Below are 246,543 nucleotides of genomic sequence, written 5' to 3'. Positions count from 1 at the left end.
GATGTTTTTAAGTAGTCTTGGAGTTCCATCCTCTCTTTCCCTGATATACTGATGGAGAGATTGATAGCCTGACAATCCTGGTCTGTCTGCAAGATCACACCAGGCCTATACTAAAATAATTTGAGTGTATGGAAAAAGATTTATCTGAAGAAATCTGGATTGCCTTTGGGGTGAAAAGAGTGAGTTGAAGACCACTTAGCTTTCAACCACTGTATTGAGTTTATGTGGGTTTTGGTAGCAGGGGCGGGGTGGGGGGGAGGGGCGGTGTGTGAGAGGCTGAAAGAGTTAATGTCTCAAACATTGTGGTGGGCCAAGTTCTGCTTAAAGACAAACCCTGCACAGCAAGGAAGCAAGGTGAAAAGCCCATCAGCTCAGGCATCAGCAACAGGAGGGAGAGGGCGTGCTGGAGGGTGCGCAGCTCCCCGTTCTGATAATCTGTTCTGATACAAAGATCAAGCAATGGCCACATCTGCAGGGAAGGAGAAGTTACTCCACAAACGACCCCCAAGCCCAAAGGCTCACAAACTGCTCATTAACCTGATGAGTTTGGGTGCCCACCCAAAGGAGGGGCAAGGATGATAAAAGGACACAAACTAAAGCTCCGGTCGCGCAAGCCCACTGGGACTGGACCCCTCGGCTGACTGGACCCCTCAGCTGACTGAACCAACGCTGGACCCAGGACCGGTGAAATCTTTCTCTCTTCCTTTTTCTCTCTCTGTCTTCTTCTCTCTTTCCTTTTCCTTTTCCTTTTCCACAATCCCTACACCTCATCCATTTCAAGATATAAACCATTGACCAAGTCTGAGACTAAGAGTAGATCCAGCCGCCCCTGGGCCCTTCTCTGAGGAGGAGTCTGGAAAGCAAAGGGGTCTGCTCTGAACCTCATGACTCAACGGGAGGGATCTCCTTATTCCCTGAATTGATGTATATGGTTACCCTGGGTTACATGGTTTACAGAAGTAGTCTTATGCCAGTTCCTGTTGTGAGAAACCCTGCCACCGGCTTGCACGACCAGAGCTTTAGTTTGTGTACTTTTATCATCCTTGCCCCTCCTTCAGGTGGGCACCCAAACTCATCAGGTTAATGAGCAGTTTGTGAGCCTTTGGGCTTGGGGGTCGTTTGTGGAGTAACTTCTCCTTCCCTGCAGACGTGGTCATTGTTTGATCTTTGTATCAGAACAGATTATCAGAACGGGGAGCTGTGCACCCTCCAGCACGCCCTCTCCCTCCTGTTGCTGATGCCTGAGCTGATGGGCTTTTCACCTTGCTTCCTTGCTGTGCAGGGTTTGTCTTTAAGCAGAACTTGGCCCACCACAATGTTTGAGACATTAACTCTTTCAGTCTCTCACAGACTTGTGACCCTGTGGAGGACCCATGCTGGTAGCAGTCGGTTCCTGAAAGACTGCAGCCCATGGGAGGGACCCACGTTGGAGCAGTTCACAAAGGACTGCAGCACATGGGAAGGACTCACATTGGAGAAGTTCATGAAGGACTGTCTCCCATGGGAGGGACCCCATGCTGGAGCAGGGAAAGAGCATGAGGAGGAAGGAGCGGCAAAGATGACTTGTGACGGACTGACCACAACCCCCATTCCCCACAGCCCTGCACCATTCTGGTAGAGGATGAAGAGGAATGAGAAGTGAAGTTGAGCCCACGAAGAAGGGAGGGGTGTGGGGAAGGTGCCTTTATTTTGTTCTTATTTCTCATTTACCGTACTCGGATTTGATTGGCAATAAATTAAATTAATTCCCCAAGTCTGTTTTGCTTGTGATGGTAATTGCTGTCCTTGTCTTTATCTCGAGCCACAAGCCTTTCATTGTATTTTCTTCCCCCTTTGTCCAGCTGAGGAGGGGCAGTGATAGAGTGGCTTGGTGGGCACCTGGCAGCCAAGGGCAGCCTGCCGCAAACATTTATCTTTTTAATGTGTGATACTGGCATTTCCCATAAACATGTAAGCTTAAGCTGTTGTTTCTTTGGTTTGAGGGAGGAAAACTTTGAACACTGGATGAGTCACTCATATTTCCAGTATGTTTCCAGGCCATCTGACCCCTGCAAGATTCTGCAGGGCTTATGTCATTGCATTATACACTGGCCGAGATGAGCCTAACAGACTATTGTAAGCGCAGCCAATGCTGTCCTTCGGTCACAGTTTGGATGGCACAATTTCTAAATACATTCTCTAAAAGGCTAAGAATAGATTGAGTAATGGACCTAAATTACTCAATTACATGATTAAGGGGTAAATGTACCATTTCTAGCCAATACTCAAGAGGTCTTAACTCGAATCTGATAAATTTAATCTATTAAGGTGACAAAAACCTGCACTCAGCCAAAAGCATCAGGATTTGTCTGTATTGTTTGTTACTTTCAAAGCTGTCTTACCAGACAAGGAATTCAATCTCCAATCAAGACGATGCCTTCAGGGAGTGACAGGAAATTTGGCTTTTGCTGTCCAATTAATCCTCATTGCTTTCTCTGTATTGCTTAAGATTCTAGGCATGATCAATTATCAAATTAAGTATCTGTGATTTATAATCACAGGAACACTGTCATAATTTTCTTTTCACCAAATTATTCTGATGTTTATCATTCTGCCCCTTTCATACAAGTCAGGGAAGCCCATGAATACTTACTGATTTTCTTTATTATTCGCTCACTATCTTAAGGATGCCCAGTGCATTTTGCGTCACTTGCTAGCCTCACCACAGAACCTAGCGTATCTCCAGCCTGTATGTAATCTCCCTGCTATTTCAGGTATAGTATTCTAAATACCCAACCTGCTTATGTTAAAGCTGCCTTGTATACATTTGTGCAGGATTCAGTCACAGCTCTGGCTGCAGTGTAGACATACTTAAAGCCTTTGAAAAGCAACATCTTAGAAAATTAATTTTTGATTGGCACAACAGCAACAGAGTATGCTAAGATAGAGGCAGAGTTAGGGCAGAAGCTAAAACACGAGGCAGACTAACACCAGTATTAACAGACTGTAGAACATAAAAAATATTAGATTTGTATGACGTTTACTAAGCACAGAGTATTTTCCTAGGCATTTTGAAATTCTGTCTCCTACTGAAGAGCAAGTCAGCAGGCTAGAGCAAAGTTTAAAGCCTTACCAGCTTTTGAGCAGAAATAACTACTGATAGCAGCAATAGTTTGGCAGATGTGTGTTCCAACATTTTGGGATCCAATGAGATTGGAGACAGTTCAAGACAGAGGACAGCCTGCTGGGTAAGGAAATGCACACTAGTGAGAAAGTCTTGCAGCAAAATTCTCCAGAGCACTATAGGAACACTCCACACAACAGCACAAACTCAGCTTATGGAGTGAAAGGTCACAATAACGCTGCTGAAGGTACAGGCAAGCCTTCATCCTGAGAGTTCATATTGAAGCATGTCAAGATGAGACCCCTACATCTAGGAGATCTAAGGTGTTCTCCTCTACACGTCAGTAGAAGGCCTGACATTTAGCTTCACTTACAAAAGAAGTTCTCATCCTGATTAAACTGTTCTGGAGAAATACTGGGTAGCATCAGCTGCTGTCTGTAGACGTAGCTACACCCGAACCTGCTACATACTTGAGTCTGATCCAGTTACTCAGTACAGGAGAAACAGATGGTATCTTCATCTGGTTCCATCTTCAGCTGAATTGCCATGTGATCCCACTGCCAGCACTGAGGAAGGGAAGGAGTTGTGGTGAAAAGAAGTCCAAATCTTCTGTTGAGGGGCCTCCGTGCTTCCCAGTGGATGGATAAAATCCCTCCTTAAATCCAGATGGTAGGATTTTTGAAGAGTTGCAAAGTCTGAGAGAGATCATACAGAGCTATAATTTGTAGTTTAAATGAGAGTGATGAAGGGAAGATGAGTTTTGTTTCTTTTTGTAATGTCACTGGACATTACTGTTTGGCAAGCCTCTAAGTAAGCATTCTGCAATGAAGCAGCAAAGTTCAAGGATGTGGGATGGAAGAGGGCGTAGTGTTAGAAATAATACATGTTTCTGTATCCAAATAATGTTCAGCATTGTAGATAGTGGTTGTTTCTCTGATTGTTTATTACTGTCACGTGATTGCTGATGAATAGCTGGGCTGAAAGAAAATCAGGCTTGTAAAAAAAGGAGAACAGCAGCTTTTATTTTTAGAAATAAATATTTTTCCTCTCTAGCAGTGTCTCAAACTCTTTGCACAAAAATTCACTTTCTGATTGCAGGCCCTTCAGAATAGAAACAATGTCCATATCATTACTTAATGAAGTTGTAGGCAGAAATAAAACATGGCCTTTTTAACTGAAATTAGAATGTTACCTGTGTAAGATTTTATGCTACTCTTCTCTATCCCATTTAATAAGTCTTACTGTTTTCAGTTCTTACATTTATGACTCAGGCAAACAATTTATTCTATGAGCAGTAGAATATTCAAAACTATTTTCTTACAGATTTATGTTCTATATCCCCAATTCAGTGTCCTGACTCACCTTGCACCCCCACAAGGTGCCACCCCATCTGGGTAAGCATCAGCATGTGCTATGACTGACCTAAAGCTATGTTAATACAGGTATGTGTGTCTTAGTTGGTCGGTCAGCTGATACAAAGCATAAGTGTTGTATATAAGTGTATGGTAATGGCAGACTTTTTTGAAACTTGTAAAAAATGCATTTAACCATTGACTACCAATTGAACCAGATGACCTCTTGAGGTCTCATCCAATCTGAATCATTCTGTGATTCAACACTGTTAAAATTAATTTACCTTTGGATACTTCAGCAGTTGGACTCATCCAACCTGAATTATTTTGCAATTCAGTGCAAAAATTGGCCAGCACATTCAATTATTAGGTGTGGAGTGTCAGGGACATGGGCTGATGGGTGGCGGTTGTGTAAGCCTTGTTTCTCAGGAGATGAGGCTAGCGTAGCATACCCAGCGGTGGGCTGTGAGACTCGCACTTCAGTGTGGCTAGCTCAGGCTCTGCTTCTCCTATTACCAAGGTTTACTTTCAGCATCTGTTCAACAAATTTGTTCCATACCTGACATTACCGAGATGAAACCTAATGACACTATAAGCTATTATCATATATTTTAACAATCACCTATTTGGTTTTAACATAATATAGCATGCATAAGACAAACCAACTTTTATTATGGTATTGTATATTTGCTTTAAGGCTGTGGTCTTGTCCTCTTTTGCAGAGAAGCTTGTCATCCATAGGAATAGTTTTTATTAATGATTTCTCATTAATTACCAGCTGACACCTTTTCCAGCCAGTCTTTATTCCTAGAATTGCATCATATGACAAACACATCTTAACATTCTTTGCTGTTGATGCAAGATCTAAAGAATTCTGAGTTGTTATTCAAGTTCCTGTTGGTAATTTCTTGTCATCATACTGTGGCAAATCCTTTCTGTTTAATTGTATCAAAGCTATGTTCTGTATGTTTACTCCTTTTGGAGATATTCAGGTTGTCATAACCACAGTTATAAGAAATATAAGACTAACAATGTTTGAAATAAGGGAGAGATGTCTTTTACTAGACTAATATAGTGGGGGAAAAACATGCTCTTCTTTAAATATTGTTAATTGATCCTATCAGTAGCTGTTTAATTGTATTCTTTTTCCTTTACACTGTTTACAGGATCCTTTTTGGTAGTATAAGGTTTGTTTTCTTAATGTTTATGTTATTTTCTATTTGTTGAACACTGAAAGATGTCCCTGTTTATTTTGTGTGGTAATTCCTTGTTTGTTTACCAACACAGAAAAGTCATTTATGCATTAATTACTCTATTTCTGCTTATTTAAGATATCACTAGTTCTTCTCTAATTAAACAGCTGCATTCTTTTTAGTGGCTTCCTGTTTTCTGTAAGACTTGACGGACTTTAACCTATTCTCTCTTTTGATCATTTTCAGCCAAAGTTTTGAATATGTCTGCTGACAGAAATGGATCTACTGAAGATCTTTACCTGCTGCAACTAATTCAAGTCAGCTGCAATGTATTCTGATTTTACTGGATATATCAGAGGGGTTCAACATCTTGAATCAAAAATTTCTATCACCTCATCTCTTGCTTACCTTTCCTCCAGTGAGATACTGATAATTTTCTTTTGGGAATGGATGTTTCACTGGTGATCTCATTAATAACAGGGGACTCCCATCTGGTGCCTTTGTTTAGCATCCCTTCATTTTAATTTTACAAATTTTCTTGAGGATTCCGAGTGGTACCAAATCTATTTTATATGACAATGAAAATTATTTTTTACTGCAGGACCCTATTTTTAATTTGTGGAACTGCAAAAGCTTCAATGCCATTTCAGTCATCAAATTTTAACTTCAGTGTAGTTGATTTGTAATTCCTTATTACAGCTATCTGAATGTGAGTCTCCACAGTCCCTCAAATCTGCATTGTTATTACACTAATGTTTTACAGACATGTATGTGCTTAACTTTACTACCCTGAATTGTCTCGCTGACTTGAAAGGAACATCTTCCACTCCAAGTAGTATGGCAAATATTCCACAGAAGCTGTTTCTCTTGACACGTTTGCAGTCAGAGCAGGCACTAAGAAGTAGGGGAAGGGATCTGGGAACAGGCTGGTATAAAAAGGGCAACCTGCAATGGGGCCATAGGTGGTGGCAACATACTTCTTTTGTTAACCAATTACCAAGAGCCTGGCTTCAGTGTAATTTGACCACAGCTTTTAAGTGGCCACTTGAACAGAACTCAGGGTAAGCTCATCTGGCTTAGGTGGAGTCAGATATAGCTACTTTTATTACACGGTCAGGAACTGTGTTTGGGAAGGACCTCAACAGATCAGGCAGAACATCCACTCTCCCAGAACATAATCTACTGCAGGTTACGTGTTCTTGCCAGATGTCCCTGCCATCTCTTTTCTGATGTGTGTAACAACAGGGATACCTCAGACGTGTTAGGAGAACTATTGCACCACCAAGATTTGTTTGTGATGGGAAGATGTTTCCTTGTGTCTATATTGGCTAGAAGCTGTGATATTAGCAGGGAATAATAAATTGGGAGAGGATGGATGCCTGGGAGCCTGGCATGCATAGACAGTCTTTCCAAGGAAAGTGGCTACACAGAAGACAGGGCAGAGTGATGCAGTGGGAAGAAATGGACCTGCTGCAGTGGCTGCTGAGGCCAGAAGGGAGGGGTAAGCTGCAATGGGGTAACAAATTATACCATAGTTGTAGGCCAGAATCTTGTAGGCAAGAATATGAATGATCTGAACTATGAAAAGGCACTCAGGCCTCATCTTTTCATTATTGGAAGAACCGTGTTTTCTCAGGTTTATGTAACCAAAAGTAAAGACTCTGAGTTTTAGCATAAAGGACTGCTTTTCACTTCAGTAAAGGATATCAGGGTAAGAGCAGCTCTTTGCTGGGGAGAGCAGGGATGGCTGGGGCTCCTGAGTTGGTAAGGATGGGGAGGTATACCCAAGGAATAGCAGCTAAACAGTGAGAGGAAGAGCACTAGGAAAAAGAAAATAATGAAGAAACAATGGCACGGTGTTTATGGAGTCATCTAAGGGGGGTGGATAGTGGCATCCTGTATTAATTAGAAGCTTCAACCCTGTTTCACTGGAACAAATTAGTCAGGAGGGTCAAAGGTATTTATTTATATGACCCACTGTACAATACTGAATAGTTAAAGTCTGGCCATTCAGAGACACAAAAATGTCCTTCAACAAACACCCACATCTAAAAAAACCCAAAAAACCAAAACAGGAGTTTAAACCTTTATTAGCCACAAAGAAAACAAAAAAGCAGGGAAAGTGGTTCAGGGAGATTTTAACCACATCTCTTACTTCCTTTCTCCATTCTCCGTACCTGCAGTAGTGGCTGTTCGGTTTGTTTTGTATCTTATAATAAGGGAAACTGTTGTATTTGGCAGCCTTTTAGGTGGTATTAAAGATGGTAATAACTGTTCTTTTTGGATGAAGAAGAAGTTAAGATGATGAGCCAGAGCTGCCGTTATTACTGTTGTGGTAAAAGCCTGAATCTGCCTCCTCAATGATAAATTAAGAGAAGCATACACAAAAGGGGAAAGGAAAAAAAAAAGCCAAGTTAGAAAATGCACCTTCTGTTTCTGCTCCTGACTTTAATTTACAGCATTGTTGCTAGAGGAGACTGAGCATAACACATGGTGACTCCAAAATTTGGCTTTTACAGGCATTGAGCTGTTGTTTAAAGGCATTGCTTTACTCTGCCTTCCTGTTTTAGACTTGCATCAGTGCTGCCAAAAAGAGTGATCTAGCCGGCTAAGATGTAAGCTGAAGGCTTAGGAAAAGGAGCAGAAGGAAGATGATGTTGGGGAAGAAAAGGGTCACAAGTGAAAATATGTGACAGCAGGAATGCAAGTTGTCTTCCAGCAGCCGCATTTGCTGAAGCTGGAGGAAGAGTCAGTATCACCCCTCTAGGCACTGCTCTAGTCAGGATGTTTCTTAGGACTGAGGAAAGAAGACCCAGAGAGGTCACAGTGGATCTACTTGTTTGCCACACAATCTTTTCATGGTCCTTGGATGTGTACCTGGAGACCTTTCTAGCTTTAATCTTCTCTGACTTGTATAGATAATACTGTTTTACAGCCTGCTACCTCTGCTGAACACTGATGATTTCTGGCTGTCTTTTGCCTATCTGGGCTCCTCTCAGGGCACGTGCCTTTGAATATCAGGTAACCAGATAATCTGAGCTGCTGTTCCTATTATAGTTTGAGAGCCGTGCATAACTCTTCAAATACTGTGATTTGCCATGCTACTGACTAGCATGTACTGACTAAAGAACCATTACACTTCTACGTAAGCTGGAGTGGATACAGGGTAAACAACAACTAGCCCTCATTGACCGTTTTCTTCCTTATCTTGGGAGGAAAACCTAATTTTATAAGACAATTGTAGAATGGTTTGGGTTGGAAAGGACCTTAAAGATCATCTAGTTCACCCCTCCCTGCCATGGCAGGGACTTCTCACTAGACCAGGTTGCTCAAAGGCCCGTCCAGCCTGGCCTTGAACACTTCCAGTGATGGGGCATCCACAACTTCTTGGACAACATGTTCCAGTGTCTAACCAGCCTCATTGTAAAAAAAGTCATGAAAGTCTATTTCATGTTTATTTTGCTGTGTCTCTTTTAGGACTGAATGACCTCTCTACCTTTCTTTGATCCCTGGTGTTCAAAACGGTTGGTCTGATTGGACTTCCACCCCGGAGCCCAAGCCCTGTGTTTCTCTTCCGCCAGCAGCAAAATGTTCTTTTAACCTACATTTAATGATAATTCCCATCTTACAGTCTGCTTAGTAGTTCCTATCTTTACTGCACAATTCGGATTAACTGCATACCTTCTTCATACTGACTGAGATGGACTTTTCTGCTTTGGACAACCTGGGACCTGTTGCTGCCCCTCAGGCCAGGGCCTTGGTGGGAGGCCAAGCCCCTTCACTCCCTTGAGCTTGTAGGCAAAACCAGCTGATTTTGTACGAAAATATTTGAAGAAAACCAAATATTTTTTCAATTTTGTTCACATTTCTTCTTCACTTTGACTGGAAATAAAAACTGTTTCAGTGACATTAGATAGAACTGCAAGAAAATTGTTTTAATTTTGTTTTCTTTCTCAAAGGTCAGAGGGAAACATTTTTATTTCATTATGAAAAAGAAATTTTGGGAATCTCTTAAATAATATAAACATTTTCCTTGTGAAATATTGAGCAGTTTTGAATTTATTTAGCTGGAATACTATGGCTTGTAAAGGGCAAAGAAGCAATGGGAGCTATTGTGCCTTCGACCTACAAGACAAAAGGGTTTTGAGGCCCAGGAGGAATAAATTGGTGCCTGAATAAGGGTTAAGGACTGTTCTGTAATTAGATCTTCCACTGCCCTGAAAGAAGCAGTTTCTCCATTTAGCGACATGCATGTATTTTACCACCAGTGAACTCTGTCAATGGGAGGAGCTGCAGCCTGGAGGGAAATGGAAGGTGCAGCTGTAGAGGGGCAGGATAACTGCTGGGTGGGAATCTGCAGTGATGAGTTTGCTGAAGACAGACCAGTGGCTCAGAAATGCACTCTAAATAATTTTAATGGACTGTAGTCAATGGTGGAGGTGTGAAGCAAGTCAAGAAAAAGGATGGTTGAAAAAATGTAAGATATGCTGTGATGCAAATGCATTTTCATGATGATACACCTCTACAGTTGTGAAACACTGAGATCCTTAGGGAGGGCATGGTGAGTGTGAAAGAGAAGTGAAACAGAAAGCTTTCAGAGCACTGCAGCAAGAGGTAAGCAGTTTGTTTCACTCCTTCCTCCTGTTCTACTTTCCCTGCTTTTGTTTTCTTCCTAATTTGGTTACTGTTTTCCTCTTTCCTATCTAATTCCATCACTTGCATTCTTGTTGGTTGGCCTTCTTTGAGTGCCCCAGTTAAAATCTAACTACAATTTGGGGTTAAAAAGGGGGATTTTCTCTACTACATTTTCCTTATACAATGTAATTTGACTTAAAATGTTTTTTGTTCATGGCAAAACTGAATTGAAATTTTGTCCCTATAATATTTTTTAAAGTTCCAAGTTGTTTTCTCCCTTGCTTATGAGTATATACATTATAGAGATAAAGATATTTTATTTTCTTACCTTCTTCCTTCAAAAATCACTAAAATTAAAATCAAAGCAATGGTCTTTCTGCCTTCGTCTTTGATCAGCTCTTCTCTGCATACTTTTTACTTCTGTTTTCTTTCATTTTGCAATTGGCACTGCCGATTGCAGAGGTTATTTCTGATTTCTAGCTACAATTCCACATGCCTGTGAGACATTTTGTAGCCTTTTGATTCCAATGTGGAGTCATCTCTATGAAAGGGGCATCATTTACAACCTCTTGTAAGCTCTTGCAATAACAACAGGGAGGAAAATAATATTCTTAGTATATTCCACTGCCAGCAAGTACATAGGTTTGTACCTCAATCAAAGTAGTGTCTGGAGCAGCATGGATACCCTGAAATACAATGTAATATATGGGTCTGGTTAAATCACTGCATTGTTTCTTTTTTTTAACTTTTTTTGTTGTTGTTGTTAAAGGAAATCAAGCAAATTGTGTAGTTAATTTGTAATATATATGTGGTATATTTTCTTTTCCAATATAGTTATTTCAGTCAGTAACAACTTGTACTGTTCTCACTAATGCTGTCAGTATGTGCATTCTGTTTGCTTCCTGATTGACAGGCGAGACGAGGAAGGAGCAGGCGAGACTAAGACGGCAGTCTGCATTCTGGAGGTAGCACTTTGGCTGCTAGAGGAGGCACTGAGGAGGTCCGTTTGCATCAAAACTGAATTCCAACCTAGGGGTTTTTTTATTCAATGGTTTTATATAGGCATAAAGTACAGACATAGCATTGTGCAACCTTCATAAATCAAGTAGTTGAAGACATTCCTTATTTCAATTTCAAAAGCATACGCTCAAACCCCAGAAATCAAACTAGTTGCAGATATATTCCAGATAATCTCTTAGATTTTAGTTCCAGTTCCTGTACAGCTTCCCAAATTTTCTACCTTAATATTGTTTCTCCATTTTGGCATTAATAATTCAACAATTTGGAAGGGATTGCAGGGTATTTCCAGTAAAAGAAGAAAATGAAGATGCAGCTAGGTATTTTATGATGCATTCCAGCACTTTTAGAGAGGCTGAGCATATTTCTTTGAGTATATTTGAACTCAAGTAACAGGAGCAAGTTTTTCTGTTCTCAGTCCCAAGCCTTTTTCAGCACAGACAGCCCAAAAGCTGCTTTAATTTTGTTGATGGTCATGTTCCTGCCACTGTTTTGCTGATTGTGTCTTGCTTTTTTGCTGACTTGTCTGTCTGCATCTGCAGAGCTTCTTTTCACTGCTCTGTTTGTTAAAAACATGTATACATATGAATGCCTACACAGACACAGACACACACACACACAGTTCTGCATTCAAATCAATCCCATACCTCTGCACTATTTCCCACACTCAGGGAGAACCCATGGGACCCTACAGCTCAGCTGTTGTCCCACCCTCAGCGTGGCTTAGTCCTTGTGATTTGCTGCAATTTTGGCTGTCGCTGAACAAAGGGGTCCCTCTAAATTGTTTCCTGAAATAGGCTGAGTGGAAGATAATTATCATGCCAGCAACTTCAGCGAAGTGTTACAATTGCCCACAGATCAAAGACTCATTCACTGGGAACTTAGCTGATGGAGAACTACAGAATATTCTTTATGGCTCTATCGTAGGAAAGTGAGTAAAACACAGGGGTTTAGTTCTACTTCTGGGATTGCTATTCAGTGAGCACTGGGTTGTTTAAACGCCACATATTTTAATGACATTTTTTAGTAAAAATTTCATGTTTTTCTTTTCTCATTGGGTGTCTAGTGAATTTGATCATTATTTAAGTCTGAAGGTTTTATTGAAGTGCAGGCAGAGAGTGTGTAAAGTTAGTTTAGGGCCCAAACTGCCAGTGTGTTATTAGTTTCCAGAGATACATGGATGGTTATGGTATGTTGAGACTGAAGTGCAGCATTACCTTGAAGTTTGCTGCAGGTAGTCCTGCTTTGGCAGACTCTTCCCATTGTTTAAAGTTTCAAGAGTCCAAAATTCCTTTGTTAATTTTTAAATTTTGTTTTCTGTTGCAATTTTAAAATTAAAAGGGATGTCTTGTAGGTTCTTCTCTGTTGGATCCTGTAGCTGCCAGTCTTTATTTGTGACACACATTTGAAATGTACATAGGGAGTTTTCCTTCCCTTCCACAGAACACTCCTCATGGCTGGGTTTATGTTTTCCTCTGGCTCTCAAATGAAGAAGTCTTTTTGTCAGTGCAACTTATCATCTAGTTTGAAACTGCTTAGACAAACAGTCATTTAAACTTTTAAGCTATTTTATTTCCAGAGATTTAGCAATAAATATAAAATGCATATTGATCCTTGGAACAAGTCTTCCTTCTTTTTGATGAAGAGCTCTATTTAATTTATACCAGTAAAATGATCTGTTCCCTTGTGATATTCCTTATCATGAAACAGGCAAAGTTATACTTCCCATGCAGTGATATTATCTATAATGTTTAGGGACCTTGTATTTTATGTACGTATTCACCTATTTTTATAGAATTTACATTTTAGCTTTCTGCAAAGTAACGAACAGGCAATTTTTCGATTTTTAGGTTGGATGTGCCTTAGTAATATATGTTCTTTTATCTTGTTTGTTTCTAGGTTATGTCTTTGAGTGCCACTGAAAAAGGTATTCCAAAGTTTTGCTTATTGCTATCAAAGCCAGAAGCCTCTGAGCCACTGAGAGATTTGTTTCATGCCCAGTGTCACAATTTTACATTGTCATTGTTATGTTAATATGACAACATGACAATATGAGGTTTAGATTGGATATTAGGAAAATTTTCTTCACGAAAAGGGTTACCAAGGACTGGAGCAGGCTGCCTAGGGAAGTGGTGGAGTCAACAGTCCCTGGAGGTATTTAAAAGACATGTAGATGTGGTGCTTAGGGACGTGGTTTAGTGGCAGACTTGGCAGTGTTAAGTTTACAGTTGGACTTGATGATCTTAAGGGTCTCTTCCAACCTAAATGATTCTATGATTCTATGATTTCCAGGCCATGTTTATATAGATTGTGATTTAGGACAAGACTGGTCTGGCCTACTTGTGTGTGTGGGAAATGTAAAAGGGTTTTGGATGCCTTCCTTGCTCCCAGTTGTTGCTACCGGTAGAGTGAGTAGAGCACAGAGCATAAGCAGATGGAGGTGATAGTAGCAGAGGGGACAAAGCTACAGTCACTGCTTTCTATTACAAGCTGCTCTTCTCCTGACAGAGGTGGGGCAGGTAGTACTTGAGCAGTAGCTCTACCCTGCTTAGGTGCCAGACTATGTAGCAATGAAGTGGCACGCTTGCAAGAATACTTTTTTTTTCCCAGAGTAAGGCAAGGGAGTGAAAGGGAAGAATTAGAGGACTATGGATCTCTGATGATGTGGTTCCCAGCCTGTTGGTGGGAATAACAGCTACATATTAGAAAAGATTTCTTTACTGATAGGGTTGTCAGGCATTGGAACAGGCTGCCCAGGGAAGTGGTGGAGTCACCATCCCTGGAGGTGTTAAAAAAAACGCGTACACATGACACTTCATGACATGTTTTAGTGGGCATAGTGGTGTTGGGTTGATGGTTGGACTCGATGATCTTAAAGGTCTTTTCCAACCTAAATGATTCTATGATTCTATACTGCTCCAGTTGTATAGGTTGTGTCAGTCAGAACTGTCTTTTGCTTCTTGGAAAAAAAAATTCAGAAACTGAGATGGAAGGGGACTTTTCCCAAAAGTAAGAGAAATTTTCCAATGGTGGCATCTGGTTCATGCTTTCTTAGCAAAGTAAACTGTGCTCTGCACAAATCTTGGCTACTTTGATCTGAGGCTTCCAGGGATTTGACCCATCCCCAGCAGAGAAGGGCAGCATTCATGTATTTCTGAAGTATTTCAGCTACCACTGTCTTTTGGTCTGTTGCAGCTCTCACTGTGGCATAGGCATCATATCCTTCCTGTCCTTTCACTAGCAGTAATGATGAGCATGAGGTGGGTCACTGTGGCAGCCCTTTACTGACTATAGATTTCTATACAGGGAAAATTATTTCTGTAAAAAGTGATTCTTCCTGGAACCATAGAAACCCAGTGGGCAGAGAAACATAGTGCTGTTGTAGTGGCAGAGAAACATATGCTACTGACAAATGAGACGGCATTGTGGATTATCATCATTTGCTTTTGCATTAGAGCTCTCAAAAAGAAAGTTATTAATTGCTGAAATACAAGAACACAATGGAGAATTAGGATATTATTGGCATCTGGCCCTACAGTCATTATACTGTGGAATGGAAGGATGCAGGGATGTGAGAACCAATGACTAAGGAACAAAATTTCCAACCTGAATTATGGTACTTTCTTATAGGGAATATTGTCTGGTTCTCCCACCAACATTGGGGGATCCCAAATTGTTTACATTATTTCAAGTGCAGAATGATTATTTAATTGTTGAGAAATCTCCAAATGGATCATCCTGACCGGATGCTTTCACTGGGAAGTTTGAATACATCCTCCTGTTCTTAGCACACCCAATTAAAAAAAAAAATCAAAAAATCTAAGTCTTTGTTTTCAGCCTTTTTTGCAGTATTTGGAAATATATTTGCTACATTTTCTGAAGATTTTTAAGTCTTCAGTCAGGATCAGTAACAGGCACTATCCCAAAAGATATCAAAACAGTCCTGAATTCACTGACTGAACTCCCAGTGCTGCAAGGCTGTTTGTACAGGCAGACATTTGTGCCAGCAGTAAGATTCTTGCAGGACTGTGTCCTTAGACAAGAAGTAATATATCAAATAGAATAAAAGAAAGGAACCAGTGAAATATAAATGGTCTTACCATACATTTGTTTCTATTGTTAATACAGATAGGTGAAGATGTTTATAGAATCTAAAGGACTATATTTTTGCCTTCGGTATGACAAGCTGTTTTGTGTATGAGCTGTATGTAATTATATTGAAAACAAACTTTGCTTCAAGAACATTTTTGGCTCCACTGTGCAATAACACAAAGGGCCTTTGTTATGTTCTCAGCAGAGTTATTTATGGATTGCAAAGGACTTTTACTTGCAAAGGACAGTTTCATCTGATGGCATTTGTCCACTGACTCAAATTTAAATGTAGTGACTTATATTCATACAAACCATAATTACTAATATGATCAACCAGACAAAGATTTCTGAAACTAGAAATGGGATTGCTTTACAGATTCAGACCTGGAACAGCAGTACAGAGTGGGGTTTCAGATCCAGGGCTTTGAATGAGCCAGAATGGAAAATGCAACAAAAGGTTTGCATAATTCACATCAATTATAATCATCTTCAGTTGAATTGAAAATGAGGCTCTTGGTCTCTTAAATGGAAAAAAATACCATGGAGAACAGAGGGAGCTAGACTGGCCGTTGAGAAGAAAGGAATCCCAGGGCAAAGTGGGTTTGTGAACATCTGTCAGAAGCTCCTACAGGACCTTATGAAGCTATGTAAGGGGACTGTGCTTTCCTCTGACTCACCTAAACCAGCCATTACATTAAAGGATTACTTTCAGAAATCCTGCTTTCCCCGAATTTTTCCTGCCTGACCTGTGGGACTTGAGAAGCATCCAATGTCAACTTTCTGTTCTACTTCAAACTCAGCATGACTATGGACAAGCTCTTTAGGGCCATATTCAGACCACTTACTATCAGTACAAACCTTTGATTTTGCAACTGCTGTGGCATCTAGGTTTAAGAGTGTACCACTCAGCAATTCAGAGCATTGTTTATACAAGACTGGAAGACCCTGTGGCACCAGTGGAGGAGGTATTTATGATAGTGAAGCTAACTTATATGAACCAATCTGAATGTAGCCCCTGTTGATTCTTTTGCTTTGGCTTCCCAGCTGTAAAATAGATGGTCAGTAGTTACCTACCTCACTGGGTTCCTGTAAAATTAAAGACTTTTTAAAAGACTGTGAAGCACTGAGATATTGCAAGAAGGGAGGTTATATAAACGTAATCCAGTTATATAAGCTTCTTCAGATGAACTGCACTTTCATGACCATAATGTTCTGCTACCTTGTTGTTTATTCATGTTATTAGTGGTTGCAGAGACTAGATGTTATTTCAGATGAGGAATCCCAGTCTTATTTTCTTTACTTGGTGAAGAATTTTGTTTTGGTCATGCAAACTGCTTGCAGGTCACATTGGCTCCATCTGTAGTTGCAAACACTGAATGCTTCTAAACACTGGGGAGAGTTTTCTGAAGAATTCTGAAGAATTTCAGAACTTCTTTACTATAGCATCTGCCTTCTTGACATTTTCAGGATCCACTGTGACCTATAGCTACCATCTAATTCAAAGTTCATTGTCACCCTATGGGAAATTACAACAAACTCTGTTTGGATGGAAGGAGGTACACATAGGAGGCTCAGGAAGTAAGTAGACCAACTTGGCATCATCATCATCATTTCACTGTTTGCAAACTATTCCTTGACATCCTTGATTTCCATCCCTTCAAGTGTTCAAGGCCAGGTTGGATGGGGCTTTGAGAAACCCAGTCCAGTGGAAGGTGTCCCTGCCCATGGCAGAGGGGTTGGAACTAGATGGTCTTTAAAGGCCCTTCCAGCGCAAACCATTCTATGATTCTGTGATCATGCTGTTCCTTAGTTATTAACCAAATAATTAACTGTAATAATTAACTGTTAATTTAGTTATTAACCAAAAGCACTGGATTCTAAGCAGGTCCTTATTGTTTATTGTTCTCAGTGATTGATGGCATTGTTCTATTGTTTCCTTTGGAAACCGCTGAGGGGCAGCAGGTTTTCACATGGAAAATATTACTGTCTTTCATGTGTAAGGAAATCTTGAGCTCTGAGTATCACACATTTTATTATTTTAATGAATTCCATGCATCAGGTCACTGAAGATTATAACAAAAATGTCACTGTGTGCTCCTGTAAATGAATGTGATTTTTGCTGGTTTATGGAAGCTTGATGTATATATTCTCTCTGAGTAGAAAAAACCTGAAGAATGTCCTACCAGCTGTGTCTGCAAAGCACCTTTTATAGCTGTAGGGTGCTCATAGGATTGGATTCTGAAGTAAGTCTATCACATGCACAACACACATTTAGGCACTACTTCTAGGAATGAGGCCAGGATATTAGGACAAAAGAATGAGAAGAGCTTTGATTGATTAGCTACAACTAGCTAGCTGAGTAATGGAATAGGCTACATTACTCAGAAATCTCTTTATGCTTCAGATAAATAACTGTTAAGCAGACACCCTATTAAAACAGATCCTGTTCTAGCCAGACTATTAAACCGAGCCATGAACAGTAAAGACATACCTAATAGTGAATGCAGTCCATCCTCACGTCTAGTGCCTCTGCTGTAGTTAGCTACCCTGTGTGACTGTGTGTTTGCCTTGATCCTGGCTACTCAGCTACGCTTCAGGGAAGCACACCAGCCCAGAGGTCTGGAGTGAAGTGCTTTGGTCTGTCAGCATTGAATGCTCACCTGTGTGATATGCCCGACTATTAATGAGCCAAGGGAATACTGATTTAGATTCATGATTTTCTGCGTGTATTAGTGAGAACAGAATAGCTAATCAGGTTTGCAGAGGATTTCTGGATGGTTTATGCATGAAGCTTTGAACCAAGAGCCAAATCCTTGTTTGGCCAAACAGTTTTCTGCATACAGTTTGAAAAGTGCTGGCAGTTACCATTTGGACATAGTCCTATCTCCTTTCTATCATCAGCTGAGGACAACTTCCTGACACAGCTTTTCAGTAACACCTCAGGGTTCTCTAAGCTAAATATTCTGGTAAAAATTACAAGTAAAAATCAAAGGTCTGAGTTGCTATGCTGTTACACTTTGGGCCATTCATAACAATTCTGTCCAGCATAAATGTAAAGCATGAACAGACCATAATTCTTACTTTTGTACTCCTATGCAGCCTTCCTTCCACAGGCTTACATGACAAAACTGATGAACTATTTTAATTTTCTAGCCAAAGGCAACTGGAGTGTGAGCTGTCTTGGCCACAGTCTCACATCTTTGCAATGTTCCATATACCCACATGTGGGTAGAAGCTGGCGGGTAAGAGTCAGACATACCATCTTTAAGCCACCCAAAGATTGCTTCATTTCCAGGCAAATACAGCTAATCCAGTTTCTGTCCCTTTGTGCTGCTGTATCAGTGTGAATAGAATGGAGCACATATGGCTTCAGGTCCAAAAAAAAAAAAAGGCAGCAAATTGTTTTTCAGGTCAATGGTGTAAATACTAATTAATCTTTAAGAGTCCTGTCTGCCTAGCAGAACCAGCAGAACCAGTCACATTAAACATAGGTGTAGCAGTATGAAAGTAGGGTGGAATAACAATGATTTGTCTGAGACAAGAATTCTCATATGAATAAAAGCATCAGGAAAGGCAGTAGAAGGTTTAAAGAATATAGCCTCAATTTGCTGTTCAGTTATGGGGCAGTCTTGCCAGGATAGCAGACAGAAACCTGGCTGAGAAAGCTGGGCTACAGTGGATGCAGCACTACGTGCCTGTCAGATCAGCTAAGTTCTGCCCTATTGTGTGGTAGATGCAGCATTGTATGGCATGTAATATTACACACACTGTCTCTTTGCCTCTGTATTACTCACTGTGTAGGACAAACTTACAAGTAGGCAGCTTTAAGGACGTCTGGTTAAATTTCTTAACTACTAAAAATTAAACTTTGGAAATTCTGCATTCTAATAATATCGGGACTTCAGAGTAGTGTTAGAGGGGAGGCAAGGAGAAGGTAGTGTTTAGATATATTTTAAGTTTTACATTTGTTAACTACCTTCCAGCTTTTTTCTCCACTGTCCTGTTCCTTATAATTTAAAATATTTGTCTGCATTGTATGCCATATGATTTCCTAAAATAAGAGCTGAGCTGGCTATATTCAAAGAAAATCTTTGATCTAGCCATTTTATTGTAGCAGTAAAAGAAGACTGAAACGTTGCACAATTGGAGATTTAATTAGCTTTGATAGCTCTTGCAAAGAAAACACTTCCCTGTTAAGTAACAAATACGGGTGTAATTAAGTCTGTTCTGAAATTAAATAGAAATTAAGTGCTCTTCTGATTTCTGTCTGTGTATACAAAACTGAGAAGCCATTTGAGGTTCCACCTTCGCCTGTCCTGTGGCCATACAAAGAGTCGCCAGGAGGCAGTATTTGCACAGATTGCTACAAGCCTTTAAAGTTCAATTTGATGAGATTTCATACAGAAAAAGCCTGAGCAGAAATTATATAGTAAGAAACAATATTTTTAAAAAGCTTTTGCCTTAATAGGACACGTCTTTGATTTTCCATGAAGCTGTAGTACTGTGATACTGCTGACAAACGACTTTTTACAGAAAGGTTTGTAGGAAGAGCCATAAGGATCTTCCAGCAGGCCAGCTGACATAATTGAAAGGAACATGCAAACTTTCCTGCATACAACCTTTTCCTGTTACAGGAAAAGACTTCACTTCCAAATGTGGCAGAAGAACACTGCTCCTTGACCCAAAGAATAGTACAGTCCTTTTATTCTTGTTTTTTTCTTGTGTGGAACTGCCCTACTTTTTTTTGTTTGATTAGAAATAAATATTGATCAAGGGATTTTGCATAACACCTACTATAAAGCTTGTTACCCTGTCTGCCAAAAGGCAAAGACTAGCCTTCTGGGCCGAACAGGTTTGATCTCTTTCTAGCACTCTTTTGATTTGCAAACAGGTGAATTGCAAAGCAGGGCTTATTTGCTTTTGACCATTTCCCTCCTGTGTTTCAGTTGTCACTTGATCTTTCTTCAATTGCACTGAAATGATGACATGCAAATGTTTAGAAATGAATGCTACAAAACATTCTTGAACCACCCATCGATAACTGGTAATGCTTGTAAAGCTTTTTTTGATTGATGCATGTTTGCTGTTGTTTTGTTGGTCGTGAGATAGAATCATGCTTCTTCTCCCTACTCCAAACATACATTTCTTCAATCTGCTTTGAAATTAATTTCTTAGCAACTACCCTCCACTCTAATTGCATCAAGTCCTGTTACCCAAATTTGCTTTTCTTTTCAGATTTACAACTTTACTTTACTGGACACAGAAGCTCCGAGATGAAGTTGACTAAAATATATAGAAAGTCCATCTTTGGATTCCTAACATTGGGATGTAATTGATTGCTGTCTGTCTCAGGAGCTGTGTATATACCTCTGTATATACCATTGACCAAATTTAGTATCATAATTCCATGAAACTGTATGTAGTGGAGGTTGATATCTCGTATAAAACTTACGCCAGATACCACCTCTTTCAATGAAGTGAAACATAAAGAAAAGGTAATGAAGAATTTTTGTAATAAAGCAAGATGCTGAAATAATATATTTTATGATAATATTCTGCCTATCCTATTTCAATGGTGTCTATACTTAAAATAATTTTAATGCTGTGCAGGATGAAATGAGATTAGTTTATGTTTGAGATTTTATAAAGTCAATGCAGTAGAACAAGACAGATGTATGAATCCACTTCTTTTAATGCTTAGGTTAAAAAATGTCACTGAACCTGCCACTGCATTTGTGTATAGAGTCAAAAAAGAAGGCATGAGCTACAAACCACTTTAGGAAGAAATTTGTGGTACATGGAGATTTCAGATTTGGTAGGATTCCTAGAAAACTCTCTTTCCAAAAGAACAGGGGAAAAAAACTGGGTTTTCTGTGATTTTGTACCTTACTCCAAAATGTCCTTCATTGCAAAAAAACTCTCCTTGCTTTCCTGCAGTTTACAGATAAATGAGGCCAACTTCTGACCTTTAAACAGCAGGGGTTTAGGCCCTTTTTTGCCTGGGTTCTGGAATACTTCGGAGCTGACTAAAAATGTAGCCATCTTCTGATGTGCAGCACAGAGAGCTTGCAGTTTCTGAAGTTCATGGTTTGTTCAGATCCCTCTTGTCCTGACGCTCAGCCTTGTGAGTAAAGGCTTCTTCTTTAGATAGCAAAGACTTTGGATTTTCTCTTCTGGATCTGAACTTCCAAGGTTCAGATCACTTCACTTCCGCTTGCAGATAAAAAAAACTATAGAGGTGGGAAGTGCTGGGAAAAGATCTGATGGAGGTGATCTCTGGGTTTATGGTGAATCACAGGCTCAGAGGCCACAGGGAAAGAATGAATGAACAGGGTCTGTTCAACTGAGAGAGAAACAAGGAGTGTATGTAAATCTTCAAATGTATAAAAGACTTCAGCAAAGATAAAGGGAATAAATTCATCATGTCTTTAATGAGCTGGAAAGAAATAATGAATTTAAATTTCATCTAGGAATATTCAAATCAGCAAAAATTTGTTAAGAATAGTGAAGTAACCAGACTGCCTGAGGTTGGCACAGAAGCTCCATCATTAGATCTGTTTCCAAACACCTTAAACAAATGTCTTCCCCTATGAATAGCTGATCCTGCCTTAGGGTGCTAAATACAGGGGTTGACCTTCTAAAGCCCCTTTCACTTCCTATCTAAGTTTTCAGACAGGCTTTCTAAGGAAACAAATTTCCTAGGATTGTGCTGTCAGCCTGTCCTATTTCCTTAACAAGTCAGGTAATAAACCCTTAGAAAGCTTTAACAAATCTAACAGTTCCCCTACCCCTCACTAAGATGTTACACAGAAAGAAATGGGAAATAAAGCTTTGTTTGCTTTGCGGGTCAGGGTTTTTTGAGGGGGGGATGTTGGGGGGAGGGGGGATTGATTGTTTGGGGTTCTGTAATGATCAATAAAGCACCCTGTGAACTTGTTTTCATCCCACTGTCAATTCCTTTCTAAGCCCAGCCTGTGATATGAATCAAACAGGGATTGTAGAGCTTCCCCCTTGGGTCAGCTCTCATTTTGAATGGCTTCAAATAGCCTTTTAAATATTTCTCATCATTGTTAGTGTCTTTTAGAATTCATCCTTGTTAAACTGGGTATCTAAAAATAAATTATTAAAATCATATTTTATCATCTTCTTAAATACTATGGTTCTTCAATATTCTGTGTTGTGAACTCATTCACTTCAATACAAATTTTTGCATGTTTGGACATTTTCAAAAAAATGTGTCCAGCTGCTTGTAATAGAGTATGATGGTCAAGCTGCATCCTTTGCCACAGGAAGTCCCTAACCTGGTAATGATTGTTCAAAACACTTGTTTATCAACTGTAACTTGTATTTTAAGCCACTTTATCATGCATATGTCTTTAATGCTGCATGCGTTTTGATGGTGACCAAAGATCTGCCCTTTTTGTTTTACAGATTTTGTATTATTCTGCTTTCTGCAGGGGTAATGTCCAGAAGGGTTTAGGAAGGAAAGGAGTTTAATGTAGTGCATATGTACTTACATAGATGCTTTCCAAATAATCTACATTTTAAAATATCTGATTTCTTGTCTACTTTTGGATTTCAGGCAAAACTTCCAGGTAGTAACTATTCCAATCTGTTTCAAGCTTGGTGAATGCAGGTGGCCTTTTCTAAAATCTGTCTGCCAATTAACAGTCTGAAAAGAATACCTGAAGTTTCCATTAAAGTGTTGCTTATTTACATGTTTTCTGAACTGCAGAATATCAACATGAATAGAAATAATGAAATAAGCTTATACATAAAAAGTAGTCCAACAAAAACTTTCAACACTAGCTCTGAGAATGACATTTTCATAAAGGTAGTGGCTTTAATGTAGAATGGGTGTGGGAAAGAGATTCTAGAGAGAATTCTAAGTTGTGTGGTATTTCACAAAAATAAACTATGGAAATGGGTCCTTTATGGGTTCCAGGTGTAGCGATACCCTTCTCAACAAATTCAGTGTACAAATGTCTGTGGGTTTTCTTAACTTAGGTGGATCAATCTATTTCCTAACAGTTTTTTTCATATATTCTTATAGCTAAGATTCTGGAATGAATCGGGTTAAAAAAAATCATGCAATGTTCTACTACTCTTATAAAGAGGAATTATATTTTAGGAAGTTTCAGTTTTTGAGTGCTATTTTGAGATAACCAAGTGTTTGCAATGAGATACCCAGAAATCAGTTGGATCACTTGAAAATTAGTCGTTTACTGGAAGTATGTTATTCTGTTTGAGCTCTTATGATTTAAGGTGTGAAGATAATACAATACTATTCCATTGTATTACTTTTAATTTATTTGATTTTTTTTTAAATTTCAGAATAATCTCTTAAGCCTTTTAGTCTCCAGAGGAGTAAATCTTGTGTACATGAAACCCCAAGACAAAAAAAGTGAGTTATTTACCTGTCATTTTTCTTTCCTAAAAGTTCTCTGAACCTTTCTCCTGCATATAAGAAATTCCTGCAAGATCTCATTCTCTTTATCTTTTGATTTTAATTATAAGATATATTTTCCAGTTTACTTTTATTCTCTTAAAGTCAAGAAAGTGACTATAGACAACTGTGTGTCTGAAGCACTGGTAGCTTGTGTGTCCCTGAAGCAGTCCTCAATAAATCTTGAGGTCTAAGAAAGCTCCTACATAATCCCAAACTGAAAACAGACTCAGGAGTGGAAATCCATTGATACCGAATTTATAGATGGCTTTTTCTCTTTTCACAGGTGAGTTGAGCCAATTGTTACTTTCCATGTATTTCTGTGTCTACCCAATTAATGACACCTAGCTAACAGAAGCTCAATTATTATGAGAATCCAAACCTGCCTCTGACTGTGTATTCTCTAAACTATTTGTCCAGAGAAAGATTTTATTATCAAAGTTTGACATATTTAATCTGTAATCACATCCTTTCTGCATTTTGTCTTTTTCACTACATGTTAACTGATAAATCAACAGCGTACTCATCTTCACAGATTTTCATGTGAAGCATGAGATGGTCTGTAGATAAATCATTCTAACATTTACACAGCTGCATTGGATTAGAACTTCTGTTTCTGGAAGAGCTCCTTCAGCTGTTGTTCACTTGTTGCTTCTTTCTGTTGCATCAGCTCCCTGGCTCCTTTGGTCACTCCCCAGCCATCTGGCTTTGACATTGAAGGACAATATGGCCTGCCTGAAGCAGGCTTCAGATTCTCCCAGTATTCTTTTCTTGCCCTAAAGAAAGAGAAGGAAATTCAGGGTTTTTTCCAGCACCTCACAATACTGAAGGAAATGGGGCTTAAATGACTGTTGCAAAGGGTCATCTAAATTGCACAGCTTGACTTTATATTTAGACACAGAAGTATTAGTGAAAGCATGCAATGAAATGCAACATGCTTAAAAAGTATCTTTTCATCCTTGAAAGGAACACTGTAAGCCACTCACCATTAGGAGCTGTTTAACAGCAATCTGACCATTTTTGGTCTTAAATTTCATGAATTACTTTCACAGTAATTCAGACCACATCTTCATTTTAAAGAGGGATTAGAATTCCTGGAGCTCTCCTACTGTCCCTTCATCCCTTTCCCTACTCCCAGGTCAGGTTTACTTCTTCAAAATTATTAACACAAAGAGTGCTTACAGTGATATTTAGACCTCCATATCAGTTAAGCCAGTCTGCTGCACGGACCAATATAAGCCTTTGCAAGGAGTATGCTGCTGTGCTTTCCAGGTCAGGTATACATACCTTGCTCTGACCCAGGGCTTGGTATGCATGCTCAGGCTATCACCCCAGCTACCATGTTTCTCAGAAGCTTCTGGCAAAAATCCTCTTTCAGGAGCCAGCTCCTCAGCTATTGCTCGGACATGATATGGCTCAAATCCACAGCAACCTCCAATGTAACGAATTCCTAAGTCATATGCCTTTCTTGCATATTTTTGAATATCCCATCTGGTTACAATTCTTGGCTCCAGACCTGCAAAGACATTCATATCTTAAGTTGCCACCATACTCCATTTCAGCACATTTTTTGGTAAGAAATCACTTTGTTGAAACACTTTCACACTGTTTGCAAAACTGGTTGTAGATGTACATGTATGTGTTTGAACTGTCTGAGCTAGAATTAATGATGCAAACTTTCAGAAGTCTAGCTTTCAGACTCTGCTGTGCTCTCTTGAGGTATGCTTGTTGTAAGCTTTTTTGGCCTTGCAAAACAGCACCTAATATCTTCTGAGACTGATCAAGTCCTAAATCATATGCTTGCCATTCTGCCAGAGTTCTTAGCTTAAGTATTAGAGTACTTTCAATGTTACGCCCGCATTCCCAAAGAATTCCTAATAAACAATCAATATCTGGGAAAGCTGTGAAAGAAGGTATCAGCCTACCTGCAACAGGAATAAGCCTGCTCATTATTCCTCAGGAATGTTTACTACACTTTTTTCCATGATCAGCTAGTGGCAGCCAATTGTTTCACTGACAGCTGGGATCTGTAGCTGTTTCTTAGCCCCTCCCTTACTTAGTTATAATCCCAGCCATGAGCAGCTTGCTGCCACAAACCACTTTGTTCCTTGTAGAAAGTTCTATATGTAGATTAAGTTAGGATGCAATCTTTATTTTGAACCCTCCTCCCTGTTGCAGGTTGTGGTGAGCAGAGTGAGGGGATAACAGAGCTGAGAGGAAGGACTTGTGGAAGGAAAGGAATAGAAAGTGAAAAGAACAAGGAAAAGCACACCTCAAAGGGAAAGAGGCACAGGAGTGGAAAGAACTGGAGGCACAACTGGAAAGAAAAGACCAGGGACTGAAGAAGAAACTTTAAGGAATAAAAATACAGGAATAAAAGAATAAAAATCTTCCCACTTCTTTATGCACATCTGCAGGAGATGAACGAGCATGGTTATTAGGCAAGTGCAGCATTATGTCTGTGCACTGAACACTCTGCTGGGCAAAGAAGACGCAGTGAGGTAGTAAGGCTCCATCAATGCATCAGAGAGGTAGGATTCTTCTCCCTATGTCCTTTCTGAAAAATGCCTAGCATGCAAGCAGGTGGTACAAAGCAGATCTACTCTAAGTCCAATGGGTAGTTAAGAGACATACTCAGAAAATAAAAAGCAGAAAGAAAAGAATGAAATGTTCTTAAACAGAAAATTATTGGCCTGGGAGGGAAAGACTGGACAAAGGACAAGAAGATGGTCTAATATCAGAAGGAAAAACAGATGAAGCTATCTTGGAAAGCTGTTTAAATAAAAGTAAGCTTGTGTACAGTCCTGCAGATGTGAAAGAAAGCATCAGAAGCACAAATTCATTATTTCCTTGTCTCTCATATCCTTGAAAAGCTAATGCAAAATAGATACAAAATTATCAACAGTAAGAATGCAGCATCTTCCATGCAGTTTATACCTGTATAAGCAACTAAACTCCAGGAGAACAGTATAGAATGTTTCCCTGTCTTCTCCATCACCCACTCTGTCACAATCCATGGGACCTGATGAGATGCATCTGAGGGTCCTGAGGGAACTGGCAGATGAAGTTACTAACCCACTATCCATCGTATTTGAAAAGTCAGGGCAGACTGGTGAAGTTCCCACTGACTGGAAAAGGGGAAATATAAGCCCCATTTTTGAAAAGGGAAAAAAGGAAGACCCAGAGAACTACAGGCTGGTCAGTCTCACCTCTGTGCCCAGCAAGATCATGGAGCAGATCCTCTGGGAACTATCCTAAGGCACATGGAAAATAAGGAGGTGACTGGTGACAGCCAACATGGCTTCACTAAGGGCAAATCCTGCCTGACAAATTTGGTGGCCTTCTACAACGGGGCTACAGCATTGGCGGATAAGGGAAGAGCAACTGACGTTATCTACTTGGACTTGTGCAAAGCATTTGACACTGTCCTGCATGACATCCTTGTCTCTAAATTGGAGAGACATGGATTTGACAGGTTGAGCACTCAGTGGATAAAGAATTGGCTGGATGGTCGCATCAAAAAGTTGCCGTCAACAGCTCAGTGTCCGAGTGGAGACCAGTGATGAGTGGTGTCCCTCAAGGGTCCATATTAGGACCAGTACTGTTTAGTATCTTCCTTGATGACATAGACAGTAGGATTGAGTGCACCCTCAGCAAGTTTGCAGATGACACCAAGCTCAGTGGTGTGGTTGACATGCCTGAGGGATGGGATGCCATTCAGAGGGACCTAGACAATCTCAGGAAGTGGGCCCATGTAAACCTCATGAAGTTCAACAAGGCCAAGTGCAAGGTCCTGCACCTGGGTTGGGAAAATCCCAAGCACAAATACAGGCTGGGTGACGAGTGCATTGAGAGCAGCCCTATGGAGGACTTGGGGGTATTGGTGGATGAAAAACTGAGTATGAGCCTGCAATGTGCACTCACAGCCCAGAAAGCCAATAGCATCCCGTGCTGCATCAAAAGAAGCGTGGCCAGCAGGTTGAGGGAGGTGATTCTGCCCCTCTACTCCGCTCTGGTGACATGCCACCTGGAGTACTGTGTTCAGCTCTGAGGCCCCCAGCATAAGAAAGACATGGACCTGCTTGAGCAGGTCCAGAGGAGGGCCACAAAAATGATCAGAGGGAAGGAACACCTCTGCTGTGAGGAAAGGCTGAGACTTGGGGTTGTTTAGCCTAGAGAAGGCTCCAGAGAGATCTTATAGTGGCCTTCCAGTACTTCAAGGGAGCCTAGAGGAAAGATGGGAGGGAGTCTTTATCAGGGAGTGTAGTGATGGAGTGAAGGGTAACAGTTTTAAACTGAATGAGGGTAGATTTAGTTTAGATATTAGAAAGAAATATTTTACAATGAGGGTGGTGAGACACTGGAACAGGTTGCCCAGAGAAGTTGTGGATGCCCCCTCCCTGGAAGTGTTCAAGGCCAGGCTGGATGGGGCTTTGAGCAACCTGGTCTAGTGGAAGGTGCCCCTGCCAATGGCAGGGGCTTGGAACTAGATGATCTTTAAGGTTCCTTCCAACCCAAACCATTCTATGAATCGGTCCTTGTGCTTCAGGAGTATAAGGACAGCAACAACCTAACGTCTCTGAAGAAAGAGGGATAGACCCCGCTATAAGAACCAGCCACACATGTGGTGAAACATGGTGATTGAAAACAAGCAGTATTCTATGAAAAGAAGTTGCCACATAGATCATGTTTTGTGGGATTTTCCCCTTCCCAAAATTCACTAACATTCAATACATTTCTTTTCTTGGCTTTATTCAGAATTAAATATCTATAGTTTAACATTTTATGTTAATATTTATAGTAAAAAGAGATTGAAATTTTCATCAACTTTTGATGAAAAGATTGTAACCTGCTCCTAGATTTAGCCCCTCTATATATATACTCTTGAGATTATTGGGTATGCTTTAACTGACCGGGACATTTCTTTCTAAAACATTGTCCTTGCTTAACTAGTGACATTTCAGAGCAATTGCAATAACACAGAAGGGAAAACACAGAAAACTGGAAAACATTCTACAGATAAATAAATACTGCTGGCATCTAGATGCTGGAGTTTGCCAATACAACATAGCCAACACTTTTCTAAAAACTGAGATCTTGTTGGTACATAACAGAGGTTATGTACACTTCAAATATCTAAATACCTCTTTATGCATACTGCCTTCCACAAAAAACAGAGTTAACTGGATCAGTTTAACAATACTTTACCAAACTGCTTATCTGCCGTCAAGCAATCAGTTGCTTCTGGGTACTGAAAACATTCACAAATACCAGCCTTCTCCAATTGACTCATGAAATTTCTGAAAGCTGACATCTCATACAGATTGCTTATAACATACAAGCCAAGAGCCACAACAAACCAAAGAGTGAATCCTTCAATTCAGTTGATTACTTACTGCATCTATTCTATCTTTTTTTGTTTGCAATCAGAGGAGTTACATGAAGGAATGAATAGGATAAATGAGTTCCTAGCACTTTTAAACATCCCAGAATATTTTCAGAACTCAGTTATGTTATTATCATTTAATGAATGCCTCAGGCGCATGCTTTATTCTTTTTCCTTTGTTTATGTAAAGAAAGGAATTTAAAAGAAAAAAAAAATCATCCTGAAAAATCACATCTATCTCTCAATTTTTTCACTACAAATTCCAGTTTTGAATGTTTTAATACCTTATTTTATAGAGTGTATGATACCTGGAAATGAAAGCATTTTTCTAATCAATTTTAAAATGTTTAGGCTGATTTTGTCCTCTTGTCTTAAAGGTATGTGATCTTCTACATCCCAGGTGGAAATAAACCCTAAATACACAAGCCTTATATACACATAAGCTGGCTGAATCCTTCAGTCTTTGTAGAACTTCTCCTGAGCATACATGTGATGAATCCATCTCCAAACTGCTAATCCATTTGTTAACAACATCAAAGAACATATTCCCTCTTCTGGTTTCTCTCTGATCTCACTTATATTAGACAGTTACACTTGCAAGACTGAACTGTTATGAGTGCAATAATCATGCACCTATATCTAGTTCTGCATATGCATTGTACATTAAATCCCTAAGCAGGTAAACATTATAGGGCTTTGGGGATAGATGTCACAACCCAGAATTCTGGGGTTGTTTTAGTTTATTTGCTCTTGTTCATTTCTTTGGACTGTTTATACTGTCCTGAATAAAGTTCTATAGCACTACGAAGAACTACATTTTTTAACTGAGTCTAGGTTGTGGCACTTTAACTGTTTTCACCATAATTTCACTTTCAGTCACATGCTGTGATACTACTGAAGTACTCTCACTATGTGGATGATCTTTAATCCAATATTACACTGCAATCCCCCTGTGGAAAATGCTGGACAGGATAATTGGGACTCATCTTACTGTATAGAAGGACATCTTGCAGCTTCATCTTTACTAAAAGCTGGGAAAAAAACCAGAGCAGGCAACTGAAAAAAAAAAAAAAAAAGAAAAGAAAAGAGAAAAGATATCCTTGTCTTACCAAAGGGAAATTCTGGAAGATCAATAAAACCCTGCTTTCCACAATCAGGCGTATGGAAAGCAAGTGGTTGGGACATCAGGTGGGCTTTCAGTTTAGCAGCCTGCAAGCCCTCTTTCATCAGTTTCACAGTTTCTAGGGAAGTATCTGGATCAAAATGGCAGTTGACTCCAACAATAGAAGCACCTAGAGGAGGAAAATATCTTCAAGTCACATCTCCCCAGGAAGTGAGAGGTGAAAGTTCTTAGCCAGAGCACTCCAGAAGCAGAGCAGTCCATCTTTACACCAGCATTATGAAAACAAGACAGTTGGGTTAGAGCCAGCCTCAACTCTCCTGAGGTTAATCATGCCACTTACATCTCAGTTGCACTCCTCTTTACCTTCCTGATGATGAATGATGTCTCCCACCCTCATACAGTTGCTTTTCTTATCAGTGCTTAATCAGTGAAGACTGATTATGTACAGCCACATATGCAAATAGCTAGCAGGACCCTAACACAAGTTCTGCCTTTGGATTTCAGCTCTAACTCCAAGGGAAATGAGTAGTTCAGAACAGATATAATGAACCCCTGTACCATCATTCATCATGCCCCTGATTAATTTCTTTTGCCCTTCCCCTTGTCCTGCAGAAAACACAGCCTTTGATAGGCAAAAACATTAATTTTTTCATCCTCTTATTCTCTCACCCGGGGTTTGAACTGTGCTGCATACATTTCTAAAAACATGAGCAGAGAATCAAAGGTGTCTTTGGATTCTGCTTATGTTTCCAGCATTTGGGGTTGGCTCTAACCAAATTTGAGGTTTAGGATTTTGCTCTGTTCAGTATCATCTGCCTGTGGCTATTGCTTCCAATACCATCCTGGTTATCAAGGATTTCATAGCTGCATTTTAGTAAGTTTTTTACAAGACTGCTCTAGTAAAGTACACATAACTTTACTACAGGGTCAAAACTTTTATCAGATATAATTGCAAAGTTACCTACTTGAGATACACATCCATTTATGTCAATACTTAAGGACTTTATTCCATACTTTTAAATGGCACATTAAAACAGATTCTTACCAGCCTTTACCAGTTGGACAGCACATTGTCCAGGGGGCATGCCATGCATGTCTCCTTCTGGACCAATGCACATCGTAGCTGCAACTGGCTTTCCAGATTCTTTTAGCACTTCAACTGCCCAGACAGCCTCTTCAACATGTTCAAAATACTGGAAGAAATTAAAACTGGACTAGTTTTGTTTCTTGGAGGTGAAGCATAAACACATTAATCCAGACCCCAAATTCACCAGCAATACGACTTGATTATTTTCTGATTTACACTAACATAATTCAATTGAGTTCACTGACCACAGTTAAGAAAGGGGTTTAAAAAGTCAGTAAGTAAAAGCAAACAAAAATTCATGATAGTCTTGTTTCAGAATAAGAATGCCCACACAGGAGGTTCATCAGGGATTTATCCCCAAAGAACTATTTTCATCTAGAAAAGTCACCTTAGGTTGATTGCTTATGGTGTACGGGAGGAAAAAGGAGGTAGTCAAGATCACATTAATCTATCCTCTTTGGGCCAATACAGAATTTGACGTGACTGAGGTAGAAATTTAGGTTTCAAGGTCCTATTCTAGGATGCTTGCAAAGGCTGCTGTGCATTTAGAAAAATACCGATACTACTGGAATAAAAGCATAACAGAAAATTTTAAAGGAGGAAGCAATATATATTTGTACTCCCTAAAGCAGACTAGACATCTTAAAGTTAACACTGTGCCAGTTGAAGGCATATACTTTTTTCACATTTTTACCTCCGCAATTAGGAAGTCCACATTCTTCTTCATAAAGACATCTAGTTGCTTTCGAAAGGCTGCTTTAACCTCTGTTTTATCCTTGCAGCTTAAGTATGATGGTGTTTGACTGACTCCTCCAGCCACTAAAGCATCGCCTTCATTAGCCACTTCTCTTGCAATGTCACAAGCAGCTTCATTCACTTTCTGGCACTGTATGAATATAGATTATGTCAGTTTTACCTGACCAAAGATATGCATGTGTTTTCAGAGCACAAAAAGGACAAGAAGAGTCAAAAGCTGTAATGGCTTCTTCATATTCTTTTATAATTTAAATGAATTTTTTAATATACTGACTAGGAAGATCAGCGTCTTTCAAAAAAATAATAAACATTAGGAAACAAACTCTTGCCACATCTAAGTTGTCGTATTATCAAATACTACAAAAACACATTACCTTTAATACATCTTACACAAATAGTCTATAAAAAGCAGATATTTGGTGTGAAGTGGAATTTTCTTTGCCTCCTAGAAAATGAGTTAGTTACACTTAAGTGTACGCTTTTATTCTGACATTTTACGGGTAGAAAACAAAATATATAGTAATTTCAATTGATTTTTCATTTTTTTAAAATACATTTTAGTATTTTGATAATTTTAAAAATTTAAGATATAATATCCATACAGAGTTATTTAAGGCATTTTTAAAAAGATATCATTAATTATCCGAAGTTAAAGTTACCCATTTAAGAATAGTAAGGGGAAACTTATCACTATATGTGATTAATTAATCACCTAGACTGAAAGACACATTCCCTCTATACCTAAATCATGATGACTAGAACAGCTTGTGAAAAAAAGGTTAAGATGAGAAAAAAAGATTTTGGGAAAAGACTTATTTGGGATAGATAACAAGAACAGATTAGAACAGGTTGTTCTGCAGCCCATGGACTACTTAGAATCTACATAGGTTTCTCTCAGCTGAAGTTTTTTATGGCTGCTTCAAAAGACCCAGCTGATTTTTAAGGCTGTTGCTGACAGATTGTCTTCCATTTTCACTTGTGCTCAGGTACATGTTTGGGAACTCCGGGAGGTGGAGCCAAAAACCAGTTAAAGACTGGAGGAACCTGCTTCCAGACCTTGCAGCAAATCAATCTTGAAAGCTTTGCTGCAACGCATTCCCAATACCACGTGCTCTCCCAGCACTTCTTATAATTTTGCATGGCAGCAAGAATTGCAACATGGCTTGTTCCAGAAGCACTGTGTTTCTGGGACTACCACTTCAGACATTTCAATGTTGCATCTACTGAATGTAAAGATACAGCATTTCAGACAGATTTGGTCGTATGACATTTTGGTATGACCTCTTAATTAAGCCTCAAGTGTTTCCCTAGTGTCCAGATTGTTCTAATTTCTGACTTGGGATATCTTCCAGATACAAAGGTATTCCTTCCTCCCTGCCCCCTGAGGAATCTTTGTTATTTTGCAGAGGTTGAAACAAACAATAGGACCAAAGGGGAAAGGATCAGAGAAAACGCCCAATGGCAAACTTTCTAGTCTCAAAGGAACTATCTAGAAATGTTCGTGCCAGAAGTCCCAGTGGAGCTGGGGCCTGCATCTAGTGAACACACCCAACATCCTAGAACTCCTTTGTGTAGGGGCTAAGAAAACACCAACATGGTGCTTCTGTGGCTGTAACATGACCCTTACGCATGAGAAGGGGAATATTGACCACAGGGTATACCATGGATATTTTAGTTGTTCCTTTATTAAAGACATGGTTCTAAAAAACATTCAGTTCTCATTAGCCACTCATTCTCTAGGATTCTTCGCCATTTTTTCAGTTGATTTGCTTCTTTGGATGTTAAAGCATTTCTTTTTTTTTTCATTGATTTTGCTCTCTGTGCATTTAGTCCTCCCTATACTCTTTGTATCAAAACCCTAGTACACTAATCTCCTCAGATGGGAAAAACATGATGTGGGCATCCTCTTTCCCCTTTGCCCCATTTTGTTATTTTTTTTGTCCTTTAACCTTGCCTTTCTTGCTATTCCAAACTCTGAAATTGCATCATCTGATTCTTTGGTCCTCAAATATAGCCAAAACTGTTATGATAAACTGTGAAAGCACTTGATAATCTCTCTACTAAATCTTTTGAAATTAATCCATTTATTTCATATGTCCACCAAAACAGAGTTTTACTTACACTTATTTTCTCAGCTACATAATTGCCCCTGTTCTCTAGCTTGTCCTCACTGGCATAAAAGGTGAATGCCTGCAAAACATTGGATCCAGCTCTGAGGAATTCCCGGTGAAGCTGACGAACTGCAAAGAATTAAAAAGAGAAAAAGAAGAGATGTTTGGTACAGTTATTACTGTTATTATCCCCAAATGAAATGTTTATTGAAGTAATGTTACTGTAAAATAAGTGATACTGTGTTTCCTAGAAGAGCCATTATGAGACAGTAGAAGCAGTACCCCACAGAAAGAATAGAATTTCTTTCTTCTCACTCTCAGAACATTATGTAGAAAACTTTCTCCTTAGTTATTCTCTGCTAAGAATGATGGAAGATTTCTATTTAGTTTATCAGTAGATTCAGTTTTGCATGCCACCTTGCTTATTTTCTACTTTCTGCAGTACTTCAGACCTCCCAATTTCGTTTTATAGAACTCCATAGTGGTTTAGGAAGGGAAAGCAGACATCTGACAAAAGAACACGAAAGCATAACAGGGAATACCAGACAAAAATATCATCAAATGCAAAAGCAGTATTTTCTTAGCTTCTAGACTATGAAGAAGAAAACAGAAGAAAGTATCATGGCAACAAATTAAGGGACAAGATGATATTTATATGGAAGAACACAGTGTTCCATTACCTCCTCTATTTTGTATTTTCTGGTTTTCTTGCCCTGCAAAACCCTAGCTGAGTCTAGTCAGCCAAAACCAAAGCTCTATTTTGTAAAAGATGATTTGTTGCTCTAGAAGAGTGACTCACAACACAGACTTAACTCTTCTCATAAGTCAGCACACGATGATTTTACTACAGACCCAACACTACTTTTGAAGGAAAGGTTGGCACTACTTTTAATGGACAAATTTCCTAAATTAGGACTTTGGGACCAGGCTCTGTAATAGTAGTTCTGCCTTCATCACTGTAAGCAGTACACTGCAATCACCATAGTAGGAACAGAACAGGAGCTGTCAATTGATTTTATATGTATACCCACAGAACAATAATTATAAGAGAACAAGAATTATAATAGATCAGTAGAACACTACTGATCATGTAAAACAGAATTAAAATGCTCAACAGCTTATAGCAAATACAGGAATAATTTATTCCCCTAGATACCGTACACAGCCACAAGAACACTGCAGTTTCTGTGGTAGATGTTCGGAAAAGTTTTCCTGAAGTCCTGGTTTATCGCACCTCATTTTCTATAGACGATCTGTATCATTAGGGAAATGTGTGAATGTGTCGTGAGAATAAAATTACTCCCTTCAGCTTGAACAAACACAGCCTTCTATGCCGGAGAAGCTCAAACAGCAGTTTGAGTTGCTAGAGTCAACCTGCATACGTGCAAGCATGTTTGCTTTCACTGAAGGAACAGTGTAGTGTCCCTTGCTTTTCTCTACTAGTACAGTATTTAATTTCTAATTACAGCCTTGGGTAACCACACTGTGATTTAACACAGTGCTTCTTTACCCAGCAGTCACAAAGACCTATCCAGGAACATGGATAATAGCAGAGCTACAGTTCAAAAAGTCCCTGGAATCTGCCTGAACTACCAGGATCAAATTTCAGTCTTGTAGTCTTTACACAGAGTCAAAACATTCCTAGTGCAGGGAGTATTCTTTTTCCCATAGCATTAAAATAGGCTACTGATCCCAACTAAAAGGGCTGTCTCTGTATGTTTGTAGTGTTCTGTAGTTTGTTTTTCCATTGTTGCCCCATCAGAAATCGTTGATGAAAACTAGTCAGGAAATGGGAAAAGCAAAAAAGAATCTACAAATATTTTCACAAATGCTCTATGACATGTCCATAATAAACAAGATTTGTTTACCCCCATGGTTAGTGCTTTTTAAATATGGTTCTTGTATTCCTCGAAGAATGCCTGGGATTTGTGTGAGTAAGGATGGTGACATAGGTAGGCAAATGAAACATAATCTAACACATATGAATAAGGAACTTCATATCTGAAACTATCAGGTATGTGAACAGGAGAGTCTTAAATGGGTCTATATTTTGAGGGAAAGAATAGTGTTACAAGTATCAGCCTGAATCTCTTTCAATCCCAAGCAAATAGTTTTGACCAGTAGAATACTGTTACTATTATCAAGCCCACAGCAGTCTGCACTATCACAAACCCAAACCAGTCTGTAATTTACTTCTTGTGTGACTTCCAGCATGTTACTGAAGCTGTGTTTTCCTCCAGCATTTGGGAAATGGGGATAACAGCCACATATGAGGCTAAACAATTACTAACAATCTCATGCATTTTAGGAGTCAGATGTATAACACTGAGTTTTCATTTCAATCCACAAGCTAGACATTTCACAAAAGACACAGACTTAAGCTAACAGGAGATGGGGTCAGTAAGTGCCTATGCATACTGCTGACTACAGAGCAATACCTGATCTGGCTCAGAAGAAATATATAGATCTCATTTCTAAACTTGTCAGTCTGGCAAAACACCTTTGCCTCTCTTCTAACAGATAATGGCCTTGAAATCACGCTTCCCCACTCCCTTCCTTGCTGCTTTTCTCAGAACCTCCCTCCTTTTGTCTCCTTCTTTACGAAGATAAGAAGGTCTGGTAGTTGTATGGTTTTTACACCAGCTGGCTCAGGCAGTTGCTCCTTCTGTTCTTTACACTTGCTTTTAAAGTAACATGACCCTTGAGCATGCAGGAGCAAAAAGCAGTAATGGAGGGGAGGCAGCATACTACATGAAAAGAAATTAACACATTTCCAGTGAAGGCTTTATTTATAAATAGCCTATAAGGGGCTTATAAAAATTTTAGAACTATGTTACAGACATGAGCAATGTGTTCTAGCAAATCAGCAGCAATTCTTAGAAGGCTGGATTCTAATTTATGACTACTGATAACCTATTTAAAGCAAACCTGTGTGCCAATTTAGTCAATTCAAGCCGTCTGCAACTGTAAGGCAATGTCTTGCATTCCCCATGGACTGAGACCTGCACTTCCCAAAATGACATGTGGAGAGAATCAAGGGCTTTTGAGGTGCAAAACAAGAAAGCAAAGGGGAAATAAGGAGCACAGGATAAGTGCTATGATTTGTAAGGTGGAATGTATAGGGGCAGACAAATGTAGAGGTAGAGAGAAACAGAGAGAGAGGCGATGGGATGTCTTGAGATGAGAGCCAGCAAATTAGCTCATCGCCCTTTAAACATTTGCTGGAGCTCTGCATTATCTAAGGCTATCTGTGACCCTAAGTTAGGCGTGCTACACATAAAGTGACATTTGAAGGCTGAGAAGGATTAGGGTGAATAAATAGGTAAGGTGTACAAAGCAATGTAATAGAGAAGGCTAAGATCTCTCTCCTTCTTCCCCTCCCCTTCCTTCTTCCCCTCCCCTTCCTTCTTCCCCTGTATAGAGGAAAAAGACTAATTTGGAAGGGCAAATACTTAATACAGAACAAAGAAATCCCCACCCCCCCCAACCCCCCCAATATTCTGAATTAGCTTGTGGGACTAACTGCACGTCATATTACTAGGGCAAATGCTTTCTTGTAATGAAGTGTACATAAATAGATAATAGCATCTGCTTTTGCACTGTTTATGCTAAACACTATAATCTTTATGCTGGAAGGCATAGAATGACAACTCATTTTGTCTCCATCCACTTTAAGAGAGTTACTCTCTTAAATGTTTATTTCAATTCTTAGGTTCTTATCAGGTTTATCATTCCCCATTTCACAGTGGAGCCAGATACATTAAATACTCCTCTTCCATTCCATTGTTTACTAAAAGCTGCTATTTTCCTGAAAGAAGTAATAAACAAACTATAATAATTTATAACAATATAAAAGTCCTAGAATGACTAGAACACAACAAAACATATAGTTAACTGCAGAATTCTTTCTCACAAGATGTTTTAAATGATAAGTTTTATATCAGCTCAAGGACAGTCTGGACAAATCCATGAGAGAGACTGTGTCTGGGTCAAAAAGTCCCTGGGCTGCAAATCATTGAAGACTGGGAGACCATTCTGGAGAGGTATCACTATGTGTTTACACTATTCATATTCTTACACAGCCAACTGCTTTTGGCCAGTGTCAGAGCAAGAAAAAGGGGTAAGATGAGCATTTGGTCTATAGATTCTTAGGCTGTTCTTAACAGCGTAATTTTACAGTGTCAAGGAACTCTTCTATTTAAAAACCTACTACAAGTTCCTATATATTTATTTTTTAGCCATCCATGTTTACATTCACTACAGGATTTCTGTTTCCCAGTAAAACTGACCTGCTTCTGGATGTTCTACCGTTGCTTCAGGAGTCCAAGGCCCAGCTTTTACATATCCCCTCTTTTCAAGAGCAAAGACAAATCCTCCATCTCCAATCACAATTTCGCCAGCATCTAAGCGCTCTAGAATACCCTGAAGAAAGCAGGAGGAAAGGTTAACAGTTACAGTTCTTCAGTTTTGCGGGCTTCCTTTGTCTTTGTTGCCATTTCCTGTATTTGCAAAGCAGATGTGAGTATTTGTGGGCTACCAGAAACATCTTTGCCATAATAAAGAAAAGCAATAAATTTCCTTCTTTAAATTCTCTTTAAAGAATAGTAGATAGTATGTTTTGCAACATAAGGCTTTAATATGTGCGTATATATTATGTAAGACTTTTCATTGGTCAGTTTGATTGTATTCCAGAGATACAGTCCCCAGAACTAGAAGCCAATGGTCCAGTTCTGATCTTGTGAAAGTAAAACACCATCTCAAATTCTCCTGTAAAATATATGAGAAACTTGTTAAAATGAAACACTAGTATCACTGACCTCTTTATTAGCTTATTTGCTCTTTAGCTATGAATGCCATCTTGACAGACCCTCAGCACAAGTAGCTTGTGACACAAGATGGCACAACAGGCATCACAGAAAAGTAAGCATGTACCATTTTCCTACCAAATAAGACACATCTCAAAATGCTGGCCTCCATTTTCTGACAGACTTTTTACTGGCCTAGGTTTGCTTACCTAGACATACAAAATTAAAGAAAATCCTGCTTGTTTTGCACAGGCCTGCCTGAAATATTTTAAGATGCCCAATTACAAACCTTATAGCACCCTGTGATTAACCTTGCTTCTGCCTTGAACTCCATGCTAATGCAAGGAAAGCAGTAATTTTTTTTTTTTTGTAAAATTGAAAAACATGAGAACAACATATATTGGTTGCACCTAATATATATTATTTTTTGTATTCCTTTCATTGCTTCATTGGCTTGTTCAAATTTTCCATAAAGTACTTTGCTATTACACTAAAGAAGACTAATTTCTACAATTGGATTACAGCCATAATTCTATTTACATTAGAAAGTGGATGAATGCAGACCCATTACATTAACAAAGGTAGTGGGTACAGGAAAAGAAATAATCAAAGGTAAGACTAAAATTTCCCTCCACAGTTATCTTTTCTTGATGGCACACTAGCATGCCAGTAGATGAAATCTGAGGGAGTGGGAATAAGTCTTGTGGACATACAGTTGAATGTGGTTTTCATGCTGAGAGGAAGATGTTTTTAACAATTAGCCTCCAACCTTTAGAAGATTATCTTTCCTGATAATGTCTCCTTCATTAATTCAAGTATCTCACATCATATATCCAGGAAAGACAAACACTTATGACGTCTCAGCACTGCCCTTTAGGTGGAATGAGAGTATGCCTTTCCAACAAGAAGGAGCACTGTGCCAACTGTGCCAGTTCTAGTACCAAGCATAGCAGTGTAAGGCTGCTTGGAGGCTACAAAGCCTGGCTGAGAGGGTCAGCATTTTTGGCTCAGGCACTGACATGGCAGCAAGGTAGCAGAACTGCTTTGTACAGTGCTGCTGTGCTTGGCCAAGTGTTGGCTTGCAAATCTCTGCATCACATCCCATTGCACATTGTGTACTTCCCAGAATATTGACCTGATTAACTTTGTAACTTTAATAAAGTGTGCAAGCTTTTATCTTTATTGTAGAAGGACCGTGGCAAAACTCAATCAGCAATACTCAATCTCCAAAACTCAGTAATTTCCATCGAGTTTACCACTCTTGCCTGTCTGCAAGGGCAATTCTGTTCTAAGTGTTAATGTCAGGAGGCTTTGTAAAGATTGTGTTTGCAGTTAACTAATTTGCAGTTGTAACAGTATGCCTCAAATGGAGCCAAAGAAAGGCACCCAAGGGATCACTGGTTGAGTCCCTGCTTCCTCTGCCTGCCAAGGAATCTGTCATAGAGAGAGTCTGCTTTAGGAGCTTAATATGCAGAGAACAGGAGTGCAGAGGAAAAAAAAAAAAGTTTAACTGTCAAGCAGCCTCAGTCATTGCTTGTTAACTGAACATTAAATAATAGATACATCTTTGACACCAAATATAGATATTATATTTAAATGCACTACAACTAACAGATTTCTTTCTTTTAAGAAGTCACTTCTAGGATTTAACAGCACTTCTCCTTCACAGTTCTAGCTTTTTAAACTGCATTTTAAAATAATCTCCACTTTTGACTCACAGAAACAACATAAGCCATGGCTGAATAGATCACAGCATCTGGACACATAATATATTGTGATATATTAAACCTAGCATCGGGGCATCTAATAGCAGGTGACATAACTATAAAGCACAAAGTACTTAATACAAACTTACTTTGTCAGTTCAGATTGACTTAAAATGGAAATAACTTTTTTGCAAACTTTATTATAGGATGGATATCATCTCTTCACACCATTTTTACTTTATCTATACTGAGTAAAATACCATTGGTTCAACAAGCATACAGCTAGCATAAATTCAGCGTCAACATTGTTTTGTTCTGCCCTGGCAACCTAAGCTGCATGCTCATGTCTAATCCAGATCAAAATTATACCTTCAGGTCTGAGAGTACACAGATCTGGTATTAAATAACAAGAAATAGTACCTGTAAAAAGCTAACCAAGGCTTTTTTGAGCCATCTTTTCACTGTTTTACTTTCGCTACCATGAATGAAGTTGCACCACATAGTCCACACATCTATCCATGGAAAGAGAGCAAATGTCTGTATGAAGATACTCCCCCCAACCACCTTTAGGAATGTGACTGAACCATGTAAGTGAAAAGCCTGCTTGGTCTACCTATATCCTACCTTTTCATCAGTGGAGAGAAAAAAATATCTCAAAACAACTATTCAGATCTTAAGCGAGTCCTCAAGAGAAGCTTATCTCTCTGCCCATTGCCTGTAGGGGGAACTTACGGCAATTGCCTTCTGCTAGGTGTCTGAAGTTACATGGCATGAGTATGTGCCAAAAAAGATGAAAAGCAGAACAAAAACCTCCCCACCTTCTTCCTTTATAACTGATCTACCTGAAAGGCCTAGTAGGCTCACAGACTTCTTCCCATATCCTTCTGTTCTCTTACTCTGGACTTACATGCTACACACAAAACTCAGTAAAACCAGTCCTGAGTAAGAAGTGTCCTGTTAATGATAATAGTGTCCTTCTGAACAGAAGACAGAATATGTGATTCCACTGACCTGCCCAAGCAGCAGTGCAGGGTATATATCAGAGTTTGATTTAGACATTGCTCATACGTTTGCCTTAATAGCCAGAAAGGCTGATGCCTGGATAACTTTTTTTACTGGCTTATTTCTTTAGCTAAATGAGGGTGTAAAGGGCACGCATATACTGGAGACTGCACTCAGATTACAAACGCTGTTGGTATTCAGTCATATAAATCAAGAGAAGAGCAATTTGGGGCTTTTAAATAGAGTTGGCAGGATGCTGGAGACAGAAATCCCATCCAATAATAGTTTATGCTTAAAATATTTACAATTTTAATGTGTTACAAACACAGCTTAGTTTGCATTTCAAATAATATTAAGCAAAATGGTTTTGAACTTTGCCAGCTCCAGTCTATGCGTTCAGAGCAATAAAAAGTTCTAGGAGCTGCTACAGCATTAGGTTCAATCTAATCTACCTATCTCATAACGCTATCCAAACGTCTTTAGCGGCTCGATGGTGGATAGGTACAGTTGTTATTACTACGACTTTACTTTAGCTATTCACAGTATGACCTTACCTGCAGAGATACTGAGTACATTACTGGGAGGTTAACAAGCGCGGTCCGCGGGTTGTGCCCGTTTAGCCGCAGCTCCGCAGGAGAGCCTCCGGGCAGGACCCTGGGGCGGGAGAGGCGGCCAGGCGCGGTGGGGCCACGGCCCGGCCCCGAGCCGCGGCTCTCTGCCCCGCGCCGCTGCGAGGCTCCCGCCGCTCCCCGCGGCACCGGCGCGGAGCTGCCTCTCCCGTCCCGCCCGGTCAGTGCCCGCGCCGCGGCGGGCGGCGAGGGGGACGGCGGCCGTCCCGGCCTCGGATCCTCAGCGCCGCGGGCTCTCCCAGCGCCCGCCGCTACCCCCACGCCGGGCAGCGGAGAGGGACGGGGCCCACTGGGGGAGCCGAGGAGCGGGGCTGAGCAGGGGAGGGAGGTGGGAGAATTACCCTTTTGCCCTTTTTCGTGGTCTTCCCGATCGGCAGCATCTTCCTCGCCCTGGGACGCCGGCTGCCCGCGTCTGCCCCAACGTGCTCGGCGCGAAGCTCAAGCTTACCCCCCAGCGCTCAGGCCGCACTTTTATAGCCCGGGGAGGAGGCGGGCCGCGGTGGGCAGCGCTGCGGGCGACACCCCCGGCCGGCCCGGCCCCTGACCCCGCGGGGCGCCCCGGCACGGCCCGGGGCTGCCCCGCGCCCTCCCGCCGCCGCCCCCCCTCTCCCCCCCCCAGCCTGGCTCGAGGCCGGGAGGCGCCCAGTTGCCCCCCCCCCGGGCTGCCCGCTCAGCCAAGGGGCGGGCCGGCGCCCTCCTCCGCGAGGGCTGGCCTCGGCGGCGCCGGGTATGGGACGCCGTCGGGAGAGGCGCGGAGCCAGCCAGCGCTCTCCATCCCTGCTGCCGGCGGGCTGCGTGCGGGATGAGCGGGGTCCTGCGGGGAGCCCTGCGGCGGCTGCGGCCCCCCCGCCGCGGCGGCCGGCCCGACCCCCTCGCCACGGCTGCCCTGCGGCCCCTCGGCGGCGGCGTGGGCGCCCAGGGGCGGTGAGTGCGGGCCGGGCCGGGCCGGGCAGGGGCGGGGGGCGGTGGGGAGGCGCGGGCAGAAGGAGCCGTTAACGGTCGCGGCCGTCGGCGCGTGGCGTCCGCACCGCCTTAAGGCGCGGCCCCCGAGGGTAAAGGTGCCTGGCGGGGGCGGTGAGGGGAGCGGGCTCCTTCTGCCGGCCTGCGGTGCTCCGCCAGCTGCCTGTCGGGGTCACCGGGCCTCTCCCTGTGGGCAGGAGGCGCATCTTCCCCCCCTGCGCCTCCCATTTCTGCGTCAAAGAGCAGACCCAGCTGGCCCGGTGTGGAGAGATCCCTCCTGTTGTCTTCTGGGCCTCATCGACGAGCAAAAAATGGCCTGTTTCAAACGGCACGAGCAAACACCGGGGTGAACCGTGCAGTTCACGGGGAAGGTACCCCCCCGATTCTTATCAGGCTCCTGGGTTTGAAAGAAAAGGTTTGAAAAGAGCTGAAGGTCAGGTGAGTACATCTCAGGTTCGTGGCATGAAAGAAGCCTAAGAAAAGCCTCTGCGCTTGACCTTGATGACCACGTGCCTCAAGATTCAGTAGAGGAGCTGGTGTAAGTGTCTGACATCTGGCTGTTAAACAGCTTACTGTTAACTTGCAAAAATTAATATGTAATCTCAAAAAAGAACACATGCAAGTGTGTGGTGCACCAAATACAGAAAACCTGTGGTGTCCAGTGTTCCTATTTATTTTACTTTTCATTCATTGCCACATAGTGAATAAGCATGGTGCATATTCCTCCTGCATTTCCGTTTAAAATGTCATATTATTTTATAAGACCTCCATTCATAATACAACTAATAGGTTTGATTTCTGAGTGGAGGATGGGTGGAAGGCTAGTTACACATTAGAAAGCCTTTTGCCAGAGAAGTTGCAAAAGCAAATGTACAAGGAGGCGGGAGATAAAATGGAGTATTGATTAACTGTCCTGAAGGGAGAGATACTGTGGTTTCACAGTAGTCTCTACTGCTACTGTACTGAGGTCCTACCTTGTCTCATATCCAGAAAAATGGCTTTTTTTTTTTTAAATTTGGGATAAATTCCCGGATCTGGCTTGCTGCTTGGCTGTCAGTGGATGGGGCAGTCAAGAGGAGGATCAGATGAGATGGAGGAAAACGGGGCTGCCTATGGCAGCTGGACTGGTTTATGCTGGCTTAAAGTGGTTGTGAAAATCCAGTCTGATATAGTAGCAGGTGTGAGCCATTGACAAAAACCTCTTTCTATAATGTTTTGACTTCAGCAAAGTAGAACATGTCAAAATAGACAGAACTTGAAAATAGATATTGTTTCATTGTTCATGAACACATACACAGATATAGTCTGCTGACATTGGCTTTAGAAATTTATTTAGGAGCCTTACTAAGCAGACATTTTTTGAAGACTTTCTCTTTGTGTTGCATATACTATAGCACTTTTGAAAAGCCGGGCTTTGACACTGTCATTTCAGGGGTACAGTTTCTTATTGAGAAATAGGATCTACTTATAAGGGTATATTGGACAAATAACAAAGATTTTAAGTTGTGAGTGGAAGCTAAACTTGCTTTGTTTTTTTGTATTACTACTTTCTATGTATATGACCCTTTAAGAGCATTTACTTTAAAAGAAGAGTAAACAGGTTAGGTTTTAAATCAGGTGTGTCTAGACTCCCAAGCAGGCACCCAGTTATATTATGATTGGAGTAGTAAACAAAAGAGATGGACAGATGTGCAATTGTCTTTTTGTAACTGTGATACTTTTTTTCCCCAGGAAACAAACACCATCACCTTCCTTAGGGAAGGATAGAGCAGACACAGTGATCATCGGAGGTGGTTGCGTTGGTGTGAGTCTAGCCTATCACTTGGCTAAGGCTGGCTTGAAGGATGTTGTTCTGCTAGAAAAATCTGAGCTCACTGCAGGATCTACTTGGCATGCAGTAAGAAATGTTTTGTTAATCTCTCAGATTAACAGCAGTTTGTGTATCTAACGGTGGTGGAAGTTTCATTACCTTTATATTCCCTGGCTTTCCAGAGATTAACTGTCTCGGTTATTTTATAGATACAAACTTTAGCACTGAGTTTTTTATAGATTGGCTGTATGAGTTTTGAAAGGTTGGTTCAGCTATCCATAGTACACTTTTCTCATTTGTAAAAATTGAGACAAATACTGCATTTTGAAATCACTGGAAGGTAACTGTTAGTATTATTATACATTTTTGGCAGTTAACTGGATTTAGACCTTAAACTTTGTTTTAACTTGGACTTTTTAAATTTAAGGTTTTATTTCTAAGGTAATCTAATTTATACTGCAGTCTTTATCATTGGAAGTGGTTGCACTGGCATGCATAAACCAGAAATGTGAAATCTGGCATTACTGTATGTGTAATTATTTTTTATGTATGTGCCATCCTGAAAAAGAGGTGGTCAAGAAGCAGCATCAGTGCCCAGTTCTCAGAGAATATCACAGTCCCAAAAACTGGTTTTTATTAGAGACAAGAGCTTTCTTTCCTGCCACTGCTGACATTACACAAAATCTTGGAGGAGCAAAGCTAACAACTGTACACTGTGGGTTTTTTTTAAGGCTGAATGTTTGTCTGTACTCTAAGGAAAAGAACTAAAAAGACATACATGTAATAATGGCAGGGTGGGGACACCTCCTGTAATAATGCTAATCACATGGACATACTGGTGCACAACATGCATGTATGTAATTACATATTTTCTATGTCAATGTCAGGAGTAGGTAGTGTAATGAAATGAAATAAAGCTTGCCACAATAATAGCTGCTTTTTCCATTCATTTCCATCTACGCTTAGCTGAAACTGGGAGAATGTTACCCCTGCGTATAGCAATACAAAACAGTAAAAACCCAACAGTGTGCTGTCTCTAGAACTACTCTGTTAATACAATGAGCGTTTATGCAATACTTGTAACTATAGTATCTGAGTGCCTTTCAGGAACAAATTAAGGAGGATGACTCAGATGGATTATATTTGATTTGCATTCTCATACTCCTCCCTGGGGACGAAGTCTGAAGTTTGAAATGCTTCATCTCAGTGCAGATGTTTTGTGTGTTTGGGGCCTTGTGAGAGAATAGTAGTTCAAAAATGAAATTTAAAAAAATCACTGCCTGAAATGTATAAGTAGGTTTATACTTCATTTTATTTGCTTTTCAACAAACAAAACAAAAGAAAACACACTGTATGGAGTTAGGAAAAACAAAATTCAGTAATTACGTCTGTTTTAGAGTCATACTGCAGCTGATGTAGTTCAGCGAACAGAGCAACACCATGCATAGTGTCAGATCATGCATCTTGTGTATTGAATCATAACTATGAAATGCTCAAAGAAATACTTTGACTTAAGTGCATGAGTGAGGCACAGACTGAATTCTATTTACCCAATGCATGTACAGAACAATATATGTGCAAAAAATAATGAAAATCACCTAATTAAGAAGTGATTAAGAAACCAAGATCATAAATGGGGGGTTGTTACTAAATGTTTCCTTTGTTCTTGTTGTTATACTCGCTCACTCTAGCTTATTGCTCATAGCTATGTAAAAGCAACCTCTCCTTCAGTATTTTTGCCCTCACTTCTTAGTGAATGCAGCAATGGAGCACTGAGTGAGGAACTCTGTTTCAAAGGTAGGGAGGGACACGGAGCCCAGCAGGGAAAATGCCTGCACTACCTTGTGGCACCGCTTGCAACAAAATTTGATGCGATTAACACAGCAAGACACCTAGTTATGGAACAAGTTAAAATGGATAGCTGTTAGGTAAACTACATGGTATACTATGTCTTTTCATTGAACTCAGTATTAGAGTGCTGTGCCTGAAGATGAAAAAGTTGATGATAAGTCTGTTTCAGATGATGAGAAAGATCAAAACTGTGACTGTGGGTTCTTTGTTATAGTAGGTACTGTGCGTTTATCAGTGGTTTTCTCACAGTGGTACAGTACTAGATACAGATGAAAATTACACATACAGTTAGCACGTGAAATGGCACATAGTATATCGCCTGCAGCCACAAATGTTTGAAGTCTGGTTCAGATGTTGCTGTACTATACCACATTTTCCCTCTTTCACAGTCCAGTAAGTCCTGCCAGAGCTCAGGATCACATTTCATATAGATCATATTCCTGCTAGTGTTGCTGCCAAAACTTTCTTCCACTTCTCAGGTCTGAGATAAATTTGGCTGACTTTCATGTGTGTTATTAAAACAGCACAGAAAGTGTGCACATTTTTATATTACTGGTAGTAAGAAGATGTAACTACCAGAGCAAGTGCTGCTCATTTTTATACCTATCTAACCATGACAAAGTAGTGGTTATTATATGTGTGTAAATTAGGTCAAGGCTTAGGCTTTAAGAACTCTTGAAGTTGTACTATTCTGCAGGTCAGATCATTTGCAATCTCACTGAAGCCCTAGGGACTGAACAAGACAGATATAACTCACTCAGCAAATAGATTTTTTGTGTTGTTACTTTTTAAAAAGGTGTTTTCTAAGAAAATGTTTAACATACCATTCTGTTATGTGATACCTTTTATTGCAATATGCAATTGATTTTGCTGCTGACAGTTAATAAAGCACAGCACAAGACAAATAAAAACTTATTACAACTTGGTCAAATTTGCAAGAAGAGAGAATATAGGGTATAACAGTGTTAATATAATTTTCCTCCAGAATGCTAATTTAATAATGGCATTAGTTTAAAATCTGAAACAGACTGGAATAGAACAAAACTGATACACAAACACTTCGACATATAAAACTTTCAACTATAAAAATGCTTTAAAATCTCTGTGTCAATTGTCATAGCAAATTGGTCATTCTTTGTTCATGTTCACCTACAGATGTTCCCCTACAATAACAAAATCTCTGTCTTACAAAAATAGAGCAAAACCTAGAGCAAATTCCTTCAAACACAAGAATGGTTCACCCTGAAACTGAGGAAAACAAGTAGACACATTGGGATGCCAGCTGGGCCAGATAGGGAGCTCATGACTGAGTTCCAGAGCAAAACCACAATATATGGAAGGTAGAAGCAGTAAAAGGCTGCAAAGGGGCAATTTAGAAAAATTGCCTTGGCATGTGAAGAGGGTGTTAGGAAAGCCAAAGCTCAACTAGTGTTAAGACTTGTGAGGAACATTAAAGGCAACGAGAAGAGGTTCTACTGCTGCATTAGTTGTAAAAGGCTGAACAAGGAAAATGCGGGACTGTTGCTGAATGAGGTGGGTCATTTAGTCACAGTGTACACTGATAAGGCTGAAGTACTCAATGCCTTCTTTGCCTGAGTTTTCACTGACAAGGTTTCTCAGGCCTCTGTGCTCTGGGCAGGGTTCAAGGAGAAGAGGAATACCAGCACTGGATGAGGATCAAGCCAGGGATTACTGGAAGAACTTGACTCATGCATACATATTGGACCAGATGAGCTGCATCTAAGAATGCTGCTGATGGCATTGCAAGGCCACAGATGTATTACCTTTGAAAGACTGTGGAGATCGGTGGAAGTGTCCAACATTTGGAGAAGGGCATATGTATGCATCTTTACAAAAAGCCAAAGGGACAAGCAGAGGAGCTAAAAGCCAGCTAGTCATACTTTGGTTCTTGGGAAAATCATGGAGCAAGTCTCAGATCTGGGCCCATAAAGGAGAAAAAAGGTGATTGGGGACAGTCAGCATAGATTTGCCAAGTGTAAATCATGTCTGACCAAACCTGATTGCCTTCTATGATAAAATGACCGAGTTTGTAGACAAGGATTTAGCAATGTCTCCCATAATACTCATGTATTCAGCTGAAGATGTTATGGTCTGTATGGCTGGACAACTAGATAGTTAAAAGACTGTTTGGATGGTTGGGCTCAGAGGGTAGTGGTTAATGGGTCATAGTCTACCCAAAGCCTGGAAATAAGCAGAGCGTTGCAGGGGTCTGTCCTGGGACCCATCCTGTTTAATATCTTTATCAGTGATCTGGAGTAGGTGATGAAGTACATGCTCATCAAGGTCACAGCTGACACCAAACTGGGAGGACTAGTCAATGCACTCAAGGGCAGGGCTGTCACGCTGAGGGACCTAGACAGGCTGGAAGGATGGAAGGACAGGAACTTTATGAAATTTAACAAGGAGAAATGCAAAGTTCCATACTTGACCAAGGAAGTAGTGCAGTCTTTGTCCTTGGAGATTTTCAAGACCAGGCTGGAGAAAATCTTGAGCAACCTGGTCTGATCTTGTAGCTGACCCTGCTTTGAGTATGACATTGGATACGGAACTCCTGAGGTCCCATTCAATCTGTTTGTTTTATTGTCATTATTTTATGATTCTATGATCTTAATTTTTATATAGTCCAGTCAGGTTATAGTTGTCTCTCAGCTGCACTCCTGAAATCAGAAACATTCATTATCTGAAGCCAAAAAGCATCAAATGCGTTTACAATTCTTCACTTAAAAATGTCAGAGAGAGAAGTTTTGATTTAATTCCTGCCATTAAATGCTCTTGAATATCTATGGTTTTATAGCTAACTTACCAGTGACTTGTGGTTCATTTGGTTCAAAATGACTTTACTAACAGTGACCACAAAAATGGAATTTCCCTACATCTGGAAAATACATTATTACATTTGGAAAAACAACAGAACACCAGAAAATGTTTACAAAAATAAAATAAGACAGTAAAAATAATATCAGATGACAAAATTTGCAGGTACAAATAAATTAATTACAGGTTATTATACATGGCTACAAAAATGTAAACATTTCAAAGCCTAATTTAATTCTTTGTTTTGTATACACAGAAAAAAGTCCCTTAGGTATAATTTTTTAAGAAAAAAACAAGTTTTAATTACAAATTGTGCAGTGAAACAGCCCCAGGTTTTAGTTTGAGGCAATTAAATTAAATATGTTCACAACAACATAAAAGCACATGTATCAAATGAGATCAAAAATGCATTAGTCAAATATCTAGTCTCCAGCAGTGTCCAGTATAATGATGATCTGATATGATAATAAGAAAAGGACAAGCAGTATTTTTCCAGACTATTAATTTGGCCCAGGAACTTTCTGAATCCAGCATGTCTTCTTTGTGCTTAATGGGGCCTTTAGTAGATTTATCTCCCTCCCACAGATTTGTGTGATCACTTTTTAAATGCAGATTGTTAGGTAATGAACAATACCAAATATAGGGAAGTAGAGCCAAATTTATGAATAAAATACAGGCACAACTGAAAAATATAATACTGGTAAATGATTAATTTTGCACTTTTTTCCATAGGTTTATTTTGGCATTTCAGTCATGTGGTACACTATGATACCATATATAAACTTTAAGATACCAGAAAGATAAAATCCTCACAAAGTAAAGATAGGAAAAACTTTCAACACCGTGGCTAGTACAAAGACATACAATTAGTAATGCTAGAGAGTTATCATACTCTTGCTCTGAAGATACTGAGTACCTGTCATCTCAGTCAGTGAGTATGATTTATGTTTTTTGATGGAAATCATATCTGAATGTGAGCCATTTGCTAAGAGCAATTTGAAGCTAATTGTTTCTGAAGAAAAACATCCAGTCTTAAATGTGAAGCTGCACCAAGAAAGATGGGTCAGAAGAGGCAATGGTTTAAGAAAATGAAGATGTGTGATCTAATTCATGCAATATATGTTGCTATTAATTATAGAGAAGTGTAACATTTAATAGGTTTTTAGCATAATTAAATTAATTTGAATTAAAATACATCTTTAAAGACCACTAAATCTTGCTTTTATTATTCATATGTATACACTTATTCCACTAGGTTTACAAGTTAAAGCCTTAAAATATGTAGTATAGAAGAGAGTTGGCAAGTTAAAATCAAGACTAGTTAATGTATATGCATACTAGGCATCTTAGAAGGAAAATATCAAAACTCTACTATATGTGTTAGTTTTCACCTTTATATTTCCTGCTGTTTTTTTCTGAGAATGGCAGTGAACTCAAAGGTGGACTCTGGTGTCTAGCTCCCTTAAGTGAAGCAACCTTAATCTATGAATAAGTTCTATTTTAGTTAGCAAAATACGCACTATATATATGTAAAGTATTTAAATCAGTGTAGTTACTTATATTGAAAACCTAAGGTAATTTTGCATTTCTGTTGTCTTATATGGAGGATTAGTGACATGTCAAACTCAGGAGATACAAAGACATATGCTTAACTTCAGTAGTGCTTTAATTCTGCTTTTTTAAAGTGCTAAATGTCTGCAGCTATGAATGTTATTAGATTGATGCAGCTGTAAACAGCTTCCTTAAATATAGAACAGGCTGTAGTAATGTCTTGATTTTACCTTTGGATGAACCCAAAAGGGCTTGACAGCTTTCTAAAGTCAGACCTGATAAAATGATGTGCAAAATACATGTAGTAATTTCTTAACCTACTTCTGAAATATAGCAATTGCTCTTTAACTGCCACATGAGACAACTGTTGAGAATAGAAGAATATTGACTTCCGCCACCCTGCTGTTCATACCCCACGGAAATAGTAACTCTTATTAAGATCTGGTCTTTGTGAAGGTTTGGTTTCTCTCCCATCTCCATTTGCAAGAAGGAAAAGATCCTACTACAGGACATTTATAGTTAATCAGTTGATTTAGTTGATCAGGAATGAAGTTGTGTGTCTTCGAAAAGATTTGAAACAGACAACTGAATAATTTAAGGAAGAAAGGAAATGATAGGAGAGAACAACTGCAGCAGTATCATGGGTTGAAAAATGTGATGAGAAAAGGCAGGTGGAAAAACATGTGTGCAGAGAAAAAGAATGCCATAAGTAGGGAAAGGATTTTATTTTTATTTTTGTAGCAGTTGGCTCTATCCATGTGTTGCTTTTCTTTACAGTATCTTGACAGATCCTTTTTGAATGACAGTTGGAAGGAGGGAAAGAAGGCACTGCATTTCTAATCATATCTCTATGTTGTTGTTCCTATTTCTTATTTGAGGCTGGTTTAACTACTTATTTTCATCCTGGAATAAACCTGAAGAAAATCCATTCTTACAGTATCAAACTCTATGAAAAGCTGGAAGAAGAGACTGGACAGGTAATCTCCTTAACCTTTAAAGTATTAATTCAGATCAATACTAACCTTACTAATAGTCTTACAGAAAAATTTGGAGTTGACGAGTTGTATATATGTGTGTTTGTGACCATCATAAGGCTCCCTTTTTATTGAAATATATTCTCCTGCCTGCATATCTATGCTATAGTCTGGTGCTTAGTTACTAAATATTTTAGATGGTTTCCCAGATGCCTCTAAAGTTTAAGAAAATGGTTTTCATAAAACATCTCAGAGGCTCAGCAGACTGAGAGCCTGCAACGTTAGCTTGGTATAGGAGTTAAAATAGCATCAAGGATCTGGAATGAATGGATTGATTATGATACATTCCTGCTTTAAACATGTCCACTTAAAAATTCATATGATATGATGCTCTCTGATCTTGAGCAGATTGCTGCAATTCTTCCCATCCCTTTCAGAGATGTGTTTTTATTTAGTGACTTAAGGAATGGGTATGCAGAGCAACACAGGAGTCATCTTTTTTTATCCGGCATCACTCAGCCATATAGATTTCGTTTACTAAACTCATGCTTGCTTCACACTGCAGCAGAAATTGCATGATCCTCACTGTACTAGTCTACAAACTTGATAATTGTAATAAAATGCTTTTTTCTTCTTTCTGCTGCTCAGCCAGATAAGATACTACAGCAGATTATCCTTGTGAGTTCCACTAAAAGACTTATTCAGCCATATTACAATCCTGTGAGGTAACACAGAAAAGGTGAAATAAATAGTGCATACCAGAAAGTGAGCATTCAGTGTCCAGCTATATAAGGATTTCTTTATTAAAAAGGCAAAAAAAGGCGGGTGGTTATTCATTGTGTCAATAAAGATGCTTAGTCAGTTAAATATATTCTGCAGTATATCAATAGAAAATTATGCAGGTGATAGACTTTTATATAAACTATTATATATTTATTTTTGAGATTTACCTGATTCTATATTTGAAAGTGTATGAGTGCATAAATTCAAACATAAATCAAATCTTAATAAAAATACTATGATCATGACATTCAAGAAAAGCTTTTTTACAACTGTTTTGAAGATAGTATGTATTAACCTAGGAAGTTAATTTGATAAATTTTTAAAAAATTTTATTTTCTCTAGGAGTTTACATCTAAGTCCTGTTCCTTCAAGGGCACCTAATTTATTTGAATCTTTTTTCAGTCATGTTAGTTAAAAAATTCCTGTAGACTTCCCATAGCATAGGAACATTCATTTATGGAGAAAAGTAAAGGTTCTTTCAGTAATTCACTTCTGCTCTTTGTTTTAGGCTGTGGGGTTTCATCAGCCTGGCAGCATCAGAATTGCTTCAACTCCTACTAGGGTGGATGAATTCAAATACCAAATGACTCGTGCTGGTTGGCACCCAACAGAGCAGTACCTGATCACGCCTGAGAAAGTACAAGAGCTATTTCCCTTATTGAACATGGATACGGTAAAGAACCTAATTTTATGAGAAATAACTTCCATTGCAATTAAATAGTGGTCTGTCAGATATGTAGACATAAGGTCTGTTTCCTTTATACAAATTGTACTAGAAATTCTTGGTTTTCAGTGAAAAAAAGATGCATTATAAACTAAAATCAGACTCACATGCATTTTAGTGCATACTATATGCCAGTGTGCATAGTATTAATTATAATATATATATAATATTGTAATATTAAAGCATCGCAACCTTTGATTGCATGGGAGAACTGAGCAATTTTACTTCCTTAGACCATTGTTAAGTTGGATAGCTGTAGCCTTGATATTATTATTATGTTTTGAAAATTTGTTTTGATTTGACTCTTTCAGGTTTACTGAATTCAAGAGATAAAGCGGTTTTTAAAAAATTAGTTAATTTTGATAAATTTTATTTTTTTTCATTTTGTGGGATTTTGCCTCCATGTAGGTTTTAGCTGGCCTGTATAACCCTGGAGATGGTCATATTGATCCCTATTCTCTCACTATGGCCTTGGCTGCAGGAGCCAGAAAATATGGTGCCCAATTAAATTACCCTGTCCAAGTGACTAATCTGAACTCCCGATCAGATGGGACATGGGAACTTGAAACTCCACTTGGAATAATTCGAGCAAAGAGAATTGTGAATACTGCAGGTAGGATTTAACATAAGCATTTGTATACTCTTCAGATTTACAAACTAGCTGACATGGAGCATCTGTACTGAATTGTGTGGATTACAGGAATAAAAGTGACACATGTTTTTGAACATTCACCTGGTTTGTGGTAAAATGTACTTTGCACGTATTACTTTACAGTGTTGTGAAAATTTAGCTCTTATGTTAATTGTCCTTGACTAGGCATTAAAAATAGTCCTTTCTGGTTTGTCTCCAGCAGTTACTAGTCAGACTGTTTCGTTAAATTTTAGTAGTAGAAGAACTAGGGCATATGTAGGAGAGACCTTTACTCATCTACAGTTAGTTCTGTAGAAGAGAGGCTACTGTCTATGCATATTGTCCTCTAAAATCTTATGAAAGCTACTTAGAAAGGGAGATGGGATGTACAAATGAAGTAGAAATGTCTTCACTGTTTTTTCAAAGAGACTGAGGATTTGCAGCAAGTAAGATAACCCTGCCTATTTCAGTATTATCTTTCCCTAAGATTTAACTCTATCCACATATCCTTGAAACAGAAGATTTTTGTTGCCGTTTGAGTAGTATTTTAAACATGCACTGGGCTTAACAATACATTTTTTCATGTAATAAAAATTACCTAACTCAAAGGTGCTTGTATTTACATATGCAATTTTTATTCTTCATTGTGTTAAAGAAACCAAACTGATGTTTCTGCTTCAAAGAGCTTTTGGCCAAGAGTCCCTTGGATTTGTGTTTGTTTTCCTAAACAAGTTGATAGGTCTAAAAACCTGTATTCAATCTAAATTTCACTTATTTTTATGCTGCTTTATACAAGTTATAGAAAAATATATTATTGGTGAAACTGTTGGCACCTCCTACATGAAATGCGTCTTCTTCTTCCTAGTAGAAGACTTTCAGTTTTCAGTTGTTTGAAAACACGCTGAATATTTACCATGTGGATGAAATTTTTGCAGACTCTGTCTGTCTCAAACTGAGTCATGTCTGCATTTTTAGGGTATGAGTCTTTCATACATCCCATCTCAGTGAAAAATCAGGCTTCAGTAGGAAGCTGTGATGGCTCAAGAGGACTTTCTCTTCTTGCTCAGATGGGACAACTGAATTGAGAGCAAGGATATATCTTTAAAATTCCTTTCTACATCTGTGCGGTGGAAAAGAAAAAAGCATCTATTTCTAGTGCAAAGCAGATAAAATTAAGAAGTTCAGTGAAACAGGGACTCTTCTTGGTGGGTAGAATAACCATGGCTGACAATTGGAATTATGAGCTAGTTGGACTGGAAGGGGACTAGACTGGGAGAGTGAAATGCTTGGGAAAGGTTCCTGAGGGGGGTTGGGAGCACTGGCAGCAGGTGGAACACTTACGTGGTGCTAGAGGACTTGCTCAAACTGGGAAGGGACTGTGGATGTGGCAACAGTGGGGATGACACCACAGAGAAGGATGGTGGAAAGGGATCTAACATTTCATTAAGGGAACGGGAGCTGGAGCTTTTCAGACAAAAAGATGAGGAAGGATACCTGAGGAATCGTTGTGTGTGAAACTGAGACTGGAAAACTGAAGCTGCCTGAGCTGTCTGAGCATGAAAGACTGGCAGAGGTAATGGACGGTTGGACTCGATCTTAAAGGTCTTTTTCAACCTAACTGATTCTATGATTCTATGGGAGTAGGTAGGACAGGATTTGTCAAACGAGAGAGACTGACTTGCACACGGAGAGAAAAGAGCTGGAGAAGGATGTAAGGACCTTTTGAGTAAGGACTCAAAAGTTTGAGACAGCAGAAAAGAAGAGCAAGTATGGGACAAACAGGGATGGGGAAGAGAGAAGATTGGGATCGAGAGAAATTTGGAGGGAATGGGGTAAAAGGGTCTGAACTCTGAGAGGTTGAGCTTTACTGGGTGACCTTTCTTTCAGTGTCTGGGATGTAGACAGTCCTGTGTTAGATCATTCCAAACTTTCAGTAAAGAATAACTGGCAAACCCATTGAAAAGTGTGCTTTCTTATCATATGCCTTCCATACATAGGTGATAACCTGCTATTGTGATGAGCCTAGCTAAAATAGCAGGGATCTGAAAAAGTTCACCTTGAGGTTCTAAGCATGCTCATGGGTGCCACATAATGACATTTTGGAGAGAAAGAGTATGTTTTTTAGAAAGCAAACAACCACACAAACATGGAAACCAAATTAAAAGAATTTACTTAGACCACAAAGTCAAGCACTTAGAAGATGAGAGGCATCAATATTTGATTGACTTTGGACTGTGAGTTCATGGCTTTCAGGCATGAATTATGGGACAGCATTCAGTTACAAAATCACAAGCTCTCTTACTGATAGGATTCTTATGTCATTTGTTACACAGTATGGTTATATTGGTCTGGGAGTGGTCCAAGATTATGGAATGGAAAGGCAGCTCTTTTGGCAATCAGGCTTCTTATTTAGGCCGCAAACTTCTATGCACTCATTATTCCTAACTATTGGCTTTGCATCATATGGATGAAGTATCACAGATGTAGTAATATCCTTATGTGTTTGTAGTGTAGTTATCTTTCTTTGGCTTATGTATCAAGTTGACATTAGGCAGTTTTCTATAAAATGCTTTTCAAAGTTTATTTGCAAAAATTAGAATGCACCCTTGTGAAATTTTCATAAGTCTTTTTTAATTATTTAATAAATTATTAAACCAACAATATATTTAGTTAATTCTCTTGTGTAGTTAACTGTTCAGCCAAAATGAACGTTTGAAGCACATACTGCTTAACATTCTGGCTAAGGATGTGAAATCAATACTGTAAAACACATACCTCTTATAAATATTCTCTCAGCTAACATTCATTCTTCTTCTCAGCCTTGCCTCATTCCACTACAGATCATGACTAGTATAATTAAGAGCTCATATTTTAGGCTTATGTTGCAATATGATCAGAGGAAAATATATCAGAAGGCTCTCCACATTCTCTTTCCCCCTTGTCCCCCAACTGACATCTGCTGTGGAACTGGAACAAACTAGTTTCAACCAATCTTTAGCTGTTCCTTATGTGAGATTTCCATTTGGGAAGAAAGCAGATGCCTAATAAATAATCCCTGACATGAACTAACTGGTACTGAGCCTGCTGAAGTGATTTGCAGCCTATTTATAATGGAATGTTTGATTAAAGTCTGCAAAAATAGCTAATTTAGTTTATATATACAGTATGTGCATGTATATAAGCACACACTGGCAGGCATGTACATACTCTATATACAACCATTATAGGCAGTGATGGAAGATTTTCTTTTTTAAAAACAAGAGATAGATTACATAGTTCAGCAGATATGCTAAGTAAAACCACCACTAAATATTTCAGCATCAGATATTTGCAATCTCTACAATTTAATCTTCACAAATGTCCTAGAGATACAATTCATTCCTTCTTTTATGTCTATGATGTGTGATAGGACATGACATCTGCTTCCAATTAGAATTTTGTATCAGAGAACATATTCTTCCTTTTGCCATTTTTATGTTTGTAATAGCTTTTGCACATGGTTCAAAAACTTTAAAGAAAGAAACTGCAATATTTATCATTTAGTAAATGTCAGCTGTTGTTATTCTGTGCAATTAAATAAGCACTTATCATGTGACTCTTTTTTTAGAAGTACAATATTAAAGATTTTATTTTGAGCAAACCTAAACTATTTGCCTAATTCAAAAGCAATTTAAAATCAGCTGTGTTTGTAATGTACTTCTGCAAACTTAAAGGCTAAGAAATTTAATATTATTTTGAAAGAAACAAAGTTAAGTTTCAGAGACCTAAAATTGTCCACCATTTTTATTGTCTTTGAAGAGCTTGAATATGCTTGCTTTCTAAATTTTCCCACTGATTCTGTTTTAATGAGTAAGCAAAACAGTGAATTTATTAGAAGCACATTCGCAGAGCATTATTTCTTTTCCAAATATTTCTTTAAGTCCAAGCAATTTTGGCAGGAAAACAGTGCATGATACTAGAGATGGAATTTTCTGCTACTTCACCTTTCCTTCTCCTCTGTGGATCATTAGCTGACCTTACCTTAAAATAGTTTTCTTTGTAGGTGACATGGAAATACCCAAATGAAAAGAAGTTCCCTAAAGATTGTTAGCCTCCATTTAAACCCACATTTGTATTTGCCATGTGTAATGGAGGAAACCCTTGCAGACGTTCTACTAATTCAACTTTATTAGAATTTTTTGTTTGGGGTTTTTTTGTATAAGGAAGCATAAATCAGGTTTTAGTAGCCTTAAAGGATGTTTTGGATCACTCACTGTATGACTGTGGCATGAACTTCCCTGAGCCAATTTAACTGACTTAACAAGTGTTCTGTCAGTGAGTCTCCTCCAAGTGGTGAGGATGCCATTAAGAAGCAAAAGCCTTACGTATGACAAATGCAGAACAACAGATACTGGTTTTTAGTATTTACTGGGCAGGGACTTTTAACTGAACAGATCTCTCTACCATGATCCTGGATTTCCTGCTCCCTTGCTTTAGCTGGCTGTCAGCAATTGTCAAGTGAGTCACCACAGAAAACATTTTCCTCAGAAAATCTGCATTTTTAAAAAACTGTGGGTGTTAGAGCCTAAGGCTGGTTGGTAATATTAAGTAAGAGACTGACAGCCCTCCTGGTGTGGGGGAATGGCACAAGGCCAGCACAGCCCAACTCAACTTTCCTAATTGCCCTGGCTTTAGGCCATGCCAGAGGTGAGAAGATGTATTCCCAAGTCAGCGTCAGCAAGCAGCGCGCACCACCTGCTCCCCGCAGGACAGGGAGCCAAGCTTGGTAAAAAGGCTGGCAGGGCAGGAGCCAAGCCTTGAGCAAGGGCTCTGTCCTACAGGCCACAAGGGAGGGAGCAGGGCAGGCCCAGAACCAGCAGCTGGGGCCAGCCCACTGTCCAGGTCTCCAGACAGGCTTGCGGCTTGAGACACAGGCAGACGCACAGTGATGAAGCCAGGCTGAGGCCAAGCCAGGAAGTTGATCCACAGGTCAGGAGGAGGTCTTGTGATGGTAACCACGGTCAGATACTGCCCACTGATCAACAGGCAGGACCGTACAGACAAGACTGGCCTGAGGTCAAGCTGGGAAGTAGTCCACGGATCAGGGTCTGGATCAATGAGGTCCATGGCCAGGCACAGGCACAGTTGTGACAGAGCTGTAAACAGGCACACCTACAATCAATCCAGCTCAGGCAGGTTTGAAGGCCCTGCGCTGACCTGAAATGGGGCTCCTGGGCCCGTGGGCAGGGTTGTGGGTGGAAGTCCCAGGTGAGGCCGTTCAGGATCATTAATGCCTGTTAGTGCCCTCAGGGCCCTGAGAGCTAAATTTTGACCAGATCTCGGAGAGCATGGAATTGAAGAGAGAGGTAGGAGCATTTGGGTAGGACAAGTAGGCAGCGAAAAGGAAGAAGAGTTCTATGTTAAGCTGGGCAACATGAGTGTAAGTCTCAGGGGAAGGGGCAGCTATGTTAGGTAGCAAATCTTGCTGGAGATACTTTTAATAAACAGTTTGGAGTCAGCTGGTAACACAGGAACCAGGCTGACCCGCCTTCTTTCCCTGGGTGCCATATGGCACACAGCCTTTTATTTGGAAGGCCCTGGTATGTCTTCCTCCTCTCTCATTTCGCCTTCCCCCAACTCTCACTCCCAGACTCCCCTGACACTCCTGCTTCATTAGATTTTCCCCCTTCCTTCCCATGTCTGAGACCTCTGCTCCCTGATCCAGAGTCAGGAGAGTGGGGCTGAGGGATATTCCAAGCTGCTTAGAGCAGCTGCCATCCCAGTCAATTTTATCTGTCTGATTCCAGGCCTATGTGTTCCAACCTCACAGCAGATGTGAGCCATGATGCAGAGCCCAAACTAATAAGTTTGGCAGTTAAGTGGCTTCCACTCCTAGACTTTGACACTGGTACCTCACTAAGTGCATGTGTCTTACCCGGTTAACCTTAACAGAGGAGAATTAGGTCTTCTTTTAACTTATGCCTAGTAGTATACATGAAGGAGTTTGAGCAGCCTTCAGGGGCAGGGAAATTGTTGCTTGTGTTTTCTGGTAATAGTCTATATCAGAACTTCTAATTGGACAACTATGGGAGAGCACACCGACTACTCACCAATATGAACATCATAATGAATTGATTGCTATGTGAAAGACAATTAATATGGGTCACATGATGTGTGTGAAAGAGGAGAGGAACTTAAATTCTTGAGGTTAACTGGCTGAAAGAACTGCCTTGCTCGATTGGGGCATTAGGACTTGACTACTGTCTTGGGAAAGCATATTAGCTCATTTGGTTGATAGTCAGAGGCTAGGTTAACATCTGTGGTGTGAGCTAATTTATTCTGATTTTTAAGTGTCTCTGACTTTGCTAGGACTGCATTGCAGACCTACTTTACTGAAATAAGCCATGGGGTTTGTGGGACTGTTAATTAAATTCTCATCTGAACTTTTAGAAGCCTGATCTATATTTTACTAATTATATTTTTTTAATATCTGTATACTAGAATAACCTATGGACGTATAATTAGGAACAAGGGCATGGAATTATGGAGGGGAAATTATGCTGCATAATATGAAAAAAATTTGAAAATTAAAAGTATGGAAAAAAATTTCTTTGTCACATTCCATAAAGCTCAGTGCTTCCTGCAAATGTTTTACTGTTATTTTCCATTCACTGAAATTAGTGTTTGAATATTTCTGTTTGGGTTTTTTTTGTCTTCTCTAGGCTTCTGGGCCCGTGACATAGGCAAGATGATTGGCCTGCAGCACCCTCTCATACCTGTTCATCATCAGTATGTTGTGACATCAACTATTCCTGAAGTGAAAGCCCTAAAAACAGAATTGCCGGTGATTCGTGACTTAGAAGGATCATATTATCTAAGGCAAGAAAGGGATGGTCTTTTATTTGGTCCATATGAAAGCGAGGAGAAGATGAAGCTGCAGGACTCATGGGTAACAAATGGAGTCCCACCAGGTAATCAAGAACATTAAATCTTTAAACTTGATAAGCACTAGCACACATTTTAATGTGTATAAATCCCAGCCTGTCATGCTGCCTTTTGTGATGGAAAATAGAAAATATTTGCCATGCATTATTGCAATGCAGAAACTTTTTTTCAAAGAATAGTTGTAACTCTAATGATGAGTGAATAGAAATAAAAATGTAACATAAGAAAAAGCCTATTTGAAATAGGCACAAAATGCACATCTACAGCAGTCTTACCCTGCTCTCTGAACACATGCCCATGTGTTGTGATTAGATGCAGTCACCAAATCTGTGTTATGTAGCCTTTTGCAACTGAATAGGGATTTTTCTAAGCTACAGTTCTTTCCAGCATACTCACAGGGGCTCTGGATTTTTGCTGTTCCCCCAGAGATAATGTGGTTGTCAAATAGGAACACAAGTATAGGAAAGGAATGTCTTAGACAAAATGCTGTGCATGGATATAAGTGCAAGAGGGTTAGCGATTTGTATAGAATTTTTGTACAAAAAAATCCTAACTATGTCATGCTGCTGCTTATTAAAAAAAATAGAATGCTGTGTTGTATCTAGGCTCCAGCTTTCCATTCACTTCTAGACAGAAAGTTATAATAAGTCAATAGTGTTGCTGTTTTAAAAAAAACACGTTTCCTAAGGAAGAGCAATCAGCATTGTTGGGCTTTGGATTGCACTGTCACAGCTTCCTGAACTTAACTGTCTCCCGTAGTGTCAAGTCCCTCTACAGAGTGATGTTCAATAATGCTTAGGGTTCAGGCTGAAGAGTGAAATATATCCAGGAATTCACTAAACACCATGGAAATCATAAGCTGACACAAGCAATATCTTTCTTCCCCTCCCCAAATTGTTGGCATATTGAGAGAAATAAGTGGGTCTTATTTAACATAGAAGGAAGTTCCTGTGTTTCTCTACTTCCTTTCTACTTCATTGTTGAATTTGCATGACCTTAGGGTTAAACAAATATGTATAAAGGACAGTATAACTGCAGTGACAATAAACTTGATCCTGCAGATAACTAGGGATTTATGCACGCCATTTTTGTCATGTAGGATGGCAAAGGCTTGAACATACTCACTGATGAATTCCATATAACTTTTATATATGTAGATTGCACAACTGTATTTAAAATGTAAGTATTTTCAGTGTAATTGAGTATATAATAAGAGTCAAATATTTGTGCAGGTTTTGGAAAAGAACTTTTTGAGTCTGATTTAGAGAGAATAATGGAGCATATTGAGGCTGCTATGGAAATGGTCCCTGTTCTGAAAAAAGCAGACATCGTAAACACAATTGCGGGTCCTATCACCTATTCTCCAGACATTCTTCCTATGGTGGGACCACATCAGGGTGTCAGAAATTACTGGGTAGCTATTGGTTTCGGGTGAGTAAATTCTTTGTGACAGCTTTTGTCTGTCATACTGTTGAAATGGCAGTCAGCTCAAGCTCTGCACATTTTTATGGGTTTGAGGGTTGTTTTGCACATATTTTATGTAAAGTGTAATTGGAAATAGTCTTAATTACCACTACCCACATAAGAGAAAATAATCCTTCTCTCTTACTTCTTCTTCATAACTCTCACTGTTTTTTAGTTTGTTTCTTCCTTTTATTCTGGAGGGCAATATCCGTGACAGTTTATGAAGCAAGAAATGGGTAGTACTTGGTACTGTCTGCAGCAAGTTAGGGTCATGAAAGTGCTGGGCTTTACAATGCACTTTCCAGTTCATTTTATGTATTGCTTTGAGTTACATTGTGTTCAACAGTTTTTTGGCATACACAGAAACGGGTGTCACTGAAGCTGGACAAGAATGAGTCATACAGGGAGAACTTTTAATATGAAGTATTAACTTCTGGGTGAAGAGTTGAAGGCATACTAAGCAGAAGGCTTTCCTGACATATTGGGTGACTGGCTGCTCTAGGGGTACAAACACAGTAATGGTTCTGACTGTTGAAGGTTGAGCTGAAAAATTACATTGCTGGGTGTTAGAGGAAAGCAAATGAAGAGGGCAGTGTGACAACAGGAATGAGGGTTTTATTGGTGTCATTCTCCTGCTCGTTATGGTGTTTTCTCTGAGTGTGATTTACATCTTATATACTCTGGCTGCACTGAAGTCAGTGGTAAAACTCTTACTGATTTCTCTTTAATTGTCTTAGTTTAACCATTTATTCAAGATGGATAGAATGGACTGAATACAATTCCAGGCACATGTTATTGAACACATTCTGTTTACATTGTTTTTCCAATTGCCTAATTTGCTGTTCAAAATCCAGCTCAGCTTTTTCCAGTTTTCTTTCAATCCAAACCAAACAAACCCTCAGATCATAAGATAAGGCAGTATCACTAACGTGCTTTCTGAGGTCCTCAAAATAAAAAGGTTTGGTAATTTTGCAATGATTCATTGTGAAAGGTATTCACCTTTGCTGCTTGGATTTAAAAAAAAAAAATTGTTATCTTTTAGTAATATTTGCAAAACTTAGTTACAAAAGTGGTTTGCCTAGTCCTTGTTCACCAAAAAGACTGTTTAAGTTCATTACTCTGCTGCCCGGCTTTGGAGCCTGTTTTTCTTCACTGGTGTCAATGGGAGTAGCATCAAAGTTCCATATAGGAAAAACTGAAGACCAGTGTTATATGTTTAAGTTTCTTTAAACAACTGATTTCAGGAATTTGACTAATCTCTAAATGTTTAGACACAGGTCGCAATTATGTTGCTGTCATTGGTTTGCTTTTTCTGCTTTTCAGGGACTTTTGACTCTCCGTTCTATGCTTGTGGGTCACTGCAGTGTTTCTACCAGTGTTGTAATTTTTTGTGTGCATTGGCAAACCCTTATCTCATAGTCAACTGGTAGGGACATTGTGACAGAGGACTTAGTGCTGTTAGTTTAGAGGATTTTTATTATCTAAAGTTAGCAGCTTGCTAGGCATTTTAATGAGCAAAGAAGTTAGCAAGTATAGTTAGCAGAGCTTGTAGCACTGTTTATTATTAAGGTTGCTCAATGCTTCCCATTTTCAGTTACTTATAGCTTTGAAAATGTTTCCAAGAGTAGGCTAGAATTTTAATCAGAAAAGTTTAAGTCAAAGCAGTGTAACCACTCCAACAAATGAGATTATTGGAAGGTATGTCGTTTTGCTGTGTTAAGTTTAGTAGGGTGAAGTCTTTCTTTTGAAAATCTGTAATCACCCTGTTTTCTGAGAATTAATTTAATATTTGGCAGAAGTGAACTTTCTCCCAAAGATATGCGTTTTTGTCATTCTTCACAAAATCTATCGCTGAGGCCTGGTCACAATCTTTTATAAATGTTACAGCTCATAAACACTTAATAGAGACTCACTACATCTTGCACTAGGATTCCTGCATTCTATCTACAGTAGTATTCCACAGCCAGAGACTGAACAGGAGTTTTCCTGCAGAAATGGGATAGAAAAATGACTAAACCTGGGACAAAGACACTAGAAAAGGGAGCGTGATGTGCAGGGACTCAGATTTCCTAGGAAAAAGGAATGGAATGGGTAAAAAAATAATGAGAAGCAAGGACTCATAAACAAGTAAGACACAAGAATAGGACAGGGGCAATAGGGAAGATAATCTGGCAGAGACTGGAAGGAGAGAAGAAAAACAAGAGAAGGGCAGTTTGTGTTTATTAAGGAAATATTCTCTAAATCCTCATATGAAGACTGAGATTCTTAAACTGTACCACTCTTTACAGCTACTTGTAATATCCTATGCCTGCACAGCATGTGTTTCATTCTTGAATAGCAGAACTGCAGTAGATGTGTTAATACAGTCAGTTCCCCATTATCTAAGGTAATGAGGGATTTGGGCACCCTGTGTGATTTAAAATCTCTGATAATGTAGGCCCAGCTAGGAGCACCAAAATCAACTGGTTGCGCAGAGGCAGTGCTGCAAAGCTGTGCAGAGACCGCTCGGCCCAGCTGCAGTCCTGTACCTGGAGTAGCAATTCCACATCGCAGGGCAGCCTCCTGGGCTGTCTTTCTCCCAGGGTTACCCTGCCATCAGCTCAGCAGTCTTCAGCTGAAGCTAAAAAACCTCATTGTATTTGGTCTGTTGCCACCCCCAGTCATGCAGTGGTCTCCGTGCTGTGCTTCGGGGTGCTTTTGGCTACAGTGAGTGTGTAGGGAGACTTAAACTGGCTAAAACTTCTGGAGCTGTTCTTGAAGGCATTGTAGCCATGGTCACAAAACTTACACCTGTGAATAACCAAGAGTTGCCCAGTTAAATTAACACCAGCAACGGCTAAATCTTCTGCAGTACTTGCAGAGTGGCAGTTTACAAGCACTCATCTTTACTGCATCAGCTGTGGTTATAGAAGCTTGTGCTGAGAGTCTGAAGATTTCTGCTGAACAGCCTAAAGGAGTGTGTTTGGCAGAATTACTTCATGTACTTGGCTGTCTGAGATTTCTGTTTTATTTAAATAAATAACAGATAAAACCCCACTACATCAAAGTAATCTAATGAATATTTCGAAGTCAGGCATTCTACAAGTGCCAGAACTAAGCTGTCTGTGTAATCTGAATTAAATCTTCTTATGCATATGCATTAGAATTAAATGATCACATCATTATTTTTTCCATAAGATCCTTGCCTATTTAATTGAGGACATAGTATTCAGAATGTAAAGTTGATGAGCAGCAATTCAGGTTTCTTTTAGCTTCACTATTCAGTGTGAGTGTCTGTGGTTTAACTGATGCATGCTAATCTAAACTTGGTTTTGGACAGACTCACTGTTTCTTCAAGGATTTTTCTGTTGTGCTTATTGGAGAATTTCACAAATAACTAAGAATTTATTTTCACATCTCCCTAGAAAGAAACCTATTTTGACACTTTTTTTTTTTAGATATAGCAAACTAATTCACAGAGGTATTAAAACAAAAAAAGTTCAAAATCATTTGGCATTAATAATTATTGTCATTAAACATTTCAGTGTCAAATCTGAGGTGCCTGTAATTTAGCATTACACGGTACTGTTTGGTCGTATGTAGACTGGGTAGCGACATACACATGTGGCAGCACGACAGAGTTCCTTGTCCCCAGTTGTCCAGTTCAGGTATCTCACAGGAGCACATTTCACACACAGCTTTTTCCCTATGGATGTCAAGATGTTAAGCATTTTGAAAGTTAGAATTATGTACAAAATGTTTAAGTGAGGAAACCTTAGATCTATCACTTTCTAACTTCTTTGAGCATCTACTTTTGCTGTCTAGTGTGGTTCCTTTAATGTAGGTTTCTAACAGGAGTTCTCCTCTACAGTCTGATCCTTCACACACTCATTATATGAGTGTGGACACTCACATAAAAGCCTCAGGACAGGCTTTTCCTACAGATTGGTAGCAGAAAATCTCTACATGTTTATTCTGTTAGCATAAGCTTTCTGGAACCAGTTCTTTTTGTAGTTGTAGTGGAGAACAGAGAAGGTAAATCAGGTGAGAAAAGGCAGCTCTCAAACTTTGGCACCGCTGCAAACAAGTCTTCTATTTTTGTCCCCAGTCCCTCTACATTCCCTGATTTTCTGTGGAGCAATATAAAAAGTGCTGCTGGTATTTAACTTCTTTAAAGCTATCTTGGTCATGTTGTCTCCTGACTTTTGCTGCTGTTGCTCTTGTCACTGTAATGTAAATACTTACTGTAGTTGCTAGAATGTTTCAGTCTGGTTTTCAAATCTGAGTCTGGTTTAATCAAACCTGATTGAAAAAGAAGAGGTATTCTATGACTAGAAAGTATATTTAATGGATATCAGAAGTATGAGAACTTTCTTTAGTATTAATTGTTAGAGAGTTCTAAAGTCCCTGGAAAAGATTGTTAAATTCTGAGCTTTAGAGAAAGAAAGAGCTTGCTGTAATCTCAAGCACCACAACTGCTGTACATTAGCAATGGAGTTCTGCTGCTGACAGTGGGACAGTAAAAATATCTGTCAATAAAGTATGTAAACTTGGAAAACAAGACAAAACAGAACAAACAAACAAGAGGGAAAATTTTTAAATACTTTAGGGGTTGTATTAGTAGAATATGCTAGTACTGATTTTAAAACAAACCAAAAAAGACTTGGCACTGCAGGACTTTTTCCTGTTTTTAAGGTATGGCATTATACATGCCGGTGGCATAGGAAAGTACCTCAGTGACTGGATCCTTGAGGGGGAACCTCCATTTGACCTGATAGAATTAGATCCCAACCGCTATGGGAAGTGGACCACCACAGAATATACAGCAGCCAAAGCAAGAGAATCTTATGGTTTTAATAACATTGGTAAGAAGGTTTTTTTAAAATATGTTTATATCCTGAAATGGATTCCAGCAAAGCCTGCCTCTAGATTTCTCTGTCTATATACACGTGTTCTATCTTGGTGATGGCCTTAGTATGCCGTAGTTTTTGGTTTGTTTTTTTTTTTTTCCCCTTTAGTTGGTTACCCTAAAGAAGAAAGATTTGCTGGGAGACCAACAGAGAGAACCAGTGGTCTGTATGATTTGCTGAAGTCAAAATGTTCAATGGGCTTTCATGCAGGATGGGAGCAACCTCATTGGTTCTACAAACCTGGAGATGAGACTGGATACAAGTAAATGAAAGATTACACCCTTCCCCCCCCCCGCCCCCCCCAAGATAAATTGTCATAATAGCAAGGGCCAGCTGAATTAAATTTAATGAGAAGCATACATTTATTATTCATTTTGGCTAATGGTATCTATTAGGTAGATCTTCCTTTTTTTTTTTTTTTTCCCCGTAGTTTAGAATCCATTTCATTCTGATAATGCAGATATTTCAAAACATTTCAAAAAGCTCGTTCCTCTCCGTATAATTCTCAGGAAAGGAGAAGTCCAATCCTCCTTTCTTTTTTTTCTTCTCGGTGCCTGCCCACCTAGTTACCTGCTTGCATCAGGGCGCATCCAGCAAATAAATGTTTTCCACAGGGATACTGGAGTCCCAATCTAAATGAGGCTCATAAAGGAATAGAGACACACTTTGCTATTCAGAAATAAAGCCTTTGACACCTTAAACTCAAATAAATGATTCAGCAACAAAGTATGCTGTAAATTTACACAACAGACTACTATTTCTTCTAACATTTGAACAGTTCACAGTTTATCATACAAAATGGTTGATAAAATATCACCCATATCTTTCTCTGTTGTTAAAGGATTTTAATAATTAAGCTATGTTAGGCCAAGGAAAATATTGGGTAAGCTACCGACAGTTAGGAAAGTCTATCTCTTTTGAATGATTATTAAACTGAAGAAACTGAAGACTACATTTTGCTGAAAAGAGCACAAAATTTCCAAATTGTGTTTTATGTGTGTAAATGCTCTGTTTCAGACCCAGTTTTCGGCGTACAAATTGGTTTGACCCTGTGGGTCGTGAGTACAAACAGGTTATGGAAAAAGTCGGTGTGATTGACCTGTCACCATTTGGCAAGTTTAAAGTAAAAGGCACAGATTCTGTTAAGCTGCTGGATCATCTATTTGCAAATGTTGTTCCAAAGGTAAATGGGGCAGTGATAACTGTTTTAATGTAGGATTTAGACAAACAAGATCTGTTTCAGAAATGGAAAATGAAACATAATATTATTGCCGTATCTTTCAGATACCAAACACTCAGATACTTTGGAGAAATTGCTGTGTCAGGAGATGTTTTTCACTTGGTTAAGAGCACAAACAGTGGAGTTTATATTAAAGCAGTCCCAAGTAGAAGTACCTTTTGGCACAGATCGTTGAATCATAGAATGATTGAGGTTGGAAGGGACCTCTGGAGGTCATCTTGTCCAAGACCCTGCTCAAGCAGGTCACCTGGGGCTCGTTGCCTAGGACTATGTCCAGATGGCTTTTGGGTGTCTCCAAGGATGGAGAATCCACCAGCTCTCTGGGCAACCTGTTCCTATGCCTAACCACCTCTACAGTAAAAAAAGTGTTTCCTTATGTTCAGGCAGAACCTCCTGTGTTTCAAATCTTTGTCTAAAGAGGTCCAAGTGAATCTCACCTGGAATTGTTTTACAGTAGTAAATAGTAGAATAGCTTGGCAGCTGCCTGCCTAAAACTGTGCTGTACTGTGGCAGCTTCAGGCAGCAGAGCAGAGCAGTGGAAGGTGCTCTTGCCTGACCGTAGCTGGTTGTTGTATTCTTCCTGGATGCCCAAGGAAACAGTTTTTTTGTTTGTTTTTGGTTTTGTTTTTTTTTGGGGGGGGGGTTGGTTTTTTGGTTTTTGTTTTTTTGTTTTTTTTTTTTTTCAAATGTGACCCATGCTTGTTTTCCACCCCCTCATAATGACTCTGTTTTACAGCTGGCTGCCTGGAGCAGGCAGGGTTGCAAATAATTAGGATATTCAGCTTTCAGCTCACACCCATCCTTTCTCCACATGTGTGGCTTCTCACAGATCCTCAGAATATGATCCTGTTTTCAAAAATGGCATACTGTGACAAACTACCCCCGATTTCTTATTCTTGGTCCTCAGTTTATGGTACTGCTCCATGAGTCCCTTTATCTTCCTGCTTTGTCAACCACCCTCATGTAGTGTCTTTAACTTCAGAGATACACCTCCAGCAAGCAGATTGTTCTGTTCTAAAGTGCTACAGACACAGGGTTTGCTCATTTCAGCACAGGCTTTCGTTAAGTTTTTGCTGTGGGTGATGGTTTTAGCTGCTTCAGACACCAGAGGGAGGAAGCATAGGAAAACAGTAAGTACACTGAGACTATAGTTATGAAGGTAGACAACTTCTCAGAGGTCAGAGCCAACTGAATAGGAAGGCTGTACACAAGAATGGTATCCTATTTGTTTAGGAGAAAGAAAAACCTGAATTACCATGTAGTCATATTTTTTTTTACTGTATTAATTTTGTGATAGCAATATAGATTAGAAGTTTGTCTTCTTTCTAGCTTGGGGTAGAGGTGGGGTAACTGTGTCATTAGGGGGCATGGATAACACTTGCTGAATATATATTTATGTGGTGGAGGGAAAGCAAGATTAAACAAGAAATTATGAGAACAAAGTGAGTGCTCTTTATGGAGTTCAATCAGTGTTGCTAAGGGGAAAAAGAAAGCTTATGAATCCACTTAAAAACCCAGCATTCACAACAGTTGGTTGTCTGTCTGATTTTTGGTACCATTCATGCTTGTCTGCATTATAAAATAATTCAGTGAAGTTTCTGGAGATATACTTGTATCACAACCAGGTCGACTGTGACTAGCATCAGAACCTGAAAATTCAACTATGTGCCTGTAATATGCCAGTAACTATATTAATGTAATATGACCTTGCAAAAGAATGTTAATACTTGCAATATTTGTCCTTTTTCCATTCGTTGTCTGGAATCTGGACTGATTGACAAGGTTCTTATGAAAGCAGAATGAAATAAGAGAGACTAAATTCTGCCTCTGGAACCAGACCAGCACAACAGCTATGGCACATTCATACTTCTGTTTCTATGGATAATATCTGTATGAACATGTATATGTTTTATGGTTACAGCTAAGTAACTGTTACTTGAAATTTTGCCTCTAGAGATCATGTTTTTACACAGAACCTGATTCAAAGGTACAGAGATGTAGATTGATAGTCAGCAACTATATAAAATATAAAAGCATACATAAATCAGGGCCACAAAAGCATGAGCCAACTTGGTATTTATTTCTTTAAAGTAAGGGGCAAAGTATATGTTATCCTTGTGGGATCTGAAAGCCTTATTCACATGATTGAAAAAGAATATTTATGTCAATAACACATGTAGAATTTTTTATTCTGATGATCAGAGAACAAACTAAAATTGATTGAATTTGCACTGAAAACGCATTCCTAAATCAAAGGTTGCTTAAGAATGCCTTGTCTAATACACAATTAAATATTTATAAAGGTCTTGATTTACATTATCTTTGAAAATTTCAATTTTTTTCTACAAAAAGCTCAAGTTTGGCCAATTGTGTATCTGTCCACTCCTATTACAGCACAGCAGAACAAACATAAAAAATTTTTTTTCTAGTGAAGATATATTTCCATACATTTCATAAAGTTTAAGAATTCAAAAGTTTTATTTTGCATTCTTAATAATTGCAAATTTTACTCTGTAGGTGGGTTCCACAAATATAAGCCATATGTTAACCCCGAGAGGAAAAGTTTATGCTGAGCTAACAGTCTCTCAACTGTATCCTAGAGAATTTATGCTTGTAACTGGCTCGGGGTCAGAACTCCATGATCTGAGGTTAGTTTATTTTTGATACAGTAAGTACATAGTGATATACAGTGACATTAATATAGAAACCTTTTTACTAAGTGCCAAATTCTTAATTATTACTCAACAAACCTTTCACTAAGTTCACGAGAATTCTACTTATTTATTGATTTTGGTTTCTTAGAAACGTGGTTGACTTGAATCCTGAAGTATAAGCAGTTGCATATTGGATTATTGCTGATGTAAAGAGATGGAGAATTTACTGATAGTTATGCAATATACTTTAATGGAGGTAGTTCCTGTTTTGTTGTTTAACCTGTTTGTGTTTGGCATTGCATGATGGAACACAGCACAGTTGTTCTTTTCTAGTGTTTTGTCTTGCGCAAAGAAGAAAATTGGCTTTAAACATGGATGACCCCAGAGGCACTGACCTGGCCAATACAGATGGGTAGTGCATTCTTCCTGACACTGTGATAATGTCTTCTGGTTTGGGCTCTGGCATCACAAAGCAAAACAACGGAAAGAAAGGAAGTAGAAGCAGTTGCAGGATTACTTCATTAAAATGCTTTTCATAGATGAGCATTGGAAGTGACATTTCTAGTGCTATTGGTGGCTGTACATACATACTAAGAAAAATAATTTTTCTTACTGGAGGTTGCTGACAAATCAGTTATTCAAGATGAATCAACACATAAAAGACTGAAATTTGCTACCCCAATGTGCAATGAATAATTTACTGTTTTATTACAGTCCCATGGGAATCAGTAGGACCATTGTCACATTCAGGAACCAAATGGAAGAACCAGATCTAATGCATTTACTTCTACAAAATTTGTACAGTCCTGTTTGGTACTCCCCTGTGCCTGAGATCTTTTAACACTGCTTAACAAAGTAGTACTTCATAAGATTTTAAAATACATTAATTTCATTTATTTTGTGAGCTTCCTGAAAGACAATACGCAGCTGATGGTTTTGATTAAATCAAAACTGAACTTCCTGCCAATACTGTATTCAGGAAGAAACAAACCTGGTTGTACATTTCTGTTGACACAGGAATTTATTTGGAGATTTCTTATGGTCATTGTGTTTATTGCTTACTCTTTCTGTATGTTGACTTTTTATTAACACAGTCTGTATCCAAAGGCAAATCTGTGTTCAGTCCTATGAGATCACTTCTTTCTCTTGTCTTGCAAATACTGTTCCACCCATTTAAATTCTCCGCTTTCCTGGCTGAATCCCAGATGCCTGTGTTCCTATATCAGTATCTCACCAGAAAACACCGTTTAGCCTCAATGATGGATTTGACTATATAATGTGGCACATACTTCCATTGGTTTTGCGAAGGTGTGGGACTGGCGGCTGCTGGGAAGATAAGCACTAACAAAAAATTATTCCTTTTTAAATTTATGTAAATCAGTTATTTTTCATTAAAAAAAAATCAATGTTGTGTTTTATGTGCAGATGGATAGAAGACAAGGTAATGAGAGGTGGATACAAAGTTGAAATAGAAAACATGACAGATGAGATGGGAGTACTTGGTGTAGCGGGTCCGTATGCACGACAGGTCCTCCAGAAGTTGACAAATGAGGATCTGAGTGATGGCTCATTTAAGTTTCTCCAGTCTAGACATCTGAAACTTTCTGATATTACTGTTACTGCCATTAGGATATCGTACACAGGTAAGCAATAGAGAAAACAGTCTCTTATGGAAAGAGACAATGAATAAAATAATAAGTGTAACTAAAAGTATGTTGAAAAATAAATCTCATCATGTATTCATAAGCAATGGGTTCATTAAATTTTATATATAAATGTGTGAGGAAACACAGTACATTGATTTTAAAATGTGATATCGTCAGGGTCTATGCCGAGTTTTCCAAGACCTTTTTCTCTAGAATACCCTATAGTGTAAATATTTATTTTACAGAACAAAAGGCCAGTTCTGATAACCTCTGTGGTATTTGGTGCAAAACCAACGTCAAGAATTGTTTTTGGATTACCGTATATTAGTGTTTGTCATGTGCCTTAAAAATGTAACGCTGTACTGCTGAGTATTTGTTTTTCTTGGTTACTTTTTATTTCTTTTTATGTTAATCTCTACTGCAATAGACTGAATTCAGAACATTCTAACGCAGCTGAAGTCCTTGTAATTCATATTCTCTTTCTATTGCACTAAATATGATACAACACACTAATTTTATGCTTATTTACACTCAGTTACATTTGCTGTTCATTTGCCAAGTTGTCATCTGTTTATGCCTTGAAGTCACAATGAGAGATGAAGCTTAATTACATAACCTTGTCTTATCAGTTATTCTGATCCCCCCCCCCCCCCCCCCCCCGATTTCAGTTAACAGTTTAAATTAGAATAATAGTACCATTGCTTAAGAGCTAGGGCATAGATCTGCTGGTGGTTCTTGCAGGGAATTAGACTTGCTATATGATAGCAGAATTGACCCTAGAATGTGGATTAACACTTACAGCACTGATCCCCACTTTTTACCAAGGATAGGGCTGTGTTTGTCAGGATTGTTTCATTGTTGAGCTGATGAAACCATTAATCTTGTTTGTATAACAGGTGAATTGGGCTGGGAGCTCTATCATAGAAAAGAAGATTCTGTAGCTCTTTACGGTGCAATCATGGAAGCTGGCCAAAAAGAGGGAATTGACAACTTTGGAACGTATGCTCTGAATGCTTTAAGGCTGGAAAAGGGTTTCCGAGCCTGGGGGGCAGAGGTCAGGAAATATGAGTTCTTTATTATTGTTTCTGGTTGGTTTTGTGGGGTTTTCTGTTTGTTTTGTTTTGTTTTGTTTTTTAATTTCATTATGACTATACAGCTTTTAGACAGAGTTAGCACAGATAGTATTTGTTCCAGTTTCTCAATTTAGCATGAAAAGAAAATTTACCTTGAGCAGGAAAACCTGCTATAATTCTGAACAGTGTGTTTTCTAAATAAAAATGACTAGTATACCCCATTGCGCTGCTGGCAAGGAGACACTTATTTTGATTCACTGATGTTTTTCCCTCTTGTGTATAACAAAATTATGAGGATTTTGCTGAGCTCTAGTGTTTTGAAATCAAAGGTTTGGCTGAGAGATTCTGAGAATGTTATATTTCTGTAATAACTATGTCATGAGGGGCCAATTATTCTTGCTTCATAATGTATTTGGAACCTTTTCATTTCCCGTTAGCTTGTTCCTGCTGAACTTGCTCACTTACAATAAAGAACTACTAAGGATGCCTAGAGAATTTGGGGAAAATCAGTATAATTTCTGCTTGCCTGAAATTTTTCCTAATTCCTTTGGAAATGAAAGAACTCAAGACGATGAAATGGTGGGCATTTAGGGGTCCTTTTTGTTTGCCCTGTGATAATTATTTTCATTCTTGCTTCAAATGCTGCCAAACAAATCATTCCCCCTACAACTAATGGGAAGGTAGTGAATAAAATTGGCTTTGTGTTTTGTTTTCCTCTCCAGCTAAGACATTCTGCTGTGTTGCAATTAATGTGTATACCCCAGTTATTCAATCTTCTGCAGGTTCCATTCTGCTTTGACAAAAAATCCTGTTTCTTACTGAAATGCATGTTTACTTTGCATATCAAAACTTAGATGAATGTTTTACATATTTATATTAGGCACAATAGCAGATATTCTCTTGAAATCACATATTGGAAGCTAACAGTGTATTCAAATGGAAGTTGCACATATGCAATGTGAAAGATATTGACTCAGGAGTAAATACAAAGATGCATAGAATGAATAAATAACCCCTCCCAACCCAAAAGCTATGATGGTCCATCATGTACGGATGGTGAATTTATATTTTTTAACAGATGAACTGTGACACTAATCCCTTGGAAGCTGGACTGGAATACTTTGTAAAGATAAACAAGGTATGTCTTATTATTTTCCAAGTGTTCTATTATGTCCAAGGTTATTCATTTAAGTGTTTGAAAAGAAAAATGTCATTATCTGTAAAATAAAATAGGTTTAGAAAATGAACTGAGCAACTATAAGAATAATGATAAGAATAATTACTTTATAAGTACTGATTTCTTTAAAATAATGTTTTGTATTTTTGCATGTTTCTTGCTAACAAAATTATACATTAGATCAGGAAGCTGCAAACACTGAATGTTGTCTACATGAAAAATAACTCTTTGTGATTTATTTCCATAGAGAAATTTGATTAATCTGCCTTCGTAAGCATATAGTATCTATATACAAGCTGAACAAGCCTATTCATATTGTGAAAATATTTTACCTGCTTATTCTTGTTAAGGGAGATGTCTGTAGGGTCATTTTCCCTGGCTACAACTCTAGTACAGCAATTACTGAAAAAACCAATAGATTTTTTAGAAGAACTGCTGACTGACAACTTAGATATGTCATATATAAGTTAAATTAATTTATTGGTTAAAAAAATAATTAGTTGTTCATAGGATTTCTGAAGAAGTCCTCTGCTCATAACTTGTTCCTGCCTGATCTGAAGTCTAGAGAATGGGGCTAATTGAATTAAAATGGGCAGTAAAAAGGAAAAGATGTTACTCTATCTCCTTTTATTTGCACCTTCATTTTCATGTATTAATATTTCAACAAATCAAACTCTTTTATAGTCTAATAGATACAGAAATTGCTTGTAATTCTCTTTTCTGGTCCAAATGAATCCCAAACAAAATGTCCAAACTCTTGTCAAATTGAGGACCTTTCCATGAAACCTGGTGAAATTGTTTCCTGTGCAGCGCTAATGCCATCTGTTGCTACCAGTTAGCCCATCAACGTGAAGAGCAGTTACCTGCACAGTGGATGTGAAGTTTCTAATTTAAAAAATCAGGTCCTAGACATCTGAAGTTAGGTGCCCTAACTGAGGGGCTGTTTCTGACTTAATCTTTTGCCTCAGTTTTTTCATCTGTAAAACAAAGTGCCAACATTTTTACACAAGGGAGATCAAGAAGAGAAATTAATGTTTGTGAAACATCTTACCTTTACAATGATGTAATGTGATATAGGGACAAACTCTGTTCTTATTTATGTTCCCATTATACCTGAAATTGTGATAAATCAGATAATAAATGACCCTTGATATTTTTTGCCATGTTATGTGGAGACACTGTGGAACTGATAAAAGGAATCCCAAACTTTAAGTTACAGCTCCAAATAAACAACAAATCTTAAATTTTGGGTAGGCAAGAATTATGAAGGCATGTTAAACCTAAAAAAGGTGCTTTTATCTTTGTGAGAAAATTTCACCCACCATAACAGGGACAAGCCCAGGAAGATGCTTTTCTTCTCCAACTGTTGAACCTGTCTATAGATGTTATTCAACCTATGCAGGATTGAGGCTGCTCCCAGGTGCTCCCAGGGATGTCAATGGCAGCTCCTACAGGTAGCAGAGTTACAGATGTCTACATTGGGTAGTGTAATTTTGCCCTAATCAGAGTAAGTGACACATGCAAGGGAAATACAGAATCTTATAGAACAGGATTATTTTGTATTTACTCATCAAGGACTTTCCCATCTTGAGAACAGCATTAGCGGGATTACAGGGGAATGCAATAAAAAATAATGTTACTATTAATAGTTTTTCTTTCCACTGCTATTTGATACATCTGTTTGTTGTTTGGGGTTTGTTTGTTTGTTTGTTTTAGTACAAGCAGGAAAGCAGCCATAAGCAGGGCAAGTGTTGCTTGCCAAGATGCCCATGCAAAGCATATGAAGGCATTAATGTGCATGAAGCACTTGATTATTGCTCTACACACTTGTCTGCATGGTTGAAATGCAGGGTTGGAATGGCTCTCTGGAGCAGATACTGACATTGTAGATGAATGAGCATGGAATGAATCTCCAGCATAGATGCAGGATGTCAGCCTAATACATTTGCCAGTTTTGCTGAACTGGTGTGAAAAAGGAAATAATCAATGTTTATTTATTGACTCAAATGAGGGCAGTTGTGACTGTATGTTGACACTGCAGAGGTGCATGAGCAAACTCAGATATTGGAAGTGGTCTAAACACTGTAGCACGAAGCACAATGTGAGATTATTTACTCTGCTTCTTGGCAGTTTGGGGCTGTGAGTCCCAATTCCATGCCTCTGGTTTTGTTGTCTGTTTGGCATGGCATAGACCTTAGCATTCCTTATAGGCCACTGTGACTGAAGACAAGCAAAATACTCAGTTACCATCTGTTCCTATTGTTAAGGAAACTTTCCTCCCAAAAGGGGCAAACAAGATAAAGACTACAAGCAATAGATAATTAAATATTTCTTCTTGACATCTTGGTCTGTTGGGTTCCTCACAAGGATTATTCCTTTAAGCATGCACGCCCAACTGGGGCAAGTGCTGATTCTGTGTAAATTAGAACCAAAATGCACTGTTCAGTTAATTACTAGAGCACTTCTTACTGTGCAACAAGCAGCTGAAATAGCTTACAAAATGGGCAAAAAACTTCAGCATAAGCGAACCTTGAGTGGTATGTCATGGAAAATTTGAGCAGTTTCTAAACAAATTAAAGTGAATGAAAAACCAAATGCCAGTGAAGGTAATGCAATCAAAAAGCATTTTCAATTCCATTAGAGGACATTCAAATAATTGGGGAATAAGTATGAAGATACATAAAATCCTGATATTTCTCTGTGTTCACAAAGTTTAGTGTACGCATTGTCTTCAGGTGCATACAGACTAGTAATTTTTTTGTGATGAGTAACAGGGAAAACTCTTAAAAGCTTAAGTTGATTTTTTTTTTTTCCCTCACAGTCTATTAAATTATAGCATGACAATAAGTAAACCTGTTTCCTCAGGATTTCTGTGGCAACTTTCATTTTATCAGTAAGGCTGAAGACATGGTATCGCTGTAGGTGGTTTCCTCCAGACTCTGCTTGATACTCCTTTTTTCTCTACTACTGATGTTAGTTGCTTCCTTGCACAGATGAGCAGGATGGGCTGTGATTAAACTGAAGTGGAGGGACAGTAACAGGATTAATTTCTAATTTAGTGTATACAATGTCTTCATAACTTCACAACAAAATCTGTCTATTTTAGGGGTGGGACTTTTTTTAATACCTGTTGTCTTTCTTTTGGTTGTTCAATTATATTTAGTAAGTTAGATAAGTTGTTAGCCTCATCTCATGAATAAGCTACTAAATATTTGATAGAGTCCTAATGGGTTTTGTGGCAGGAAATTCACAGAATATCTTTAAAGAAGAAAAAGTTGCAATTCTTTTTGCTCCACATCCCAGAATATTGTTTTAGTTCTGCCACACATTTGTACTTTCTCAGGTTCAAGTGGTCAAAGATATAGTATATCACCTCTGAATGCTTTTTATTTTTCAAACCCCTGGTTTAAACTTCATGGATTTTTCAGATACTGTCATAGAAGAAGATAAGCAATCACCAGATGTTAGTTTACTCCAGACCTTTGTTCTATGGCAGAATCAACTACACCTGTGTTTACCTTGCCGTATGTTTAAAAATTTCATATGTGAAATTACAAAGACCTCTCAGTCTTGAAGATCCCGCAGTCTCCCTGGGAAGCCTCTTCTGGTGATTTGCTATCCTTATGTTAGAAAATTTTTTCTTGCTACACTTTAAACTTATGACTGATTATTATGTTCACTATGGACATGCAAAAAAAAATATTTCCTTATTTCAGAAGCTGTCTACATCTTCAAAAACCTGCTAGCATGTGTCCTTTTGGTCTTCTGAAGTGGTTGATTATTTAATTCAATATTCTTAAAACAGCCTATTTTTCTCTGAGTGTAATGGACCAGAAGTCCCAATAAAACCTTCGTGTCAATTTGAGTAGCTCACAGAAATGAACACGTGAATCCAATAGTGCCAACAGGCACCAAGAGCGTACAGCTGCACAAGTCCGTACTTGTTTGCAGGTTTGTGACTTGTTTTGCTATATCCAAGACTGCCACCTCGTGGTCACTCCCTCTGCAGCAACAGTTCACTGCGATTTGGGAGAAGAATGCGGTAGATGATGCAAACCCTTTGGAACTCTACTTTAGTGCCCTCTTCCAGGCCAGCATCTGAATGCTTAGCTAAGATTTCGTGTTTGTTTCCACTAGGAGGAAATACCGTTTTCAGAGGCAGTGTTTCTTTGTTGCAGCCCTGTTTATTTACTGGGGCAGTTTCTTTGTTCTGCATTCCAAGCTTCTTTCCAGATTTTACAATACCTAGAATCTCTCACTTTTTCTTAGGTCTACTCTACCAGCTGTTTCTTTTCTTTTTTCTTTTCTTTTTTCTTTTCTTTTTTCTTTTCTCTTTTCTTTTCTCTTTTCTTTTCTCTTTTCTTTTCTCTTTTCTTTTCTCTTTTCTTTTCTCTTTTCTTTTCTCTTTTCTTTTCTCTTTTCTTTTCTCTTTTCTTTTCTCTTTTCTTTTCTCTTTTCTTTTCTCTTTTCTTTTCTCTTTTCTTTTCTCTTTTCTCTTTTCTTTTCTCTTTTCTTTTCTCTTTTCTCTTTTCTTTTCTGCTCTTCTCTTCTTTTCCTTTTTCCTTTTTCCTTTTTCCTTTTTCCTTTTTCCTTTTTCCTTTTTTCCTCTTCCCCTTTCCTCTTCCCCTTTCCTCTTCCCCTTTCCTCTTCCCCTTTCCTCTTCCCCTTTCCTCTTCCCCTTTCCTCTTCCCCTTTCCTCTTCCCCTTTCCTCTTCCCCTTTCCTCTTCCCCTTTCCTCTTCCCCTTTCCTTTTCATCTTTCTCCTTTGTTTCCTCCTTCTTTCCCTGTCTGCTTAGCACTATTTATGTCTCACCTTCACTAACCCTAGTCAGTGACTGCCTGAATTTCAGTGTCAAAAAATGCCTCATAGACTGCAAGTCCTACCTCTTTTTCTTACTTTGGCGGCTTCTACTATTGCACCTGTTAGACACATGAGCATTTAACTGCTTCATTATTCATTATGTCATGTCCAGCAGCTTCACACAGAGCGTGAATGACAAGCTACAGTCCTTGAGTATTTACCTAACCTCCAACGTAACTATACATAAGTTTTTATCTCACAGGAAACTAGGATGAGCAGTTGTAAGGCTGTTCCTCCACCCTTTTATTCCTTTGGTATCAAATTTAAACTTACAGTTTCATGCCCTCCTCTTTCCAGTCATTTGTTTCCCTCCTGGCCACTCTGCCAGAACTGCCCCTCAGTTGTGTCAGTCCAACTCATTGTGTTACCATGGTCTAAAGTGATATGTCCTGGTTTATTAAAGTGCAAAACAGTAAATCTTTTTAGAGAAAAGGCTTTTTTTGTCATTTTATAGTGTAGTTTGGAGAAAGAGCACCAAAAAAGTTTGAAGTGGCACAACTGCAGAGAGAATGCCTTCCCAAAACGGAGCACTAGCAGAATTATCAATCCTGCTGTGGGCCTCCAGGGCTCGGGCCATGAACACCGCCCAGCGCTAGGTGAAGAGAGAGGGTGGAAAAAGTGGCAGAAAAAAGATGCACATGCTGGCTCTGGGTCTCTGCAGCGTTGCAGCATATGTAGTCATTTGTATCATCATGCATGTAAAATGCTACTGTTCTGATCTAGTAACACCCTATACTTTCAGAAACATGGAGGCAAGGAGTGAGTAGGGGCAACTAGAAAAACAACCACTTGTAGCCGGTTGCTTATGTTTTCCACTTCTTAACTATTTGTCGGGTTTTTTTCTTCTTCCCCACCCCCCCTTAAAAAATTACTGACTTTAAAATGGGAGCTGTGTCTGCAGGACTATAACAAATGATTCATTTTAATCTTCTCACTTCTAAAATCCAGTATAGGGCAGGCTTAGTGGGTGGAATGCCTGACACTTGCTGTCCAGGTCTGCTGGGAGCAGTGCTCCAACTTGATGCTGGACAGGCTGACCTTTGAGAGTTTCTGTAGCTCCCCCTTAGTGCCATTGTCCGCCCTTCCTTCACTTCTCCAACTTGCATTCCTCCTGTTCTGAGAGGAATGACTGCAGTAGTCACACCGACCCCACTCCATAACCTGGTATAATGTGTTTTGTGCCAGCTCTATTCCACACAAGAAAGGAAGGAGGAGGGAGAAGAAAGAGCACAGACTTTAATGAAGAAGGGATAAGTTGCCAGGGGGAAAGCAGAGGGATCTGAAAAAGGGTGGAGTGATGGAAGGGTACTAGGTATTTGAGAGTGGGGAAGGGTACTTCTTTTTTCCCTCTCTCTTTCAATCTCCATTTATTATGCCTATAACATATTTATGAAATGTACTTTTCCACCTAAATCCTGTCCCCGTTCAAATTAAAATTTAGGAGTGGAACCATATTCTATGGTTACTTCATTTGATGTTGAGAGGGTCATAAAACAGAGGATTTATTCCATAAATTTACACAGAGTATGAAACACATTGGAAAGAATCTGCAATGATTTTGTTATCTGTATAACATGCACACCTAGGTCACTTCCAGTGTGTTTGCTGGGCCATGTAAAGCAATAAATACCCACTAACCTAGGAATTTTGAGCCAAAATAGTTCAATAATTCGTCAGTTGTTTGTATCATATCAATTTCTTAGAGCTGGCCATTTGCATACAAGAAGGGCTTAGACAGATTGAATTGAAGATGTAGTGATGAAGGTGTCATACATACTGACTGGCCACATGTCCCTTAGAAAAGTGTTTTGTGCAGTGTAAACTGTAGCTTTGGTTTGCTACAGAAAAAGAAGCTTGCCAAATATTTGCTACCTGCAGAGGAAAATGATCTTCAGTTAACATCCTGGTGAGGGGGATATCATTTGGAGTGTTACCCTGAAATTATTGAAGAGCATCCAACTAAGAATAATTAATTTCAAAATACTGCATTGATGCTGTCTCCAGTGTGTTGTAACATGATGGTTATAGCGGATCACAGCAGCTGTTGGTGCTGCCTTACTCAGTTGGGTGGCTTTGTGTAGATAATTTGGCTGTATGCCCACAGTCATAAGTAGCATACCAAATAAATGACAACACTTCATTATTAAGAGATTTGCATATCTTTGCTGACAGTTCTTGTTGAATGGATATGACATTTTTCTTCCTAGATACCTAGAATTTATTCTGCTAAACTGCACAATCTAAAAAAAATAAAATAAAATAAAATAAAATTGCAAGTTTTATAGACAGTTTATATTCCTTTGCTTCCCTTAAGCCACAAAAGATTTTTACAGAGGATTAGAATTAGGATCTGCATGCCATTAAAAGCCAAGCACACTTGAAACACAGTAAGTTAAACTTTTCAGGGTACATCACTGTACCTAAAAAGTCACCTCATTGGTTATTGTCTCCTGAATGCTTTTAAAAAAAAAAAAGTGTTTTTATCTTGTGCTAGCAAACACTTGGTAACTTGCACAAGGTAAAAGTCTGTTGAGGAGAAGGGCAAGGCAAATACATATGTCTGATATGTTAATAGATGAGATAATCAATGGGCTCCCTTTAGCTATCTGCTATTTTAAAAACTTAACTGATTTGTCTTTGTGATATGATTTTCCATTATAATGTGTGTGTTAGGTAACACAAGTAAAAAGCACAACCCATCTTTTTGTTTTTATCTTGTGAGCTGCACTCAAATTAAAGAATATGAAGCTAAGCAGCAGATACTGTCTTTATCTTGTATCTAAGGAATGGTTTTATTTTATATGAAAAAATATTACATCTGCCAAAGCTTAATGCTTTGGGACCTCATGCCAAGACAATGGAAGTCTTCTGTATTTTAGGCTTTGCTTATTAGGACTGTCCTTACTCTAACTAGTAAAAGTTTTACATTGTTACTACATGTCAAGTGATTATTTTTTTAAAACTAAGAGACAATAAGAGTAGCTTTAAATTTGATATTTGTTTGAGGTTGGAATTGTTCAGGGTTTTCCTTTGCTTCTGTTCTTTTTCTCCTGGTTTTGGGTTTGTTGGTTTTTGTTTGTTTTTTTTAATATTAATTTATTGAATTATACTGTTTTGAATGGGATTTTTTTTCTTGCATTATATTTAGTGTAACAAGCTAAAACAAATAGAAGCAATACCCAAACTGACTATTTTTCTCCTAGAAACAGGAAGCAGTTGTTACCAAGAATAGCCAGAGTGAGGTTGAATGAATCAGTTTCCAAAATGCTGTTTTGATTGGAATGAATGACCTCATGCACACACACTCATAAATCAAAAATGAGTAATGGTGGAAATATGTTAGTATAAAATTGACATGGATACCCAAGAACTGTAAAACCAAAAGACTGAACTAGTCAGATTCATATGCTTAGAATTTCTTAAGAAGTTGCTTTAAATGTTTAAAAAATGTATATATACACATATTTTTTTGCAGTTGTACATTATATATGCACATATTTTCACATATACATTTTTATCCGTGTTCATATAGTGTTAATTTATGTATGTGTGTGTTTATGCATGTACATATACATATATAGACACATTTTTGCAGACGGGGGGTGTGTGTGTATATACATATATATATTTATATATTTGTGTATATTTTGCAGAGTTTGAATTCTAGGTTACCTCTTGGTTATTTTTCCAAGCCATGATTCTAAAAAGACAAGTATATTTTTAACTTTCAAGGAACATAAAATAACAAAGAAAAAACCCATTACATGAAATCCCCCAAATCCATCTCCACTTAGAAGAACTATGTAGTGGTTTACTCCAGGTGGCTAAAAGCCTGGCCAAGTTAAAATTAATTGGGTAAGAATTTAATTTTGTATCTGTAACCAACAGGCAAAAATTGATCCAGACATACATAGATTCTAAAGCCTGCTAGCTGCTTGCTGTAATGGTTTCCATATCTAAAAGGTAATTAAGAAATGGAAGTAAAAATTATTTTTGCTGTGAACCTCAAGGTTCCAGTAATTAGTGTATTAACAGGAGTTAACTGTCATCTATACAGTTAATCTGGAAGTGACCCATTAAAGAAGTGCACATCTGTTAGCAGGTCATACTGAAGGCTCTGATTATGATTGCTGCATTAACCTTTATGGAAACTGTTCTTCCATTTCTAAATGAGGAATTAATAGAGGTAGAAAGTAACCAGAAATATTGGATTAAAAAAACCCCCACAACAGTCCCAAACATGAAAATGATAAATGTTTTATAAGGCTTTCATCTCTCTCTACGTCTATGCGCTTGCAAGTATCTGAATACACCAGAAAAAAAGGAGCCATGCTTTTAGTATACAGTAGCTATATCAGTGCTGTGTGATACAACATTCCCAAAGTCACCGATTACAAACTTCTGCAAAACTTGATGGTGACTCAACTGAGGAGAAGGACACAGTAGAAGAATGCTGTTGGAAGCTGGTTCTGAGAGAGTCCTCTCTGTTGCCACTCTTTTATTATCATGAGATTTAAAGATGGGAATTTACAGACATTCATACTGCCATTTTAGATGCCGTAGTGTATCACTAACTTCCACACTGGGTTGGCAAATATGACACAGGACTGAAGGGAGACCATACCTCTTCCAGAACAGCAGCTGGAGGCCAGTCAGAAGGCCCTAGGGCATATAACATAGTGTTTGAATACTTGTGTTTAGTTCCACAGTTAAATTCCTTGCACCTAAATACCAGATATTACGTTAGCATGTATAGGAAGGAGTTAATTCATTGCTAAGCATACCTGTAGAATATTTACTTCCTTGGCATTTCTTTCTGTCACGCAAAGCATTTTACCCTGTGTGTTGTGCTATGGTATACAGTTTTATCTGCATTTCTAGTTATGGGCATTTCATTTCATAAATGTTCTTGCGTAGTAGAAATGTAATTCTATGAAAAGTGAGAGGGAACTACCAGTAGCTGGTTATTGTCTCATCTGAGATATTTGCTTTATGTTTTCCAGCAGCATCTTGACAGTTATATTCTAAAATGAGTCCTCACAGTTCTTTGTTTTTCTGATCTGAGCTGTATTTCATGCTGTCTTTCCCCAAAGGGCACCATCTATGATCTTTATGTGCAGTATCTGCTTTATCGTCAGTTGGTCTGCCTTGATTTTCAGACTAATTGGTCCTTAACTCGTTCATAAGCTGTTTTCCACAACTGCTTACAGAGTCTAATCTATCAAAGTTCAAAAGATCCTCACTGCTTTAATAATTTCTTTTGAGCCTACATATAGACATGCGTGAACCTGAACAAGAACTACAGAAATAAGAACATGTGAACTAACTGCATAATAATCTATTCCAAATATAAGTACAATATGTGTTGCGTGTAATTCTGACAGTGCAATAATTCTCTACAGAAATTAAAGAACATTACCAGAAATAGTATTTTTGACATCTTCAATAATATTTCCCTTCTTTTCTCTTAACCACTCAGCAAATGAACATAATTCCTGCTTCAGGCCTAAGATCAACTGCCTTAAAATAGCTTTTGTTGCTAGTCATCTTCTCAGCAAAAGCTGGAAAGCTAGAGGACCTTGTAACTGCTATTACGTTTCTTGCCCATGAGGCAGGCTGATGTGGATCTGGCAAATTAGTTGAATACAGATCTTTTGTTCTGCCTGATCTATACCTTTAAAGAAAAAATGAATAAGCAGAATTTGTAAGCCACTGTTCCTAATATTTAGTGCACAGTTATTAGAAATAATAATATCCAGCTTGATTACTGTTTTATCCTCTGTTGGAACTGTCAGCATCTTTGAAAGGGGCTTTCTCTTGGTTCTTGAGGCATTCTGTCCAGGACCACAAAGTTTATAACAACTCTTTTTTCTATGGCTTCTTTTTCCAATTTATCCACTACCCAGCCAACTAAGTAAGGAAGTTGTCTGAGAAGATAACAGTGTTAGACAAGTCAGGTTCACAGCTACTGGTAGGCAAAATAAGCTCGTATCTGTGAACCTGGCCATGGAATCAGGCTAGCTCAGTGGAATCAGCTCAACATTATCACATACAATAAATACTGTCCTATATACCCTTGGAGATTCAGAGACTTACTGATGGCTCCCCCCATACTTGTCACACACTTATGCAGTCTGCTCCCAGAGATACAAGAATCTGCTTGTACCTTTCTAGGCAAGCTGAAAAAGGAAACTCCAAATGATAGTAGTATTCTTTAACTGACATGCTGCATTGTCCCATAAAATGGTAGATATGGGGAAAAAAACATACATACCTTAAAACAAGAATATGGAGTAAACTGCCAGCTCTGCAGCCTGGCAGAGACACCAAACTGGAATAGTAACAAGTTACTATCATGGTTGATGGTCCACAGAGGGAGGCCTGGACTTTAGGATCTGGGTATCGGAGTTCCTTTTTCTTAATAGAAACTGAAATCATATACAGTCTTCTGGCTCTCAACCTTAACTGGACAGACAGTCTTGTAACACACATCTCACTACATACATATTCCTACTACATTTGGAATTACAGATATTAAAGGACTGACATCTAGAAAAACTAATATACTGAATAAAGTTACCAAGATATAATATACCAATATAAAAATACCAAGATACAACATATAATATGTGTCAAAGATCTGATTTCATCTATATTTCATACAGAATACTTAAGTGATAGGAAAACAAATGAAGATAAGTTTAAATTCCTATATCTCTAAACTTTTTGCAGAATCTGAATAACCATACATCATAATTATCTTCTATTTTTTTCAGCCAGCAGACTTTACAGGAAAGCGAGCACTTAAGCAGATTAAAGAAAACGGGCTCAAACGACGACTGGTGTATCTCATCCTGGAAACAGATAATGTTGATCCAGAGGGAAATGAAAGTGTGTGGCATAATGGCAAGGTAAGGACTATAGATCATGTTACAAGAAAATAATGTTAATTCTCCATGAACAGAATCTAACTTTGTGTTTGAAGTGTGAATACTTTTTTTTTTTTTTTACTGGCACAGAACAATTTGAAGCTATGATAAACACTTTCTAATCTTCAAGCAGGAAGCAAAGGCTAACTAAATATCTACAGAGAAAATGTGAAATACCATCAAGTCACAGAAACTAGATTTGGAAAACACTAAAGTATTGTCATCCATTCTCTTCTGCAAGTTCACCATTGTCCTAACAACACTTTTGCTATTCACTTAAAAGAAACAAAACAACAGCAAAGTTTGTGCCTCCACACTTCAGCACAGATTATGTGTTGAAACACTCACTAGCAGTTAAATTATTGTATATAACAAACATATGCATGTGTATAGTATATGTTCCAGTGAAAACTTAATTGAACACAATAGGAATAGACTATTTTTTCAAGGAGCAAAATCTTCCCTCTTAAGATGATGTCACCCACAGTAGAGAACATTATGAATTGCATGACACACTTGAAACTTGCCTGATGTCTGAAGTGTATAAAAGAAAACTAGTGTACGAGGTGTGTAGTTGTTTGGGTTGTTGTTTGTTTGTTTGTTTTTTAAGAAAAACTCACTGCATCTTGAAAATAAAGATACATGTTTGTGGTTTTTTTCAGGTTATTGGCAACACCACATCTGGAAGTTTCAGTTACAGTGTTCAGCAGAGTCTGGCTTTTGCATATGTTCCCACAGAACTCAGCAAAGTTGGACAGAAATTGGAGGTTGAACTGTTAGGAAAAAATTATCCAGCAACTGTTATACAAGAGCCACTGGTGTTGACTGAACCAACGAGAATGCGCCTTCAGAGAAAGGGTGAAAGTCCCCACATATAAACACAGATGAGGGTACAGCAAATTGTGCAGTAGGAAATAGTTCTATTAATATGCATGAAATTAAGAGAATCAAACTACTCGGATTTGCAAATTACTAAACACAAGATCCTCATTGCCATACATCACTGAGAAATTCAATGGTGTTACCCTCTTGTTTCCTTGTATAGGCTGTTCACATTAGAGATCTGAGCAGACTGCATGAACAAGTATGCATTCCCCTTCTTGGTAGCACTTGTGAGCACAGAGTGGCAGGGAATGAGTAGATCCCTGATTCAGCTTGCTCCCGCATTGGCTAGCAGATCTAAATTAAGGCAGAGGAGAAAGTTGCTCTTGGTATTGGCCAATAGCAAATTCTTCCTCTTCCTTGATGCTCACAGTTCCTCCTTTGCCTGCCCTCGGGGTAAAGTAGCTTATCCTGGCTGCTTACAACGTGACAGCACAAACTCATCATTAAAATAATTTCACTAGTTCTGCACAGAAATGCTTCCTAAGGAATTGAAATACATCCCAGCAACCATTAAAAATAATAAAGGCAATACTAAAGGCAAACTGAACTGTTAACATTTTTTCCCAATGTGTCAATCTGGCAGAAGTTCTTACAGAAGATCAAAATCTAGTTCTTAATGAAACAGTTATAGGAAGCCCATTCGTCATTATTTTGTATGAATCATCTGGTAGATTACATGTAATATTCGAAAACACACAGGATGTTATTGTTCAATTTCTGAACAGAACTTAAAGTACTGTATCATGGATTTACTGTTCTAAATCTGAAGCGCTAGACTGATACCAGAGAAATTCAGTTCTTCCTTTTCCTGTTATCGATTGAACAGCAGTAAGAGCCATATGTTGTTACACAGAAATATTAACAATGTAAAAATACAATTAAATCCACAGCAGAGGAGCTTTATTCAGTGCTAAATATTTGATAACCTGAATAAGTAGGATTGGGATAACGTATACGATGGGAACACACTAAATTATTAAAACAGTCTTCTGAATTCTGTAATATGCTCAACAATTCTTTTGAATAACAATGTCACAATTTCCAACTTAGAAAGAGTAACACTCCCTTTTAGGCTATAGATAAACGTTTTTGAAGTACATATGAATAATGTCCAAAAAGTACTTTCTTCAAAGGAGTTGGTGCCTCTAAATCTTCAGCAAAGAAGCAAATGTATAAACAGAATATATCGGGAGAAACAGAATTTGAATAATGGAAACTTACTCTTGCTAAAGTAAGCTGACATTACATTGTGCTGTTCTGAATATCTTTTAAGAAGCAGGTCAAAATAAAATATACAAGCTTTGGCAGGTCTGCGTGTAGTACTATCTTGAGAGAAAAATCCATTTTGAAATTATTCTCTGTTATGCTTTCATGGGTGATTAATTCTGCTTTGCTGAACCAATCAGAGACGTTACTTTTTCTAAAGGTGACGTTATTTGCAATGAGGCAGTTGGCTACTACGTTTCCTTAAGCATTTAAGAAACCTAAAATACAACACAATGCTATATGGTTTTATTTAGGCTATGGAGGAGGAGAACAATTCTTAGGAACATAGTTTTGAATTTCAGTATTTCCCAAGAACATACAAATTAGTAGATGCCACATGCTGGAGTGTACAGTTAACAGTTATCCTGAGAAAGGCTCTCACATATACTTTCCTAGTAAGATTTGCTGTGCCAAAATTCTGTTTGAACAATGCCTTCCACATCCCAATCTGAAAGTTAGAATCAGGTTTGTAACTCCTTTTCTGGCTTGGAAGAAAGAAGTGCTGTTCATTAACATGTCAACCAGATCTGCCTGACTGTACGGAAGGGGCAGGCTTTCTGCGGCCTGAGCAAAATGTATCACAGATGTAATTCCTACAGTCAAGTGAACTCAGAAACTGTACCCTCCATGGGCTTGTACCATGTTTCCAGCTGTAACCTCTCAACCCCTAATTTCTCCTTGTAGCTAATGCAGACAGCTACCTATCTCATTTTACAGTGTAGTATTATACAGACCCAAACACTGATTTCCTTGTGGGCTTCTCCTTGACAGCTGTTGTCACCCAAGTCTCACGAAGGTTGAGCCTTGGCCAGTTAATTTACATTTAGTTTCAAGATTCAGGGAACCATACAAAAAAGGCATCGTGCTGTTTCTGGGACAAGGTAATGCAAAGTGAAGTTTCCTGCAGCCAACTTGTAAGACCAAAACAACTCCCTGTTCATCACTGACCATATACATGACAAGTGGAGTATCTGAGAGCTTGTTGCACTCTGTTACCTCTTAAGAATGGTTGTGCTTTCTGTTTAACAATGCATTCAGGAGCAGAGATAACTGAGGTAGTTTTAAGCAAGCACAGCTGAGTATTAAAAGTGCTGTAGCTATGATAGCCATATGTCTGACAGGGATTCCTTGTTGACCTAGCTTCTTTTTTACTGCTCTGATACCCGGGTCAGCTGAGTATTTGTTAGGATAGCTCAAGATTGCAGCACTTTGCGTAGCATGGATAAACTAAACTGTAAGGGGATGAAGCTTTACAAATCATGCCCACAGAGATGTTCACACACATAAGTCAATCTTTCAAGGTTATAAAGAAAAATGGTAAACCTGAAGAGGAGGGGGGAGTGTTCAGCAGCTTTCGTAGTTTCCTGTCACTGCTTTTCATTACACATTGTGATATGGTGTTGCATAAACTTGTGGTTTCAAGATACAGCAAGAGGAAGTGAATAGCAGCAAAAATGTTTTACGTAGTACGTCCATGTTTTAAGAGGGCTTCTAAACAATCCAACAGAAATACCAGGGTAGAAGGACTGGCAGGGACATCTTTTGAGTCTTCCGCAATTCCATTAGGTAACAGAGGAGACACCTCTGTAATGAGATGAAAAAATGACCGTTGGTCATCCAGGAAGTTTTCTGAAATACTCAAACTTCTGTGTGCAGAGAGATCAGGACATGTCAAAAGGCAGTTTTCTCAGACACATTTTTTGTCATTTTCCTTTATTCTTCCTCCATCTCCAGAGAGTTTTGGTACACCAGCGTATATGTTACTATTACCATTTGAATTTTTGTTCCAAGTTCTCATGTGCTATGGCAAGAAGTGCCATGTTCGTGCTTCATGTGGAATGATAAATCAACACAGATACCATAATCTTGTGTGTCACTCTAATGACTTCATTAATCATTGACCTCAGCAGCGTCCAAATTATTCAAACCCAAATTCAGAAAAGGTAGACTGAAACGTAGGGGACTGAACATAGACCATTTCCAGCGTTTATTGTTTTGATTCAACACAATACTCTCTGATATAAATAGTATTTTCTGATTGGGATTCCAAATGCCTCAACTAGTAATAAAAAAACACAAACCACTGAGAAAATACGTCAGGCAGCAACACCCAGACTGACTGTGAAATATCTGCTGTGTATGTTTCAGATGGTTCAATTTAGCGTTTTAAGTCTGGCAGCTCAGGCAACCAGGTTACTCAATTCTGGTGGAGCAGGATAACCAGCAAGTAACTCCTGACCCTCCTCTACAAGGGAATATGGGTTCAGCTGCACTTGAACACCATGATAACTTTGGAAACATGTCAGGTGAATAGATATTACAAATTTTATTGCAAAATTTGCATCCAACATTTCTGATTTCACTAGCATGGTGTAGATTCTCAAAGTAATTATTTTCGTTGAACAAGAATGGTTTCTGTGGGAATGTGCTAACATCTGAATGGAACTTTACCTACTACAAGGACATGGAAGAAGTTAGTAAAATAAACAATTCAGGGAGACAATTGTGACTGGTGATGGGATCTGAACTAAACCCAAGGTCAATCGGAACTTTGCAGCCTTTTGAACAGTATGAATCACATCTCAACAAAGAAAATATAACTCATTGTCACATACCAGCTTGTCAGCAATCCTGGAATTTACTTCAGGGAAAACTGACTTTAGGACAGTATTGTTGCTTCTTGTTCCAATACCAGCTGTGGACTACAGCACATTCTTACTGTAGAAAAAAAATTTGTCATCACTCATCATTGCTGCTGTTTTCAAACCAGCAGAGAATCCTTTGGGATTTATAAAAAAAATATCTGGTAACTTCATAGGCTTCTCCACTAGACTTCATTCATAGGAGCAGAAACTTTATTTCTACAGAGACTTGTCAATCAAAAAGAAAGTAGGTAGGAGTCTAGCATACTCAGTATTTGGCTTTCTTACCAAGAAATATGATTTTTAATGTGGATTGTTCTTTCAGCTGTTACCAAATGGCTATATAAATTTGGGAATGCACATATGTACCATTCCAGCTAAATGTGAAACACATGGTTATTTGATCTTTAACTGAACACTGAAATTTATATGCATCCCATGGATGAACAAAATTGATCACAGTTGACAGTTACTTCTGTCCTTTCGCAGTCTTAGATTCTACATCAAGATTATAACTGAGGTAGTGGTCATTTACAATATTGCTTTAGAAGATTACATGGTTTGAAGCAACAGCCCTGTTGACATAGCTTTTATTTCTGCTTCTGGGTTGCCTCACTTCCTTCCTACACCGTAACAGTCATGAGCACCATCTTACAGCCAGACCTAGATAAAGGCTTCCCACCCATATGGACAAAATGAAGAGAAAAAAGCACTGGGTCACTTAGGGCTTTGCAGAAGGGGCAGACAGGGGAGGGGATGAGAGCAGCAGCTGGTGATGGCAGGAGAGAGGCCATGCAGTTTCTCCTGCAGGGGTAATTGCCATCTCACACAGCGCAGCTGCATCTTCGGTGTCAGTGGCAACTTGTTTTTCCCAGTGTGCTGTAGCACAGGTTCGCATGCAGCAAGGTCACGGCTGCGTTGCAACTGCCCCACTTTGCTTATGCACAGAACAAACTCTGCTGGCAGTACTAAATCTGGATGCGCTGCTGTGGTCGCACCCGTGAAGACAGAAGTTAACAGCCCAGTGACTCGTACCAGAGTACACCGTGTCCTCTATTCCAAGCACTGACTTCCGTCGAAACACGGCTGACTTGAACCACAAGCCTGCAGATAGTTCCCGGGTTGCCCTGGGAAAGGCTCGGTGGTTTAAAACGGATGTTTAATGTAGGAATTAAAGAAAGAAAAAATTAGAAGGGATCTCCAGCACCACCGAGTTGGATACTCCGCTAACGCCCGCAACAACTTCACCGTCTCTGTCTTCAACTCCTTTCAAAACCAACCGGCCTAAAGCTACACCGCTTTCACCCACAGCAGGTACGCCGGCAGCCCGCTATCACCGCTGCGCAACCTCGCACCCAGCGGCAGCACCACCGGGCGGGAGGGGCGGCCGCCGCCCAGCCCCGCCGGGAGGTGCCGGAGGAGGGCCGCTCCCGGCGGGAGGAGCCGGGCGCCGCCGCCGCCGTGGCCCGTCCCCGGGGCGGTCTCGGCGGCCCCAGTTCCTGGTGGCGAGGATGGGGCGGCGGGAGGGCGAGTCGCCGCTGCCGCTCTGCCTGCTCTTGTGCCTGCCCTTCTGCCCGCCGCGGCTGGCGGCGGCGCGGCCGCCCGCCCCGCACCTGGTGCTGGTGCTGGCCGACGACCTGGGCTGGGGCGACGTGGGCTGGCACGGCTCGGCCATCCGCACGCCGCGGCTGGACGCGCTGGGGGCGGGCGGCGTGCGGCTGGAGCGGTACTACACCCAGCCGCTCTGCACCCCCTCCCGCAGCCAGCTCCTCAGCGGCCGCTACCAGGTAGGGCGCGGGTCGAGGGGGGCACCCCGGGGACACGCAGTGCCGGAGCTGTTGCCCCAGCGCGGCGGTGCAGGCGGGAGAGCCCCCGGCGCCGCCCCCGTCCCTCCGCGGCGTGTTAGCAGGCGGCGGGTGGGGTGCTTCTGCCCTCCTTGCTGTTAGCAGCGCCCTGCGTGGTTTGGCCTTCTCGTATCTCGTGTGAGGATGCGCTCGGGAGAAGGCTACCGTACGAAGACCAACTGCGTTCGTATGCAGGCTTACCTCACTTACCTCTGGCTTGCTAGCTCGGGGATAAACTAAACGTGGGTTTAGTGCAAGTTATTCCGCTTCGGAAAAGCCGAGGGGCTCTCTGTGCTTCGGTTGGTTTAACAGGCGCGGCAGCGTGTCGTGAAAAATATCCCTGTCCTAGACCTCTTCTGTAACGTACTTCTGAGCGGGACAGGCACGCAGTCAAGGTGCAGCCAGAAGCGAATCAGCACCACGTGTTCAGTTTATGCAGCATCTTTTCCAACGCAGCGTTTAAGTGCATCCTAACCCGTACATTCTGCTTCATATGATACCGACGGTGTAAACATTTATGTGCCCCTCGATGGAGTGCGTCCAGACTGATCCTTAGTCTGGGTGTCTAGCTGCCTGGTAGTCATAGGCATGATTATTGCCCCCCCCTTTTTTTTTCGGTTGCACAGGTATAAGAATTGGGCTTTATCATACAGCTATACTTTTCCCCCTTCCCCCCCTTACTGCAATTTTGGCAAAAACGGGAGGGGGACGGGGAGAAGAATACAGCATGGACAGAAAGAAGAAACTCACAAACGGTTAAGCGTATTTCAGAAACTTCCCCGTCTCTCTCAAAAAGTCCTGCACATGCATGTTAACCATAGTGATTTGTCAAAGAAACTGTTCAGAATGAAAATAAATGTTCTCCTGTATTGGTGGATTTTACCTCTTCTTGTTGCAGGAAGGTTGTTCTAGGTGATACTTACTCTTTCCAAGCAGCATTTGTTCTGTTCCTAGAAACTCCAAGAATCAATAATAATTAATAGGAAGATGTAACTGATGTTTGCTTTACCAACACTTTAAATTGTTTTGTTAAATAACCTGAAACATTTCTTCATTGTGACTATTTCTAGAATACAGTTCATACTCTGAACATGCTTGCCTGGAAATGGGTCAGGGCTAATGGGACATTGCTGCATCCGATCTTTAAAGTGGAAATTTTATAAAACTGAGGAGACATTCTCTGCAGGAAATAATTATGTAGCAAATATGTGGGATTTTGTTTTGGTTTACCCATTGATATGATTAACAATTGCTCAGAGATTTGAAAAAGTAGCCCAAATCTAGTCCTATGTGGAGCTGGAATTTTGATAGTCACCTTCCAGTCCTTAAAGAAAGAAGAGCAAAGGTTTATGAAAGCTGAAGGGTTTTTTTATTATTATTTTCTTCTCCTTTTTCTTGCTTTCTAGAGACAGGGGAAAAAATTACAATCCTTTGCCAGCTTGTATCTTTCACTATATTAATAAGCTTTTATAATACTGCATTTACAAAAAAAAAAAAAAAGTTTTTGTCCAGCTCCTGTTTCAAAGAAAATTAGTAACTAGTAGGCCCTTTGTAAGAGTCTGCTTACCTACTTTCCTAAGATCAGTGCTTATTTGGTTTAAAAGTCAGTTCAAAGTGTTGCTAAAGTGATGCTTTAAAAATCAATCATGCACTTTGCTACACTACAGCGGGTAGTGGAGTTAAAAAATCTGTTATCTTGTGCTCTAGGGGGTCTTGGAGGTTTTGTGCTTTGACAGAGACGTATTACTAGAAATATTTAGTAAATAAACAAGAATACTTGTATGTATATATTTGCTGGCCTAGGTTTAGGGTACTGACTTTTTTTTTTTCTGGAGGAGGTAGGGGACTTGACAAAAGGCAACTGTGTACTGTAGTACTATAGTACACAGTAACTGAAGTGGTTCCTTGCATCAGGCAAAATGTACTGGTTGGAGTATCATTATCTGTCATGCTTTTGTAAAGAGAGAGAAAATTCACCACTTGTTAAGACTGGAAACTTACGTGGAACTACTAAAGGTAAGATCTAGGCAGTGTCTAAAACTTGTATCATCCCCAGTATCCAAATGCCTTTTCTTTTTATAGTGCTCGCACTCATTTTAAGTATGTAGATAAATATATAAATGTGTATGTATAATTTCCATTTAGAAGAGTAATGCAAAAATAGCTTTGTTGCCTTTTATCGTCCTTTCCTCTGGTGGCTGTTCTCTGATACAGGCAAAACTTGGTAGCTTCACCTGTTTCAGATGTGCCATTTTGCCCATCTCCGCCCCATTTAAGATCTCTCACTCCATGTTGAAATATTGTCCCTGGCCTTCAAACAGACCATGATGGTAATTGTTACCTGTTAGATTTTTAGATGAAAACACGAAAGACTTTGGGTTTGGGGTTTTTTTTATTGCACTTGATCTATGCCTGGGAAGGAAGATCTTGTTAACACCTGCGGTGCTATTTCCTTGTCTTCCTCCATGGTACCCCTGCCCTCCACCTGCAGCTTCCTCATCTTCCTCGGTGCTACATCGGTAAAAACAGGAGCCCCTGAAATGAATGCTAGCCTCTGTTTTAGCTGTGTTTGTTTTTGCACCTGCTTATAAAGTAGCCTACAGGAACACACTGCTGCTTTGTAACTAATCTCTCATTCTTCTTTTCTCTGCTAGATCCACACAGGTTTACAACACCAGATAATTTGGCCGTGCCAGCCCAGCTGCGTGCCACTGGATGAGAAACTCCTCCCAGAGCTACTTAAAGAGGCGGGATACGTGACTCATATGGTGGGGAAGTGGCATTTAGGGATGTACACAAAAGAATGCCTTCCAACCCGCAGAGGATTTGATACTTACTTTGGTAATGGTTAGATTTAACATGGGCAATAAATGTGGGGTTAAAAATGATGAGAAACTGCCCTATTCTTCTAAGAATAGCAGATTTACTATTAGTGTGTCAGTAAATAAATACCTGGGCATGCATGTTTCCCAGGTATAACTGCTTAAAATAAGATAGTGCCTTACATGCATGCCCAAGCCTTACAACTTATTGAAGAAAATTTCGTAATTATTGAGTGGCTCCAAAGAAAGTATTTCTCTCTTATGATCTGCATTTAATTTGGTTCCACGATGGTTAGAAGGTTTAAGGTAGTGATCAGTTTGTTTTTCTTTAATCTGAACATTTTGTATTAGATCAGACAGTAAATGTGGCTTGCTCTGCAAGTAATGTTACACTTCTAAAAGTTGATATGTTTAAGAGAGAAACAGATATCATACCACACTGTGTTCATGCTTTGTGAATAGAGTAGCATTGGTTTTCCAGAGCCTGTGGCAAGGAAGTTGGTGTGAGAGCCTCTATAAAACAGTATCCAAAAGGTCTGCTCCAGGAACTCACAAGTTATGAAGTCAAACCCTCAGACTTAAAAAAAAAATGCCAGAATTAGATTGTCCAAGTGTGAGTGTGTTACTTACAAAGCAACTTGAAGCTACAGGCTGTTTATTCTTCCTCTTGCAAAGGCTGCTGTCCCAATATTGATTGGATATTTATTAGTTTTGCACAAATGTCACAGATGTTATGTGAATTGGGCTGTCTGCAATACATCTCATTCTGCACGGTACGAACGCAAAGTGGTTCATCTCCACTTGGTTGTTTTTAAGACACTTTCATTGAATGGAGAATTTCAAAACAGTTCATTGTCTTCAAAATAACTTTGCAAGCTGTTGATAGTACTGCTGCTGACTTCTACAGCTGAGAAAGTAAGATACAGAGAAACTTAAGTAGAAGCCTGTGTTCCTCTTGTCTAACCTTCAGTACTTAAAAGAAGAGTCTGGCTGTGCTACTTGCCCTTTATAGACAGTGGCCAAACTTTAGGTGGAAGAACTGTTCCCTTAGATTGTTTGTCTCTTTTGACTCTTTGGGGGAGCTTGGGGCTGTGGTTTCACAACTAAATTAAGCTAATATATATGGATCACAATATAATGGCTCGTTGCTTAAACATATATGCCTCTTCCCATCCCTTCGCAGGAGCTTGGGATCTTTTTGATGGCATAGATGTAGGTAGGCTGGGGCTACTCATGAACTCTCACCCTGGAACTGAGCAGGCTCTTAATGCAGGAGCCTTAATACAGGCTGGCTCTGGGTATGGTCATTGGGTGCTCAGTGTGACATTATTTTTCAGAGAATGCAGCGGTTTAATATACTATAATGTTCATGTAATTCCAGTGGGCGTTGATTGCAACTAGGGCATTTGATTCTCTGGCATACTTGATGCAGTGTCTCGCCCAGCAGGCACTCAAAATGGAGAAATGCGGCTTGCAGCTCTGAGTACATTGATGTAGGCAGTCTGCCCACAAAATCAGTCTTTATGCTTTAAAAGAAAAGCCATTTTTTCTTTCTAAAAATGTGTTAGAAGTTTATATTGTATTTAAAACACAAAATCATTCTTTCTGCACATACTTTTTTGCACAGGTAGCTGTAGTTGAAGCTGCTGAATAAAAATTCAAGTGAAATTCCTCTCTTTTGGATTTTTGTCTCCAGTTTTAGTTTGATTTTTCAGAACTCAAGAATATATTTTTGCAGATTGGTCTGTTTTTTCAGGGTATTGGGGGATAAATCTGAAATCTTAATTTCAAAAGTAATAATTACTGAGATTCAAATGATTTTGAAGAGTTTTGTTTCTGATTGATAAAAAGCAAAGGTACTCCATGCTTAACAATATAGCCCTTGATAGGACCAAATCTATACCTGTAGAATTTTTGCATAGTTTGTTTCTTTTCGGTATCTTTAAATGAGTGTCTTTTTTTTTCACCAGTTGGTGTCAGCAGTGGATCAGAAATGACTTTACAGCTGACATAAAAAATGCTTCATACTTGGATGTTTTGAATAAATAAATAAAAAAATTTCCAAAATTTCTAATACAGAGAGAAGTTGTATGTGAAAATACAAATATACAAAGTTATACCAGCTAAAAATCAGAGCAGTACATGGATAGGTCGCTGCCTTTGCTATCAGTGCATTAGTTTACTGCTAATGTGTTTGATATTGAGTTATAAATATGAAGTCATTGAACTGCTTTCAAAATGTTTTGTGTGTTTTGAAATTATTGCTTGCATTAGCAATGAAAAGTCTATGAAGTGTTAAATATTGAGCTACTTACACCTGTCAGGGGCTGTCACTACAGATGGCCAAAAGCTGAATGAGTCTTTCAGTTCAAAACCACCAACATTTTAACATTTCTTTTTGACTTTTTTCCCCCCGATGTATCTGTTTATGTGATGTGATCCCGGCCCGTTCATTTGACATCTTTTCCTGTTCTAGGCTATCTTCTGGGGAGTGAAGACTATTATTCTCATGACCGTTGTGTCCTCATCAAAGCAAAGAATGTAACACGTTGCGCTCTGGACTTTCGAGATGGAGAAGAAGTTGCAACTGCATTTAAAAACATGTACTCCACTAATTTATTCACAGAAAGAGCTATAGATCTCATAGCCAGTCACAAAACCGAGAAGGTACAGTCAGCAGCTGTTACTCTGATAACCTCAACACTAAAGAATGTTTAAAAAAATGTTAATGAAATGTTAATGGAGCAAGCTGTGCTTGAGTTATAATTTGGGGCTATTCAGCAGGGTGCATAGAGCTAAATGTGAGAAGCAGTGCTGGTAAAACTTGTCTGCTGTCAGAATCAGCAATGGCTGCACAGCCCTGCCTGCTGCTCTTCTCCATTTCTTTTTTAATAATACAGGTAATGAATTTACATAGATGATTTAGCATGTAGTTTGCTCTTCTGAAAAGAGAATGGAAAGTTTAATGGGAGAAGTTTCATAGAAAGAAACTGTTAACAAATGTGCTATGAAGAAAAGATACACCTGATGTTCTTCCACAGCTTTGCAAAAGTCCTTTATCAAAGTTTTATTAGTTTATGTTTAGGGATTAGAAGAGAGAAGTGTAGAAGAAATCAAAACACAGTGCCTGCAGCTATTGATGAATCAGGGCTGCTCTTGCTGCAGTAACTTTTGCATTTAGTACTTTATGTTCAACTAATTTCCATTCTATCCCTTCCACCCCAGCCCCTCTTTCTCTACCTCGCTTTTCAGTCTGTCCATGAACCTCTTGAGGTTCCTGAAGAATATATGAAACCATATTCTTCCATTAAAGATGTAAAGAGGCGCCATTATGCAGGGATGGTGACTCTTATGGATGAGGCTGTAGGAAATCTTACCGATGCTCTGAAAAGATACGGTCTTTGGGACAACACAGTTCTTGTTTTCTCTACTGGTAAGTTCATTTAAATATTCTTTCAGTAATAACTCTGATACAGTGTCTAACAAGCTGACTGCAGAGACATATGGCCCCTCTGTCCTTCCTCCATGTATTTTCTAAGTACAGAAGAGCAATGAAAGTGAAACAGGACTTTATACCAGAAGGAGCAGTTTCTGTCCCCACTCTTACGGCTTTCTCAAGCATGATGAAAACAACTCTGAAGAAGCATCTGTGCAAGTGGGGGATACTCCTGTTGGAGTAAAAACAGCATTGTAAAAACCAAGGAGTGCTCTGAAGTTGGAGAAATCTTGCTTGCCACTGCGGTTACTGAGTGTCTGTCAGGACTGAATCCTTACAGAGAGCAATCTACCAAATTCATTTGTCCTGAGCTATAGGTAGCTGTCTGTTCAGTCTATAAATTGCCACATATTGCATGAAGCATGAACAGCAAGACAGCAAGCAGTTGGAATCTAAAACTCTTTCATTCCCTTATTTTCATGTAACAAGTAATTTTTGTCTTGCTTGAAATATTTCGCTGGCACCTTACTCCCATGAAGCAAAGGTCTGTTAATAAAAAAGCTTAATATATGATGATACAGTCTAGGCCGCCAAATTACAGGCCAAGTTTTTGTATGCACTAGCACATGATCTGGTTTCTAGATTATTAGGGTAATGCAAATAATATATTACAAAGCAGTCTCCTTTGTTTCCAAATTAGGAATGAAACAGAACCTTTTTGGAATACAGCTGCTTGGCTGGGTTTCAGGAACATAGTTGTTCTTCTTTGGTTGGGAGTGGGAAGTAGCCTTTCAATGCTTACAGTTGCTTTTTTGCTCAGGCTTTACGTATTAGGGCTGTCAAAATGGCAAATGCATTTTCTGTGAACTCTTTAAAAAACAACGACAACAACAAAAACCCCAAACCCCAAGGTTTGATGAAAACGCAGTGGTGTGTTTTGATTTTAGCAGCTGCTTCCTATAGCACTTGGAATTTCGTTTTGAGTCTAGACCTGTTTGCCTTATGGTGTTACATCTGTGTCCAGGTTTTGGCTCTAACAGGATTTGATATCTCTTCTATGCCTGTTTCTCTTTGTGATGTTTTCATATTTAGAACTGAAGGGAAGCAAAGCCATATGGAAAATGATACCAATATTTATTCCATATGGAAAAAATCCAGTCTTTGCTGATGGGGTTCTGGTAGAGTTATTTCAGTAATGTTTGTTCAGTATGTTGTGGCATAAAACTAAAGACATCTGAGTTGGAATTACTGAGTTGGGTATGACTGAATTAAAAAGAAAAATTTTTTTTGTTTGTTTATAAGTAATTTTTTCCAGACAATGACAGTATACCCTGATTTTAACAGTAGTTATCTTTCAAGCAATTACAGGTACATTTCAATGAGAGTCCAACAGTCAGGAGAATCCAGTGTCTGCCCTATCTAATGGGACTTATCTTGAGTTAACTGACATTTTAAACTGCTGGGAGTGGAATTTAGTGTGATTGAAGTGCAGGGAAATTGGGTCTAGATCAAGCCGGCCAGGAGACAGTGATTCGGGTTTTTTCAGTGTTCTCTCTTCAAACAGCTATTCTTTACAGGCATAAAACATTGCATGCATTAAAGACCCAGTTTCCCCCCCCCCAAAAAAAAAGTTGAAACCATTAAGCATTAAAAAAAAAGGGGGGGAGGGCAAAAAAAGGCAAAAAGAAAGAAGTGTGAAATCTATTCAGCTTTTCTATATTATATTTATCGCTTTTGCAGGTGGTGTGTTTTAAAATGGGCATTAGAATGTGGTTGAAAAGAAACACAAGAGGGTCTGCAATTGAGCATCTTTGTGTAGAGAGTTGTGCTATGTGATACCTCTCTGCACAGCTTTCAAGTCCTTTTTAATGAGGATTCTTAATGTGCAGTGGTAGCTATAGTATGAGTATATACTTATAGTATGATAGTACCTTCGGCTCTTGAGGGCATGCCTGCTCGAGGAAGCTGTGCCCCCTCTCCCTGCCCCAAGTACTCTCCTGGGACTGGGAAACCCTCCTCTTGCTCGGTGCAGCAAGAGAGACACGTTTTCCTCTGTGATCACAAATTCTCTCCAAGAAAGTTCTTTCCATGTTGTGGGGTTAAGAATCAATTTGAGGATTTAAATTAAGATGGCAAGGGAGAACCTAGGGAAGGATAAAGTGTATCTGTCATTTTACTGAGCAGTATCTATGTGTCTCCTCAGCATAGTAGTTAAAGACACAGGATCATAAAAGCACTCTCTGTTTTGTTATAAACCTGGGTGGTTTGATAACTGTAGTGTTGGAAATCTGTAGAGGAAAAAGAAGCGAAGACCCTACTTTTAGGGTAGATTTTTACTAGATTCATTACTATTGTCTGTGTAGTTGCAGCCAAAATTCACACTTGGATGTTTGCATTTCCCAATGGTTCAAAATTCCCCCCCGCCGAATAATTTACAAAGGATCTTTTGCTATTGTGTGCTATAGCAAGTAGCATTGCAACAAATGTACAGTCTTCTAGTTGATTCCTTCACTATGAAGTGTCGACCCCAAAATTAAAGATTTCTTTTTAGTGGGTGCTCATTAAAATAATCTAGAACATGATATAATCTTTGCTCTCATGGTAGATTTCTTTTTATTAAACTCTTTCTTGTTTCTTCCTATTTGTATATGTTATGGCTCAAACAGGATTGCCTTGAACACATGCCAGTTGGCAAATGGAAGTACTGCACATTTTAAAAGGGCCTTGTAAAATGTGTAGAACAACTCCAGTTCCTCTTTAAAGTGTCCTGATGGAGACATCGGGCCAAAAATGAAGTAATCTGGTCATTAGCAAAGTCTGACTCCCTCAGTATATTGTGTAAATCAACATCTCTGGTGTCTTTTTGAACAGATACACACACTATTTCTACAGGTAAATATGAAAAAGATGAGCTAGTTCAATGCTATGTGGTGTTACATTTGTGTATCAAGCAGTAGCTTGAAAAGTCTTGACTGGTGTGATATGAAATAGAATTTGCTTTTATGGTGCACCTTTTGTACTGCAGATACAACTAAGTCCACACTAATGAGATCAGTGGTGAAACTGAAGTCATTGCCTGTTCAAGCAAAACAGATAAAAATGGATGCAGTGCTGTCTTGTGTACTCACAGCCTTTTATCCACTTGAAATCAAAAAGAATGAGATGTAGGGTTTATTTTTCTTTTTAGGAAACATAAGAGACTATAACTACCAACTTTCCTGAAGAGGGCCTTGATTTAAAATAAATAAAGGTCATAAAAAGTGTTCAAGTGGTACAAATTTACCTCAGCACTATTAAGACTGGCTTAGAGTCCAAATTTTTTCTTCAAATATAGACCTATGATTTGAGGCAAGAAGTGGGGATTTGCTGTGAATACCATGTGTTTATAGTTGCTGCAACTATTACAGGTAGTTTTCATGGAAACTTGCCAACATTAGAGCAAAGGAATCTGACCTCTAATTTCAGTTCTGTATTAAAGCTACTATCCTTTGCTTTATTTAACTTTCAGCTTTTCAATATACTAAATAATTTTGGAGCTAAACTCCTTACTGCTCTTTCTTCAATAAGTCTGTGAATTCTTAAATGTGGATTAGCACTGTAGTGTCTGGTAGTTGCCATAAGAGGGCTTTGAACAGTAAAATATGTGAAACTTTTCAAGCCTTGGTTTACATTGCTAAGAGGAAACCACATAAATCCTTTCCATAATGGAGCATGTGACAGTGATGACTGTTTTCACTCCAAAAGAGGGTCTCTTTATCATTTTAGAATTATGATTAATAAGAGCACAGATTGTTTTGGACATACTTACTGATATTTATACAGTCTCTCTGTCACACACCTACATTCCCCATCCCCCAATTTCCTATTACCCTAATAAAGACTTTTTCTCAGTCTCTTTTTCTTTCTTTTTTTTTTTTTTTTTTAATTCCAGCCAGCATATTGTAGCATTTGTCTAATAAAATGTTGGTGGGTTTTTTGCTTATTTCCAGCTCCTACTTTGGTAGAAACCAGGGATCTGACTTTCAGTGCTTCCCTAAGGGCAGTTTTTTATCTTCTCCTTCATGTCTTTGTTCCTGAATGAACTTCTGCTCCTTCTCTTTTGCTGGTAAAGACTTTGGAGAGACTTTTAACTGCAAATTGTCCAAGCCACCTGAAGGACAGATTGCTTAGGGCAGCTATTCTCTGGCTGTGATGTCAGAGGTGCTAATTTTGAAGGTTGTGTTGTCAGATTTTTTTTTTCGTAAACCTGCTCAATTACATATCTGAAGACCTGCTTTAACTGGTCTTGTCAGGAGGTTCTGAGAGGTTCAGTGCATTGCCAGTGAGGAAGATGCCTGGGCATCTACTGCCTGAGCATCTGCTGCTTCCTAAGAGGAAATAAGCACAGGTGCCTTAGCTGCAAGCACTTTCATTCAAACTAGTTGTTTGAATCCATATATTCCCAAATACTACTTTTCTATTTTGTGATTGTCTAAGCTTGATATCATACAGGCAAATGTTGCGGCTGAGCAGTGAACTTGCATTGGTCAGAGTTGTTGCATGTCAGTGATAAATAGTGAAAGGTGCGTGTGGTTAGTGTTTTATATGCCAGTGGTGGCTTTTATTCTTTTTAGGCTTTTTCCACATTAAAGTATGGGTGGTAAGAATAAATTTTTTAGAAATAAAATATTATCCTCTCTTCCATATGGTGCAGACAATAGTAATGAGACATCTGGACTGATTTGTGATAATATATTCTTAAGGGTGGAAATGTTATCTTATAATGGAAATTAACTTCAAAATGAAAACTGAGAAGATGCTGATAGTTAATCCATTCATTACCCACCTCCCCACCCCCCATTTTAAAATCCTGTGAAAACCCAAAATGTTTTGTAGGAAACATTTATTTATCTTCCTTTCCTTGTAGCATTAACGCCTCATCATCCACCCTGCTTTTTCCATGCAAAACCTAACACTCCAAACCTGAGTTCCTGAACAGAGGGTGACCTTGTGCCAGAGACACTCGCTTCTTTTTTCCCTTTGTGTTTAAAAATTCCAGCATAAGTGGAATCTTGAATTTTTCTTCCTGTTTTTAGCAAATGACAGTGCTTAAAGTGAAGTTCACTTGTAAATGAAACTCAGAAGTTAATTTTGCCCAGTTGCAAGCTGGCCTTTTTTGTGTAAACTTTGACTTAAGCATGCTAATAGTTATCCTAGCAAATTTTTTCTCAGACTGAGATGAATGCTGAAAACAACTCATTTTACATGTTAACAATGTTTAATAATTTCCTACTGCTCTCAAAAGGTTGTCTTAAACTATGATTACTATTAAACTATACCCAAATCAGTGGCCAGGTTCAGTGCTCTGTCACTGGGAGAAGTCCAAAGTTTTCTGGACTGTGTCTTGTTTAACTTGCTTACTGCAGACATATGAACAGTTTGTCATGTTATTCCTGTTGTTTTTAGGTTAAAATTTCCTTCTGTGTTTCTCTTGTGTTTAGTGATCGTGAATGCTATCGTAGACCTGACACAGCAGGGTCTGTAGCTACTGAGACCTGTTTAATTACTGAGCCTGCTTACAATGAAAGCAGTCGCCTGAAACTGTCTGTGCTAGGATTGCTGCTATCATGAAAGCTGTCCGGGGGGGGGGGGGGGAAGAAAAAAAAGAATCCAATAGGATGAAAAAGGACATTGTTCATGCAGCTTTTGTAGGGCTAAATTTGTAACTATTGGAAGCTTGTGTACATCAAATGCATTTTTTTTCCATGAGATCAATTCCACCCCCACCCCCACCCCCCCCCGGCCTTTAGAAAAGTCAGGAGAATAAAGACACAGTTCTGGTGAGTTGCAAAAAACTGTAGAGGTTGATTTATCTGAGCACAAGCCAGTAAAAGTTGCTCTGTAAATGCTCAGTAAAGTTGTTCAGCAAATCGTGCTCTCATGCAGGAGGGGCAATATGTTCCCTTGATGGAAAACAAAAAGCTCTATGGGTGTATTTAAGGCACAACAAGAATTACATTAGCAGAATTTTATAGTAAAGGTGTAATTTTCTGTTTCTATTGCCCCTCCAATGGAAAGGCTTTCAGTAGTTCTTCCAGCACACACAAAAAAATCTGTATTAAGCACTGAAAACATAATAATGCATCAGCACTCTGAAGACACTTGTTTGACTGGCTTTTCTGCTGCTTATGTTGAACGTTCAAGGTTACTCTTTCCACTGAGAGTATACAGCATCAGACTGAAGTATGCAACAGAATTTTTTTCATCAGCTGATCTTAACCAAATGATCTTGGTTCATTTCATTGGAAATACATGTTTTGTATTAGCCATCAGAAGGACTGTGCTTGTATTTCTCTCACATTTGCAGTGTGATTGAAAAATGCAGCAACAAATGGGTATTTCAGATGCAATATGGGGAAGCAGGGAAGAACCTGAGTTGAAATTAAGGGCAAAGTTATTCTCTAATTCATGCTGCGAGTCTCTTATCCACAGTGTAGATCTCTGCTGTGTATTCTGTACTCTTTTTTTTTTTTTTTAATGAAACCACAATGGGAGTTCCACACTTGGAACACATACAGAATAAGCATTATTTATGCTGTGAAGATCAGAGGGGAGAAATTTTCTCCAAATGTGATCCTTTACCACTATTATCGACAGCGCTTTCTGTTTAACTGTGAGTCACAACCATGAGCTTAAATCACACAAAGGAAGGGCTCTGAAGTCCTGTTCTGTGACCTAGACTTTCAGCAAGAATGTTGGAGGTCAAAAATGAGATGCATTTACAGAGCTGTGCATTGAAGCTGTCTGACGCTTGCTCATATTGTGTCTGGCACTAGTAAATGCTATTTAATTACCTTTCATATATAAGAAATTCACACAGAAAATTAAAAAGGTTGGGTTGTTTGTTTTTTTTTAAAAAGCAACAACTAACTGCCTGCTTGTTTTGTTGATATTGGCAACTGATTGTAGTATTACATCCAAACTTTTGTGTATGAGAATTATGCATGTAGACTTGTCTCCTCTTATATCCATCACTTCATTTTTAAATAAGTACATATTAAATGGTAGGTAGTGGCATCATGCCTGCTAAATAACTGTGAGGGTTTTAAACTATTGTATCAGTGTTGCTTTTAGTTCCTCTTCTTTGCTTTTTATTACTATGAACTATTGACTGTCTCAATAATTTCAATGGTATTTAAAACAAAATCATACAAACCCCAGTTTTGCATTATGGAAAAGGTGTCCGCACTTCATGTAAACAAAACTTCTGGGGTTTGGCTTTTCTGTAGTCTCCCCATCAGAAATAGGCAACAGCAAGAAAGATAGAGGGATATGGGTTTCATCCCATCTTCTATCTTCTGTTTATCTTTGTCTGAGGTTGCTGGCATGGTGCATGTTACTCCTTTTATTTATTTTTAGTTGCAAACTTCAGGAATCTGCTTTGTAGAAATATCATAGGTAGTGTGAGTCACTTCATTGACATCCTCTGTTTTCAACAATGCTAAGGCACTAACATTGTTAAATTGGCTTCTTAAACTCTGTAAGCTACATATGAAATAATTTCACAGTTACCTTTTAATGTACTTTCCAGTTCTGCTTCAGTTGGATGGACCTTCACACTGACCTCCATATGGTTCTGGTTAAGTATAAGAGCATAATTGCTTATAAAGCCCCAGCCCTTCAAAGGAGCACTAGATATATAGCATGTAACAAATGTTTACAGAATTAAACAGTGAATGAATTGGATATGCCATCTTATTTCTGCCATCTTTTTGTATACTTGTTACACCCATTATTGTTTAGTTGTTGTGGATTAAAGGAACCTATATGGTCACTAGTATTCAAGGTTAAATTGCATTTGATTTTTAAAATGCAATATAACAATATCAGAGAGAAAAATAAAAAACTCAGTATTGGAAAACAAAGCCAGAATTACACAAAGGAGAGAAAGAGGCATCACCTTCTGTTATCCAGTTTAGTGGTTCATACTGTTTTGGATCAGCAAGACAAAGGTGGTTGAAAATCTGTCCTCATCCGTCATCCCCTGTAATTCATCCTCTGTTAAGGGAATTGTGCTGCCTGGCTGATGGTGGCACAGTGGTAGGGTTACTTTAGATGCTGTGAGATGCAGGATTAGACGTGTGTTTCTGTTGTTGCTGTTTACAACTTGTAAAACCTCCTAATGCAGTAGCACAACAAGAAAAGGCAAAAAAAGTCCCCAAACCATATGAGTTTGAGTTTCCTTTTAAGCTTTCATCAATCTGAGCTCAGATGTTGCACAGTGGAGATACATCAGAAACTTGAGGAGAGCGAAAGAATTTGCTCCTTCCTTGTTTTACTAGAACCTGGTGAGTATGAGTTTCTGTCTGTTTCCCTGATTGCCCTCCTTAGATATCCAAATGGTGAAATACCTTCTCCTTTCTGTGGGAGGCTGTCTTCTAATGTAAAACCACAGGTGATTTCAAAAAAGCTTAGAAAAAACTTTGAGTAAATAAGCTTTCTCAGGTTTTCCTCACAACTCTTCCTTGCATGACTTTTAGTATTTCTTCCTTGTCCTGTACATTGTTTTAGACAACCACTGTGAATTTACATATATATTGGGTACTGTTAAGTTACCAAATACTATTAAAGGTACTAAATGTTAAGATACAGCCAAATATATGCCATTTACTGATCAACTAGTTGCTTAACCAACATTAACAAAGGAGATAGCTACAACATCTCTTGTATATTGCCATTATTCTTTTAGAACCTAAATTTCTTCTATAGCCAACTTTTGAACTTTGAATATACAAGGAAAAGAAAATATACGGCTTTTAGTATCACTAAGAATCACTCAGCAGAATGGATATATACTAATCTGTCACATAGAGCACTAATTTTTTTTAATATCTGCTATCATGTTTTTTTAAATAGCTTGATTTTATAGAATCATAGAATGATTTGTGTTGGAAGGGACCTTTAAAGGTCATCTAGTCCAAACCCGCTGCAATGAGCAGGGACATCTTTGACTAGATCAGGTTGCTCAGAGCCCTGTCTGAGCTGACCTTGAGTGTTTCCAGGGATGGGGCATCTACCACTTCTCTGGGCAGGCTGTTCCAGCATTTCACCACGGTCATCATAAAATATCTCTTCCTTATATCTAGTCTGAATCTACCTTCTTTTAGTTTAAAAGCATTACCCCTTGTCCTGTTGCTACAGGCCCTAGTAAAAAGTCTGTCCCCATCTTTCTTATAAGCCCCCTTTAAGTACTGAAAGGCCACAACAAGGTCTGCCTGGAGCCTTCTCTTCTCCAGGCTGAACAACCACAACTCTCTCAGCCTTTCCTTACGGGAGAGATGTTCATCCCTCTGATCATTTTTGTGGCCCTCCTCTGGACCTGCTCCAACAGGTCCATGTCTTTCCTGTACTGAGGACCCCAGAGCTGGACGCAGTACTGCAGGTGGGGTCTCACCAGAGCAGAGTAGAGGGACAGAATCACCTCCATCAACCTGCTGGTCATGCTTCTTTTGACACAGCTGGTTGCTGGCTCATGTCCAACTTTTCATCCATCAGTACCCCCAAGTCCTCCACAGGGCTGCTCTTAATCCCTTCATCCCCCAGCCTGTATTGATACCCGGGGTTGCCCTCACCCAGGTGCAGAACCTTGCACTTGGCCTTGTTGAACCTCATGAGGTTCACATGGGCCCATTTCTCAAACTTGTCCAGGTGCCTTTGAATGGCATCCTGTCCCTCAGGTGTGTCAACTGCACCACTCAACTTGGTGTCATCTGCAAAATTCCTGAGGGTGCACTTGACCCTGCTGTCAATATCATTGAGGAAGTTATTAAACAGTACCAGTCCCAGTATGGACCCCTGAGGGACACCGCTTGTCACTGATCTCCATCCAGACATTGAGCTATTGACCACTACCCTCTGGATGCGGCCATCCAGCCAATTCTGTATCCACCAAGCGCTCCATCCATCAAATCCATCTCTCTCCAATTTAGAGGTGGGATACCATGTCAAAGGCCTTACAGAAGGCCAGATAGATGACATCCGTAGCACTTTCCTTGTCCACTGATGTAGTCGGTCCATCATAGAAGGCCACTAGGTTGGTCAGGCAAGACTTGTCCTTGGTGAAGCCAAGCTGGCTGTCTGGAATAACCTGCCTGTCCTCCATGAGCCTTAACATGGCTTCTAGAAGGATCTGTTCCATGATCTTCCCAGGCACAGAGGTGAGGCTGACAGGTCGGTAGTTCCCTGGGTACTCCTTTACTGTTTTTAAAAATGGGTGCAATGTTTCCCCTTTTCCAGTCACCAGGGACTTCACCTGACTGCCATGACTTTTCAAATATGATGGAGAGTGGCTTGGCAATTACATCAGCCAATTGCCTCAGGACTCTGGAATGCATCTCATCAGGTCCCATAGACTTATGCATGCGCAAGTTCCTCAGGTGGTCACAAAACTGATCTTCTCTTACAGTGGGAGGCGCTTTGCTCCCCCAGTCTCTCTTGCAGTCCATCCACTCGAGAGGTGTGGGAAGAGAGGTTGCCAGTGAAGACTGAGGCAAAAAAGTTGTTGAGTACCTCAGTCTTCTCTTCTTCTGTTGTTACCAGTTTGCCAGTCTTGCTCATCAGGGGGGTACACTTTCTTTGACCTTCCTTTTCTGGCTGACATACCTGTAGAAGCCCTTCTTACTATTCTTTGTGTCCCTTGCCAAGTTTAGCTCCAGCTGTGCCTTGCCCTTCCTGACCCCGTCCATATACAACTGGGCAGCATCCTTATACTCTTCCCAGGATACCTGTCCCTGCTTCCACTGCCTGTGCATTTCCTTCTGCCATTTAGTTCAGCCAGCAGGTCTCAAGTCAGCCATGCCCTTCTCTTGCCTTCCTTTCCCGATTTCTTACACTTGGGGATTGAGAGCTCTCATGCTCCATGGAAAGTGGCCGTAAAGATCTGCCAGCTCTGTTCTGCTCCCTTGTCCCTGAGGGCAGTTTCCCGGGAGATCCTATTGACTAACTCCTTGAACAGCTGGAATTTTGCTTTCCTAAAATTCAGGGTCCTGACTTTACTCTTTGCCTGTCCCATGTCCCTCAGGACAAACTCCACCAGTGCGTTATATTATAGAAGATCATACAAATTGATCAAAATGGAAATACTTAGCTTTTTATAATTTTGTATTTCATTATTTCTTTAGTAATTGTTTAATAGAACAAATGCAAGCAGACTGTAGTTTGACATTTTATATACATAAATTTTTAGATTTCCCTTGTAACTGATTAATGTTGTTTGAACAACACAGAACTGTCTAACACAAAGCTTTCATATTTACTTAGAAATATTGCTTCTCCGAGAGACTTAGTTTGTCAATCATGGACAGCCCTTGCTTCTATGAATCAATATAGAAACATAGGGAAAATCTATCATTGATTCACTTGGGAAAGAAACATACAATATTGTCTGGTCTGGGTTAAGAATTTGGAAGAAGCTGCAGATGTTGTAAGATAGCCTTAGTCAAATAAGTAGTATCTGAAAAAGATTACTCAAATCCCTGCTGAGATGTTCTGGATCTGTTTTCCTTCTCTGCTTTTTCATTTTTTTCATACCTATATGCTCATATGAACTATGGTTTGGTTAGTACATCTGTTTCGTATATTTATGAATATTCCAGAATTAAAGTATGCTCCAAATAAACATGTGAGCGAAGGCTAAACTCTTCAGAAGAAATGGAGAACTTCCAAATAAAAGATCTGCACAACTGTCCTTTGTATTCTTTTCTCTCTCACTTTCCATTATTCCATGTTATTCTTGCATAGAATATAACAGATCTATATTTGTGGACAATTTCACTTTAGCATGCATTAAAGGAGTAAGATTTTTTCCTCTCTGCCTTAATTCATGGGAGGGTATAACCAGCAGAATTTACTTAGAGTGTCAGAATACAAATGTGCTGAATGCCAAGGCAGGCATACATTTTACAGATTTTTGAGTTAAAAAAAACCTAAAGAAACACCAAAATCCATAAATGCATGTTAGTTATTCCAAATTACAATTGATTTTAGTAAGATATTGTATCACTTAAAAATTGGTTGACTTTAAAAGCGGAAGGGAAGTTTTCTATCATAGTTTTATGCCCTTGCCTATGGATTTTCCTGATCATCTGTTTCTCTAAGATTTAGAAAGGATTTAAGCTTAGATGGGCCTGGTGTTGCCCATCTCCTGTGTATGTAGAAAAGAAGGATTTTTTTAGATGAAACAGGGTTGGGAACTATAATGGAAGGTTTTAATGATGGAAAAAAAATCTGTAAAATAGCTAAGGCTAGAAGATGAAAAGATGTGCGTCATCATTCAGAACTGGTGAAGTTGAGCACGGTGATCTTGAAAGTAACTGTGTACATTAGTTGTGGAAGTTAAGATTTGGCCAAGGGTGAGCGTATCAGATCATGTAAATGTGTTGTCTGGTGAAACTGGCTTGGAGAGCTCTTACTGCAGTGTCCGTTGCAGGTTCTTCAGCTCTTCTTACTAATGCTGGAACTAATAAGCTATTTCCCCCTCCTTTTGTAAGGATCCTTGTTTGGATTTTTCAGTTCCTTACATGCCAGTCTTAATCATTCCTCTGCTTTCTCTGTACATTCCTACTGCTTGTCTTTATGGCCTTTGCATATCTCTGCATCTCTGGATACCCTCATGTGTCTCCTATGACTGGAATATGTCTCTTACTATACAGCATCTATCTTTACATTTCTCTTTAAGCAGGAAGAAACACCCCCACTTTTTATCTGAACTTTGAGCACTGCTGCCGTGTGGAATGCTGCCTGTGCCTGCTCTTAGGTTTGACCTCTAATTGCATTTTCTGAAGTTAAAATATAGCTAGAGCTTTGTGTACATTGAAGTGAGCTGATTCTGAATTCTGTATTAAGATTCCAAGTTACTGGGACTTGGTTGGGAAGAACCAGAAATCTGCAGCAGTAATTTCACTTATATTTTAATATTTTAGAGTAAATAGCTTTAGCCAACTACATATGAAAACAAATAATGCAGCAACTGCAGTGCATGTTTTTCATTATTAACTTCTTGTATTATATACGATCTACGTGTTTAGGCTATGCAAAACATTATTACTGGTCACTGCAGAGAACTGCATGTATTGGAGCACTGCACTACTTCTGATATCTTGCAAGAAGATATTTTATCAAATTAACAATGAAATAGTTAGAATATGTTGACACATGATACGCAAAACTTAGAGTCAGTTTTAATAGTTAAATCTCTTTAAGTCTGCTTTCTGTTTGCACTGCAGCATTGTAACACATTTTGCAATCAAATAAGCATTTGTAACAAGCGGATCTTAAGAATGACATCCCATGCATGCTTTTCTGTCAAGTCAGAATTTTTTCAATAGTATTCTTCCATTACTGTTTTCCTGGGGTTAAAAAAAAAAAGTGGCTTCCATTACTTTTCTCATGAAAGTTGTACATAGTTGCAGTTGAGACTGCAAATTACATGAATTCATACCTCCCTACTTGAATGTATCGCACATTACACTGCCATCAAGCTGTATTCCAGTGATTTCAATGGATTGAAAAAACAAAGCCTTTGTTTAAAACAGTTTAATAATTACATTTTACTGACCACAAATGTTTCACATTGACTAGGAGTTATAAACTACTGCTGGCCAACAGTTACAGTTCATTAGAAAGTCAAAGGTAGCAGAAAGAATGCAAATGCAAAAAAAAATTTAAAAGAAAAAATGCATGCCTCGGGGGGAAGAATAGCTGTGTAGACAGTGATGCTGATGAGTGGAACTAAGGTTAGGGGCTTTTTCTGCCCACACGTGCCTCCCTTCACAGGCGATTGCCCCTGAGGTCTCCCATCTGCGTTCAGGGACTGCATGTGGCTTCCTGTGATTCTCTTCAAGTGACCTTGGGTAGCTTGAACATTTTTAATAGTTACAGTGGTTTTGGTTTATTAATACAGATAATTTTGATGGAACTGTGTTAAGAGTAAGCACATGTGCAATTATACCAGGCTTTTTTAGGGACTGTTGACCTCTTGTGTGATCTGAGAGCTTTTAGTTAGCTTAACATTTTAAATTAGTTTAGTCAGAGCCAAAAAAGCACATCTTGCTGCAGCCTAAGGCAAATGAGGAGTGAGGCTTTGGGAAAGCATGGACCTGAGGACCTTGACTAATTTAATGGGTCACTTACTCTGTAATCCTGAGAGAGACTGGAAGTTGGATTTTTTAAGAATTAGTAACTCCTTTGCCAAAGTGGGTGTAGGTGGAAGATGGGACTTCTGGACTCACGTATATGGGTCAGGTAGTGGTTACTCAGGAGAGCAGAAGTCCTTATAAGGAAGGTAAAACTGCAGCTGTAATTGTGGAAACTGGGGGGGCTCACTACACAGGATGCCACCATTCCCTCTTGTCTCACCCTTGCTTATGGTGACCCTGCCCATTTGACTGAAACAGTAGGTCTTTGCTAATACAAGTTTGGACTGAGTAGGCTGAGGGAGGATTGGTCAATAATATGAACGAAGTGATAGATTCTGACTGTTGGTGGCATCAGGGATGACAAGCAATAGTGGCCAGACTCCTTTTGCAAGCACAGGTTGAATCATAAAGTGAATGTGCTTTATGACTTTCATATCACTACATTAGATAAGGAATTTGCAGAGGAAAAAAAGGCAAAATGTCGTCTGAAAATGAACGGATTAACTTATTTCTGAAGTATGAGTGTACTGGGAAACACTTGGCCATCCAGGGCTAAAGCTCTGTTTATAGTGAAATACTGTCTTTGAGCAGAGGAATCTGTTAGTGCATTATGGATTTTTCTGCTTTCCCAGTGTCAGGAATGGAACAGAAAACCAGTTAACCTGTAAAGCATACAGTTTCCAGGATAAACTTTCTAAGGAATGATCATTAGGCACAAAACCATCAAAACCAAAATGCCCACCAAGAGCAAAATATGCAATCGGACTATGCCTTTGAAGTGTACAGTTGTTTCTGTTGTGCATATGAACAGTCCCCTTTGAATTACTAAGTTATATATTTGTATTTGAGGACTGAATGTGGTCTGTAAAGGTAGGTAGTTGCCAAGAGGAGAGATTTCACAACTTCAGGATTCAGGAAATATGATCAAAAGTGGCAGAAGGTTCAAGGATGATGGCATTGAAGAAAGGTTGGATCTTGCCAAGAGGAAATTGCTGAACTACCATGGTGTCTTGCAGGCGTATTGCAGAGATTCAAGCATGGGAGCAATTAGAAGAGGGCATGTTTTGTCATGTAGCTGGGAAAAAAATAAAACACAAAGTTGGAATAAAATAATCATTTTTAAATTAAAAATTAAGTGCTCCTTCTAGTCTGTCACTTGAATGTAGCATTGATGTGATAAAATTGAGGAGGAGAATATCAGGCACACTGTAAACACTAGGGTTTTTTCTGTTTATTTGGAGAAAATAGGTTCAGTTTTATCCAGCTTAACATCCTTTTTCTTAGATTCAGCAGTGTGTTATCCAGTCATTGTTACCTGTGACCCAGCAAAGATGTTAAAGCAATAAATAACAAGCAAAAAATTACTCCAAAACACTCATTCAGCAAGTATGTTCTCTGCCATTTCCCCACCTGGAAAACAATCCATTGCTGAAAAACAGATTTATGAAAACTGGTTAAAAATGTGGCTTAGGTCATTAAAGGGAAAGAAAATTATTTATGTAAACTTCCATTTCTCTTCATTACCTGTGTTGCTGTGTCACCACATTACCTTATCAAATAATCCCTTTCCTCCCCTGTAAGCTTGATTGCATTTAGCAAAAGCTGAGGTAGCTGTTGGGAGAGGCTTGGTCATTGCTGAATGTACCTATACAAGACTGATGCATTTTCCACCTTGTCCATGCATGCTGAATAAACTTGGCTGTTTCATTTCATTGTCATCTCTAGGAGAATGAAACAGCCTACAGGAGATGGGATAGTTGCAACAGATCACAAAGCAATTAACCTTTTTTGTCTTCCCTGAAGTTTAAGACTAGTGTTATAAAGAGTATTATTTTCTTTACTCTTTTATTGATGTATTTGGTTTAGAGAATTGTCAGTTGGAATTTCAGTTTTTGTGGTTTATGTGCTTGGTGTGAGAGTTAGGTGAGGGACAGATACTTCTTACTAAGGTGCATGCTGCCCTTTTTTTCAAATGTCCGGTGTGGTAAGTAATAACTAAAGAGTTCTGTTCATTTTTATGTCTTTATGCCAGCAGACGTGTGTTTCTTTCTGCTAGTGAATTGAGCTAATATATTCTGGGTATAGCTAGGGCCCCAAGTGATTAAAAACTCGAGTCAGTCCTCTCAAAAAAAAGTGATGTGAAAAACAGATGTAAATCTGTCTAGTTGCCGGAATCAAGTCATAGTTTGCACTGTGTAAAGCCAATGCATGTGCCTACACTTAAGAAGAAAAAAAGACATCTGGCTTATAGCGGGTGAAATATAAAAGTCGTAGATGCACAGGAGGAGTTGGGTTACTGCTGGATGACCAATGGTCAGCTGAAATGCTGCTGACACTGAGTGGTGGCCCTGCCACTACTGCTGTTAGAAGCAGACTTCCTAATTCCCTGCATTGAGGTTTCTGCTGTTCCTGACCTGGTTGGAGCCTTTCGACATGGGGCAGCTTTCCCTGGCTGCAGGCGGTATTGTTGGAAGGTGCCCATCTGCACCGCCTTCCTATGCGCAGGCTCCGCTGGACCATGCACAGCCCTCTTCTTCCTCCTCAGCCTTTCTTCCAAAACCTTCCCCAGCTGTATCCTGATGTGCTAAAACGCTTAAATTAGCTCCAGATTGCTCTGTTTATTGTGTGCCACAGAAGAGACAGAAAGCAATCAGAGCAGTCACCCCTCAAGTAAACACCAAGGGGGGGGGGGCGATACAGGATATTAGGATGGAAAATGTGGGTTCTGGGCACAACCCTAAGGCTTTAATGCCTGTACATTAGATCGTTTGTCTCTGCTGTTTGCATGTAATTCTAAGTTTTGGCAGCTTCATATCCCTAGAAGTGGTTTTTGGTTTGGTTTTTTTCTTTTTTTTTCTTTTTAAAGGGAAAAAAAAGGTGTTAGGACAAAGTAGTCATTTTGTCCCTCTCCCTCAAAAGACAAAACTGGAGAAAAGTGAAGCAATGATCCCCTAAGGCTGGCAGCCTTCCCTGCAGGCCATGCACACCTTAACACTTCTGCTGCATCTGAAGTCAGAGACATCTTTTCTTGTACATTACTCTGATCAGCAATAGATGTAAAACTAGTTTTCTGCCAGATCCTGTCCTCGTAGTCGGAATTGTATCCTCTTTTCTTACCTTACAGCTGCAGCCTAAAGTACAAAAGCAGCAGGCCTGAGGTCAGGTATTTTACATACATCGGGGAGTATGGATGCGTTAGTTTTGGCTGATAGCTGCGTATACACGTAAGCACAATAACAGTGGCCTGACTTCCTGCTTTTTTTCCTCCAAAAGCTGCTATAAATATGCCTTCTAATTAGATCCATAATGTTGTTTGGATAACGACACTAGGTTTGTTCTAAGAGAGTCATGCTGCTTCCAGAAGCAGAGGAAGAAACCCAAATGTGTTCAAAATAAACTTCCGAATGCTTTTACTGAATAAAAACACCTAGATGTTGCCAGCTATTGGACAGTCTCTGCACTTCGAAAATTTAATGCTTGAAATTCAGTGCTTCCCAGCATACTTGTGGTCATTTGTCAGTCCTGCCCAGTCCTCCTTTTATTGAGTGTCTGTCTACCATATGGACATATCTCTTCTGTTTGGTAGGGAGAGAGGGGGAATGCACTTGGAAACTAAACATTCTTCTGAGTTACATTTACAACACTTATTTATTTTAAATGGAAAGGGGACCATATAGGAGGGACTCTGTTGTTCTTTTTAGCAAAGACAAACCACCTTACTTCCACTCTCATCTTCATAAAGCAATTAATCTATTAATCAGAAGCAAGAAACTGGAATAAGTACCAGGAATTATTATTGACCATATTTCCCCTTCAAACATTTTATGCACGTATTTCGTGCTAGATTACATGCAGTTGATGGCTTTAGTATGTTGGCAGCCTTTAGTTTCAGGAGTAGCAGGAGCTTAAAAGGTTCCTTTTTCTCATTATTTTGAAGATGATTTGATTTGATAACATATTGAAATGCCCAAATCTGCATTATAAAATAAATCAGAGTTGGGTTTTTTTTCTGGTCTGTACTCACTTTAAAAATACCATGTGGCTTTAGACAAGCCTTTCAAACAGAGCTTGGCATGGTTTTTGTATGAGACAGATGTGTGCTAGATCAGCTTACTGCAGGGGCCCATGAGGAGAAATTAAAGGGTATGGGAGTTTTCTCTTGCAGCGTCAGAGAAATTCATCAATTCAAAAAAGTAGGAGCTTAAGCACAGGTGGAAAACAGAAAAAAAAAGCTGGAGCATGCCCATGTTGGATTTGAAAAGTACTGTAGATACAGTAAGAGTATTTGGCAAGTATTTTGTAACTGTTTTCAGAAAAAAAGGAGACCTAGGTGTTTGTAGCCAGGAGCCAGAAATGTTAGGCTTGATCTTTACAGACTCTAATGGTTGGTTAAATTTATTAAGCACCAGTACGTGATAAACGATTAATGAATTGAGTTGTGATATCTATTTGTATTTATATGATCCTAGATGCTTCAAGTTAAGTTTTCTTCTTACTTTGTGCTTGCAGATGTATTACTTCAAATGCTTTCTTTGTGCTGTGTTCTGAACAGGATAAAAAAAGTGGTTGCATATTCAAAGACTTTCTTGGCACACAGCACTTGATCTTTCTCTTTCTTTCTCTTTCTTTTTTTTTTTTTTTTTTTTTTTTACTGATTCCTAATTGAATACTTCCTTTAAATGTTGGTTACTTCTTGCTCTGTGGATATATGAGTTGTATACAAACAGATCTGTTAAACTTTTGGATGGCTATTTTTAAAAATGAACCTAAGTATCTAGAAGAAGTTACATGTTTAAATTTATTAACCTTGCTATCATAAAATATTTTGCATGTTGATTATTTTTTTGTGATACCAAGCAGTTTTGGTCTTTTGTTACTTATTGCTAAAATTTATTTATGCAGAATTTGTTGTGCTGTGAGACATACAATGCAAAACAGTCCAGAAATTCTTATCCTATTGGATTGTTGTGCTGAAAGAGGTGGGTTTTTATATTTTCTGTTAAGATTGGTATTTTTTTTATAGGAGATAATTAATTACTGCTGTGTTTTCCAGAGATATTGTTATAAGTATTTTCCGTATTCTTGGATCACTCTTTGTTCTACGGATGCCAAAACCAGTTGTTAAACTTGCCATGATAATTAGGATTACTAGGACACATACTTAGGATGACAATTCTGCCATTGTAACCAATGTTGTATAATACGTATCACAAACTTAAACTCTCTGGTTTTATCATCTTATGAGAATGGAAGGTTTAGAATAACTGGAAGTTAAGGTCAGTTTATGTAAACCCTGCATATTTTTAAGAGGTATTCTCACTGTCTAACACAATTTGCACAGTAAATGTAGTCAGCAAGGGTGATTTTTTTCTTTTTTCTTTTTTCTTTTTTTTTTTTTGTAAGGAGACTTATGAGTAGCTCCTTATTTGAACTAAGAAAATACGAAGACTGAAAAGAAATACTGGAGTTGAAACTGGTTGATAACAACACCAAATACAGTCCTGGATGAATCTGTGGAGAAATTCCAGGAAGCCCTCTCCAAGGAGCTTGTCTAGAATAATTTGCCAGGCACGTCAACAGGGCTGCAGAGTGTAGCTCAACTGTGGTCGTAAGAAGAATGCAGCAACCTGAGTGGTCACAAAGGAGAAAAAAATAGGATGCTGTTTAAAAAAAAAAAAAAAAGTTACTTTTCCATAGTATAATTGAAACAAGATCTAGTCTGCTAGCAGAAAATAAGTAGCTATACAACAAGGCACACTGTTGCTTTTGAAAAAAATGCAAAATCTTTTTATGTATTATTTACCATTTTTAATTTACCCACTTAAGTCCTATGTAAGAGCTGGCCAAAAAAGCATTGAGGAAAAACCTTAAAGCAAAGACCAGTTTCTGGCCTATTTGCAGAGAAAATAGCACCTCTATTCTAGAGCATTAATGTGAGGCAACATCATGAGCAGAAGTTGCTAAGCTAGTGTGTGCAGGTAGTAGAAGTCACAGAAAGGAAGTTGCTTGGGCCACTTGTCCACATGGTGAAGAAAGTTAGTGTGTTGGCCATACTGTGCTTAAGTGGTTTTTGGAAACTCTTCTTATAGTGTTTTTCCCACCATCCAAAAATAAAACACAAAGGTCTCTTTATAGCTTTTTAAATAAGTTTTTCATTCCACTACATAGGCAATAACGATTTTTGTGTGTACAACTGGGGGACATTAAGCTTACTTTCTTAGAAAACTGGCCTTATAGAGTATTACAGGACTTGTTTCCATTTAATTTCTTCTCCCAACAATAACTTTTGAGCCCGTTGATCAATTTAAACTGAATTTGTCAGAAGAGTGAGCTCTGATGCGTGAAGTTTTGACAAATCTATTAATGCTATTAATATTGCCCCTGAGTTCAGTAACCACTGTGGACTTGTCTTAGCAAGGAATGTGCACAGGTGAGAGATATTTATGATCCTGGGAAGGGTATTTGTCAGGGTTCATTCTGCCTTTTTTGTTTTCTTTTGTCTAATGGGTTATAAATCCCAAACGAAGCTTTTCCCATAGTTGTGAATATCTATTGTCGATGTGGGTTATCTTCATAGTATGAAGCAGACTGTTGCTTCAGTTCCAGAGTAATTCAGTAAAAAAGTGAGTCCATCTGAACACATGAATCCATACATGCTTCATTAGTGATTGCTCTCAGAATTGTTTTATTGCTGTTTTTTATTATCCAACTGCTCTTCAAAGAGGTTTTAGTCATTAAAATGTTTACTAGTTACGTACATCCCACATCACTGCATATATATACTGCCCTAGTCAAAATGTTTGGCAGCTGGCAACTCTTCAGAGAAGTGTTTGGGAGAAACAGAAGGGTGTCTCTGTTTAGTTTTGTTTATTGATTCCTTAAAGAACTCCTGCAAAACATCTTTTACAGTTTACAGATTTAACAAATTAAACTTTCTCATGTATATGACAATGAATATTAATTACAAAAGCAGATGTCTGTGAGAAGAAAACATTGGCCTTCATTTTTAAAGGTGTATTGAAGATGCACAATCTTTACTTTGCTTTTATTTTGCTTACGTTGAAAGGTTTTTATTATATTAAATAGATTTTTAAAAAGCACCCTTCTTCTTCATTACCGTTAACAAAAACCCCACAGTAGTTTGAAAGACAGTCACCTTCTTTTTGAAAATAGATTATATTCTCTGATTTTCTGTGTGGGAAATGTGTCCTATTTTCATCCAAAATCTTTTGGGAGGGAGGTACTATGGATTTTTGTTGTTTCAACTCACTCCATTAAAGTATCTTAATGTGAACAGCATTGTATGGACTTGGAGATGGGTGAGAAAGTGATTTGATGTAAATAGGTGTATGGGAGTGAAAGAATGTAGAAATAGTCCTATAAGAAATTATTTTTTTCTTGAAGGCATATTTGGGTAGTTGCTGGAGTTAGAAGAAAAACATTTGATTTTTTTTTGCAGATATTTTAATCAAAACAGAAGACAGAAGTTCTTGCTTCAAAATTTTATTTTTGCTATAGCAATGCATGGTATTTACTGAGGATCAGCTTTACCAGCACTTTAAAAAGTATTCAAGGGGTTAGGGTACTGTGCATGACTATTTTGTAGACAAAAGTTTTTACATCTGGAGAGCTTTATATCGATCTATTTTATCAGGATGCATGTCTCACAGATACACTCATATGGAGAAACTAACATAAAATGTGGTGGTGTTTTGGGTTTGGAAGCACTGCATTGGTTTTGTGGGGGGTTTAGAACTACTGATTTTGTTAGTATCAGTTCCAATCAAATTACTCAGTGTGGCAATTTTTTTTTTTTTGAAGATACATTCAGATCCTATCAGATTCCTACTCCTTGGATGCTGAAGAACAACACAAAAGAGATTTATGCTACTCACATGAGTCATGTAATTGGCAGAGTATGATAATATTAGAGATGAGCCTGGCTTTTGTACCTAGGGACTCTTTTGACCAGTTCCTGACCCTCAGAAATATTTATTGCCCTTAAGAAACTGTTCTGTCTATGATTACGTGGTTCCCTCATATCTAACCATTGCAGGCTCCTTCCCCAGTACTTACAACTGTCAACATGCTTCCTTTTCTTTTAGGATTTTTGCTTTTTCTTCCATAGTAGCAATGACATGTCTTCCCAGGCCACTGCAGCATGTCATTGATGTTTATGATACAATTACTACATTATACAGATTTCTCCATAGTCAACAAGGCTGATGTTAATTCAAGGGTGCAGGACTTCGATTGAAAATACCTTTTAAAGTAGCTAGGATGCTTCTGTTTCTCTCCTTTATTCTGTCATTTTGCCATTTACCCTGCATATGCCTTCTGTGCATTTTTTTGTTGGTGGTGGTAATGCCTGCTACAAACTCTCTTTCAGCCCATTCTTGTATCAGTGAGAATGTCTCTCCCCAATGTTTTCTTTCATTATCACAAATTTCAGCTTGTAGAAGAAAATTCCATCAGAATGGAAAAAAAAGTCTCAGTACCCCCCTCCTCAAAATTACATCGGATGGTGGGAGTGATAAAAATACTGTGAGAAAATAAAGGTAGCTAAACATCTATCAAAGCAAGACAAACCAAGCAAACAACAAAGCTCTTTAAAAATGTATGATGCTTCCATTTAAGAAAGCAAACAAAACTGAATAAATTAGATAGGTAATGTTTATGCCAAGTACAATAACTTCTAAGTATAGCCTTATTCTTCCCCCTTTCATTCTTTCTTTAGGTTCAAGAGCTGGTTTGTTTTATGATTTTTCTAATGCACATAATATGTTATGGGTACTACTGAAGTCTAAATTATATAGATGTAATTACAAAAATGATTCTTACAGATAGGAAAAATATGCTCACTATGTTTTCCAGACTACTTCATTATTATTTTTAATGAAAATCATATTTGATGTTTGTCTCCAGGAAAGAGGCAATTGAAGTATCATGCTTGGGGGAATCTTGTTTTTTTAGCTGAAGTCACAAGGCAGAAGCTTTACTAATAAGAAATGTTACAAACCAGGGCTTCTAGTTGTAGGTATCTTGATTCCAAAAGCTTTGCTCTGGAGGCTGTCTGCTGAGATTAGGTATTAGGATGAGTCATGGAGAGAAACAGTTGCAAAAATGGATGATAAATGATTCAGGAAATATTGTTCTGAAGTGGATTTAGAATTGGATATGAAGCCAGTGTAGAACATGAAGCAACAATGATCCTATTTCTCTCTTACCTAAGTGGATATTAAGTGTGCGTTTTAAACTACTGGGAGTTTCCATATGGACTTTGGCATTTGTTCTATATTCAAGATACTTTGCTAAAATAGCATGAGGAGTTAGTAAGGAATAGCTTATTTGGGAGAACATGAGAATGGCTGTACTTCCACAGATGAAGGATCCATCTAGCCAAGTGTTCCCTGGCTATGGCAATGCCTGGTAACATGTGCCTAGGAAAGAGCATTGGGACTCTCACTGTTTGTGCCTTTCACCAAAAATTTTGTGAAAACTTTCAAATCTTCAGCATTTTGTGGCTGAAGAAATTCCTGAGACAGAGGTGATGTCTTTTCATGTAAGAACTATCAATTATTTTTTCATCTTTAACTTCTCCCATGGCTTTCTGAACCCATGAAGCTTTTAGCATCAATTGTATACATCCACAGCAGTATCTTATGGAAAAGTTATCTGAACACACACACAGCAGGTACCCATTCTGTCTCTTGCTGTCTAGACATACCCTTGTAGGTTAGAGTGACTGGAACTCCATTTACAGTCTGGTAGTGGTTGTTCATGTCTGCCTTTCTGCCATGTCTATACCTTATGCATAAGCGGCTTCTTGTTTGTTCCCTCCCCCACCTTTATTATTTAGTGGTTGGCTTAATATTTCGTCAGTACAGACTCCATTATGATCTTTCATTATTATGTAACTTGCTCCTCTTTAACAAATTGTTGATATTTGAAGTCCTAGATAATATTTCAGACCATATGGAAGTAGTTATCTATGACTTTGAAAAATGGTATCACTTATGTATAAACTGCCAGTGATACAATAGCTCTGTTCTGCCTACCTAGAATGGAAACAAACTTCAGTAACCAAAACAGAAACCATCCTTTTCCCTCCTTCAACGCTTTCTTCATAGTCAAGAAACTAAGCAGAAAGGGTCTCTTGAACATGAGTTCCTGAGGGAGGAGGAAACGGTAATGTTCTAGCAATGTGAAAATGAGAAGTCAAAATGAGTGGGATGAACCTTGTTTCATACATCGGGTTTTTTCATTCACATATCAGATAAGCTATCAAAACAAGAACTTTTGTTCTCCCCTTTTTTTAAACTTAGTGTACTATGTGTGAATGCTTATATCACACAAAGTTTTTACAGGGTATCTGTTAGATGGACTACTTGTCTCAGGGAATTTATTGTATAATGAAACTGGCACAACGTGAATGTCTTCAACTCAACTACAGAAAGTAAAGAAAAAGTAAGTATAATACAGATTTGACTGTAACCCAGGAAATCCACACTTTGTCTATTTTTCAAAAAGAAAGTCTACTTATATAATTTCCTTGCTACTTTGTTGCTGATATTCAGGACCACCCAAAAATCTCATGTGCTAGTATTAAACTGATAGGGACAGTAAGTAGCCTGTGATACGAAGAAGATATTTAACATACTTAAGATTTGATCCCACTGTATGTCTAAATTGTGCTCTAATGTAGTGTAGATAAGATACATTTTATTCTAAGGCCACCAAAGGTTAAAAGCTACTGAAAGCTCTGTCCCGTGAGTATCCCTGACAGGAATTCCTGTTGACAATATGAGTAGGAGGAATTGTTGAAACTGATTTTTTTTTTTTTTTTTTTTTTGGTAACCAGCAACTGCTTACATTCTCAGGTCTCAATGCTCAATATCGTTCTGTGAGAAACATTGGTAGGTAGTATTTGGTTGCCTGCATTTCATATTGAAGACAATAAAACTATTTATTTATTTATTTTTATCCCAAGAGTGCTGGACACACAAGCAGCCCTACTGGCAGCTATTTGGGCCTACACTTTTCAGATCATGCTCTTTTTTCCAAGTGCTTCATTTAGCTTAGGCTTCCACCTTTTAAAGTCTTCACGGAGACATGCACTAGGTTATTCCTTAGTAGAACAAAAAGGGTCTTCTGTGTGCACTAGAAGGGTGTTCACAGTGGGGGTTTACATTGATCCCTAATTAATGAAACAGAAGGAAGATAATTTTGTTGTATTGTGGTTACAGTTCTTCTGTAAGGTGTTGGATGTGTACTTTTTTCTTCCCTCAAATTCCTGGGTTTTAATCAGAAAATACAATATAAATACATTAAATTACACTGAGTGTCAGTTCAACAACTACTATTTGAAATAATTTTAACCTCATTAAAATACAGAAAAATTATGCTTAAAAGAATTGCCACCAATGACTCTTCCAAGATCATTGCAATAGGTTTGAACAAGAACAACTCTACAGCAGTGCTGAAAGTAACTTCAAAGAATCATTAATTCTGTTAACTTCAGGGATCTGGATTTTATTCTGAGTGTGGAAGCTTGGTCAGAGACAGTTAAAAAAGAGTTTCATGAGCTATCTCTAATTGATGTAAATATTTCTGAGTTACTGTAGTCACATTTCAACCTTTTCTGTAACCGTCTTATATGTTGTTCTCGCCAAACACAATAAATTCAGTATATTTCCAAATCGCTTCAACTATTTTAACTAGCTTCAACTCATTTTGTAAGGGCTCTCTCCTCCTGCCTGAGAAACTGCCTGCTTTGTGTGACATTGCAAATCAGTGTGGCTGCCTAAAAATCTAGCAAAAAAATGGTTCTAAACTAGGAGTATGGGTATTGTCCTGACACTGGAATAACAGTTTTCTGTTTTAAGTATACCATACCGCTTTGGAAAACAGTGTATTCTCAATACTAATGATGGCATTGATAGCAACTCTTCTTGTGGTCTGTAAAGTAGTTGGAACTAAATTTTTAAGGTCTTTGATTCTGGAAGCTTTGGATGTCTATTGATATTTAGAATCAATGTCGACGTTGCTCTTAAAGTCTTTCGAAATCGTTTGCTTGTAGTATGGTATCATTTCTGCCTAACAGTTACTTTTCTTTGTAGTAATTTGTAAGACTCTGGCAAGAATTAACATATGTTTGTTACGTGCTCTGAACATGCAACATGTTGTATGAACACTTAACAGCACTATGCAAGTACTTGCATGACATGCCTATATTGTGAAAATATTTTTTCATATGGATGAATAACTATTGTGGGGAGGATTGTTCTGTTTCTTTCATACCAATAATTCCTTTTAATTACATGTTTTCCAGATAATGGAGGACAGACTTTGGCAGGTGGGAATAACTGGCCACTGAGAGGAAGAAAATGGACCCTCTGGGAAGGAGGAGTGAGAGGAGTAGGCTTTGTTGCAAGTCCTTTGCTGAAACAAAAAGGTGTAGAGAGTCATGCACTCATCCATATCTCTGACTGGCTACCAACGCTGGTGCACCTTGCTGGAGGACATACTAATGGCACCAAGCCTTTGGATGGCTTTGATGTTTGGAAAGCTATCAGGTAAATTGCATGTCAAATCACAGAGTCAGTGTTGTGGTATGAGAAGGATTTAATCAGCCCAGAAAACAGAGCTGGAACAGGAGGGGGGAAATATTACGTGTTCCTTTCCCTAAATAAAGGGAATGTATAAGTGCTTTACTATCCATGAGAGAATTATCCAAATTAATCCTGGTCACAAATGCAAAACTTCCATATAGCTTTAACTTGGTACGTTGAGTTTATCAGTGTGGACACAACAATGCACAAGTATGGTATACTTTTTCAAGAACGCTCTGTGATCCAGAAGCACGTTAACTGATTTTGCGCAGCATGAAGTACAAGTTAGTAAACTTTATGGACCCGGCCTTGCTCTCTACAGAGCCCAGTTGGGTGTCTCTGCAGTGTGCATCTCAAATTGGACATGTGGGAAATCTATGCAGACATTAAACTCACTGAGCATGGATTCCACTTTGATGGTTTGTTAGCTCAGTCCAGGGCCTGTCAGGCTGGCTCAAAGTGTAACCATTTGAGTAGGTCCTTATCATGCTGACCAGTGTCTCAAAAAGCCGGTGAGGTTGAGTACAAAAATAGACCAGACTTGGTTTCTGAGAGCTTGTGATGTTGTGCCTGATTTAAGCAAGCTGGAGCACTCAGGAGCACAGTGCAGACATGCTTAGATGGCTGGAAAAAAGAGGCAGCTTAGCTCCAGTTAGGTTGACACTGAGACCAAGCTAATGACTTTTGGTGGGCTCTCTCTCACTCTGTGCGCCTCTCATGCTGTCTGGATTAACTGGGATATCCCAGACCCTCCCATTAGTTCAGATAATGGAGAGTCTTCTGTGCATTAAAAAATTAGTTAAATCCCATACAGTTTTCCTCTGGAAAAGAATAATAAAAATGATATCACAAATGCAGGATATTGGGGGCTCTGGGCACATCTGAATATGTGCTTATTACTGGAGCCTTGGGCTCAGCAGAGTAAGTAGAATAGAATGTAAAAGAATAAATGAAATGGGCATTAACTGGTAAAGGTGATATTTTCGGTGAAACAAACTATCAAAAGAAACTCTGGTGTTGCTCCTCTGCGATATCTTCAATCAAGATACACTCAGTCAGTCCTTCATCTTTCAAAGCTTTTCTTTTATTCTAATGTTCTTTTATTCTACTAAAATGGATTACAATGTCTTTAAAACCTGAATTTCTGCAGAATTTTAAACTTCTGTGACCATGCCTTAGTTTTGCAAAAATTGCATGGTGACATTGGTTTAAATTCCTTTGTTTATTTGTCTTTGTGCTGCATGTAATGTATTCATTGATGGGGCTAAATCCTATTGTCTATGTTCTTAGAAGTTATATTTATTTTAGTAGGTCTTTGAATATTGTTTTAGGTCATTTAGGATGGAAATTTTAATACTGCTAAAACAGAACAAAAAGACTAGCAATTCTATTTCCTACATGCCATTCATTTGAGAATTAGTGTTTTGGGTTTTTTGATAGTCTTTGTTCTGTTTTAATAGCAGTCAGACAACATAATATTATGTCTATTATAACCTTTTGTCCCCTTCTCACTGTTCCCACCCCAGCTTGCAGGAGAAATGTAGCTATTTATGTAGCAATTGCTGAATTTGCTGCAATTTTCTACATAGTGCATTATGATAAACACTGATTTTTGTGTGTTTTAGCATCCTAGAATGTGAATTACAGGAGTTAGTTCCTAAACAAGCGTGAACAGGAGTGTTGTTTGGGTTAGGGATTGAGATGAGAAATTGAGAGTTAAAGCAGGCACAGTTGAACCCATCTACCTGTCCCTGGTTAGTCCTATATAGACCTTGAAGTAAAAAACAAAACCCAAACCCCACCCCCAACGCCCCCAAAACCAAACCCCATATCTTGAGTTCAGAATTGTTTTGTTTGTACCTTTAGTAGGATTACCTGTTTTGAAACAGCTAAGCTTGATTTCTTTCTTAGTGCTACCTCTGTTTCTGAGGAACTATGGGGTAGTTTTCTGTCCTAGCTGGAGTTTGTGGAGAGCTCATGGCCTTGTGCCCAGGTGTACTGCATGGCTCTTTTCCAAGTGAAAGAAGATAAGGATGTGCATAATTGAGGCCAGGGACCGTTAACTGCCAGGAAGGAATAGAGACTCCTGTCCAGCCAGAGGAATTAAAATGCTTTAAATGCCAGTGTTACTGTGGGAAAACTTAGCATCAGCAAGATCCTGGGGTACTCCTAAACCATAGACTTTTCTTCCAGCTACCAGCAGAATTCCTGCCACCTTCAGGTTTAGTTTCAACCAGGTATTCTTTGTCATGGACTGATCTTTTCGGATCAGGTTACTTCAGGAGGAAAATTATATGTGGGGAAGAATAGGTACAGCTGTGCATCCCCTGCACACTACTGGCACTTCAGTCTTAATCTCTTTGTGGAGGGGCTGAATTCAATGTTTACTAGCACTGCTAGGGAATAGATGACCTCCAATATTTTTAGTTCTGCCAACTGGAGGGCCTCTGTCTGGAGAGGGAAAAAGTCAGTTTTTGTGAAATGACAGGCTGCTCTTTGGCTGACCTTGCAGCCAAAATGTCAAATTTCACATGATTTTCCCATGTGATAAGGAGAAATGAGTGTATTAAATTTCATGATCATAACTCAAAAGGTCACTTGAATATTGGATAGCAAACAATGAAGGCACAGTGCCCTTTTGGTGACATCTGATGGAAAAGTTCAAATATGTTGCTTTTCTTGGACCAGATGGCTCATAATGAGTGAAATTATAATTTGCTAAGCTTCTACCTAATTTGAAAAAGGGAAATTAATAGCCAATCACTGTGTTACACCTGTATTTTTTTCAGACCAGTCTAATACAAATAGCTGCATATGCTTCCTGTGATTTTTTTTTGTTGTTGTTTGGTGGACTTTAATCCTGAGCCTACTGTTTCACATGTCTATAATCAAAAGGAAAAAGGTTATAAATTTGGAACCTTGATTTAGACATTCAAAAGAATATTTGGGCAATGCAGATACTCTCAGAAGTTACAAAAATATTGGATCCATTCCACTATCTGCCTATAAGTGATCAGTAGTTAAAGGACGTGTTCTTAATATGATATTGATTTGATAAATATAAATAATATAATACTGAAAATAACTACATATAAATACATATTTTTAAATATAGATAATGATATAAATAATGCAGAAATTAGATATAAATTTTGAAATTGTAAGTATAAATTCTAAAATCCTAGACCGATATGAGCCTTCTGTCATGATTTTAAGATGACTGGCAGTCCAAATTAGGAATTGCATTAACATAAGTTCTCGTAGTAAATAGAAGTGCTGAAAACCACATGTGTATCCACCTGTTCATTTCATGCCTCCTCTACTTAATTTTGACTTGAATAACCAGAATAAAGTTAATGGTCAGGAGCAAATGGCATGAAAAGCTAAAGTTCAGGAGCACATGTTTCTTGTGGACAAAAGTATCTTCTTTGGCATTCTTTTTAGCTAGCTATACTTTAAGTTTCTTTCATACAATGCATGAAACTGAGGAAACACAATGTTCTTGTTCTCATTGTTTGAACTTCTTTTCTTCAGTAAAAATTTGCATGCTACTTAAGAGCTCTTTGACAGGGACTTCGAACTCAAAAGCTTGTTTGCTCTTTCCAAATTGATCTGCTGACCTACTAGTGTGGGAAGCCCTGTTGGAACACTGTCTCAATGAGAGACCTAATGGAAGAGGAATGTGATTTTATTTAAAATAGACAACTGAAGTAAAGCAGGTTTTACTCGCACTCTCACAGTCTGACACTCTCACTCACCAAAAGGTGTGTGTCTAAGAAGTCTGCCCAGCAGCCAGGCGCCAGGGCAGGGCTTCTCAAGCCATCTATCAGGCAGCCAGGCACCATGATGCTTGTGACCAGCTGTTAGGCCCAGGACTGTGTTGTGATGGTGCAGAGGTCCAGGAACACCAGCTATGAAGTCCTTCTAACATCCTCTGTGTTCTTCTTAGGTTGGTAACCATGCACGGGTTCTGGTTATGCCTTTTTTGTACCCTTTTGGTGCTGCTTTTCTGTCCTGTCCCACCTCTGTGAGTCACCCGGTGCCCTCACTGTTTTGTCCCAGATGTCCCTGACCTGTGAAACTGGCCAAGACATGTTGGGGTCTTGCTGTCCTGCTAACCTGGGCGTTGTTAACCCAGGCCATTACAAGAGCCCTTTCCCTGCTCTGTGTTCGTGCTGTTGTCTCCACACGCAGACCTTCCCAGTCTTTCTCTGTTCATACCAATCTTGGCCTTTCTGCTAGTTTTCTACAGTAGGCAGCCAAAAAAACTTTTGCATGCAAAATTTTGTTGCAGCATATCTTTAAACCAGTAGTTCCTAAACCTTATTTTCCTCCAGTACCTTTGGAATGAAATTTAACTTTCCCTTTAGTGTCTCTAACTTCTTTTTGAAAATAACTTGGGATAGTATCACTGTGCCAACCCATTTTTGGATATCCATCAGATGGTTCCAATCTCAGCTATAAACCTTCTACATAAATCATAGTAGATTGCACTTTTCTAATACCTCAGATTACCAGGGGTAACACAACAGTATAGCTGGAACCTCTAAAACCATGTACATATTAGAAATTATTTCTGAAAACACAATGATAATATCACTAATATGTTTTACAAAAACAGTAATTGAGAATACCAAGAAAAACTGATAAAAAAACAATACTAAAATGCAACTAGTCAAGGAATCTAAACTGTACTGCAAGTATCTGAAAAGCCACTTGCATTTCTAAAAAACATCTGTTCTCCAGATGCTTGCTACTCTATTGAAATCAAGACACTAGGCAAAATAATTTTCCCTATGTAGAAACTTGCACTGGTTCATACCTTGTTTTGATGTATTTTGGTTTTCAGTACTGAATATCTAGTATGTCTATGCTTAGAAAAAGGAGTTTATTTTGCATTAGCAGAAAAATGGAAGACCAAATGATAGAGCACATGAGGCAGTATGGTAGGCACTGAGAGATTCAGGATAAAATGCAGTCAAAATAAGTAGTATTTCTTCAAAGCTTGTTAGCAAGCATAGGCTTTCCAGTTTTACTCATACATTTTGCAGGGCAAGTTTCAGTTTTGTATTTTTGTAATGTTGGAAATATCAGAATTGATTGGATGAAGTAAATGAAGCAAGATGAACTTGAATTCTTGTGTACCAAATGGTTACATTCATTTTAGGAATTAAACACCTGTTTGAAAAAAAATTTCATTGTTGTGGTATAAATTAATGCTGAAGAAAGAGCAATGTAAAGCTGAGAGTAATGTTTATTTCCAGCATATCTGAAATAAAATTACTCTAAGAAAGCACGTACAGACATGACCCAGAGAAATATAATATATGGCAAGGTTATAAAGGCTCAAATTTTTCTGAGTGACACTGAGGATGTTTTTGAGCAAGATAAACATATTTGCCCTGAAAAACCTTGGATTGCTTCCCAAGGACACCTCCTGCCTATTTAACAACAACAACAACAAAAGTGGAAGATCGTATGTAGATATTTGTTCATGTTCACTAAGGAGTAATAGATCTTTATGTTTTAAAAACTTTGCAAAGCAGAAGATAGAGTAACATTCTCAGCATAAACTAGCTGATTCTCATACCAACTTTGAAGTTAGTCTGTATGCTTTCATTAAGATGCTCTTAGAGGACTTTTTTGGAAAACAATAACTTTTAACTGCTTAATTAAATAGTCAGTCAGACAAGGTAGAATAATAGCTAGACAAAAGAAAAAGTTCCTTATTTTTAGGGAGAGGAGCAATGTATTAGAATATTGGAGTCTAAAAATAAATATTCTAAAGTAAAGCATTGTAAGATATGGTTACACTGGAAGCTACTAAAATATGAAGGCAGGATTCCCTAGAGAATCTTACTGCTTTCTTATTCTAGCTCTGTTGCCTAGACCATATTCCTGATGCAAAATATGAATCTGTTGTTCAGGATGTGTCTTTTGAGGGGACTAAGGTCAGCATGGAGCTCCATAAATGGGAAGGAGGACAGATTTAGGCACAGGGAAAGGGAGCACTGCTACAAACATAAATTCTCTACTTCTTGTCCCCAGGACCTTGTTTCTGTTTTCCTGGTGTCCTTTTCTGTCAGTCAGCCACTTTCTTCAATGTACAATGCCATCTTCTTTTCTCTGGCTATTGTTTTGTGAATATTGTATGCTGGTTATAAACCACCATGTTGTGTGCAACACAACTACTGGAATAACACCCAAACTGAACAAACAGTTCAATACCAGTTAATAGTGCTACAGAGCTTACTGCAGTAATGCCATAAGCTTCAGGGATTATATGTCATGATTATATATAAATCACATTTCCAAGTTACTAATACCAATATTCTATCCCAGAAAAAAATGGATTCAATAAAAATGACAACTGCAGCATGAAAAACTTAAATTCCTGCAGGTGTAATCTTTATTGTTTGTGTTCTACCAGCTGTGCAATAACATTCATAGCCATGTTTAGTGGACAGTGTCCACCCTCCAGATTAAAAGCCATAAAGGAAATCACCTTTAATGACATGATGGTAATACTAGTCTGCTTGAACAGCATGAATATCCTCGGTTCTGACTTTCTACCTACTGTGGTACTGTATGAATATTGGATGTATAAACAGGAGAAGCATATGGGAGTAAGTTACTTCTTTATTCTGTATTTGACCCTGGTGGAAGGTACTAGGTTACTTAGCATAACTGGTGTTTGCTTTCTTTTAAAAGGATACTGAAAAATATAGATACAGCTCAGAAACTGCAAAATAAGAATATCTCCCCAAGCAGTTACTGCAGAGTCCTTTACATGCTATAAATTAGCATCCTAGTTTAACTTGTGCTAACTGGTTCATGTTACTGTTACCTATGAACAGATGGCAAAGGCACACTTGACCACAGCTGTAATTGGAGCACCTAGAGGCAGTAAGAGTCTATTAAATCTAAGATAAAATTTGGTTAAATAAGGCCAGGCACTCCTTAGTTAAGACTGTGACTACTGTAGATATTAGGGGGTGTGGGAGGTGGGAGGGAGTTAACCTTTCACACACATTTTGGGAAAAACATTTTTGTGGCAGTTTTTATACACTGAATTACTAACTTTCTATGTTCATTGTTGTACTTCCTCTGTATTAATTGCAAGGCTGTATTATCTGAACACATTTAATCTTTCATCCAATCCTCCTTGTTAATTTTGTACTTATTCAAAATATGTAGCATCTAGAAATGGTTTTAGAAATGGAATAGAACAATATTCATTTTAATTAGTTGTTACTGGAAATTTTAAATTACAGGTAAATATTGTTTAATTATATATTTTATATATTAAAATAACAGTAATTTTTGAGGCTTCCACTGACTTTTATATTACCTGATTTTTTTATTCTTAATCTCAACTGGTTTAGGGGCCCTGGTTGAATTTTTGAGTCTCAAATGAAGCTCCTTAACAAAAAGAAAACAATTTAAGTTATTCAGAAGTTTCTAAAAAGATGTGGGTTTAGGTTCACTGTCAAATAATAAAATATTGTTGTGGCATGATGTAGCCAAGGTTCTTTCTAATTATGTCTTCCTACTCATGTTGCCATTTATAAGGAGTAAATTCCTTTTACTCAGTTTTTTAGACTGGGATTTACTCAACTCAGAAGAATTATGGGTAGGTTCAGAGGCTTATTCCACACCATCCCTATGTAGCCAATGGCTAGAAAAAGAGGGATGATATTTTTTTTTTTCCCCAACAGAAGGTTTAGGATATCTAAATCATCCTTGTGACCTCAATTACAAATCAAATGTGGGTTTTTTGAGGGGTAGCCAGTGCCTCTAGTGTTTTTTGAGGCACCCAGCCAAAATGCTTTCAGCACTTTTTCAGGTATGCAGAGAGCATAGCAAGTGCGATGCCACCTTATGCTGCGAAATTTGATTTTTAAAGTTGATTATTGTAAAACCCTGCTTTGGTAGGGCCAATTCTGTACTCTGTAAACTTATGAATAATCCCAGTAAACACCAGTGAAGTCAGGGAAGACTGATGGGGTAAAAGCTGTTGCTACTAGGCTGAAAAAGAGCATTCAGATTAAAGTTGATAGCAATTAGTTTATGGTTATAAGCTCATTCTGTATTAGGATGACAAAAAAACTTAAAATAAAACATGCAGAATCCTAATGAGCTGTGGAAGGAAATTAACATTTCCTTTTGAAATCTCTCCTAGTGAAGGAAGACCTTCCCCCAGAGTGGAACTGCTACATAACATAGACCCCATGTTTGTGGATGACTTCCCATGTGAGTATGCTACTGATTTTTTAAGACTTATTAAACATACAGTTCATCTTCTGAACACTCCTTGTTTTCCTTAAGTGAAGTATTTCCTTCTGGGTGAAACAAAATAGAGTAGGATGCCTTCTGCTTTTAAGTAAATAGCTTTAAAATACAGAAGGATCACCCCCAGGTGCTTTAAGTACTTACTGAATCATGACCAACACACGCTTCCTATTTCAGAGAGCTTGGAAGCACTGCTGAATAATGAATAAAGTACTTTGGGACATGGAAATGTTGAGGAGCAGTCATGTGCCTGAGGTGCACAGGGAGGCACACTGCCAAAAAACCCTACCAAACCCTGTCTTCAGTGCTCCAGGTTGGCAGGTAGCTCCCAATGAAGTGCTTGCCCTAATGCATCTTGATACATCGATATAATATGACCTTGCAAATGGAAAACTTGAGTTTGCGAGAAGCTGAGAATTTCCAAGCCTTGTGATTGCTGGTGTTCCATAATCACATGGGTTGGAGCTTTAACGCCATAATCACATGAATTGGGGCTTAAGTTCACCAATTCTATAGCTCTTTAAGCACCATCTGTTTTATGATTCAACATTATTAGTTTGCTAAGGACTACAGACTTTTCAAGCAGAGATTTTTTTCATACAGAACATTGGAACAGGTCTTTTCCAGTGTTTTTGTAGCATTTCTCTATTTCATTAAATAAAGAAGTAAATCCCGGCAGAGGAATAGTGCAGTGGGCACAGTGATCTGTTGCCTGTAAGACAGATACATGTTCTGCTGTAGTAACTGGATGGAAAGGGGTAAGGTGGCCTTCTGCAATGCACATCTGGTTCTGTGATGCTTTTCTCAGAAGAAGCAACATCGTGCCTATCTAGCGCTGGCTGGACAGCACTGCCTGCAGATAATTCCTACATACTGATGGAATTAAGGTATAGCTACTCCAATTTCCCTTCAAAGGATGCTCAGTGAGCCATAGCATTCCTGTATGATGTTATACCCTGATGTGGTATTCTCAGGTATACTTCAGAGACCATCTTTTCCTTGTGGGAACTGTGGTGATTGAACTCAGCAGAGGTGTTTGGGTAGACAAATTCCTGGTGTAAATAGAAGGGGGATGAGCAGAGGAGGTTTTCAGGAGCCTAAGCTCAGGAAATACTTCCCAGTACTGCTTCCATGATGCCATACTCTGATGGTACTTCACTGTGTGCTACATATAGCATGTCCTTACTTTTTGTGTGCATTGCGTGAGATGTGGGCAGGGACAGGGGCAGGTGGACAAAAGCTGTAGTAAGTGGAACTTTTATGCTGGATGAGATGTGACTTTTAAGCATCACAAACAGAGGAAGCGGTATGCATGCCTGTAAATTTACGATGTTTTTATGCACCTTTCAAACCTGGAGTCATTAAAAACAAAAACGTAACTCTTCACCCATGTGTCCTTATGCACCATATAGTCTCTTCTCAGCAAAGGCCTATAATTTTGGCAAGTTACTTTGTGCCACCTGTTTTACTTTCTCCCTTAATAGCAGTTTTGGTCAGCAACAGGTGGAGTTGACCTCCAAATTAGTACACCTTACATTTTTCCCAGTTTTGATTTTATGATACCATTCTTACAGGATTTGAGCATAAGTAATTGTATTTCTGATAGGTTTGACAAGATGTATCACTGTTATACATGACAAAATATACATTAAACTGTGCTTTTTCAGATCACTGTTCTTCTAATTAATGTACTGTTTCTAATGCAACAGAGCATGTTAATTTATAGTCCACTGCTGGGGAGAAGAAATCCAGCTTTCTTTGCACTTCATCTATTGTTGTAATGTCCTCAATTTCTTATAAGTTAACTGGAAGTTGGAATGATTTTGTGCTTTGCAGGATAGGTCATTGTATTATTTATGATTCTGTTTTTGACCCAGCTAGTGAAATTATGCTTTATCGTATAAGGATTAAAATTTCTATTTAGCCATCTGAGTTATTAGGAGTAACTGTATATGTATGTAACTCAGCTGATTTCTACTTAGTGTCTGTTTTTCATTTGTGAAAATTGAGTAATAAGTTTAGAATTAAGATCCAGATAAATGATGTTGGTGTCTCTATTACGGATAGATTAGGGAGTCACAAAGCTTGGAATATATAAGTACTTTCATATTTTCAGCAATCATGGCTTTCTTTGTGTTTAAAAAAAAAAAAGGCATCTTAAAATAAACTGCCTATACTATCTTCCTATCACCAAGGTGTTAAACTGTGTGTCACTCTGGAGTCTTGCTCTTTCCTTGACTGTTTATTGTTTCCTTGTTCAAACTGTTTTGACATCAGAGTACTCTTTTGCCTATGGTGCTAAAATATATGTATGTTTGGCTGGGTTCTTTCTCACCTCCTGTGTAGTCTTTGGCCTTCTTTATGCCCATCTTGCCCTTGTCCTAGTCAACTTAAAAAATCACATCACCTAAATCATCTTGTGTCAGATGAAGTACTCATATTATACTAATACCTTCCTTTTTGTAGAAATTGAATTAAATGTAGAAAATGAATTAAATAAAATAATGACTGGAAGATATAGATTAGCTGAATCTCAGGGTTTGCAGAGTACTGTGGAAGACCAAAGAGGAAATCAAATCTCAAGATACTGTTAAACATAACCAAAAAAACTTTCAGGATGTTATGGATAATCAAGCAAATTCTGATCACAGTATTATTAAGGAAGACACTGTACTGTTGTAGTTGTGCACACATAGGGCATTAAGTTATTGCCGTACTTCCACTCAGTGCAGGTTCAGTGCTCCTGAACTCTTAAGCGCTTTTGCACGTAATATATACATTCTTTCAGCATAGTATTTTTATTTAATGGATGCATTTATCTTCATCTCTGTCTGAATAAACTGGTACTATATATTTTTAGTAGCACGACTGATGGGATGTCTCATGTAATTCATTGATTTTTTTTTTTTTACTGAAACAAGAAAACTGAGCTTTGTTCTGGTCAGATTTTTTACACCAAAATAAGCATTCCTTCAGGGAAGAATTTGTGCAAAAGACGTAAATTAATTTAGTGTCAACTCAACTGTTCCAGCCAAGTATTCAACAGAATGTTAAGTTAAAGGTAGGACATGCTGTCTCAATTACAGAGCTAACTACGTCTTTGCTGCTGTGGTCTGTTAGAACTGACTTTGACCTGCGTGTTCACCACTCATGGGGTAACATGCTACAACTTTCCAAGTTCTCAGACTGAGCGCTGGTTTCTAACCTCCGGGCACCAGCCACGGTTACTCCAGCAGATCTGATGAAGCTACTGATCAACTTCTACTTACCTTTTTTCAGGAGCTCATGCCTAGTGGTAAATAAGTAGTCTTGTATCAAAGTACTGTACTTATGTCCTATTGTTAAGACTAAACAGCATAAGAGGGAGAACACTGTAAACTAGTTTGTCTGCAAGTTCCATTTCACAAAAAAATGCTGACAGGTCTTATTTCACTGACTCTTTCAAGTAATCACCTTCTCTCTCAGAGGGCAGACTTTCTTCATTCAAATACAAACCTTTCCAGTGGTCTGAAACATATTGCAGTGTTTTAGACTGTAATTCCTCATTTGTTGTCTTCAGTGCTAATAAAGGAGTTACTGTCCCTGACCTCAGACTTTGCCTGCAGGCTCCCTCTGACGTGTGGCAGCCCAGTGGAGTGGTCGGGGTTAAAAACAATGTTTTCTCTCAATGAACTGATCTGATTTGCAATGCAGACCTACAAAAATTGTGGTCGTGTAATGGAGGAGGTAGTGGAATGAAAACCTAGGGTGGGATCTTCAAAAACTAGGAGGGGGGGTGGGTGGGTTGCGGTCTTTAGTGAAGCCAGTCTGGTGGTGAGCTATTGCCAAGATGGCCAGCTTGTCCTCTCCCTTTCTCCCATTCTTTCCTCCTTCCCTTGGGTTGGATCTGGAAATCACATGGCAACAAGAGGAGTCTTCTGCCAGATCAGCCTTCAGACTATTTTGGGTGGCAGAGGGAAAGAGGAGGAAAGGTTTCTACCACATCAGCCAGCTGAATCAACTTGCCCTGTAGCCGTATGACTGGGAGCAGTGTGGGGGGGCGAGGAATATGTGGTTGGTGGCGGATGGAAGGACTGGCCGCAGGACTCAGCAGCTAAGATCAGCTCAGGCCACTGGGGAACCTCAGCCAGAGGCAGTAGTTTCATGAAATTTAAGCTAGGGTAGGTTGCTGCTACTGCCAAAGAGGAAATCCTGCCTCCCACAGCGCCTCACCACCGCTCCCCTCTCTCGTGGGTCACCAAAACCACTCACAGAGCCAGGCTATGAACCAGGTTCAGGTTTTAATACCCCCCTCCCCCCTTTTTTTTTCCTTTGGATGTGTGTTGGATAGCCAAGCACTCACTTTGGCACAAAGGATGGGACTAGAAGGAAATTCGGGGGACAGGTGAGACTGATTCTGTTGGGTCTGAAATTAAACCCTGAGGTTTCTGTTTCATAATATGTGATGAAGTGATCCAGCAGGCTTCTGCTGGGGATGTGCTTTGCTTCCTCCCCTCCCCATTCCTGGTCACATGCTCTTGATCAATTCTGGCACTCCTCAGATACCTCCGTGGACCCATCCAACTTGCTAGCCTGGTTTTCCTCTGTCAGGTAGGTTGAATCTGTGCATTGAAGGGGCCAATGGATGCCAGAGGCAGCACAAGGCGGGGACGAAGAGGGCTGTGTGGTTGGCAGTGGGGAGGCAGAGGGAGAGCCAACCCTCCTAGCGTTGCCTGGCTGCTCCTGGAGCCAGAACCCCAAGGGGACGGAGTGGGGAACCACACCCTCTGGTTGGACCTTGCTGCGCTAAACCGGTCTGGTGAGCTCTGCGGATGGAGCTGGACCCAGGATCCTCGGAGGTGGTTGCTCCTCTCCCTCCTTGCTAACAGCCTGGTTGCTCCTCCACCTCCTTGCTAACAGCCGTTGCTTTTGTCTTTCTGGCTGTTTCTTCGTCACCCTGTTGATCATTTTCAAAAGTGATGAATATATGTCTCAATTGCTGGGTCTCGGTATAGACTTGTAATTTATTGGAGAGTTTGCAATTATGTAAAAGCAGGACATTGGTATGAAAGATCTATTGTCTTCCAGGTTTGGGTCTGAAACGTTCACATTTTCTGTTAGTTTCAGGAGTTTGGTAGTAAAATAGGAAAATTAAAAACTGAAAGCTAAAATTATGTTGAAACAGAGTATCATTTTCTCTGTAATGTATAGGTTAAGAAAGCACAAATATCATGCATAAAGTAACTTAAAAGTTGCATAAATAAGAAATCTGATTTACCCATGTTGGAAGGAAAAAGAAACAAAATTGTTTTGCCCCATTTTTGTGACTTTGTCTTTAAAAAAAAAAAAGCCAAGTTGTTGATGGTTTGGCAGCTGTGCCGGTGATGTCAGCTCTTCCATTGTGAAAGATCTGCTTTCTTTTAGACAGCCTTATGGCATTTCATCAAGTTTTGGTGATTCAGCTGAATTAAAAACGAACTGGATTTAAGTCTAAATTCCCCTAACTGCTAAACCAAATATATTTCTGACCACACAGTCATTGCTAGATGGTCTGTCTTGAGGCAGTATTGAAACTTTATATCCCACAGAAGGCAATTTTATTTTGAGAATCAGGACTAAATGACACGGTGAAAGGAAATGTACCCTTTAATTCAGAATTGTTAATCAGACTCTGTCAGTACACACTGTATTATTTTTTAATCTGACTTGCTAAATTTATTAATGAATTTAGTGAATTTCGCAAAATCTTGTAGACTACACGTGTGGCATCACTTTCTCTTCAAAAAGAATTCGGATTTCTTTAAATTAGAAAGATGTATTCAAAATAAATATGTTGTTGGGTGGGGCTGTTTTAGGCTGAAAAAACTTTTACCTTCATTTAAAATTCCAGACTTAACCATAAACTAAAACTTCAAAGGCATAATAAAATTGTAGGCCACTGATTGTAGCCAATTTATTTTGAAGATATCTATTCATAGAGGCAGACATCCAAGACGGAGAACTTGTAAAAACATTTTGTGATTTTTCTCCAAACTTTTATTTGCCTTGAGCAAAATTAATCAAACTTTACATCGTTCTCCTTGACATTTGAAAAAAGGCATTACCTCATATATTGTGCTATTAATTGCCAAAATAAATGGTTGCTTATAAGGGGCTAGATCTGCTATATGCAGAATGAACAGATGATATATTACAATAGAGAAACCATTTCAGTTCTGAGACTGATGTATCATTCACGGGCATTAAGATTGCATTAAAATGGCTGTAGCATTATATATTACATCCATACCTATATCAAAATGATTAATCTTGATTAAGAAATAGACACTCTAGACTCCTTTAGGCCCCATTTATTACTTATTTTGCCCAGGTGAAAGATGATTCCTGAGACTTTGCAGGCCAGAAGTGATTTCTTCCCCTACTGATGATCTAGCGGGTTTAGAATTATTAAAAAAAAAAAAAAAAAAGAAAAAGGGAAAAAAACAATCCCAGTAATGAAGTTATTCAGTAGCAGCAGAAGATGTAGGTATGCATGGATGAGTGTACTGTGTGGGCTTCGAATGGGATAAATGTACTCCACATCTGTGCCAGGCTAAGACCCAGAATCCACTCGCAGATTCAAAAATGTACAGAAAAGCAACCAGATGGTTAGCTGACTGAGCTTACGTAGTGACAGCTGGAATGGGAGAATGGTCAAGAATGGGGAAGAAGACAGATATGTTATTTCCTTCTCCAAATTTCCGTTTCTCTGCAAAGTTACGCATACGCATGCTGACCATCTGGACTCTGTCCTCTTTTCATTACAAGAAAATCATAAATTGCGATGACCGCCTGTAAGTTTCTAAGGCAGGAGTTGCCAACATGTGACCCTGGAGCTGTGCATGGCCCTCAACCACTTCACGTGGTGTTTTTCGTGCTGGTCTGGCAGTTTTTGGCAGAGCTTGGCTCCACTCCCTAGTGGGAGGCCGCTGTTCCAGCCAGCTCTGCTGCCATTCACATCAGAGATAAGTGGTGTTTTTCTTTTGGCTGTTGGCTATATGAAGTTTTGGGGTGTAGCTCTTGCTGTCAGGAAGTTTGGCCTGTGGTTATACATTGCCTTGGTTCTTAGCCCGCCTGCATCTCAGCGTGAACCATCCATCACTGCAGTATTCAGTACTAAGTGTATGGGGATTGCACATTTGGTGAGCCTCATAAATACTAGTCCCCATGTTTCCTTTGGGATGTAGATAATCTCTTTTAGAACTTAGAAATGTTAAGTCACTTGATAAACTGTCTAATGCCATTATCATGACTGGAATTCAGAAATCCCTCAGTACTGCTTCTTTTTTATGCTTCATTATATCCTATACCTATTTGACCATAACACTAACATTTTATATCTTTATGCAGGTCTTGACATAAATGTTAGATTACATTTTTCAAATGAAATATCTCTGAGCTGAAAACCTGTAAAGTTTTAAAGCTTGTGCACAGGGTGTTACTGCTCAGTTCTCTTTACCTTGAACACTGCTACCTTACCGTGATGCAAGTGGGCTTTGGGTGTTTCACATATAAGGCTGTCTCAACATGATCTTTGATGTCTTCAGTAATTCATAGATAGTATTCCATTCAGTTCAAATCTGTTTCCTGGAAAAAAAAAAGATTTTTACTTTTTCCTTATATTTCCATCAAAAGTGAAAATCAAGCATTTCCTTTTACTCTCATTTTGTGATGTTTGACCTTGTAGGCTGTTTTAATAAATTTGCTCTTATTTAGAATAACTTTAAATTTTTTATTCTGTAATTGTATAAGAATGTAATAATCTGGGTAAATGCTTCACTTTGTTGATGTTCACAGGGATTTTTTGCTGCCATGAGTAATTCTGGATTTTACTCAATTGTTTGTGTGGTATGGGTTTTTTGTAAAGATATAATCTATTGTAAAAATCAAGGTGAATACTTTGAAACAAGAATGGGAGTGTTTTCGTATGCTTAATCTTGTTGAAATTGAGAAGAGTATGCATTTTGAAAGGTAAGAGACTGAGCATGATATTGTAGTGTAAATCTTTCCTTTGGAAAAAAGGAATCAAACATTACTATGACAAAACTGAAATTAGAAGGGATAATAGTGGATCTATATGTTCACAGCGTTCAACTAAGCGAGTTAAGATAGGTGAGCTTCACTGGGTGAGTTTGTCTACGGCACAGCCCTGTGCCTTGTCAACATGACAGTAGGAAGTTATAGTGTCTCAGGGCTCATCTGTTTCTTCAAGATCAGTATTCTATTCATTCTCCCAAGGTTAAGGTCACGGCTATTCCTCAAATGTTTTTATTTTAATAAAATAACAGAAGGACTTGGAGTTTTGTAGAAAACTCATTATTGCCATAAAGCAGCAAAAGGTCACAAAATGTCTGTCCTCAGTGAAGTAGGAAAACCCCTTATTTCTTCAGTAATTCATTGTCACAGTATAGGCTGGAAGAGCCCTTGACATTTCCAGAGTTTCCTTGTTGAGGTGAAATAATTGCTCTATACATCAGAGTTCAAAAAAAGATAAATCAGTTAACAGTACATATATGCAAAGGCCTTGTTAGCCCACAGAGCCATCTGCACTTCACAAAGTGACTATAGCAAGCTCGTCCTTCCTTCCGGCACATTTTAATGGAGTCTCACGTTAATTAAGGCATCAGGCCTACAAACACGTGTGCAACTTGAGCAGTTATCAATAAAGACCTTAAGACAACTTGCAGAGCATCGAACGTGAGATCGGCACTTTTTGCCAGAACTGATTATACCCCGGTTGACTGGTGTGCACTGGATCCCAGAGCTGAATCAGTTGCAGAAGGAACATGAGTTGCATTCATGCCAAGATAACAATATGCACTTTGCCAGAGCAATAGGGAGAATTTCTTCAAACTCCTGCTGGAGTTTGCTTTGTCTTGTGTATTTCTCAATGAAAACTAAACAACAGGCTGCTTCACAGAATCAAGTCTAGCAATAGGTAATTTTTGTCATGAAGTTTCCATTGTATAAAATGCTAAAAATAAATTTCCAGTACAACACAGTGCAAAATTTTCTGCTTATGGGCAAGTGATAGTTTTGCCTGGGGAATCCTCATCTATTTGTATCCAAGACTTTTTATGCTTCTGTAGCTATAGGGGAGAGAAATACTGCTTCTTCCCCTCCAATTCTGTTTATAAATGTATGGAGAATGGCCATGTGTTTCCATGTTGTTGACAAACAAATGAGGCATTTGAAAAGACTTTATGTTTATAAATAGAAGACATATAAGATCTAAGTGTGTCTCCTAATTGTAAAAATATCAACCATGCCTTTTGTTCTTTTGCTTTTTTATTTCTCAATAAAATTTTCTTTGAAAATGTAGTCTTACTCTTATCTTTCAGGTGAGTAGTTGATTCATCTGACTGGTTTAAGATTTTAGGGACTGTATAAATTATATTACTACGTTAGAGACAGTCACAATTTTCAGAGTGTTTGGAAGAGACTTGATTTAATATTCAGTGGAAATGAAAAATGTAATGGTTTCACTGCACTCAATGCTATAACCACTGTGGTCTAGTGTATATATTAAAAACTTGAACCATGTTCAATATATTACTTCCTGATGTTTAGGAGGGAAAAAAAGAAAATCTCATGTTAAAGTAAAGCATGTTGGTGCTTAATCCAAAAACATAAAGCAAAGAAATTCAAACAGAATGGAAATCCAGTGTAATTTCTGACCCAGTCCATAGATTCATACTACTTTTATTATGTGTGCAGCTGGACAATGTGAAGAGTACAGCTTTCCAATTGCTAAAATGGCCTTCAGTAGAAACGGTATATACTGAAAGGTATTTATATGTTCTTATGTTCCCACATTAATACTTCCTGCACCCTTCTGTCTGTTCTCCCCAGATCCAGGTACTTCCAAGCTAGGAAATAGCAAAGGAAATCTGGATTTTTTTTCACGTACTGTTCTGGTTTTTATGGTGTAATGTAAAGTCCCTAATTTGGATGTATTTGTAGACTGCCTGCAAATCAAACTATAGACCAGACTGCTTGCAAATGAAAACCACCCTGTGTCTACAGAATATTTTGCATCAATGGATGCTAGAAAAACACATAGATCATTGAATTAAAATTTAGAAGATAGTAAAAAGTTAAGAATCTGTTCCAAATGGTGTACCCACTAATTTTGCTTACTTTCTTATATAAGTTCAAAGTTTTATGTACAAATTTGGTATGAGCAGAAATCAAAATTACCCAAACCCATCTGGATAGCCCATCACCAAGTTAAAGGCTTATTTTCTGTGTTGTCATTCAAAATATTTGTATGTATTATATGATGTGAAATGGAAAATATGGAGAAAACCTCCATCCTAGAGTTTCATACAGTCTGTTGGGGAGAAATCTCTTCTGAAAAATGGGAGATCACAGTTCAAAACCCTTTGTAACAATCAGGGTAACTCAGGGCATGAATTTGGGTCCCCAAAACCCAGAAACATATCCCCAGTGTTGGGCTAGATTTTTTGGAAGAGGGAGAAAACCTCTCATTTTGTCAGGTACCTCCTCATGTGATTTAACCCTTAGTTTTCAGTTTAATTTTATTTTTATTTAAAAAGTGTGTAAGTTAAACATTTTATTGGTCTGAGCCTTTTTTTATTTCCAGTTTACTGAAAATTAAATATGTTCAGCATTGAATTGGCATCTGTTTCTAATTGCTTTAGTGGACAAACAATAATTTATATAGCATGCAGTTGGCTAGGGCTTTTGGTGTGACCTGAAAATTTCTTCCTTTAGGGAGGAAACTATTGGACAGTTGGAAAAATGCTGTCGGAGGAAAGTTCAGAAGATGTGGTTGCGGGAAGCAGTGCTGACCACAAAGAAAAGTTATAGGGTGGCTTCCTGAGTTTTACTGCAGTGAAGTTATGGTTCATTTCTCAAGTTTGCGTTTCCTTTTCTGGCTGCATGCTCCTATAAAGAATCATGTGTTTCAGTGGCTGTTACCTGATGTCTGCCTTTATTCTGCTCTTTCAGTGCTGCAGGGAAGATCAAGCGATATGTTTAAGTAAACAGTTTCTAGATCCTAACTTCTGAGCATAGTGACATGGATTTTACAGCAGGGAAAATGATTCAGTTTTCTCTGCTCATCTGTAAGCCTCAATTTTTGGTAACATTCATGGGATTGTGTGCTGTTACTGGTTGTTTTTTGTTTTTTTTACTATTTATTTTCTTAAGCTTTTTCTTTTGAGAACTGGCAAATAGTGTATTGGCACTTTTGTTTTGTTTTGATTTCAGAATCACTTTAATTTGGACATAATTTGGGGGGGTGGTTAAAATGTATGTGTCGTTGCCAGAAATGATTGTTGTGAATACAAGTGGGGAAGCCTTTCATATAAAGGTTTCGTGGAAAACATACTGTGTCTACTGAACTGTATGGATAAAGGGGAATTTAGCTTCATTTGTCTGATTAAGAGAAGTTTGTAGGGTGTAAATTCCTTGTTTGTTACTACTGATGCTTAACCAGTCTGAACCAAAGCCCACTGGAATTAATGGAAAGGTTCCCATTCGTTTCAGTGTGGGTTTTTTCAAGCCCTAACAGATCTCCTGCTGTTCCATAGTTGAGCATTAGTAAGGGACAGTGAGCCTGCCAATCATGCAGGTTTTGTGTTTATGCATGTGGTGAGATTTCCAGGAGGTTGAAGACTGCTTTCATGGGGGTAATTTTTAGGTGGAGTTCCATAATATTTAACAAAGTCTGTGATTTTTTTACCTACTGCTTCTGCTATTCTAGCACAAAAACAGGCTAAGGTGATTTGAAGGAGTCTAGTATCTATTGATAGAAGAGTAATCACCTGTGATTTTTTGACTGCTTGGGTTTTCTTTCTTTTCTATTTAGTGGGTACCATGTAAGTAAATGTTTTAAATACTGATAATAGAGTCAAATTATTTACGTTAGAACAGAAGCTGTGATGTGCAAAACCTTTGATTGATTTGGAAGCAGTAGGAGAATGATACCAATACCATTTTTCTGACAATATATAGAAGCTGGAGAATACAATAGGGATTTCTTCGATGATTAAAGTAGTATGTTAGTTTTAAAGACGATAATGAACATACTAGAAAATACTGTCTTTCTGTTTGGGTTTCATATGTAAGTGGTTTTTGGTTCACCAGTCCTAGACTTCTGTCTGGGGATCTCCTCTGTGGTTTTTATAGACTACTAATCAGATCACAAGAGGCAGGGAGGCATCGCCTTACTGTGGAAATAATACCGGTTATTGTTTGTTGCTTTTAAGTTCTAATGGAAGTAGCCTGAGTGGTTTTTTCCCAGTGTTTGGTTCAACTATTAAGCAGAATTCTACTCTGTGACATACAGAATTGTTCATCCCTCACTAATGAAAACATTTTTACAAAGTAAAGAAACTTTTTTTGAATCATTCATAATGTTTTAGAGTATCATCTCACCAGAATTGAAAAAAAAAGAAAAATTGGACATCTAATTTATCCCCGTAAATTTATCACCCTTGCCAGGTGACACTACCTTTTGAAAGCCTCTGTTCCTGGAGAGACAGTCTTCAGTGAGTTAACAATCTGTATGCACAAGACTGAATTATTTTAAATGCAGTATCTTTTTTTGGACGTATGCGTAAGTGCCACTTCATTCCGTAAAGCTGCCTTACTGCAAGCACTAGTTTCTGCAGTTCAGTAGTTTCTTGCCTTCTGGCTATGTGATGCAACCTTGTTATGGCTGTGTTCCTTGCTCCGAGGGCATAAGTGACAGAATCCTATGATGGGTGCCTCTTGTCACACCTATAGCTCTGTATGTGTCTCTCCAGCCTCAATTAGCAGAGATATGTTTGAAAACATGAGTGGTCCCAATGATCCTCCCACGAGTTTTTGCAAACAGGCAGGACTTCATTGCAGTGCTGTCTTAGTGGCAATTGTGGCTTATGTGGTGCCTACTGACAAAATGAAATCTCATTTATCACAGGGGGGTAAGGATGGCAGGGGACCAGCAGCTCAGAGAGGTGTTCTAGCTGTTCTGATAGCAATAAGCTGAGATGCTATTAAAAGAAGATTTTACAAAGCGATAGAATAACATGGAGGTTTTCCATGAAACATCTTCAGTGATTGAAAAAAAAAGGCATGTAACTGAATTTGAGGATGTAGCCAAGATTATATTTTTTCAGAGAATGTGGTCTAGTCCAGTTGCAGCATGACTGTTACTGGCAAAAGCAGATGATGAATTTCCTGGGTAAAGAATTTACGTCTCATCCAGTGTTTCAGCATGTTTGAGTTTTTCTCACTGTGGGTACATGCTGTGTAGTAGTGCCATTAGGCATTGTAGACAATGTCTAGTCAGGTCAGGTAGAGACTGTAGTCACACTCAATATACTAACAACTACCAAGATGATGTGGTTTCAGTCAAGATGCTTCATGAGGTCTGAGTAGTAAGCACTCAAACTATTTGGCCTGTGTGTTACATTGCTGTGTCCCCGGTCAAGTAAAACAGTAAAGTTTTGATTGTTGGATTGCATTTGGCTCAATATCACACAAGATGGGAAGAACCTTCCTTTGGTCATGCAGGGGATAGAAGCAGCCTGGTCCCTGGAGTTCCACAGAACATACAAATTTGATTAAGCAGAATGTACATCTAGCAGAGGATTTTAATTCAGGAGGGTTTGCATGTCACCCAACTTTGTCAGTGGTTTCTGAACCTTTTCAGTCGTACTGTATTCTTTTTGAGGCGGGAAGACCAGTACTACTGTTTTCCAGTTGCACAGAGCTTTTTGCTTTGTTCATGAGTCCTTTTCTAATAATCCCTTGCACTCAGTTTTCTTTTTGACCAATGCTGACATAATTCTGAAAAAGCATCAGCTCAATCTGTCATGATCCCAAGGTTTCAGTCTTGGACAATTATGGGTGACATGCAGGCCATCATTTTATATGTGAATTTAGGATTGTTATTTCACACATGCATCACTTTACCTGTATCTAAGTTAAATACCATTGCCTATTTTAATGCCTACTCACACCTAGATGACTTATTAATATGACAACCCCCCCCCCTTAAGGGAAGGTGAACCTGCAGGGTGGAATGCAGTGGATATGCAAGAAATTTGTTCCATAATAATTCCCTAAGCAACATAACCTGCAACCTTAGATGTTAGCAACACCAGGGGAGCTTGGTAAGCTGACTCTAAGAGAAACAACGCAGAGGGTGGAGTGGAGTGGAAACACTGGCCAGGCTCTGTGATACCACTGCAGGGATGGGGAGCTGGAACTACTGGAACAAGAATGGAAGGTCCCTGCATTGAATCCACTGAAGCAAGGAGGTGAAATAATGGGGGTTCTGTCAATGCTATTGCCTTACTTCTGAATTGTATCATAAGTACCCAGTTCTGGAGTAGTGACACGCTAAATCATGTTCCCTGGGTGAACTTTGCTCATTATAATCTCATTATAATACCAAAACATCCATCCCAAAAACTACCTGCCTCCGAGGTGCGACCACTCCTCACTGAGCATGCGCTCTGAATTTTCTCTAGCATATACCTTTAAAAGTAAAGTGAGAGAACTTTATACCAATCAAAGTAAAGGTATGTATGACTAGAGTCACTCAAGCTCCACCTAAAAAATAAGAAAATATGAAAGGGCTTAAGAGAGGAAGACTGTTAGGGAAGACACCATGATAGACAAGTTGGGAGGACATTGCTGACTTCTGGGTCAGTCAATGGGCTGAACCTCTCTCCCCCCCCCCCCCACCATAGGGACGCCTATTGGGTGAGATTTGAATCCACGGTTATACCGAGCGCTTCCCTGGGAAACTTAGAAATCTCTATAGAGTTTTTCCATAATTTAATGTGCTTGTAGTCGACTGTGTTATTATTATTTGCATGTGCTTTGCAGACAGAGTATTTATCACTGGCAATCCAAAAGGACCTGTACTGTTGCTTTAATAAACTGCTCTTCTCGTTAATGTAGTTGTGATAGTTCATTAACGCAACCAAACTCCCTAAGTCTGGTAATTCTAGTGCGTTGAACGTGGCTAAGCTGACAGTGTAGTATGCTATTAGTGTATCTGTCATCGTGATAGTTCAGCATATTGAACACGTCCAGACTTACAGCACTGAATTGGACATTAGTCAGAAATTAAACCTAGCTGCCCCCAGCTCCTCTGACATCTGAGGATAAGCTGGAATACAAGGGGGTTTATTTTCAGCCAAACTTCTTTACCCTTTAATGCAACAGGTATGAGAAGTAAACTTTTGTTCTATGTGGATCCTGTTATGTATTATGTAAATATTGGATTGGAGTAACCAAATAAGTGATAGGGGGTGTTGCATAGCCACACAAAATTTATACTGAAATAGAAGTCTTGAGAACTACAGAGATAATTTTTAATTACTAAGACAGTATCTAGGGAATCCTTTTGTGCAGTATACATTGTAAACTGCAAGGTATCAAACTATTTAGACGTCCAGGTAGTGTAATATGCACACACACTTGTGTTACAGGAAATGTTGGAGATATTCCTGCTTTGGCTGAAAGCTCGTAAATGTACTTTACACCTGCAGAGCAGTAGCACCTGTTTACTATTTGTTTCAGATGTGTTTCTAATTTGCACTGGAAAGCAAGCGAGCCATCTAAAATCTTAATTCACCCTGGGTTTTGTGGATTTTCTTAATGCATGCTTTTCAGTCTTTTTCATCAAGCAGGTTGCAATTAAGCTTGGAGGTTTTTGTGATTATATTTTTCCTGTCATATGGCTGAATCTGCTGCTACATTATATTATCATAAATAGAAGTTTAAGTATAGAGAATGCTGATATTTTTCACTTTTTCTTTTGGGAAATATACTGCAAAAGGTAGATAACTTTAACATCCTCATTCTGCAGATGAAGAAACAAAGGTAGAAGCTTCGTTTGCTTATGTTGTTCTACAGGGCACTGATTATTTATAGCTGCTTATAAAAGAATGTTTTTGTTACTGTATAGGATACTGGAAAATTGTAGAGGCATGCTCAATCTGACAGTCACTCAGGCTGTTTACATTAACTCTTTGGGCAGGGGTCTGTCTCCCAAATAAATAATACATTAATGTTCTTTTGTCTTTCTCCAAAATTGCTCTCTAGTACCCAACATTGCTTCCCTGCACACTAGTATTGTAGACCACAGTGTACAGAAATATAGCATGCTTCAAGCAATATTGTTTTAGACCCTTTAAATTTTGTGGTCCGGACCTTGCTAAATGGCATGTTAGAGAGAACTGTGTGCTCTTTGATCTCCTGCCAACCAAGAAAACTTTTTCTCAACATGGATCATTTTCATCATCTTAATCATAGGCTGAAGGCAGAATATTTTGGTTTTAGATGTACTGTCTATTTATATCTCCAGATTTTAGGTTTCTACCAATTGCTTGAGTTGGTCTCATTGAAAGAAAGAAGGAGAGCTAGAGGAATGAGAAGAATAATTGACCTATGGTTATTTGATCTGTGCAAATATCATATATATAGTGATACAGAATATGTATTCCCCTATATATTCCCTCTTTAAAATCTCAGCTGAAAATTTGCAGTTTGTCTTCTTTCTTCTTGTGATTAAAAATCAGATAGCGAAGGTTAAATGAATATACTTTTAAGAAATTTATTATATTTAATAAAATGTTTCCACAAATTTATCTTTTAGAGTGATCTAAAGTATGAGCCTGTCTTTAAAAAAAAAAAGTTCAGATTGTACCTTTTTTTTTTTTGATCTTGCAAATTTACACGATATGGTTGTTGACTATCCTTAAATCTTTTTTTACAAATTATGGTTATGTGGTGCTTGAAATATTTGCTTTGCAAAGTAGAAAGCAAAAAATTGAAAGAAATCATGGGAAATATTTACAAAGGTGCTGACAGATCTGAATTTTCCAGTATACCTACTAATTACTGTGTTGCAGTGGCTTTTTGTTGTTGTGTTTGCTATTTTTTGATTTTGCTTGCATTAGGAAAACTTTTTTAGTATTTGCTCTTGATTGAATACTAAACATTGCAGAGAATATCAGTGAACATCATAAGACTTAGAGAAATAAACAAGCTGGATTTATAGGACCCACACAGGAAGAGGAGTAGAGAGCTTCTGATAAGACATCTAAAGCTGTAAAATGTAGTAAAACTGGATCAACCCTCCTTTTTTTTATTACCATGTAGCATTGCAGGCATCAAAGGGTCACAAAGTTATTTTGGTGTGCAGCAGTAATAGAAGAATTTAAAAGGTTTTGAGTTACACATAAAATAAATGGATTTTCAGGCATTTTTGTCTTTTTCATGGTGGTCAGATACATTAGCCTTTTTTTATTTTAGGTAATTTTCTGATAGGTAACTAGGATTGTATGAGCCAAGGAATAGATGGTCAATTCTCAAGCATACACATTGATCACCAGAGAAGAAATGCAAAGAAATGTTTCTTCCTATTTTCCACCTCCAGAAATCATTACCCAGTTGGACAGGTGAACTAATGAGTTAAGCAGAAGGCTATTGTAAGTGTATGCAAAAATACATAGGAAGACAGGTTTTTTCCTGTCAGTTTTTTTCACCTAACCTAACCGATGTATTAAATCAGGAGTACACATTGGATACTGAATGAGGTCAGAAGAGCTTTTTGAAAGCCTGGGAGGAAAAAAAACAGGGCTAAGCACATTGCATCATTTTTTATGATCTTCCCTATGCTTAGAAAGTCAAGTGAAAGAACAGATTGCTGGGCAAAGTAAGCAGTTTTCTGTTTTACTTTGAATCATCAGTTATTAATTACTTCTTGGGACACACTGCTGGATTGAATGTACCAGATAACTTCTTCAGTATGGCAAAACCTGTCATCTTGTAACATTTCTGTATATTGTAGGGGCTTTTTCTAAATTTAAAATTGTATGACTAAAGCAGGAAATAATGAAGGTATCAGATTCTGATCTCAGCCACAGTAGTATAAATCTGGTGTGAATCCATTATTTCTATTACTTTACTCTTGAGTTATGTTCTGGTATAAGTGAAAAAACAGCCTTAAGCAGGTAACTGACTTGTCTGCACTGATACGGACTGATCTGTGCATTGGAAGCTATTGCTAATATGAAGTAATATTCTCGTTTCTTTATGCTACCCCTCCTTTTAAGAATAGCACTGAAAGTAAACTAGAATGTATGCTAGAAATGACTCATGGTGTTCATGCATTTGTAAAACTACAGTTAAACCTGAATCGGAATCATACATACTTACAGACAAGGGTGACCAAGATGGTGAACAGTCTCAAGGGCAAGACTTAGGAGGAGCAGCTGAGGTCACTTGGTTTGCTCAGCTTGGAGGAGAGAAGGCTGAGGGGTGACCCCATCGCAGCCTACAGCTTCCTCACGGGGGGGCAGTGGAGGGGAAGGTGCTGGTCTCCTCTTTCTGGTGACCAGTGATAGGACACAAGGAGATGGCATGAAGCTGCGTCAGGGGAAGTTCAGACTGGACATTAGGGGAGAGTTCTTCAGTGAGAGGGTGGTTGCTCGCTGGAACAGGCTCCCCAGGGAAGTGGTCATAGCACTAAGCCTGTTGGAGTTCAAGGAGCATCTGGACAATCCTCTTAGTCATATGGTTTAGTGCTAGGTTGTCCTGCGAGGAGCAGGGAGTTGGACTTGATGATCTTTGGGTCCCTTCCAACTTGAAATTTTCTATGATTCTATACTTACCTTTTGTGAAAGTTTTGACACTTTCGGTTCAGTACATACAGAGATTAATAGAAAAGGGGTTGCATAAATCTACTTTGACATAGCATTTTCTTTTGTAAACAAAATATTTGGCTTGTCCTGAACTGAAAGTAATTTGGTAACAAGCCTTGTGTATGTCTGACTAGCTCATTATTCTGTTTCCGACAGTAGCAGTTGTGTAGGAGGGAGTATGAGGGCAAGGACATAAATACACTTCTCTTGTGTGCCCCCCACAACCTGCAGCTAATGGAGCTCCTGATCTTTAGGTTGTGATTTTGGATATAAGAATCCTTGATGGATTTTTCTTCCACCTTGTGAACCCTTTTTATCACTCAGCCTGCATAAACTTCTAGCATCCACAGCATCCCATGGAAAGGAATTCCACACTTGAGTTTGGTCTGTGATAAGGAAGTATATATATCTCGTTTATTTTAAATACATGAATATATGTTATGAATATACCATAATTTATTTGATGCCCTATTTGGAAAGACCAGTTGTTCCTTATTCAGCTTGTCATGGTGTCCCATCCCACTCAGTGGGCTCGGAGGAGGTGATCTTTTAGGTAGTCCATTGCTGCACACGGGAGTCACGACAATGACTCAGGAGGGACAGGGAGAATTTCAATATCCCATTTCACTTGGCAAATCCCAGGGCAAGAGTCATAACAATGGCTCCTAAATGCTCAAAATACATTTTATTTAATGTCAGCTTATAACACAAGTGTGGCTAAATTTGGCGTAGCAGATATTTCAAATAAAAAACTTGACACCTAACAGATGTAGCAAAGTATTCCTAACAACAGGAAGAAGAGAAGAGATAAGAGAGAGAGAGAAGAAGGAGAGAAAAGGAGAGGTAAGTATCACCACCCTTGGATCCAGAGAAGAAAGAGTCTTGGTAGTAGCTGTCTGGATACCTCAGGCAGTGGGCGCACGCCTGGGGGGTTGGAAAATAAGAAAATTCATGGCAAAGGCTGTGGGTTTTTTCTTTTAAGGTGAAAACAAAGCTTTGGTATTTCATTAGCTACTGATACACTGGTGATCCGATGGCAGAAAAATAAAATGTCTAGCCTCTTTGCACAAGCAAAAGCATCACATTTTTTATATATAAGTCTATAAGGAGGATATGCAGGCATGTGAAGGCAGGCTGGATTGCACAGATCAATAAAAGGCATCTGTCCTCTGACTGCTGAATTAGTCCACAAGACTGTTGTTACTGTCTGGTCAACCATAATGGAAAAAAAGAAGAAAAAAAACCCCAATGATTTAGAACAGATGCAGAGAAAAACTGCTTAGATGCTGTGGGAATGAACTTTTTATCTTGCAAAGGAAACAAAAAGAATGTGACTTCTTTAGTCTGCCGAATTGGAAAAGGGATCCCTGAAACATTCATACAGCAAGGGAGAAGACTGCCCAGGCATTTTGCATTTCAACTGCACTATCAGAAGCTGAGGAATGAAGACAGAGGTAGAAACTTAACACCTGGACTGAAGAGAACGAGAAAGTCGGGTAAATGCAGGGGGAGGAATATCCGCACTTAAGGTGAAAGTCGTATCATGGGAAGAAGAGAACTCAGATCAAGCAATATTTTTATTTATCTTAGTTCCTTATCTGGCGCTTGTATAATGTAATAAACTGGTAGCCCTGTAAATATCCTGTGTAGAGAGCATTCAAACAAGCATCAGTCTGTTTTCCATGGCTGATAAGTCTGATAAGAGTTGACCCATACTGCCTGGGAAGCAATGCACTTGTCTGAATAATAGACAGTACATTTCTTTGGCACAAGACAAGTGCTTGCAATGAGTGAGTTAACACAACTGACAGAGTTCTGTTTATAATAGCTCAACATGAGGGAATTTATCTTTCTCTCTTCAAGAGATTTTGCTGAAAGATAGTATTCCACCAAACAACTTCAACTACAAGCTCTGGTAAAAGCATTTCTTAGTTTAGGATTTTGGTTTTGTTACCTGGACCAAATAAGGGTTTTTAAAAATTATTTTATCATCTTGAATCTTATTTTAAGTCTCATGCATGGCATTCTAAGAATATTTTGCAAAGTATATCTAAAAATACAATCTTTCATACTGTTTATTTGAAGTATTTTAAATAATTTATCTTGTGTAATACTATGGCTTCACATACCGTATCTCAGCAATCAGAAGCATATTCTCCATGCTAAACCTTAAAATCAGAAATGCAGACACACATAGTTTTTCCTTTAGACCAAGCCTTAATATTGTAATTTTGAGTTGTAATGTTTAAGAAACATGGTTGTGTTTTTTGATCTGCTGAATGTCTTTCATTGTGCTCTTTAAGAAAGTAGATGGCAAAGATGAGTATTCTCAGTAGCAAACACTATGACAGAATAATACATAGCATAATGATGTTGAAGAGTAAGGAATATTAATCTTTAAACTGTTTCATATCTGCTGTGGACATCACATGGCTCTGTGGGCATTTATCTTCCAGAAGAGATACTTCTGGGGGTATTTATGAAGTTTTCCTTGTTCTGCTAGGGGTTTGGGGGTTTTTTTCCCATCAGCTTCAGTGCTTCCTGATCTAAGATGAGCTGAGGGCCCCTCATCCTGTGTATGCATACTCTAAACAAGTAGTCCCCTTTTATAGCCTTATTTACCTGGGAACATTGTACAAGTCTGATGTAAACAGGGAACTTGGGTATGCACAAAAAGTGCTTATTAAAGAAAAGCTGATTCAAAGTGTGAAGCCAAGTAGTAAAAGAGAAACTTAGCAAGACCTTCATAAAAAGTAGAGAAACTGTGTCCCACCATTTCATTTCCAAACTTTGTTTCTTACTTCTAGCAGATCTATATTTGCCCCACTGTGATGTACAGAATTTACTCTTTTTAAAAACCTGTAGTTCTGCTCCTAATATTGGATCTCACATGATTATTGTACATCTCGTGGATTCTCTTTTTCATTTCAGTGGCAAAAATCTGTCAGCTGAGTCCTTCAAATTCCCTAAATTGATTGAAAATCATCTTCTGAAAGATGCTAGAAATCAACACTGGTTTGTCTCCACCTTCTGATGTCTTGTTTCTAGTCTGCTTATAGAGTTGCCTTATGGTAGTCTTTTTGTAAACAGGTATCAGCTGATATAGTTAATATAAAGCCCTTAGATTTTATGTCTTAAACTCCTGTCTTGTTTATGAAAGCTGATATGCAAGATGGCTTGGTTGTTCCTGGAGTGTCAGTCTGACTCCCTCCTGGTTTCAGCAAAAAGCTGGTCTCCTGATCATCCCTTGTACGCATGTTAATTTTTTTCTGAGCTCCCTCCTATAAGGAGCTTCAGGTTTCCTTTTGAGAGGGAATTTGCATATAGTTGACACTTTAGAGTTTTCTGCAGTATCTGGATATGGGGTCACGTCACATATGCAGCTCTACCAAAGACAGCATGAAGACATGCTTCATGCTGTGTCATGCCACAGAAGACATTAGAAAAAATTTCTTTACTGAAAGAGTTGTCAGGCATTGGAACAGGCTGCCCAGGGAAGTGGTGGAGTCACCATCCCTGGATGTGTTCAAAAAACATTTAGACAAGGCACCTCAGGACATGGTTTAGTGGGCATGGTGGTGTTGGGTTGACGGTTGGACTTGATGATCTTAAAGGTCTTTTCCAACCTAAACAATTCTATGATTCTATTATTCTACCTTGCTGGCCAGGTATGGATCTGTGTGAATGTAGCCAGCTCAGTCCAGAGAGACAGCTCTCTGCATGTGGATACAAGTCAGGACCTGGGACTTGGTCCCTGGCGTGATCTAAGAGAATTAACAGTAATAGCATTGATTCAGGAGATCTTTCAATCCTATATTCCTAAGTGGCAAAAGGTACAGGCACTTGTATGAGCAAACGTAGCAATTCCAGTCATGACCATTCTTAATATAGGTATATGAGATACACAGATATATCTGTATACAAAATGAGTCCAGTTATCTGGACTCAGGTGTGACACTTTCCACTGGTAATTTTTTGGGGTGCAGTTCAAGTTCTGCATTAAATACATCCAGTGAATCAATAGCACAGATCTTTGCACATATATATAACAAATTCTTTATCCAAGACACAAAAATAAATGGATGATACCACTCTGTTTTCCAACAGAATTCTAAAAATTACTTCATGCATATGCAATGTACCTAACTTTGTTTACTGTTTCATTAAGGTCTTGGCATTGACAACAGGATATCTTTACCACAGAGCAATTCTTCTGCATGGGATGATACACTTTTCAATATATCCATGCATGCAGCAATCCGACGTGGAAAATGGAAGTTACTAACTGGATATCCAGGTAACAAAGTAACTCCTTTTTGTACAGTGTGTTGTATCTCCCACCCACCCCAAACACAGTATAATTCTGTTTAATGTATTTTCATTGCTTTTAGTTATTTGCTAACTTCTCCGGTTTTTGATCACATGCAAAAATCTAGAAGGGGGACTTCTAAAATTCAAACAACATATTCTTTCATTTTGCAAATATTTTGTATACAAATGACTTTCACAGTAGTGGAAAAACTATCGTAGAATCATAGAATATCTCAAGATGAAAGGAACCCATAAGGATCATTGTATCCAAGAAGAAAGTCCATGAAATTAATTTATGTGAAATTAAGTGACAGGGAAGTTTGAATCCCAGTGGTGCAGCTTTTTTGTATAAATAGGACTCCTATATAGATAGCCCTGGACTAGACAGACTCTGGTGCTGGGCTAGAGTTAAGGAATGCAGCAACAGTCACTGGCCAGTGGCTTGTCAAGGGACCTAGTGAATTTGTCCATTACAGTATAACTCTTTGTTTCCACACTGCTGCTCTGTGTCTGAGAATTAACCCTTGGACTATTCCTGTTTCTGCAGGCTGCAGTCATTGGTTCCCTCCACCATCTTTGTTCAGTGAGTCAGAGATTCAATCATCTGATCCACCAACAAAGAGACTCTGGCTATTTGATATTGTTCATGATCCTGAAGAAAAAAATGATTTGTCTGAAAAATATCCTCATGTGGTAGAAAAACTGCTGTCACGGCTTCAGTATTATTATAAACATTCAGTGCCCGTGTTTTACCCTGATGAGGATCCCAACTGTGATCCAGCAGCAACTGGAGCTTGGGGTCCTTGGGCATAGTGCACAGCACTGCATCCTGCAAAACAATCCTGTAGTGGAGTCTGGTTTATGGACTCAGGGTCCTAGTCACATATTTCTTACCTTGTTTATTAAACTATTGCTAATTGTGAGCTCATTCCTTGAGTAATTCAGTATTTCTTACACTTAAAATATGTTGGGGATCTTATTTCAGTCTTTTCCCACTCTTTCCTTCCCAACAATTTTATGTGAAATGTTGGTAAAATTATAAATCTATTGTGAAATATTATTTGTCCAGAATATGCTTTTAATGCAGAAGGTAAAACATTGCCTCCCTCCTTGAATCATGGCAGCGAGGATATCCAGAATGCATCCATCTTGTGAAATAAACTGATTTTTGGTTCGTGTTTATCTAGAAGACAAATTCTATTGGAAGTTGTTACATATCTGTAAAGAACAGAAAAGAAAAAAATACAACAGTTAGCATAATTTTTGCCTTTAACATGCACCTCCATCCAGAAAAGTGAACAGACAGAAATCACCCACAGTAAAAACCCCCAAACCTCCCAGAATACAGGAAAATCCCTAACCCTTGTTCACTGTTAATGTATCAAACTGGAGTAGAGAGTGGTGGTCAACTGGAGTGCAGGGCTGTCAGGCAGAGGGATCTTGACAGCCTGAAGAAATGGGGAGCAAAGACTACATGAAGTTCAACAAAGGCAGAGTCCTGCATTTGGGGTGGGATAGCCCTATGCAGGAGTACACACTGGGCTATGACTGGATAGAAAGCATTTTTGTTGGGAAAAAAAGTCTAGGTGTCTTGCTGGACAATAAATAGAACAAGAGTTGCTGTGTGCTCTGTTGGTGAAGCAGACCAACCACGTGTTGGTCCATATATGCGGGAATGTAGCCAGCACTTTGGGGGAAGTGTTTATTCCCCTCTATTCAGCACTGGAGCATAGCACCACATTTGGGGCTTCCCTGTACAAGGAAAGTATTGACAAATTGGAGTAAGTCCAGTGGAGCACCATGAAGATGATCATGGGGAAGCTAAAGAAATGGGTTAGTTTAGGGTGGAGAAGAAAGAGAAGGGGGAAATTACTATCTTCAGCTACCTAATGTAAGGGCATAGAGAAGATGAAGGCAGACTCTTCTCAGAGGTGCACAAAGATGAGAAGCACACAGGGAACATGTGGAGTTCAAATTCAACATAAGAAAAAAAAAAAAATCACACCATGAGGTTAGTCAAATATGGGAACTGCAAGGCTATGGCATCCCTGTCCTTGGAGATGTTCAGTCCATGGTTGGAGAAGACCCTGAGCAAGGTGATCTGTCCCTGAAGTTGGATCGAATTTGAAGTTGGCCCTGCTTTGGTGGGAGTTGTGAGGAACAATGAGGTGACCTCCAAAGGGACCTTTCTGCATGAATCATTCAGTGAATCTGTGATCAACAAAACCTTACTTTTATTGCCTGCCTGGTGAGTACTCTTTCTTCTCAGATTTTGTTTTGTTACACCATAGTAGAGATGGTTTTCATCCTGAAGTGGGCTCTGAGCCATGAAGAAACCAGGCCAAGCAACATTTCTTGGTTACTCATCAAATTGATGCAAGATCAACCCACCAGCTTTCTTAATGTCTCAAACCTCTGGAGTCTGGCCAGAGTTCTTGTATTGCTTCTCAGTGTCCTTAGCCAAGTTCTCAGGCTGCAGAGCTCTAGCTGTCATCCGCTCCAGAAAGCAGGGATCTTATTGCCTATTTTCTGGCTCCAGGACCAACTCCTGTAAATTGCATTAAAATTTTTCACACCTTTTCCCAGTTTTCCCTCAGGAGACTTGTGCTAATTGTTAGCAAACAAATTCGTGAAGAGACAGACTTGACAGAATTTGTGCATTTTTAAAAATAGAAAGATAAAGCATGGAAAAGGTGAAATTTAAGAAAACTGAAAATGCATATAAAAATTAACAGAATTTCCTGCTTTCTGATACAGCTGATTCTCCATTGCACTGTCTTCTATCTAGCTTGCCTTTTCCACCTTTGATGTTTTCGTACAAGTGGAAGTGAAGCCAAAGCTCTCCAGAAGCCTGTTCAGCTGTTTGTCTTTTTCCCAAAGAGCCTCATGTTTCTCTCTCTCTCCTTTGTCACTTCTGCTCCTTTATTTCAGTGTTTTACCTATTCTATTTCATTCAGTCTCATCAGCCTTGAAGATAGGGAAAGAAGGAAAATAGTTTGGGAGGAAATAATTCTCTTATAGTGGGCAAACGTATATTCTCTGTGGTTTGGTTGGATATGTTCTGGAACCCTGTTTCAGACCAAAGTTCAATATCCTTTTCCATTCATCCATCAGTGGGTGAAAGCAGATGGTTGCAGCAGGATATGACCAAGGCAAGCATATGTGATAAGCTCTTCAGATTGTCCCTCATATTCTAAATGATCACTCAGAGCCTCAGAGATTTAACTTCTATGTGTTCAGTTGCTTTCAGTGATTTTTTTTTCTCTTCCGTGAGGTTGCACAAACTTCCCATTGGGGTCCTTTGGCATAGTGCACAGCCTTACAATACCTTCTAAACTGTTGGTATTCACACAATTGCATGTTTCCACAGCCTAACTAGACACTGTGCGAAGAATCATCTGTTTGTTTGTGACCTGCTTCGAGGTAATTTGAATTTTCACTGGTAAAATACATATGCTGTGACAGAAACTCTTACTATACTACATTTAGCACCTTTCATATTAACCAATATCTTTAAAATATCGAATTAATATGTTCTGCAAAGGTAGTCTCCAAACTGATACCTGATCACATCTCCTTCCATTTCACAAAACACATGTAAGCTTTTCTTTCTATCATGTGTGACTGTTCATTCAACTCCTGCTCAGATTTTAGCTAACACAGCTCATATAAAGGCCCGATGTCTGTTGGGAGCAGCGCTGTTAAGTCAAAGTGAGAGCAACATGTAGGCAGTCCACAGGAAGGCCTATAGGTCATTACACAGCCGTTATCACCTGCAGCTTGCAGGCTCCCTCAGCTGTAATCCTTGCTATTGATTGTCTGGCAGTTCCTTCAGAATCCACTAACTTATGGAAATGGTATAGACCAAACTTCCAAGCTGGAAGGTATAAATACATCACCTTACTCAAAAGGCCTTTGAAGCGTAATCAACAGCAGCCAGACTGCTCAGGCTTTTGTGCTTCGCAGTGTGGTACAGGGGATTCCTGCAGTGTGACGGAGGAGAAAGGGCAAGCACGCTCATCATTGGCTAGGTAAGTATTTTGCTTGAGTTACAAGTTACAAATTAGACAACTTGTGAGTTAGAAACCTCATGAATTAAAGGATGAATTAGTGAATTCACGTGTTAGACTAGTCTATATGAAGGGCATTGAGCCCTTGTTTGGTGTGTATGTTTGTTTTCTTTCCTAATGAACTCACAAAATAATTTACAGAGTATGTTGTCCTGTAAATTTGAGAGATCCAAATGGACCGTGACAATCTTGGCTTCAGAGCACAGCAGCATTTCACTTTTGAGTTTTTGAAGACTCTTTATGATAACTGAGGCTCAGGCTCTGTTACTTGCTGACCACACCAAGGGATGGAAAATGTAAGCAACAAAACCTTTTTACAAGCTATTGCATCACCTCAACAAAGCTCACATCTTCCTTTAGTAGCTCTAGAAAAACCTTTATTGCAGTTCCCTTCCCTAACTATTGCAATTTCTTTATTTTATACCAATATAATGATTTATGCTAGTTTATAACTTATCTGTTTACTGCAACTTTAAGTTTCATATCCTAATTTTCTGTAGCGTATAGTAATATGGTTTGGAATATGGGATTCTGAAAGAATAAGCTGTCAAACCACCTTGTGCAACTTCTAGATTTACTATTTATGTATGTTATGCATTAATGATACAGGTTGGCCTTCGAATGCCTTTTTGAAATAAATCATCCAAATATCAGAGGTTCCATCTGTTTAGTACTCCATTCCTCGTTTGTTCAGACTGTGTTGATTAATTTATTCTTGCAATCAAAATGCAGATGGAGAAGTTGACAGCCATCCACCAGTATATAAGGCAAGTAGATCCAATGAATTTACATTATTCTCACTCTTGAAAGAGTTGGCTGGTTTTTTCATAGCACATATTTATTTAGTACTCTGTCTACACAAGCAGACACGTAAGACTAGAAATCTAACTTTTCTCAGTCAATACCCACATATAACATTTTAGTTTATAGTAGCAATTACAGGATGTGGTTGCCACAATAACAAGGGACTGGACTCGGGGGCGGGGCGAATTCCTGCTGTACATTCCTGTCTGTCTGTTAGCATTCAGCACTCATATTACATGAGGAAAGGTGTTGGCTTACCCACAAAAGTGGGAACTTTTGTTAATGATATTTTTAATACAGGTACTGTTCTTTTTATGCTGATATCCAATTTCATGGAAAAGAAAGAAACATCAGCTAACTTGTAAAAGCTCAAGTAATTAATGTGTTTGAGTCTCCCATCAATGTCAGCTCCTTGGCTAAAGTTAGAAAAGATTAAGGAATGTCTAATTTTAATTTCAGAGGTAAAAGAGCTTTTATGTTCTCTTTTCTCTGTGTTCTATAATCTCCACTTTAATATCTTGTTGATATTCTAGTTCATATAATTCACCTACTAGGAAGAGACTGTGGCATGTCATTGTCTTCTATAGGTATCAAATTCACCCTCTATTTCCTCTTGTTATATTTTAATATCCAAGGATTCATTATTTTCTCAGCTACAGTACACATAATTATTTATTTTACTTCCTAATTATTTTCCATGGGTGGTCCTTCATAAAATATTTTAATTGAAATGGGTTAGGGAAAAAACCCATCTGGCTGACACATTTAGGTTGGCATCTGCAAAGAGTTGTATATTGTTCAGTTGTTTCAAATTGGGAAATAAAGAATTCTTTATATATTTTGTGGTTACTTGAGAAACATTCAAAAATGCAAGCATTCTGAACTGTCTAAATAAAACTTCATTTCATCCCTTTCCAAGTTAAGATTCATTCTTAATCTAGCAAACATCTGAGGATTTTAAATTCAAAAGTCTTCATTTGTATATTGTAGAAATGATTTAAGCTTCAGAAAAGTAACCAAGTTTAGGAAGAATGCTTACACTGGCTACTCATTTTGCATTGCTTATTTACAAGAAGATGGACAGAAACAAGGAAGGGATGATTTTCTAAGCGAAACAGAAGATCTGGACCTGTTCTTGAGTCAAAGGCCCTATATTCAGCCTGAAAATAATTTGTCCAACTTTCCTGAATTTGATAAATGGGTCTTGGATGAAACTCTGAGTTTAATCCTCTTCATAATCTCTGAACAGAAGAACCCAGAGTTTAAACCCATGTAGTCTGTGTGGATTTGAAGCTCCACTAGCAGTCCCTGTTGGCCTCTGTGAATTTGCCTCTCATCTTACTGACAAAGTGGTTTAATGGTAGTAAGGCTACTGGGGATATTCCCAAAGTCCTTCCATGTTTTCTTTAAGAAGCAGTAAATGAGCTTGAGGCTACACAGAGAATCCTATTAGACCTGTGCCACCCTTACCAAAGAGTCCTGATGGAAGGGGTCGTAGTGACAGAGCCACTGATACAGCATGTGTGATGGAGTCTGGCACACAAGGACATGCAGTCTGTATGTGTAGCCATGTTTGTAATCCTAGGTCCAGGGAAACCCAAATGAGAAATAGGCAAGTGAATCACAAAACACAGAAGTCAAACAGTCTAAATGAAAGAAAACTTGGCAAATTAAAAATGTATGTCAAGCAATACGTGGTGATACAGAATCTAACCATAAGTGTGGGCTGTGCTTAGCCTGGGAACACCAAACCATTTCCAAGACGTAGCAGTTGTCAAGGGAGAATTCATTTTCATGCCTACCTGCTCCTTTGGCAGCCCACCACAGGCTCCCCTCCAGCTGGACCCCGAGGCTATGTCTTTCGTAACATTAACCTTATCTCTGACGTGATGGAGGGGTCAGAGGACCCTTTCTACAGCCCAGCCCTTCCCTTGGCAACCCCTTTGCAGCCCCACCCTAAGTGGACCCATAGGTTTCACGTCTCTCTAGCTATAAATAAGCCAAGGTAATGAGGAAACTAGTGCTTTTGCTAAGAGAAGGGGAAAAAACCCCACCAATTCTAAGTTTGAGCAAATTTTTTGCCAGCAGGTTTCCAGCTGAGTGTTTTAACTCTTTCAGCATACTGTCTTTGTCAGCTGCAGGCAGTGGTTTTGATTCAGTTTCAAGTTGGGTTGTTATATGGGAAGATCCTGGCTCAATACATGGTGTAGAGAGTTCTCTGGGGTCCCAAGCTGCATTTTCTGATTCCAGTGCTCTCACATGTCTTCTTCCGGTGCCGTACAATGCGTGTATGAGCTCATCTACATTGAGCAGAACTGCTGCAAGTAACAGTAAAAACATTTTGGCACAGATCAGGCAGAGTGAGTCAGCCATCCAACCATGGATGGGTTCAGCGACAGCCCTTGTGACAATTGCATACTGTGGTTAGCAGCGGCAAAGAGGATGATGCATTAAGTTCTTGTTGCGTTAGTGTTCCCTCCTGAGAGTGTTATTTTTGCAGGGTGGAGTGGAGAGATATTGGAAAGATTGGTGATATATCTGCTGCCAAGTATCAAAAAAGTGACTACCGGCTGCCATCATCAAAGCAGCTATCGGATGTTGATCTCCTAATTCTGGCTAAACTCAATAGCAACAAAGGCAGCTATATTTTGTCTGCAGGACTATAGTTAGAAAAAAGTACAGTCAGAATCGCTAGATTTGGATCTAAGGAATGCAGTGCTTATTTGGACGAGTCTTCAAAAGCCACAACAAGGTACTACACCAAAGCCACAGTTCTGGGCTGCCAGATTCTGGCATTCAGGACAGTGATAAAAATAAAAGAGCTCTGTCTTGCTTTATGCCATGCATTCTTGTGATTTCTTCAAGCAAACAAGGAGTTAGAATGCAGTGAATACACGTACAAACAAAGTAAGCTGTGTTCAGTATTCGGCAATGCTTGTTGAGTAGTTTTGGGCATAGAGCCCATGGTAATGAATGGAAAACTTTGATCAGGACATCTGTGGCCTGCCCAGATCATTTCATGGGATCTGCAGTTCTGCCGGGAACATCACTTGATGGCCCTATTAACCAGGGATGTTGGAGCCTTTCTTCATTGTGTACATTCTCCCAGCACACTCATGAAGTAGGAGTCATCAATTTTTATTGGATAGAAAGCTCTGAAATGACTTATTCAAGGACATCTGAGCCCTTAAGTTACAATTACATTTATCCTGCCTCAATGGGAAAAAAAGTTTAATGGGTGTCTCTGGACAATGAGAAGATGAATGTTGAGAGCATTAAGTCAGAGGTTTGACTTCACTTCTAGCAGACATACTCTCAGTTCCAGCTTTACTCTATTTAACTCACTGTAACAAATACCCTTTTTTTTTTCCTCTCTAGATACAGTCATGGCAGTTCTGTGACTCCAAACTGTTTTCTCGATGTTGCTCACCAGTGTGGGGTTATCCCTGAGAACAGTAAATTTCTGGAGGATCATCATTTTTTCCAGTCTGCCGTGTGTATTAGTGGTAAGAGGAGCCTTTTTAAAAGGCTGTGAAAATCATAACTGCCATCCCAAGAACCATGCAAACACTGCTGCCCTGTAGGTGGCCTTTATAGATACACTGAATTTTCCCTTTAATTCTTGTTGCCTTTGCTTTGTTTTCAAATATTCTGTTCCACAAGTCATACTTGGTTGATAAAACAGTCTGAAATAATCCCAAAATAGCTATGAGTCTGGTCTGATCACACCCCCTTGCCCCAGCAGTGACACGTTGCAGAAACAAAGTAATTTTCCTGCCTTTCAGTTCTGTTTTGGCTTTACTCTACAATGAAGAAAGCATGGTCATGGTATATTAAACAACTGGATAAGAGCAATATATACATTACCATTATTCTGTTTCTAGCTAAAGCTCCAAGGCTAATAAAGTGGAGAAGCCTGGCTAAGAATTTGCTGATAGTTTTCTTTTGCCATAAATTCAGCCTAAAAAAAAAATTCCAGAACAGCTGAAATGGCACAGCCTTTGGCTGAGTAAAAAACAGGCACATTTATCATATAAAAGAAGACTTATGAAAATATTCCAGCTGGATTTTGAAAAATGTAGGAGGGAATAGAGTAGAACAATTGCATTTCTGTTTATATTTGCCCTAGAAAGTAGCCCACTCTGAAGAAATATTTACAGAAGTGAATGATTGAGAGATTGTCTCTTAGAGGCAGCAGGTATAAGGTGTCTGAAATTCCTCTGAGTTACAATTGCTTGTTAACAATAGGATTTTTTGGTAATTATTTCTCCCTACAATACACAGGGATTTAATGCACATTGTTTTACATGGAGAAATTTTTAGAATTCACCCTTTCTCTGTATTTATAATAAAGAAAAGGCCATGGTATAGTAAAAAAAATAGCTAAAACCAAAATTTTCTTTAATTATTATTCCACCACTAGAAAATGGAGAGCATCTTCTTACAATACTTATAGTTAAATAAAATTGCAAGAAGGCATGTTTCTGGCTGTAAAGACTGAGTGTAGCGTTAAGAGGCAAGTCTAATTATTAACCCACAAATACTATTGAGGATTTTTGTACTATTCAATGAATTACGCATTTTATGTTTAACTTGTGACATAAAATGTGTATGAACACAATCAAAAACCCAAATCCAACCAAAGCAAGCTTCTACTTTATCTAAGATTGTTGTACTTCTAAATTTCACAATTTGGGTCTCTGTTTCTAAATACTAAGATGAAATTACTCAGTGCATTAGCATCTATTTTTTCAGAAACAGTGATGATGCTGAGACCCTGCTATAACAACATCATTTAAGAGCCATTCTTCTCATGTCCTATAGGAATCTATTTGTAAGCATCATGAGCTGCTAGCAAAAGCTGACTTTTTAATAGCAGCCACTATCCATTCTTTTACTTAATATGATTTAATGACATTTGTTTGATGGCATGTTCAAATAAAGTAATGGCCTCTTTTTATATGTAAATGCTGGTTTTATCCATAATTTATTTTCATTGTGCTTTGCATAAATGTACTACTGATGTGCATTAGAATAAAAGAAAATGTTTTAAGAATACTTGGTTTCATCCTAAACATTAGCCAGGCTGTAAGTGACAGTAACACACTGATAATCGTCAAAACTCTCGATGTAGCAGAGATCTGGCATTGTTTAGCTCCGTAACTCTCGGCCCCAAATGCACACACAGCTGCAGTGCTCTCAAAGTGTTGTTGCCTTCCACTGCTGTCTTAGGAGCTGATTACTCCATAGATCCCTCTGTACCATCAAAGCGAAAGTCAGAGTAATTCCACTCAAAACCATAGCTTCAAGTAAATGCAGTGTTCATGAAAGATCTTTGCCCATGAGTTGCTCTCAGAAGATTCTGAATTAATTAATGATTAATTAATTAATTGTGTTTTAGTTGCCCATATGACAAGAGGGAGAGGAGAGGATATTGTGAGAAATAGAGACAGGGCTGTGCCAAAAATGGTGCCTTTTGGAAAAACTGGATATCAGTTACTCAACCCAAGTGCAGTCATGGTTCCAGCTTATTTTATGAACTGGCCCAGTCCAGTTGTAGAGCAGAATTAAAGATTCCCGCTTATAATATAAACTGGAATCATGTTCTCAGTTCAGGGAAAACTCTTTGATTCTTGTTCACTCATAAAGATATTTATTGTGGAATCATGGGGTTATTTTGAACAGTAATCTGAAGATGTGATGTGCTGACAATTGTTATCCTATGTCACTGGTGAAAGAAGAGAAATTACTCTCTCAGTTAATAACTCTCCCAGTTTTTAAATCTATGCATATTACAAACACTCTATTCTTGTTTAATGTTATTTTATTTTTTTCATTGTGTGTTTATCTTTAAAATAAGGGTTAGCTAGATATGACTCCAGAGAAAGATATCAAACATATATTTATTCAGAGAACTTTAGTTTCAAAACAGACCTGCTAATACTAGGAACCATCATTAACAAAATTTACTGCCTTGAAAATGTTATAATCTCCATTTCCTCATCCTTCTGCTCACAAACCTGGAAATGAAAGAAGTTTTTTCATAAAGATCAAATGATAGCTATAAACTCTAGAAAGAAAAAATATGTTTAGGATAGAATTTGCTTTTGGTAGACCCATAATAAAGCCCATACAGACAGAGAGCCCACTAAATTGGGTAGATCTCTATAGTTCTAAAACAGGCCCACATTTAGCTTTACATTACTGGTTAGAAATTGAGTTCCAAAAAGCCCTAACAGTGGTGACTGTTCTTTCCCTTAGGGTCCGAACAAGGAAATCCAATGTTTTCTGGTCAGCAGTAGGAATTCAACTTTGTAATCTGACACTCTTCATTCCTCTCATCTCAAAGGCAGTAAACCAAAAAATTAAAGGCAGAACAGATTTTCAAATCATGTAGCATTTGCAAATCCCCACACACCTTTAATGATTTGTTGGCATGTACAAACTGCAAGCTGCATGACCTGGCCTTTCTCTTGTCAGTTCCAGCTCTCATCACATCATCTAGTTATGGATGTTTCGCTGAGAATTCATGCTTTTGTGTTTCTTTGATTTCAGGCCTATTGTTCCAAACTCTTGAGGAACAATAAGAGTCATAGAAGAGCCAAAATCTTCATGTTTTGAGGCTGATATAGCTCTACTGTAGCCAAATGAGCTATGCTAGTTTTTATCAATAAGTACTATGCAGTTATTAGAAAGATATTAGTCCCTTTTTTCTACTTTTTTTATTTCTGGTCTCTAGCATGCATGTGGCAGTGGCATGCTTCTGCATATTTATGTCACAGTAACAATTGGATCTTTTCATGCTCAGAGTGAGTAACTCAACTCTAGTCAGTCTGTAATTTCTTTCTGACAGACTTGTTATTTCTCTGCCGATGACATGGTGATGGTTAAGGCCAGCTATACAATTTAAAAACAGACAATTTTTTTGTGAGCACAGTATGTCTATCCAAGCACACTTCTGTCCTGACAGTGCATAAGCCTGCTCATCTGATGACCACTGGCTGCATCGGTTGTAGAACATGGTTGTAACACACTGGGTAGAGCAAGCAGTTCACCATACAGTTTTACTTGCTGCTATCATTTCTATTTATTCATCTTTCTGTGGTGCTATGACTGATGCATATATATTTTTTAAATGATCATTGCAAAGCCCGTGGACTCTGGACTAAGAAAGTTATCCAGTTGCTTTGGCTGCTTGTTCTCATTTAAGATTTGTTCAAGTTCACGCTGGTGTCAGCATGCCCTCTGACTTCACTGGAAGACCTCAGTGCTCTTTGAAAAAAATCAGATTATTTGCAATGAAAGACTTATCAAGCATGGCATGAGCTGCAAACTCAGTTGGAACTGTGTAAACTTCCGTAAGATTTGTTTGTAGTAGGAACAAAGGTAGTAAGGAGAGCAATATTAGGAAATCTCTGCTTGCTGTTCTCTGTGCTTTCAATGTATGTGCTGCACTTTATCTGCATTTATTGAATTTATGCATCCTTAGTCACTTCTGTGACTAATCTGTTAGAGATGCTTTTGAATAGATATTGATTTTTGGAACATTTCTTAAAACTGTGATATTTGCTGGACTTGCACAAGAAGTTCTGAGAAGTCCACTCCTGCAGCTAGTACAAATTTCTTGGGAAATCATAGCAAGGTTTTGGTGAATTCTTACACCTTGAGTTTCAGTACATCCCTATAGTTGACACCTTTGGTATATGACATTTAGCTTGGATCCGTACCCAAACAGTGACAGAAACTATTCACCTAAGTCAGCAAAATAGAAGCCTGCACATTTCTGTATGTTTATTATAAGGAGGTCGCAACAGTACATTCCAGGACAATGACTTTATGCTCATAGGAAATGATGTGGGTATTGTTCATTGTCACTCTTATCAGTGTGTGTTATACAGCTGAAATTTATGTATTGCCTATAAAGCAGAGAGGGATTAAGAAGAGGATGTATTGGCAATTACTACACCCTGTTCTTAATAGGTCCACCACCTTAGACTTTCTACACCACCTTCTGAAATCAGCTGCTGGGAGAAGGGAACACTGGCAATAGTGTAGGGAAATGCAGTCTCGGGCTCTGCATTCTGTTAATTAGGAGCCTGAGTTAATGTAACCTCATGGTTAATGGTGATTAATGTTCCTTTATATTTTGCTTTTGGGAAAGGATCACATAAAGCTGAAGTACTTTCAAATAACTGTTGATATTAATTAATGAATATTTTTTAAAGTTATTTCTAAGTTTGTTGCTGACAAATTAAGAATAAAACTCTCATCAGAGTGTGTCATTTAACTAAATCAGATGAACATAACTGCCCCTAACTGTTGTAACTGCTTCTTTTTCCTACACTGTTGTTTTATTTTTTTAAACTTCAAAGTCTCCAAATTCCTCCTGATTGATACACTGATTTTTTAACAATGTCTTTGTTGTGTACTGCAATCAGACAAGTGCTAATTCCCTTGAGGAATCTGGCAGGGCTGTGGGAATCTTCTAGCCGTAATTGTATCTCTATCGCAAATGTGATTATATTGGCAACTTTAGCTGAGTTGACAGAATGTGCTGTTGTTGTTGAGGGTGGATTATATCAACTTTCTCTATTGACTTATGAGTTTAAGGGTCACTCATTTATGCATTCTTTGCTGTCTCTGATAGGATTTTTTGGGGTACTGTTCTGGAAGATGTTAGAGAGATAAATGCCTGCTGTATTTAAACAAAGAAAGACTGTAATCAGAAAAACTGAACGGAAAAGCCAACAGGAAATCCTAATTACATAGCTAAAATAAAATTACTGGAGAAAAAAATAGATGGTGAATTATAATCAGTGAAGCTGAATTTTAATGGTGTACTAATGGGCTAAAAAAGACATCTTCCATTTTTATTAGTTTGAACATTAAGAGAAAAATAAAGCAATATAAAGATGCTGATTGTAGTTCCACTTACTGTACAACCATGTTACCCCGAGTCTTTGATTTACTTATTCAATAGTTTACAAGTTATTTTAGCTGAACACTGTAATATGGTTGTTTTTCTTTAACGGTTTCAAAGTGCAGAATAATTCCATTGTAAACTTATTTTTGGGGCAAAGGACGTTGCAGATGATTCATCCAATGCCTGAATGTGTAACCTCCTCATATTTATTCAGTTTTTGGATCTCTGCCTCAACCATGATTATCATTTGTTCAAAGTCTGGCACGGACCGTCCATTTCTCTGGTAATAAACAGGGTTTCCCCACGTACAGGGAGAAAATCTTAATTTTTATTCTCATGAGTTACTCTACATTTCTTCTTTCTCTGTATTTACATAAGAAAAATGGAAGATGCCTGTCATTCAAATACTCTAGTAGACCTATAATCTGCAAAATATTTATTCATTGGATTTTATTTTCCATGACCAGACTGTTAAAACTAAATGCTGTTTACTGTTTGTTAATTTATTCTGATTATAATAGCACTAAAGGGTGTTGAGGGGCATTATAGTTCTTTAATTAATTTGAAAGACGAGAGAGGAATAGGACCCTTATTTGTTTTACTGCATATACTCTATCTGGGCTTCCTAAAGTCCACTTGGCCTACAATCAGTTACGGAAAGACCATGATTTGGCTCCAAGTCAGATGTCAATTGAAATCAGATAGCCAAAACCACAAGAATCTAACTTGTTAGAAATGGTGACTGTTCCAGAAATGTGAGTCCACAAGACTGGCATACACACAGTGAGTAGAGGACATCCATAAATGCTTCTGCTGTACACTTAGCTTAGGGTTTTGTTAATTTTGCTGCTGTTACATCATTGGGAAACCATGTGCACTTTTGCCATACAAGGCTGGTTTTCTTTGTTTGCTCTTCCAAAGCCAGAGCATATATTCTGTATACTAATAGTGGCTTTTATCCTAATTTTCAGTGTGTAGTACTTGGTCTGAAACTGCTGCATGGAACCATTTCTTAATGACCTTGTACCACCTCCTGTCTTCCTGCAGTGCTCAGAATGACCATGCGTCCTGAGGATGTCCCTGCCACACTGTGAATTCCCAGACAAAACATGATGCTTCCCTTTATTGGAGCAAAAAGAGGTCTAATTCTTCTTAGTTTACTAAATTATACTTAGAATTTTCTTTTTGAGGAATTTCTCCAAGTGCTGTCTCAACGACTCGTAACCAAATGTGATTCCCAGGAAAGATCATCAACTGAATTAGTTTTGATGTCAAGATACGACTTCCGCATACTTGTCATTCAGTGACTTTGCAAATCTGCCTACCACTTTCTGGTGTAACCATCCCCCAACTACCAAATAAGAAAAGGCTGGAAAGTACTAGCTGAAATTTCCCATTTTGTTAAAACTAACTCACCTAGTGAAAACATGTATTTTAAATGTTTCAGTGGGATAGTTAGCCAGGTTTATTAGTGTGTGGTGGCCAGCATGCTATTATTTTGTGAGCTACAGCTGATGTACTGTATAATTATTGAATTGGGCTATGATGCCATGCCCTAAGGTGTAGGTAATAGCTAGGTAAGATCATTATACAATGAAACTGCAATTTCTATTACTTTGGCTTTGCATGTCAGAATTTTCTTTATTCACTACAGCTCTTTATGGATGCTTTGGTACTGCGGGAAAAACATGCACTAATGACTATGCAACTTACTCTTGGTCAATATATGCCTTATTTTTCTCTGTAATTAGTTTCTTCTTTTCTCTTTCCTTTTGAGTTTATTAGCCCCACAGTCATCATCATTAATGATGTTTACTTTTAATCAGTTGTGGTATTTTAATTCTCATTTCTTTTTTCTTTTTCTATATTATTCTCAATAATTACAGTGTCCTTGCAATATCAGTACCATCTGCAGCTAAATGGAAGTACTGGGTTTCCAAGCTATTATTTTGATTCCATCTTATCTGTTCAAATAATGAAAGTACAGATTTCTAGGACTAATCACTGTAGTGTTTCATTAATATTATCTCCAGCTAGGCATTTTCATTTGTGGTTTAATGTAGATCATTCATCACTTCTTGGAAAGCTAATTTAATTCTTACGGAGATGAAAAACAGAAAAATCCAATTTAAAGTTTTCTACTTACACACAAAATAGTTAAAGATGCAGCGTGACTTGCCAACACTCAGCACGTGAGAGAATCTTTGACCAATAAAAGGCTATTTTAGTGCTTGTAAGTGTGTGATCCAAGAGATCATGAATTAACTGTTTTTAACAAGGATAGCTATTGCAGAAAATAGTTATATCCTGCAGTCAGAACTGACCATAAAATGGGAATAAGATTATCTGATTATTTCACAGAGATGAGGGAATTGACTTATCAGAAGACAGGTGTCCTCATTTCAACTAGGGCAAAGTTAATTTTCTTCTTAGTAGCTGGTACAGTGTGTTTTGGATGTAGTGTGAGAATAATGTTGATAACACACTGATGTTTTAGTTGTTAAGTAGCACTTATCCTAAGGTAAGGATTTTTCAGTTTCCCATGCTCTGCCAGCAAGCAGGTGTACAAGAAGCTGTGAGGGAACACAGCCAGGACAGTTGACCCGAACTAGCCAGAGGGATATTCAGTATAGAAACTGGACGGTAGTTGGCTGGGAGGGGCCGATCACTGCTCAGGCATTGGTCAGCGGGTGGTGAGCAATTGCACTGTGCATCACGTGCCTTTTCTTGGGGTTTTTTGTTTTGTTTTGTTTTATTTATTTAGATTATATTCCTATTATTATATTTTATTATTATTATTGTTAGTATTACATTTTATTTTACATTAGTTATTAAATTGTTCTTATCTCAACCCACAAATTTTACTTTCTTTTTCAGATTCTCCTCCCCATCCGACTGGGAGTGGGGTGCAGTGAGTGAACAGCTGCGTGGTGCCTAGTTCCTGGCTGTGCTTAAACCATGACAACAGGGTTACTAGTGAACAGACACAAATTCAAACAAATGGCCTCAAAAAGACATTTACATTCCTTGTAGTGAGGTGGTGCAGTAGTGTTTACAGTGTAGACAATTTTAAGAGCTGTGAAAAAGCAGGCTTTTTTCCATGAGAGCCATCAACCTATTTTAAGACAAGGATTCAAATATTGAGGTTTTATAATGTGGCAAGAAGAAGCCTCAGTTAAAAAATCCCAACGGATCTCCCATGCTAACATAGACAGGTACGCACCTGAAGGGTAAATAAGCAAAAAGGTGAAAGGAAGTGTTACGAAAATGCCTATCTTTATTTTAAAGGAAAGCCAAGGGTAGTGAGAAATATGTATTTTAGCATACGGCTGGATCCCTAAAAAAGTTTAGCAGCCTGTGGTCCAGAATCCTTGACCTCTAGACCAGCAAAAGCTCCTATTTACATCTCATCTATTTATATTGAGGCTGATTTTCATGTTCTTTTAAAGTCAATAAAGAGATACCATATCAAACAAAGTGACAGATTCAGCTTCCAGTGAATAACTGGAGAAAGACAATGCTCTCTACAGGGAAATGCCATAAATCCTAATTATCAGGCTCCTTCAGCAGGGTTTTCTCAGTCACTAAACTTGTTTTTGAAGTTTGTTTTAGCAGGCATTCTGGTCAGCACAACATTTTATTGCTAAAAACCAGTAAGCTCGATTACATGGAATTTTAAACCAAAACACTCAGTGAATGTTTTGTGGCTTAGTAATAAATACAAGCTATTATTAAGCTGAAATACAAAGTTAGAGTATTACTTTACAGAAATGACATTTTTAAATGAAAAGGCACAATGTTTTCAAAGAAGCTTCAAGCAGCACTGTGCTCTGTGTGAAGACAACCACTTTAATGTGTTATGGTGTAAGAAATAAGAGTTCATTGCATCCACTTGGCTTTACATTATTATGCAAAAAAAGAATTCCATTAGTTTGTCATTAACAGCTTCAGGTACCAGAACAATTGTAAATGTTCTGTAAATTTGGGGTTTTTTTTCTAGACTCTTGTTCAAGCTCTCTGAACAACTTCTGAGGTTTTATGTTTTCTTCAAAATAATGTAAATTTAGCATGGTTTTTTGCTAGTTTTAAGCAAACAGTTGCTCACTCTTCCAAGTTTATTCAGTATATGCTCCTTGAAAGCATCTAATGTTTTGGCCGACTGTCTTAAATTTAGTGTTGTATGCTGCACTGCACAATGAAATCTCATTTCAAAAGCTTTTGAATTTTTAAAGTATCAAGTGTAAACCTCTTTGTAGATTTTATATTATTTTTTCTGTTAAAATTCAGAACACATGGCCGTGTTCCAAGGAAGCTAATATTGTAATACTCTGTAGTCCGCTCAGTTACAAGGAAATTGCTACATTGTAACTGTTACTACTTAATTGTGATTAGTGATTGACAGGGAAAAGCCTCCTGGTGTGAGCCGGTGCTGGAGTCAGTAGACAGGCCATAACAAAAATACAGAATTCAAGCTTAAAAGGCATTTTACCGATTAGTTTACAAACCTTTTCTTTTAGCAAGATCCAGGTTCTTCCAAGTCATATAGACTGTATTTGATCCTCCACATTAAAAGATCATCCCCAAATTAATGTCAGTATGTACTGTGCATATCTTTCATTCTTTGGAAGAGACATGCTGTTGTGTGCCCCTAGGCTGCCTAGGACGTCTGAATCTTTTTAATCTGACACATGTCAGATTAGTACTCTAGTGAGGCCATAAACATGAACATGATGTAGCCTCACAGGATGTGAAGGATGCATTAATGCTATTGCAGGCTTTTTTTGAAGGAGTTGCTCTAACCTGTAATGTTATTATTTTTAATTCATATTTGATGGGTGTTGCAGGTATTTAACAGCTAAAACTGTTGATTTTTTTTAAATTATATATTATGTGCTAACTGCCTTCTGGAAGAATGAAACTCATTTTCTTAATGAAGGTGGCTTGTACAATATGTCCTCTAAAGGCTAATTTTTTTGAATCTTAAGTGTATTGGAATAGTTTGTGGCAAGGTCCAAGCAGATGGAAGAAGAGTTACCTCTCAGGAAGCTCAAATTTAAACACAGAACAACTCTTCCTGTGTTTTTTTGTTTATTTTCAAAGTTCTGGTTTAACCAAAATATATAGTGTTGGCAAAAGCTCTAGAGTGCATGCTTTCCAATTTGGCTTTACAGTCAATAAGCTTCAAAACAGAAGTAAATGCTTCTGAGGGAGAAACAAAGATCAAGGTGAAAGTGTGATTCAAGACAGTGTAGCTAACTGTATACATATAAATAAGAATTCCATCCTTCTTTTACAGAGTCTGGAAATAAAAAGCTGATAGATTGAGCCTGTTATGTAATTTCATTTTGGAGATGGATGTGATAATTTCCTATTATCCATATTTAGAAGTAGGGAGGGTTCCAATACATTTGTGGTAAGAGCAGGAGAGGAAAATAGAGTGAAACTAGAGACACAAGACACGAGAAAGGGAAAGGATTGAAAAAACATCCTGAAGTACTGTATGACAGATGGCTGACAAGTAAAGAAGATGAGGATAGACTACTAATATGGACGTCTGGGCTGGAAGGTATCATTATATCTTCTGTAAGAACAGTTTTATTAGAGTGCAAGGTGTGGAAATGCAATAGGCTACAGGACAAACTAAACAAAGAAGGGGAATCCAACAAAAAACAATCTGCATCATCATTTTTTCCTCCTTTTCCATCCTGGCAATGCCATGGTTGGTGTGTACAATACTGAGCCTCCAAATAAGCATGAAACATGCTAGGAATCCACTTCCCATCCTTGAGTGTAGGGAATGTGTGGAAATTAGCTCAAAAGCAGCACAAACTGCCAGTGGGAGTAGTCAGTGTCTGTGACTGTGCTTATTTGTGTTGCTCTGGGTCTCACTGACACTCCACATGGAGCTTTGGAAGCCTTAGCGTAATCATGGTTGACTTATCCCCTAGGCAGGATTGGGATGCCCATTTTAATTCTGAAAAATGTTTCAAGCAGTTATTCTAGAACTGGGATTACGGAGCAAGAAGCCTGTTTCACTGAATTTCTTTGGATAGTTTGAATCTTCCCAATTCTTAAGCAATTTCTTGAAGTTTTAAATTGCTTTGAAAAACTTGGCAGTGTTATAATCTTTGAGATTTTCCTATTTCTAATGACGTTAGCACTGATGAATGAAAAATATGAAATAATTTTGAGATATGTATCTCCTAGAAATATCACTGGACTATTTCCTTTTATAATTTGTAACACAGCCAGTAGAACTGTAGGATATTTTGGGCAAAGTCCTAGAAAATGCCTTATTTGTGATAAATAAGCTAGTAGTTGAAGAATGTATTGGAGTTGCTTTTTTCAACTGGATATATGAGTTGACAGAGTAATTTCAAATTTTATATGCATAGTATTCTGCTCAAGCTCATTAAATCATTCGACTGTATATGTTTTCTCTTAGCACTCCTTAGGACATGAAAAGAGATTCTAAGACATTAGAAGAGAAATAGATTAGCATAGCTGAGTATTAATGTGGGAATTTCAATAGATGAATGTCATATTTAAAACCCGGCCTCTTTAATTATTTATACCTAATGGATGTCTCGGTTTGTTCAGTAGAAAGGATACTGCTAATTTAAATTCCCATGAATTACTGCCTCAAACTGCACTTACAAATATTCTCTGTCCTAGACCCCCAAATTATGGGAAAGGAGATAAAACAGCTGTTACTGCTGTTGTGTCAGGCAATATTTATTTGGCTAGACAGCTTTTTTTCATACTAGTTACAATAATATGTGTTTCAAAAATACAGATTAGACACAGTGATAAATCTGGATCCCTTCAGTGAGCCTGAGTGTCTGCATTCAATTACAGCTGCCTTAAAATACAGTGGTGGATTCCTGCTTGTACCACACTGGCTGAGTCCCAAATTAGTTTAACAATTACTGTCCCCAAAACACCGCGCTTGGTTCAGAGCTGGAATGTGAGACCCCAGAATACTCAACCAGCGTCAATAGATATCTCTTGACACCCATCAAAGGCCTTTGTCGCTTCTCATGTTGCCTTCTTTTTAAAGGTCTCAGTCTATGAGATACTCTGTTTTAACTGACCTTATTTCTTCCATTTGTTTTTACTTTGATGAATGTGTGCTGCTGCCTTGCATTGGTCTACATGTCTGGAAGACTCTTTTCTTCATCACTTTCCCATGGAAGCTCTAAGCAGCTCTGTCCTTTGTCTCCTTTACTTGTTCCTAGTATCAAAATAATCTGCACGTTATTAAACTAACTTTCCTGAGTCACCCTAGACTCCTTTCTTCTGTAGAGACGAAAATCTCAAGATATCTCTCTGGATATTTTGGAATTAAGCAATCAATTCAAGTTCAGTATGGTTAAAGACAGCTCCCAGCCTTTCCTTCCAAACCTTCCTCCCATTTCCTTTATCTCAGCAGACAACATCTCCATGCTTTCTGCCACTAAGCACTGATCTCTCCCTAGGTCCCCACATGCAGATAGTCTGGATACTGTACATTGATTCTGTACATAATAACTTTAAGATAGTATGTTTTCTATCTATCCATGGCTAAAACTCTCATATAAACTTTATTTTGGGTCTGAACTATAAAATTCCTTTTCTCTGAACTTGATAGATCCAATATGATGCTGCTGTTATCCGCTCGGGATTTTTTTATTATCTACAACATAAGGTGCTAATTTTGAATGTCCTTTTCAGCTTAACGACAGCCTCTTCTTATCTCTCATTTGCTACCAAAGTGTCCATTATATTACAAAAAAATCCATGATGATCAATTTGGGGCTTTTGTTTTAAATGATACTTTTGCCAAAAATGCTGATCAGTAGTTGTTATTTTTATTTAGTTCTCAGCATCCTTCTGCTTGTCTGTCCTAGGCATTTGCGTGTTTGTCTGATTTGCTTAGAGTGTAAGATATTTCTGGCCAGGATGCCCTCATTTTACTCTGTGTTTATAGTACAGTGCAAGTATGACTCATGACCAAGGTTCCTACAAGCTATGGTAAAACAAGCTGTAACAGATGGGTTTCCCCATTCTTCACGTCTTTTTTTTTTTTTTTTTTTTTTTGTCCCTACCATCACTGGCTACAGAGTAGAGGGATCAGATTCTTTTCTGTAACACCACATGCTGGTTGACACTAGAGGAATGAACGTCTGAAAAATTAAATGTCATAACTAAGTGCTTACAGGAACTGAGATTTCTGAAGCTGTAAACAAAAACAAGCATTACATGAGAAAGATACATTTTCCTGGAGATCTCTCTCACTTGATGTTTTACATCTTACTTTTCTTTGGGGTAGAAGAACAAACCACAATAAAATAACACCCATGCCCTCACTCAATTTCCTCCAACTCTTCCAGCATTTAGTCCTCTCTTTTGTGTATTTCCCACCATTTTCTGTCTCCTTAACTTGTCTCTTCCCATTTTCATTGGGGTTCTTAGGACAAGTTCCAATTTTAGCATTGTTTTTCCAACATTATTTTTCTGCACCTGTGTGTTTCTGTAGTCAGACCATTCATTTCAACAGAACATTGAAATTTATTTCAATCTTCCACAGTAAGAAGGTTTTGGAACAGCAGCCACTTAAAAAAAAAACAAAACAGGAAAGTAAATACAATCAGGGAACAAATCTAATATGAATATATCTGAAGCTTACAAAGTTGAGATTGATTTGCTGCTTAGTCTAACCACTTGTTCCAATTGCAGTATCCGTACATGATATTCCCTTTGTTCACTTGTAGCTTTTTGCAGGCACCATGTAGACATTTCTGTATCTTCTCCAATATTTTTAATAGTTTCCAGTGGCTATTCACAGACTAAGCAAGAGCTTCATTTTGAGCCAAATAGTGTCTGTTCTGCTTTCCAACCTATATGTTATTTTCTAGTTAGTTGGATGTTGTAGCTTCTTTGGTTGTACTTTCTGCTATCCTGTTTTGTCTGCCTTGTCTATATTCTATTCTTATAACCTTCAGAGAATGTTTTTTGGGCCACATCCAAGGCTGTATTTGTTCAGGTGAACTTCAGGAAATTTCAGGGTAAAATAATCCTTCATTCTAACAGTCCGTGGAGAATTTAAATAGATCAATCAAAATGATGTCAGGTATTACTATCTGGGGTTATAAGTAAACCAATGTTTAGGGAGGAAAACTGTCTAAACAAATGAAGGCCTATGAAGTTAATACTTGGGATGATCTATGAGCAAGAGGAAAAACCATTATATCATCTTCTCCATCTCATATATTACTTAATCCAAACTGTGCTTGTTTGACATCTGCGTTTCCTGTTTGGATAATACATATGTGCTAAGTTCTGGTGATGAGTTATTTGTTTGTGCAGTTGGGTTTCAGATAATCAAAATAAAAATGTTTAGAGCTGCGCATCAAAGCCAATATCATAATTAGTTAGCATTAAAAACACACTACTTTGATAGACGGAAATACCAAGTTCCTCACACCAATTCCAAATAAATAAGCATTTCAAATTAAGAAAATTATATGCTCTGCTTAGATCTGTCTGGCTCCCAATCATTGGCCTTCAGGGCCAAATCAGGGGATTTCAGAGTGATGCTTCCTACCTCCTAGTAAAAATTGCCAGCTCGTGACTCTTTTTCTAACCCGCATACTCATTCAGCCCCACAACCTGATGCACTGAGTTTCTGCATCCAGGGTAGTGTGGTAAAAAGTATCTGTAACAATCTGTGCTGAGGACCAGGCAGCACCTGATGGGGTCGGACTACCCGATAGCCCAAATTAAAATGTTCTAAGCCATGGCTGCCCTTTATATTACAAGCAATACTGTGAGTCTGTAATCAGTTTCTTAAAAATTTTATCACAGTGTTCTGTGGGTTATCATTTTCTTATTATCCGGTGTTATCAATCCCATTAGTAATTACTTTATCCAGTGGCTAAGGGTGCACAAAAGCGCTAACTGATAGCACGACTGTGTAGCTGTTCCTGCATAACTGTTCCTGCTGTGTCTTTTTAAACAGCAAACAATTTTTAAACAATTAATGGAGGAGGAAGAAGAGGGTGCTGCTGCCACTGTATCCACCACCACAACAACTATCACAACATCATTCTTTATCCCATCTGTTAATTGCAGTGAGACTTATATGTGATTTGGACACACATGGGTGTCTATGTTTAGAAGCAAACTTCATAAATGAATATAGCAGGTATGCATTAATAATTGTTTCATTTCATTCTAGGTAAGCTTCATTAAATCAATAGGCACTTTATCGTTTTAGGAATTAGTAGATGATCAGTGAGAAAACTGATCTTTGCTACAAGAATATTTGCAATGCAGGTTTTATACTTTTTAGTTTCATTTTATTGATGGTGATAGTTCTAACACATCCTTTTGAAATGGCATGGGGCATTTATCTGTTTTGGAAAACACTGATCCAAAAGTAGCAGAGCCATCTATTATGGAGACTAGCTTAAAGTGCACTCAAAAATGGAATGCAAAAGGTCTCATAGCTTTGTGAAAATTAATGTCTATTATGTTAATTTTGTATTATCAAGTAACATTGTGACTACTCTATTTGTGTGAAGTCTCTAGGGTTAAAATATTCTTTAAAGAGATGTTTATTTTTGAACAGGCCTATTGAGTTGTCTCCTATTGTATGTTAAAGTAGCTGCTCTTGGAGGTCACAGAGAGTTCAGCTTTACAAAGACACCCTAATTTTGTAGAAAATGAATTTTCAGAGACTTTAATGGGAATAAACAAAAATGTCTCTAATAAAACTTTTTTAGAATGCTTCATCTGATGACTTGTCCAGAAAGAAGGGGGAAAAGTAACATAAGGATACAAGTTTGGACAACAATCAGACATGAAAGCATGTGCTCTGTTTTCAGTAAGTGTGGATAGCTGAGTATGTTTTTAATGTTTCTGCCACAGGAACGTAATTCTTGGGGTTTTGTGCTTGTTTCTTCGTCCTAAATGTACATACTTAGGAAAACATTAACTGACTTTTGGTTTTCTGAGCAGCAGACACTAATTAAAAAGGCACAGATCCAGCAACTGGACCCCGTCAGTTGGAGTGTGACTTTGCACGGTTGAAGACTTTGGAGTCCCAAGCAGTCAGCAGGGCCAGCCTGCATTGATCCCTCTGTATCATCAGAGTAAAAGAGCAATTCAGCCCCAAATCATGGCTTCAAGTAAATGCAGTGTTTGTGAGAGATACCATTCTGATAGCGGTGAAAAGAGAACTCCTTACTTTTTCCCAGGAGGAGAAAAGCTTTAGCTGCAGCAAATCAAGATTTGCACTAGTGTAGCACTTCATTTATGTCTCTGAGATACCCAGAGTGATTTATTGACCCACTTAGCAGCTGGTTTTATCTATTGCAACAGCCAGTTCCAACCTAGCAAGTGAAGCTGACATTGAGAAAAGCTGTATGAAGTTAGACACCTGTCATACACTTGCAATGATCAGCGTATTACATGAGGGCACAACAGCAGGGAATAGCAGAGGCATGCAGAGACATGTCCGAGCCTAAACCATAATTTTCTTTGCAGATGCTTTAAATGAGTACTGCCGCTAGTAGATTCAAATGTGCTTAGCATTAGACATCTTAAGACACTTTAAAAATTACAAAGTTCTTGAAAAGCCTGAGTCATCAGAGTGCTGCTTTGAAACTGGAAGAGTGTTAACTGGGATTTTAAAGGGACACTGGCGGGAAATTATTTGTTCTGAGGGGAACAGGTTCGAAAACAGAAGCTTTGCAGACAATTCGTGAGACACTTTCTTGCCATGTAAATTGTCTAAGCATTAACTGCATTTTTTCAGAAGGTCTAGACTAACAGGAATGTTTGGAAATGGGGAGGGGGCAGACGGGGAGGGGAGTTGGTGTTTACCATCGCCGCTTTGCATTCAATGCATCCTCCACGACCGGGTCCGATGGGCCAGATTAACTGTGACGAGAAGTGCGACCGTTAATACCGGGCCTGACACTTCATACCGGGCCTGACACTGCCCGTCGTGCAGGCCGGTGCCAGTTCTTAGCCGGGCCTGTCGGAGGAGGCAGACGACGGACCGCTGCTTGCCTAAACCGCCGGGACGGCGGGTCAGCGTTTGTTTGGACTGTTTCCAGAGACTCTCCCGCTTGGCCAGCCTGCGGGGAGGGCTGCGACACTGACCCGCGGGCACACCGGGCCGCCCGCGGCCGAGGTGCCGGGTGCCCGCCCCGCCGCGGCGGCTGCCGGCAGGGCCCAGAGCTGGCCGGGCGGGGCCTCCCTCCCCTCGCTCGGCTCCCGCCCGGCCCCACTCCGGACGCCCCCCTCGCCGGGCGCGGGCACCTCATCGCGGCCGGCGGTGTGGCAGCAGGGGACGTCCGTGTGAGGGGGCCGGTCCTGGGCAGGGCAGGGCGGCCGCGTCCCGTCCCTCCCCGCCCCTCGCCGCGGCTCCCTCCCTCGCTGCCTCCCTCCGGCTGGGGGCGGCCGGGTCGGCGCTCGCCGGGATCCCATTCCTCCTCCCTCGGTGCATGGTCGAGGCGGGAGCGGGGGGAGGGCGAGCCCGGCGGGGCGCGGGCCGGGGGCGGCGGGAGCGGAGCCCTAGCGCGGAGGAGCCGCTGCCGCTGCTGCTGCCCGGCGGAGGTGAGGCGGGGGCGCTGCTGAAGCTGTGGGGGGGGAGAGGGGGGACGGGGACCGCTGGGCGCGTTTCCATTCATTGCTCTTGCGGCGGCCGGGCTGCAGCTCCCCTCGGACCGGGGCTGTAGCCTGAGGACTTCAGGACGGGCCGGGAAACCGCCGCGGGGGGACGGGGCACGGCGCCGAGGACGGGGCTGTGGCGTCGGCGAGAGCCGCCCGGCGTCCGCCGGGGAAGCGGCGGGGCGGGAGGGCACCCGCTCGCCCCTTCCCCGCGGGGCGCCCGGAGCCGTCGGGCTGCCTTCCTCCCTCCTGCCCTCCCTCCGGCGCGGAGGTGCCGCCGAGCAGCCAGCCCCGGCAGGACGCGGCTCCCGCCGCCGGGCAGCGGGCAGCGCGCGGGGGTCGTCGTCGTCGTCGTCGGGACGGGGTGCCCCGCGCACACGTACGCAGCACCGAGCGGTCGCGGTTGCTGTCGGGGTGTCGGTCGCCGCGGGGAGGGCGGCAGCCGCCCTCCCTCCTGTTCCATTTCTGCGGGAAGCGCCGTAAGGAGCGGGGCGGGGACAGGGGCACCCGAGGCGGGCGGAACGGCAGGGGTGCCGCCCGCCGGGGGGAGTCCCTCGGCGGCTTCGTGCAGGAGCGGGAGCCGGGCTGCCCCCAGCCAGGCCTGCACCCACCGGCCACGGCACCTGCGGCCTCTCCTGTGGGGGGACGGGCGGGGGCCGCTCGTCTGCTCGGCGAGCTGCCTGGAGGAGCGAGGGTTCAAAGCTCACCTTGGCGCCTGCCAACCTCCGCCGTGTTCTTCCTTCCCCTCGCCTTTCGGGGCTCGGGTCTTGGGGGTGTGGGGAGTGAGGGTATTTTGTTTCTTAGGGCCCTTCAGGAAAGGGCAAGAAGTAGATGGCACAAGTTACCAGTGAAGGTTTGTTGGTAGTTTAGGCGTTGCTCCAAAGGAACTTGGTAACACACCGCTGAGATTGGATCCCATAATTCAGAAGTTGCGGGTGCGTTGGAGTAACGTCAGGTAAAACAACACGGCCTGGCAGTGCTGTGTACGTGCAAGTGCACGCGCTGCCAGTACCTGGTGGCAGAGCCGACTGGGTTGCTCCATCGCAGTAAGTTTACGGCAAGCCAGAAGTAAGCAGACGAGACGCTGTGAGTGTGTGCATCCTGATGAGAGATGTGTTATTAGGAATAACTGAAAACAATTTAAAAGCTCTAGCTGACCTCATCTAGAAGAAAATATTATATATGTTAATTAAAAGGTTTGGCTTTCTCGGGGAAACATCCCTAGGCACCATTATAGATACCTTAATGAAAATGTCTGCTCGGTCCCAGTCCTGCAGTGGGAGGGTTCTGGCAGCGCAAGCTCACGCGTGCAAGGAGCCCCGTTGTTTTTGGGGGGCTTGCTTTGGTCACAGAAACCTTATAGAGCTGTAAGTCATCGAGGCCTAAATATATGCTGTGCACAAAGAGTGGCTTATTAGAAAGTGTCAGTGACACTAAAATCAATGTTCCAGTTTATTTGTCTGAATAAAACATGCTACAGAAATAGAATCCAAATTAATCTCTGGTGCTTTCTTGAGTATTTTCTCCATGTCCACCCATTGTTAGATGCAGGATATAGACAGACCATCAGCCTGCTCTGTTAGGGCAGTTGTTAAATGAGACAGTTTTATCTGAGATGGAGTTTCATGGGACCATTCCTCAATTTTCATTGTAAATGCTAGTTACAGCCACTCCAGGCTTAATCACATCGCTGCTTTCTTCACAAATTTTCTCTGTCTGGGTCATGAAGTGGGTTTAATCAGTATGTAGGAAATTGCCCACTTTATCTTTTTTTTTAGTTAATCATCTGTTTTTATTAAGCATTCTGGGAAATGCTTGTGTGATGATGTACCCGCATGTCAGGCAAGTAGCACTAGTGTGTCATTTGCTTTTAAGAGTATAAATCGCTGGGACTGGACACAGTGTTTCTGTATAAGAATGTTATAGTCCTTTTTTTTACCTATTTAATCAAAGCATATTCCTCCACATCTTCTAAGTCACTCTTGATTGTGCTGGGCTGTTAAGTTTGGATCAGGAATACTGCCGGCAAAGACTGAAAGGAAGCCAGTAATTGCCGTGATCCTTTTTCATGTTCTAGCCTGTAGCTGTGAAAATTGCTTGTGATGTTCTGTAATACAGTAGGACAATGACATATTAAGTGCTATATGCTATTGTGTCAGCAGAACCTGGTTGGGCTGCAGGTGACCATATAGCTGGCACCAGGCAAGAAATCCAGTGTTTTGTTTTGCCTACGGTGTAGACATTACCGTTAAAATAATAATTACACGAAAAGGAGGATTCATTATTTTTCTGAGTGATGTGAAAACCACAATTATTATTCATCAAAATTTGTATTTCCAGAAGCTTCTCCTTTGTTAGACATTCAGTACCAGTTGGATGGCTTCCCAGTAGAAGAGAAACGGTGGTTGTGACAAGGGCATGTGTCGAACACAGGATGGCAGCTCCTAGCTGATGTAAGATTCCTGGTTATCCACTGTAGGCAACAACCAGTTTCTAGGAATTTCACCCTCAGCATCTTAAAGCCAATTTGTTACAAGAGGAAAAGAAAAGAGTTTCTTCACATACGAATAGTCCGTACCGAAGCAGCTGGGCTTGCCCCTCACCAGGCAACAGTCCCAGAGCTGTTTGGTGACGCTCGGAGGGGGGGTGAGGATGGCTGCTCTGCTGTCCCTAGCTGTCCTCACTTCCTATGCACACGTGTGCGTTCGTGCACGGGCACAAGCTTACACAGCTCCTCTTCTTGGCTGACCCTTCACACCATCCAGCCTGCAGGGAGGAGAGGAAAGATCAACTTCTGAACTGCTGGTGGCTTTTGGCAATGACAGAAGCCGTTTTGTATCCCCGTTCCTTCCTTCCCCATGAACAGCGGCTTTCTGTGTCTTCCCATTTGCCGCTTGCCTCTCTGTTTTCGGTGCTTCCCCTCCCCCACAACAGTTCCCATTTCTCTGCTTTCTGCCTAGGGGATAAATCATTTGGGGTGTCAACATTTTGAACTCATGTGGGAACAAGGGCAAAGGTGGTCAGTGGCTGGAAGGTGTTGCTGGCTCTCAAAGCCCTTTCTTTGATGCAGAGACAATTGCTGATGTGATTATAGCTGACAAGTCTGTTAAAATGATGCCAGAGACTTTTGCTTAGATTATTGCTCCCTTCTGGTTTTCCTGCTTTCGCAAAAATTGACAGGATTCTCCTGGGTCATGGTGCCTAAAATCTGCCCTGGAAATGTGGAACTAAAAGGCTATGTTCTTCCACATTCATCATCCTACATACAAATTAATTGGAATTAAGCTGAATGGAGGGCCTTGTAAAGCCCAGATAAAAAACTAGTGTTATTATCACTTGTCTTTTAAAATTGCTGGGGAGGTATGGTCAGATACTCTGAAAGCTGTGTAAACAACAGTTCTATTATTTTATTTTTAAACAGTCTTCTAAGTAAAGGAAATAGTTTCAGTCATTTTCATGTTATATTATTGAAACTAGTTAATGCGTTTTGGAAAATTTTTTACTGCTGATCTGAGGTCTTAAATTTTTTTAATTACCTTTGTTTCTCCCTATGTTTAGACTTTAAGAGGTCAAACATAAACCATGGATAAGCATTTCAACCCCAGTTAATCAGAGAATAATCAATCTTCCTAGAAGTATTTTCCTAGAAGATAATTTTGTGGAAGGTAATTCCAAAGAAAACAAAATCCACAATGAAAAAAAAATTAAATTATGAATTTACTGCAAAAGCAAGCAAGTGACTGCAAATGTGCCCAATCTATGTGAGTGGATCAGGAATATATCTGAAATTCTGAACTCAGGGAATACATGTAGCAATTGGGCACTTACCTTTTCCATGACTGAGCACAAATAAATCACAGCAGAAGACATTTAGAGACTGTTGTGCTGGTCACACAATCAGTAAGATCCAATTTCTGATTCAGTATATGTAATTAAAAGAAAAAAACAAAAAAATCACAGTCTGTTGCTAAAGACTAATTTCTCCAGTTTCCCTTGTCTTCTGGCCCTTATACTATCTTTTTCAGCTTGGAGCTGTATAGTAAAGTTACATATGAGCTCTTCAAAGGAGAATGCAGAATGTTTTAGCTGCAGCTGCATGAACAGAGTGCTACAGTGATATTTGTTCCTTAAAACATTTCTTATTTATATTGGTTTAAATGTTGTTGGTTGGGGGTTTCTTTGAGGCCCATGGTGAAAGCATGGAAATTAAATGATAAACCATGAAAATGAAATACTATAGAAAGAGGGAAAAAATGTCTTGGAGAAGGTGTCGTATTGTGTTGCAGCCAGTGAGAGAACTATAATACATGAACCCAGACACACAAGGAAGCCTTACTTTAAGCTGATTTTCAGATCTTTTCATTTTCACCTTTATACAGTTTCTAGTGCTTAGAAAGGATTAATGAAGCAATATTGCTGAGGCAGCTGTACAGCCTCCTTTGTCATTGGTGTCAATGCTCCATTTCAAATTACTTTGTCTTAATACTGTCTTATTAACTTAAAGACTGTGGAGTTGTTAGATTCGTGTTTTATAGATAGTATCTAACATCTTACTGGTGAAAATATCTTGGGTTTGAATTAGCTTTAGAGTTCACTAATTGACCTTCATATTTGCTAACACCTGACATTGCATACGTTGTATGTATTCTCATGCATCATTTATGACAATTCACCAATAACAGTATTAATGCTGTCACTCCAGATGAGTAAGTTTTGTAGATAAAATTATATAATAGGCTTTAATAGTACAATTTGTTTTAAAGTTTGACTGTAGGTTGTTGGCCTTTTCATCTTGCAGGATTCTTTTTAATCCCAAGTAGATTCTTCTGTTACAGTGCTCTAGGAAAAAATCTTGTAATTTTACTGCTAATAGAAGTGGTCAACATGATAATTATAGCAATTATAACCTGGGCCTGGTTTGAACTGAATGCTGCATTGGTTTATTAAGACCTGTACAGTTTTTAAACCAGCTTTGTTCAAGCAGTGCCGCTTCTTGGGATGGCTGAGACTTTGGGTAGTTGTGACAGAACTTTCTTGGTTCAGCTTCTGGGCACAATCCCTTAAACTTGTTTGGGAAGGATCACCTGTGATGTGGGAGGATAAATTCAGTCTCTGTGTTTGATCTTCTGTTGAGATTGCAGACAGGGTGCCAGTTGGTACCATCTGTGTTTATAGATTTTGCAATAGTATTCACAGGGAGATTATCTGAAAGCCAAATCAGTTTACATAGGTCAGTGAATTGCAGCTTGCAAGGCTTATGTCTGGGATCATTGGAAACAGGTTTTTCAGAGTTTTCATTGAACTTTCATTTGTCAAAACCTGACCTCATCACTAAAGCACATGATGGTGCTAATGCACCAGTTTTAATACGCTGGCAAATGCATTTGAGAAAAACTTTATTTTAATGGTTATGTACTCTTGTTTTGTCTCTTAGCATGTGTGTGTATTGCTTTGATATGTTCTGTGCAAACAGTAATTTTGTGGAGGGAAAGCTGTAACAAAAAAATATTTCCATATATAGGGGTGGTGGTTTTTTTTTCCTTAAATAAGTGATATATATGCAGTGCAGTAAATATAGTCACTGTTCCTGCAGTAAAGTACCTGTAAAAGAGAAGGTGGTGCAGATAAGAGTAGTTTGTCAGATGTCTGGAGTTTATTAAAGCAAGATTTGTACAGAATTTCTGAAGTGACTTCTTTGTTTGCAAAGAATGGCAGCATCTTTCTGCACAACTATGTAGTACTGATGAATAGCACGTATTGAGTTGTGCTTGTAATACAAATGGTGGAGGGTATCTCATGCAAATACCCCAGCTCTCTTAGCCTTCTATGGAACTCACTTATTTCACAAAATAAGGCAGTAAGTATACGTGGTCATCGTCACAATTTTAGCAATTGTAACTCTGTTTTAGAACAGACACCTGATAAAACCTGAGCATCATTCTGCACAGGCAAGTCTGAATATTTTAAAGTTTACAAGAAAATTTCAAGTATGAGTTCTAGTCTAAATATGGTAATGTATTCTTTTATAGCTTTCACATGTTGAGATTAGTTGCACATATGTTAATTTTAAATTCAGTCATATTTGTTGATTCATTTTGTTACCAAAAAAGCTGGTCAAGGAAACTCTCTTAAGACTTGACTTTGGAGTTTTAGAAAGAAGGCATTCTTTATTGCAGTGCTGGGTGCACGGGGGATCGCTCCACCTGTTGTGCGCACCGTTACCTACAACAAGCAGAAATTTATGTTATGCCAGTCATACATATTCATATTATCATTTACATACTGTCCACCCTTTGGTCACACACAGTGCGGGTCATCTCTTTCTCCTAGTTAACTGGCCTTGGCAATTTTTAATTACAAAAGCTCAGCAGAACTCAAAGCTTATCATCAAGGCCCAAGGCTTCATGTCTGTTGATGCACATCAGGCCTGAGGTCTCCTGTCTGTTGGCGCCTCCAATACATACCAATGACAAAGCTCAAAGTTTTTCTTATCTAATTAGTACATACCAAAATTTTGAAGTTTTCAAGCAAGCAAAAGTTTGTTAGTACAGCGATACAGTAAAATTTTTATTCTCCTGCCTTTGTTCAAGGCATCAGTTTCTGTGCTTTTAGAAGATTGTTTTAACTTAGGAGTTCAACATTAAGTGGTGGGCCAAGTTTGGCAGGATAATGAAATTATAGTTTTATGCTCAATAGAAAGTTTCACGCAATGTTATGTCTCTCTCTGCATTGATTTTTCTCAGGACAGTGTTGCTCTGGTATGGTTTACCTTTCAAGAGTTAACAAAGATCTCATTTTTCTCTCTGTTTTAGGTTTTCTTTAAGCTACTAATAGACATAGTACATGACAGCTGGCGTGCAAGATTTTCCACAGACTGCCCAGCTGATAGCTCTGCTGAGATGCTAGATAATTTAGCAGAGGTATCCAGTTTGCAGAAATGTGCATGAGGTTTGTGTTGCGCATACATGTTTATTCAGTCATTAGTCATGATCATGACTGCATAAAATCAGTGTAATTACCTTCAACCAATCTTTATATCTAAGTGACCCAGACCACATTCCATGACAGCCCTGACAGCTTGAATTAGAGCTTGCCTTTCATCGCAGCCAAATTTGGAGTACAGAAATAGCCAGCCTTTCCTGAGCTTGCTCAGTGCAAGAATGGGACGTATTAACATGAAAGAGTGAGAGTCCAGTCTAAAACAGAGCCTTAGGAATGTTCTAATTCACTGGTGCTTGACCAGCCCATATCAGCAGAGTTTACCTAGTTTTTCAGTTGCACTTTGCATGCTTTGCACAGTAGATGTGCAATCTGTTGCTTTCAGCGTGCATCAGGAGTGTTGCACATGCATCTATGCACTGTACTCTGCATATTATGCATCTGCTTCCAAGCCACATTTAAAGAATGTCTGGGGAAGGTCAGAGAAGAGAAGTCCATGCTTTCAGCACAATTTCTCCAGCTCTTGGCTGCTAGTCTTCCTTTCTTTCTACAGGCTTCTTGTAGTTGAGCAGGGAAAGGGTCTGAATGAATAGTTGATGCGTGAGCAGGTTGTTTGTAACCTCATTTTTTCCAAGGCAGCCCTGTACACCCCGCCCCCCCCCTTTTTTTTTTCTTTCTGTTAAATTGCTGAAAAGAATTTGTTTGCCTCAGGTCCCAAGGAAGAGATCATAAAAAGACAAGACTGGAAGAGGCCCTATGAAGTCATCTAGTCCATTCATCTGCCTCAGGTTAGGATGATTCGTGTCTGTCATCAGTGCCTTGTTCTAAGGAACACAACAGTCTCCCTTACATCATCATGCTATGAGAAAATTTTCTTTTCATGTTATCCAATTGACACCTTTCTTGTTGCAGTTTAACACCATAACTGTTCATCCTGCATCTGTCTTGGACAAAGCAAATAATTGTTTTTCTTCTTACAAAGACTTTCATTATGTTTCTTCTTAACTGTCATAGCCTGCTATTTCTTTAAGCTCAATTCCTTGACTTCACAGGTGCTCTCTTCTGTACATCAGTTATTTCAGTTGCTTTTCTTTGGGTTATTGTCCATTATTTCACATCTATTTTGTTCTGTCCAAGACTGTATTCCACTTGAGGTTTTAATGATTTTGAATAAAATGGAATGGGATCGTCTTTATACTTACTGTCACAATGTGTGTCTCTCTTGCAGCACTGTGACTCTTTTTCATGGTCAGGCAGTGATCCACCAGATCCTTACCCAAGGACACATGTTTAAGACATTGTTCTTAATGGTTGTTTTATAGCTGGTTATTTTGCCTAACTGTAGCATCTTGCACATGTTCTTGCTGAAGATGACATTGTTTTTTCAGGTCATTCCTCTGGTTCGTCATTTTGAATTCTCATCTTTTCCTCCAATAAACATGCTACCTTTTCTAGATGAACATGGTCTGGTAATAGAATAGCTTACTTTATCACATCATACAGATCCTGAAAATACTGAAACAAATATTCTTTGGGAATCTTACCTAAAAAAGGGAAGAAATTTTTAACTAAGTCTCCTTTTTCTGCTTGTAATGATTATTTTCAGGGAAGGAAATGTAGAGGAGAGAAATTTTAGGACAAAGTATTTTCCTTGTAGTGCAGGTGATTTAAATTAGCCACGTGTATTGAAGGATCTGTGGAAAGGAAAATTCACCAGACTCCTGGTAGTCCTGTGGACTGGGGAAAGCAATTCATGGTGATTGTAATGCTCAGAGGGAAATCTCCTTTCTACTCAAGTCTTTCCATTAATTTACAGGTGATGGAGGTAAATATTTCCACAAGAAACTGTTGGCCTCCATCCTTGTCTATTTATGTAATATTGATGCTAGTTCATTGTATAATCAAAGCCTGTTGAAAAATGTGCTTTCAGGGGTAGTAGCCGTAGTCAAAAAAGTACAAGTTGTTTGTGAAAGAGGAAAACAGAAGGGTCAAACTCTGGCAGAATTACATGTCCATAAGAAGGCAAGTTAGAAAAGTATTTGAGAAATAAGTCGAGGAGCAGGAAGTCTGCTAGAGAGAGTCTGTAGGGCCAACAGATTATTGGGGAATAAAAAGAACATTGAGGGAAGGTAAAACCACAGTAGAAAGACGTAAGTGCATATTTTGCTTTTTCTGTTCACTGCAAGGACAATCAGAGATGCATAACACCTTCCATACAAAGAACAGTTAAGCTGGCGAGGAGAAAAGACAACTGAGGATGCCGTGATAGTTTTATAAAAACATGAACAGTGTGGCAAGGGTGATAAGGATCAATTGTTTGTTGTCTCTCCCAGTACAAGAACTAAAGAGCATGGAAATGAAACTAGCAGGTGTTGCGTTCAAAAAAGCAAAAAGAGTACTTTTGTTTCATGCACATATTATTAAGCTGTGTAACTCCACAGGATGTGGTGGATACTGAAAACTTGTACTGATTCAAAGGGAGACTGGTCAAAATGAATGGAAGAAAAAGTCTGTAGGGGATTATTAAATACATAAGCATGACCTCTGGCTTTGAAAGTCCCTGAGCTGCAGATTATTGGAGGCTGGAGAGTATTTGGGGAAAGTATGACTAAACGCTTACACTATTCTTATCCTCTTCCCCAGACATCTGCTTTTGGCTGCTTTTGGAGATGGGGGTACTGGGTAGAAGACTTGAACTGGCATAATTTTAGATTTGTCTTCTTAAATTGTAAAAACTCAAGACATGTTTTTCTGTGAGTTAGCAGCTCAGGGTAGCATCTGCAAATCTTGTACTTTGCAGATCGAAAGCCTCCTATTCATTTTCCTTATAATTTAAGACAGAAGTATATTTTTAACAAAACACAAAAATTAACCATGAACATTTGTCCGTCTCCTGCCAGTTGGCGTCAACTACAAATTATGTTTCATTTCAGTCATGCTAAACTGCCAGATGAGATAATACATATTGTCTCATTTAGGCAATCTAAGCAGCTATGTCTGTAATCCTAACTTGGTTTTTCTGATTTATTTTCTCCGATGCATGTGTGAAATTGTATTTAATGTGAAAGTTTTTAGTTTCTCTACCCTTCTCTCTTCTACTGTAGATATGTTTTAAGTGCTGACATGAACACAAAGTATGTGAGATTCCCTGCAGAGTTAGAGAAAAGACTGAAAGCACTTAGATCTCAGATGGGGATAGAGCAGTATAGAGGGAGGAGGATGCTGTGTTACTATTCTACAGACACTGATTTACTGGATTGATTTAGAGTGTTGATTCAATGGTACGTCTTTAGGGCACTCCCCAGCAGATCAAAACCCCATAACCACACTATACAAACATCTCATGTAAACATACCTCGTCAGCCCCGATTTTAATGTTAACCTTGTACTAGTAGGTTTTCTGCTCTGTCAGATATTGTTTATCTCTCTATGACTCTGGCAATGCCAGACCAGGTATTGTTCATCCTCCATCAGCTGACCTGAAGTTGGTATGAATGCAGCATCCTGTGCTCTGGCAAACTCGACAGAAATGTGATTGTGTCTGCATCTGCTCAGGGGTAAATTTGTATTGCATGGTGATCATACCAGATGGTAATGTACCAGATGGTAATCTGGCATTAATGAAGACACAGCCATGTGTTGCACATGCATTCTTTACTTTTCTGTCATGTGTTAATATATTTAACACAATTTCGCTGAGTTTTCTGAAGTGGCTATGGGGGTTAAATTAACAATGCCTTTCACTCCAGACTGTATCTGCAGGCATCTTCATGTCTTACCACCTAAATGTTTCCTCTGTTCTTGTAACACCAAATAAACAATTTTATCCTCCTTTTCTCTGTGGTCTGAGGCATGAGGGAAAGTAAATTTGCCTGGAGGTGGAAGGCCTGTGCAGTGATTTTACTGCCATACTGAGGATTTTTTTGTACCAGGTATTAGACCGTTCTGTGTTACCAGTGGTTGAGTTCCCAGGTTACCTGGTGCTGCTGTAGTGGAGGCTGGGTTAAAGAGGTGAGGATCATGTAGGTATTAGGAAATTTGTTCTGGAGCTTTTGTAGTCTGTTCCCATGCCTGCTGCTGAAGTAGACTGATCATACAGAAACTCTGTACAGTTTTCTTCATATACTGAAGTGGGCTTTATTGAAGTATGTGGGTTTGGAGGTGGGGAAGGAAAGGCAGCATTTGGGTTTGTGTAGGTGAGACTGTTGAAGTTTGTTGTAAATAACTGAGTGCTGTTTTGTTATTGTTGGGATGTTTGTATATAGTAGCTACTTTGATCTCTGCACACTGAATGAATGTTAATTAATGTTACTATGGCAAAGTTGTTTTGTGACTACCTTAAGAATAAACTGTAGGGAAACACAGAAGTATTCTCATGTTCAAATATCATCATCTGATACCTGCAAATATTTGAACTGATGATGTATTTGCATATAGCAAATACAATTCTCTTCTCTGAAGGTTTGTTAAAGCTGTGCCAAATACAATTAATCGTAGTCAAGAGCATCACAGCTGGGTATTTTGGAATTGATAAAGGAAGATAAGTTTTCTGTTTAGACAGGAAAGCTGTGCAGCTCTTCTTTTGGACTAAAGCACCTCTCCTGTATGGACAGGGGAAGGTTCAGCTATGTCATTAACTGATTATACTGAGAAGTATGTCAGGTAACATGAAGCTACTGTTCAGATGTCTAACAGTCTGCCTTTTAGCTGAAGAATAGTGCAAGGTTCTTTGCCAGAGGATCAGGGAATACATCCAAGGTGCTCATAGTTCAGATACAATCTGTGAAAACAATCCAAAGAAAATCTTTTTAATGGTTTTTCTCCATTTTGCCTTTTGCTATTGAGTTAGACTACAAAAGAAAGAAAATAAAAATGGCCTTGTAGCTAGTTATCAATCAATCAATTGATTGATCATTGACCTCAGATGTAGTACCTATGATAGTGATTCTTATTCTAAGTTTTTATGTAACCAGATGTTGTGGTTTAACCCCACTGGCCACTAAGCACTACGCAGCTGCTCAGTCACTCTGAGAGAATCGAAAAAAAGTAAAACTCATGGGGTGAGATAAAGACAGTTTAATAGGACAGAAAGGAGGAAAATGATGATGATGATGATAATAATAATAATAGAATTAGAATATACAAAACAAGTGATGCTCAATGCAATTACTCACCACTCACCGACTGATGCCCAGTTAGTTCCCAAGCAGTGATCCGCCTACCTTGGCCATCTGCCCCCAGTTTATGTACTAGGCATGATGTCACATGGTATGGAATACCCCTTTGGCCAGTTGGGGTCAGCTGCCCTGTCTGTGTCCCCTCCCAACTTCTTGTGCCCCTCCAGCCTTCTTGCTGGCTGGGCATGAGAAACTGAAAACACTACTTAGCAACAACTAAAAACATCAATGTGTTATCAACATTATGCTCATATGAAATCCAAAACATAACACTATACCAGCTACTAGAAAGAAAATTAATCTATCCCAGCCAAAACCAGGACACCAGACCATACTTTTTAGGAGAAAACTGTTAAACACTCTTTTGGACATTAGATTATGGATGGGAGATCATAAATTAAATGGTAATCCAAAGAAGCCTTTACTACCATCCTTTCCTCCTGCAATAATCATGGTTAAAATTTTGAGTGTGGCAATAATAATAAAAATTAATTTGATAATAATAATAACAAAAAAATCATCTGTCAAACTTGTCAGACGCTATTTTATTCTTCATTCTGTATTATATGATTCCTAAAGATATCAGAAATTGTCTCAAATGCACAAGAAGTTCTAATGCTGTTATAAAAAAGAATTTAATAACCAATTAACAAATCTTCCATTTGAAGTTTTTCATTCTGAATCCTTGTCTATGGCCATAGAGTTCTCTGTCAAGGGACGGTCTACTTTTGCAGGCATTGATGTTTATTGCTTAGCTTTCCGTTCATGTTTGCTCTTGTGACTAAATAGAATATATTATTCTATTGAGTACAATTTTCTTTTTTCAGTGAGGATGAAGAGTTCAGATTTGCATCAAACAAGGCAGATAATTTGGAAAACAAATATGTCTCTTTCCAATGTACTTTCCTCTACTGGAAAGACTGAACAAAGACAAAGACTGATCAAAATCAATGCTGTCATTACTCACTTGTGTTTTTCTGTATCTGATAATGTGAAAGGTTATTTATAAGCACTGGTTAATTAAAATCCAGTGCATCAGACCTGTGTCTGTCTGTCTGGGCTGAGACATCATTCATCAGCTGAGGAGAGCAGTATATGTGTAGCCATCTTTGCAACCACACATAATATAATTCATATTATCTTGTAAAATACTAGACATTATGGCCCATTTCAGGAAGATGTTGGTCTGATAAATGAAGAATGGGCAATTACAGTCCCACCGAGTAGCATGGTGAAGCAGTTTGCAATCTAGGGAGAAACAAAATTATCCGATACTTATTTTTTGTGGACTGACTTAGACCATATGTGCCCCTCCTCAGTCAAATTCTCAAAAATATAAAGCTTATTTCCTATTTCTTTTTCAGAAAACAGTGTTTTCTTTTAATGTTAGTTTCCTGTGATTTCCTGCAAAGCCTCAGAAGCTCAAAACATCGTTATGTATCTCCTTATTCAGAGAGGAAGCAGGTATGGTCAAGCATGTTTTTTCTAAAGGAACTGTAGTGGGTAAGAATAGCTAAAAACATTATGTGAAATAGTTACAAATAAGCACCAGCTTCATATTCACAGACTTCTAGAAGATCCCTGCATTCTAGAAGGGCATTGTGTGCAGAGCATTGTCCTTGTGAAGAGAGGAGCAGGCAGAAGGTCTAAGTGATGGTGCAAGGGTGGATGCAAGGGCTCAACAGATGGACTCTGAAATCTGGGCACCTCCTGGCAAAGCCTGCAGATCTCTCCTGTCTTCCCAACAGCTTTCTGTGAGCTTCCTTGCTCGGGACAGGGAGCACTCTGCTGTCTTTGGATCGCCATGGGCATCTCGATTTCGCTTGTGAGAAGCAAACAGCGTACCTCTTAATCTGTGTTTATCTCATTACCATATGACAGAAATAGTCTGTCTGCTGGTGTTGCAGTGAAACTAGTGTCCTATTTAAAAAATAATAAACATGTCCACATATGGGTTCTGTCTGCTGTTTGCAACTGGCAACTTCCTAAAGTCTCCTTGCTGTACACTACCATTCTGGTTTTGCATTATAACTCTCAATTATTTGATCCTCAATGAGTTACCTGTTCTAGGAGCTCTGAATTTGAACTAGTTCAAATTAAATGTTTCTTTTTTTTTTAAACATGTGCATGCTGTTACTTCATTAATGGTTGAGTGATGTGGTAATAGTCTTTGTTTATGAACCAAGAGAGGAACGAGAATTGCAGCTCAGTATTGTCCTTAGTGAGTAGAGACTGATCCACATTTTAAGGTCTGAATCTTAACTTTTTCCATGCCTACTTTATTTTAGTTTTTTTTTTTGTTTTGTGTGTGTGTGTTTTCATTTGACTGAGATAAAGATTTAAAGGGGAAAATTACTATATATGGCTATAGTGAGCCTAAACCTGTCTATGCAGCAGAAGCTTAATTTTTTTTTTTTTTCCTTTTTTCTATGAAGTTCACATGCTCTCACAGTGGAATAAATGATTCAGTAGTTGGTCCCTCCCCCTGGATTATGGCTCTGATGAGAGCCAATTTTTTGAATGGCTCCTATTTAATCTATCTTGTTTTGAAGATAGGGTATGTTTGGTTTTTAAAAAGGGCAGACGTTCTTTACCTGTCAGCCAGTTGGAGGAGAAGCAACCGTTGAATGAAAAATTTCATATTCCTTCTGTAATTTAATGTGATCATGAAGTAGTTGGTTTTTTGTTTCCTTTTGCATGGAGGTTTGGATGTTTGTAACTTGTAGGCTGGTGCAAGACGATCTGTACCCACTTCTGTGGTTGCTGACTGTGGCTCAGAGAGCTCTGCAGTTCTGAAAGCTTTTGCATCTTGAAGTTTAAAAAAATAAATGAAGCGGTCAACGGAAGACTTTGTCTAAAAATGAATTTGATTCTGCTGTTGTGTTGGAATTATTTGGGAGTGCAAGAGTGTGCAGAGGCCTGTAGCTATTCCTGCATCCTCAAATGCCATTGGGATAGCTGGTGTTCAGTCTGGCAACAGTAGTAGTTCTTGGGCTGCTGGTAACCATTTTGTGAATGTCTCTCTCTACTTCTCTAGCCATATGTAAGTGATCTGAGCATTGCCCTGAGTGGGTTAGTTTCTTCATCGTTACTACACGTGACTTTCTGGAGGGAGTGTGTGGTCCAAGAGACCTCACAGATTGCCTGGACGTGGCCCACACTGTAGTTGTGTCTGTTATTTATTATATCCTTTCAGAAACAGAAGATAAACTAGTTTCCCTAATGATTATGGTTTTTTCATATGCTTAAATGAATTTCTGCCTTTAGAGGGAAGTTGTTTTGGCTCTCTTTCACTGATTTGTCTGTGTACTAATGTTTTTGCTCAGCTCAGCTGGAAGACTCACCACCTACACATTGGTTTGTTCCAGCACAAGGTAGATAGTTATTTAAATATGAGAACAGTTAAATTTTTAAACACATGCACTGTCTGGAAAACATTATAAAAGCAAGTGGCTGTGTGTTGCAGTTTTTATGATATTTAATGCTTATAATAATATGATTGCTTGTTACATAGTTAATTTTTGAGTTGTATTTTGAGTCTTACGTACACATACAGTCTTAATTTTGCTTGATTTGACATGTGAAAAAAATATTATTTGACCATAATTGATATGATTTCATAAATAATTTTTTAGAACTCACAGTTTGCTCTTGTGCAGAACTAGTATATAATTACTTATGACAGGAATCTGTTAAGAAAATACCGGCACAGACAGACATCATAGTATCATCCCTCATTCAGCATCAAGCCTCCAAATTTACATATCAGCAGAAAAAAATTATATTGAGTTTTATCTTGAAAAATGTTATTTAATACTATGCAGCTATGCAGTTTAAACTAAAAAGCAAATGGGTCTGAGAAACCTAAAAACTGTTAATATTTAAAGAAATGGGAAAATACATAAGATCTAAGTTTGAGATAGTAATGAAAAAAGGTCAGTTTCAGTTGTGTGCAAGAATATTCTACAGACCAAGAAAGAGGGGGAAGAAAAAGTGTTTCTTCCCTGTTTTGTAACATGCCTCTCTGTCCTGGAGTACATTTAAATTTATTTAAATTGCAGGCAGTTTAAGGTACCTGTTCTGAAAAGATGTTGACAGAATCAAAGGAATTAAGAAGAAGGTGTCAAAAAGATCAAAGGGTTGGTGGGATGATTTATGAGGAAAACAAAACTACTTTTAATGGCTTTGTTAAACAGTGGTGAAATGAGGTCAAAGAAGCAAGGTGGTAATAGGATGAAATGAAGAAAATATGGGCTGTGTGTCAGTGTTACTTTGTGTATTGAAATAATTTCCTCTGGAACTGTTTCCTGTCAAATACCAAAAATTGCATTAGTCAGATATGATAAAATTAAATAGGATGCTTTGTTCAGAAAGCAATGCTGTGAAGAGCAGTCTTGCATTGACCTAGACTGAGCAGACTGTCTGTTCCCTATCTCCAGTTTCTAAGAACAGTTTGTGGGGTTTGTTTTGTTTTGTTTTTAAATGAACTTTAGCTTCGTTAGTGCTAAAGTTCACTAGTTCTTGAACTTGTGTTAGAAGTCGTGATGGAAACATTTGTTGAATATTGACCTTAATATACAGAACCTGGAGGGTCACTGCAATACTTGGATGTGTAGGTTTGTAGTTAACCCTTTCACTCTCCGTCTCTGGGGAACTTTTCCATTTCATGCATTTAAATTGGCATGTTTTCTGTTATTTTTCCCCTTTTGTGATATTCTTTCTTGTTTTCTGTAATAATGTGGTTTTGCCTGTCATTCCCATCTCTTCTCTTTCTTGAGGCCTGTCAGTCATAAGCAGAGAGAGGGCACTGAGCTGGATGAATTGCAAACTGTATCCTGTCCCCGTCTCCCTCACTCATGAGGACTCCACGGTCCCACCAGGCAGCAGGACTGGGTACTTGTCCACTGTGGATGCGTGGCCATGTGATCAGAGGACACGTGCTGATCATGAAGCCAGAGATCATGCACCACTTGTTACGTTAACTGGGATTTATACATTTTGATTGTATGGCACAGGTGAGGCTGCACCTTGAGTACTGTGTTCAGTTTTGGGTCCCTCACTACAGGAAAGACACTGAGGTGCTGGAGCGTGTCCAGAGAAGGGCAACAAAGCTGGTGAAGTGTCTAGAGAACAAGTCCTACGAGGAGCGGCTGAGGGAACTGGGGTTGTTTAGCCTGGAGAAAAGGAGGCTGAGGGGAGACCTTGTTGCTCTCTACTACTACCTGAAAGGAGGTTGTAGTGAGGTAGTGCTGGTCTCTTCTCTCAAGTAACAAGTGATAGGACAAGAGCAAATGGCCTCAAGTTGTGGCAGGGGAGGTTTAGGTTGAATATTAGAAAAAATTTCTTTACTGAAAGGGTTGTCAGGCATTGGAACAGGCTGCCCAGGGAAGTGGTGGAGTCACCATCCCTGGAGGTGTTCAAAAAACATGTAGACATGGCACTTCAGGACATGGTTTAGTGGGCATGGTGGTGTTGGGTTGATGATTGGACTTGATGATGTTAGAGGTCTTTTCCATACTTAATGATTTGATTTTATTTGATTTGATTTGAGTGTGTATATATATAGTTATTTATGACTGAATATGTCATATATATACATACAGTTATTTATGACTTGCTGTATGTCTTGCAGTAACCAAAAGGGTGGACGCTCCGTTTCATCGAACGTCCACCAGACATAGCCATGCAATTCCTTTTTCTTAGATCAAACTCATTTGAAGTACTATTATCTTAAAAGCATGTACAAATACTGGGGACTTGTATATTTTGGATAGGCATGGTACAGCTGGTAGAAAAGTCCCCAGTCTTTCATGTGTGGTGATGTGAAGAGGTGGTTCATAAAACCATTCAGTGGAAACTTTAAATGTAACCACCAGACAAGGAACTACATCAAACAAAACAAGCAAATACGACCCCTGCTTTAAAAAATGGGGAAATGTTAATGCATATTTTTTTGAACAGGAGGAACAGCTGAGCTATATCTATTCCTCTTCCAAAACCTTATAACTAAATTCCCTCTTATGAATTAATAAGTACTGCTCACAATGTACTTTTAAGATAACTCATGGACCAACCACATTGTAGTCATACATTCTTCTGGTGTTTCCTGAAGAGGTGGGTTGTGGCACACTTCCAGGAAGTGTGGTTTATTAAATTATCTATGGTAAATGCAAATTTTGAAGTTCTGAGGCACTTGCATACTTCACAATTTTAGATAGCTTTCTGTGATTCTGTCTGCTTTTATTTTTAGTTTGTGCATTTACAGTTGATACTTTAGAAAGATGAATGTTACCAAATGATGAACAAAATTAGTTCCTAAAGACAAAGTTAGCTTATCCCTTTTTACAGTTACTTTTTCATCACATTGTTGACTTACTAGGCTTTTTAAATGCGTGAATGGTTTGAGTCAGTTGACTTCTAAAGAAGCAACGAAATCCTCAACCGTCCATATTCTGGCATGGCTGCTATTGAGGAAAAGTGCTTCTAAGAAACCTCAGTATTCTGAAACATAACTGAGAGATATTGTTGTGTGATTAGTAAAATATGTACAGTATCAGTTGATCTTTCATTTATAGCTAGGGAATCTTTTTCTAACATGATCATTTAAAACAACTTCTGTAAATTTTTAACACTTGATTTGTTTTTATTCTAAAACAGGCTCCAATAGTGTCTTTGTTTTCTCCTTTAAACAGATGAAGATGCAAAATTAGATCTGAAATTGGAGTTTCCTTTCATTTGACAGGAACAGGGCAGCAGAAATTTGAGCTGTCTTGGTTGTGTGGTGTCAGTTTCTACATAAAATTTCAAGCATCAATTTTTGTATTATAACATGACTGTTAAAGGGACCCTGTCTGTCTTGTTTCAGCTGAGATGAAGATACTTGCTTAAAAAGAGTGCAGGTTCACTTTAGTACCTTGAATTGTTTTATCTCCTACCCCTGACACTTCCTCAGAGCCTGTATTTATTATTCCTTTAGTCAATTAATAAAACTTATGTTGAGCATTTGAGAAAGAAATGAGTGCAAATAATAGTGAAAGGAGAGAGGTGTTATTTACTTAAGAGATCTCGTGCTGTTATCAAGGAAGCACACACTGACCTATGTGCTGTGTACGCTGATGTATTTTCCATATGCTCTTCACGTGTGTAGTGTACATTCATGTACTCTGGGCATATGCTCACATTTTGTGGTGCTTTTGGTTAGCTTTTGACATGCAGGTCTCATTAGTCTCCCATACCCGATGGAGAACTCTTGAAATTTTATTCTTTTCCCATCTTGAAATACAAATTTGCCTTTAGGAATGTGATTGGTGAGCAAGCAATTGTCATGCTTACATTGGTACCTCTTGTGGATACATCACAGTGTTGTTACCCTTTTTTTTATGGTTGGTCAGACTTTGATAGAAGAAGAAAGTTCGGAGACTGTGTATCAGCAGCTTTGGAGAGGGGGTCCAGTACAGGGAGGTGGTCATCTGGTACCAAACGAACAGGGCACAAAAGCCTCCAAACATTTAATGGCCACATCCATACTGATGCTGGGAGTCGTGTTGCTTATGTTGTATCAGCTTTTAACCTCAGAATGCCAAGGGAAAAGCTAATGCTCATCTTTTGTCTGTTGCTTTAAACCATTTTTGCGGAGCTGCCCTGCCTTTGAACTTTAGAGGGTTGTGAAAGAAACAGCTAGACACAGCTTGGGAAATGTTTGATTTTGCTCAGAAGGGGCTGGAATTGATCATACTGACCTAGTTGAAGTCAGGCTTTCTGAGTACTTGGCAAATAGGAATTTTCCTCTGTAAAATTGGGTTGTAAAATAAATTTTCAATCACTTACAGGAGCCAAATTTTATTTATTTATTTATTTTATTTGTTTATTTATTTATTTGATATAACATTGAAGATGAGAATTCCAATTCTTAAACATGGTAAGCCTGGAGAGCAGTTACAGCATGAATTGTCTATGATATACTTTCAGGTGCTTTCAGGAGAACTGTAGTTGTTAGTGTTACACGACACAGTTTCCATTTGGGGGTTGAAAAACAAAAAAGGAGCCAGAGTTGTCTATGAATTGTCTATGATATACTTTCAGGTGCTTTCAGGAGAACTGTAGTTGTTAGTGTTACACGACACAGTTTCCATTTGGGGGTTTAAAGAACAAAAAAGGAGCCAGAGTATGTTAAATAATGCTATGAGCATTGCATCTACTTCTCTTTCTCTTCAGGAGTGATTACTAATTAATGTTGTCTGGAGCATCTCTTTTTAAGGCCATTACACAGTGTTGAGTTCATGTTGATGAGAGTTTGGGGTCTTTTTAAAGTTGTCTTAGAAGCTGACTGGCATTTAAGAGATGTAATCTTTCATTTGTTTATAAAACTCTGCTTACTAACTTAATGGGAAAATATCAGCATCAATTATAACAGGAACTGATGCTGGAAATTTTAATAACTAGGAATAGCTGTAGACAGCCTTTAGCTATATATTTGTATTTTTAAAGTTCTAAATTTGTATATTTTAAGTTTATACATATCTGTTGATCTAAAATGAAAGAAAATTACTTTTCTTAAGAGTGTTGAAAGACAGATTACCCATTTGGCAGTGATAGTGTTGCAGTGCCAGTAGAGATCTGACTTAAGTTTATGGAGGTATTATGCAGGGTAAGAGGAAATTAATTGAAATATATGGCTTCCACCCATCAAGATTATACATGATATATATACTTAGGGTCACATAGATGAGAAGTAATTAGTTCTGCCTGTGCAGACATGCAAAATGTAAGCTGGAAATTTAATTAAAAACCCCAATCCAGCACAGCTGATGTAGTCACTGTTAAAGCCCTTTTTCAGCAGCAACTACCCCATGCCCATTTTCAGTTGTCATAAAATTCTGGACGAACATCCAGGCACTTTCTTTGTAAATTATTTGAGAGCACAGAATTTCCAGAGGTCCTCTTGGTCCTAAAGTCTGGTCTCCAGCTGTTGAACACAGCCATACAGTAGATTTCTAGTTTTAAGAGATACGCAGAGTATCTCTTTGCCCACCGTGACATGCAACTCAGAATGCTTCCCAGTGCCACCTGTTAAACTCTAGATGTCTGTTCATTTCTAGGACACACAGTATATCTGTATTAGGTTCCAAATATACAAAAATAACAGTTTGTTTTTTATATCAATCCTTTGTGTTTTATTAGGGTGGGATAATAATCAGTGTTCTCAGAACTTGGTCATCTCCTGTTTCACCTCACAGGTGACTTAAATCTTTGCACAGTGAATAGGAACCAGCTACAAATTTTGTTTAAAAGAAGCCAAAACCTTGCCCCATGGGTGTGATTGTCCTTATCACTCTGTTCAGGGCTGTTGAGTTTATTCTGTGAGGAGCAAACCAAGCTGCAGCACTACAGTTAGTGCTTTACTCAATAGGAATGGTATAACTGTAAATGAGAGGGCAAAACCAGCAAGGATTTTATTGGTGTTGTTCAGTATTTGGAAGAGACACTGTAGCTCTTTTCACAGGTTTATAACAAAACAGATTCCAGTCCAGTGACGCCAGCCATTAAACAGCATTCTTTAAAATCACCAGGGCTAAAGAAAGTGCATCCAGAAAATTTGGAAAAGCTGAGCAGTGAGTTCTCTGCTCTGTTAATGCTATTTACATCCCCATCCTCCTCACCTCTCCCCCCAGTTTTTTTGGGTTTTTTTGTTTTTTTTTTTTACTTCTGGAGAAGTTTCAGGGACTAGACTATGACATAAGCATTTTGTCTCTAGTTTATTAGATTACATGTGGTGACTTAATGTTGTACAACACAGACTTGTGGGCTGGATCTGGGTTTTGTTATGGGCTGCTGGGGAGGAGAGGTTAGGAAGACAGCTGGATGTACAGATGGGCAGGTGGACTGTGCTGTCAGCCCTGAACAGTCGGATAGCTGTTGCTGCCTGAGGAGGTAAGAGCAGATTGATGGTGGTGGGCAGTTGTACACCAGAAATGGTCACTGGCTCCCATCACCAGCAGCTTCATCCTGACCCTCTGCATCATGTTGTGGTAGGCAGCAATATTTTGCTCCTCAAGCAGTGGGTGCTACCTGAAAACTGCACTCTGCCTCCTCCAGGGAAAAGGTACTGGGTGGACTGGATGGAAATGCCAGAAAAGCCAGGCTTTAGGGTAGGACATTGTGCTGTCTATGATGGGATTGAATTAATAGGTTCTGGAAGAAGTATGTAAAACTAATACTAACTGGTATGGGTTTGTGGAAAATGTATCTGATAAAATGAACTTGATAATGTTTTTACATGAAGTGACAAGTTCAGTTGATGGATAAAGATGTAATAGGCTTAGGTCAAGTATTTAACCTTTCAACACCCATTTTTGTTCACGAAGTAGAACAAAGCAAAATCAAAGGATCAGCTTTGACCTGGCTAAATGACAGGTGCCTAAGGTAACTGTAAATATGGCGTTGTCATTGTTTAGCTGGGTTTGCAGATAAGCTGCTGGCTCTTCACTGATCTTTTTATTGGTGACATAAAACAAAAATTACATTACCTCTGCCCACCTCTGACACCCAGGACACAGAATTGTCTGAGGGAGAGGAGTTGGAGGACTTTCCCCTTTTACTGAAGCTGACCCACGCATGTTGAGAGCAAGAGAACCAGGAGGAAGGAGAAAATGGTTGAGGGAACCTGATCCTGTGCGTCTTTTTAGCTGGTGCCTGCAGTCGGAAGTGGTGCCTGCAGTCTCAAGTGGGGAGTTACTGTTTCTGGTCCCTGTGCTTAGGAGCATGTCTGGGTTTAGGTGACTTCTTAAATACATGAACAATGTAAAATGTCCAAAGAGTCTGGGGAATGTAAAGCATCACATCCCTCTTCACAATTTAATCAGAATTTTGGGTTGTTCTCTGCGACTGGTGATGAAGGCAGGTGTTGGGCTTCTGGTACAGTTCTGCTTGTGAAGAGCGTCCATGTTTTGGCACCAGTGAAAGAAACTCTCCAGCCCAACAAAAAGCTGGCTGCTGAGCTGTCAACACTGTGGGGTGGGCAGGCAGGCTGGCTGCTGCCGCATTGTCTCATTAGATTTGTGTTTCAGAAGCTAACTTCCTCCCAATTCTAATTTTAGGTGCCAGCATAAGCAACTTGATGTTAAGTACACACCTAATTACTGGCTGTGTTTGAAAATTTCACTCACAGTATCACCAGAAAAAGGGAATTACATGGCATTTGCTAGTATATTTTGGAAGTATGTGATGTTTTGTATCCTTTGTTTATCACCACAAGACATTCCTCATATTCAAGGCTTGATTATTTCCAAGGAGCTGAAAGCCAATGGCTCCAGTAAAAATCAGTGGAAGATGTAGTGCTCACTATCCCTGACTGCTTTTTATCATAGATCAAAGGGAAGTAATCTTGGTTTTCTTAAACATGCTAGGATTAAAGGTAAAATTCATATATTCTGTAGCATATCTTTTGCTTTTGGTGAGTGCTTAAGAATGTTTACTTGGAGCTGTGCTAACGTGTTAATTTTTCCGAAGAGATTGTCAGAAATGGATTTAAAAAAAAAAAAGGTTTTGTTTTCTAGTATTGGTAATCATTTTCTGAAGAAGTATAAGAAAAGACACTGCTCTCTGCTAGCTGAGAAAATGAGATTTATCCAACCATTGACTTCAAATGTTTCACCAGGTAAATTTTTCAGATTTTTTTTTTGCTTTGTTTTTTTGTTACGTAAGATTGTAAAGACTTTGCTTTGTTTTTTTGTTATGTAAGATTGTAAAGACTTTAATTGAGAAAATTGGTTTAAATTAGTTTCTTGGATCATAAAGAATCAGAAATAGCATTCAGACCACCAGGTTCCAAGTTATAATTAAAGTAAACCTTAAAAAAAGTTACTTCATGTCTAAGTGTTGCCATTTGCTAGTGGCTATTGTATATATTTCCACATCAAAGGAAATGGGCTGCAAATGGTTTTTTTTAAGGGTAACTGGCTTATACTTTCTGCAGACCGAAAATGTTAATGTTTAAACACATGGAATCAAGGGGTTAACTTTCTTTAAGTGATTAGCCAGACTGGTTAAATATTTTGCCAATTAAGAAGCAATAGATTTTATCTGACCCTCTAGAGTGGGGATTGTTAGAGCTTGATCATTTATAAGCTACACTTGATGTAAGGGGCTAATGTTTATTGACTGAACTCTTGGGTTTAAGAGAATTTTTTCTGAACTACAATGGGGTCTAATTTTATTTCATGTTGTTGCCAGAGAAGGGTTCTGGGGTTTTTTTTGTGTTTGGTTTTTTTTTCATTCTCCCAAAACACTGAAAATACTTTAAGTTACTGAACTAAAGGTCTATGGAGCTTTGCTTGCTAGAGATGCAGATGACAGATGCACAGTCACAGAAATACATATGTATTGGAAGTGCATTAACTTGATTTAAAACCAACTCTTTTGTGGATGGGTTTAAAATCTGGAGTATCTTGTAGACTGTTTGGGATTTATCCTGTATTTACTCAGAACTGAGCTTCACTGTATTTAGTAAGTAGTATACTGGCCACATGAGGATTAATTAAAGCTATGGCCCTGTCAGATTTTTCTCTGAAACACCTGTAATAGGAGTTTGACATGGAGAGGAGAGCTAGAAAGAAAAGGATCAGGTTAATTTGGCATCTGATCAGGAAAAGGAGTGTGGTGGTTGTTATTTTTTTTCTTTTGTAAGGAGGCTGGTTGTATCTAGGAGAAAAAAAAGAAACATTTTTCTGGGAAGGTAAGTCTTGCTGTGGTTGGGTAGGAGCAAAGAAGTGGGGCTCTTCTAAAGGCATACAGAATGGCCTTTTCTTGAGTGTTTTTTCCCTTTTATTTGGGATATTGATCATCTTGAAGGAACATGACTGAAGAATGCCTTCTGACCCAGTGAACTAAAACGGATGTTTCCAACAGGATCCAGTGCAGGCAGGTTTCAGGAAGCTTGATGTAGTTAACAGAGTGCCACTGAATTTGATGAGTTTTGGCCAGTGGGTGGCTCATGGCATGTGTGTTGCTGGTCTGAATGCTGTTACCCTACTTACACAGTTTTTGTTAATGTGCCTGTTTTTCTGTGTAGTATGACTTCATACATTTCTGTTACTCCCAGAACTACAGGAATCTTTGTGTCTTTATCTCATCTGTTACAAGAACTATTGTATTTATATTACCAGCCTGCGGTAAGTTTGTGATAACTAGGTGTTCTTGAAAGCTTGAAAATTCTTTATAAAAGCGGGGGCGGGGGGTGGGGGGAAGGGGGAGTTGTTGGTTTTGGTGATCTTTTTTTGTAAAATCTCCGCCCTCTTAAGAGACAAGCTTGCCAGTTCTCTTGCTTGTAAAGAAGGATGTAAATGAAATCTTATCTGAAAAAAGATTTCTTTATCTAGATTGGGACAGGGGGTTCCTCCAGTGTCACAATTTACTTTGTTATCACTTACAAGGATAGAGGTCTGTTCCCCATAAAGTTCAGCTCTTGATGTTTGTTTTTAGGACAGAATTTATCTTCAGAGGGTATCCACCCTTGCAGTAGGGAAGCTTGGGTATCAAGTTTAATCTGACATAATTTTGGCACTCTCCTTTAAGTAGGACTAATCAGATGGTATGACGCAAATAATTTTTTGTTTGCTTTTTGGTCATTTGACCATTGAAGAGCTGCTGCTGATGGTCCAAACTGTGGTAAATCGGCAGATTTTTTAAAGCATTGTCTCTCTGGATTTAAAAATCGCACACCAGAAGTGCTTTATCACTTGAGGCATACTTCAAGTGATCAGATATGTGTTCAGATATGGTCAGATAAATTAGTTTGTTAACTGGTGGATAAGTTTAGGCCATTTAAATTCCTGGTCCTTAATTAAGCTTGTAATTCTAAACCACTATTTAAAATACATGTGACATTCTAGGAGATCATGGATGCTTGCATACTAGAAGTGAAAGATGCGGGTTTGTGGTTTGTTGTAATGTTAAATATCCTAAAAAAGGTAGGTCAGTAAATCATTAGCAGTTATTATTGTATACTTCAAACTTAGTTTCCTCAAACAAATGAAGATAAGTGGCAGGCACTAGGTATAACATTCCATGGAAGCATTGTATTTTCTAACTAAACTGTGAAATGTGCATTTGTCCCTGAAAAGGCATAATTTTATGCACTCATTTGTAAACTACATCCATTTGTTGGTTACCACACAAAATAACTGTGAATATGTCTATGTTAAAATATTTAGGACACATAATACTAGCATGCCCTTATTGCTTAATTTACAGATGTTTTATTTTAATGAAATGGTGTGCTACGAACTTAACCATGTTTGTGTTAATAAGAAAATGGTTTTGTTTTGTGTTAAACTGTTGTACCCTTCAGTCAGTTAAAACAAACAAGCAAGCAAGCTACTAACATTTTTAGGTAGGTCTCTCCTAAATCTGAAAGACTTTCTGTTTATCTTCTGCCATGACTGCAGAAAGCCTTAGTATGAGCAATTACCAAGGCTGAGTATTTGTTCACTACTGCAGTTCTAATAGAAAGCAGAGATTTCTGGATTCATCAGAAAAAAATAATGGTGTGGGCCAGACTCCTGTCAAATGATACAAGAAAAAAATATTACAGATGGGGCAAATCAGAGATGTTTTAAAATCCCATAGATGAAGCAACCTTTTCCAATGGCACTTGAAGAGGACAGTCTTGAGAGCGGCCCAGTGCCTCAATCCCCCGGAACTGAGCGAGGGCATACCCTGGCTCTGCTTGTGACCAGCCCCGCTCCTCCCCTCTCCCAAACTAACTCAAGAGAAAAAATATCCAGGCTTTTAAACGCAGTGTCTTGTTAGGAGGGTCCGTCACATGCTGGTGTAACGGAGGGAGGGAGATGGGACTGCGTGGCTAGGCACAGGGCAGTGGGAGGGGAGGAGGGCAGGAGGAGGAAGGCCTCTGGTGTGTTCCTCTTCGAGTGTGAAGAAGCCTTCAAACTAGTTGGGCTGCTGCTGAAACTGCAGCTTTGGGGTTATATGCAGGCCTCTTTCTTCTACCACATGCTTTCCTTTTGGGTGCAAAAGGGACTACTCATCCTTTTGATCAAAGGAGGTCAGTGGATACAGGAGACTATAAGATGTATGGGAGTTTCAGGAACAGATCTCAGTGTTGGCTGCCTGTAAAGGCCATGACATGACTGATACCATGAAACCAGCCTTGCTCCACTTCAGATCAAAGCTTTGCAGTCTGCTCCCCATCTTATTTCTGCTTCCAGATAATTGGGGACAAGCACAGCAGGATGCTGTCTGTCTGACACATCTAAATAAATTCTTAATGCGGAGATTCCTCTTCAAAGCATTCCCCCTTCACCCTCCCCAGCAGTTATGTTTTGCAGATGGAAGGAAGCCATTTTGTTTTCACAACTTCTGTCGTTACCGTTTGATTCTCCCCTGGGTATCTCTTTTTCCAGGATTACAGTAGCAGTAATGTTAGTTTTTGAAAGAGGAAAACAAGCTGGTCTGTTCCTGGAAATCGAAGTAGTGCTTTATGCAACAAGGAGAGCTGTGGTGCTGTGGCCCCTCTATGTAGGACTCTGGATTGAGGAATGACTGGGAGACGTGGCACTGGCCACGCTGAGATGGGCGTTTCCAGGTTCAAGGCCATGCCCTAGAAAAACTTTAATGGAAGAGACAGTTGTTGGCAGCGAGAAGTAAGTGATATCACAGAAACAAAGCCTAGCTCCTCCTGAGACCTATCAAAATACTTGCTGTTTTGCAGAGACATACTCAGTGGTTGAGTTACTTATCTGGTGACTGTGGATGTCTCCCTTCCGCATCTTTATGTGCTGTGGGGACCATCTGCTTCTGTATCTGTTGGTGGTAGAGAGCAACTTCTGTTTGAAGGCATCTTCCTGATTCAGTTCAGGTGAAGGGCATTCAAGGGTCTGCTCCATTTACCCGCCACTCACTGAGGTGTCACACTGCTCCTGCCTACATGAATAGCTGGCATGTAGTGGTGAGTACGTCAATACCTGTTATGAAAGCTGCAGTTATTCCTGACCTGCAGAGAGATTCCCCTGTGCAAGGGGAGTCAAAGTTTCCTGTTGCTTTGTGAACTGTCCACACACTTCTTGTGTTTACATGAAGGAAGATGGACTGGTGCTTGTGTGACAGTGCCAGCAGGCAGAGTGGCTCTCACAGCCGGGTGGAAGTATGTAGTGCATCATGAGTCCTGCCAATGAGTTTGTGATAAGTTTGTTTGCATCTGGAAACCACTGATGATAATACCTTTCTGCCAGCTAGCGTGTGAGGACACAGTGGGAAGTGGTGGGGTTTTTTGCCCTTTTTTTGGTTAGTTTGTTTGTTTTTTAAGGCTGTGTTTGGATAAGATTTGTGAAATTTTTCCCATCATTTCAGTGGTCACCCATAATGGAACAAAAGATAGGACTGAGAGAGTGGCCCTGACACTGTTTTTGTACATTTGTGGCTGGAGAACTTGTTGCTGTTTGGTTTGTTAAACAAAACAACAGAGGCTTTGCAAACGCACCTTGGCAGAGGCAGTTTCCTGTTGAATAGCAGGCTTCCATCTGGGTTTGTGTGGATTTAAAAGGAGTGTTTGGATGATGTGGTACATTGCTGAGCTAGGCTTCAGAAAGATGTCAACAAGTGTTGTACTGGTTTATGTAAAGACCAGCAGTTAAATACTGTGTTAAACATGTGGAGCATAACCTTAATGACTTTTTATGAGAGTTTTGGGCAAAAGTATGATGATATTATACTGATGATATTAACATACACAAGAAAAGTATTCTTTGTAAGATCCCACCATTAAATGGTTCCTTAAGGTACAAATATTATTCCAGCCCTGCAGTTTATAGATTGTGACTTCATTTCTCCCAACACTATATTAAAATGTCTTGCTCTATCTTGAGATCTACTGCATCTCCACTGGGAGATTTTATTTGAATTTGAGAACTTTCCTAGGAAAAATAAATGTTTCTAAATCATTAAACTATTCCTTGTAACTGTCATGGCCATTCATTGTCTTGTATTAATTTGAAAACTGTTCCTCCTTCATTTTAATATCACTATTGAGTCCTTTAGGAACTTTCTGCCCTGAACAGTTGTACAACTTGAGTAAGGATCTAGTTGTCTGTCAAGTGCTAATTCAGTATTGTGCACTTTTCTTTTTCAGTGTTGGTTCTTATTCAATGCAGATATTATCAGTATATCTAATTTCTGAGGGAGCATAGGAGAGGGAGAAAAGTGGAGGGGAAAAGAGCAGCTTTTCCTGGAGGCACAGCTCCCATTCTAAGGCATCTGTGGACCTTGAAGTAAGGAAAAAGGAAAACTGTAATGTTTACCTGAAACTTTATTTTCTTTAAAGGATATGTTTGCAACAACTAAGTCAGTTTAGTTAATCTTGCTAAAAAGTGGAAATTGACCTTCTAGAGTTTGAATTTGTTACTAGGTAGATCATAGCCTGTTTTGCAGAATGAGAAACTAATTGAAGTATGCTTAAAATAATCTGCTATTTGGGAAAGTGTCTCTTACTGGAAAATACAAGGCTTATGTAAAGTAATACGGCTTCACAAAAAGCTAGTCCTGGTTTCAGCTAGGACAGAGTTAATTTTCTTCTTAGTAGCTGTACAGTGTGTTTTGGATTTAGTGTGAGAATAATGTTGATAACACATTGGTGTTTTAGTTGTTAAGTAGCGCTTATTCTAAGTTAAGGATTTTTCAGTTTCCCATGCTCTGCCAGCAAGCAGGTGTACAAGAAGCTGGGAGGGAGCATAGCCAGGACAGCTGACCTGAACTAGCCAAAGGGATATTCCATACCATAGAATGTCATGTTCAGTATATAAACTGGAGGGAGTTGGCTGGGAGGGGCTGATTGGTGCTCAGGCATCAGTCAGTGGGTGGTGAGCAATTGCATTGTGCATCACTTGTCTTTTTTTGTTTCTGTTTTGTTTTTTGTTTTTTTTTTAATTTTTAATTTTAATTTTATTTTATTATATTCCTTTCCATTACTATGATTATTATTATTATATTTTATTATTATTATTTATTTTATTATTGTTGTTGTTAGTATTACATTCTATTTTACTTTAGTTATGAAATTGTTCTTATCTCAACCCATGAGTTTTACTTTTTTTTTTTTTTTTCTGATTCTCCTCCCCATCCCACTGGGAGGGGGAGAGTGAGCGAGTGGCTGCATGGTACCTAGTTGCTGGCTGGGCTTAAACCATGGCAATGAGGAAAGTGACCAACCATATTAACAGATTTGGATACAAGTGAAAAGCAGGTATTTCAGATTCAATTTTCCTTTGTGGCAGGTTTAACTCTTGTTCCATTGCTTAACTGTGAAGAATTTGATTCGCTGTTACCTTTTGACTTTTCTAGCTGCACTCTTACCCCTGCTCAATCTGTGCTGTCTGTGGCTTCAGGCTATTCCAGGCTTCAACACAGATGAGAAAGCAAACAACCCCTGCCATCCAAAACCAAACTAAAACAAAGCCCCTCTAAAAGAGTTTTCCTTGCCTTTTTTTCCCCTGCTGTGACATACATACTCTGTCTTGGGATTTGAGATATTCTTTATTCAAGTTTTATATACTGTTCCTAGCCAGCAAACTTCAAAGGACTAAGAATTAATGCATGATTAATTGCCTTTGCTAGTTAGGTGGGACTGAACTGTATCTTTATGGGATGTCAAAAGAAAAATGAGTTTACTTTATGGTTTCAAAAAGGGGAATGATTTTGGTAAGGAGAACTTTACATCCAGTGCCTGGAAAGTTTCCAGAAATATTTGGGAGGCACAGATAAATTTTTGAAGCGAAAGCTTGGAATTCAAATGTTGTATAAAGCATACTTCCTATCTGTAATACACGTATACTTCGTCTTTTGAGCATTTTATTCTTGCTCCTTCCCAAGCTCCTTTATTTTCTTTCCTTTCCTGGACCGTCACCATTCTCTGTCTTTGTGGTCCTTGAAAAGAGGAAATGTGGATGATAGTATTCTTCAACAAAAACTGGTGAGGTTTTTACAGAATAACATGTCAGCCTTCATCTTGTAAAGTGATGTCATGTTGAGAGTCTTTTGCTTAATTTGGGATTTGCTTAGTTTTAAATCCCAGCAATGTCTTCTGAAGGTACTCCAGGGCATATGTTTTCAGGGTGCCCTCAGTTACTAGCAGTCAATCTTGGTTTAGAAGCTTATTCTCAATGGGGCAAACTTTACGGTAGGGCACAGGACACTGGCACTAATCTTGTTGTTTAAAAAGAGCCATTTGTTTACTTCTGGAAAATGTGGGAACTGTGAAGGAGCCAGTGTTGCAAATTTGCTGTAATCAAAACCCAATGAGACTCATTGTTAGGAAAAAAACCCTCAAACATATACTACTGAAATAAAGTTTTACAGGTGGGCCTGGTGACATTATTTTTAGACATGTAAATTGGTTGAGTGTTATCAGTAACACTTTCTTTTACTTGTACTGCAACCAATACTTTGCCAATTTTTCTGCTGAGCCACTTAAAGACTACATTAGGGTGTTTTACAAATAATTCTTTTTCTGTCTAGAACTTCTGTTCTCAAGATCTACAGGTATGAAATAAATCATTAAAAAAATAAAAATTCATTTTTTTCAACAGTAGAGAAGCAATGCAGTATGCTGTCTGTTAAACAGATTTATGGAGAAGATCATTGGAGGCTGCTGAGCATAGCTCTAGAAAATCATTATACAAATATAAGCACAGTCTTTTTCAAGCTTTATGGATCACCTACTTTTAAAATAGGCCCCAAGAGTAGAAAAATTGCAGATTAAGGAGTAGTGTACTCTGTGCTTTTGTGTCTTGAGTTCTGATTTTCCCAAAGCTCTGTAGAGATTACAGGCAGTAAACTGACAGTATTTTGGTTGCTATGAACAAATGAGGAATTTGAAAATACAGAAACAAGAAAGCAGCAATTGATCCTGGTGTTAAACAGGAACATCTGCCTGGAGTTTCAAAGGCAGCTAGCTATCAGCTAAGGCAGATTTTCTGGCTGGCTGTGTAAGGAGTGTGTGAGCTTGTTGTGTCTATATTGAAGCTACTATTGTTCTCCTGCTGTGAAATGACAGATGGTTGTGTCTATCCTGAGAGATCTGTGACTTTTGGCTGACTTGTGCTTTCCGAATTCATGCATAATAGAGCTTGCTCTAGTCCTTCAAGACGGAAGAAAAACAAAAATAGAAAAAAACCCAACACAAATGAAACATATGGTGCCAGGCTGTATTGTGAAATCAAAAGTATTCCTTTCTTCTTTTTGAAGACAGGTTATTTTTCTGAAGGGGAGCTATCAGCTTTTGGTTTATTTTTGTAAGGTTGTTACATATCCACTTCATATGTATGTATATAGTTTGCTTTGCCTTAGATAAAAGAAGTTATGGTGCTATTCTAGAGTACTCACATAGACAACCAGTACTAAAACTGGGATCTTGAAAAAAAAAATGATGAAGGAGACTGAATTTATTGAGATGTTGGGAGGGGAAGGTGTATAATCTACATGAATTAACGTGTCATTAGAAACATGTTAATTAGTTTTCTAATGACGTGAGTTTGCTTTACTTCATATGTAGCATAAATGTATGTTAATTGGGGTAATAAATACATTTTATGTATTTGAAAACAGGGTTTGTCTGGCAAAATCTTATTAAAAACATCTCTTCAGCTCAGATAAATGCTTTTTTGTCTTTAACTAAATGATACTAGCATTAAAAAGGAGAAGGAATTAGCACTGGTTTTGTAACATCTATGGGAAAAGTACTACTGAATTCTTTGGGATCACTGTTATGAAGTAAAACTAGATGCCAATGCTTACTCTTCAGTTTGGTGTTGTTTAGTTCAAACACTGGCATTTTTGCTTCTGTGATGTTCCCTCTCCAAGTTTGTGCATTGTTAAGATCTGCTAAGGCAATCTGTTAGTCAAGTATGCACCACTGTAATTGTTTAAACTGGGAGCTATAAACCATCCTTCTAGACTGAAGCATCTGTTAAACAAACAAATACATAATGAAGAGCTATATATTGTAGAAGAGGAAGACATGGAATGGGCTGTGGGTCAAGGCACCATTTTTCTTTTCTGGGATGTTTTGTTGTCATGTGAATAGTAGGTGCATATTTTAAAATTACTAGAAAGACTGCTATTAATTTAGTTAAATATTTGGCTTGCCTTTCCTCATGCTGTGCTTCAGACAGGTGTGTTACAGCTCATCCCTGTGTTACCTTTGGTTCTGTACAGAATAGTTGAAGGAAACAGATGAAGCAGTGTGACGTGTATCTATTACACAGACACACCTGGACACACAATGACGTATCAGTGGAAGCACATTGGTCCTGAACAAAGGATCAGTCAGAGTCAGCCAGTCAGTATGTCTCTCTTTTTCTTAAACTAGTAAGAGACTGTCCAATCTAATTCATTCAACTGCCACGTTCTGTGAAAAGTGATTTCTTTCTGCTAATACATAACTTTATAAATCAAGAAGAATTTGTTCAATTCAGTACAATGTATTTGAAGTCCAGTATAGGTATTATAACCTTGATCCTGTTCACTAAAATTTTGATTCTAATCCCAATGGAAGGATTCCTGTTTACCTAAATTGATGTTTGCCAGTGTGGATCAAGAGTCCTTGACAGTTGTGTTTCTGAATGACTCTAAGATGTCATGGTAAAGGCATTGTTGACTTCAGCCAAGTCTTTGTTGAACGATAAGGTATAAATACTTAATGCTAGCAAAAACTATTTCAAATTCTGAATTTAATTAATGAAATGTGGACATTTGTCTGGAGTAAGGGATAAGAAATGTGCTGATCCAGTCCTCCTTCATCCATGTATATTATTGTGGTTCTCTCTAGTATGCTAGGATTCAGTTCAGTTCTTCTAACTGGGTTTTGGGTAGGTCCTTCAGCAGCTGTAGCATTCTACTGTCTGATGAGATACATCACTGTATTGCCAGCATACATAAGATGTGAGACCTTGCACTTTCTTGAGTCCCATGTATGCATTGAACACAACAAACTTAAATTGTGCAGTAACTCTGCACAAGTACTATCACAGGCCCCAAGCTGATCAAGCTGAAAGTATGGATATCTTACTGATGAAAGGGTACTGGTAAAGGGAGTGACTCTACTATTATACTTTCTGGGCTACAGGTAGGTTTGAAGCTACAATACATGTGTTAACCTAACTCAGCATTTGTAGTGGCAGCTAGCATTGATGGAGAATGGAACCAGCGTGCATAAATGCCAGAAATTATCCATGTTGAGTAAATGGTGGACATAGTTTTTGATGGCTGTCTCTTGCTCTTGGTTTTCTTTCTCTTTAAAAACTTCCTTCTCTTTAATTTTTCTTCTGTTAATTAAAAAAAAAAAAAAGAGAGAAGCACCTTTTGATGTGCCTTGAAGGCTAAACAGGTTAGTGTGACCAATATTTAAATTAGTGCACATACGATAGGGTTATTTCTGGCAATACTGACAAGCTGCTTTAACTGATTAGTGCGTAACAACACATATTAGTGGAGTAATGCCTTCTTCATGTGTTGAATCCAGTGTTCAGCCTACGTTCCAGGTAACCTGACATTTCCATTTATTTCAAGGCAGGTATAGAAAAAAAGATTGCCTTCTTGCTATTCCTGCTGCGTTCTCTGTGTCCTGACAGGCTTTCAGAATGGCTTGTGTCTTTTCTGTCCCTGACAGGGTGAGCTGCCTCCCAGTCTCATGGAGAATTTCTTAACCACAGGTCTTTTTAGGCACTCACATTTTGGGAAACTTGGCAGGAAGGAGACAGCGCTGACTACAATTGAGAGCTAACAGGGGACTTCCATTAGCACAATAGCCTCCTGCTATAGCAATAAGGAGTGCCTCAGACTGGAACGATGGAGACACTGGCTTCCTGTGCTTTCCCAGCGGTGCAGCTGAAGGCAACACCCGAGGAGGCCCCTGCTTACCAAATCTGGCTGAAGCGGTTTACTAAGTTGTTCAGAAGTGCGTTGTTAAACATCTGTTGAACCAGTCTGTTTTATTGCCTCTCAACAGGCTTTTGAAGGTAAGCAATAAGGTTAGTGTCTCAGGCTATTTTTCTCCTACTATCTTTTTTTTTTTTTTTTTTTTAAAACATTTGAACTACTGATATCCCCTCAGGCAGCAAACTAGGGAAAGTCTTTTATGTAGATGGTAAGAAGTCACCCTTAGTAAAGTCTACTTTTCATCATTTTCCTCTCTGTCCTCTCCAGAGACCTCAGCATACTATTTAAGCTCCTGTGTAATTAACTTACCTTGCTGTTTCACCAATTTTAATAGCTTAGTGTGCTCAGGTAAGAACTGGGAGGTTGCTAAACTGAAAAGTCAGCATTATCCTTCTCTTTGTGAGGGACTCTTTAGTCTGACTCTTTGGAAAGTCTTTGGGAGGACAGAAGGAGATTCTTCAGAGGACTGGGGAAGGGCAAATGTAAAAACTACACTGCTTGCTTCTTTCTTTCTATATATATATTTTTTTTTTTAAGGTGCTGGCGAGAATGAAGGGAATTGTAAGCCAGTCAATAAAACCTTAAAGAGGAAAGGAATTATAAGCTGGTCAATGAAACCTTAATCCCCACACATTTTTTTAACAAGTTATTAAACTGTTGCTTTATAAGCCCCTCTGGGATAATAAAATTGATAAGCAACCAGTATAAATTTGTCAAGAATAAACTGTCAGACAATTTTAATTTCCTTCTACTTGGCTAGCCTAGTAGATAAAAGATGAGTGGTAGATGGATGAGGTATCTTGACTTCATTATTTTTCTCGTGCAGTGACTGCATGTGATATTCTTGACTATCTCACACATCATTCATAGAAAATGGCTGGGGAACTCCATATGAAATGGCTGTAAAGTGAACAGACAGGTGGTTGAGAAAAAGTCTCCAAGTGTCGTTAATGGCTCACTGACAGCTGAGAGGGCATTTCTGATAGGTCCAGTGTATCTTCTGCTTGGTTTTGTTCTGTATTTTTATTAGGCACTTGGCTAGTAGAATATAGAAAGTGTATTTGTGGACAGTAGCAAGCTGGGATGTTGCATTAACATGTTGAAATTCAAGACGACTTCGGAGTGATTATGGTAAATGACTTTCAAACTGTGGTCTGCAGACCCTTTGAATCCACTGGTTGCTTATAAGGAGTCATGAAGGGTAACTAACAAAAGCAAGCCTATTATCAGTAGGCCTAAATTCACTACACAGACTCCTATGGCTCAACTGGAAAATTTAGAGGTGTTCCCACGTGGGAAAAAAGTTGGTTGAAGAGGAGTTGTTTTGACAATTTGGAGAAACAGTCCAAACACAATGAGTTGAAATTCCAAAAGGTAAGCACAACTTACTATGTTTTGCATACGTGTTGAAAGAGGAATAAAAAGCTAAAGTAGTCTAGCCAACGAAAACCTGCGGTTTATAGTTGAAGGACAAATATAATCTGAGATGTATGAAAAAGGAATGTCACACATAAGGGGACATAGCTGTTACTCTCTGCTTAGCACTAATGAGATCTCGGGTAGAGGACTGTGTATAGCAGCTGTAATAAAGTGCTTTGATAATATGACCTGCAAGAAAATTTTGAAGGAAGTGACTTTGTTCATTTCATATGAAAAAAATTAGGGTTGTGGGAGAGACGTCTCATGAGAATTGAAAAGCTTCATAGGAGATACTGTCTTCCATTAGAGGAGGGCACAAAAAAAAGTAGTATGACTTGGTATGAATAGTAGAAAAATAAGAACTGTCTTAGGTATGCAAGTGTCAGTGGCAGCTGCCTAGTACCCTGCATCTATTATGTGATTAAGCCCTCTACATGTTCTCAATAACTTGTTTGTGTGCATAGTTAGGCACTAAAATAGATGATTAAAGATGTTGTGGACTAGCTTTTGACATTAGAGGTTTCCAGAGACAGGTTAGACACAAAAAAGTCTCAAGGAGGATCTAACTATACTTGTTTGTATCTCATAGTAGGAATTAGATAAGATGATCTTTTGAAGTCTCCTGTAGCTCCTCCTATAGTTTTACGAGTATAGGAACAACTTGAGTTAAGGGAAACTTAACAGGCTCTTGAAACAAGGTGTAGCTCCACGGGAATGAGCGTTCATGTGGAAAATCTTATGCCAGAGAGTAGTAAGGTGGTATATTTTTTTCACTGGACTTGCTTGTGACCAGAACCAACAGGAAGATATTAGTAATCATGGGATTAGAGTTAACTCTGTCTAAAGAAGACAGAGGCATTCTCAGCCATTTGGACCAATCTGTAAGTTGTGTTTCCCCTTCACTTTCGTTAATAACAAAAGTAGTTTTGCCAAAACTGTTGTCCACTTGATTTCGTTTTTGTTTACTAGAAGGAACAGCTTTCCATATGTCACCTAACTGGGGATCAGGGAATCTCAGTTGCTACAGGCATCCAAGTCACGCTAATTTTCCAGGCTGAAGTATTATTGTCATTCCTGATGGCTATTGGGCATAGCAGTGAATAGAATTTGGGCAGCAAAAGAACCAAATCCTATTTCATGACAAACAGGTGATGACAAAATTAAATCTTGGTCTGTTTGTTGTTTTCCCCATGGAAAGGATATCAGATTTAGTATCACCCTCATTTTTAGAAAAAGTTGTGAAAAATTCCTCTGTACCTAATTCTTCTTGCATTATCACTTAAGCAATATGTAGCATGACACTAAAAAGCAAACAAACAAACAACCCCCCGAAACACCCCATTCCTGTGTAGCTGGATTTAATTGAGCAGTTTACAGACTTCCAGATAAATCTGAAGGGACTGTAGATCATGATGGAAATTTAATAGTTAACCAAAAGAAAAGTAACATTTAAGACACAAAGGGAACAGAAATCTTGGCCTAAATGACATCTTACTGCTTATACTGGGCAGGATCTATGTACTGTGCTGGGGCATTCCTCAGATACAGGGTCCACCTGTCCAGTCTTGGTTTCCACTGAATTAGAAAAGCTTTTTAAAAGTGGACCAACATTTAACCTCTTTGTAGAATACAGCCTTGGGTTTTAAATCTGGTTGTACCAATTAAGTTTTCCTGTTTGAGAGTTGGCCATGGATCATGGCTTGTTTCCCAGTAGCAAATGAAATCACGCATATAAGACAGGTAAAGTAATTTTTCTCATTTGTAATTTTTGTTTCTCACAATAATTATACATGACTCTGCCCAAATCTGTTGTATCTTACATTATATCATACTGTTTGCAGAAATGGTGATTAATGCTGTTTGTGAACTGGGAGGAGAGTAAGAGTCTAATGTCTGCATATATTTTGTGCCTGTTGGTTTGTCTGCCTTCATCTGATATTTGGCATGTCTTCCAGTATTTCATGAGAAGAATAGCGATGTTCTGGTCAGGCCAAGCGTCTGTTTAGTTCCGTACTCTCTCTGAAGGCAGCTAGTAAAGATGCTTGGGGAGAAAAATGTAAGAAATGCATGAAGTGCATATATAGTGATTCTTTCCCATGGTTAGGTCCCTTAATTAGTGGTTTAGGGACCTCCTTAGCTAAAGGTTGCACCCAAGCATTTGTGTTTTAAATAACCAGTGGTGGGTCTGTCATTCAAGAATTTAATTCTTTTTTGAGTCCATTTGTGCTTTATGTGTGTCCAATGTCTTGCTGCAATGATTCCATAATTCAAGTATAAATTGTAAAGAAAAAGCATTTCCTAAAAGATGTTACAGATCTACCATTTAGTGAGCTGCCCACTAGTTTTTGTTGTAAGAAATGGTTCCCTGTTGACTTTTCCACACGTCAATCATTCTACCAGTGCCTGTGCTCTTCTTGGTGATTTTTCTTCTTTGCTGAAGACTTCCAGTCGGTTTGGTCGTGGAAGGTTTGACAGTGCTCTGATGGAAGAGTCAGTCTCGCAACACTGTGAAAGCACTGCCATCCACTTTGTGGCCAAGGCACTGAATTTTTTTACTTTACTACCAGTAAAACTGAGCTAAGATTTCTTTAGTTAACCAAGGTTCTGTGAAGACCGCATAGTGCAGTATCGTTACTAGTGTTGTGGCAGGTTTGGGACATGTAGTAGGGCTATGTGATGCGGAGGATTAGGGAGCAGTGAGTAGTGGGAAGGGCTGGGCATTGCAGTGCTGCTAAATGTGAGCATGTTGAGCATGAGGTCGTGGGTGGTGGTAGGAAGTTCAGCAGAGAGGCTGGTGGGATGTGGTCCATGTGGCCCGGCAAAGAAAGTGTCCGAGTCCTGTTCAGTTGTTCACTTCTGTATCAGGAGGAAATGGCATCATTCTGTGGTATTAGGGGGTAAGGAGTGTGCATAGCACATAGCCCTTCCTGCCAGCGTCTTCTGTACAGTCTTGTCACAAGGCGTTGTCCTCCCCTAGCTGTTAGGTTTCTGGGCTGGGATCTGTAGGTGCTTCTTTCTCTATGTATATTTTTTTTGCTCAATTGATTGATTTCAGCCATCAACAGAAAGGTAGACTTCTCAAAGCTAACAGGGTACCTCTATTTTACAAAAATAGGTGGCCAGTTGGAGAAGGGACTGTAAAACATCCTGTCAGAAGTCTTGATCAATTGTGAAGCACAAATCTGGCAAAAATAAGCTTCATTAGTAGGAGAGCTCATGGAAGTACTTGTTTTAATTAGTTTTCCATAGCTGAGGAATTCTTTACCGTATAAGGGTTTATTTCAGATGAAAGTTTTCCATTAGCAAACACTATAAATTTTAATTAAAAGAATTCAGACTTCACTCCTTCAAAAGTTGATGAAATCTCTCTCTTTATTTTGTGTGATTTCTTCATATATTGTAATAGGGGCCTTAGTGGTGAGGATTGGATGGATGACTCGTCTGTCCTTACTGCTTGCTAGGTTGCATGGAGAATACTATATATATATGCAGTTTGCAGCATGCTAGAAGTTGCAAGTTTGTGCTAGACCATGTCATTGTCTACTATGTGTTATTTGGAGCTACATACCTAGAAGAACTTGAACTGGGGAAGGACCCTGCTGGAGAGGAGAATAAAGATCAGGTTGGCAAGCAAAAGTTGGGGCCGATATGTGGCCTGCAATGAAATACCAAACTTAAGAGAAAATGTTTTATGGGTTTTTCCTCTGCACATTTGTCAATGTTGTTTTGAGTTACAGAAGTCAAAAGCAAACCACAGGTTTTGGCAGGTAGGCTTTCTAGCCCAGTGATCATAAATGATGACTTAAAACATGTTTTTTAAAATAAATTGCTTGTACTATTATCTAATAACTCACACTATGTTTAAGTTAGATTATTACAATCCCTTGGCTCTTCTCTATTTTAAAGTGTAAAATGTCCCTTTTCTTTAGAAACAGAGAATTCTGACTGGCAAGGTTTATAAGCCCAATACATCAAATTTAGCGTAGAATTAAAACTGTATTTAAGAAGTGTTTCAAAAATAAATTGTTCTCTAGTAGCCAGTAATAGCTTAAAGTTATTCCCACTGACACAAGCAGGAGCAGTTGAATTAAACCAGTGTTTAGCACTTTTTAAAAATTTTCTTAGAATATATAACATTTTTGTTGTTGCTTTAGTGATTTTTTTTTTCTTTCATAGCCAAGTGATTTCATATTATAATCTTAGATTTTCTTTGCTGTTGATAAATACCAGTCAAAGAGTAGTGGTTTGGGTGGGGGGGTTCTTTGTAGCCTTGTTTCTAGGCGTTGTTCCAAAGTACACAGCTAAAATGCCTTATAGGTTTTGTTTAGGGCAGGGCTTTTAATGCAAAGATCACCACTGAGTTTTTTTGATGCAGTTTTGCAAATACTTCATTCTTGTTTTTTCCTTCAAACTCAACATTACATTTCAGTGGTGGAGTGTGGCTGTTAAAAATACATGTGATTGTCCTGCATGCTGTACTTTGAAGAGGACCAGAGAACTTCTCAATTTTTTCTGAACATGTGACACTTTTGGAGAAGTCTGGTAATGAGAGAAAAGGAGAGGACACAAGAATTAATTGTGTAGAAGGCTCAAGAGAACATCTTGCTGCAATGAACGTGAAACAGAGAGCTTCCTTTGGATTATTTTGGTAAGGTTGTACCCTCGTCTACTCCTCAGTGCCCATGACTGAAGTTTATGATGCATGGTAGATGCCTTTAGGCGGAGAATGAGCAGCCAGTTTTTCATTAATTTGTAACAGAGAGACTGGTGGGAACATTGTTCCATGCTGTGGAGAGCTTGTAGTGAATTCCTTCAGCATTAAGCAAGCTAAAAATAATACTCTAGAAAATGTATGCTTTAGCCAAACCCTTTGTTTTCTGAACACCCATTTGAACAGAGGTTAAAACTATGCTATGAAAATAAAAAGAGCAAGGAGTATCCTCCCCCTTTTTATTTTAATCTTAAAGCTGTTAAGCTGTTGAATACATTTAAGTAAAGATTTTAAATTGGTCAGTAATGCTTATATAGGAGTGACTTGGGGAATTTGTCTATGTGCAATTTAAAGATTCTGTTAGAAAACTTGTATGGTTTTGTAAGCTCTTTGTATCATTGTAACTGGTTTTATGTCCCCTTCCTCCATGTTGGTTCTGCAAGGGGACTGGAGTGGATGAGCTAGCCCATCTGTCTGTGAATAGATGAGTTGCTGAATCCAACGGCTCCCAGTAGGCAGAACTAAGTAAGAATTGCATGCTAGATAAAACCAGTTTCCTTAGCTGCTGTTTGGAGTCATAAAGTTTCAAGAAATTTTAATTTCCACAGGAAGGGGAACAAAGATAAGAGCCATTGGTACAGCCATTTAAAAAAATGTGGTGGAATGGGGCATAGAGGGAGAGTTGCCAGCGTGGGGAGAGAGAACAACTGTTGGAGGGAGCAGAGATGTAGCTGAGGGGCCAAACACAGCTGAAGGAGGCTGGTTGCAAGGCAAAAGGAAAAATTCCAAAAAGCAAGCAGGGCATCTTGGGTATGCACGGATTTCTTTATCAGTCCTCATATACATTCAAGTACGGGGGGAACCAGAGGCAGCTGGTTGTCTGTATAGGCTTTAATATTGCTGTGAAAATAGAATGCATTTATATTACTTTTAAAGTAAATTTTAAAAATGTAGGTCTGTATGTCTCTTCCTTGCTTCAGAGAGCAAAGATGTTAAAATGCTGGATGAAGCTGCATAGGTGTGTTTCAGCTACTGCGTCTCCTTGAGGAGCAAATGGTCCATGGCAAGGATGTTCAGGGGAAGAAACCTGCCCTCCATGAAGGTTTCACACATTTCTCAGCTGGGGGGAGGCCTGGACTGGAGCTCTTTCCTGCTGATAAATGACTGCAGTATGGTTTTTTTTGCAAAGGAAAAAAAAAAAAAAGAATTACTTTAGTATTAAGATACTGTTCTGCTTCCCATCTGTGTGGTAACCCAATCATTAGTGCACTTGGCTGTGAAGGTGCATTTCTGTCCTTGCTGCAAGGTGGTTCAAATTGTCTCACTTCTCCTGGCTAGAGGGGCTCGAGCTGGCAGGTCACCAGCATTGGGCCACCCTCTCTGGTTCCACCAAAGCTGTGCCATTGCATAGCTGGGAACGCAGCCCTCTTTGTGCAGTGGGGAAAGGGAGGTTGGCCCTGACCTCATTATTTAGCTCATAGTGCTCAAGGAGAAGAGTGTGGAGATCTCATCTCTCTTCCAGATACTGTTCTCATGGCCTTAAACAGTGAACAGTTGCAAACCTCTCTGTGGATCTTACCTTGATTTAAACATTTGGTTTTTGTATTTGCATTGGGGGGGACGAGGGACAGGAAATAGCTGCAAGCTGACCTAGTATCACTAATTTAACCTGGCATGTATGTGTCCCTGAAAGGGTATGCATTAGCTGCAAGTATTCTGCTTTTAAGCCAGTTTTACTTTGCTAGCCGAGTTACTTGGGGTGAAGAGTACTTTTGATATCGCTGTGGTGGGTGGTTGTGATTGCTTTTGGTGGCTGCAGTATAGTTTGTGTGTCTGAAATCATGAAGAAAGAAAATTAAAATACTAGGTGTGAGATTGAATGGTATGACCCATAAAATGAACTCTATGCACATCAGAACATCCCAGTCAGATGGGTTTTTGTGGTGTGGAGGTCTGTGAATAGAGCTGCTGTCACTCACGGGGATGACAGTCTGGCAAACATAACTCCTTAACTTTTTTTTTTTGAGTAATACTCAGAAATAACAAAGATGCATTTATCAGAAAAACCCTTCCTTAAAATTCAAACAGGAAACAAATGGAAATTGCATTAACATTGTGTTGAACCAGGAAAATACTCTTAATTTAGAGATACCCTTTTGACTGAATACAGGAATGTATTTGTTTTGTAAAAGGGGGTAGAATTATTGAACGTAAAAGCTGTTTGGGGCAATATAAACATACTACCCAAAACACTTAAAAAAAGGAATTGTGCCCTTCATGCCTTCCCTTAGGAATTAATGCCTTGCTTTAAGTGGTAGTAATTTACATAACCTATAAATACAATAAGTAATGTAAACAATAAGGGACTAAAGGGTTGGGTTTTTTTCTTCCTTCCTCTTTTAAGGAGTGTCTTTCATCTCTTTACTGCTTATAGCCTCCTTAGGAAAAAGATGTATTCTACTGTATTCAAAAGCACTAGTAGGAATTTCATGTTTTCTTACACTTAGGCAACAGCCTTAAATATCAGTTCCTCTGTTTATTATTTATGTTAATGGTGGCTTTAAAGTCATACTTCATCACTGCATAAATATGGCATAGAAAGTTGCCATGATAGCTTTTTCATTTGTTTGTTTGCTTTGTTTTTGTTTTGTAGGAATATTAAAAATATATTTTGGCCTCATGTTTGGCATCACAGCTTTCCTGCGCAAATCTCAAAGTTGTTTTTTTTTTCCTGCTGAAAGCATTAAGCATAATTATGATCTTGTGCTGGATTTTATAACAAGGACTTTTGTTTTATAACCTAGACAAAAGCATTCAATTAGTTTTATACAGACATTCACAAAATGGTGAATTAAAGAGAAGGATTGTTGCTTCTCTTTACCTTTTTGAGTAAGTAAAGCATCTTCTCCCACCTCCACTGTTTTTTTTCCTTCCCATTTTATTTTTTTTTAAGAATTTGAATACTAACTTAGGACATTCTGACTTTAGACCATCTGTGCCACAAATTGAAAAATATTAGTCCAAAGTTAATGTTTAAAAGAAGTTTTGAACCAGGCTGTCCTTCCATAAAGGCAGAAAAACGGGAGTCGCATCCCTAGCAGGCTAAGACAAGATTCCCAAAGAAACAGAAGTTTTTCTTAAAGCTGAAAGGGGGAAAAAAAAAAATTGCTGTCTGTGGCCACACTGTTAGTGTGGAGGTGAGTGAGGAGTTGTTTGGCCACAGGCTCTTTAGTACTGCAGCTTAGATTTTACCTGGCTGAAAGGCATTTTTGCCTTCACATCCAGCCAGTTCATTGCTATGAAGAAGCTCTTTGGCTCGTCCATGTATTGTTGGATCACTGTCCAGGTGTGAAGATCCAGAACAGCTTCCAGGTTAAATGTGTTGTTCTGTGATTACAGAGGATACACTTTTCCTTCATCTTCAAACAGTGCCTGTTGGGCTGTTAATTTTTTTCACTCTTCAGTGGTTTCTTGTCTTGGCATTCAGTTCTTTGAATATGAGCAGGCATTAAACAAAACTCTAAAAAGTTCTCAATAACCAGGACTTTGCCTTTCAACCAGTAAGACCCTGGTGCTGGAGTGTTAGTCATTTAATTGTTCAGTGATAGGTAGTTAATAAGATTAGATAATTTAAAGCTTTAAATGAACTAAAAGAAATGCACTACTAAGAATTTTGACTGCAACACTATGATAAACCTGAAAGTCATAAATACTTATTTTAATGAAGAACCTACTTTTTGTAGCCTAACATTCAACTTTGGTTTTAAATAAATGTAAATTTTCCAAAAGCTCCACAGAGCTTCTGATTATGAAGATGCAGAAAGAGGAGGTTTCTATTTTCCTTGTTTCCACAGCAGCTGCCTCTGAATTTCAGTCTTGCTAGCTGGTAATTGTAGGCAACACATTTTAACATGACAAATGTGATATGTATCTTAATATTACTCAATAAAAACATGAAAAAAAATACCAAGGCTATACTAAAGGCTATGCAAAACTAAGTCACTGGCCTTACAGGTTCCTGATCCGTATTACCTTAATGTTGTCAAAAGGAATGATTGATGCAACCAAACTGACCAGGAAGAAGCATCCCTCATCAGGCTTTTAAAACTACATAGAAATATTTTTGGAGTTTGATTGTAGTGTGATCATGGAAACATTACATATTATTTAGGAAGAAAATGATGATTAGGGAAAATGAAGTAGCATGTAGTTAATTGATCTTTGATTCTAGTCATTAAAAAAATATTTGTTTTGGGAGCAAGATGCTTTTGATTGACTCTGCAGGAAGCCATTGCAGGAAGCCATTATGTTAGGCACAAGGTTAGAGAGCCAAGCTTAATAGCGATGTATGCTGTCATCCAAACCTGTTTATGTCTTTCATTAAAAGCAAACTATTTAGTCTGTAGGAATAAAAAAAAAGAACTCTTGTTATAGATATACAGGCTTTTAGAAGTATTTTTAAACTTGAGAACATGCTTTACAGTTAACTATATGTGTACTATGACATGTAACTTGATATAAGAGATATTAATTAACATTAATATCTGAGAGGAATATTACACGTACCTGGAATATACACCCAGAAATTAACAGTATTTAGTATTACTTTCTGTGGCTTTTCTTTAGTTCAGTTAGATTTTGAGTTAATCATTAGGAATCTTTTGACAGTGTACTTATAAATATACTCTCCCTAAAACCACTGTTAGCATGTGAAGTATTTTTAACAGGAATATGCAGTATTCAGAAGACAAAGAAAGGACAGGTACTGTTAATTGACTGAATTTTTTTAAGTAGCAGTTCCTCTAGATGACTTGCCATATGTGGAAACTGGAACACTGTACCTGGATGCACAATCCTGAATGGATTTTGGTGGATGAACGTTGTTTCCAGAAGAACAGAAAAAAGTTGCAGAAACTTCAGTGTTTATTCTAGTGTATTGGTATCCTTGCTGGGCATTTGGTGATTGTGAAATAATCTATCCTGCCTATGACTTGTAAAGATACATACTTTCTGTTACTGATAGCGACAACTGTCTTCCTGTTATGTGCAGGTCACGTTTCTGATGTCCATCCTCAATGCATGATTATATGTAAACCAAGGGTTTTGTTGTATGATGAATTTATTTTCTGCTGTGCTTCTGGATTGCTCTCTATAACCTGTTTCTTGCTTACGTCAAGTATTTCTGATGAATCAAAGACTAGAATTTACAAATCCCTGAGATATGTTTTTGACCTTGATTCAGAATTTGGAAGCTGAAAACAGATTTAGGATCTTAACAGTGAGTGCCATGGGAATTAAAAGGATGTTTAAGATTATTTAAAACTTGATGTTATTTAAGTCTCTATATAGAAGAATAGCAGTTCTGTCTGATTTCTGGTGGCTAAAAAAAGCACTAGAGAAGTAAAAGAAATGCCTTTATTTATTCTTCTTGGTTTTTGCTCTTCTATTACTTCTTTTCATTTTTGAGAGCTATCTTTTTCTCTCACTTTGAACAGTTATATAACTGGAAGAAAACCCACTATAAACTTCTGTTTCAGAAAGGCTGTGATGAGGCTTTTTATTTTAAATAAAATTCATGTTTTGCATACTTGGATGCTTGGCTGATGTGTTAATGGAGGCCAATTCTAGTTTTAACGAAAGTGAAGATGCCACTTCGCACAAGCAAGTGATTTTTAAAAGTCAGAGTAGTAGCAAGCACAAAATAGTCCATTCGCAAAAAGACAAACTTAGAATAACTAGCCTTACTGATGCTTATTTTACTGGATGGTATAATATAAGTGGAAGTGTTGTTGAGTGTTTGACAGTTCCTCAGTATATGTGGTAGAATAGGATTTCCTTCTGTGTAAAGTACCTGTCTTGTTGTTTACGTATGAAAAGGGGGATCAGTTCAGCGTTGCGCATGAATGCTCTTTTGATCTGAATCCTTCTCTGATTTTTTTCCTCGTTATCCAGGGTATTGGTATAGAGTAAGATTAAGTTCCCAAGCCACTGTCCTCCCTCCTGTAAAGTAAAAAACAATCTCTTCTTTTTTTCTTTGTTTCCATTTTATTTTATTTCCTTAATTTGCTGTCTGTTACTTGGTGTTCATCCTTCCTTATTTCATTGGAGGCATTAAGTAGCTGGTGTGATATTTTAAGAAGGTATGAAGGGACTCTAATACGGATTTCTCTTCTATCTCAGCATGTTAAAATCCATTTGGTGGCTCCATGTTATGGTGCTTTTCCTCCCTCCCCCACTGCTGCAAACATGAGTGGATTAATCTAGCCCGAGTGCTGTATGGAAACCCTTTCCTCTTAAGTCAAAAAAGTCAGTGCAACTCTGTGAATCGTTTTATGAAAATACTGGATTGAGTTTCAAGCTTCGAGTCCCTGCTGATACATTAAATTGTTCACGGTATTGGCAGGGAAGAAGCAGGCGACCTTTCTTTAGCTGGATAAATAGGTAAAGTGTCAACTCCAGGTGCCTTGAGAGGGAGACTTCAGACAAGCTTTTAGCGCAATTACAGAAGGACGAAGTGGAAGAGACCTGTGGGACTCCTATGCGTATTGAATTTCGTTTAGCCTTTTAGTCACACTAACAGGAAAAAAAAACTATAGGAGTCCTTAAAGTATATATGTTTGTAGTCTTTTGGGTATAAATATGGGGATGTTGCCTTTTTTTTTTAATAATATGTATATATGTGTATATGCATGCTGTAGTATTTTACGAAATGGTGTTGGCAGAGGGTACTCAAGCCAAAATAATTAGAATTACCTGTCTTCCAGTGCCCATAGCATGTGGAAGAAAACTGAAGACTCTTCCTTGGGACATTTCCCAACATTTGAAGTAAGCAGACTCACGTGGGACTGGCGCATTACTCAGCAACATGGATGCTCAGCTTCAGTCCTGTCCTGGCATCAGCAGGGTTGGATATCCAGGAGGGAATTTGTTCGTTCACCCAATCTTTCTCTGCAGACAGTTAATGACTTGTCTAATCTTACCTGCAGGGAGCCCTCAGTGATTCCGTACATTAAATCATTTTAAATGAAAGAATAAAATTCAAAGTCATTATTTTTACAGTTTGCTGATGAGTATGGCAATCATGTCTGCATAACCTGCCTACTTTTTATGTATAAATAAGGATATTTGTTGTATTTTAATCCTTAGCCAAGCAATATTACTTATCTTTTTAACGTTTCAATACCTTTAATTCAGATTTGATGGGAACATTTCTTCCAAAGCACAACGCTGTCTGATCACATGCTCTGCATTATAAATCTTCCCTTTGTGATATTCTTTAAGTTACATAATGAAATTGAAAATATATAATTATCATTTACAGCGGGTCCTCTTTCTGCCTTCTGACTTATGGAATTGATTATCCTATGCATTTTAAATGGCAGTCCTAATTAAGTAATGTCAGATAGCAATTTTGCTGAGCTGAATACTTTCAGAACCTGACAGTGTCCTTTGCTGTAGACGGCAGATTTTTTTTCCTTATCTTTACAGTTTCTTTTTACATAAATTATAGTATTTCTGTTATTTGAACTTGATTTCTTGGGCACCTTTTCTTGTTTTTCACTCTATGAAGTCTCTCTGGTTCTTGTTCATGTTCTTCCTCTGTTTCATCCGGGGTGACACAGTGTTTCAGCACTGGCCATGTATGGGACTACCGAGGTTTAACCAGATTTCCACTGTTGCCAGTACCAGCATGGCGGGGAAACAGAACCGAAAATAATGACACTTCTTTTACAAATACAGTGGTTTGGTTTGGGGGGTGTGTGTGGAGGGTGGTGTTTGTTTTTTTTTTCACATTGAGCTTCTGTTGTCGTCCATGTTTCTAGTCCTAACGACTGTGGAGAAAAGTTGGAAACACCTCTTATAATGTGAGGTAATCACATGTCTTGGGCATCTGCAGTTTTAAGAAAACACCAAGTATTGGGAAGTTCGCAGTAACATTGTAGGAGTTGGCAGCAGTATCTGGTTTCTTTGACTGAATCATCAGTTTGGTGTGACTGAACTGAAATTCTGGCCTTTTTTTGACGTGTCCTTATAGATGACTAATTGTTACTTTAAGCTCAGAATTAAGTAAAAAAAATTACAGAAAAGTGTTTTTCGTCTACCCTGAGCCCTCCCTGTGAATTTCTTTCTCAATCACTGTAGATAATGTCACTCTTGTACTTGTTATATGTATATGTCAAACGAAGGTCCAAGGTAATGTCATAAGGGGCCATAAATAAAATAACCAGAGGTTCATTTAACCCAGTATCTGATAACAGCCAGTGGCCTAAATAAACTACAGAGCAAACTTACACTGATGCTTTCAGTCTCCATTATGCTCTGCATCTTGAGGACTTACTGGGTCAAAGGCGGCAGTTGTTGCATTTAACGGCTGTCAGTGGATCTTTTCTTCCTTAACTTGTCCCATTATTTCTTGAGCAAATGTGGAATTTAGCATCCACAGCAAACTATGGCAGATTTCCTCAGCATAACTGCATCTTGTGTGGAAGAAGTGCTTTCTTGAACCTTGCATTCTCCAGTATGCTTTGATGCTGTCAGCAGTTGCATTAGTGATACATTAAAGAGTTGTTATCTATTCTTCCCTTCTGTGCTTATCAGCATTTTATAGAGTTCAAAAGAAAATACATCCTTATCACTGAAATGTGTGATCCGTTGAAAAGATGCTCACTCTCATACTGTAATAGCCTGGAATGTTCTCTCACAACTGTAGAGCTCCATGATGAAACCATGTATTTTCTGTGTTGTAGTTCTGTAGGATTTTGCCACTTCTGGATAATGTTTAAAAGTTACCTGACAGGCCATAAAATGGATTTTGGCTCTCTGGGTAAACTACTGGGACATGAAATGATGACCTTTAGGAAGAAAACCTGGGTTTTGCTTTGCCATTTTAGTTATAGTGGATGACTTCTCAAGCATTTATTAATGGTTTCCATCTGAGGGCATCTGTTTTTTTTATCTTACTTAGAAAAGAAACAAAAACATTCAGCAAAAAAAGCTTCTTAGACTCATGGTGTTTTCCCCTTGCAGTTTGGGATACTATTACACATGCTTGTGATTATCTACTCTGCAAACAATTGTCAGAAAAATTCATCTGTTTTCCAAGTCCCACAGAAGAACAGATGTGGAATTAAGTTTCAAACAATGTACTCTTAATCACTTACATGTGGACACGAAACGAACTGGAGCTCAGTGGGAACTGATTGGATGCTTTGTTAGTCAAGTGTGGAGTGCAGAATTTGCATTTTTCTTATGCTTCATTCTCTGAATGGTCCTTTGGAAACAGTACTAATAAATGAACAAGAAAAGGGTCCGTTTCAGATATTTAACTCTTTCTAGAAAGCCAAAACCTCAGGGGACCACCTGAATGGAGCTGGGATATCTTATGTGTATGAATATGAAAGAGAGATTGTGTATATACGTGTAATTTTCTTCCTTTATTTGAGAGCTCTTTTGATGCTGTAAAGGATATTGGGGAGTAAAGTAGCTGTGTATCATCTGTGTGCTTTCAAAAGCAATGATTTAAACCAGCCAGCTGTGCCTGTAAGAAATTTCAAGTCAATGTTCAGTTGCTGGAATACCATAAGAAAGCAATTATGTCAGAAAATGTACTCATGTTGTGTTCTAAACCTCAGCCTTCACTGAAGAAATCACTTAAAAAGATAGCCCATACAACTACTTCAGAAAGCTAATTTTGAGGGAGAAAAGGTTCGTATTTAGGGACTCTGGAACTTACAGCTTCAAACTTTACAGAATTATGATTTTGAATCAGTGCATTGGGCAGTCACCAAGACTTAAGAAATTGTCGTATTCTTGTTCTTGGAATGAATTTCTTCATAACTGATAAGAAAACTCATGGAAAGAAGGCTATGGGTAATTGTTCCCAGTGTGACTGCCCTCTCTCATACATGTATAGGTCTTGAAAAATAGTGCCCACTAGTAGGAATCTGCATTTTCAGTTGCTACAGAATGGAAACTGTTGTTAAAATGTGTATACATTATATACATATATACGTATAAGATCATTTTCAGTTATTCAATCCACTGTAGCCCGGAAATAATTTGCCTTCCTACACCTGAAAAAAAAAGGAGGGGGGGGGGGTTGGGGAGAACCTAACAAATTTGTTGCTTCTTAAATTTTGACAAACTTGATTAAACAGGCAAGATTATGTCTTGTTTCAGGGTTTATTGTGGTTCCGTGGAAGCTTTTAAACCCCCTTGGAAGTTTTAAAATTAGCTTTCTTGTATTATATACAATATGGGTTAAGAGGGCTGTGAACTCAGCTGCAGATAGTTTTTCTCTGGAAAATAATAGAGTCACCCCCCAAACTTGAAATGGGGTGTGAGGAGATTAGCAGTCACACATTTTCCTGCCTTCCAAAGAGTAGGAGTGGGAGTCCTCAATCTCACTGCCTTGTTGGCTGTTCCTTAACTTCTCACTTTGCACATTCATCATTATGTTTATTCTGGTAGCAAGCAAATGGCCAATGCCAATTAAAATGTTCGTTCCTAATAAAATAGCAAAATACATTGTTTTGAGAGATGGAGAGAAGGAACTTTCAGAAATGTTTAAGTTCCAGAGAGATGTTGTCTCTTAGCTTGACTGCTGGAGAGATCTGTGAAGGTTATAGCAGAGTTTATGTATTCTTTAAAAAAATCTTTCATACGGATTTCCTGAGGCTGTTTTGCTTGTGCAGTGTGAAGTGACCAATTTCTTCCTTTTCTTTGTTTTTGGGGAGGTCTGCTTGACCTTAGTTTTTCATGTTTTGTTTCAAAATAACTTTCTTTCAAGGATATTACTTTGTTTATACACTTTGCAAAAGAAAAAAAGAGATAATAACATTCAAAATAAACATCTTTATACCCCCATGTCTTGTTTTTTAGCCTTTGTCTAGAATGACATAAATGGCGAAGTATTTCATGTTCTTTAAACATGACTTTCTAAATGTAGTTGATGTAGGTATCTTGTGCATGATCAAGATAATGAATATATAAATGCGGTTGTCTGCTGCCTTTAATAATCAAAACCATGGCATACAGCCAGTAGTTCTGGATGGGGCTCATAAAGCTCAAACGAGAAACTGCATTTTTGATGTTTAATACTTTGAGAGTATTTTAGATGGACTTAGAATGCTTGTCTTTGTTTCAACAGTGGGGTTTGGGGTGACTTTAAGCTATTAAATACATACGTTCTGAGAGGCGATTGGAAGGTACACTAATGTACTCTAAAGTATGTAGAGATCTTTGGATGACAAGGCCCTTGTAAAGGAGTTTGCTCTCTTGTTATTGCAGGCAATCAGGTTGTATGCAAATTGTTTCATTGTGTCCTCAGCCTCTGACTTAAAACTAGGAAGGTTTCTTGCCTCTGCTTTTGTTGTTGAAAGGCTGTTGGAGAATCTTGCTCTTTCAGAGGGTTTAGAAATTATCTCTTAACCTGCATCTTAAGTGTATTCACAGTCAATTCACAGTTATTTTGTTCCTGCTGCAATGTTGGCTTTTAATTTAAATATCTCTTCTTTCTCCTTGCTAATTAGCTGCCTACAGTAACTGTAAGAAACAATTATACTCCATTTTTGTCACCATTTTGTTAGGCTAAAGAAGGCAAGACCTCCTATCTTTTCTTAGCTCTCTTCCCTTGATCAGTACAGTATTCCTTCTATGTTCCTAATCCAACTTGGATGTCTTTCCCTGCCCCTCACTTATGGATAATAATAATTCTTTGCAGTGTTCAAAGTAAGACCTTACTGGAGTCTTCAGCAACTGGTAATACTGTTGTCTGGGCTGATGATAACTTTTTTTGATATATTCTAAGATTATACTGGCATTCATCACTCCCATATCTTGTTAGAAGTATTGCCCAACAGGCTCAAGATCAGTTCTGAGATGCTTCTGAAGGTCTTCCCTCTTCTCAAAACTATATATGCATGTTAAATAACCATTCTCTAGGAATTTAAGCTACCAGTAAACTTTAAAACTCTGAATCTGGTTGAGAATGCCACCTAAACTGTAAGAAAGATATATTTTTTTCCTAATTAATTGCTTTAATTTAGAAAATCATTGTTTAATGAGAAAATACAGTGTTTTTTTAAAAAGTGAACTGATTCATATAATCTGAGTTTCTCAATTGGAGACATGAGGAAAGCAAGGAATCTACCTTCAGTCCCACAGTTGTTGATAAAAGTTAAAGGAGAAGACATCAAAGAATTTAAAAAGTTTTTGCATCAAACTTAAAAGTTTGGGTCAGGTAAACACCCTCTCATGAGTTTCAGTAAAGAATTTTAGGGGGTGATCTTATGATTACCATAAACTCTCTAGCACATTGAATACCTACTTTTGGAAATGTAAAGGTTAATCGGTGACAGAAGATAAGCAAGCAGGAAGTCCAAGAATGCATATTCAAGAAAAACATGTCTGAAAATTTATATTCAGTTATTTGTAGTTAGAATTACACAGGTTGGAAGGGACCACTGAAGACAATGGTCAGTTTTACCCTCAGCTGGGAAAGAGGGGTAAAAAAAGTCGGGTAGCCTTCTTCCCCCCCTGCAGCCATTTCTATTTGAATTGAATCCTTCATGGATTATTCTGCAAGCCCATTATTTGAGTCTGAAATTGGCCTATCACACTCCAATTCAGCTTGCAAGTATCTTTGTATAGGAAATGGTAAAGGAAATGATCGGCATGTCTTTTTAAAGAATTAACTTTTAATAGAAAAGGAAAAGAAAAGCAGAAACTGCAATCTCTTTTTGCCCTCTGAATCAGGAGACCTTTTTAGATGTGATTCTCCTCTTTTTGTGTATATCTATATGCGGAGATGATCTTTCACAATCTTCTTTTAGGTAGTAAAAAGAGTAGAAATCTAGGGAAAATAAAATGTTATCACTAGGACCTCATAAATTGTCAAGAAGTTGTATCTCCGTTTTACTGAGAAATGTAAAGAATAATTTAAAGAATTTTTAGAGGAATTTAAAGAATAATTATAACTTCTTACAAAGTGTGTGCTGTGACAGTCTTCAATGAGGCTATTACTGGCTTCAGGAAAAGCTGAACCCAGATGTTTTATTTCTTGCATTACCAGGACGTTTTCTGAAAAGAAGATCGTCTCTCTAGCAGTGTATAAGCAAACTGGCTCCAGAGAAAGCTTAAAATGACAAAAATTAAAAAGGCAAAGGAAAGCTTCTTTGTGGTAAACAAAACCACAGTTAACATATTTCTTAGTTGCTGTTCAATTCCCACCATCCCTGGGGCTAGCTAATTCTTCCATCTGCAAACTGAGCATAATTTTAAACTCTTACCAAGCAGTGGCTAGCTCATTTCCCCTTCCTTGGGTTAGCATCAAAGGATCACCTCTTTGTGGACTTGAAAGCTCCTGTTGGAAAAGCAGGCTGGGTGGAGATGGCTCAGGACTTTCAGAGGTATGTCGAAACTGCAGGATGTTCTCCAGAGTGGGAAAACTGGGCAGGTAAGACTTGAGTAAGGATTTTTCATTTCCATAACATTGTTTTAATGAAACACTCAAGAAAGGCACATGGAATGTTGCTCAGGATCTCATCTTTACTTAATTTTTCTTTATGTTGGGTTTTGGTTTTTGTTTTTTTACAAGATGGAAAATCAGTTCTGAGATACAAGCTGGAGAAGAGCTGAAAACAAACAAGTTGATGTGCTCTAAGCAGTATTTTTAGCTTTGAATTAAGGTCTTGAGTCTATGATAGGCCTATTGGTTGGGTAATGTTCAGATAGACTATTTTCAGTAGAAGGAACTTTGCTTTGAGGTCGAATTGAATGGCCTAAGCTTTATATTTTGTCACTCAGCAAAATCATTACATGAATCACTTAAGTGTTTCATGATTAAAAAGTAGCTTTTCACTGGTGGAAGTTCACAGGTAGCACCTGTGGGTGCTTTAATTTGATAAGCTACTTTTGTATTTTTTTATTGCATCTGTGAAGATGAAAGCTGTGAGGAAGGCATGGAAATTAGTCCAATATAGAATATATGCTTAAGGTAAACAATGTTGTTTTCCTGACACTATAGAGAAGTTTGAAATTGTTGTTTGAGGACTCTTAACAGCTTGTTTGTGTTTTACTAAGTCAGTCCCTAGTTTTGTGTTTGGTTGCTTAGTTAGATACCTTGTCTTAAATGTAAAGGAAGTTGAATGTTAAAACAAACCTGCTTTTCTTTGAGGGGGACGATTCCTTTTAAGGCATTTTTTAATTTAGGCTGAAACCACAAAACAAACAGATTCCTAATTCAGTCATGTTGCAGGAGTACTGGAAAATGTGGGAATTTTATAAGGCGTTTTGGACATTTTAATGATTGTTTCATTGATTTGTAATAGTCACAGTTTGCATCACTAGGGTGATAACTCTGACTATAACTTTGGCCTGAGAAGGAGGTGTTGGATTGAAAACAAAACAAACCCCACAGCTGCTGGTTTAGGGAGAGAGAGTGTGTGTGTGAGTGTGTGAGATAACTTGTCTTTTTTTGCTACAGACTATCACGATGGGATAGCTCTGCAGCCTTCTGCAACAGGCTTAGGCTGTCCACTGATTAAATAAAACAGTGTGTTAATTGCGTATGCCTTAACAAAACTCTGCAGTAGCCATCTCCAGGCCTTCAGGAAAAGATAACTGAGTTGTCTCCCTTGGAGTTGTTCTGTTCCATTTCTGCCAGCAGACAGCTTTATTTGTAAACTTTGCGTTTTGCAGGCCACACTGTGTGGTAATCTGGGGGCAATAATTCGGATGCTAATAATACTCATCAGAAGTTGTTATTTATTAAGCCAGCTGACATTTAGGAAGAATAGCCTGAGCTTGCCAAGTGATTCTAGCTCATTGCTGAGGAGCATGCTACTCGTTAGAGCATTTAATTAGGAACCCACCGTCAGGGCCCCCGGGGCTCTAATGGGCCTCTGCCTCCCCTGGCTCTTGCCCATCCTCCTGCCTGGGGGCCCAGGAGCCTGTTCCAGCCCAGCCTGGGGCCATCAGTCCCTGTTGGAGCTGTGTTACCATTGTTCTGCTTCCAGTCCCAGCTGCTGCGGGGTTGACATAAAGCCTGCTTTTGCCTGATGACTGCTGGGCTGTCCATGGGACCTGTTTTACCATCCATGCACAGGCATCAGGTAGCTGAGCAGTGCTGGCCCTGAGGTGAAGCTGCTTTCTGAGTCACTTCTTGTCTGGTGCATCTTGGTGGTGGCCAAGCTGCAGCCACCTAGAGCAGCTTTATGGCTAAAACAGAGCCAAGGAACACTTTTAGTGACTGTGGATGTTCTTGCTGGAGATACTGCTGCAAAGCTGCTGGGTTTGGCTGCCTTGGGCTGGCAGAGGTGATGGGTTGTATTGAGCAAGACCAAAGCGCTGGCTGTGGTGTAACTCACAGTGCTGCTGTGGGAGGGTGACTCACCTTTTTGCTTTACTGTCCCTGTGACACAGAGATGCAACTCAAGAAGTATGTTATAAAGTGAACTTGTTAAGTGCTTTTACACCACCTTTAAAGTAGACTATTTATGTCCTTTTATCCTCACGGGTAACACTGAAGATAAGCGCTCCCACTGATTTCAGTGAATGTGGGATTGGGCTCCTGGCTGATGTTCTGTATTACTAACTTCAAGTAAAGTTTCATGCTTAGATAAAATAATCCCTGGAAGACAAAACTCATTTTATGGAATAACTTTACTGAAAATAAATTTGCCTATCTTTTGCTTCAGTTAGTAATGACTGACTTGTTAAAGAAATGTGGTAATTTGATTCACTTATCACTTGGGTGCTTATTGTATTAGGTAGCCGGCTAAGAGGGATCTTTCATTCACAGTGCAGGTCTATTAATGCTTCTGTATTTATTCTGTTTAGTTTTGTGGGAATTGCTAGGATTACAAAAATGTAATATTTGGTTTAAATGTTTTAATGATGTGTAAAACTGCTGTACCGCTTTCTTGGTTAAGGTGGTGCAGGAGGAAAACAGGCATTAAGAGCAGGGATCACCAGTGTATTAGAAGTACGTCTGGCTTTTATTAGGTGTAAACTTCAGGGCAGGTGCATTTGGGCAAAATATTTTTTGTAGTGTAAAAAAGTGAGGATTTTTTTGTTCTCATTGAAATAGCTTGCAAATTATGTTGCTCTATATGGTATGCTCTTTTGAATTTGCTTTAAATTACATACATATAGATATGTAGCATGATCTGGATTGAACAAATTAGGTAGATAACGCGAAAAGCAAAAGTGCAATTTTCTTCTTTTGTAGTTTTGTGTGAAACAGACAATAATCAGCCTGAGAAGAAATGTTAAAAAAATCTATTGTGTATCTCAAGCTGTTAGTTTCCTATGGTGTTTAGCATTGTAATTAATTGAGAGTTTTTTTGGTTTTTTGTTTTTTTTTTTTAACCTGCTAGCAGTCTAACCCTAAAGAAAGTACTTTCCCCCTCTTGTTTTGCTGTTATTTCTGAAGGCAGCCTTAAAGACGCCTGTGAAATAGTATGGTTTTTTTTTTTATTTTATACTGTTCTGCATTGATAGCAAAAGACAAAGAACCCATTGAATGCATTATTTCTATTCATAGTGACATAATTGGTCATACAAACCTTCCTGAAGTAAGTAAATATTTCTTTGATTTGGATAGTTGCTGTTACATAATACATGGAAGTATCGCACAGTAGTATATCTGAAGAAAAAGCTAGTTGAAAAGGATGTTTTAAGATACAGCGGATATATCTGTATTCTTTTTTTTATTTTATTTTTTCTGGAAAGCCTAAGTATACCCAATTCCTGTTGTGTACAAAGCCAGGGTACGTGACACAGCGATGTTATCAAACCAACTGTGTTCTTCTAAGAGTGTTTGGCCTATTTGCTTCTCCTGTTGAATGTAAATAAAAAAATTTAAATCAATGGCTCTGCTTGGTATAGAGACTCTTTCTCCCTGAATTATACTAAAACATTTCTCCCGTGCAAATGAGAAAGGAGGTAAAAATGAAGAATCTAGTGTTTTCTTCTTTTTGTTGGGCGGGGGAAGGTAGGGGGTGTGTGTGATGTAGCCAAATTTACAGCTAGTTGAGTAGACAGGAAGATACGTACTTTTGCCAACTGATTGTAGAAATCCATCTGAGCTATTGCAAAATTTGTAAGAAAGAGCTCCTGAGAGAAAGAGTGAGAGCGTACATGTGTTTTTCTCATTCTGATTTGTTTGAGAGGATTTGGGTTTCATTTTGGCCATTTGTACCAGGAAAGGTACACTGCCTGTGTGGTGATGGGGCAGTGGAAGGCTTGTGGGGTTTCTTCTTGTTAGCTTTTTTAGCTTTTTCACAAATGTGGTGGCAAAAAAAGAACCTTTGTTGTTAATATAATACTTAATCTCCTTTTTTTTTTTTTTTTTTTTGGTATTTCTTGTGTGTGTGTAAGATGATTTCTGTGCCTTGGCAGGTGGATGTATCTGTGAGAGAAGGCTCTTCTACAGCCTCCTCGATGGGCTGATCCTGTCTTACCATGCCTGCGCCACTTCTGTTTCTTAGGCAGCCCAAACTCCAGGCAAGGAGATTTTCCTTAAAAGCACCACTTAATTCTAGTTATACAAGCAAATCCATCGTTTTCACATACTTAAAATTGATCATGCATTTTTGGGTGCTTGAGTCTAAAAGAAAACAATTTGGCCTTTTTTGTTCATTAAATGTAGTCTGTCTCTGCTAACACTGCTATATTTTCATTGCTGTGTTAACTGCTTTTGAGACAGAAAAGTTGGAGTAATCTCAGCAACTTAGTCCAGTCCGTTGTTTATTTTTCTGGAGGAATATTCTATGTGCCAGGAGTTCAGAGGCCATTTTAAGCCGTGCTTGACTTTTCAGTGCTCCCAGTACATTTTCCTCTGCACTCAGCAGCACATTTTGTTAGGAATTCTACACCAATTTTTCTGTTGTTAAACTACCTTCACCAAGGCTAAATTATCTCTCTTTGTTAGTATACTGACCTTCCAGCTCACTTTGTTCTTTTATGTAAGGAGAGATTCTTCATATATCCTGTCCTGATGTATGTATAAAAATGCAGAATTCGTTATTATTGTGGGAAATCCTGTAGTTCAGCATCACTGAATCAACCTTACCTTATCTTTATCACCTTATTTCATTACTTTTTGGTACTGGGGATCCAAAACTGGATGTGGTATTCCAGATGTGTATTCCTGGAGTGCTGGCTAAAGGCAAATAATTGCTTATTGGTGGAAGCTTAGCCTGTAGATATACTGCAGGATGTTCTTGCCCTTCCTTGCTGCCAGGGCTAACTGCTGGCTCGTGTTTAGCCCACAGTCTGCCCAGCCCCCTAGCTCCGTTTCTGAGAGCTGTGTCCTGGGTAGTCAGTGCCCAGTATGTCCAAGGGATTAGACCATCTCAGGTACAGGACTTCATGTTTGCCCTTGCTGATTCCATGAGATATGTGTGTGGGGTGGCAGAAGGGGTTTGGAGGTGTGTTTCATAAGCTTGTGGGGTGAACATGCTGTGTTGTTTAGGTTTTTATTCCAGTGGTTTAGGAACTTTTGGAGTTCTTGCTAAGTCACAACTGATTTAAAAATGTTGTTATGAATCAGAATAGAATATACAAATAATTTTAAATATATTTTCAAATCTTGGCATACTTTATTAGTAAAATAGAAGAAGAGAAAAATATGCAATTTTGTGCATGCTTAGTAGATAATAATGCCTGAATCCAGACATCTCAGAATCATGCCGGTGTACATTAAGCAATTATAAAATCAGATATCATTCTAGAATACATGGAAACCTAAGGTAAGTTAATAAATTACTGCAGGATGAATTTTTGGTCTTGCTTTAAACCCCTGAGCTTATGTCTGTGGTTCTTAACTCCCCCTCTGCAAACTGTGGTGTCCTTCGTAAAGATAGATCATTTTGTTGATCCCCTATGCCCTGCTCATTGCTGATTCTTTGCATCCTGTGTGCCAGTTATGTACCTGTTGCGACTAGAGAAGAATGCAGGAAGGATCTAAGGAAGAACTTTAAAAGTTTCAAATACTTTTTAAAGTGAGTTTTGTTTAGTAATGAGTTTATGAATATATTACTTGCAGTTCCCTGGCTGTAGGTGTAGGCTGGCAAAGAGAGGCTTAGAAATGCAGAGATAAACTCAGCAGCTGTTAATTGTACTTAGTAGTAGTAGTAGTAGTAGTAGTAATTGTAATTGTAATAATAATAATACTTTCAAAAAGCAACTGTGTTTTCTTGCCAAGATATAGTTATTTGGAAAAATGTAATATTTCTATTTCTTTGGTTTCCATAGCAGAGCCAGTTTATGTGAAATATTTTGCATTTATGGGATCTTGTTTGATTTCAGTGCTGTTTGGCAGCAAATGTAAGTTTTTAGCACCCATGCATTTGGTTGCATGTGCTGTTGACTTGGTAGCCAAGAACCAAATGCAATACAGTGAGAAACTCTTGCCTTGTTTTTGTCTTCTTTTTTGTTTTAATGACTTCTGAAAATTATGTTTGTATAGTTCTTAATTTCTAGAAATACCATTTAGTTAGAACTTTGAAGGAATTTATAATTTTAGAACATTTACCTTCATGTAGTTCTATATTTACTATCTCCTTTCTATTTCTGCTTGTATTTTACCAGGAAAAGCAAATAAGTGAATTTTAAGTGAATGTGTCAGTTAATTTTAGATAGTTCTTTTTGCCTACTGTTTATCTACCCTCCTGCCCCCATCCTCCACCCCCTGACAATTCTCAGGACTAAACTGCTGTATTCATGGTGTCATCAGTGCATAAGTGGAATGAATTGATAGTTGCTATGCACTTTCCATCCACCTTATTCCTCCTCCTTGGCAAGAATGAAACTTGTTCTTCCCTACTGTGTTTGCCAGGGCATTCAAGAGTGCTCAAAAATAAGTGGTACATTTTCTGGTATTTATATTAGTTCATTTAGTACTCTAGAATAAATGTTACAGGTCCTTACCCAGTTTGAATGTGTTCAGTTATCTAGGATATTTTTGGTCATGGTGGATATGAGAAAGACCCACACAACATTCAAGTTCCCATAGAAAAATCCAAGTTTTGCCCTTGCCCTTAAGTGTAGACTTAATAGGAGTTACGTTAAATTTCAGAATCGTGAGGAACTGTGCAAGAAGGAATTCAAACTACATTGAACATCATCAACCTGTCTTGTCCTTCCTGAGATACCTACATGTATATGGATTTATATGGCTTAATTTACTTATGTGCCAATGTGACACATTTATTCATGCTCTGTGTAAGTTAAGTGTTCCACAACACACAAGTGTGCCACTACGTTGAAACAGATGTGTTAACCCAACAGGTACGACTCCAGTGCATGTATTGTGTGATCCCACAAAAAGCTGAAACTTTTGTAAAGTTTCTTTATGAAGGTACAATGGACAATTTTGGTCTGTGCCTTTTCACATATAGGATCTGATAATACCATATGCCTGGTGCTCAGAAGTCACTTGTCCCAAACATTCTGAAAATAAAAACTATCCTTCTGTCAAACTAAACATATCTT

The 246,543-nt window shown here is 38.8% G+C and overlaps 3 protein-coding genes across 4 annotated transcripts; 2 read left to right on the top strand and 1 right to left on the bottom strand.

The window, feature by feature from the left end:
• Positions 1 to 23,679: 23,679 nt before the first annotated feature.
• Positions 23,680 to 42,935, bottom strand: LOC128136644 (betaine--homocysteine S-methyltransferase 1). The gene is made up of 8 exons (XM_052776564.1): positions 42,785 to 42,935; positions 38,591 to 38,723; positions 34,312 to 34,430; positions 32,129 to 32,320; positions 31,393 to 31,540; positions 30,334 to 30,516; positions 25,126 to 25,354; positions 23,680 to 24,614 (listed from the first exon to the last, which is right to left on the bottom strand). Exons 1-8 carry the CDS (start codon positions 42,821 to 42,823, stop codon positions 24,440 to 24,442), a joined length of 1,218 nt encoding a protein of 405 aa, XP_052632524.1. The 5' UTR covers positions 42,824 to 42,935; the 3' UTR covers positions 23,680 to 24,439.
• Positions 42,936 to 43,202: 267 nt separating this feature from the next.
• Positions 43,203 to 89,306, top strand: DMGDH (dimethylglycine dehydrogenase). The gene is made up of 16 exons (XM_052776563.1): positions 43,203 to 43,367; positions 45,135 to 45,300; positions 52,329 to 52,427; positions 53,716 to 53,880; positions 54,340 to 54,544; positions 61,264 to 61,512; positions 62,719 to 62,917; positions 67,625 to 67,794; positions 67,948 to 68,101; positions 68,857 to 69,022; positions 71,597 to 71,727; positions 73,159 to 73,376; positions 74,276 to 74,433; positions 75,531 to 75,590; positions 87,267 to 87,401; positions 88,082 to 89,306. The coding sequence occupies exons 1-16, from the start codon at positions 43,246 to 43,248 to the stop codon at positions 88,295 to 88,297; spliced, it is 2,613 nt and encodes an 870-aa protein (XP_052632523.1). The 5' UTR covers positions 43,203 to 43,245; the 3' UTR covers positions 88,298 to 89,306.
• Positions 89,307 to 93,692: 4,386 nt separating this feature from the next.
• Positions 93,693 to 159,452, top strand: ARSB (arylsulfatase B). 2 transcript variants are annotated; one of them, XM_052777657.1, is made up of 8 exons: positions 93,693 to 93,999; positions 96,711 to 96,897; positions 99,355 to 99,545; positions 100,104 to 100,311; positions 126,820 to 127,063; positions 135,282 to 135,352; positions 158,255 to 158,383; positions 158,945 to 159,452. In XM_052777657.1, exons 1-8 carry the CDS (start codon positions 93,724 to 93,726, stop codon positions 159,208 to 159,210), a joined length of 1,572 nt encoding a protein of 523 aa, XP_052633617.1. In that variant the 5' UTR covers positions 93,693 to 93,723; the 3' UTR covers positions 159,211 to 159,452. The 2 variants fall into 2 exon arrangements, with proteins under 2 accessions (XP_052633617.1, XP_052633618.1); XM_052777658.1 differs by lacking the exon at positions 93,693 to 93,999 and adding an exon at positions 96,366 to 96,386.
• Positions 159,453 to 246,543: the final 87,091 nt, after the last annotated feature.

Source organism: Harpia harpyja, chromosome Z, assembly GCF_026419915.1.
Source record: "Harpia harpyja isolate bHarHar1 chromosome Z, bHarHar1 primary haplotype, whole genome shotgun sequence".
NCBI classification, from domain to species: domain Eukaryota; kingdom Metazoa; phylum Chordata; class Aves; order Accipitriformes; family Accipitridae; genus Harpia; species Harpia harpyja.
Note: the sequence above shows the minus strand (reverse complement) of the source record. Positions and strands in the feature narration are given on the sequence as shown.

Bases quoted from the DNA above. Each gene is read 5' to 3' on its own strand.
- LOC128136644 (XM_052776564.1), bottom strand. From the start codon at position 42,823: ATGCTGCCGATCGGGAAGACCACGAAAAAGGGCAAAAGG. The intron at 32,321-34,311 runs GTAAGTAAAACT...ATATTCATACAG, and splicing joins ATGTAGCTGAGAAAATAAGT to TGCCAGAAAGTGAATGAAGC. The intron at 30,517-31,392 runs GTAAGAATCTGT...TTCCTCCTCTAG, and splicing joins TGTCCAACTGGTAAAGGCTG to GTGCTTCTATTGTTGGAGTC.
- ARSB (XM_052777657.1), top strand. From the start codon at position 93,724: ATGGGGCGGCGGGAGGGCGAGTCGCCGCTGCCGCTCTGCCTGCTCTTG. The intron at 99,546-100,103 runs GTACAGTCAGCA...CTTCCACCCCAG, and splicing joins CCAGTCACAAAACCGAGAAG to CCCCTCTTTCTCTACCTCGC. The intron at 158,384-158,944 runs GTAACAAAGTAA...CTGTTTCTGCAG, and splicing joins GTTACTAACTGGATATCCAG to GCTGCAGTCATTGGTTCCCT.
- DMGDH (XM_052776563.1), top strand. From the start codon at position 43,246: ATGAGCGGGGTCCTGCGGGGAGCCCTGCGGCGGCTGCGGCCCCCCCGC. The intron at 45,301-52,328 runs GTAAGAAATGTT...TTCTTATTTGAG, and splicing joins CAGGATCTACTTGGCATGCA to GCTGGTTTAACTACTTATTT. The intron at 67,795-67,947 runs GTAAGAAGGTTT...TTTCCCCTTTAG, and splicing joins TTATGGTTTTAATAACATTG to TTGGTTACCCTAAAGAAGAA.